The sequence below is a fragment of the Schistocerca nitens genome, chromosome 3 (genome assembly GCF_023898315.1).
Source record: "Schistocerca nitens isolate TAMUIC-IGC-003100 chromosome 3, iqSchNite1.1, whole genome shotgun sequence".
Taxonomy (NCBI): Eukaryota; Metazoa; Arthropoda; class Insecta; order Orthoptera; family Acrididae; genus Schistocerca; species Schistocerca nitens.
This window is the reverse complement of record NC_064616.1, coordinates 38624055-38912412: the sequence shown is the minus strand read 5'-3', so window position 1 is coordinate 38912412 and position 288358 is coordinate 38624055. Positions and strand designations below refer to the sequence as shown.

General features: G+C 42.2%; 1 protein-coding gene and 1 pseudogene across 1 annotated transcript; both read right to left on the bottom strand.

Moving 5' to 3' along the window:
• Positions 1-111769: 111769 nt before the first annotated feature.
• LOC126248372 (uncharacterized) lies at positions 111770-260434 on the bottom strand. The gene is made up of 4 exons (XM_049949301.1): positions 260215-260434; positions 195714-195816; positions 112074-112286; positions 111770-112013 (listed from the first exon to the last, which is right to left on the bottom strand). Exons 1-4 carry the CDS (start codon positions 260432-260434, stop codon positions 111770-111772), a joined length of 780 nt encoding a protein of 259 aa, XP_049805258.1.
• Positions 137773-137891, bottom strand: LOC126250278 (5S ribosomal RNA; annotated as a pseudogene).
• Positions 260435-288358: the final 27924 nt, after the last annotated feature.

Below are 288358 nucleotides of genomic sequence, written 5' to 3'. Positions count from 1 at the left end.
GTTTAATAAGACACAGCTGCAAAATACTAACGCGAATTCTTTACAGACGAATGGAAAAACTGGTAGAAGCGGACCTCGGGGAAGATCAGTTTGGATTCCGTAGAAATGTTGGAACACGTGAGGCAATACTAACCTTACGACTTATCTTAGAAGAAAGATTAAGAAAAGGCAAACCTACGTTTCTAGCATTTCTAGACTTAGAGAAAGCTTTTGACAACGTTAACTGGAATACTCTCTTTCAAATTCTGAAGGTGGCAGGGGTAAAATACAGGGAGCGAAAGGCTATTTACAATTTGTACAGAAACCAGATGGCAGTTATAAGAGTCGAGGGGCATGAAAGGGAAGCAGTGGTTGGGAAAGGAGTGAGACAGGGTTGTAGCCTCTCCCCGATGTTATTCAATCTGTATATTGAGCAAGCAGTAAAGGAAACAAAAGAAAAATTCGGAGTAGGTATTAAAATTCATGGAGAAGAAGTAAAAACTTTAAGGTTCGCCGATGACATTGTAATTCTGTCAGAGACAGCAAAGGACTTGGAAGAGCAGTTGAACGGAATGGACAGTGTCTTGAAAGGAGGATATAAGATGAACATCAACAAAAGCAAAACGAGGATAATGGAATGTAGTCAAATTAAATCGGGTGATGCTGAGGGGATTAGATTAGGAAATGAGACACTTAAAGTAGTAAAGGAGTTTTGCTATTTAGGGAGTAAAATAACTGATGATGGTCGAAGTAGAGAGGATATAAAATGTAGACTGGCAATGGCAAGGAAATCGTTTCTGAAGAAGAGAAATTTGTTAACATCGAGTATAGATTTAAGTGTCAGGAAGTCGTTTCTGAAAGTATTTGTATGGATTGTAGCCATGTATGGAGGTGAAACATGGACGATAAATAGTTTGGACAAGAAGAGAATAGAAGCTTTCGAAATGTGGTGCTACAGAAGAATGCTGAAGATTAGATGGGTAGATCACATAACTAATGAGGAAGTACTGAATAGGATTGGGGAGAAGAGAAGTTTGTGGCACAACTTGACCAGAAGACGGGATCGGTTGGTAGGACATGTTCTGAGGCATCAAGGGATCACCAATTTAGTATTGGAGGGCAGCGTGGAGGGTAAAAATCGTAGAGGGAGACGAAGAGATGAATACACTAAGCAGATTCAGAAGGATGTAGGTTGCAGTAGGTACTGGGAGATGAAGAAGCTTGCACAGGATAGAGTAGCATGGAGAGCTGCATCAAACCAGTCTCAGGACTGAAGACCACAACAACAACAACTATCTATACAGGTACTAAATTGATGTTATTTCAGATAAAACACTTAGGTTTAAAAATTATAGATGGTGGTAATTTTGTACAAGGTCCTCTTAGTAGTCTTACAATAATATTTTATTTAAAAGAGCTGAAGAAAGGATATTTCCAACATTTATTCAATATATGAGAAAATGAAAACTACATAGCACCAGTTCCACACATCAAATATGATTCTGCTGATACTATGAAACCAAAAGAAGTATTTCCCAAATAGCATAGTCAAAAAGTTAAAGAAAATTATGCATTCAATATGAAGAAAGAAATTAATGAGTACTCTAATTCTGATGTACCTACATTGAGAAGAGGCTGTTTAGAACCAAGGAAACAGTTCCTAGAAATAGCTAATATAGGCCTATTCTGTTATTTAACAATTGCCTGAGTTTGTATAGCTATATACAAATCTAAATATTTGCCTAAAAGAGGAATTGCTGCATTGGATAAAGACAAGAAAGAAAATTTATAGTAAAGAATACATAGCATGGTTAAACAATTTAAACAATAATAATATTCAGCATGCTGTTAATGATGGTGAAGTAAATATAGCTGTAGTTAGATGGCTTTGATAAAGAAACCAATACCATTTATCAATACCATGGTTATTTTTGGCATGTGTGTCAAATTTGTAGAAGAAAAAAATAAATAAATGAAATCACAACAATGAGGAAAGACGTATGATTAGTGTTTGGGTAACTGACGAAGTAGAAAAAGCTGTGGAAAAAAGAGATAAAATTTTAGATGTCTATGAAGTAAAGGAATTTAAAAATAAAAGAAACCTGTTGTTTAAAAATGATGTGAAAGATTTTATGAAAATAAAATTAGAAATGAGTCCCTACAATTTTGAAAAAATTAGATGTATATCAAAACGGGGAAAGAAAAATTGGCTATTGAATTAGGTCCTGATAGGATAAAAAAGGACCCAAGAAAATGTGCTGTTGCTAGATATGTCTTAGTTTATTACGGTGAAAATTTGCACTACGACAAAATATGAGTATAACTGAGTATGTGATAGATTTACAATAATTTTATGAGATACTATCGGATGACCTTTTAGATAATACATATAAAATTTTATTAATGAGAATATGGTCCACATTAAGCACAATTTCAAGGACAGTTATGTAGAAAATAATACAGCTACAAATATTTTTATAGTTACATTCACTACATCAAATGCATGGCTTAGGTTATAAGATAGAATAGATAAGCTAGGAAAAAATGATATGTATTTTGATATGGACAGTTTAGTATACATAGACGATGGTGAAATCAATGTAAAAAGAGTCTTATGTTGTGTGAATGGACAAATGAATTAGGAGAAAATAAATAGATTACAAATTGGGCTTCAACTGGATCCAAAAGTTATTATTTTGAGAAAAATGATAAAAGCACTGTGATGAAGGAAAAGTGTTTCACTTTAAGCTATAAAAATATTCAGAAGTTAAATAGCGACTCTATGATAAGGTTAATTGAGAGTGAAATGAAACGAAAGATACATTTAGAGTACAATCAGATAACCATAGGTATTGATACAAAAAATTCATTCAACAAGTACTTTAAGAAAGAATTCCCATTTCAGTATGACAACAGAGTAGTTCTATGAAAATATGATACAGTGCCTAGTGGATATTAAAATTAGTTTAATAAATTGAAATTAAAATAAATGTTCTATCCTGTCTAATGTAAAAATAAAATTTATATGAAATTCATTGTAACTATGGAATAAATTTATTACTTGTCTTTTATTGTATTCTCAGTTTTGTAGATTTTTAGATTTAGATTTTCGATTATTGAGTGAGAAACTTCCGAAAATAATATATATGATTTATTATAATTTTTAATGTTGTTGGTAAATTATTTATGGTAAATTATAACCACCAAGTTGGTAATTCACTGTATTTTTACAGTCATAAAAACGAGAGAATTTGAGTTTTCTCTTTCTTCCCATGTTTTTATATCAGTTTCCACATAACTATCAAATCTCCTTTTGTATTCTTCTTCTCTATGAATCCATTTTAATACATTAATAGCAAGAATATGATCAATACTTCTCAAACGTTCTGAAATTAAAAAATGTTTAAAATATTTTTTGGAAATATCACATTTAACTTGTCTCTTTCTTGGTTTATTAGTTCTCTCAATAAAAATGTAAAATTTCAATTTGTTCCACACATTAGTCATATTTAGAAGATTAATAATTTTTAAGCTTAATAAATTTTTTATCTATATAAATGGAGGCTCTACTGAAGAAGCTCGACAATATTATCAATTCAAGTTTGTTAAAAAAATAGTATGCTGAAGTAAATGAATTATATTACATTATATTTGAAAGCTAGATACAGTGAATAATTTTGTATGGAGCTTGATAATAAATTTAAAATTGTGTTGTGAAACAGGTATAATTAATTAGTAATTGGTATTTTCAGATTTTTTGAAGAAGGAAGTAATCAGCTGAGATCTAAAGGAATGAAGAACCTTAAAAATAATGTTAATGAATTTCATGTTCTAGAATTTTTAGTTTAATATATTTTATAATGTTATCGATATATTTTTTTCTTATTTATCACCACCAGCCCGCCATATCCACATGAATATTTTGGTAGCTGAAAGGCCGCATCAGTTGCAACTATCAGAAATGAATTAAGATCAAACTGCTACAACTTGAGAAAATAAGCAGAAGCTCTGTCCTTTGCACTGTCTTATTAACTTCTTGTTGTTATTTTGGATCTCAGAACGCATGCTGTTGCAGCATGATTACCTGTAAATACCACATTAATGCAATAAATGCTCAGAATGATGTCCGTCAACCTCAATGCCTTTGGCAATACGTGTAACGACATTCCTCTCAACAGCGAGTAGTTCGCCTTCCGTAATGATCGCACATGCATTGACAATACGCTGACGCATGTTGTCAGGCGTTGTCGGTGGATCACGATGGCAAATATCCTTCAACTTTCCCCACAGAAAGAAATCAGGGGACGTCAGATCCGGTGAACGTGTGGGCCACGGTATGGTGCTTCGACGACCAATCCACCTGTCATGGAATATGATATTCAATACCGGTTCAACCGCACGCGAGCTATGTGCCAGACATCTACCATGTTGGAAGTACATCGCCATTCTGTCGTGCAGTGAAACACCTTGTAGTAACATCGGTAGAACATTACGTGGGAAATCAGCATACATTGCACCATTTAGATTGTCATCGATAAAATGGGGGCCAATTATCCTTCCTCCCCTACATTAACCCGCCAAGGTCTCTGACGTTCCACTTGTCGCAGCCATCGTGGATTTTCCGTTGCCCAATAGTGCATATTATGCCGGTTTACGTTACCGCTGTTGGTGAATGACGCTTCGTCGCTAAATAGAACGCGTACAAAAAATCTGTCATCGTCCCGTATTTCTCTTGTGCCCAGTGGCAGAACTGTACACGACGTTCAAAGTCGTCACCATGCAATTCCTAGTTCATAGAAATATGGTACGAGTGCAATCGATGTCGATGTATCATTCTCAACACCGACGTTTTTGAGATTCCCGATTCTCGCGCAATTTGTCTTCTACTGATGTCCGGATTAGCCGCGACAGCAGCTAAAACACCTACTTGGGCATCATCATATGTTGCAGGTCGTGGATGACGTTTCATATGTGGCTGAACACTTACTATTTCCTTAAATAATGTAACTATCCGGCGAACGGCCCGGACACTTGGATGATGTCGTCCAGGATGTCGAGCAGCATACATAGCATACACCCGTTGGGCATTTTGATCAAAATAGCCACACATCAACACGATATCGACCTTTTCCGCAATCGGTTTACGGTCTATTTTAACACGGATAATGTATCGCGAAGCAAATACCGTCCGCACTGGCGGAATGTTACGTGATACCATGTACTTATACGTTTGTGACTATTACAGCGACATCTATCACAAAACGAAAAAAGTGGTCCAACTAAAATATTCATATTTTTTTACGTACTACACGAATATGTAAGAAAAAATGGGGTTCCTATTTAAAAAAACGCAGTTGATATCCGTTTGACCTATGGCAGCGCCATATGGCGGGCCAACCATAGCGCTATCTGGTTTCCCCCTTCAAGCTAGACGAGTTTCGTTCCTTGTAGTGTTTTCTTTTGATGCTTATTTCGTGACATATTTGGCCCGGTCACTATCAATGGACCACCCTGTATAGAAATGCCAGCAAGAAATTTTTGGCGACTGAGTGACAGTCCACGGACTTCCGTGGCTGGAGCTGAATTATCCTACTATGTTCGCTAGATATTTACATGTAAATTTGATGAGATATTCTCAACAATCCATGCGTGATAAGTGACAGTGAGTTCTAAAATTGCGTTTAAGACTGCACGAAGGTTATTTGACGAGTAAATTACATCATCTCTTGTCACTTTCGTTGTGGGAAACTACTTCTTTCTACATTTGCCTCTACTAAAGCAAAGAGAGAATGTTGTCATTCTTGACGCCTCACTAGCTGTGACTTGTTTAACTTTCAATGGCTTTTTGAGCCCACATTTTCTGCATTGGTTGTGGTTTCGCACATAGTTACCTTTATTGATTGGAATTTTGTTATTCGTAACTTATTAAGTCTCCCTGAGTATGTTCACTATTTGTAATCAATGGCCGGCCGGTTTGGCCGAGCGGTTCTAGCCGCTTCAGTCTGGAACCGCGCGACCGCTACGGTCGCAGGTTCGAATCCTACCTCGGGCATGGATGTGTGTGATGTCCTTAGGTTAGTTTGGTTTAAGTAGTTCTAGGGGCCTGATGACTTCAGACGTTAAGTCCCATAGTGCTCAGAGCCATTTGAACCATTTTTGGTAATCAATGTCTTGTTGTTGTCTCTCCATTCCTCTCTTTTGGAGAAAGTCCCAGTGTCGGCGCTCTCAGGAAAAATGTTTTCTATGTCTATATTTATAAAGAAAGATATGTTCCCTTCTCATAACGTTGACGGTATAAATTCTGGAGATGCTCCATAGATGTGAATGACGTCTGGTGATGAGCTTTCTGATTTTCAGTACTCTTAAGACAGAATAACACAAACAATTTTGACAGTTCTTGATGTGTGATGTTTGGTCTACAGTTGGTGCACAACTACGCTCTAGTCCCTAAGCCTAGTTACAGAAATGTGAACAAGACTCAGTGATATATTCTTTTAGCATTCCGACCCTCGGCAGCCGCGTTTTTGAGAGAGAATGTGCAGTCACTTCACTGTCGACTCCTTCGTCCTGCTAGTAGTATAACAAAATCTTGGTTACAATACTGGATATGTTTGGCAACTCTGTGACCGCTGAGTTACTCCCCGGATGCCATAGAATTATCCTCCTAAATTCACTTGATCTATTTGTATCACTTTCATTGAATAACGTGAGTGATTTGCACATGAGGTGTGAAATAAGGTTACCAATTTATGATTTTGAGTCGAGGAAATTGCAACTAATCTCGTCTTTTATGTTACGAGTCCACTATCGTAGCCACAAATGGAGCAATAAGGGAGGCAGTAATACTATACCCCTTCGCTAGTTCTGAGGTAATGTAGTCGCCTGTGAAGCGAAAATTGCTTTCGCATGAGTTTCCAGTCTCACTGAAGGACATGTTTTTGTCAGTTTTGTGACAGAGCTACAGCCAGATCTAAAATCAACAAGGAAATCTTATTTATTTATGAAGTGCTACATTTCTATACTGCTTTAGAATGACACAGGACAGCAAGGAAACATAGAGCATTAGAGGTCCAGTGTGACTAATATCTTGCTATTCCGCGCCAATATAGGTTCGTTCATGCATTAATGTGATATCACTCCTACTCCAGATTTCTGAACCTTGCCTATTGGATGCAAATGTTGCACGACTCTTAAATGGTCGCAGTTCACGACACTTGTGTGTTATCGAGACTACCGGTATGTGGAAAATCATTCATGCCTGAACGAACTTTCTTGAAACATGAAAACCCTTTCCCGACGTATCTCTCTCCACACACAAGTTCCGAGCTGCCACTGTTGCCTGCATCCCTTTATTAAATCCATAGTGAGTAATCTGTCTCAAATGTCAGACCTTTTTCCAGTGGCGACTCTGTTTTACAACTCTTGAAAACGTTATAAGCTTCAAGGATGCAAAATCCAATATGTAACTGCAAGATAAATAGTGGATCACTCATAGCGCCGCGCCAAGTTCGCCTGGTCAGACAGCACCTGGCGTTAGACGACGTATGGCCCGGTCCGGTGGCCGCTGTGGGGCGCGGAAACATTCGAGCGTGAACGGAGTTGTTACTGGAAGTTTTTGCAATTACTAGTATGTTAGATAGTGATGCGAATTATCTTTGAGGTTCCATTAGATAGGACTTTAGCAGACACTCGAAATACGACTTACAAAAAGGTATCGAACTTGCTGATTGATATGCACGTTGCGAAAATTTTACCATTAGACCGTGAGACGATTCAGCTTTGTAAGAGGTCTTGAAGATTGACGCTCTTCCTCCGTACAGTTTTGCATCGTGCAGTGTTGCCAGATCGTGCATATGGCTGGACTTAGACTTCTGAGGGGCGGCCGATTATATTGGCCGCCTTAAGTGAACGACTCTGATTTAATCTCTGCAGCGACCGGTACGGGGCCTGGTATTGTGTCTAAGACTGTACTCTGATATTTAGCCTTTTACATGAAATATAAAGGCAAGACGAAGTTTATCCTGTGTTTATCGTAAACAAATTTAAACCTGAGCGAGCAATATCCCTTCTTAAGAACTTTTCACTGTTTACCGAATAGTACTACGGCAAATGTGAAAATTTTGTATTATGGATTGGAACGCTCACTAACACAGTTACTTAACAAATAATATAGATGAAATTAACTATTCAAACGTGGGTAATAACTTAATTTTAAGGCATCTCGTCTGTAACTAAAGTTACATTCATTGTAAGCTCGTGAGGCGTCGTGGAAGTTGAACAAATGTAGCAGAGATGAATGAGGAAGCATTCCGTAACGTCGTCCCGAAGAGGTTCTCCAGGGTGTGGCCCTCTACCAGTTCGAACTCCTCATCTGGTGTACAACAGTTCCTCACAAGAATTAAAGATCTTTTTAAGGAACTAAATATTCTCAAATTACTGATAGTTGTCAAGTAGACTACCATGAATTTATGAGCAGCAACAGATAAACTCTCCTAAATCATGATTGTGGCTGAGGGTGTCATGTCGTTTTTCGGCTGTGGAGCTGATCAGCCTCCGATAGTTCCATATTTTAAACTGGAATACCGCTGACATTTACAACAAAAAGTTTGAGTTGAAGTATTTCGTCGACTGCAATCGACATTGACGTGGGGCACGTTTTTGAGATGGACCACACCGATGCTGGCTGACTAACCATTCGTAACTGAGGAGAGCGCTGGTACGACTCGTTGGCCTCCATGGTGGCAGCTTGGTCGTCCTACCTCGTACAGAAGACCCATAGTTGGGACTGAATGGGAGAAAAGCTCATTTGGCTGCACCACAGTCCACATAAAAGCTGCCTACAAACCTCTCCCGCTCCCACCTCCCCTTTTCGAACATCGTGGTCTTCAGGCCCTTCTAGGTGTGAGTGAGTGTGTGATAGGAGCCAGGGAGCTAAACGTGAAAAATGATGGATGGGACTGTGATACTGCAAGTACGAGTGTCAGGAAGTTGAGTCGGTTTCTCGAGCGACGCACTACCATTAATATCGTGGCACCGACGAATCACCCCATGTTCCCCACAATTCCCATTATAGATTCACAATGCAGATATTGCTAAGCTCTGATCAGAGTTCAGTTCTCCTGGACCTCGCCTATGTTGAAGGCAATGCTGAAAGGATAGCGAAACCAATTTAGGTCATGAAGTGGGAGAATTATTTTAATCTGATAGGACAACAGGTGGCGGATCTTCTACGCAAGCTTACCGAAAGATATCGACTGTTTTAAGCAAGTTCTCCTCACCAGTGCTCGAGACTGTAGTGTCAGGTTAGCCACCAACATTGGTTCTAGCGACTAGCCCACAGAGATGAATGACCTTACAGTTGCCAAATGCAGGACATATTGGCAGTGGCAGCGACCTCGCTATCCTGATGACCAGAGAATGCTGAGGTGACTTGAGGTCCGTGTCGAAAATGCAGTGCATGATCACAGCATCCGCTGCTGCGATAAAAAGCTTGGGATCGGCAGAAGCAGATGAATGTCCTCGGAAGTTTCGGGACATGATCAAGCAGCGAAAGAAGCCCGACGGTATAGTGGATAAAAATGGTCTAGCCTACTCCAAAGAAGACAAAGAGGAAATTATGGCCAAATCGCTGGTGTGACAGATCAGAACACACATGATCAATAACGCCCCAAGTGAGAGGCAAGAAACGTAGTTTTTGGATGCGTAATTCAAATGAAGGCAGATGCAGAACATTGATGCAGTGGACGTGGGCACCGTGTATGCTCTCTCAAGCGTCAAGACAACCACAAAGCACCTGGTCCCGATCTTATTCGGGCCCCTCTCTCCAAACGTCTTCTCCCAACCATCACTTTTATTACCCACATCTGCAGCTTATGTCTTTTCTTACTCTATTTCACCTGAGTGTGGAAGATGACAAAACTAATTACTCTTTCCAAATTTCAAAAAGACCGACACATACTTGAGAACCACACATCTATTTCCGTCTTTGATTTCCTTATAAAACTGTAAAACAGGGACTCCAGAAAATCCTTACTGATCAGATAATCGTTATCCTAGAATGGAGTTCAGATTGCGCATCTAGCAATTCTCGGTCCACCTGTGCTTAGTTGAGTATATTTCTATAGAGAAGAATCAAGGAGACAGTTCTGGATATGTAATCTTTGATATAGAAAATGTTTTTACGGCATCTGGCACGATGGCTTAGTACTTAAATTAAACTCCGTAGGTTTTCCATGGCTTGTGCTCGAAATGATTGATTTGTTCCTGACAGAGAGTAGATTCTTCATCAGGAAACGCATTCATTGCAGTTGCAGAAAACTGGCACTGACTAGGGTGCTGCAAGGTTCGGTTCTGGGACCTGTGCTGTACTCAAGGGCTTAACAATTCGCTGATTTTGGGCGGGAGCACTCGTCACTTCACAGGCTCCTGCTCGTGAGCAGCAGAGCAAGATGGGTAACGAAAAATGCGTGCACACACACTGTGGTCACTAAAAGACAAGAAAAGCACTAAAGTGAGGTGGAGGAGGGTCAGCGGTGCCACCTAATTTCAGCAAAGGCTAGTCGTCGTTGTGTACCACTGGAAATGTATTAGCATTTCAATCTGTAGTGGGAAGAATGTTCAGGTAAAACAGTTCCGTAAAGTTACGTCATCAGACATGATAATTATGTGTCAAATACACAGTATAGCAGACGACTTCCAGAATCAACTTGTAAAACTAACTTGTTACGGCACAGGTAGACAGAAATGTAAACAGTAGAGTTGAGTTTCAACTCTCAGGCTGTCACTGAATGTATAAAATAATATGAGTGAGAAAAATAAACTGGTAAAAAATACACTGATTCCTTAGAGAAGGACACGACTGATTTACACCATACAGCTTTTCCAAGACAATGCTATCGTCTATACATAGACTGTACCAAAAGTCAGATATGTAACATTTGCCTGCCAGCTTACAATGTATGGTGGAGAGGACTTCCATCATTCAAATCCTTTCCCTGCTGTTCGAGAGTGGAATAGCCGATATGGATGACTTTGATATTTTTTTCTGTTAGGGATTATGCCACTTATGTAGTCCAAATTCGCAAACTTGCTCGCCATTTACACATCCATCACTTAATCTCTGTTGTAACGTATTTTTCCTTTCTGGAAGATGAAAGTGAGAGAAATATTTAATTTTGTTACAAATATTTAAATGCATGAATAAGAATTTGCTTCGGGAAAGACACACTGTAGATGCAATAGCACAATATGGTTAAAAATCTGACACACATCGTGATACAATCAAATTTTCTACTGCACTGAATTACTATCATTCAAATACCTATGCCACCATGCATCATATTCTTTTGATGTATCGGGCCTTGGTGGCTATTGAATGTCTTCTTTGCTTCAAGACTCATTGATTGTAGAAATACTGTATTGTGTTCCACACAATAAGTGGAAAGTTTCTTCAACTGTAATTCACAGTTCATGAAACTACATCTGCAGGCCCGACTAGTGGAGGATACAATGCTTAAATGATTCAGCATGGTAAGCAATTGTTCGTTCTGCCTTCAAACAATGTGTACGCAGTTTCCTGATACATCTACCCGTAACATATGAAATCATTAAATAAAATTATTATGACAAACATTTTACAATAACCACAGACATCAGAAACTATGGATAAAATGTTTATTATTCAATCAATCAGACGACATAGAGCTAACAACACATAGCTCCTAATACATCGAGATCTGAAACATTAGTAAGTAGCCAGAAGAGGAAGTCTCAACGTCCTAATACATCTTTTTTCCCAATAATGAATGCAATACAGATGTTACTTATTCACGTTATGGATATTGCCTGTGGGTTACAATTAACATTGGTCCTTCTATCTTTGCAGCCACATATACGTTCTGTGATATATCTGTGATATAAGAGTTTCGTATATGTTGATGCTATCTTCGTAAAAGTAACAAAAAAATAAAACATCTTTTGATATGATACACTTCACTTCCTCCGTGAATTCTGGAATTTATTGTTTAAAACACTTTACTTCAAGGATTAGAAATGAGCTAAATCGAAATGGAGCGCAGTCACTTGACTTGTTCACAAATAGTTTCTTACATTCACACCTTTGTCAAAGTTAACATGGTATGATTTTCGGTGCAAAAGATTTTAGCATTTAATAGCTTGCTCAAGAAGTCAGGAATCATTTCACTTGCAGTCTGGATGCATATTGTGGTTCGTTCACACATTTGGGCAATGGATTGAGGGAAACGGACCTTAGAACCGAAATCAGAACTTTCAGCTCCCTCATTTTCCAAAAATTTTTATTACAAGGTTTTCAACAATTAGTAAATTTATGTAAAGTGAAAAATACTGTTGAATAAGTGCTCTGTTTGCAATAAGATAAAGAAAAATTTTGGTTTTTCCACTTACAAAACAACAAAAAATTTTACTTTTGCTTAGATTTCCTGGATGTTTTGAAATAGTTCGCCGGAATTTAATGTTTATCTAAGTCATGGTTATGAAATTTATTACGTTTTCACCATGTCTTTCTGTTTTCACTACTCGGTGCTACTAAAAGTTCATGTTTCGAATCAAATATATCTTATAAATTTAACTTCGTTTCCCACTTATACAAGTGTGATCTACAAAATAGGAATTTAACATTGCATTTCGATGTCGGAAAGTTGAATTTAATGTTGTACGGTGGGCAGCGTGTATGAATGGAACGCAGTGATGTCAGCGGGGTGTGACAGTGAAACAGCTGTAGCAGTTGCCAGTGCTGCTGAGAGGCAATCCAGCTTTGCTGTTTTGATCTCTTCCATCAAGGTGAATAGCTGCTCATCAGGGCTGGTTATATGCAGCAATTGTGCAGCGGTAACAGTTTTCCACAGTATATAGCCTATTTTACCGTACGCCGAAAAACAATGGTGTTAAGACATTAGTTATTTGTCATATGATGTGTTAGGATGTTTGCTTTAGCTGTCTGCTTCTATTTATTTCTGTTCTTATTATGTTAAACAGTTTTTATCACCATGTTTCATGTCTTTTGTTTCTAAGTGTCTGTACATTTCAGAAACACTATGACAAGCACTTTTGAATCGTCCTTCCATGGTAGATTTCTGCAACAGTTTTCGATTAGTCTAAAACTGCATTGATCATGCACATATATTTCAAAAGTGACAACTGAGTTTCACTGAGGGCTGCATTGTCGAGGGTGGCAGAAGAACTCACAGCTGCACTGTGTTTCTGCTCGTGTGCACGGTTTTCCCACCTTCAAAATGCCCTTCGCTGTGATGGTGGAAGTGCATCACGTTATTTGAAGGGTCCATCTGCTGCAGAATCTGCTATTGGATTTGCTCTACACTTCACAGTTTGAGGTCACAAAGATAAGTAACCAAAAATGGTTCAAATGGCTCTGAGCACTATGGGACTCAACTGCGGAGGTCATTAGTCCCCTAGAACTTAGAACTAGTTAAACCTAACTAACCTAAGGACATCACAAACATCCATGCCCGAGGCAGGATTCGAACCTGCGACCGTAGCGGTCTTGCGGTTCCAGACTGCAGCGCCTTTAACCGCACGGCCACTTCGGCCGGCTATAAGTGACCACTTCACTTATCTTCCATCACTGTTCTCTGTGCCGCTGCAAGTGCATTAACTTACGAATGTCACTCAGATGAGAGTCAATAACTGCCCCACATGTGAAAACATGAACACTTTTTATGTTGTCAATCCCTGTGTCTCTTTATCCCCCACCCATCAGAACTTCATTTTCATTAAGAATAATCTTCAAGTTTTCTGAAATACCTTATACATAACAATTTTAAAATTAATATTTACACGCAAATTTTAAAGTCTGTGTAGTCATTTCTTTGACCTTCGTGTATGACCAAGGGCCTGATATGTACAGAGTGCTTTTCGTATTTTCTTTTCTTTTTACTTTTAATCTTTGTTTTTAATTGCATATATACATAAATATACATGCCGTTATATTAAAATACTATTAGGAGAGCCTTGCTCGTTCCCACAAGTACCAAAATCTTTACTTCCACAATAACAACGAATGTAAATAAATGTAAAATAAACCACACATGGGAAGCTTCCACAGTGGTACGAACGTGCCTGCCCTATTTGGAAGACCATTATAGCCCATCTTGATTGTGGACATGTTAAATTACAAATACATTAAAATAAACTTAGAAAGTCGCTTACTACTTGTAAAATTTTCTTTCTCTTAGGTATGTACATGGATTATATATACGTTTATTTACAGTACTCTACAATTATTTATTAATTTACTGAAATTATCTCTTTTGTTATTTCAGCCTTGTGATTTTACTCTTTTGACAGTACTTAATTGCTTTGACTTATGCCAATGTCTTAGGATACAGTTGATTGACCTCTATGTTTTACTAGAGTCATTTCTTTGGAGTCGAATTTCTTAAGCACACGAGGTACAAAGTTACTGCAAGCTATGTTCTTTTTACTTTTGGGTACTCTTCTTTTTACACTGACAAGCGAACATTCCCAAGTGTCAGTAAACGATCTTGATGAAACTAGGTGGGTGTGTAGAAGGGGCAAAATAATGCAATTCCTTTTTTTTTATTTGGGCCAAATTTCGCTTTTAAGTGCTAGAACATGCCCTGAAAGGTAATTTACCACTTTAGGTTTAGAGGGAATGTCTTTGAAATGTTTTCCATATAAAAGTTGATAAATAATTAATGTTTTTGAGAACTGTATAACCAAATTTTGTAATAATTTGAGATTTTGCAAAACATCTGACTGCCATTAATTAATTTTGAAAAACGAAAACTTTTATCACAACATAAATTAACAAAGCTTTCAAGCCACATACATCACTGTGTAATAAAGCTGGTTTCTGAAATATCATTTTTGGAAAATAAAGTGTACATAGTATGCTGTCGGGACATTTTCAACATACTTAAATAAAATATCTAGACATTCATTAATAATCCAATTATTTACGTAAAATATATTTGTTTTATGATTTAAACAGTTACTTTACGTTTTACATTCGTGTTTTTTTAGCTTACTATTTCAGATAAGTGTATTTTTTTAATTGAATAGAATAAGTAACTCATTATTATGATACAAAATAATTACGATAATGATAATCTGTAAATAAACGCTTAAATAATGTTTTTAATATTTCTTGTTGAAAAGTGGAGGACGATTTTGATGTGGCGGTCTGTTTGCATTTGCAGGTCCGCTGTGTGACTGTGCGCCGTTCCCGTGCCATCTAGTGATACTGCTGTGATCGTTGTGGCCGCTGCTGGTCGACGCCTACTGACTAGCACCAGTGCCAGAGTTTCACTTTAATTCCTTGCGATTAAATCCAGCGAATCAAGAACAGACATAAATTTTTCTAGATTCGCCTCCCAGACATGGATTAATTTTTCCAGGTAACTTCAATTTTAATAATTTTATAACATCTTTGTTAGACGTGGGTTTATCCCAGTAGCTCGTTTTGTTTACATATCACTCGAAATACTTTCTTAGGCTGCCCCATTTCATGGATAGTACACTTCCTTCCGAAGTCGCTCCTGTGTGGATGCGGATCAGTACTTGTTTAAGGAAGCTCTTTAAATTTCTTCGTACTTCTGACATTACTCAGCTGTCTCTGTATCCCAATGGGCGGCATCCCCTTGTTTGTAAGCTGTGACAAATTTGATCTTTTGCTGATCGTTCCACGTTTGGTGCAACACACCCCTAAACTCTCTTATGAAGACAACCGAATGTTGTGATATTTTATCCAGAAAGAAACACCGGAAACCGCCCAAGTTTTAGAAGGCTCTTTTCTAATAGTATATAGTATAAGGGATAACGTCCTTGCTCTCCCCAGATGATTGAACGAACAGTCTGTACAGGGGCTGACGTCCCGTTTCCTCTTTATAATGACGGCCATGTAAATGTGCGTTTCCAAACGTGTCGCTGGCGCGTAATCTTACTGGTCACAGATCATGTGTGACAACCTTTATCGCTGCTTTCTCTTGCCTCAGGCTATTGACCTGAACGTTCAGTTCTTCACGCCATATTAACTCAGTCTTAATCAATGTTCATTCATTTTTTACTATATCGTCAGAGGCACTAATCTCGGCCACTACTTCCTGACTCACAATGTGTGCAATAGCACATAATTCTGTGTTGAGCGATTCATTAATGTGCGCTTCTTGCGCCCTTAATCAGGGCGAAAAGTTATTCGCAAATTCCTGGCCTTGCCCCCAAAACTTACTTTTTTCTCACTCTTTTCCTCTACAGCTTAATTCTGAAATTGAGTTGTGAGCTGTTGTACCGACGTTTCAATTGTGGAGCGCGCATTTTTGTTGTATCACGTGCAGTTCACCTTGATATACATCTTTTACTACTCTTATTTCGGAACATATTCTCTCAACATTAAAGTCAATCCGATCGAATTGTTCATTTTCGACCGTATCAAGCTTTATTTTGATTTGATCCGATTGTTTTATCGTTACCTGATCTAATGTTCTTCTAATTTATTCTAATTTTTCTTCAGCAACTTTATGCAAATTCTCTTCCTGTTATTTCTCTAAACTTTACGTAGCGCGATCAAAATTGTTTTGTAATTGTTTTGGCTGTCCCTTAGATACATGATCTAGTGTTATTTTAGTTTGTTCCGATTGTTCCTTTGCTATATAGCAGTGCTGGAGCAACAAGGACGGCACCCCACTCTCCATTGTTGCCAAATTTATTCAAGAAGGCGGATCCAAGATGGCGGCGATAGATATGGCTATGTGGTAAACAAAAACATACCATTGGACGGATTGGATGGAAAACACACCGTTGGTGAACTGTAATAATGAGCATCACAGTTGATAGTGCCAACAGTTTTAGCAAATTTTACGGTAATTTCAACACCGACCAATGATGTGACAGCATGTTTCCCAATCTCAGTATCATATTATTTACAGTGCATCGACGGTGTCTTTTCCATCCAATCCGTCCACTGGTACACTATTGGTTACCACATAATGATTGACTTACTTCGTTTGTTTGAGTTGGGGAAAGAGTTTTGGTGGAGAACCAACAACTTCTGGGAATGGATAGCACCAAAACAGTGATCACGTACATGACTGCAATATGAGGAATCAGTCGAAATGGAATCCAGAGCCATCAGCTATTCCATTACTGTGACAGATGGGTTGAAATGTAGAGGTCGTCAGTCACCTTTGGACAGCAGTTTGGAAACTCTCCACAACGCTGCCAAACTCTTCCAGTTTTCTTGTGTTGTAATTGTGTTTTATTTAAAATCATCCAGTGTGCATGGTGAGTTATTGTAAGAGCAGCAACAACATGACTTATACCGTGCGATGTCTAGTTTTCTGTAAGAAGCAATGATGGATCTGAATGTGTTAATGCCAGTTGAGAACCTGACACAGACCTCGAAGTCATGGCACAAAAAACAAAATGTATGGCAGTGTAAAATGTGTGTTACAGCAGAAAAAAACAATGTTTCAAACAATGACACCGGGTCACAGGGTGGGTCTCTTCGACTTATAGTATAGTTTGTGGGATATGGTCATCCTCCTAGAGTACAGGCGATGCACCTTTACTCTGGTCTGTGCAATGGATCAATTGCTGTATATTTCATAATATAGTCACATGTGCTCGATGCCAGCACACAGACGGTATTTATTTTCGATATATGGGAAGAGAGAGATGCAGTAAAAATCTTATTGAGCTCTCTATCAGATGAAGTTAGTGGAGCTTTTATAGTTCGTAATTTTTCTCTGTTGGATAGTACAGAATAACGAAGATTGCATGTTGAGGTGATAGACGTGAATGGGCCCTGAGGAACTCGGATTTGTGGTACATGTACGTAGTTTGGGGATGCACCAGAGTGCAGTAGCAAAATCCTTGTCCTTCTCCCAGTTCCCGTTTCCATCAAAAGGTCAAAACACAGTCCTGTCGCAGTAATTCAGCTTAGACTGTTTCTACATGGGTTGCAGAAGGTAGTAGATATATATCTTTCCCTGACTTCTACTCAGTTCTGACTTACATTGGAACGATCACATGCGCAAAGATGCAGGGATTGTGGCGCAGAGTCTGAGGGGCAGTTGCAAGATGCATGGGGACTACCTAAAACCACGTTGGAATTTTACTGTAGCAGATAAGTTCGAGAAAGGTGACTCGTTTCGAGATATGAGAGTGCCAGAAATATGATTCAGTAGCAGCTGTAATCATTAAAGGACTTCTCCATAGAATCCAACGCAGATATGTGGTTGAATGGAAAGACTTGATTCCAAATCCCAGACAGCATTTCTACCGAAAGCGTAGCACTAGAGATCTGAAAAGCTAGTGTACATTTCTTACGACCTCAATCAGCACACCATCTACTACTGTTTGTGATCCTTCTCAATCAACTATCGCCTACAACCCAGTCAATATATCACCAAACCTCTGACAAGGCATCGAGACAGAATGCATTAGAAACACTGGAGAAATATCTAGCAGCGGCGGCGCGAAGGTGTTGCAAATACCGCTTTCATACCACGATCCTTAGACGAATCACTTTCAAAATTCGGTAATTTTATTACTAGGTTGCACTGTTGGCGATGTGTAACCTCACTGTTGGTCTGATACTATACACTCCGGTGATCACTGTCTATGTTCAGTGTCACGGCATTTGTCCGGAAAAAAAACCACTTCATTCAGAGGTAATACCATATGTAGATTTATAACGCCAGTATAGTTTTTAACATGGATACTTGTATGCACCTGTAGAACCAAGACCGCATGTGATGGTAATGTGGCTGTGTTTTTTAACATCTGGTGGTTTGCAAGACGATTACGCCTCTCTTTCTAGGACACAGTGGTACCACTCGCAAGAAAACTTATGAGACATGTCCACCCATCGCTGATTTTCGGTCAGTATTATTTCGTATCGTCGGCAATCAGTTATTGGCGATGTATTATACTTAGTAGTAGGGGGTGCGTGATAGGTTGCCATGAGCATCAGGCTTATAAAGAATGTGTGTGTGTTCTGACATGTGCATAGGAAATGACTATGTCCAGTTGTAAGGAAGGTATGGATTTGACGTGGAATACTGTTATAGCAAAGGGAAGAGTATCTCATGTCATAAGAATGGTACAGCTATTTCTATTTCCAGAGCCACAGCCATCAGCAGGTTGTGTTTCCGATACTTTGCTCATTGTCGAATGTCGTCCAATTGAGACAGCGATCATAATATTTGATTGCAAGTACAGGGATAAAATATATATATGGCCGGTGTTTTTTTCCTAGAACGATTCTGTCTATGTGTGCTTGGCATGCAGTGCCGGTGACCTGTGGCGGGAATGATTCACGTTTCCAGCTAACGTTAGGGGCTGTCCAAATGGAGATGCCTGTTGGGGCATAGGAATGTACCTGACTTAACAGTGTCGTCCTCTAGACGATCGAATAGCGATCTAATACTTAGTATGTGTTGGATAGCTTTCGTGATCGCGTGGCAGTTTGAGAAGATTCAATATGGACATGTGTTTGTGCTGGACTGCTATTGCCTCCCATGTACATTGTTCGGTTGACTGCTTCTACACATTTCGCGCCTTTATTTAGTTGAGGGAACAGCGATTGTAGTGTGTGCATCTAGCAGGTGAAAGGCAGGTGGAAGACACATTTGTTGGTTCTCCAGGCATGAGAAACACCTTAGTTGACTTTGTAAATTATAGGGATCATTTGGAATCTGTTACATCACGGACATTGGTATTCGCCAGTGGAAATATCAGTTTACTCTATTTTTTCGCGTTCTCACATAAAGGTCTTCTCAGACGGGATAAGCTTCTAGTTACTCAGTGCTTTACAGCACGCTCCACCTCGCTAAAGTTTCGGGTTTCTAGAGAGACAATTTCCCATCTATATCCTCGGAATTATGTTGCACGAGCGATTGGTAGGATACTGCTATGTGCTTGATGTCGAGAAGTATCGCGTAAATGATATAATTTATGGCAAACTACGTGAAAATACATGTGTTCTTGTAATCCCAGAGTCTGGAGATGTGTGTAGAAAAGCGAGCAAGCAAGCAGGTCGGGTACAGAAACAGTAATGCACTTGTGCTTAAGGTGGCCGACCCCGAATTTGTAGAACAGTTCTGACAGTGATTTTGGTCCACTGAGGGCTCTCTAGTCACGCGTCGGGAGTGGATGACGTGCGATCATCTAGTGCTGCGAGGAGTATATACGGTGTTGTCTGTCTTCGCGGTATATGTACGAGTGTCTGGTGGTCGATAGCTATACGAATGATGTAAAAGGGGCGATTTTGTATGGTGCAGGATACGAATTGTATGTTTACTACATCGACACAGTACTCAGTGATATATATTGCCAGGTTGGAGATCGGTTTCACGTTCTAATATTCAAGCTTCTACCATCAGTGGCAAGGTGGTGTAATTGAGTAAGCGTCTTTCCGAATTTGACGATCTGTAGGCCACTTTGCAGGGTTTAATTGTCGGTGCAATATGGTAATCTGTACAAAATAGTTTTTGCCGCTGAAAGTCTTGTTTGCAGAAAGAAAAAAAAGGCCGACAATGCTTCCATACCGGCAGCATCAGTAATTTGGAGGGTAAATTCAATAAGGGCCAATCAGAATGGACTCCGGACCTCGTGGTGAACACAATGGATGGAGGCACCGCCTCAAATAGTTTAAATAAAGACTGCCTGCAAAATAAAGACATACATCCATCCTATCCAGCACTGGCTGAGTCCTTTTCCCGCCAGTTAATAGGGACAGGTGGCGGTCAGTGACTTAGGGTAGTGGGCCGGCCGCGGTGGTCTCGCGGTTCTAGGCGCGCAGTCCGGAACCGTGCGACTGCTACGGTCGCAGGTTCGAATCCTGCATCGGGCATGGATGTGTGTGATGTCCTTAGGTTAGTTAGGTTTAAGTAGTTCTAAGTTCTAGGGGACTGATAACCACAGCAGTTGAGTCCCATAGTGCTCAGAGCCATTTTTGAACTTAGGGTAGTGGAGGTAGCCCAAGTGATCTATTTTGCCGCCATTTTCTTAGGTTAGTGGAGGTAGCCATGGTGTGTTGCATTGTCCTGATGGAATTTCAAATTCCCGCCATTTCTGGGGAGGGCAGGGGATTTGGAGGGGAGGGGGTTAGGTTAGTTGAGGTAGCCCAAAGGACCTATCTTCCCAAGAAAATTTGAACTTCCCAAGCGCAGTTAGAAAAGGCAAGAAGACATAATCGTATGTGGAAGCCGCAGCCATCGGAAAAGGGCTGTACTTGAAACCGTACAGGAAAGGGCTTAGACTATTCATAAATTTAAAAAAGCCCATTAGCGGTCCTACCACATCGACCACTCACAAATACTGATCTTCTTAAGTCTGTTAGAAACAAACGCAACATCCCAAGATTCCGTGGTGTGTTTATGCGGGATATATTACCGAAGACTATGTGGAAAACTGGTGAATGTGGCGTTGTGAATTTAGATGTTGCTGGAGGCCCCGGCACCCACTGGGTATCATATGTTATGAAAAATGCGGATACCGTCTACTATTTCGACTCATTTGGTGACCTGCAACCGCCAGAAGAATTACAACCATACTACACTCACAGAAGACGTGTCTTCTACAATTATGGTCGCTATCAGGACTTTAATACATACCTCTGTGGACATCTATGCATCATGTTTCTCTTGAGATTGGCAAAGAAGAAAAAGCATTTTATATAAGGAGGAGCTTTAAACATTCCTTCATCAGTTGAGGTTCAGATGGAATGTCATACACTTTGATGTTAAAAGAACGATCATCTGTATTGCATAGAAATTACTTCCTGCTAACTGATTTGAACGTTGGTGAATGGAGTATTGCACTGACTGGACTGGTGAAGTCAAAACATCCCAAATATCACTGAGACTAACAACAAACTTAATCTGGATATTAATGGTGAAAAAGATATTGTGGAAATAGAACCGGTTGCATACAATATCCACGATTTAAACGAAGTCTTAAAACAGTCCGGAAAAGGTGTTGAACTACATGGAAACATCAATACGTTTAAATCTGAAATAAGGACTGCAAATGCAACAATTGACTTTAACCAGTAAGATTCAATAGGGCGCTCGCTGGTTTCACAATAGGGCAGGATTTGAAGAAGGATCCAAGTAAATTTTACAAATCAGATCAGACTGTGAGCATATTTCCCGTCAGCACAATCCGAAGCTAGTGTAACATTGCAACGAACTCCTATCTCAACGATAGTCTGATTCATACTATTTACGGATTCTTCCCCTCAGTAGCAACGGGGTGCAAGATTGTTGAGACCTCTGCCAATGCAATATACCTTCCATCGACAGCTCAGACATTGGATTATTTGGATCTGCGTATTCTGGACCAGAATAACCAACATGTTGACTTTCGTGGTGAGATCATTGTACGATTACATCTAAGGCGGGATGTGCGTACGGTATAAAACAAGTGCTCGCAGTCCACAGCATGCCACTTCGCTACCGAACAGCCAAGTGAAAACACATGTGCACTACGAGTTTCTTAAATCAGTAGGCTTGAAACCGCGCAATGATGTCCTCACTCTATTTACCCAGTCCGGTAGAGTACCGTATAATGAGAGAATTATACGTAAGGAACAATTCTCATAAACCTTACGCTTCAACCACATTTAACAAGAACGATGAAATTAGGATTGTCATCCAGCACCAAGATGCACTCACGTTTCCATGCAAGAGTTTCATATATCTAGAGGGGTCATTAAAGAAAACCGATGCCAGCGATACAGTGGGATCCAAGTTTTCATGTAACGCTTTAGCATTCCTGTCTTAAGAAGTACTTTATAATCTCAATGTGTCTGAGATCGATCATACATTCAATGTTGGCATAACACCAACCCTTCAAACTAAAGTCTCTGCATCACCCACAGATTTCCGCAGTGTAGAAAATGGGGCATGGTTCACAGACGATCCAGAGGATAGAACAGTTGCAAAGTACACGCGATTTACTGCATGCATACCTCTAAAAATGCTTATGGGGTACTTTGAGGACATGAGACACATAATTATGAACGCTAAACAGGAGCTCATTCTGGTTCGGAGTGCAACGGACAATAATTCATACATTCAAGGAGCTCAAGAGGAGAATATGATCACAATCAGCATGATAATATGGAAAATGCCTCACATCAGTGTATCGGAAGAGGAGCGTTTGAAGCTTTTAAAAGTCCTGATTTCCGGTACATTTCTGGTCCTGCATTTCACTCATGGGAGGTTTTCGAGTACCCAGTGTTACCGACTTTCAGCGGACAAACATGGGCTATTAAAACCTCTTCGCAGATAGAAACACCTAGATTCACCACACTTGCGTTTCAGACTGATAGAAGGGGTAATATAGCAAATGATTCCATCGTGTTTGATAACTGCAAGTTAACTAATGCCAAAGTCTACCTCAATTCAGAATACCCATATGACAATTTACATCTGCAGTCTAATCAGAATGTATACAGTCTAGCTTATGACATGTATGCAAGGTTTCGTGCTTCTTACTATGAAATTGCCGAAGGAGAGGGAGGAGGGTGTCTACTCAGTCCACGTAAGTTCATGGAGCTTTCACCGATCATCGTAATAGACTGCTCGAAACGGAACGAGATAATTAAGTCTGGACCTATAGATGTGGGAATTGAATTTGAATCTTCGACAAATTTTCCAGAACACACTGCCGCGTATGCTCTAGTTTTACATGGCCGTTTGACCAACTACTGCCTGCTCACCGGTGTTGTGCAATGAGCTGTATAAATGAGTAGGTGCTGCAACATACCTAGAGCATTTCACAATGGCGTCTGAAGGTGTGAATATCCTTGTAGACACTCAGGATCTCTGTGATGGTGAGTGTAGACAGTTCATATTTAAAGGCGTTGCGTTTGTAGCGTACACCAACTTGCTGGAATAATAGAAACATTCTCAGCAAACACTGCATCACCATCCCTTTCCAGTATGTGAAGAGTGCTAAGACACGGAAGAGTACAAAGTGGTTAACACATTTTTACCATGGAATTCACTGGGATGATCCTGGCATACCTTATAAAGATATGGCGACGGCGCTTATATTATTCGATCACACGGATACCATCGTCTATGTGCAGGGGAAGGAGAAGATCTCATGGATGCATCGAATTTTTAAGTTTGCTGCTATTCAAGACATGGAATTCTATGAGTGTTCTTTTCTCCATCGACTCAAGAACATGTATGAAAAACGTGTTGCTGTGTCTGCTTATGAAAATGTAAAATTAGTTTTAAGTTGGATTGGAAATAAATGAATTTTTACGTCACAATCTCTGTGTTCATTTTCCTCAACCCTGCTCCCACTGCGACAGTTTACAGTTTTTTAACCACATGCTCTGTCTGTGGTTTTCTTCAAGTACACGAGATATAATTTTAGACATTTAATAATTTTTTCATAATGCAGGGCCACAGTCATATTATATTTCTTTAAAGTCAGTACCGCCATTAGGCTTGTTTATTTGCAGTGTTACATTTACATTTACACGATCATGATTTCATCTTCGAGTGTCAATATCAAGTGTTTTAAGTGCCATAGAGAGCCTAAGATGGCATACTCTCGTATTTAAAATACACTATTAGACACATTGCCTAAGGGTCGATATTTCTGGTAAAGCCTACTGCTTTGTTTCATCACTGAGTACACCATCTTGACTGCCATCTTAGGCACTGTGTAACACTTAAAACACTTGATAATGGCACTTTGAAGCCGAAATCATGATCGTGTAAATGTAAATGTAACACTGCAAATAAACAACAGTATAATGGCGGTACTGCCTATAAAGAAATTTTAGACATGTTTGCTATATATCTTTGGAAGCGGACACAGTCATGTGTCTCCTGCTCCCATAAACCAATTCGTGCTGCGTGATAGGCGTAATTCCACGCAACCATTATATATATATTGTTATCTCCCATTTTAAACTTCTCCTCCTTAATAGCACTCACCTTCAGCAAAAGTCAATGTCATTTGAGACGGTGCTCCCACACTGGCAGCAGGAGCAGTTTAACGGGTAAATTCAGTGACGATCGCTAGGATGAATGGATCCTGTGCTAGTCTGGGAAGCATTGCAACATCTCTCGGCACTGGACCCACACGCCAGGTATGCGTTATCGCACCAGCAATAGTGTCTAGGTGCATATATTTCGTCAGGAATTTCTAGGGTGTCAAGTATGAAAGGGATGCCGGCGCCTCATGCTTGCGGGTCCCAAACAAACACCTGTGTGTCACTGGGCAGCTGATGGCCGCATCGCCACATCGTGGGGCCCGCCGATGCTCCTGGACTCCAGCGTTGGCGACGGGTATTGAGTGGCAGGATGTGTTTTTTAATTAGTGATCTTTTGTTTAAACTATATTCCATCGATTTCACCGACCAATTGGATGCTGCGAATTAAAAAAAACTAGCCCATACATGTGAAGAATATCGATTTAATTAATTTGGATAAATTTTTTATATCAACATGGTATTAGCGGTACAATAGTTAAGGGGAAGCTGTGCGTGAGTGGGTGACAAGGAGCAGAACAGCAGGTTAAGTGCAGAACACTATGTTAATTTGCATATTTTTTATGGAAAGCGCAGTACAATAGTTTAAGGGGGTGGGTGACAAAGAAGAATGCGCCAGAAATGGCGTTCAAAAGCATGTGAAATTCGAAAAGTGTATCAGAAAATGGTGAGAGGACATAACTAATTACTTAATTTGGTATCAAAGGCGGTACAATTGTAAGGAAATGGGGGTGACATGGTAAACCAGATAACAGGACAATAGGTTATCCAGCATGGTCTGAGTCCTTTTCCAGACCGTTCCTACGAAGGGGTGGCGGTCGGATGACTTAGGATAGTGGAGGGAGCTCAAGTGCCCTTTCTTTCCCGCCACTTCCTTAGGTTAGTAGAGATAGCCCAAGTGGCCTTTCTTTACCGCCAAAATTGAAGTTTCTGTCGAATCTCAAGGAGGAGGTGGCAGTCGGATGACTTACTTTCGTGGAGGTAGCAAAAGTGATCTATCTTCCTGCCATTCTCTTAGGTTAGTAGAGGTTGCATTGTCATGATGGAATTTGAATTTCCCACCAGGGGGCTATGGCACTTTCCCATTAGAGAGGTTAATTAATTGATCAGTTTAATTAAGTAGTCAATCTAATTGATAAGAGTAAGAGGGGGGCCTTTCCAATAACTCAGACCTGAAAGTGTACCTGTAGCAGTGAGGGGGGAGGTTTTTATGGGGGTGGTGGGTGGGGAGTGGGAGGGGTTGGGGGGCAACAGGATAAGTTCCTGTCAATCAAAAGGTAATGGGGTTGACATGGAAAACCGCTTAACAGAACAATAGTTTAAGTACCTGTCAATCAAAGGAGAACAATACATTTGCTCCTGAGTGCATACCTACCCCTGATGTAGGCAACCTGTACTAACAAAATGCAGTGGCGCCCCCCTTGTCCCCATACTCGAATCAGCATCTTAACTACACAGAATGCAATAGCGGTCATCTTGATGTCATGGCCTTTGAAAACCCAAGAATTAGTATAATTAAAATACTTAATATTGAAAACTGAAAAAATTTATGAGGGGATATGATACATCCCCTGCAGAACCTCAAGATTTATAAGATCTGATAGCAAGAGATCAAGCAAGAATGTCCTTACCTGGTACTTCTTTTGTTTCTTGTGATAACTATTTGTAATATCATACAATATTCTTATTTGCAAATAAAGCAGAACCCAGCTAATAACATTCAAAGGACCTTGAAAATTATATTGTTTTAAACGAGTGTCCTTGTAACCGAGGTTCTTATTTTAGTCTAATGTAGTGGTGAATGGAAAAGAACAACTTTATTTATCTCTGTTTTATTTTACATACAATATTCACTCTTAAGCTTACATGAATACTTTATATAAAGCTATATGTCGAGTACTCACCAAACTTCCTTACTCATGAGCGAAGTAATCAATCATTTTAGCCTTCTGTCTGTTTGCCCAATACACACGTTCGAAATTATGTTCTACACTCATGCCCATAAATTAAGGATAATTGCAGAACGTGTTGCCACACAACGTTGCACTACACAAAACTGGCGCTAATAGCATAGGCACATAGGGAACAGCCGGCCGAAGTGGCCGCGCGGTTCTGGCGCTGCAGTCTGGAACCGCGAGACCGCTACGGTCGCAGGTTCGAATCCTGCCACGGGCATGGATGTGTGTGATGTCCTTAGGTTAGTTAGGTTTAACTAGTTCTAAGTTCTAGGGGACTAATGACCTCAGCAGTTGAGTCCCATAGTGCTCAGAGCCATTTGAACCATTTGAACATAGGGAACACACGTGACACAGATCTGTAAGTCCACGGTATTGGTGATAAGTTGAGAAAACTGTCCCAAATCACATGTGCTACAAAACGCCACTTTTTCCTGCGCATGTATCCAGACCTAAAAAAGTGATATGATCACCATGCACAACGGGTTGGCATACTCTGAATCAGGTGGTCGAGCAGCTGCTGGGGTATAGCCTCCATTCTTGCACCAGTGCCTGTCGGAGCTCCTGAAGTGTCCTAGGGGTTTGAAGACGTGCAGTCTTGACACTCTTGGATGATGTAGCTTACCTTACCTAACCTCGTGATAGCACTGATGGTGAATTAGTATTAGTATTGAAATTATCAAGTTTAAGGAACTGGATAATTAATCGTCTTTTTGTACGTTTCATTGCGTCCGATTTCAGTGTTCGCTACTCTGTTTCAATAGATAGATTGACAAGAATTATTGACGATCTCTACCGCTGCTCATTAAGTAGTGGCCAAGTGTATAATCTCAACCACCACTCCGTATAACAGTACCAGAATGAATGCAGCATTTCCTATCGATTATTACTGATAATTTAAAAGTTTAATTGATATTCATAAAGTATAACACATTATTATTAGTTATCTAATGAAAAAATATTCTCGAAATGGGAATATTTTAGTAGTGTATATTTTGCTGTTTGTCTCGATATAATTAACCACTCCACCCCACTCCTTGCACCCTCCCCCTTCTCACATCGGAGATACTTTAGTGGGGGGAAATTCAATGAATAAAACATTGGTGAGGGGGGAAATCGTACCCATCCGCCCATATTCCCCCTCCCCCCATGTATTCTGCTGAAGCCTGAAGTTGTAAGTTAGTGGGGTGTACAAGTTACCTCTGACGTGCTATTCGCATATCACAAAGTCTTTGTTAATAGATTAGACGAAGCTGTGCAGTACAGGTCTAAATCTCTTAACAATTGTACTACGCAGGGAATAAGTTTATGGCTTTAACCATGTGGAAGACTGCCTACGTTCAAACTGTTCGTATTGTGCAGAATCTTGTCTGGCATTTCTACGTCTTTACACAAAAAATGATGATCCTTTAATGAGAACGGAGTTATTTCTGCCATATACAGTGTTCAAATAACATACTGGAATGCAGCCAGGCGACGTCGTCGACAGCCGCCGATATTTGGGTAGGTTGAGGTGAAACAAGCGCTGTATCACTGTAAGAGATACAGAGCGAGTGAGTGTGCCGAGGCTTACCCCCAGGGCCTGGTCATCATAACGTGCCTGTGCCAAAATACAGAGGGTTGCACCACAATTTAAGAGTGAAATTAAAAATTGAAATAACTTTTCCAAAATTCGTTAGTGTATGCTTAAGCATATTAATGTTAACATTGCAAAGTCTCAGAATGATTAAATGAATATGTTAGGCAAAATAACGATCTTAAGAAAATAATAACTCGCTCTAAATAAAAATACTAGAAAACTGAAAATTCGTCAGAATGTTTTTCGTGGACTAAGAATGCAGTTCACGTGTGATGTTTCTGCTGTTTACATGTATGTCACAAATAAAAGGTTTAAGTCTCAACTTGATCAGAGCAATACTTTGTTTAAAATCGGATTTTTTATGAAAAATTGAAGCCGCTAAATGTTACTCAGAAAGCTGAAAATTCGTATGCAGCCTCAGTTTCATTGTTGTAAAAATTAGTATCCAGGCCTGTTCGTGAAGATGGATTAAACTGTGACTGGGTGACAAGGCAATTTTCATTTAGTGTGAGAGTGTATCTCCTCTGTAACCAACAGCTGGGGAATGGGATTCATGAGGTACAATTAGGTGAGGGTTATATTCTGGAGCAGGTTGATGTAGGGGAACTATCGCCCCAAGAAAAGGAAGAATTTCGTAAGCTCCTGGAGAAATATGGAGATGTACTGACGCATAGATTGAGTGAGACTAACCGTATCGAATATCACTTAAGGTTAACTGACCACGAGCCAGCAAAGCAGATGCAGTACAGGTTGTCTCCTCCTAAAATACAGGAATTCAAGAAGGTTACCATAAATTATTACAACAAGGAGTTATTTGGCCTTCTAAATCGCTTTATGCATCACCTATACTTTTTATCCTAAACCGGGGGGTGGGGGTTTCGACCGATAGTAGACTATAGCCAGTAGCTCGGTGGGAAGTTCGTTTATCAGCGTTCAAATTTGAGGTGAGGAACACCAGGGGAAATCACAATGTCATAGGAGGCAATTTGAGTTGTACGTTCCAGAATGAGCCCGAGGTTCAGTCAGACAAGGGAAATGGGGAAAGATGTCAGGAAAGTAGAGAAGTTATTAAGATCAATAACATATGGGTAAGTCTTCCAGAGCCCTTAAAGAACATGGGCGTCTGTCAGGATCAGAACAGCGAATTAAAGATTATTAAAGAACAACTTCAAATGAGAGAGAGTGTAAAAGTGTATTTCCTCTGGAGTTCGGTCTTGTGCTTTCGAGCACGCAGTGACAAAAAGAAAATCGTCCTGCCCATGGAATTACTGTCACCTGTGTTTAAGTATTATCATGAGTCTTTGGTGGGTGATCACTTAGGGGCTTACAAAACTCAAAGAAAAATCAAGGAATATTTTGTGTGGAAGGGAATTGACAAAGATATACAGAAGTTGGTGGGACAATGCCAGGTTTGTAAACCTAGTAATGACAGACCTTGGGGCTAGCTAGAGTCTACATGGGAACAGGTTCCTATGGATAAATTGTTTATTGACTACTTGGTCCCATCTCACAGGTGAAAGGAAGGTAATAGATATTTTTTTGTGGTGGTGGATGCTTTTTCGAGTTTTGTGTGGCTGATTTCAACTGGACAAATGATGGTTGATGTTAGTATAAGAGCGTTAAGGAATATTTTTGCTAACTTTTGGCCGCCAAAGAGCCTAGTTGCCTTCAATGTACCTGCATTCGTTTCTAGTCAGTTCAGAAGATTTTGTTTCAACCAGGGCATTGATGACATAACCAGCACTCCTTATTATCCGCAGCCATCATTTGTGGAAAGAGTTAACAGGAACCTTTTCGTGGTCGAGTTATGCTTTCAATAATGCCAACTACGAGAGTCATAAGACGTCTCCGGTTAAGCTGACGCTGGCATACACTACTAATTTTCTGGTATCTAAACTGTGGCAAATTGACGATCTATTGCCAGAAAAATATGACCTTAGTGTTGTAACGGCGATCGGAACAGTCGCGGGGTTGAAGTGACGGAAAACGCGGCGGGACCCGCAGAGCGGCCCACGAACAACAACACAACGGGAGAGGATGGACACGACCAACGAAGGACCTTACGACAACAACAAAATGAAACAACAGAGTCAAGAAAACCTAACTAGACAACCACGTCAACTCGTAAACAAAACACGAAAGTAAATACACTGTCTAAGGCGAGGCGATATGTCCTGAGACATATGCAAGGTTAGACTGGCAGGCTGAGCTTTTTATTTTCTTTTTTCTTTATTGTATTTCAATTCCCCATCGGGGCGGGCTGGCAGCAGCATATGCGCTGCTCTTCAGCCGAAAGACATAGAACAAACAATAGAAGACATTTAAAAATAACAAAGGAGAGAATATGGTGAACATAGATATAAAAAAAGAGGGAACATCATGGAAGACAATAGACAAAAAAAAAAAAACGGGGTGACTGTAAAATGGAGATAAAGAACTGTTTAAAAGTAGCACACACAAAAGGCCACACACTGCGACAATTAAATGAACACAAGGCACAGTATGACTGGAGCATAAAAGGTATCGACGGATGGCGTAACACATAACAAACACTGACGGCGAACCTCAAGGCAGTACACAATTAAAATCACACCTCTTGACATACTGGAGAAACAGCACTAAACACAACACTGATGTGGCACACTGACGATGATCAAAACAGAGGATCAGCCAGGCGCAAGGAGATGAGGGAGACCGGAAGAAGGGAGGGAGGGGAAGAGATGGGGGAGAAGACTGGGGGGGCGCGCTGAAGAGGGCCAGGTAGGGAGGGATGTGGGAAGGAAAGAGGCAAGTATGGGGTGCAGGGTCTCAGGGGAGGGGGGGGGGAAGGAGGAAAATCCGCTGTGGGAGAAGGAGGGAAGAGAAAAAAGGGGGCCCTGGGGAGGGGGGGGGGAACATGGCCAGGTTATAGTTGGAAGGAAGGGTAGATGTCACGGCGACGTTCGTCATCTTGGAGGGGGAGGCGTTGGAAATTGCCCTGATGAAGGATATGGAGGGTGTGGAGGTAGCAGGCTGAGCGAGAAACAGGCCCTTAAGTACTCTATCGGGGATGCCGCTATTGGCCGCTGCAACCACGGTTCCACTGTGGCGCCCTCACTCTAAATGCAGGCCAGGAGGTGCACGCCGCCACAGCTTACGGCGCGATGGTGCAGAGACCTCTAGGGGTCTTCGACGTCCATGACATCTGGCGGGGATTCAAATTCCGCTGCACGTGGTACCAGACTTACCATGTTCAAAAGGAACTGGCCCAGGGCGAGGGCCAACATATTAGCTGCACACCATAGAGAGGAGGAAAGATATAATCAGGGGAGACATCTCATGACGGTTGAAGTGGGAGATAAGCTCTTCATTAAGAATTTTTGGGCCACAAGCAAAAGGGCTGATAAAGTAGCAAGGAAAGTATTGCCCGGGTTTGTGGGTCCCTGTGAGGTTATTAAAAAGCTAACGCCCATCTCTCTCCTGGTACAGTATGTGGCATCTGGAAATACTCACAGAGTGCGCATATGCCAGACTAAGGTGATATAAGGCAGTCTGGTGGGTAAGGGTAGTGGTAAGTAGGGGAGGTGGAGTCTTGTTCTGGTGGTCACGATAACACCCTGTTTGCATATGGAGTAATCGTGCTGATTTTCTCTTGTAATTGATGTGCCCAGTAGTGTAACTATTGATAGAATTACTGATATAACCATAGCTGCTCAAGCAACCACGCTTGGCAGACTTAAGTTTCGTGATAATATGCTCTTAAGTAGTTTGATCCCCTCCCCTCTCCCCTCTCAAAAAATGAAGGGGGTGACTTAAGGTTTAAGGGGGGGGGGGCAAATTGAACCATGTTATACAGTCAGAGATTTCCGCTGGTATCGATTGACTGGTTTGTCTTCATAGAAAGTCTTTGGTGGTATGGATGAAGTGTGCAAGGTCAGCCAGAGAGAGAGCGCTTGTGGTCAAGAATGGCAAGTGGCTCTGCGTGTACACTAAGAGTTTGCGAGTGTTAGCAGCTACCGAGGGATGTGTTTTGGTGAGGCTGTTGGGAGAATAGGAGTGTGCGTGTGGGGAGGAAGGCACATGCATAGACTTTCGCTAATTTGGAGGAAGAAGATGGCTTGCCATGGTAGCCATCTTGTGTATAATGATATTATGTCTTTCTTGGAACTTTTGAAACTTTTGGTCGCTCAGAACGAGAGGACTGGTTTCGTTCTCACCTGATGAGGTAATCTTAGTCTAGAACATCGAAGGACTGTGTTGTGAAGATGATCTTCTAAGAATGGGAGAAATATGGACAGCGCCGGTAGGGAATAAATTGATTTGATTTGGTGGTAATAGGGCACAAACCATAACCTGCTGTTTTGGTCCAGAGGGACCTGTTGCTCTGTAGTCAGGCATGAGGAGTGTGGAATGAGTGGTATAAAGGCATGAGCAGTCCAAGGGGTGAGTAGATTTTAAGTAAGATTAGTCCATACATGGTGCTTTGATAAAAAGGTTGTCTTTTCTGTTACTGTAACATCTCACTGTTTATGATTATATAGTACACTGGAATTTTTCGTGTTTGAGGACTTTGGTTAACTAATTGTAAATGATCGTGTGAGAACTTAAGTTGATCATTTTCTGTGTGAGATTTGGTTAAATTATTTGTTACCAAGTGCTCTCATAAATGATTTTGATAGAATGAGTTAACTTGAGGAAATTTAATGCCAAGTGTCCTATGGAATTGTTATTTTATAGCTTACTGTAAATGAACTGTCTTTTATTAATGTCTGAACTTTTTTTAAAATTTCAACTTAAGGGATTAAAACGCAACTTTCTTCAGTGGAGGTTGCTTTAGAAAATAGTTTTGATATTGTTTAATTTTTTTTGTACAAATTGTCCTTGCATAAGCTCTTGTAAATGAATGTGAGAGAAAAAAGATTTCAGTGTAAGATGAAACTGATTAACTAATGATTGTTACTTCTTAAATAAGGGAAGAGACTACCATTTACCTTTTGCAAATAAGTGGAATGATATGGCATGGTGTTGATTGTTCAGCCAACGTGTAAAAAAGGTTGGGCTACTGAAAACTAATAAACTTTTGTAATAATGAGTATTCGTTTTCAGTGTACTACCAGTCCACTCCACTTCCCCACTAAATCTGTCTCTCTGCCTTTCCATAACAAAAATATTAAACAACTTTGTTAGAATACATTACAGTAAGGGAGAATGTTGTACCTAGAGGATGTTGTACCTAGGAACACATGATGTCTTTAGTCAGTATTTCTCTCTAGTGTATGATTTTAGAATCACCTGAAGGAATGTGCACTAGAGACTATCAGAAGTAGTTTGCACCATTTCCTACAGTTCGTGTTGCTGTGAGAGATGATATTATGTTTTGTGCAGTATTTGTAAATATTTTGAGTTTTATGTAGTTAAGTGCTGTATAATATCTAATCATATTTGAAATAACTTATTAATTCTTCAGTTACAGAATATTACGGAAGTACAATTCTATATATTTTATAACTAGTTATATAATGTGTGGACATTAAGCCATACTTTGTAGATAACGTACCATCCCATACCGTGAAACAGAAGAAGGTCTTTGATCCAGGAATATGTGATATTTGCAAATTAACTGAGTTTCGTTAATGTATCAACAACTTTAACTTTCTTGAAAATGGAAATTGGTGCTAGTTTCCAAAGCTTCAGTTTCAAAATATATTTCACATGTAACTAGTTTTTGCTAAAACTTCTGTTTAATTTGAAATAACTTATTAATTCTTCAGTTACAGAATATTACGGAAGTACAATTCTATATATTTTATAACTAGTTATATAATGTGTGGACATTAAGCCATACTTTGTAGATCACGTACCATCCCATACCGTGAAACAGAAGAAGGTCTTTGATCCAGGAATATGTGATATTTGCAAATTAACTGAGTTTCGTTAATGTATCAACAACTTTAACTTTCTTGAAAATGGAAATTGGTGCTAGTTTCCAAAGCTTCAGTTTCAAAATATATTTCACATGTAACTAGTTTTTGCTAAAACTTCTGTTTAATTTGATTTCACTTACTGATATATTGCTGCATAGTAGAGTAATAATGCAACAGACGGACGACAAGACGCAGCACTGACAAACGTTTTTGAATACAACACTTTTAAAATTCTATAGAATATTTGGTGCCAAGTACATGAACATGTTGTAACTTGGAACAAATTTTTGCATTGGAAAAACCTTGATTTTCTGGAATAACTTTTGTAATTTCAGGAGAAGACTGCAGCACATAAAAAGTGAATGTCATCATTTAAAACTGGAACAAGAAAATGTATTACACTTCTATTAGTGGGTTACCTACAGGCGAAAGTTTAGATGTTTTCCATGGTATAAGACTCCCCCTACCAATAAATACAGAACTGTTTCTTTATAGGAGCTGTGGAAATTGTCCCTACAGATGAAACAGCTTGTGTACAACATGAACTGCTCAACAGTTCTCCATGAGCAAACCTATGTATATTGTATCAGTTTTCTGTACAACTAACATTGCCTTTAATTGATGAAGAAAAATAATGAAAAGAGGGCTAAGAAATTATGTGTGTCCAGGTGCCCAACATGGATGGCCTTAATCTTATATACCATATGTATACCCCTTAAGTATATAAATTCTAATGAGACCAGTCACTCTAGAATTAAACTTGTTCTTTGTGTATTACTAGACACTATAAATGAGCAGGAAATGTATTCTGGTCAGTCCAACACATTGTATACAATTTACAGTCACTGCAGTTAGCCCAGAAAATCAAATGCCAATGACATTCACTATTCCTAACTAAGAAATTAATGTTTATACTTCTTGTTGAAAGCCTCTTCATCTCTAAATAACTACTGCAGTCTGGATCCTTTTGAACCTGCTAACTGTATTCATTGCTTCGTCTCCCTCTTCGATTTTGACCCCCACACTTCTCTCCAATACTAAATTAGTGATTCCTTGATGTCTTAGAATGTGTCCTATTAATCGATCATGTCTTGTAGTCAAAATTCCTCAAATTTCTTCCTTTTCCAGTTCTATTCAGTACCTCCTCATTGGTTACATGATCTTCCATTTAATCTTCAGCATTGTTCTATAACACCACATTTCAAAAGCTTCTATTCTCTTCTTGTCTGAACTGTTCATCGTCCACATTTCGCTTCCTTACAAGGTTACACTCCAGTCAGATACCTCAGAAAAAACTTTGTAACCCTTAAATCTACATTCTAAGTAGTAAGTGGGTATGGTGAGCGCACTTGCAGATAATTTAATATATTTTATATTTTCTTATAAACGACTAGGCTGAGCACACTAGCCACCTACCTACTAATATTTTTTTATAAACTGATGAAAACCAACACACCCACAAAAATAAAAATTTTCAAAAATTTTCAACCAAAATTCTGCAGCCCTGAAAAGCTGCACAATGAACTCTAGATTGTGAAATTCAAAATCATTATTTTTAGTTCTTTTCATTCCTTTATATTTTATTTTAATATCACCATCTTTAAAAAATTGGAAGTCCCAATTAGTTATTATTTTATTGAACCTTTCTGGCAAAATAATTTTAAATTTGTTATCGAGCTCAAGAGAAATTTTCTCTCCATATGTAGTTTTTAAATGTTCACAATCAGTAATGTAATAACACTCATTTACGTCAAGTTCACTAATTTTCTGAATTAGATTAGAATTGGTTGCATTATTGAACTTCTTCAGTAGGGTGTACATTAATATAGAACAAAATTTTAATAATCTTTTAAATTTTTGTAAATATGACTAATGTGTGGGATGAATTTCAATTTGACATCTTTGTCGAAAGAATCCAAGAGGGAACCAAGTTGAGTGTAATACTTGCAAAAAATAGTTTGAAACATCATTAATCATAGAACACTTGTGAAGTGAGGATCATACTGAATGTGTTAGTGTATTAAAGAGAATTTATGGAGAACAATAACAAAAGTACTTTGATATCTATGAGGAAACTGTTATAGAAATATGGGAGGAAATAGAAAAAACTCCGATTCTCTAATTTGTATTACCGTAAAACATGCCTCGGGCATGGATGTGTGTGATGTCCTTAGGTTAGTTAGGTTTAATTAGTTCTACGTTCTAGGGGACTGATGACCTCAGAAGTTTAGTCCCATAGTGCTCAGAGCCATTTGAACCCTTTGAACCAGATTTTTAGTATCAACTTCTCTTGTTATCTGATTTTACTCTAATTGTATGTTTTCTTTCACTTCGTTCTCAGTTTTACCATTCAACTTTTGAATAGCCTTGTAAGTTAGAGTGAATCCTTTCACCTTCATTTCTGTTTTTCCGTTATGTTTCTCATAATAATAAATTTTGGAGCCTGTCAAAGTCCAATCTGTAATCCAATTATTTTCTAATTCATTAGTCCATTAACCTAACATACAACCTGTTTCCACAGTATTTTTACCATTATCAATGTATACGACAGAAACGGTATCAAAATATGCAGCAGATTCTCCTAGTTTATCTGACATGCCATAAAATCTAAGCTTTGCATTTGATGTAGTGAATGCTGCTATGATAATATTTGTATCTGCATTGTTCTCCATGTAATAATCCTTGAAATTGTACCTCATATGAACCATCTGCTTTGTAATAAAATTTATAACTAAGTTATCTAATCGATCATCCGGTAGTATGTCCTAAAAGCGTTGTAAATTGGTTACATATTCTGTTTGACTCATATTTTGCCTTTGCCCAAATTTGCCCCATAATGAATTCAGACAAATCTTAGCAACAGCTCGCTTTCCAGGATTTTCCTTTATTCTATCATGATCAATGTCCAATTTCTCTTTAACTGTTTGATGTATTCTTTGTCACTTTAAAAATTATGTGAACTGGTTTCTAATTTTATTTTCATAAAGTCTTGTACATAATTTTTGAACAACTTGTTGCTTTTGTTGCTGAAATCCCATACTTCATACACTTCTAAAACTTTATATCCTTTTTCTACAGCTTTCTTTACTTCATCTGTCACCCAAGTTCCAATAAAACTTCTTTCTTCATCACTGTGATTACATTTACTTATTTGTTCTTCTGCACATTTGACACACAAAGGAAACAATAGTTTTTCATTTTTATCGATTTGCATGCATACAGGCAAAACAGGGTGATACAATCCTCTAGGTGCCAGTACTTTACATTTTATTAAACCATACCAGATTTTAGAATTTTTATCTTGGTCTATATGTTTTTCTTTTATGCCACTCAGGATAGTAATCATAATATTTTACTGTAGGATTAAGACTACACACGTCTATATATTTTATTTTTGTGCTAATACCATCTGCTTCCGCTCTTAATTTTACAGCATTTGTTCGTCCAACATAAAAAGCATCTCTTAGATTCAACAGTTCAACAATTTCAGGCAATTGCTTTAATTTCTTAAGCCTTTTATACTCTGCTGAATGAAACCAATCACATTCCCACATTTCCACTAAATTGTATCTAGCATTTCGTATTTCTGCAATTCTTGTTAAACTCTTTTCAGAAAGATCATACATCGTCTCCATATTTTTATTGTTAATCGTTTCACTTTTGAAACTTTTTTTACAGCCACTCTTACTTCTCCACCATTAAGAGCATGTTGAATGTTGCTATTATTTAAACTATTCAACAAAGCTATCGATTGTTTACTGTAATTCTCCTTCTGTTCTTTATCCAATACAGCAATTGTATTTTCTGGTAAATATTTGGATCTGTGAATTAGCATACAAACGTCAGCAACTGTTGAATAACAGAATGGATCAATGTTTGCTATCTCTAGATACTGTTCTCTTAATTCCAAACAATCTCTTCTTAATATATCTACATCTGTACTCGTTAATTTCTTTTTTCATATTGAACACATAATTTTCCTTAACTCTAGAGCTATGCCGTTTGAGAAATGCTTGTCTATCTTTTGGCTTCATAGTGTCAACACAGTAATATTCAGTATCAGGAACCGCTCCTATGTAGTTTTCATTTTCTGGCATATTGAATAGATCTGGGAAGTAGCCTTTCATCAATTATTTCAAATCAAAAGTTTTTTTAAAACTACTAAGTAGACCTTGCACAAAATTACTGTTGTTGTTGTTGTTGTGGTCTTCAGTCCTGAGACTGGTTTGATGCAGCTCTCCATGCTACTCTATCCTGTGCAAGCTTCTTCATCTCCCAGTACCTACTGCAACCTACATCCTTCTGAATCTGTTTAGTGTATTGATCTCTTGGTCTCCCTCTACGATTTTTACCCTCCACGCTGCCCTCCAATGCTAAATTTGTGATCCCTTGATGCCTCAAAACATGTCCTACCAACCCATCCCTTCTTCTAGCCAAGTTGTGCCACAAACTTCTCTTTTCCCCAATCCTATTCAATACCTCCTCAATAGTTACGTGATCTACCCACCTTATCTTCAGCATTCTTCTGTAGCACCACATTTCGAAAGCTTCTATTCTCTTCTTGTCCAAACTGGTTATCGTCCATGTTTCACTTCCATACATGGCTACACTCCATACAAATACTTTCAGAAACGACTTCCTGACACTTATATCTATACTCGATGTTAACAAATTTCTCTTCTTCAGAAACGATTTCCTTGCCATTGCCAGTCTACATTTTATATCCTCCCTACTTCGACCATCATCAGTTATTTTACTCCCTAAATAGCAAAACTCCTTTACTACTTTAAGTGTCTCATTTCCTAATCTAATCCCCTCAGCATCACCCGATTTAATTTGACTTCATTCCATTATCCTCGTTTTGCTTTTGTTGATGTTCATCTTATATCCTCCTTTCAAGACACTGTCCATTCCGTTCAACTGCTCTTCCAAGTCCTTTGCTGTCTCTGACAGAATTACAATGGCATCGGCGAACAAAATTACTGCTATCTATAATTTTTTTGCCCAACTGCTGTATCTCCAACAACATCAGTTTAGTTTCTGTGTAAATGGTATATGGCCTTATTGTATTTGCAACATGATACTTCAAAATGAATTGAGAATCATAACCTTTTTCATAGTGAGCTATGAATGTGTGATAACTGTTCTTTTCAGATATCATCCACCTACAGAATTCATTATTTGTCTTAAATTTATAAACAGTATCACCTTTAAAATTGTGAAGAATTATAAGATTTGGAACATGTATGCCACTTTCTTGAGTGCTTCATAATCAAACCACATGAATCTTTCAGTATAGGTACAATTCACATTCTTTGGAAAGCCTTTTTTACAACATTTGAAGCACCAGTAAATATAAAAATCTTTGAATATCCGATTAACATAGCAACCTCCTTTATTACAATTTGGGCAACCTTGCACTATAAATTCCTCCCCAAATTTTCTTTCACACACACCACCTTTTTGCAATACAGGTTGCATATAACATTAATGATTTCCAATTTCTGCTTCTTGTTTAGAATTTTTGCAAAGTCCAAAGCCACATTTATGTTCTTTAGATCTTAAACATCCTTCACACTTGTAAGCTGTATCATAAACTTCTTGGTGATTGTTCAAGCATTCTTCATTATAACAGTGTCTATTCCATTTCTCACAACAAATCTTATTTTCTTCACTTTCATGTTCTGGACATTTGCATAATATGCATACTATTCGCTTTGTTTTACATGTGTGAACATCCTTGTTGTTATATGGCTTGTGGCATTTATCACAGAAGTATACTGATTACAAGAAACCAGTCATACTGTTAATTACATCGAAATGGTTGTGATCTTTGTAGAGACAAATCTTAATTCCTTTCTCAGCACTGCTATGGATAACCACATTGAAATTTTCAGCACATACGACATTTATTTGGATATCTAACAATTCTTCAACATTTTTAATGTCATCTAAAGTAAAGCCTTCTGCATTGTATTCACCCAACTGATTACATAATATATTGGTTAACTCTTTCTGTAATTCGTATTATCTCCTTCTCTGATTTTCTTTATATCATTTGTAGTTAGTTCTCTTCCCAAAATATTATTTGTTTGGCATGTCAAAGCCACAATTACAGCTCTAGGACAGCACAGATTATTATAATTTTTATTTCTAGTCATGCACCTCTTCGTCTTTTTGGTCTTCCTGCGATTTATTATTTTTTTACCTTTACCACCTCTAGCAATAGCTAACATCTGAATACTAAGTGATGTTTCTGACATAAACAGTCTCATCAGATGTTAAGATGTCCCTCATTTTATTGCACAAAACTTGAACAGATTCTCGAGTATTATTCGATGCATTATAACTTGTAGAAATTGGATAAGACATTTTTGGGTTATTGACTCTTATATTCAGCTTATCTCCTTTCCTGAAATTAGTCCTCTTTTTATCTACATCTACCATAGAATCAAGTGCTTTCGTTATGTAACCTGTTTTCTCACTAACAGTATTGAGTTTGACAATATTATCACCGTTAAAGACAATTTTATAGTCAACAGACCACACTTCAAATTTTTCCTTAAATTTCGATTTAATTTCTTTAATCTCAAATAAATGCTTTTTAGATGGCTCAGCTTCCATTTCTTGCTAAAAATTTTTTATTACTAAATGGGTAAATTTGATCTAGCATCCCTATTTTTTCTTCTCTTGGTGGACGTGACTTTTCAATAATATCATCATCAAATCTGTAAACATAATTTATGTTGGGTACACGCTTGTCTTGATCTAGTCTTTTGCAATACATCTGAGTGAAATTTAAACTCTTGTAATACAATGGCATTAATTAATTCTGATTTCTTTAATATATTGTGTCCTTTAATACCAAGATTTTTATCTTTAGCTTTGATTTCACTTACTTTCAAACTTTCGAGAGTTCTTGTAGGAAGTGGTAAATTTAAATCCACTATATCCTCACAAACTATTATTCTTGCCATAATCATGTAGTTCAGCAATTGTAAAATCTCTCAGCAATGCATCCATTTTATTATCTTTTATTATAGAAAAATTATCATTAGCTTTTGAAAAAAACAGGTTGTGGTAAATTATTCTAAACAGTTAAATTAATTAAATCACCTTTTCTAAATGTGTTGTGTACTCATAAATTATTACTTCTGCAATAATCACGAAGTTGAGTGACTGTGAATTCTCTCAGACAGGCTTGCATTTATTAAGTAATAAGAAACATTAGCTTTGAAAAAAATGATAATTTTCATTTTCCCTTATTTTGATGTGACTATTTGTTTATAAATGTTTTTTGAGATCGTTTTTAACTACTTCTTTTGCACACTTACACACTATTTTCCTTTTTTGCCCATTTTCTAGTTGACAATCTACTTGTGAGCTTGTCCCTAGATGAATAAATAACTTAAGTAAAGACAGCCAAGATCTTTAATTTCTTGAAAGCCATTACATTCTTTATAATGTTGTTCTCCATTTAACTCCTGTTGTAGTTTGTAAAAATGAAGAAAATCATTCATATCCTTAAACATTGCCATAGGACCCTTATAACTAGATATAAACTGTTGAAAACGTTCTTTTTTATTATCATATGCATTTCTATAAAGGATTCTAATACATTCTTTAGAAGCATATGAAAGTTTATCCTTTGCATATTTATTTGAATAAAAGTTATCAACTGACTTTCTACTTCACATTTTTTGCTCTTCTTATGCACTTCCATTTATTGAGATAAAAGTTTCATTAATAATTACAATTTTTCCTTAATAAATGAGTCCTCTTTCATATTTGGGCTTCATAGCTGTATAGATAAAGTATTTACACTCCTGATTTTCCTTGTATCATTACTGGGTATTTCTACTGTGGGTTTTTAGTACAACACACATTTTACAAAAAGGAAATTGTTATGTATAATGACACACTTTAAGGGACTTGCTGATGCCTGAAGAATTAACAGGCCATGACGGCTTCTGATAGTAAAATATTTCAAGATTTAAAGGCGTGTCTCGCACATGCCCCTAAAAAAGTTATGAAAATTTAAAGGGGGGCCACCATTCCTCCTTAATATGCAATGAAAAATTTGGCATATGACACAGACCATGACGCCTGCTGCTAAAAAGAAAAAAAATTAATTTACTAATGTATTTTCATTCTATATAAATGGCAGTTGTTGCTAGTTCAAAATTGAATATTTTCGAATTCTTTCAAGAAAGGAAGTATGAATTAAATTTAGGAACATGGTTCAATGACATTGGGGTTCCTTTGTTTAATAAAAACAATGTTTTGATCACAAATAACATTTTGTGCTTCATTCATCAGGGAATTACAGGGTCTGTCATCCCAGACCCTGCAATATTAAAGAAAATAAAGCATAATTTTATACAATCTTTGAGTAACTATGGTCTCTTGTACAGACCATGATGCTGACTGCTGAAAAGAAAAACTTTAATTTACTAATGTATTTTCATTCTATATAAATGGAGGCATTTAGTGCAATTGTCGGTAGTTCAATGCCAATGTTAAGTATTTTTGAATTCATGAATCAAAATAGTATAGCACTTTCTGATGATAAAGTACTTTTGGAATTGTTGTTGTCTTTGAAGGATTAAAAGGAGATTTTGATCACACCAAATTTACCTATAATTATGCGTTTTCTTGATGAAAATCGATGCTCAAAAAATCCGACTATCAATTTTTCAAACAGAAGAAAGCATTTTGTTGAATTTTTAAGAGAATTAAAAAGCAAATTTATATCCATATATACAAAAAGACATAAAGAATACACCTTCAAATATATCTAAAACAAGATGGTTACTTATGGCTATAGATAATTTTAAATGTACAGTTATGTTGTTGAACAACTCTAAAGCCAAGGAAGTTAAAAAAATATTATCTTAACTAGAAAAAATCTTTCTGTCCTATGCTGACTATGTAAAACAATACAAAGCTATTCAAGCTCAAACACAACCTATAGAATTAAAAGAAAAAACGAACAACTACAGCTGCAATTGGAAGAGAAAGAAAAAGAATGTCTAAAATTAAAAGATGTAATATCTGATGTAGTGGAGATGAAGAAAGAACAAGTTATATACATTGCCAGATCCAAGCAGTATGCCAAGAAAAATTATTTTAAAGTTGGTGGCATATCATCTGAAAATCATCTTTCAAGAAGATTATCAAGTTATAATAGTGGAAGACCTAAAGGTGATAAAATATTTTATGTCAGAAAATACAAATTTACTGATTACAAATTAATAGAGGAAATGCTTAATATTTATTGTGGTTTACACAGAGTAGATAAAAGAAAAGAAATATACAATATGCACTTCAATAGTCTGTCTTACTTCGTTGAGAAATTATTTGACTGACCCAATGATATTGTTGATGAAGTAAATGAGGAGAGGAAAAATATTTATGATGAAATTTTAACTGCCCCTGCTGTAGAATTTTAATTTACTAATGTATTTTAATTCTATATAAATGGAGGCTCTTGTTGATCTAAAAAGAAATAATCTCGCGTATACAACCAAAATATTTTACTAATTATTGATGAAAATAATGAACTACGGTTTAAAGATAAAGATGTTGCTAAAATATTAGAATATAACGACACTGATAAAGCTGTTAGAAATAATGTTGATAGTGAAGATAATGTAAAATATAAAGATACTTTCAACACAGCCTCCAAAGCGGTATTGAAAAGCAATGAAAAATGTTAAATATTTATTAATGAATCTGGATTATATTCTTTAATATTAAAATAAAAAAGAAGAAGCCAAACAAGTTAAAAGATGGGTTACTCATGAAGTTTTACCTTCAATTTGCGAGCTTAGTGAATATAAGATTAGAAAAGAGATGATTGATGCTTATAAATACCAAATAAAATATTTACAGGAAGTAAGAGATTGGATACACAACAAATCGAAAATTTGAGAGAAACTGTTAAGGGGCTCCGGAACGCCCTATACTTGCAATGTTAAAAAAACACTTATAAATTACATCTTTCCTCACAAAGTATTTGAGGTAGCAAGTTGAACTTTTTACAGATTATTTATTGGAATATGGGCTACAACTTAACACAGGTATTTGACAAAATTTTAGTTCAGTTATTAAAGATGATTTCTTTTCAATTGTAATGAAGATTCACAACATTTTTTTGCAATTTTTTATTTATATATTAAAAAATATACAGTTTTTTGGAAAAAGGCTGTGTTAAATTATGCAGAAGGTACTGTGTAACATTTACTGAAAGTTTGAAACAAATATGTTTGGAAGATCCTTAGAAAACATGTAATTAGTATGAGAAAATAAAAGTTTTGGGAATCGAGCGACAAAGATTGGATTAACTTTTTAGTGCATTCCAGGTCCATAGAATGGATTATCTTCATCCTCTGCAAACTCCTCCTCCAGCTTCCTCTTGTTCCTCCTCCTGTTTACTCTTGCTTGTATCCCTAGACTCTTTACAGCCCTGTCTGCAGCCCGAAGGCGTTCCTTGTCTAAAGCAAGCATCGCTCGTACCATGTTAGAACCTATCTTCATTCCCATATTTCTAAATACCTTGCACCTTACAATGTTGCCATAATTGAAAGTCGCAACAGCATCATACACACCAAAGTGAAGTGTTTCTATTCCAACATATACAGTCTTGGGGATTCTCGACCATATAACACTATTTACACTTTCATTGGGGTTTTGAGTTTTTCCGTGAATACACTTTTTCAACAGTTCAGGTGCTGCTAAGTCTCTGAAAATAGGTTTTATCACCTCCATTATTGCATGAGGCAGACTATGCTTATGAGTGTACACTTCACCAGTTAGCAATCCTTTATTATATTTACACCAACTGTCTTCTTCTTTGGGACACAAGCTATGTTGGGGATTTTCATCGTCTTTATTGTTTACAGTAATAACACATACCTTTGGCTTTCCAACATTTCTCCTTTTCTTAAAAGCCTTCAGAGGATTTCTAATAACTTTACTTTTACTCATTATTATACTTCAACAAAACAGAGACTCAAGAAACAGAATTAATTACGAATATTTTCGAGATAACGACAGAGTAAATAAACATGAAACAATCGACAATCACACCAGCGATATATATTGAACCATCACAGGTTAGCCACAACACATACTTTATCTCACATCACTAAAATGTACCTGATGAACACGGACGTTAATAATAACACCATTTGACAGCAGTTTAACAGCGCCACAGTGGGTCACGCCCATGTAGAACACATTTAAAAAAAATTTAAAAATAGTTGTAGTCTTCGGTATTAAATAAATTATATATCTATTAAAAGGTAATAGTCTGCAGATTCAGAAAACGCAAAAAAGTAAAAATTGAACTTTTCATGATTTTGAGCCTTTCCGGAGCCCTTTAATATGGCTTTTGATGTAATAAACAAAAGAAACAGAGAAATAGGTACACTATTACCACCTGTTGTTCCTCAAACAAACAATAAAAATACAAGACCAGCTTTCGTTGTTTTAAGATTATATAATTTTAATTATGAATACTATGTCATCTGAGCACAATATAAAAATGTGCAAAGGTAAATGGATACAATCAGAAATATGAACCAAAACAGCAAACAAATTTTAAGGATTGGTTATGTGCCAAATTCAATAAATTTATATCAAAAATGGAAAAAATCGTCTGCAGATTTCTTAATGAAAGTCGACGTTTTACATGCATCAGTCCAGCAGACAATTATTTGACCACTGTTTTTATAGTATTCATGAACAATACAAATTTAATCTCCATTGAGATCATATAAATAATTCACACATTCATCAGTTAAATGATTTATGAATGTAGAGATTATATCTTCTTCATCATCATCACAATTACATACAGATGGACAGAATGAAAATGTCAGTTTCCTCATTCACACTATTTGGTACATTTATATAGAAAAATTTTACTTAATAACTATAAAAATTTGAAGGGGGACTGGCAGTCCCCTCACAAAAAATCAACTTCTCTCAGAGAAATCTAATTATTCCTGCGAAATTTTCATAAAATTATTTTTTCTTTATTTACCCAACTGTTTTGCGAATTATCAAAGCCCAACCTTTTAACATAAACTTTATCTCTTTTCTTTCTCAGAACTTTTTCAATGAGATACACATCTGGATATTTCGTTTTCCAAAGCTCTTGTTCATAAAAATTACCTTCAATATCTTTCAGTTTATACGTTATTGGATTAGAATGAATCATCTTGAATTTCAAAAATTTATGTTGACCAATTGGCAGTATATCCTTTTTCAAAAAGTCCTTTAATTTTACTGATCCTAACTTTGTCTCCTTTTTTATACTTAGTGTCAGCTAAAGCAGACTTCAGTCTGCTACTAGCCTTATCGTTAGGCACAATAATGCATATCTTATAGTTATTTTCATTAACCTCTGTTGGCTTCATTTTTATAGTTCAATGAACTGTGTTATAGTATTCGCCAACTAGTTTCGAGACTAGATCAATCCATTTGTAATTTCCTTGAAGAGCAAATTTCTTCCACATCTTTTCTTTAAGTGTTCTGTTGAATCTTTCAACAACAGATGCTTTTAATTCTGAAAAAGTTGAATAATGATTAATGCTGTATTTCTTCATCAGTTCTTCAAATTCTTTGTTATAGAATTCTTTGCCATTATATGTTTGTAATTTTTTTGGCTTTCTAACTATGAAAATTTTTTAGAATGCATCAGCCACATTCTTACCTGTTTTATCTTCAACTGGAACAGCCCAAGCTAATTTCGAAACACATCAGTAACAGTCAACAAATGTTTGTATCCTCTATTTATCTTCGAAATTCCTTTTAACTTTTCTAAATCCATTTCGACTAAGTCAGCCTGCCATAAGTCATCTATACCAAGAAAAATTACATTTCATTGTGTAAAATTTTTTCTCATTGGCTAATGGAGCTCGTTAATGATTTCTTCATGAATAAAAAGGGGTGGTAAATTGCCACCTCTTAATTTTTTTTGACGAATTTACTTTTCTACTTTTTACAATCTTTGCAAAGACCTTCAATTCTTTGTCATCCATTTTTTGTTGTTACTCTATGTGGATTATGTGTCTCAGTAAATTTATTATACTTCAAGCAATAAATGTGATCGCTCTGAAGGACTAAATGTGAAGCATGGTTGTTCATTTATATAGATAAAAAATAAGTTCAAATTAATCTAATGACCTCAATACTTCTAGATCTTCACCTATGTTCTTGTCTAAGCTTTTATTAATTTGCATATCTAATGATTAAGTTTACTTTCTAGTGAACCAATTTTATCTAATGCATGAAGGAGATTTCTTTTCATTTTGTTTATTTCATTATTATGATGTTCCATGATACCATCAATAATACCATTTGTTTGCTGTAAATCTGAGAGAATATTGTTGCAATCTTCTTTATTGACATAATTACTGAACTGTGCTAGAATGCTTGTGTATTCAGGTTTTGTAACAACATTTGATAGTCGCTGACTAAAGTCAGCTTCAGCTAACACTAACTCATTATCGAAAAAATCTTTGTTCACTGCATCCTTTGCATCAGTTGGATCATTTACATTTGGAAGCCTTCTACCTTTAAAGCCAATATAACCTTTACTTACTTTAAAAATAGCATTAAATTCTTTCTTAAATTGTTTAATTACATTGGCTATCTTTGGATCAATTACAATTTTGACTTTTCTAGATCGAATGCAGGTTGCACTAAGCCCTTCAGTATGACCTATCTTACTTCCAAAAATGTCCATTTATTAAATCCAAAATATGATTAAACTTGTAATAGGATGAGCGGAGCAGGTGATGTGGTCGGGTTTATAGGGCGTGGCTGGGTAGATGTAGGTGGCTGTTTTTAGCAATCTTCCTCTTTATTGTTGGTTCTTCCAATACATTTTCTGGTGGCTCAGCCCCACCGCTCGTGTCGTGGTGGATACGTGCTGATGCACGCAGCCACGGGGAATGCGACGCCGCGCTCGGTTAGTGGCTGTGCAGGCAGTAGGAGGTTAGTGCCACGAGGCCCGGCCCAGCTCGCCTACCTCCTGCAGACGCTGCAGCTCGTGACGACGGCGGGAGTCGCCGGTACAGCAGCGGGCAACGCCCTCCGCCGGCCAGTCCTCGGGGACAGTATCACAGATGACGACGACGTAACAGTGACCGAGCGCCCAATTGGTCGAACCGAATGCCAATGGCCAACTCTGATGCTCTGTGTTCATTCATTTCTATCCTCAGTCTAATCTTTGTTCATAAACATTTCTCACTGTTCTGCTGCAGTGCCTCACAATTGTTCAGTGATTTTGTCTGGACCCTTTGGTTAAAGGTTGGAAGGGGCAGAATTTGGGCTACCTTCCTCTTGAGCCGATAGTACGCTAATCCTACGACAAAGATAAAAATACAGGTGGTGGTGGTTGATGATCCAATAACTAGTAAGCGTTGCTTATGTTCATTACGATACTCATGCACTCGTTGATAAAGATGTTCCACAATTATACGTCCATCCTGAGCTGCTAGCATCCGGTCCAAAGTGGCGAGCAAAGTCGGGTCTAATGTGTTATTCGAAAGAGTAAGATTTTCTTTCGTGACGAATTGCACCGGTTGGTGGGGTACATAGATCAATGTGCGTGTTTTGTTCATGATTGTAGCTCCAGTAATCACGGCTGGGAAACAGAAAGTTGGTCCTGATATGTGTGCCGTTAATTAACAGTCCCTGCCCCTGTAATTTTATTCTTTGTGTACTCCCTTGGTTGCCCTGCTCGTAACAAACGCAAATGACGACTGTGTTTTCCATTACTGAAAATGCCCAATGTGGACCCACTTGCTGAAAGAACTGCACTGTGCTTCCTATAATTTCCTTAGGGCACTCCGCAACTGGTTCTTGAGAGCTGAATGGAGAATACTCACAAGATTTAGGAAGAGTGTAACAATATCGCAGGGCAGATGGCAACTGGACCTGTTCGACAATGCAGCAAGTCTTGTGCAGTGAGGAACGCATGAGTTAGTCTGTCACGTGCCACTAACAGTATTTCCCGTACGGTTAATTGCACGAATTTCTGCAAAATTTCCCACTTCACTTGGTATGTATGCAAGGCGTAGCATTCGAATATCCAATCCTTACATGTTAATGGTATTATGATATGATTTATCAGGAGGGTACCCGTCTGTGTACTGGTAACAGTGGTCATTTTGTAGTACAGACATAAGTGCTCGTCTGTTAATGCCGTCAGTAGCTCCAGGGATGCAGGCAATTCCGATTGAACTTCGCGTATTCCTTCCCGTAGTTGGTCTGAAGGTAACAGTACCGGGGTTAGGTGCCCGCGCATTGCGTGCAACAAAGCCTCCTGTAGTTCCGTGGCTTCTACGCGTGCTTCCGAAATACTATCAGCAAGAAAACGGAGCAGCTTAGCGATTATCAGCTGTGAATCGATGTTTTCCAACCGATACTTGATTACTCCCAAGTCTGATTAGTTGTGTCAGCTGTGGCCTTAATGTGGGACATCAAGGTCGCGGCCAAAGCTCGCAATTGGCGCGTATTATTAACTACATCATTCTCCAAACTCTCTAATTGGTTGTGTGAAGATCTAGCATTCCCTGGTTGCTATTCACATTATCCTGTACCTGCCGTAGCGTTTCACTAACACTTTTAATATCTTCCGCGTCAGCGGTCCCAAAAACAGTTTTTGGGATACGGCCACCAGCGTCTAACCATCCTCTTTTCCTACGGACGTGTGGGATTAACCCTGCAGTTTGCCTCAACTGAGCTTGTAAGCGTGCAAAAGCTGATCGTAGTAGCTGATATTCCCCCTGTGTGTCATTAAACCTTGACTGATTAGCCACCATGGAATGAAGTTCATTAAATGTATCCTCTAATTTAGAGATTTTGTCTTCAACCGCCCAAATATTACAGTCCACCCTTAAGGTCCATTGCTGTCCGGACATAATTACATCCGCTTGTCGTGAGAACAAAACACCGCTTGATATAGGACGTATCTTCAAGGCTTCAGCTACGTTGTAACAACAAAACAGAATTATTATGCTGAGAGATAGTGCACACCTTCCCTCTTCCCCCTTCAGCGTAACCCATGATGCTGGAACTGCTGGTCTTATCAGAACGTCACGCCTTCTCAGAAACAAACAAACAAACAAACAAAAAACAACTCACATTAGCTCTTCCTTTTTACGCGTGCCCTAAGAGCATAATAGCATGTTTGATCGCTTCCATAATTAACTTAGTTCTCTTGTTTATCTACTCCTTTCTTATTCTTTTTCTTAGATTCATCTTTCTCTCCACTAGAAGTTACTGCTGACAATGAAGGAAGTTCCTTAAAATTCTCCTTGAAAGGCCTAATTCGGCTTATATGCACAATAGTAGGGCTAGTTGGAAGCTGTAATTTTATATTCACCGGCGATGTCATCTCGATCACCTGGAAAGAACCTTGATAACGGGATACAAATTTTTTAGTTTTGCCTTTTGGCACATACAGATTAGTCATCAACACCAATTGTCCTACATGATATTTGGGTAAAGCCGCCTTTCTATTGTGAACTTTGTCCTGCCTCTCTAACGCTTTAGTGTTCATTGTTTTCACCTGCCGCCAGATTGTTTCCAACTTTGTGGATAAATCCTTAACAGCCGAAATATTGGTTCCTGGTGGGGTCTTGAGCAATTCAAATGGAGATGGCATCTTCCGACCGAACAGTACTTCATACGGAGACAATCCTGTACTTTCATGCACTTTTGAGTTATACGCCGCAGTGACAAACGCCAATACGGTATCCCAATTGTTGTGTTGCGAATTTACATAATAACTTAACATTTTAGCTATTGTACGATGAACTCTCTCGGTCCGACCATGAGCCTGCGGGTGTAACGCGCTCGTTCTCAATTTCTTTACATGCAACAACTTGCATAACTGTTTCATCAAATCGGACATAAAGTTTGACCCTTGATCTGTAATTATAGTTTCAGGTGTTCCGAATTTCAATATCCATTGATGTACCATGGCGTCAGCCACAGTTTCGGCTCGCTGGTCCGGAATAGCTGTCATAGACACATAGCGCGAATAATGATCTATTATTGTTAAAACATAGCGATTACCCGCTGGTGTTTGCACAAACGGTCTCAAGACGTCTACACCCAGTAATTGGAGAGATCTATCCGCTTCTGGTAGTCGTTGCAACACATGTTTCTGATGACTCAATTCCGCCCGTTGAGCACACGGAATGCAATTCTTTACGTACTGATCGGCATCTTGCCTACGCGTTGACCACCAATAACTCTGTGCTACCCTCCTTTCCGTTGCTCTTCGACCCGAATGACCAGAAAATATTGAATCATGTGCTTGCCGTAAAATTTTGTTTCGCAATTTTTCTGGTACGACTATGCGTGGACCGTTCCTAGTTTTACGGTACAATATCCCCTCTTCTACGACGAACTGTCTCTGCGAGGTAAATCATTGACAATCTGTGTCGGCGGTTTGTGCCTCCACCCATTCGTTCTCATTTATTCCTGTGCATTCCATGGCCCATACTTTACGACTCAGACCATCCGCGTTTCCGTGCGATTTACCCGGTCGATGAATCACTTCAAAATCGTACTCACTAAGACGCAAAGCCCACTCAGTTAATCTTGGGTCTTTAAGCCCTAACAACCACTTAAGTGCTGCATGGTCAGTAATGACCTGGAAACGTCGTCCATACAAATAACACCGAAAATAGGTTATTCCGAAAATTAATGCCAGTAGCTCCTTCTCGGTTACTGAGTAATTTTTTTCTACATTGTTTAGCTGTCTGGAAGCATATGCTATCGGGTGTTCCTGCCCATCAATTTCCTGAGATAATGCAATACCCAAAGCAAAATTGTTAGAGTCACAAGAGAATATAAACTGTTTACTAAAATCTGGAAAAGCCAAAACCGGACTAGATGTTAACAAATTTTTCAACTCTTGAAAAGCCTCTTCGCATTCTGCTGACCAGTGAAATTTGGCTCCCTTCTTCAACAACTGCGCGAGGGGCCTTGCAATTTCCGCAGATTTTGGAATATACCTCCTGTAAAAATTGGCGAGACCTAAATAAGACCCCAACTCTTTTACTTTTGTAGGTGTCGGAAAATTCATTACCGCCTCTACAAGTTTTGGATCCGTGCGGACACCCTCCTGTCCCATAATATGACCTAAATAACGGACTTCTTGCAACAAAAAATGACATTTTTCCATATGAAGAGTTAACCGCGCTGCTTTCAGACGATCGAAAACTTCGCGCAAAAGGCGCACGTGCTCTTGCACGTCCTTTGAGAAAACAATTATGTCGTCCAAATATACCTTACACTGATTAGGTTTCAGTCCTCGTAACACGCTATCTAGTAACCGTTGGAAGGTTGCCGGAGCATTTTTGAGTCCGAAAGGCATTCGCCGATACTGAAAATGACCTGTAGGTGTTGAGAAAGCTGTCTTCGGTCGGTCTTGCGGGGCGACATCCAACTGATGGTACCCGCTTCGAAGATCCAAGGTCGTGAAGTACCGACACTGACCCAAATTATCCAGAGTTTCAGTGATATTAGGTATTGGGTATTTTGTGACGGGCTTCGTAGCGACAACACTTCGCTGTAGAAACGGCCTACGAAGTCACCGCCACACTTTTAATAGCGGGCCGACCGGTCCGCTGGAACAGTGAACAGAAAGATGAAAACCCAAACACTCGGATTAAATGAAAGTCGGTACTTATCTTTATTAACGACGATACAGAACACTGTGGTGAACATGGTCTACAGAAAACTGTCTAGTTCGAGTCGGAGCGGCTAGGTCAGCGTCGGCTGACGACAAACAACAACTCTGCTGCGATGAACACACAACTGACTAGCAAGTACACAATTCGGTGGCGAGTATACAACTGAGCGGCGAATCCAGAACTGTCCTAGCGCTCGCGACTCCAGCGCTTAAGAAGCCAGAAGCCAGCGGTGGCGCGCACAGACATGCGGCGATTTCCTGTATCGCTGGCGCTGCTTATGCGGACGGCGTCCGGACTTTGATGCTGCCAACCTTTTTGGCAGCGGGCTCGGTTGGCATTACTGGCTAGGATATAACACTCCTCCCCCCCAAATCGCCGCACCGTCGTTGAATAATGACGTGGCGAGCGTCGACGGCAGGGGAGGGGTCTGGCCGCAGGCGTAGCAGAAGAGGCCGGGGCGGAGACTGTTGTCGGTGACAGTCCCCGGTCCGCACCCCAGCATTGGCTGCGCAGGGCCTCGGGAAACACCGACTGAAAACCGAGGTCAGGGTGCACGCCTGTGACCACGGGCGCAGCTTCTGGTACTGGACGCGACGGGGCGTCGGGACCCACGAAGAGAGGCAGCGTCTCCTGACGCTGCGTCGACGGCTGCTGAGTGGGCGCCGGACAAGGCGCTGCGGTGTCAGACTCCTTGGGGGTGCCCAAGGAAAGCGGCTGCAGGACAGGCTGCACAGCCACCGCTTGGGAAGGCGGCCCGGCTGAGGGGTCGACGTCCATCAGCTCCGAAGGCGGTGGCGACTGAAGAGGGACCGCAGGCGCCGGAGCGACCACCCGGGGCGCTCCCGCATGAAGCTGCGCGGGAGGCATCAACGGGACGGGCTGTCGGCGTGGTAGCGGCGACAGCTGCTGCTGCTGCCCTGGGGGCGGCAGCGAAGTCGGAAGGCGCGGCTGGAACCCGCCGCGGACCAAATCTGTGGACAAAGAACGAGCGGCAGAATCCGGGCGGCCAGCGCGGCGCAACTGGTTCTGATGCCTCCTGTGCACCCCAGTAGCACCTTGAACAGTATAAAAACCGCGACCCTGGACACTTATCACGGTACCACGTTCCCAACGACGGCGACCGTGATAAACTCTGAAAAAAACGGCGTCGTTGCGCTGAAAACGCGTGCGATGCTCAGAAGCGGCGGGTCGATCCGGGGGGTGCAACAACCGTAGTAGGGTGCGATGACGACGGCCGTGGAGAAGCTCCGCAGGCGAAGGGCCGTCGCGTGGCGTGGTCCGGTACGACGACAGGAACGTGACGAGGGCCTGCTGACGAGAGTGCGTAGCACGAAGGCGGTCCATATGATCCTTGAACGTGCGTACAAAACGTTCCGCTGCACCATTCGATTGAGGGTGGAACGGCGGAGTAAGAACATGGCGAATGCCATTGGCTGAACAAAAACCTTCAAATTCAGCAGAGGTAAATTGTGGACCATTGTCAGACACTAAAACTTCTGGAAGACCCTCAATACAAAAAATTGAAGTCAACGCCTGTATAGTTTGTGCAGACGTTGTAGACTGCATGGTTACAACAAACGGAAAATTACTAAATGCATCTATCACGATGAGCCAACGAGAATGCCAATATGGACCAGCGAAATCAATATGCACTCGCTGCCAGGGACCGGCAGGGCGTGCCCACTCAAAATAGCGTTGAGGCGGAGCAGCTTGGTGTTCGGCACACGTCGAACAATCTGTAGACATCTGCGTAATCTGCTGATCAATGCCGATCCATGTACAATGACGGCGGGCAAGCTGCTTGGTGCGGACCACTCCCCAATGACCTTGATGCAACAAGTCGAGGACCTTGGATTGGAGCACTTGGGGAACCACTACACGAAGCTGGTCATTCTCGGTGCGTAACAGCAAAACTCCGTGCGAAACAGACAACAGATGACGTTGCGGATAATAGCGACGAACCACAGGATCCGATATGTCCTTTGCCTTGGACGGCCAACCACGTTGAACAAAACGTAATAGTAAACTCAGATGAGGATCCGTAGCTGTCTCACGTGCCACCTGACGATAATCAATCGGAAAATCCCGGAGGGATTGATGCTCATCGGCGTCAATCTGATGGCAAGAGTCGTCAGAGGAATCGAAGACATCATCCGCAGCAATCGGCAATCGAGAAAGCGCGTCAGCGTTTGCATGCTGAGCTGTAGGGCGATACAGTATCTCATACTGGTATTGTGATAACAAAAGAGCCCAACGTTGTAGTCTCTGAGCTGTCCGCTGAGGAACTGGTTTAGACGGATGAAACAGCGACGTCAGGGGCTTGTGATCTGTGACTAAATAGAATGGTCTACCATAGAGGTAGTGATGGAATTTTGTGACACCGAACACAATAGCCAACGCTTCCTTGTTCAATTGGCTATAATTACACTGAGCTTTGTTTAACAATTTAGATGCGAACGCAATAGCACGTTCGGTGTTACCGACTCGGAGAGACAACACAGCACCGAGGCCGAAAGAAGAGGCATCACAAGCCAACACCAGAGGCTTGTTAGGGTCGTAATGGACCAGACAACGATCATTCAATAAAGCCTCTTTAAGCTGCTGAAAGGCTGATTGGCAATCAGCTGACCACACAAACGGAACATTCTTACGGCGGAGACGATGCAACGGTGCAGCAATCTGTGATGCATTAGGTATAAACCTAATATAATATGTCAATTTGCCAAGAATTGCTTGCAATTCATGCAGATTGCGAGGGGCGGGCAAATCACGAACAGCTGCTAAATGTGACTGGGAGGGATGAATGCCTTGAGCATTAATAACATGTCCCAGATACTCCAACTCCGTAAGGAAAAATGAACATTTATCGATGTTGCAACGTAGGCCTGCCTGAGACAACACTGTAAACAAACACTCCAAATTACGGAAATGTTCAGCAAGCGTCCGACCGGACACAACAATATCGTCTAAATAGTTGCAACACGATGGCACATTAGCCAAAAGTTGGGACAAAAAACGCTGAAAAACAGCTGGAGCTGACTCACAACCAAAAGGCAAACGCAGAAAACGGAACAACCCCAACGACGTGTTTATGACAAAATACTGTTGTGATTGCTCGTCGAGGGGCAATTGCAAATATGCTTCACGGAGATCAATTTTGGAAAAGAAACGAGCTTTCCCCAACTTATCCATCAGCTCGTCCGGTCTAGGTAAAGGAAAAGAATCAATGACAGTCTGAGGATTAACTGTCGACTTAAAATCAGCACACAAACGTAACTTGCCAGACGGTTTCTGTGGTGTCACAGCCAGACACCACACGTCCTAGGTGGTAGCTTAAATCGGCCGCGGTCCTGTAGTACATGTCGGACCCGCGTGTCGCCACTGTGTGATCGCAAACCTAGCGCCACCACAAGGCAGGTCTCGAGAGACTGACTCGAACTCAGCCCAGTTGTACGGACGACAGAGCTAGCGACTAGACGTACGAAGCCTTTCTCTCTCATTAGCCGAGAGACAGAACAGCCTTCAGCTAAGTTAATGGCTACGAACTAGCAAGGCGCCATTAGCCGTACAGTGATTGTAATTAGAGTCTCACTTGTGTTCACCATAGAGATGTACAAGAAGAAATTAAAGATAAGTATATGAGAAACTCCGTTCTTTTCTTCATAGCATTAATTACGTATCCTGTTCCAGTACTTCACGCCCGTCTGCGTTAGTCTCGCGTGCCCTTTAAGCCACCTCTATCTACAAGGTGTTGGCCCAGCTGCCGACACATCAGTTTCTTTATAATAACTAGGGGAGAAGCCCACTGGCTCGCTGAAACGGGTTGAATAACACCGTCGTTGTGCCAACGACGAAGTTCATCTGCTACAGGTGCCCGGAGGGCGTGAGGCACTGGACGAGCACGAAAAAATCGAGGCTGAGCATTATCTTTTAACGTAATATGAGCGGCAAAGTTCGCAGCACAACCGAGTTCGTCTTTAAATATGTCACTGTATCGTTTACACAAATCGGTTATGCTGTCTTGAGGAACAACAACAGGATTAAGTTGCAACACATTGTCTTGGATAGACAGGCCAAACAAGTCAAAACAGTCTAATCCGAAAATGTTTACACTGTCTGTAGCGCGGAGCACTGTGAATGAAACTGTTTTTGTATTGCCACGGAATGTGTCTGGCACGCTACATACACCTAACACAGGAATTTGTTCTCCTCTATAAGTAGCCAAAGAATGTTTTGCCGCTGAAAGTGTAGGGCGGCCGATAGCCGCATACGTAGCACTATTTATGAGAGTCACAGACGCACCAGTGTCTAATTGAAAATTGAAGGTCTTATCCTGGATGCATAGCTTCACAAATAGTTTATTACACTGTCTCTGGATCGATGCAGCGGAGGCGGAAGACACAAAATCAGCGCGTTTAGCGCGTGTTCGCTGCTTACGACAACTCGTGGGTTGGGCGGGTGGAACAACAACTCCCGCTTCACTTGCAGTCTGTACATTACGTGTTACAGCGGTTGAATTACGCTTGGGTCGCATAGCAGAGGGCTGGGTGGGTGGCTGATTGCGAACAAGTTTATTACCCACACGAACCGTGGAAGAGTCTTTAAACGCGACCTTCTGGGCGGGCTGGCTTTGAAGAACATGAATATCCATGGGCTGGGCAGCACTAGAATTGTTCTTGCGTTTACGCAAACAAACAGTCTGGATGTGTCCTTTCCTTTGACAAAAGTGACAAACCGCGTTTCCTAACGGGCAACGTTCACGAGGATGAGCAAGAACACACTTAGGGCAAGATTTAACTCTATCATTTTGCACACGCGGCTGACGAATGTGTTTAACATGACGCGGCCGGCTAGTGTTTACAGTCTGACTCTGCCGGTGGGGCCGCGGGCGTGACATAACTTGCTTAGCACAGGCAATTTGAGAAATACATGGCTGATCTAACTCACACTCAGCATAGTCAAAAGTATCTTGGGCTTCAATAATGTTCATCACAGTCTCTAATGACGGGTCAGGCAACTTTAAGATAGCAGCACGAATACGAGAATCTGCAATGTTTTGAGTAATAGCGTCTCGTAACATGACATCACTGTAGGAAGCTCCACACACACAATTAAATCGGCACTGACGGGTGAGGCCCCGTAAATCTGTTAACCACTGTTTATTAGATTGATGTGGCAGTTTCTTTAATCTGAAGAACTTGAATCTGGCTGCTGCCACATGAACTCGCGACTCGAAATACTCAGCAAGCTTGTTAACAACAACGTCATAGTCTAAAGCTTCTGGCTTGGATTCCGGGAACAACTTACAAAGTAGTCTATAGACGTCCACGCCTGCAGTGGAAATTAAATAAAGCTGCCGCTCATTACCTGTGATTTTGTAGACTGACATGTGCGCCTGCAACTGCGCGAAATATTCTTGCCATTCTTCTCGTGATGCCTCAAAAGCACGAAAAGGCGGTGCTGCCTGTGCTTGTTCCTTGGGTGGTGGTGGATTAGCCGCTTGTTTGGCGATTGCTTCCACCAGACTTTGTATTTGCTGACTCTGTAACAAGATCAACTGTTGTAATTCGGCAGACATAGTGAACACAAATTAAACCAGCCCCCAAAATTCTATCTCAAGAAACAAGTTGAACCAGCCCTGCACACGAGTTCGGAAGTCCTCGTCGCCAGTTTTGTGACGGGCTTCGTAGCGACAACACTTCGCTGTAGAAACGGCCTACGAAGTCACCGCCACACTTTTAATAGCGGGCCGACCGGTCCGCTGGAACAGTGAACAGAAAGATGAAAACCCAAACACTCGGATTAAATGAAAGTCGGTACTTATCTTTATTAACGACGATACAGAACACTGTGGTGAACATGGTCTACAGAAAACTGTTTAGTTCGAGTCGGAGCGGCTTGGTCAGCGTCGGCTGACGACAAACAACAACTCTGCTGCGATGAACACACAACTGACTAGCAAGTACACAATTCGGTGGCGAGTATACAACTGAGCGGCGAATCCAGAACTGTCCTAGCGCTCGCGACTCCAGCGCTTAAGAAGCCAGAAGCCAGCGGTGGCGCGCGCAGACATGCGGCGATTTCCTGTATCGCTGGCGCTGCTTATGCGGACGGCGTCCGGACTTTGATGCTGCCAACCTTTTTGGCAGCGGGCTCGGTTGGCATTACTGGCTAGGATATAACAGGGTATGCATCCGATACAGTTTCTTTGATTCAGGATACGATAATCGCAACAAAAACGATATGCCTTGCCCCCATCAGGTGATTTTTTACCCACTATTACGACAGGAGCGGACCAGGGACTACTCGTGGTTTCTATTATCCCATCCCTAAGCTGCTGATTAATAAATTCTTCCACGACATGCTGTAAACGTTTTGGAAATGATATGGATGTTTATACACCGGTGCTTCATTCCCAGTGGGGATGCAATGCTGAACTAACGGTGTGGCGGGCAGTGGACCATGAGAATTAAATAACTCTTTATATTCCGTCAAAAGGTTCTTCATGACTTCTCTGTCTTGCCCTTCTAAATGTGCTACTTTACCCCTCAGTGCGGACCAGCTGACAGACTCTCCCGGCATTGTGCAATCTACTGCGAAATCCTTATCCAGTTCATCTTCCCTTATTATCTCCAGATTCACTCTTGCGGTACCCCGTGCTAACTGCACCTCTTCGAGGCCAAAATTATCAATACTGACAGGCACAACCTTTTCTCCCGCACGTAGGACACGCTACGGCGCGTAAAACACTTCATTTTATCCAGCGGCTCATTCTCAGACAAAATTTCAACGACACACACCGAATTTACCGGCACGCTAGCTCCAACATCTGCCAAGATTATTTTCCTTGTACCCTTCGGTATATTGTAACGGCTCCATGTAAGCCGCTACATGGCTCGACCCCACAACTAAAGACACCTGAGTGCCCTTCCGACACTCAGGGAAGAGCCTGATGATAATTAGTAAGATAGGGTTATTTAAATATAGACGATCATTTTAATATTAGATATGGTAATTGTCTGCAAAGTGTGAATGTGAACGTATGATGAGGTATGCGTGAGATGTCGGCTGTGGGTGTGCTATAGGCATAGTGGAAGTGCAGCCAACCTCGAATCTAGTAGAGCGCGACTGCACTGGACCAGAGAGGCATAAGCTCCACGCGCGTCATTAGCGCTCGTTAAGTTGGCAAATAACCGTGTGCGGTATCTTTGAGTCCTTGCGGCCACGAGGTGTGGACCCGGACGAGGGAGACCGTATCGTTGTTGTTGCTGGGAAGACCTGGGTGAGTAAGCACGCTCTGCTCTATCGCACCGATAGTTAGCGAAGATTTAGAATTCCATGTTCACTTTGAACTTGGAAGCAGCTTCCCTGCTGAGGAAAGCCACTATGGTATTTCCTAGAATCATCTCGGTTAGGAGAGATAGGGAGATGATTTCTTTTGCCAAGTAATTTCACGGGAATTTGTGTTCACTGCACTTGGGAGTGAACAGGCGCTCATTGCCGAGTAATACTCAGAATTGCTCAATTTGCATTTCAGTGTGAGTGTGAAGTATATATGTAAAGTGTATTTTATTTAAATGTGTTTATTAACTACTGATTGTGGAGAGATTGGTAACACGTGGTCCGCAGACCCCGTGCATTTCTGGGTGAGAAGCTTCAGCTCGACGTAACCACATTTCGTGATCGAGCTGGATCTTCTACGTAAATTCACGCGTGTGATTTAATTGTTCCTTCATAATATCCAGTAAAACTCGCGGAGTTAGTTAAACGTGAAGACAGGACTTGCCCGAATTAAAGTTACAGTTGGGACCATGTGCTCTCTCCCAATGTTGTCCCACTTGGTGTATGGGAACCTTCCTCTTTTATCTGTTAGATAAAATGAATAGAGTGAATGTTAGTGTGTGTGTGTGTGTGTCTAAATGATGATAGAAATGTGCAGGCGGTAGTCATTGTCGATTCACGGCACATGTTAGCCGGATGTTTAACTAAGTTTACTTAGATATGATACTATTTGTATCACGCCAGCATTCCGTGATAAGTGAGAGGGAATATTTGAGATGATAATGTTTATTGAATAAATGTGATTGTGTTATTATATAAATATGTTACAGTGACTTCTCCCAGCCAAACCATATTCCCTTATCATTTCACAGAATATTTGGTACGTGTATTTCAGTTAATCACCTGTCTATGTCCCACTCATGGGCATGTTTCATTTAATAAACTCTGTAAGGTGGTATTAAAACGTCATTATAATAATATTCTAATTCTAACTTGATCAAAACCACCGAATAAAACCTTAGTCTGAGTATTGATGCTTGTTGCTGCAAATGGCCGCCGGCGTCTTCTATAGGACAGGTCCCATTTATAAAATTGAGGATGCCTGCCGAGGGTGTGGAAAGCAAGGATCATGCATAATGGCGACCCTTTAGCCTAAGATCTCGATCAGTTTAGGAACCCTTTGTGATGCTGGGAGATTGCTAGGATGTGCTAACAAAATTAAATTTCCACAGGATTCACCATTCCTATTTGTGAATAGAACCAGCGTTGAGAATACAGCGATGAATATACTGCGTTGCTTGTGATTTTATTTGTGTGATTTTGGGGGCAATTTTCTTGTGTGTATTTATCCATGTATTTTGGGGGAATTTCAAACGTGTTAGGCTGCGTGTGACTAAATAAATGTGTTAGGTTGCGTGTGACCAAATAAATGTACTAGGTTGCGTGTGAAATTAACTTACGTTAAGCTACGAGAATTTGTCGCGATTCGTGCAGCGAAAGTAGGAAGTCTGTTTTCCGTGAGCGAAGACGTTATTTAGGCACTTAGCCCGAAACGTAAGCCTAGTGTCCAGAATGGAGACACGTGCTCGCTCGAGGAGCGGTGCTAGGGAAAACCAACCGGGTGAGGAGGAAGTTATCCTCAATCAGGTAGCCGCGGAGAGAGACGAGGCAGGCAACGGGAATTACCAAGATTTCAGCGGCGCTACGGCAATGTTGAACTTGGAAAATGAGCAAGCCAATTCCACACCAAATACCGGAACTTCGGACCCGAGCGCGAGCGCAGATGAATTAGAGAATGCAACGAGTAGCCAAAATGCGCCGACCAATGCAGACAAAAATAGTAACACGTGGATGACCGAATTGGTCAAAATGATGGAAAAGAACGCGAGAACGATCTTAAGCGGAGTAAATTCCAGATTAGAAGAAAATAATAAAAGGCAGGAAGAATATAATAAAAGGCAGGAAGCGAAATTCGAGGGCTTGATGTCCGAAATCGAAGGGGATCGAACGGACGTCAATGATAAATTCTAAGTGGTTGGCAGTAAACAAAACGCCCTCGAAAAGGAACAAAAAAAAGTTAGGATCGAAATGAAAACCCACGGAGAAAAATTAGAAAAGGGGCTCCAAACTTTAAGGGAACGATGCATTACTGAAAAGAAAAAGGTAATAGCGCGAGTAAAAGCAGTAGAAGCAACGCAAGAAAAGGTTCACGAAAACAGTAGGGCCATTGTGGATCTAAAGGAAAAGATAGATACGGTTAAGACATTAAATAGCGAGGAGACAAAGAAAGTAAAGGAGGAGTTAGTAAAACTCGCGGAGAAGGTTGCGGACTTAACAATATCAGAGGGAAGCAAGAGTGCTGCAATTCTGAACTCGAGGGATAACGAGGAGATACAGGCATTGCGGAAATTTCTAGAAGGCCAATGCGAAGTCAATAGGCGGCAACGGATAGTTACCAATGACATATGTGAACGCATGGCCCACGTGGAAAATCTCCTCACTCGCGGTGACGAGAGGGAGGAGCATGTGCGCAAGGGCGCGTGCGAAAGCGAGGGACGCGATTCCGGACACGAGGATGATTACGAGGAGGCTAGCGAACGCAGAAATGTAGGGAGGTGTCGGGAACGACACCTAAAACCGTGCGCAGATCCATACCGGAGGGAAGTGGAAGGCTTCGACTATAAGCACTTTTTCTCCGCACGGAAGTTCGAAGTCTTTAGAAATTCTGTGAACGGAATCCACCCACTGGCTTTCTTGGAACAGTACCAATTCTGTCTTCTGCCCAGTTGGCCGGATGAGCATAAAATAGAGTTAATGTGCGGGCATCTTGAGGCTGAACCCGCAGTACGGATGAGAGCCATAGCGAGAAATTGTAAAATGGTGAAGGAATTTCAGCGTGAATTTCTCTCGGCATATTGGTCCGAAGCTGCGCAAGATCGGGTGAAACATCAGATAATGATGCTGCCGAATCTTAGTCAATCCGGTTTCGCGAGTCCTGCAAGACTGTTTGAAAACATGTTACAGAATAACCAATTCTTGTACAACCCTTACAGCCCGGGCGAATTGATAAGGCTGCGTATAATGAAGCTTCCAGCGCAGCTTCACCATATCATATTAGCCGGGTGTTGTAAGGACGATTTAGAGTCGTTTAAATTACTCCTACAAGAATTGGAGTATGATATAGGACAATGTATACCGGAAAGGGTACAGACCGTGGGAGGAGAGGACGTAGGAAGAAATAGGAGAGTGAGTCGCGGCCGCAGTAAAACGCGGAAGCGTACAAGCTCACATGTAGCGGAGCATGCGAATACCAGTTTCCAGCCATACAAGGCGAATTGGAAAAATGGTAACAAGCATGGCTACTACAAAGCCCAGGGACACAATGGCCGGCACGACGGGCATGATAACCGGGATAAAGGTAGGAACAACCATGGGAATCGTGCGAATTCACAACAAAATAGGGGTGAAGGAAGCGAACAGGCCACAGGGTGAAAGAGAAGGGAAAATATCACCGACGACGTAGAAATCAGATCGGCAGATCCACGGAGGAATGCTCCAGAACCAGGAGGAAATCAAACATTATGACCTGTGCCAATCGAGGGAGACAACCTTAGTCGACCCCCGATAACGAATAACCGCAAGATAAGGTACATTGGTCAGGACGACATTAGGGAAACATTACTGGAGGAGCAGACGGATAACCGGATTTCGGCTGTCAGCCCAGTAATTGCGATCTCGGTGAAAGGAATTTCACTGGACTGCATAGTCGACACGGGAAGCCCGGTTTCGATCGTTAGTGAGGCCGCATTCCAGAAATGCGAGGAGACGGGAACTTTGCCGTTGCGAGGTACAATGGTGAAGGGAGCGATATACGGGAAACGTGTAGAAGTCAAGTGGCAGACTAGGATTACGTTCCAATGCCAGGGCGAAGAGTTCGAGGCAAACTTCTTCATTGTGCCCCTTATGAACACAGAAATGATTCTCGGGATGGATTTTATGAGCGCTCACCAGGCAATTGTAGACCTGGGTGGAGGCATCATGTCTCTGAACAGGGATGGAAACCCCGTAGAATTAAAGTTCAATAATTGGGTCCTACGGGACGGAGCGGAAACTAGCTGCCTACGAATTCTCACTTACCCGGAATTGCGCCCTGAGCTGGAGATCCTCATAAACTGTGTAGATGGCGTGAGTTTACCGTCCTCCACGCATGGAAAGGATGAGGTCTTCGAGCGAATAAGTGAGAAAAGCATGCGCAATGTAGGAGACATGCCAGATGATGCCCGTGTACGATTATTAGAAGTTCTGAGGAACCATGTGAAAATATTCTCAGACGCACCGGGTGCGTTAAGGAACTTCGAGTACAAATTCCAAATACGAGAACATGAAAGGTTCTTCGTCAGGCCATACCCGATTCCGCTAGCGCATAAAGAAAAGGTCAAGAAGGAGATTGCGAAGATGTTAGAACAAGACGTTATAGAACGCGCCGTGAGTACATACAACTCACCAACCTAGTAATACCGAAAAGGGACGAATCGGTGAGGTTGGTGCTGGATTCTCGGCAAATAAATACGGTAATAAAGGCAGAAACAGACAGACCGGAAAGCCTGGAGCAATTATTGCAACGGTTTCATGGAGTGAAGGTGTTATCCTCCATAGACCTGCGAGCTAGTTACTGGCAAATCGTGTTGTATCAAGAGTGTAGGCAGTATACCGCGTTTTTATGCTACGGTAACTGCTACCAATTCAAACGGCTTCCGTTCGGGTTGAATGTTTCGGCGGCGGCGTTCATACGAGGCTTCAACAGCATCCTTCCGGAAGACCTGCGTGAAAGAATTACGGTCTATGTCGACGACGTATTAATCTCGGAAAGTTCCTGGGAGGAACATAATGAAGTATTAAATCGATTATTAGACGCCTTCGAAAGAGCAGGAATAACCATAAACCTGGAAAAGTCGCAGTTCGGGCGTCAGAAGATAAAGTTCCTGGGACATATAGTTTTGGTGGACGGGATGCAAACGGACACGGACAAAATCAAGGCAATTGCGGAGTTCCCAAGACCCACGACTAAGCGACAACTAAGAGGATTCTTAGGAGTCGCGAATTTCTTTAAGAAATTTGTAAACCTAAGTGTGCTGTCCACGCCACGTCTTTGCGCGCTTACTGGCAAGAACACGATCTGGTACTGGGACGAGCAAGCACAGAATGAGTTCGTGAGGTTAAAGAAAGCATTGGTGAATGCACCGATTCTCGCGCATCCAGATTTGAGTAGGGAATTTTATCTGATGACGGATAGCTCGTTAAACGGCCTCGGCGCGGTTCTCTTCCAAGGGGAAGACGAGAAGGATATGTTGACATGGAAGCCCGTATCTTTCGTGAGTAGAGTGCTGTCGAGGGCAGAGAGAAATTACTCGGTGATGGAACTCGAGGGACACGCTGTCCTCTTTGCGTTTAGCAAATTTCGGTACTTCCTGTATGGGAGAAATACTAAAGTGTTCACCGACCATCGGGCATTACAATTTCTGATGTCGGCAAAGTTGGCCCACGGCAGGTTAGCTCGCTGGGCGCTGTATCTACAGGAGTTCGATTTCACAATTAAATACATTCCAGGAGAAAAAAAACCTGATAGCAGATGCGTTGTCTCGGGCTCCGATAGGCCTAAAACATGGCATAGACGGTGACCCGGGCGAGAATAATTTCAGTATTCTCTACCTGAAAAACGTCACGTTCGAAAACTTTGTGACGATGTCACTAAAGAATTTCGGGCGCGAACAAGAGAAGGACCCGATACTAAAGGAGGTGAAAGAGAAGTGGAAGGACAGGTCCCAAGCTCCTATTCGGCAGTACTACCGAATAGAGAACGGAATCCTCTTCCGGAAACGGAGCATAGAAGATCCGCGATGGCTGGTGGTAATACCTGAGGAGCTAATAAATAAGCTAGTGTGGTATATACACCTAAGTTACGGACACTTCGGAGCACGGAAGTGCTTCCAGAAGTTACGAGAGGCCTATTACTTCAATAACATGCTAAAGAGGATACAGCGGGTAATTAGAGTGTGTAAACCATGCCAAAGGACGAAACCGCCCACCACATCTTTTGCTGCACCGATGTACCCGATCATTCCAAGCAGGTTGCGAGAGGTCGCCGCGGTGGACTTGTTCGGGCCAATAACTCAAACGAAATCTGGCTACGCGTTCATTCTTGTAGCCGCCTAATTGACGTCAAAGTTCGTTTGCTTTACTCCGCTGAGGAAAGCAACGGGGAAAACGGTGGCGGCGGCATTCGCGATCGATTTCGTGCACGAGGTTGGGCCGGTGAAACGAGTGATATCGGATAACGGACCACAATTCCGATCTAAACATTGGCTGCGGAGGTTGAGGCGGAGGAAAATAAAGCCGAATTTTATATCCTTGTTCCACCCGTCGTCTAACCCCGCCAAGAGAATAATGAAGGAATTAGGGCGGCTGTGCAGGCTGTACTGTTATAGGAAGCATAACACGTGGGACATACACCTAAAGGCGTTTCAGGAGATCTTAAATGAATTGCCAAATGCCTCCACGATGTTGCCACCAGTGTTAGCGCTAAAGAATAAGGAGCCCCCTAAATGAATCCGGGAAGTCATACCTTGGCCAAAGAAAAGACAACCAAGACACAAGGAGGTCGTTGATCTCGCGCTGGAAAATATCAACAGTGCGGCAGACCGGAGGCAAAAGGCGTACCAAAAGAAAACGAGAAAATTAAAATTCTTCATTGGACAGAAGGTGTGGGTTCGGTCACACATACTGTCAAACAGAGGTAAGGGAATCTGCAAGAAGTACCTAAGCCTGTACAATGGTCCGTACCGTGTGTGCCGTATCCCTCATCCGAACGCAATAGAAGTACAGACACTGAGGACGAGAAAATCGAGAGGGCTTCATCACGTATCAAACGTGAAACCCCTCATTGAATAAAAACTGTGGAACAATAGAATATAGGTAAAGTAGATTTAGAGTATATTGTATATGTTGTGTGTAAAATGTATTAGGATAAATTGTATTCCAAGCAATAAGATGTACCATGTGATCAATGAGCAGACAAGTCGCACATGAAAGTAAGGAGAGTAAGGACGAAATTACTCCAGAAGGAGATAAATATGCAAGGAGAAAGATTAATCCGTATCCAGAAGTTGTGTTACAGGAAGGAGCGGTAACCAGAATGAAGAGGAACGATGCAAAAACCTCAAATGAGGTGTACAAAGGAAAAAGGGTGTAAGTTATCGTAGAAACCGATTGTAGTGGGAGTAGCGGTAATTGTGTGTGTAGGATTTTGTTACTATAAGGCATGTTTTGGTTGTTAATTATATGTGTCGTAGTTGTTACAATAGTGCATGTTTTGTAGTTAATTCTCTGTTATACCTGTTACAGTAGCGCATGTACTGTAAACTAGAGGGGAAGGTTGCCCTAAATGAGAAATTGTGGATGCGAAATGTGTGACGTCACAAGGAATGCTTGCTATGTAGCTAGTAAAGAGTGCCTATGTGTGTATGTTGCATTTATGTGAGAAGAGTGAGAAATGAATGACTGAAGGACGTGGAAGTGTGATAAGTTAGTCTTAAGAATACTATAGATCATAATCTAAAACAAATGGAATTCTAGTTCCATCCATTTCTTGTCCATCAGTAAAGAAAATATCGTAGATTAATGTTGATTAAAATATCCCTATTATAAAGCCACTGAGGGATCAAATAAGGAATAAAAAATTGTTGTAAATTGATAGGATAATGATTCATGTATGAAAAGGCGGCTAAATTAAAAGCCATGTTAAAATATCATTGGAAGGATAACGCCCATAAGGCACAGTAGGAGAAGGAGAGAGAGAAATAGAATCTGAGTAATGTAGGAAGACCTTATGGATTGCTGAGAACAGTCGGGGACTGTGATGGAAAATTTGTCTGAAATGTATCGGTATAGCCAAGCTTCCCTGAGTTTAGATTAGCAACCAGGGGAGAATGCAGCCGAGGAGACCGGGTCGCCGATGCAAGCAATTAGCGGCTAGACGTCGGGCGAGCGCACGGCACTTGGGATTCCCTAAGTGACGGCCGTTGTCCGCGACTGTGTCAACACGCGCCGGAGGCGATTACCGGGCCTCCCACATGCAGGAACAAAGCGGTGGCTACCCAGGTAGCCGGCCGCAATCACGGAACAGACGAACAGCGAGCGGCGGTGACCTACATATGCCGAGCGCCCGCGCCAGCAGGTGACACGCCCCCAACTCTGAGAGCGCCGCACAGCACGGGCAGTCCGTATGGACGACCCGTGAGGTGACGCGCTGCCACGCCTGGTAGACATCGTCACAAAAAAACCCGGGATGGAAACTGCAGCACCCGCAAGAGGCGAGCTTGGCGTATCCAGGTCAGGCGTCGCGGTGCAGCAGATCGAGGAAGGAGAACCGGTGCGTGCCAGGGGCGTGGCACCAGTGGCGGCGTGCCAACACCGTCACCACCACGCCTACAACGTCCGCAGTACCGATTCGAGAGGCATGTCAAACTCACCACTTGAGTCGGACATGCCGGGACTGCACACGGAAGAGAGAGGCGAGTGACGTTACCGAGGGGGTGACGTCAGGAGTGTGGCTGTCGGCAATAACTGCGGATATGCTCACATATCGACGAGAGGTAGCCAGACGGGTCCGGGCGCTCACGATGCGGCACGCGGCGACGACTGCTAGGGGGATGCTATTCTGCACCGGAGGTCGACGCCCACCTGACGCGGAAACGCGTGCCACCACGTCCTGAGGCAGCCATCAACGCGAGGCAACAACATGGGTCCTGGGGAGCTGACAAAGGTGAGGGAGCGGCCTGATGCAAGGAGGCGGCCGACATGATCGACGGAGAGCCTGCAGTCGCTGACACCTGCAGAATAACTTCCTCCCCTGTCCTCCAAGTAGCCCAAAACTGTGGTCCTCCAAGTACCCCGATCCCATAGTGAAGTGCAAGGTGTTTGAAAGTGCCACATACATTCAATATGTATCGCGTGTGTTTACTTTTCAGCAGAACTGATTTTGCATATATTATGGCTAGTTACTAAAGTAAATAGGGACAGAGATAAAGAAAAAACTTTAACACGTCAATCCAGAAGTGGACAAACGAAATTGCTTAAAGATGTAATGTGATTTACTGAAAATTTCTCTAACTAATAGATTTTGTATGTTTTCTATGATTCGCAAATGTTTCAAAGTGGGATACAAATGCGAAAAGACGCTAAGAATTTAAATGCCCACAAGCTTAATACCAACTTATCTATATGTGGTACGAAATTCAATTCATTATATAATTTGTTTAAATTGTGCAACTTCAAGAATTTATGTGTTTTGATAGATCTTGTGAAATACACTCCTGGAAATTGAAATAAGAACACCGTGAATTCATTGTCCCAGGAAGGGGAAACTTTATTGACACATTCCTGGGGTCAGATACATCACATGATCACACTGACAGACCCAAAGGCACATAGACACAGGCAACAGAGCATGCACAATGTCGGCTCTAGTACAGTGTATATCCACCTTTCGCAGCAATGCAGGCTGCTATTCTCCCATGGAGACGATCGTAGAGATGCTGGATGTAGTCCTGTGGAACGGCTTGCCATGCCATTTCCACCTGGCGCCTCAGTTGGACCAGCGTTCGTGCTGGACGTGCAGACCGCGTGAGACGACGCTTCATCCAGTCCCAAACATGCTCAATGGGGGACAGATCCGGAGATCTTGCTGGCCAGGGTAGTTGACTTACACCTTCTAGAGCACGTTGGGTGGCACGGGATACATGCGGACGTGCATTGTCCTGTTGGAACAGCAAGTTCCCTTGCCGGTCTAGGAATGGTAGAACGATGGGTTCGATGACGGTTTGGATGTACCGTGCACTATTCAGTGTCCCCTCGACGATCACCAGTGGTGTACGGCCAGTGTAGGAGATCGCTCCCCACACCATGATGCCGGGTGTTGGCCCTGTGTGCCTCGGTCGTATGCAGTCCTGATTGTGGCGCTCACCTGCACGGCGCCAAACACGCATACGACCATCATTGGCACCAAGGCAGAAGCGACTCTCATCGCTGAAGACGACACGTCTCCATTCGTCCCTCCATTCACGCCTGTCGCGACACCACTGGAGGCGGGCTGCACGATGTTGGGGCGTGAGCGGAAGACGGCCTAACGGTGTGCGGGACCGTAGCCCAGCTTCATGGAGACGGTTGCGAATGGTCCTCGCCGATACCCCGGCAGCAACAGTGTCCCTAATTTGCTGGGAAGTGGCGGTGCGGTCCCCTACGGCACTGCGTAGGATCCTACGGTCTTGGCGTGCATCCGTGCGTCGCTGCGGTCCGGTCCCAGGTCGACGGGCACGTGCACCTTCCGCCGACCACTGGCGACAACATCGATGTACTGTGGAGACCTCACGCCCCACGTGTTGAGCAATTCGGCGGTACGTCCACCCGGCCTCCCGCATGCCCACTATACGCCCTCGCTCAAAGTCCGTCAACTGCACATACGGTTCACGTCCACGCTGTCGCGGCATGCTACCAGTGTTAAAGACTGCGATGGAGCTCCGTATGCCACGGCAAACTGGCTGACACTGACGGCGGCGGTGCACAAATGCTGCGCAGCTAGCGCCATTCGACGGCCAACACCGCGGTTCCTGGTGTGTCCGCTGTGCCGTGCGTGTGATCATTGCTTGTACAGCCCTCTCGCAGTGTCCGGAGCAAGTATGGTGGGTCTGACACACCGGTGTCAGTGTGTTCTTTTTTCCATTTCCAGGAGTGTATTTCAAAGTGGGACACACTGGCAACAAGACTTTAATAATTTAAGTGCCCACAAAGATTTAAATTTCTAGTATATAAGAACTGATTATGTTTGTCGAAAAATTTAAAGTTTTCACTCACGTTACATTTGAAAAACTGATGCTTCGCCTAGATGATAGGTAAATTTTGTGTTAAATTGAAATATTAATGGTAAATTGTATATGTTTCAATGATGATGTTTAAGAGGGGCATAGGCCCATATGTTTGTGTTAGTAGCTGCATAATGCTCTCAGAAGGAGATAACCATGTGTGAGGGTTTGGAATGTTAAATTTTGTAGTCTGAGTTTTGAATTTGAATATTATGTTCTATGGAACGGATGAGGAGGATGTGTAATAAACTCAGTAAAGAATCAGATAGATAAATGACACACCTCCGACCACTAGGTTAAAAAAAAAATGCTTGAAAGTGCCCTTCCAAAAGCAAGGACACCTGCTGCCCATTTTTTCGTCAGAAGGGGAGGGTTATGTAACGGCTCCATGTAAGCCGCTACATGGCTCGACCCCACAACTAAAGACACCTGAGTGCCCTTCCGACACTCAGGGAAGAGCCTGATGATAATTAGTAAGATAGGGTTATTTAAATATAGACGATCATTTTAATATTAGATATGGTAATTGTCTGCAAAGTGTGAATGTGAACGTATGATGAGGTATGCGTGAGATGTCGGCTGTGGGTGTGCTATAGGCATAGTGGAAGTGCAGCCAACCTCGAATCTAGTAGAGCGCGACTGCACTGGACCAGAGAGGCATAAGCTCCACGCGCGTCATTAGCGCTCGTTAGGTTGGTAAATAACCGTGTGCGGTATCTCTGAGTCCTTGTGGCCACGAGGTGTGGACCCGGACGAGGGAGACCGTATCGTTGTTGTTGCTGGGAAGACCTGGGTGAGTAAGCACGCTCTGCTCTATCGCACCGATAGTTAGCGAAGATTTAGAATTCCATGTTCACTTTGAACTTGGAAGCAGCTTCCCTGCTGAGGAAAGCCACTATGGTATTTCCTAGAATCATCTCGGTTAGGAGAGATAGGGAGATGATTTCTTTTGCCAAGTAATTTCATGGGAATTTGTGTTCACTGCACTTGGGAGTGAACAGGCGCTCATTGTCGAGTAATACTCAGAATTGCTCAATTTGCATTTCAGTGTGAGTGTGAAGTATATATGTAAAGTGTATTTTATTTAAATGTGTTTATTAACTACTGATTGTGGAGAGATTGGTAACACGTGGTCCGCAGACCCCGTGCATTTCTGGTTGAGAAGCTTCAGCTCGACGTAACCACATTTCGTGATCGAGCTGGATCTTCTACGTAAATTCACGCGTGTGATTTAATTGTTCCTTCATAATATCCAGTAAAACTCGCGGAGTTAGTTAAACGTGAAGACGGGACTTCCCGAATTAAAGTTACAGTTGGAACCATGTGCTCTCTCCCAATGTTGTCCCACTTGGTGTATGGGAACCTTCCTCTTTTATCTGTTAGATAAAATGAATAGAGTGAATGTTAGTGTGTGTGTGTGTGTGTGTGTGTGTGTGTGTGTGTGTGTGTGTGTGTGTGTGTGTGTGTGTGTCTAAATGATGATAGAAATGTGCAGGCGGTAGTCATTGTCGATTCACGGCACATGTTAGCCGGATGTTTAACTAAGTTTACTTAGATATGATACTATTTGTATCACGCCAGCATTCCGTGATAAGTGAGAGGGAATATTTGAGATGATAATGTTTATTGAATAAATGTGATTGTGTTATTATATAAATACACTCCTGGAAATGGAAAAAAGAACACATTGACACCGGTGTGTCAGACGCGCCATACTTGCTCCGGACACTGCGAGAGGGCTGTACAAGCAATGATCACACGCACGGCACAGCGGACACACCAGGAACCGCGGTGTTGGCCGTCGAATGGCGCTAGCTGCGCAGCATTTGTGCACCGCCGCCGTCAGTGTCAGCCAGTTTGCCGTGGCATACGGAGCTCCATCGCAGTCTTTAACACTGGTAGCATGCCGCGACAGCGTGGACGTGAACCGTATGTGCAGTTGACGGACTTTGAGCGAGGGCGTATAGTGGGCATGCGGGAGGCCGGGTGGACGTACCGCCGACACTGTTGCTCCTGGGGTATCGGCGAGGACCATTCGCAACCGTCTCCATGATGCTGGGCTACGGTCCCGCACACCGTTAGGCCGTCTTCCGCTCACGCCCCAACATCGTGCAGCCCGCCTCCAGTGGTGTCGCGACAGGCGTGAATGGAGGGACGAATGGAGACGTGTCGTCTTCAGCGATGAGAGTCGCTTCTGCCTTGGTGCCAATGATGGTCGTATGCGTGTTTGGCGCCGTGCAGGTGAGCGCCACAATCAGGACTGCATACGACCGAGGCACACAGGGCCAACACCCGGCATCATGGTGTGGGGAGCGATCTCCTACACTGGCCGTACACCACTGGTGATCGTCGAGGGGACACTGAATAGTGCACGGTACATCCAAACCGTCATCGAACCCATCCTTCTACCATTCCTAGACCGGCAAGGGAACTTGCTGTTCCAACAGGACAATGCACGTCCGCATGTATCCCGTGCCACCCAACGTGCTCTAGAAGGTGTAAGTCAACTACCCTGGCCAGCAAGATCTCCGGATCTGTCCCCAATTGAGCATGTTTGGGACTGGATGAAGCGTCGTCTCACGCGGTCTGCACGTCCGGCACGAACGCTGGTCCAACTGAGGCGCCAGGTGGAAATGGCATGGCAAGCCGTTCCACAGGACTACATCCAGCATCTCTACGATCGTCTCCATGGGAGAATAGCAGCCTGCATTGCTGCGAAAGGTGGATATACACTGTACTAGTACCGACATTGTGCATGCTCTGTTGCCTGTGTCTATGTGCCTGTGGTTCTGTCAGTGTGATCATGTGATGTATCTGACCCCAGGAATGTGTCAATAAAGTTTCCCCTTCCTGGGACAATGAATTCACGGTGTTCTTATTTCAATTTCCAGGAGTGTATGTTACAGTGACTTCTCCCAGCCAAACCATATTCCCTTATCATTTCACAGAATATTTGGTACGTGTATTTCAGTTAATCACCTATCTATGTCCCACTCATGGGCATATTTCATTTAATAAACTCTGTAAGGTGGTATTAAAACGTCATTATAATAATATTCTAATTCTAACTTGATCAAAACCACCGAATAAAACCTTAGTTTGAGTATTGATGCTTGTTGCTGCAAATGGCCGCCGGCGTCTTCTATAGTACAGGTCCCATTTATAAAATTGAGGATGCCTGCCGAGGGTGCGGAAAGCAAGGATCATGCAATATTATCCCTCGAGTTAACCCTAAGGGACCTTGTACGCAGTTTAGCTGGCCCACCCGATGTCTGGGCGGTTCCTTGCGACAGTAATGGAGTAATGGTTTTTCGTCAGCAGAACCTAGGCGAAATTGTATTCCGTCCAGTTCTACTGTACGTCTTTCCAGGTCAACATTTGCGTGAAGCGCAACCAGGAAACCCAATACGAGAATGACATAGCTGCTGCCAACAACTGGAAGAACTTCTACCTTCACCTGGAAGTTCCACATTTCCACTCGGAAGTTTAACACCGCTGATCCGAGTGACTTCACCTGTTCCCCACCCACACCACTTAACGCCCAGCGTGGTGGTTTTAATTCTACCTTACCGAGTATACACTCCTGGAAATTGAAATAAGAACACCGTGAATTCATTGTCCCAAGAAGGGGAAACTTTATTGACACATTCCTGGGGTCAGATACATCACATGATCACACTGACAGAACCACAGGCACATAGACACAGGCAACAGAGCATGCACAATGTCGGCACTAGTACAGTGTACATCCACCTTTCGCAGCAATGCAGGCTGCTATTCTCCCATGGAGACGATCGTAGAGATGCTGGATGTAGTCCTGTGGAACGACTTGCCATGCCATTTGCACCTGGCGCCTCAGTTGGACCAGCGTTCGTGCTGGACGTGCAGACCGCGTGAGACGACGCTTCATCCAGTCCCAAACATGCTCAATGGGGGACAGATCCGGAGATCTTGCTGGCCAGGGTAGTTGACTTACACCTTCTAGAGCACGTTGGGTGACACGGGATACATGCGGACGTGCATTGTCCTGTTGGAACAGCAAGTTCCCTTGCCGGTCTAGGAATGGTAGAACGGTGGGTTCGATGACGGTTTGGATGTACCGTGCACTATTCAGTGTCCCCTCGACGATCACCAGTGGTGTACGGCCAGTGTAGGAGATCGCTCCCCACACCATGATGCCGGGTGTTGGCCCTGTGTGCCTCGGTCGTATGCAGCCCTGATTGTGGCGCTCACCTGCACGGCGCCAAACACGCATACGACCATTATTGGCACCAAGGCAGAAGCGACTCTCATCGCTGAAGACGACACGTCTCCATTCGTCCCTCCATTCACGCCTGTCGCGACACCACTGGAGGCGAGCTGCACGATGTTGGGGCGTGAGCGGAAGACGGCCTAACGGTGTGCGGGACCGTAGCCCAGCTTCATGGAGACGGTTGCGAATGGTCCTCGCCGATACCCCAGGAGCAACAGTGTCCCTAATTTGCTGGGAAGTGGCGGTGCGGTCCCCTACGGCACTGCGTAGGATCCTACGGTCTTGGCGTGCATCCGTGCGTCGCTGCGGTCCGGTCCCAGGTCGACGGGCACGTGCACCTTCCGCCGACCACTGGCGACAACATCGATGTACTGTGGAGACCTCACGCCCCACGTGTTGAGCAATTCTGCGGTACGTCCACCCGGCCTCCCGCATGCCCACTATACGCCCTCGCTCAAAGTCCGTCAACTGCACATACGGTTCACGTCCACGCTGTCGCGGCATGCTACCAGTGTTAAAGACTGCGATGGAGCTCCGTATGCCACGGCAAACTGGCTGACACTGACGGCGGCGGTGCACAAATGCTGCGCAGCTAGCGCCATTCGACGGCCAACACCGCGGTTCCTGGTGTGTCCGCTGTGCCGTGCGTGTGGTCATTGCTTGTACAGCCCTCTCGCAGTGTCCGGAGCAACTATGGTGGGTCTGACACACCGGTGTCAATGTGTTCTTTTTTCCATTTCCAGGAGTGTATTTCTACTCGCCACGGATACCTGAGACCCAGTATCCAATAAATATTTGCACGGTTTGCCCCTCACCAAGCCGGTCAGAAAAAAGTCTGTCACTGATTCTGCACTAGCATTAATCCTTACCAGGGGTGTTGCACAGTGGACACACCACCCCCTGTCCCGATTAACTGAGGGGGGTGAGGCCCCACCTTGCGGTTTCCTATCATGTTTCTGCCAGGACCCATTGCAATTACGCTCCATATTTCCCCAACGTCTGCATTTCCTGCACTGCACTTCCTTGCAATCGCGTCTAATTTGTCCCATCCGACCACATCTGAAACATTTTATTTCTGCATTAAACACTGCTTTCCTGTCCCGTATCTTTGTTACTGCTTCAACTTCCTCTAACGCCACAGCGTTTCCCAATGCCTCATTGATAGTCTTAGGGAATTCCATCCTAATCCTGCGGGAGGTTTCGGGTTGTACTCCCCGCAAAAATGCGTCTAGTGCCCTCTAAAAATGGTTCAAATGGCTCTGAGCACTATGGGACTTAACATCTATGGTCATCAGTCCCCTAGAACTTAGAACTACTTAAACCTAACTAACCTAAGGACATCACACAACACCCAGCCATCACGAGGCAGAGAAAATCCCTGACCCCGCCGGGAATCGAACCCGGGCTAGTGCCCTCTGCTCAGCTTCCTGCAGAATGGCTTCATTAACCCTATCGGAATCCGTTAGCTCATAGGTATTAACATTAATTTTTCTAATTCGATCTACAAAAGCTTCTATTGATACATTCTATTCATTTGTTCCCGATAATATCTAGACGTATTTTTCCTCCGATACCTTTCCAGCAACCCTTTTTTGAATACTTCAAATGTCCGAGCATCAATTAATTCTTCATGGCATGTAATGTACGCTCTGGCATCCCCAGTTACTTTCAACTTAGCCACATGAAAAGTGTTTCTGCACTCCAATTTCCCAATTTAGCGCCGTGCTAAGGTTCTAAAAAAAAAAAAAAACCGTAACATCCTCCCCAGCTTTCCCGAGAAAGGGGTGACCAAAGACGCAGCGTTAGTGTCAAGAATTACTGCATTAACAGGAAACCGTTCCTTGCTCGCTTCTTTAGACCGAGCAAGCTCTATCTCTAATTCCGACACTCGTTCAAGTAGCTGCTGAATAGCCACCTCGGCTGACACAGACTGCTCCATCACTACCAGCTATCGAATCAAGACTACAGTAAGCCCAGAAAGAAGAACAGGAAGGGAAGACGGACTATGCTACAGGTTCAGACAAACCACCAAACGAAAAATTGGCACTTACTTGTCATGTTGGAGGAGCTGCTGATCCATTGTTGCCCTTCTCAGGTGCCACATATCCTCGTCGATTACCAGCCACAATTTCCTCCAAATCCAGGGAGAAGACTACTGCTGTCACCAATTGTAACAGGAGTGTGTGATGCGCAAGTAGCCCAACTGACACCACTTGTAATAGGATGACCAGAGCAGGTGACGTGGTCAGGGTTGTAGGGTGTGGCTGGGAAGAAGAAGGTGGCTGTTTTTAGCAATCTTCCTCTTTATTGTTGGTTCTTCCAATACATTTTCCGGTGGCTCAGCCCCACTGCTCGTGTCGTGGTGGACACGTGCTGATGCACGCAGCCCCGGGGAATACGACGCCACGCTGTCAGCGGCTGCGAGGTTAGCGCCACGAGGCCCGGCCCAGCTCGCCTGCCTCCTGCAGACGCTGCAGCTCGTGACGACACCAGGGGTCGCCGGCCGGTCCTCGGGGACAGCGTCACAGATGACGACGACGTAACAGCGACCGAGCCCCCAATCGGTCGAACTGAAGCCGACGCCCACCTCTGATGCCCTTAAATAGTGTAGACCGCTGCTGAATCCGCCGGTTACGCGGCGGCGTGTTTGTTAGAAGGTTCTCGATGAGTTGGCTAACGCAACCGCGCCACACGCGGCCCGCGCCTGCGTAAGTCTGCTAATGCTGCATTCTGGCTGTTGATGGCTGCCTTGCACGTACACACATACCAACGCTCGTTGCAAAACTGTGTCATGTGCATAACGCGCCGGCCAGCCTTCATCTGCCATCTGCTGTGATGCTGGCGCATTGCACACTGAAATACGCTAAATCACAATTTTGCACCATATTTCCTATAAATAACCCCTTGTCCTCTACAACCTTATAATTCTCACATAACAGTTTCAAAACAAATAGGCACTAATGAACACATATTACTTCCTTAAAATTTTGTATTCTCTCGCTATTGTAGTACAGATCAGTTTTTCCTAAATAGTTAACTAGCTGTTTTGGTATATTACAGCCAAATGAATCAAAAACAATTTTTATGTTGTTATTCTCATAATAACAAATCCAGTGAGTACTAGGATGATCAGATGTATCTAAATTAACTATTCGACATTCATATGTTTTTGGATGATTCGGTAATTCATCAATCATGTATACACTGCGAAAGTGTTTAATTTTCAATTGTTTAGCAAGTTTTTCTATATCGGAATTACTTATGCATTAGGATATTTATCGATTACTTTTTGGAATTTTTTTTTAATTTTATTCAGTCCAGCACCAGCACCAGCTGAAGCAGGCTTAGGACTGCGTCCAGTGCGAGCTTTCTTCTCCATTGTTTGATTATGACGTTTCTGTTCTTCTAATTCTTTATCAGCTTTCTTCTTGTTTATGACTGCATTTGTGATTGCTGCAGATCCGCCAGCAGGTGAACCAATAGTTGCTAGATATTGTAATGCAGCTAAAAGTAATGGTAGAAATCTATCTTCCTGATGTGTTAGTCCTTTTCCTTCCTTGTTTTTTGTTAGATATTCAATAATTTTTTTTTACAAAAGGAATAGCTAATTTTTTTATTTATGAATTTGGCCAGCTATGGACCGCATACAACTTAAGGCTTATGGTGTTTCTTTTCCTTCTGTTCTTCCCAGTACTTCTTCATTTTCTCGCCAACTGCTCCTCTCTGTTCATCTGTCCACACTCTCTTGGGTCGAGGTTATGGCTCATCTTCTTCATAGTTTGCGTTTTCTATCAGTAGCCTGAAGTGATTCCTGTCACATATTATTTTTTCTGTAACACCTATTTTGTTGGCGGCTTTCTTTACTGCTTCCATCCATCCTACAGTTTTTTACAGCTTACTAAGATAATTTAAAAATTTTCTTTGCAATCCATGTTTCTTCCATTCTTTTTAAATGTCTATAAAATTTTAGCCGTCTCTTGCTCATTGTATCTGTGATCTTTTCTGTATTTTTTATATGTCTTCATTTCTCCTTTTTAATCCACGTATTTTCCTTGTTTTTCTCAGCGCCTAGAATTTTTCTTAGTAGTTTTCTCTCTCTTTTTTCTAGTTCTCTTAATTTGCCTTTTTTATTCGATGTTAGGCACTCTGATCCATACATTGCTTGTGTTCTAATAACTGAATTATAATGTTTAATCTTCGCTTGTATGGATATTGGTTTCTTATTGTAGTAGTTTTTTTCTATTTTGAACATCAGTTAAAATGGTTCAATTGCATTTAATTGTTTATTACTCAACTTTAATTTAATTGATTTTGGTATAGTTTTGCCTCTAGGCAGCAAAGCATAATCAATAGTAAAATTGTTCATTTATATAGATTAAAAATTTAATAAAGATTAACATTTTTATACTCTCCACCCATTGTCATCCACGCCTAATGCAGCGCCAACTGTGCCCATTCCTAATTTTCGTTTTCCATACATTACTCCTGTAATTGCTGTTGCTGCAACTTCTTCTCCTAATGAAGCATCACTTGCATGCATTCTTTCTTTTGCAGCTAACTGAAGTTCTTTGTTTGCTTCATGTCTTTTTTCTAAATCTTTATGATCACGATAAGCAATATCATGTTTTTTACAAGCCCCGTCTAGTGGATTAATTCCCAGATCACCATGTGCTGGTCTTTCTTCTAGCTTACTAAATGGCCCGCAGTAATTAAATCATGGTAGATATATTTCAGGCAATGGTACATTATTTAAAACCTAACTGACTAACCCTTAACCTTCCAAAAGTATGAGGAAGATTATTTAAAATTCTAATCAAATATGGAATGCCTTTTGGATTGTTGATGATGAAATCACTAAATTTATTTGTCAACATTTGCATTATTCCCACTTTTTCATTATGATAATTTTTATTTGCAACTAGTTCTTCACCATGAATAACTGCTAATCTGTCGATTAATTGCTGAACATCATTCATCCTAACATATTCAATTGGTTTTTCTGTATATTTTTTAACTAAGCCTTTACCTTTTTTTAGAACTGTGCTCAGGTGATCCAGAATCTATAGTTAGTCTTCTTAAGTTTGAAAAATAGTCATCAACAATTGGCTCTATACGATATTTATGTTTATGAGATCTACTTGATCTTATTTTATTCAGATTACTGTTACAATACAATGTTCCTGAATTATATAATATATCTGCATAATTTGATAAATCTACTCCATCAAACTTTTCTCCCATCACATCCATAGTAATTTGTTTTTCAGTGAAAAGACTCAGTTCCTTCATATGTTTATTCACCAATTTTTAATTTATCTCCTTCAAATTTTACTGGTAATCCTCTTATACACTCCTGGAAATGGAAAAAAGAACACATTGACACCGGTGTGTCAGACCCACCATACTTGCTCCGGACACTGCGAGAGGACTGTACAAGCAATGATCACACGCACGGCACAGCGGACACACCAGGAACCGCGGTGTTGGCCGTCGAATGGCGCTAGCTGCGCAGCATTTGTGCACCGCCGCCGTCAGTGTCAGCCAGTTTGCCGTGGCATACGGAGCTCCATCGCAGTCTTTAACACTGGTAGCATGCCGCGACAGCGTGGACGTGAACCGTATGTGCAGTTGACGGACTTTGAGCGAGGGCGTATAGTGGGCATGCGGGAGGCCGGGTGGACGTACCGCCGAATTGCTCAACACGTGGGGCGTGAGGTCTCCACAGTACATCGATGTTGTCGCCAGTGGTCGGCGGAAGGTGCACGTGCCCGTCGACCTGGGACCGGACCGCAGCGACGCACGGATGCACGCCAAGACCGTAGGATCCTACGCAGTGCCGTAGGGGACCGCACCGCCACTTCCCAGCAAATTAGGGACACTGTTGCTCCTGGGGTATCGGCGAGGACCATTCGCAACCGTCTCCATGAAGCTGGGCTACGGTCCCGCACACCGTTAGGCCGTCTTCCGCCCACGCCCCAACATCGTGCAGCCCGCCTCCAGTGGTGTCGCGACAGGCGTGAATGGAGGGACGAATGGAGACGTGTCGTCTTTAGCGATGAGAGTCGCTTCTGTCTTGGTGCCAATGATGGTCGTATGCGTGTTTGGCGCCGTGCAGGTGAGCGCCACAATCAGGACTGCATACGACCGAGGCACACAGGGCCAACACCCGGCATCATGGTGTGGGGAGCGATCTCCTACACTGGCCGTACACCACTGGTGATCGTCGAGGGGACACTGAATAGTGCACGGTACATCCAAACCGTCATCGAACCCATCCTTCTACCATTCCTAGACCGGCAAGGGAACTTGCTGTTCCAACAGGACAATGCACGTCCGCATGTATCCCGTGCCACCCAACGTGCTCTAGAAGGTGTAAGTCAACTACCCTGGCCAGCAAGATCTCCGGATCTGTCCCCCATTGAGCATGTTTGGGACTGGATGAAGCGTCGTCTCACGCGGTCTGCATGTCCAGCACGAACGCTGGTCCAACTGAGGCGCCAGGTGGAAATGGCATGGCAAGCCGTTCCACAGGACTACATCCAGCATCTCTACGATCGTCTCCATGGGAGAATAGCAGCCTGCATTGCTGCGAAAGGTGGATATACAATGTACTAGTGCCGAGATTGTGCATGCTCTGTTGCCTGTGTCTATGTGCCTTTGGTTCTGTCAGTGTGATTATGTGATGTATCTGACCCCAGGAATGTGTCAATAAAGTTTCCCCTTCCTGGGACAATGAATTCACGGTGTTCTTATTTCAATTTCCAGGAGTGTATATTTAAAGGTACCAACAGGCCTTAATGCAATAGTAGTATCTTCACTATGGTTTACATATTTTAGTATTCTTTCACTTATATTTATTTTCTTAACATTGCTATCCTTTATAGATTTTTTATGTTTTTTATATTTATTGAATGTATCTTGAATTTCTGATTCACTTAATGTAAAGTCACATTTACCAGGAACATCATCAGACCATTCATGTAATTGTCTAATTGGTGATAAATCTCCAAAATCTTCTTTTTGATGAAGATATGGAATCATCTGTTTTTCAACTTCTATATTTTCTTCCGTTACTTTCAGAACATTATCACCTAATCCATCAATACCTTGTTTGACTTGTTCAATGGCATTGGAAACTGTTTGATCTTCTTTTTTAAATTTTTCATAATCTGTTCTTGGTAGTGTTTTCCATTTTTTAAACTCTTCTTTTAACTGTTTTTTACTCTCCTGTTCTGTCTATCCTCTTTAACTATTTCTGGGTCATATGTTGCAAACATTTATTTAAAAATAAAAACATTAATTAAACTATTTTTAAGTTTATGTTGTTATGAAGGGTTGTATTTTATTTCTGAACTTTCCATCATTTGATTTTCTAGTCATGTGTATTGGGAGAAATCCAAACTGATCATTCCAATATTTGCTACACATTTCTTTAAATTCATCAAACTTTAAATCTCCTCCAACAAATTCATGGTAAATACGATTTAAATTTGTGTCATCTTGTGTAAAGCTATTTGAAAAAAATTTAAGTTCTCTCTTACTTTTTTTTGGTATCTTCGAGTAAGTTTGGGCTAAGTAAAAACAATCTATTGCTTTATGTCTTCCTCTAATGAAATATTTTCTATCATATCTTGATTTTCGAGAATGAAGTCATCAAATACAACAACTGAATTTTCTTTACATTCATCTAATGGAATGATTTCTTCGTTATTTTCAATAAAACTATCAATTTTTTCATTAATTTTATCTCCAATTTTTCACATTGTTTTTTAATTTCTTGATATTTTGGTTGATCTAAACTTTTCGAATAAACATAAAAATGATTAATTTTATTCCAGTTCAGCCATCCTGGAGCTAAAATATAATTATTAATCACTAATGTTGTTTTTCCACATGCACTTGGTCCAATTATTGCACATCTAATAGACTTTGGAAAAAGTTTACCATGTTTGTTTTTCGAATTCTTTTCTGGAAGTCTTATTTTTGGTTCCCAATCAGTTTTGCTCATCTATTAATAACATTTTTAATAGTAAATGAGTAGTGATTCTTCAGTTTCTCCTGCCGTATTTGTTGCTCGAACAGTCCACGGGTATACTGCCGGTTCATAGTGTCCAACGGGCACAATATTTCGGCTATCAGACATGTCGCCATCATCAGGTGCACTGGACACTATAAACCGGCAGTATATCCGTGGACTGTTCGAGCAACAAATATGCAAGGAGAAACTGAAAAATCACATCATATACCTTTACGGGGAGGAGATGTATCACAGTATGAAGAAACTCGACCAGCTGCGCCACCGAAGATGCCGTTTGCTGAGTGCTCTTGGATTCCTGAAGAGATGTCGGACCGAGCAGATGGTGTCGAACTTTGCTAAGGTCACTCATCACATCGATTCTGCAGCAGCCAAAAGAATTAAGAGCCGAGCCAGCCTTGCATTGGTACATGAGAGGGTGCACTTTAATCGCTGCAGCCTTGAATACAACTCCCAGGAACTATTTAAACTTCATCTTAAACTGGCCAATCAGTTTAATTCGTGGACCTGGGACTGGGTGGATGGTGTTACCTGGACGACATGCGATTCCGCACATAAAAAGGCCACTGGACGTCAGATTTCAAAATTCTCATGTCTCTCGGATAAACTTTGCTCCCACCCCAAGGTTCACGCCGGTCGCGGACATCGTCAGTGCAGTGGAGCAGCAGCGCGATTACCATCTGAAGCAGAAGAAGAAGTGCGTTGGGAAACCTGCCAGGCTCTGACCAGAACTAAAACTACGAAGACTAACATTACCAGTAGAGAGAGGGCGGCCATTCGGGGCCTAAGTGAGTGCTCTGAGATTGTTATCTTACCTGCTGACAAAGGCAATGCTACTGTTGTTCTTTCCTATAAGGACTACATTGAGAAGATGCAGCGCCTGCTAGATGACGACTCCTACAGGAAGATCAACGTTGACCCCACGAAAAAGGTGGAGAACAAGACCAGGACTCTACTCAAGGACGCGGATCTACCAGAGGGGGATGCCAAAAATTGTCACCTCAAGGACCTGTACCACCAAGACTCTATGGACTCTCTAAGGTCCACAAAGAGTGGGTACCTATGCTCCCGATTCTCAGCAACATTAGGGCACCTTCTTACTTGCTGGCAAGATATCTGGCTGAATTACTTAGCCCCTATGTAGGTAAATGCCCTCACCATATCCGTAATTCCGTGGATTTCGTGAAACGTCTCGACAACTTCAGACTGAAAGACACTGATATCCTAGCGAGCTTCGACGTGGTTTCACTATTCACCAGGGTGCCTCTACGAGAGTCAGTCGAGCTTATTGGGCAGAAATTTGACGAGAAGACCATCGAACTCTTTAGGCATGTCTTGACCTCAACATATTTTCAGTTTAATGGGGAATACTATGAGCAAACGGATGGAGTCGCAATGGGCAGCCCACTCTCGCCGGTGGTCGCGAATTTGTACATGGAGTACTTCGAGGAGGAAGCCTTGGCGTCTTCCAATTGGAAACCTACTTGTTTCTTTCGTGACGTCGATGACACGTTCGTTACCTGGCCTCATGGTAGGGACAAGCTCCTGGATTTCCTTACACACCTAAACTCCATACATCCAAACATCAAATTCACTATGGGGACCGAAGCAGAAGGAAGATTACCATTCCTGGACGTCATGGTCAAGAGAAGAGCTGATGGTACCCTGAGCCACAGGACGAAAACGCACACTGACCTGTACCTGCATGCAGACAGCTGCCACCACCCTTCTCAGAGGAATGGAGTACTAAAACACTAGTACACAGTGCGCGCAGCATCTCTGACGCAGAGAATCTGCCCCAGGAATTGGAACACCTCAAAACTGTGATCCGAAAAAACGGGTACTCGGAATGGCAGATTAGACGCGCTCTCCGTCCCACCACCACAGCACAACATGTGGAGACGGATGAAGTCACGTAAGAAGGGGTAGCCACTGCCTTTATTCCGTACAATAGCGCACTATCGGGGAAAATCGGACGTATATTAAAGAAACACGGAGTTAAAACCGTCTTTTGCCCGCCCAATAAAACACGGGCATTACTGGGAAGTGTGAAAGATGACCTCGGTTTGAGGAAGGCCGGCATATACCAAATTCCCTGTGAGTGTGGGAAGACTTATATCGGACATACAGTACGCACCATCGAAAATCGTTGCCGAGAACATCAAAGGCACACTCGACTGAAATATCCAAATAAGTCGGCGGTAGCAGTGCACTGTTTGTCCGAGAAACACGAGATGGATTATGAGCGTACCAAGATCCTGGTTAAGACCTCTAAATATTGGGACAGCGTTATAAGGGAGGCTATCGAAATTCCCACCAGGGAAGATCTTATCATTAGAGATTGCGGCTACAATTTCAGCAAGGCTTGGGACCCGGCATTGAATGTAATTTAGAACACTCTCAGCAAGAAGTACGAACTGGCGACCAGGTCGGACGTAGCAAGCACATCGACGCTACGACAGATTCCGACGCCCACGTCTTCGCGTCCGCCGGCGCGCGGGCGCGGACGGCGAAGAGAGTGGCCCGCGGGGGGAGGGGATTTAACTCGGCCGCCCGCCCTCAGGAACTCAGTTCGTCAGCACACCTGAGGATGGCGACATGTCTGATCGCCGAAATATTGTGCCCGTTGGACACTATGAACCGGCAGTATACCCGTGGACTGTTCGAGCAGTAAATGAGTAGATTATTTCAATTAAGTGATAAGTCATCTGTTCTCAAAAAAAGATTAACTGTATCTATACAGGACAGCTTTAGTGGCGTTTCATTAGTTGGATTTTATTCAACTTTCCTAACTCCAAATATTACATTGAGAAATAATAAACTTTACTGTGATGGAGAAACGATAGAAATTCCTGTAGGTTAGTATAGTTTGAAAAATTTAGAAAAATTTATTCAATCGAAGAAGGCAAATATTCACATTAAAGCAGATGAAATTATAAACAGAATTGTTATTGAAAGTGATGTAAAATTGAGTTAGCTCATTGAGCTAACAGACGGTGACCAGAGTACTGGTGATTTTCACTCAGACGTGTCTGGATTTTGAGTTCAACAGGTTGAGTAGCTGTTCAGGGTTGTGTTAGTATTTGGTTCACCCCAAGTATTTGATTTCCTCGGTACCACCCATATGTGGGAGGCTTTCGCCTATCCGCCACACAGGATTATTATTATTATTATTATTATTATTATTATTATTATGTCATCAGCAAATCCGATATGGTGCATCTTCCCACCACTGAAACAGATGTGTATTGTTCGATTCAATATTTCCATCACATAAATATGGATTACAATTACGTTACATTGCTGCTAGAAGACATATTCCTCACTTTTTCTTAGACAGTTGCTACCTGTTACTCCACGAAAGGAATTTATGTTGTTGCAATACAGATGTTCAAATTATCCGATTTCTGTAATTTCATTTCGATACCTGATCGTTCTAATCGCATTCAGCCAGTCAGTCTTAATGTGGATATCCGACTACGGTTCTCATCATATGATAGACTGGGTAAACCACATTCTTAATCGGACTGTTGAATCTAGATCACTTATCTATGACAGGGCCTCAATTCATAAACACTGTGGAAAATACTAATACCATGTGCTTATTACAAATACGTTACTTAAATATAAATATATGAAGTAACGAGATAACAGTTTAGTTATAGGAGCAGAGTCCCATCCATCAGAGCACAGCAGTGTAAGATTGGTTTCATGGCCAATAGAGGATAAAGCTGTTGCCGTTTGTTCCACGATCACCGAACATCAACCAGATATAGAATATGTGGGCAGAGGTAACAAGGTCGTTGCCACGTGGACCTGCAAATGCAAGCGACCTTTGGACGAAAATAGAAAACGTATGGTGGGAAGTAAACCATCACGCTACACTATCGACGACTTAGTGAAATCAATGCTCCTACGCCGTCGAGAAATCTTACGTAATGATGGTGGATGGGTTGGTTACTAAAAGTATACTCGTGGACAATTATCTGATAATCGGTCAAGCTTTGCTTTTGTCGCAGCTCTTTAGCATTCAAGTCCATTTAATTTCAGTCTCCTCTTCACAATTCTTGCAATGCAAGGTAATTGAAAAATCTCATCTTCTCGACGTTAACTGAGGAATTGATTGGTGCATGTGTTGTTCAACATACAGCAGTCGTCACCAACACTGGAATCAATGACTGTTTGTGTGTGTGTGTGTGTGTTTGTGTGTGTGTGTGTGTGTGTGTGTGTGTGTGTGTGTTTGTTTGTGTGTGTTTTCGTGTTCACGCATAATGTGAATCAATACTATTAACATTAGAGAAACAATCATCAATAAATATTGCATCAAATATGACTAAAGTATTTTAATGCGACGGGAAGTTACAAACTGAATTCTTACCCAACCCATGTCCTGCATATTACGTTAAGTAAGTAAGATGTATTAACTCCTTAATATCGTTAGCAGAGACAGTGCGCTCTTGTCGCGGCTCGCGACAAGTGCAGCGATTATCAGTGCCCAATGCCACCGCGATTTTTTTATGTTGGCTGAGCGTGGTCAGTGCAGCGGACGCTTCGGGCTGGCTCTGAGCACTATGGGACTTAACAGCTATGGTCATCAGTCCCCTAGAACTTAGAACTACTTAAAGCTAACTAACCTAAGGACATCACACAACACCCAGCCATCACGAGGCAGAGAAAATCCCTGACCCCGCCGGGAATCGAACCCGGGAACCCGGGCGTGGGAAGCGAGAACGCTACCGCACGACCACGAGATGCGGGCCGGACGCTTCGCCATAAACAGAAAGAAATCACCTTGGCTCTGACTGCAGTGAGCGGACATCACTGCCTGCATGTTCTTATAGTAACCAACGTGAGACTCTACTCACAGGTGCCATGGAGGAATTGGAACGGATATCATGTCATTAGTCATCAGAATATTAACCAGTGATGAACTGTCCACTCTGTTTGAATCCCAAGAAAATAGGAACCTTCTCACAAAGGAATGTGAGGTGATATCAAAATTTACCCAAGGTACAAAAATTAACTGCAGAGTTTTCATTCACGCATTAGTAGCACACAAGGAAATATTATGTCTTGGAGACGTATATTTCATTTCCTCTTCTCGTATCAACGGCCTTGTTTTAGTATGAAGTGAGAAAATAAACACGAAAAGCTAAAGTTCCTGAGAAGCATATGTCATTTCCTTTTCTCATATCATAGCTTTTGTTTTAGTATGAAATAAAAAAAATAAACCGTTTAGGTTTCTGAAACATAATATGACACCAGATTCTTATCGTAGGCGCTATCGGAAACGCAAAAAGCAGGGAGCTGTCCATTCTTTTGTCCAACAGTCTGTTTCCTTTCATGCATTACTACCGCTCGAAGATTCTTATTTAAGGACTTGCAGGAATCAAGTTCTTCATCAGAATAAGCATTATGTTATTGTGCTAATTACGGTATGGAAAAAATGCAACAATGACGAGTTCCCCTAAAGCAGTGAGGATATTTGCACATGTCTGTATTCAGCAATGACTGCCAGCTGCCACAACACTTCACAGAATCCATACGGCAGGCAACACAACTGTGAGCGCACTTCAGACTTCATTCGGTAAGACGTCAGGAGATGACGGAAACGTCAAATTAACGTCGCTTTCCGAGTCGTATTCAATCCAGAATGAGGTGTTATTAAGGTAGTTGAGCGTTCTAGCAATTATACTTTGATAATGCCCGTATGAGTATTCCGATAGCCAAAAGAACCCGTTAGCTTGAAACCATAGGGAACTGCATTAATATCAAACTGCGAGAACTTGAGACAATACGTGGACTCTACTTTACCATGGGTAACCTATTACTGTTATTTAGGATTCTCTCCATCCTAGGCGTAATGCAAATGGAACTTCACATTCATGAGGCGCTTTCTGCTATTCTTGACAAACATCAGCAACTTGTAATCACTGCGAGATACAACTGTGTGATGATAATGGTACAGTTTGTCAGTGGATGTGGTGGTGTTATGTATGCTGTCAAACTGCCTACAGTAACGTTGATGGTGGCGCACATACAGTAATTTAGCGCTGACTACATACTTAAGTAAAGATAGTATGGTGACGTCGTCGCTTCTCTTTATTTGGCATCAGTTTGAGTAATCCGATTTAACGAACATAGTTCTCCATTCGCGATCGGCTAATGATACAGTATGACTACAGAGATCATCGTGCTGGTCTTACATTAATTCTGCAGTCAATTGCTTAACAAATATTACCCTCAGCTATGCAGATGGAGTGACTAATTACACAGGTACTCTACGTTGCACTTGGTCAAGTGATCAGTTCGCTGCAATCCTGCTTCTACTGTTCGTAAATACTTGTATACTCACCAGTCGTTATTTGACTAAATATGCGCTACAATCTGATTCGCATGTATATGACATGGATTAGTGCCGTCACAAAGCCACAACTAACGGTAGGATACCGTTGAAGTCCTGTTACATTGTTGGCAAGACAAATGTCCGCAAATCACCTCTATTGCCTAAAAACCAATTGCATCTTAAATATCGAAGGACCGACGTCCACACTGTCACAGCGCGTTGAAATACAGCAACGACGGCAGGTGAAAATTTGTGACAGATCGGGATTCGAACCTGGACCTCCTGCTTACTAGGCAGACTGCACATTTTTTTTTTTTTTTTTTAAGTTTGAGAAGACTTTCAGCACAAGGTAGGCGGAGGCGAAGAGGGCAGGGGTCGAAGATCCGAGGCCTGGCCACAATGCCTCCCCCATACCTGTCACTGAATAGCTGCATTATTCCCATGTATTCCATGTTTGTTCCTATATATGCCTTAAATTGTAGAACAGAATGGAAGTAGTAATTAAGGTAAAATAAATTACAGATTGCCGCTTCCAATGGCGTGCGTTCCTTGTAGATCATAACTCATAACAGGCAAAAGGGTGACCGAAAAATACACAACAAACATTCATTCAGAAATATATTCACAATTTAAGTTATTATGCACTGGATGGATATGAGGTCTGTAATTAAGCAATATGTTTTTCAACAAGTGAAAGAAATTTCGGAGCCGGAGGGGATTTGCCAAATTAGAACAGTTCTGATTTTCGAACCAACATAAAAGAAGATTCCCGGTATAAAAAAAGTGAAAGAATAGTATTCTGCTCCTAATCAATAAAACTGTCCACCTCCTTGTAGCCCACATAAAGCAATAGATAACAAATTTTGAAACCATTCCTTATATTTGTTATTCTTCTTCAACTTAAAATGTTCTTCTGCAATATTAAACATGTACTCCTCTAAGTCCGAAGTTTTGTTTGTTAACTCGTAAAACACAAACGGTCCCAAAAGCCACGAATAACTGTTATTCTTTGCGGACGGGTAACATTTCCAGTCGGGTTGTAAAGCTTCAGTTATCGGTATATGACTTTCTGCGGTTCTGTTGATAAGTGCTAATTTCTTCCTAGTCCAATTCCAAATTCTGATTCTATTTTCACATAATAACATGTGCGCTACAGTTTCTACAAGCCGACATTTGTCGCAGTATGGAGATGGTCTCAATTTGACCTCTAAGAGAGGTCACAGTTCGTAGTGATAGACGGTAAATCATCGAGTAGAACAGAAGAGATATCTGGCGTTCCGCACGGTAGTGTCATAGGCCCTCTGCTGTTCCTGATTTATATAAATGATCTAGGTGATAATCTGAGCAGCCTCCTTAGATTGTTTGCGGATGACGCTGTAATTTGCCGTCTAGTAAAATCATCAGACGATCAATTCCAATTAGAAAATGATCTAGAGAGAATTTCTGTGTGATGCGAAAAGTGGCAATTAGCACTAAACAAAGAAAAGTGCGAGATCGTCCACCTGGGTACTAAAAGAAATCCGATAAATTTTGGGTATACGATAAATCGCACAAATCTAAGGGCTGTCAATTCGACTAAATACCTAGGAACTACAATTACAAGCAACGAGGCGAAACAAAGAATGCGCTGTGTTGACAGAAAAAAACCCTCTGCCAGGCACTTAAGTATGAATTACAGAGTAACCATGTAGATGTAGAATCGTTCTGCTGTGAGTATGGTTTCGTTTACAACGTCGTCCCATACGGCACTGACTGAAGTTGGTAGAATTTTATTGTTGATATTTTCCAGACGTTCATCCAGTTTTTAGTAGGTTAAAGCACTCGCTCCACACACAGTTCAAATCTTTCTAGCTGCTTCCTCTGCATTCACCCCTCTGTTATAATAAAAGTAAAAATTGTGTTGCAGATGTTACACCTTTTTCCACTAGGGACTCAACTTCACAACGTTTAACCGTAGTTGATGATTTTCAAGTATGCAAAATCCAATGTTTAACTGCAAGATAATAAGTAGAACTTCAAATTCGAAAATGACAATTGATACATACACTGATAGCGACGCGCCGCGTTCACCGGGGCGGCGCCGGATTTCAGGCGGCGGGTGGCATCTAGCCGGTGCCTGGTAGCCGCTGCAGCGCGAGGAAACGCTCGAGTGTAAGCTGTTCTGATCTCGACGCAGCTACGAGCTGTCCTGCGGATTTTTTTCTGGAAGTACTTGATATTGCTGGTTGGTAGAATGTGAAGCGAATTATCTTCGATGTTCAATCAGATTCGTAACTTTAGAGAAGGGCCGAAATGGTGTAAAAAAAAAAAAAAGATACAGTTGGACGCCAACATGCGACTATGAGCTTAGAATTCGCGACGATTACCACTAGACCACAGGCTCACCCGAGACAACCATGTAACAGAAGTAGACAACACTTCCTCCTGACACTTCCGCATCTAGCAGTGTTGCCGGATCGTGCAGTTGGCCCAACTTAGCATTGTCAGGGGCCGTCGGTTTTATTGGCCACCTTAAGCTAACGACTCGGACTTAGTCTCTGTGGCGGCTGGCCGGCGGTCAGTTTTTATGTCTAAGACTGTTTAAAAAAATTGAGACCAGTATCTTGTTAGTAACATTTCAGAACTATGGTTCAAAGTAAACAGAGTGATTTTGTGTTGCTTCTATTTCAAGAGGATAAAAAGAAAGATGTGTAAATAGAGATCTGACTTACAATAAAAATTTACTGATCCTCAACTGAGAGGTGATAACACATACTGTCATGGCATTTGGTATGCTTATTACAACAAAAGTGAAAAATTTTATGAGTTAATGAGTAAGAAGGTCATATTAATCTCTTCTCAGTCTGTTCAGATCAGACATAAGTGTCTACATGTAAGTAATATTATGCGAGGCTATTTTGAAGTTCCTCAAAATATAGCAAGTTTACAGCTCAGAAGCAATTTTCAGTTGACTTTAAATTTCATCACCTATGAACAAATAGTTTCACTAAGTATGAAAAGTATTGAAATGGTAAGACATCAGAGACATCTTCAAGCGCTTGACTGTAGAAATGTTCACAATCAATTCAAGTTACTGCAATTTCAGCGCATCATTACCGTCATGTTTAATGTACAATATCAGTTCAGATACCTTATCTCTAATAAACTGATAATTCTATGCCTTTTCGCTAAGAAACAGATGATTTTTATTGAGAAGAAGTACAGGAAGAATTTTATTTGGATACTTGTTGCACAGTAACTTCTCTTACAACAAATTTGTTCTGGTTCTCGAGTTTACAAGTAACAACTATTTAATTAATCGAATTTATATTTATATTACTTTTCCACCTAGTTCTGGACTATAGCACTTCTATACCACAAGCTGTAGAGCCGATTCTTCATTTACAGAAGCTGACAGGGAATAGTTTGGAGATACTAGCTAGTTCATTCACTGACTCGAAACATGTGAATCCTGTACATAATGCTTTAATTATGAACAGCACAAAATTGTACATAAAATGTGCACAAAAATATAATAGGAGTTATGACATAAGTATTATTCAGTGAAACATGATTTCACTTCACTAAATAACAAGACACATGGTGACAAATTATTGTATAAGCTTGCACAAATGGATTTAACAATATGCTTGAAAGCACTTTCCACTCCCAGTCTCAAAAATATTGCATGTTGTAGAAATTACAAAATAATTTTGAGCAGTACTCACAAAGTTCTTACAAATGAAAAAACGACATTAATAAACATGAGTAAACATTAAAGTGAATACATAATAATATAACAAGTGTTTTAATATAATGATTTACAATAAACAAATCTGCAAACTTCTGAAAGAGAAGACTCACTTACTATATAATTCTCTTTCTTACCACTAAAATAAAGAAAATGTAATTGTTTTTATTAGTAATCATAGCTATTATAAGTTTACTATGAAAATTTGATATCTTTCAATACTAAATGTACTCTAAAATTATAGGAACATGCTGTAAGAATTGTCATATACCTTACAAGGCATTCTAAGTATAAATAAATGTGTATATTCCAGGTATTTACACATCAAGAATATTATCTCAAATACCAGCAAAGTATATTTAATGAGAAGGAAAGAAAAAAATTATAACTACATATGAGCAGACTATAGCATGTCATATGGAATGTTACAGTATAATTTAAAAATATGCTTACTACACACTTGCAGTACCTCATTTGAAGGAAAAATAAAACTGAAAGTTTCAAGATTTGAAGAGTAAGCTCTGTATTCAAGGCATTTAGTTGTGGCAAGATATATTGATGAGAATGACTCTCCATTAAAATTTTATTGTAATCTATTGTTCACAAAAATCTGCTACAAATAACATGGCTATGCTAGATGACATTTTTATTACAGTTCATGCTGAAAGCTACAGGTATCCAAGAATTTCTTCCCAGTATTTAATAAGTCTGTTTTACAATTGTGAATTACTTGATGTCTCTTACAAGACTATTAAGATTCATCAGATAGTCAGAGACTGATAAATAGTTTTATAATATCATAGAAATTAATGAAATTGATAGCATGATGCACTATTTGGCAGTCAATAGAAAAGTGGATCCAGTAATTGTTTACGATTCTTTAAGAGAGAAAACAAGAATGAAAATGGAAAGAATGAGCTGGAATGAAATGTTATTGAGAGAATGGAATCTCAAAGTACAGTGTACTATACACACTTATGTGTAACAAGTAAATGCATGATCTAAACAAACGTCATAGTACAGATATGGAAACGAAATAATATGCATCACTGACTGAGGAGAATGTATATGATATGCTGCAAGTTTAAGAAAGCTGAAATAACATGGTGAAAGTATGGTTCATAGTTACATATAAAACTAAAGGTCTCATAAAACCCCTGCAAAAAGTAGGTGCTTATATGTGTGAATTACTCATTGTTGAATGTAATGGTCTTGTAGTAAGTTGAAGTATGTGAAACCATATGATCTGTTTCATTATTTTTGGTCATTATAGTTAAAGTGAGGCAGTCTGCGATGAGAATATAGCAGAAGCTTCTTTTCACACACATTAGTCCCTCATATGATTTATCTGAGGCCAACAAATTTTTGATATCAGTTCATTTCTGTGAGAGCAAAAAAAAATCTACTCATTCAGATACCAAATCTATAGCAGTACTACACAGAATGACAAATACTGAAATATTAAAAAAAATTGCAGATCTGATTAGACTGTAGCAAACTGGCCAGAAGTGATGGACTCATCTATACAAATTGTTTTCGCCTACTTCTAAAGCTATTTGTATTATCTTCCCTCTTCACCAACAGTAAAGTGCAATAGTTTGAAATATTTTCTACTAATTGAATAGTTTTAAAAGCATAAAGAAATATTTTGTAGCTATATTGGCTGTTATTCGACTATGGCTCGTTGTTAAAATGTATAAACAGGAGGATTTATAGAGAGTATTATGATTTATGATGATTTGATAACTTCCTTAAATTATTTTACTACTGCAACATGTTATGTCATCCTATCATCAGACAAAAATTGCTGTAAAAACTTAGGTAAATACTGTACATCTAAATATAATAATTTTTAGTCTTGGCATGAACAGAGCAGTCTGCATCACATGCTTGGACTAGGGGCTTGTATATTAAGATGTATGTGCATTTTGTTAAAAGTTTTCATATTGCCATTTTACCTGGTGATGAGTTCCTTCTTCAAAGAATTTTGTAACATTAAAATAATTGAAGCAAGATAACGAAGAATTGCGACTAGTAACAGCCTCTATGAGGCTTTTTTGTAAAGTATTAAAAATTCAATTACGATCATGTCATCAGTAATGTAAAATATTCAATAAATAAAAATGCAGATTAGGGATGAAATGGAGTATTGTACACTGTATACAAATGTGAAAAAATTCTCAGATCAGTGACAATCGGTATTTCTTGGCAATACCTCACCAAACTGCATGGCATCACTATCACCACAGATCACAAGACAGTGTGGCAGAAACAAAGGCTGTATTCCTAAAGAAACTGTGATTAAATATCCATCAGACAACATGTGTGTCAATCTTCTCTCTTTCTGGGCACATAGAGGGCCACTAACAACCATACTGATGCTGGAATCGCTATCTGTGAAAATCAAGTTGATACTCTGGGCAGTGCCTGATGGGAGCGACCATAAAGGTATTTCACATATACAGTCGGTCCCACGACCCACTTTCAAGAGTATCAACTTCTTCTGTAGAGGCAGTAGACATAAACACACCAGCTATAACTGAAAAAAGTAAATTTTACAGTATAATAATAATAATATTAATAAAGTACTGTTCATGGTATATTCGAATTCTTTAGATACTATAATACTCAGAGATTTTATTAAACACATCGCTCTATTTTTGGATAGTTGTCTTTTCCTTTCCTAACACACTGAAAATCAGTCTTATGAAATACACTAAGTCTGAAAATCATGGGTGGCCAATATTTCAAGCGATATTCAGGATGTAATCTTAGATAGGAGTTATAGAGTGTAAAACATGCTTGCTAATACTTATGTTTATTATTATAGTCGATTTATTTGATATAAGCATAACTGTCAGTATATGAGTGCAGTGTAACAACATTGCTTGTACTTTGTTGTTTGAATAATAACTTCAACTCGACCTTAGGAAACTGATATTAAAATTTTAGCATATCCATTTAAAAAACTCATTTTGTGATCGTTTAAAGTAGAATCTGTCACCTGAAAGTGTGATTAAATACATCCACAATTCTGCATCCACATAGATGTTTGTTAAATAAACCTTGACTGATGTGCACTTTAAACTGAGGATTTCGGTGGAAGTAGTGGCATACGTATTATCTACAATAAAGTGGTAAGGCTTTTTAATTAAAGAAATGAATCTCTTTGGTTAATTAAATTTAACTTAAAATTCACTATTAAATTTTCTATTTCAGTTTTTGTACCCATTTATAAGCACCAAACACTTAACCATCAGAAAACAACAGCCATCATACATGCAGCAAGAAATCAGACTTTATGCTAAATCTCCTTAAGACTGTAGTTTATTAGGTTTAGGGCTATGTCTAATGAATAATACTAACATTACAGTATCATTATATATATAAAATTACATAAAGGAGTTATAGCAAGTACTGAAAAATGAGAAAAGTAGACTTTTTAATCAGTAATACAGCAATTAAGAAAGGACGCCATCTTTTTAAAACAATGCACTATGATTTCTGCTTGCAGTCTCTACCATTATTCACAACTTCTTTGCCAATATTACTAGTCAGTCGTCTAATATCCAAAACCCTAAGTTGCAAAAATGAATGATTAGTGAAACAAGTGGGAAGTGAGTGTTTCTTCCCATACATAATATACTTGAGGGACTGTTGCCTCTGTATACTATAACACTTCAGTTTATTTGATGCAACGTTATTATGGCATGAGTGATCTGCAGGAAACAAAACTGACAAATTTGTTGTATAAAAGCGTAAACTGCAGCTTACATTTGGGCACAGATCGTGGGTACTAAAGCAAACATAAGTTTGCAGAATAAATTTATGGTTACATCTTACAAAAATAGAGTTAAGATAAGTATGATCTACCTTATAAGAAGAATATTAAAACAGTGCTACTTAGTGAGCAGATAATATATGTAGTGCTTGGTGTAAATATTAGGTAAGAGTCTACAAAGGGAGATGGTGGATAGTATTTTAAGTTTAAGAGGAACATTGCCCTGTTAAGAAAAGTGGAAATTATTAAAATCGTTTAATCAAAAAATGTACAGTGACTGTGACTTTTAGGAGCACTTTTAATATCTTAATTTAGATAATTATTGATCATAGCAAAGAGAAACAAGAACTGTAGCATTAGAAAATCCGGACCAATATTCTGTTGTGGTAAAAACGAAATGGTATATCAGTAGAAAGTTATGCTTCTCCTTTATATCTTTCTTGGTTTTACTATGTACTATATATTTATTATTTAAGGATCAACTTTCCACTATGTTTCTGAGAAGGGCCTGTTTAAATTTCTAGCACATTAAAATTGTCATTTGAAACGAAAATACTTTTTAATTTCCTTAGTCGTTAATTCATTTCACTAACAGTAGTTTTAGTTGTCTGTGGTACATCTAAAAAAGGTAATCTTAATATCATTGTTCCTTTAATGTTGTATCTTCAATTTAGACCTTGTCACTTTTATAGTCTGACATCTTGTGTTTAAAGCAAGGAACTGAACTTCTTTCTTTTGCTTTCCTGGATATATATTTGAAAAAGAAAATTTTACGAATTTCCCTAATTTTATTTCAGTAATACTGTTTTTCAAATATTTTGACTTGACCTTCCCCTTAGAGTCTAGTGACATTCTAATTACCTTCTCTTATTCAGATTAAATTTCTAATTTGGCTGATAAATCAGAAATAAATTAGATCCTTCCATGTATTGTAGCGTTAGAAGAAAGACCTACAGTCTGTAAAGCACTCATTAAAATACATCAAGTCCCAGAAACCACTGAGAAATTTGTGAGTGCTTGTCATTGTACTGCCTGTAAGAGCTCTTCCCAATATCTTTACCTATCTAATTGTTTTTTTTTTCTGGCACATTGTCTGTATAAGTGTGTAGTTTTATCCAAATATTCCTACTGCCCTTCTGGCGGTGAAATGGAGGATCTACAGGAGTATCATCTAGTGTGATAAGAAGTCTTAAAACATTAAACAAAAGTCAGTCCAAGTTCGCCAGAGAAACTCACATCTGATAATACTGTGCTATAGGTTCTGTAAAAATAATGAAAGCTCTGATTACTTCTTCAACACCTACATTTTACAGTTAGGATTTACACTTAAATGTGTCGTGGAAAGTTTCAGCATTATTTTACATGATTTTACTCATTACAGCATATTATTTATATTAATGAATCACATGCTTAGACTATGTAATCAGTTGCCCAATTTTCATTTCTGACAGTTCATCTTTAGATCAAATTTATGATCCAGATTTATTCAGAATACATTTGCAAGTATGATCACCTTTATACAAATTAGAAATTATGTTCACTGAAATATCTGAAGTCTGTATATTTATGACATCTTGGAGTTTTCCTCACCATTCATCTAGTGGTATTACCATTATAATATATCATTGTAGCCTTCTGTTCCTACATGCATTATCTTTGTTTCCTTTCTGCAGTTCAATGTACAATTAATAAATGCTTGTTCTTGACCACACTAAAACTGCTGACAGTGACAACACATTTCATAAATCTATTATCATTAGTTGTTAATTTTTTTTAATAGTTTCATTTAATATTTATGACCCATCTGTGCCTTTACATTTTAATTTACAGCAGCCATATTTCTGTTTCCTTTTAGAAATATAATTAAGAATAGCTTTATGGATCAGCTGCTTAGCTTTAGTAGATTAAGTCCAACTCTAGGCAAATCTTAACAATAACACCAGTGCTAAGTCATTGACTGGTTCAGAACACTCACCTATAACACTACTTAAGGTTTCAATTAGTATGTTCTAAAACATAAAGATTAGAATAACTGGTTGTTATCTTTATACAAATTACAGAATAATGTATAAAATTGGTTTTCCTTTAATATGTTTTCAGTTTTAGGCAGTCATGGGGAACAGTTCAGTTTAATGCAGTCTAATACTAGAGAATTATCAATATTTCCATTTCCAAATGACATACAAATATTTGTATATATGATGTCTCTTCAATAAGTCCTTGAACAATATTATTGCTAAATAAATATCGAGAAAACAGACAGAAAATTTTTGAACACACAAGGTGGGCATAAATTTCCATAGTCCACTTATTTCACAAAATACCAAAATATTTTTAAGAGCAATAAATTTTATAACTCTGTTGTATGTTTAATGAAATAACAAATTTAATTATGTACATCTGAACTGAATAGAAATTTGATTTTAAAAATTTAATCCAGTTTCCTTTCTCTTTCTTCATCTATACTGTGTTTATACCTGTACATTATGGAACTATATGATTTACAATATAATAACTCATTGTATCACAAACAAATTTATCTTTATAAAATGTGAACCATAGTGACTAGAAAATGCTATGACATTCCATGAATTCATTTTCAAGCAGACTCATTTCCCAAAAGATGGAAGGAGAACTAATCTACTTCCTAAAACACCATCATTTTCCATGATGCAAAACCGCAATGGAATGTGGCTGTATATTTTGCAAATGGTGACTAAAAATAAATTAACTATGTGTAGAGTATTTCTTCGGAAAGCTTATTTTCCCCAAAAAATTGCTTGAGAAAGAGCATGTTAATGTTTCTAATTAGACACTATATATGAAAACTTTTGGTACTCAAGTCCACGTTCATGACTTTATGAGGGATACTACCAGTTAAAAACATCAACACAACATGGAAAAAGTTAAAAAGTCCTCAAAAAGTAATCTGCAGGTAAAGGTGTATAGGATACTTAATTTATCAGACTGTATTTAATTATTGGACATTTCACCAATAAATTTATAAAAATGATGGCAGTGTAATGCTGCTGCAAAGTACATGAGTGTTTTTGGAATAACAGTCTTATCCCACATCAGAATATTTGAACTGCTTTATCATTCTGTCTCGTTGTAGAACAACTACAACTGCAGTCTTTCTACACCTTATCCAAATACATTAAACTAAGATAGATAATAAAAAGTAGAATGATATTCCATCAAGCCAGAATCAAGCTCCCAAGGAAGGTGAAATTAATAACAAAGTAATTACATTCAGCTGTTTTTAAGAGGTAATGGAAATAATATATAGATAAAAAATCATTGAATTATGTTAGTTATATAACAGTACCGAAAGTAACTGGATCACATAAATCTTTCAGATAGTGCCATTTTCATTCCTAATTAGCAAAGTTTCATAATGGTTATGAGATGGATCAGTTATGGGAGAATTTGTGTCCAGATCCCATCCAATGAACCAGTATGGATCTATTGTTTCAATGAATAAACTGAGGTGAATAGCTATATGGCACCTTCAATAACACATCAAAAATCATTCATCTGAGTCAGAGCCTCATAAATAATGAGCAATATGATGAACATATGTGAACGATAAAGAGTAGATCCTTTTTCTACTTACAGACTAGAAATGTAATCAATATTGTCTTTATATAAGATCAAGAACCTTTTCATAACATAGTTAAGTTATTATAAATCACAACTATATATACAAATAGGAGATATATCACATAGAGCCAGTACTAATTACTATTTCCAGTGTTGTTATAATGAACGGTCACATCTCACATAAAGCTTTTGAAACTATTTGTAAGGAAGTACGTAACGACTGTTTGTTTTGATTAAAAGAAGAATCCGATCAGCTGCCTGTCAAAACTTAATGAATATCAGACAAGTTACTTAAAATCTGACAAAGAATGAAACAAAAATACAGAATGCCAACTGTAAGACTTTTCCCAAGAATCGAACTTAAATCTTAAATAACAGGTAGACGAAAATGCATTTCTCATCTTAGATAAATGTTCACATCATAACAGCACAATAAGGCCAAAATTTGACCCTTATATGCATACAGTCTGCGCTGTCTATTGTTCTAGATGCAAAATCATGTTTCCAGAGACTGAATGAAGGTAGCCTGCAGTGTGAATTAAAGTATAACTGCAAACTTATTTCCAAAAAGAACAACATAGATCTATTAGAGTCTTGTTGCTGTACTGTCCTACAGCCCCTTTACATTTCAGTTCACACAATGAACTATTCTTCTTCTTTAAATGTGATGCTGACTACATTTGTTTATGACTAAGTGAAAAAGTGAAAAGTGTGGACTGTAGTGGTCATAAGTTCAATCATTATGAAAGAAATTTTTATGCAGGAAGTTTGTTTTGGTGTTGTTTCAGTGATTTATATGTCAATGTCGCAGATTACTTATTCAAACAGCTTCTGATTTCGTTCGTGAAACTGAATGTATCCGATTTCATACAATAACATTTCAGAAAAATCCGATGTGTTATTGGACTTCTAACACAACTTCCTTGTCCATTGTCAGTGATGGTAAACACTAAACAGCAGGGGTGGTCAGTCGAAATGCTAAATAGCTACCATATCCGTTACAAGTTGCCATTACGTAGGGGAAGTCGACTGCTGCCAAATGGATGATATTTTTTTTTGAACAAAAATTCACCAAAAGGAAAGGATTTTGCTATGGGTGACTGACAGTGTGGACTGCGAAGAATTGCTGTGAACAATTGCACGTGTGTCATATTGTCACTAGTGAATTGTTTACCCAGAAACCGCAGTTATAGTCATTTACTCGTGGAAATGTATAAGAATAACGAATATGACTAGCCTCGCTTGTAGGAATTCACTAGAAATCTTGATGTGGCCTGGGATCAGGAACTCTATACCTATGAAGAAAGCCAAAGTCTCCAGCAAGAGATAGACGATCCATAGAAAATTCAGCAACAAACAACAATATTGTAATTTTGATAAAAGCTATATTTGCCGTTCTAACCTTTACCTTGCTTACGATGTTGTTACCCAGGACAAACAAATCCTTTCAGATCCTTACCACTTTCAGCTATAGATCTAAGGACTCACTGGTTGATTAACATCCTACCAATATTCAATCAACATGGTAATTTCTTAGGACTCCATATTGTCCTGTAACATTGTTTTTCTGTTGACTCTTATTAATCTTTCAACCAAGTGTTAGAGTAGTGCCCTTCTTGGTTTAGAAGTAACATTCTGACAGAGAGACAATAAAGTAATATCCTTACTCAGGGAAGGATTTCTTGATGTAGCATCGAAGAGCACTATGACACATCTTCTCTACACTTTACCTAGTGCAGTTTTTCATGTTTTCATAATATTCAGACGATACTGTCAGCCCCTTCCGAGATAGTTTGGGATCTCACCATTTCTCCCAGTTCATGTTTCTATAAACATACTAGATGAATAATTCGATCTACACACTACCTCTCCAGTACTTGACCCATCCAAAGGCACATTACTATCTCAAGAGCATCCACTGTTCGGCTCTTCATGTGGACATAACCAGACAAAAACTAAATGTTTTGGCGACCATAGACAATGCGAGGAGTCAGTGTTGCTTTCCTATCGTGATGCACCTATTACGAGGACATTAATATTTGCTGCATGGCCACAGTTACAATGACGTTGTCTTTTCACCACACTGTAGCCACCCCTACCACATAAGTTTCAAAGACACACTTGTGCGAATATAGCCAGTCCGAATCTTGGTAGCGAACAAATTTTCATCGCCAGTGTTTGTCCGACAAATGGGAGAAAGGTGTTGCATGCTGTTTCTCGTAACCAGACTACACCAGAGTCCTAGGTTCAATTCCATTCTCATGGAGGGAGGATATATAACGGATCCCTCAATACCATTCGAGAAAAGCAGGCTATGTGTTGACACACAGTTTCACTTTCATCAACTACATCACTAACACAACATTACAGATACTGATTACATCATCTACACAACATAGTTACACCTAACACACGTAATATAGATCCCACCCAAATGGCGCCAATTACAAGCAGGCTGCCCCAGATTGTTTGCCACCTTAATTCATCATCATCATCACATCATCATCACTATACCATTTCTATCTTTATCGCTCGGCTCTTCTCACAGCCCCACTTCCTTCATGAACGCATTTTGTTTATGTATTATGATGCTTTTGGTGATGAAGCGAATGGGAAAGGAGAAGACAGGAGGAGATTTATGCGGCTTCTGACCCAGCTTTCAGTTACATAAGACATGAACTGCAATCACGAAGAGTCTTTCTGAACTCTTCCACAGACACCTTCTGCAGCTGATGCTGAGTTTTTGGCAGAAGCTATTGACAAACGTGTACAGATTCTTTCAGTCAAATATTTTTCCCTCTCTATTCCTCCTACTTAATGGGGATACTTCCTGTTTAGGACACTGGAATTGAATTGAGGAAGAAATGTATTCAAATCCGGGATTGTTCATCCTCATTTAGGTTTCCGATTGTTTTCGTAAACCAGATCAGGTGAATGTCAGAGTGGTTCCCCATATAGACTACGGTCGATTTTCTATGTCCATTCTTGCCCCTAGCAAATCCGTTCTCCATCTCTAAAGACCTTATTATAACTTCAGATAAAACTTTAATCTTCATTCCTGCATTGTATCTCTAACAAAGGAGATTGTGACTGTGTTCTATTAATGTCCCATTTCTAAGGCAAGTTAAAATTAACCGTAATAGATACTTGAAACTCAATGGCTGCGATGAATAAATCGCCGATGTCATCAGCATCATCTGTTGCACCTGCTCACTGATAATTTTTGGAATATTGCCGATTTCTTGCTTATACGATCATTTGCTTTGTAAAAATTGCTTGTATGAATTTTTTCGGCTCACATGTTGCTATCCTAAGAAGTGGAATTTAATATTCAACACTATTTTTCTTATGAGCCAACGTTGTTCCACTTTACAGAGGTATCGACGTTTAACACATTAATACCGACATGTGTAACCAAATTTCAGTCTATTCGTCTTAAAATGTTTCGTTCTCTAACACGGATTAACAGCGAACGTATATGATACCGTCGCTTATCGCTAAGTGAAACAGTCCTAACAGTTAGTTACTGACATGGTAGTCCTGCAAAACGTGCACTTAAACTATCGGTGTACTTTGTGATGGGAGCTCACACTACGGAAGACAAATTGAGCTTGGGGGCATTTGCGGTGTCACAACTAACAACTACAAATTAAGAAAGTATGATTTGTTAATGACTGATCACGGCATTCAGTTGCAATCAGTTTAAAATGCTGCTTTGCTCTTGTTTATGTATAGAGAGAAATAGTGAATGAACATGTACTTGGTTCCAAAAGAATTACTACTGACTTTCAAAATGTATGCGCTATAAACTGTGACCTACAATAGACAGAAAATAATCTAAAAACGTCACGTAACTGACAGGAAAGAGCTGAGAGGGCCAGAAGACGGAGCTTTAGCTTTTATAACCACGAATTACTTTCGGGGTCACAATAATACACGATACGTCGAGTGCCCAAATCTGATGAGGGAATAAAATTAAGCAGTGTCACGTCATGAGATATTGCAGAGAAATTTGTAATGTCACCCAAGATACTGCTGCAGAATCCGAAGAGTAAGGCTATGTTACGAACAGGTAACAGAATTAAGCTGAAGGAAGAGTAAATCCTCGAAACCATGCAACTCGTCACCTTTCCCCCCCCCCCCCCCCCCTCTTGACCACGCGTTCCTACAGCAAGCTACACAATAAATTCCCATGACGTATAGTGAATTAGTATGCGAAACATGTGGCTAAAAAATCGCAAGAATATCCACACCAGTGAAGTAGCCATCCGTTGTTTCTTAGTTACTGCAGGAATAATGATCGCTCACTGCAATAGGAACTCAGTCAGAAATAAAACAGCTATGTCATACTCGCTTTTAAGTCAATGTGAATACCGAAGTCACCGCAGGTTAGCATTTTTTTTAAAAAGTTTCTGCCTCACAGTATAAACAAATTTTAAGAACTTGATCAGTTTTGTTACGATGTGTTAACATTTTTGTGCTAAAGCAATCAACAATTTCTCTTATAGGTCATATTTTCCCTGCTCCGGCTTCATAAAAACTGGTGTACAATAAACCATTTTTTAAAGTTGTAAAACGATTTTTCGTTTATGGTTAGCTTATAGAACGCCACATAGAGAAGATTTATTTGTTTGACAATGTGATTCTCCTAGAAGATAACCAAGTTTGTGTCCACATAATTGCAAAATTGCAGACAAAAAACGGAGTGCGAGTTACAGACGGATCATCACTGAGAACATACTGTTTAAAACAACATGTAGAGGATGGAATAGGTAGAACAGTGAGTGAAATTTGATAAATGTAAATGTCGTGTGACTAGGGCCTCCCGTGAGGTAGACCGTTCGCCAAGTGCAAGTCTTTCGGTTTGACGCCACTTCGGCGACTTGAGCGTCGATGGGGATGAAATGATGATGAGTAGGACAACATAAAACCCAGTCACTGAGCGGAGAAAATCTCCGACCCCAGCCGGGAATGGAATCCAGGCCGTTAGCATTGACATTCTGTCGCACTGACCACTCAGCTACCGGGGGCGGACAGGGAAATATGATGACAACTTTCTATACCTTCGATTCACTAATATCTTTGGCTTAAGGAGTGAAGGACCATAACTGTTGGTCACCGTGTACACTTTGGTGGTGACAGGCTAGTTAAATTGGTGACAGGCATAGAAGGGCAAAGTACCTCCATTAGAACCTAAAGCTAAACTGAACTCCGTCCGAACATGCCTCGGAGGACCCAACGATACCGACCGACCGCAGTGTCAACATCAGCCGATAGGCGTCGCTGGATGCAGAGATGGAGAGGAGTGTGGTTAGCACGTAGCTCTCACGGCCGTTGCCAGCTTCCGTGACCAGAGCAGAAACTTCAATTGGCCTCACAAGGGCTGAGTGCACTTCACTTGCCAACAGTGCTCGGCGGAGCTGGACGGTCACAAGCCCGACAGTGCGTAACTTCACTGATCTAATGGGAACTGTTGTTAGCACTGTGGCAAGGCCGTTGGCCCATTAGAAGCTACCCAGTGTAAATCCCATGCCTCATATCACTTAACAAGTAAATATGACATGCGGCGCTGTATGAGCTGAGAATAGTGTAGATGTGAAAGAAGCGAAACAGCACCATATTTATTGACAACACACTATCGAAACTAAATTTCACTCATTGCTGTGACATTTGGAATATGAAAATACTGGCACAAGTAAAGAAAAAAATTAATATACCCAAGGAACTGGAGGAGAAGTAATCGTAAAAGAGGATGCCATCTTTTCATGAAGCTGGGAACATTAAAGAAAAAACATCACAGCAGAAAATGGCGGGCATACGTAGGGAAGTACAGTCTTTGTTAACTCATGTCGTCGAAACTATGATGGAAATTTGTCTGCGCTAAGCCTTTCGTGGTTGATTTGATACATATGTCCCACAACAGTAATATGCAGTTTTGAGGGTTTGGATGCCTACATCTCCCATTTGTCTATGGTAAGCACATAGCAAGATATTTTCTAAATTTGGAGAAAAATACTTCGGACCATTGGGTGCATATATAGAAGGCTGTAACCGATCAAATGGGGCGGTGTGTGTTTATAGTGTGTCCCTTTCACGAAAACCATATCAAATCATCGTCTTCTCCATTCCAAAAATGTCTGAAATAGCGAACTGTGTTTTCGTATACATCATATATATTGTTTTGAAACATCACTACACATCTCAGTAATTCTGCTGGTTTGTATATAATTTGAATGTAGTGGGACATATATGACCCAGAAAACTTCATAGACTGTATAAAACTTTGGTGTGTGGTATATTAAAGCCATCTCCAAATGTTATGTTGAAAACTTGTGTGTGAAATTTCATGTTTTTCATTGTCAGGAGAATATACATGTTTTGGTACTGATTTGTTCTACTTTTTTCCATAACTGCCATCTTGATAAAACCATTCTAAAAATTAAATATTTAACTCTGAAAACCTTAGGTTCACGTGAAAATATGGATCCAGTCAGGTTCATTGGACACATGTGACCCACTTCACCGATTTTAAAAATTGGTCAACTTAAAATTTTTTGGTAGTGAAAGTGAATTAGCTATCTCAAAGAATGACAGGGGTTGACGTTGTGTTTTTCAATTATATGCTGAAAGAATTTTGGCCTTGAATAGCTCGTCAGAATATACTCAACCAAATCTACACAGTAAAGCGTTACATTAAATATTTTCGAGAAGATTTTAGTTTAAAATGTTTCCTGCGCAACCTTGTAAACTTAGAAAATAAAGATACAACGTAATATATCTGGCGCCAGGATTTGTGAGTTAGCCACGAATTTTGGCAGGGACCTTTGAGAGTCAAATAGAGGTTGGTGCCAGGATGTTGGTTTTTCTGGGTCACCGAACTCCCCTCACCGATGTGATTTTGATTGACCTTGCGTGTAGGGCACGACTAGGATTTCAACAAATGTAAGCAGGAAGTCGCAGCTCTCAACTCGAGTTTGAAAATTTTAGACGTGCTCATATACTTTGTGTGGTCGGTAGTATTTATAAGCAGTCAGTCGCCGAGCGAGTAAGCTCCTAGTTTCATATGAGCGAGGATTGTGGATCGAAGTTCGCTGCCGGTACTTTTACATTCTGCCTTAATTTTAACAAGAGATTTAGTAATTCCTCCAAAATGTAGTCCGCTGGTGCAGCCTTGCGACGTTCAGGTTCAGAGGTAGCTGAAGAACCTACGACTACAAAATAGCGTGTACAACATCGAAGAGAATAGGGTGTTTCTAGAGAACATTGTATAAAAATTCAGTCAGTTGTACACCATGACCGAGAGCCATTTAGGAATGTAAACCACGTTTATTTTGCAATACACACCTTGAAAAAGGCTAGCACACGTAAAAATTCTGCGTTCATTATATAAGTTGTACGTCACAATAATGACTGTTTTCCATGTTTCTACTATCAGTATCATCCTAATTCGTGCAAAGCTCCATAGGCTGCACATAATTGGTGCAAGTGTGAACACAATAATATAAATAAAATGACTATGGTTTTCTGACTGACAGTTTTCGTGTATCCTTATTTTTTTTATTTCCAATCTTCTTAGGGAATTTTTCTTCTTTTTTTAAGATAAATATTACGAAAATATAAATGAATCATTAAATACTGATATGCTGTGCAGTAATAATAAGTCTGTTGCTAGAATTACCGGGGAATGAAAAAACAAAGTACCAGCAACGATATTCGGTCCAGAGACCACGACCTTGTGAAACTACGCACTTATTCGCTCGCTACAGACTCATTGAATACAAGTGACCATACGAAGTACATACAACTCGGGAAGGCCCAAGAGGTGTCTAGCGGCCGCCGTGTCATCCTCTGCCTTGCGACTGCGGTATGAACGAGCATGTATTCTGCACACCCCTTTTACGGCCACTTCGAAGACTTTCCAGACTGTGGAGCCGCTACTAGTCGGTTAAGCTGTTTCTCAATTGGTATCACGACGTGAGTGCACCACCTACCAGTTCTCCCACCTAGGAAAGGTCCTTGTAAGTACCGTGAATCGAACCCAGGTCTAATCCTGGCGGAGGTTCGAGTCCTCCCTCGGGCATGGGTGTGTGTGTTTGTCCTTAGGATAATTTAGGTTAAGTAGTGTGTAAACTTAGGCACTGATGACCTTAGCAGTTAAGTCCCATAAGATTTCACACACATTTGAACATTTGAACCCAGATCCCGAGTATGGTAGGCGTCTTCACTGATTCGTCAGCATCGGAGGAGGACCTACAAATTACTCGTATATAAGCTCGCCTAAAATTTTCAAACACGATTTTGTCGAAAAAGAGTTGAGATTTGTATCTTGTTTAAAGGTGTTGAAGTCCTAGTCGCGACCTACACACCCTGTCACCACGAATCGAAACGGCCCCTTGTTAGTATACGAAGTACGGTACTGTAGCGACAACTGACGTGTCAGTTTCGTAAGTTCCGACATGGTCGCGGATTAAAACAGTGATCCAGGAAGCGTAGAATGAATTTCTTTTGTTTCCACCAATGATCACAAAACTTTTGGTCCTTAGATTACCGGTTTCAGTCAGAAATGACCATTTTCAGATCTGTTGGGAAATGGAATACAACTAGTAAACCGATTACTTCCATATGCCATAACGAAAAATTATTACTTTCATGGATATGAAAACATGAACTTAAAGTATGACGAGGCATACCTGTTTTATCACTTGCCCTAGAATAATAGAATTTTTCGTTTCGGCATATTTTACTGTTCTAGGAGGTAATCTGTTCACTAGCTGTATTCCGTTTCCCATGAATTTCTGCAGATCTGAAGATGGTCATTGCTGACTGAAACCGGTGATCTAAGGACCGAATGTTTCGTGATCATTGGCGGAAATAAAAGAAATTCATTCTAGACGTGCCACTAGGGAGTCTATAGCCAGCCCTCGTTCCAGCTTATCACTATTCCGACGACTGTGACGATATATGGGCTATTGTATCTGAAATGGAAGAACTATTTGCTGTAGATTACTAGGTCAAACTAAGCTACATTCTACATCCCTACACAAAATACCCGTAATTTCATTCGCTGTCGATTGTTTCATTTCAGCTCGTCAGCTTTTCACATCATTCTATATACAGAAAAAAATACTTTCTAACTGAAACTTCTACATATTAAGAATATGAGACACTACCTAGCACTACAACGACAGATGCAATGCAAGAATTATCAGTTCCTTCCATTGCTCGAGAGCTGTCACAAACCCAGGACGCAAACACTTTCCAAGAAAGATCCATTCTCTAAATTACTTTAATATTGTTCTCGTTTCACATATTTTTGCCGAATGCACAGCTCCTTACTTTCCAAATCCAGAATACAAGTAGATGAGCCATTGCAGTAATCTCTTTTATCGTACTAAGTGTAGCACTTTATCACAGGTCGCTCGGAGTTTCCTGGAGATTTCAGGGAAATTCTTGCAGTAGGAATTCAGTTCAAAGACGCCTTATTGATTTTAAGAAAGCTTTCACTTCATCTTGCCCTTTTATTTTTACGTTCAAGGAGTCCTCGAGTGGAAACAGAATTAGGAACACGTTCACTTGTTATTGACGTTCTGCAGGTTTACTGTAGGATCTTCTCGAAGAAAATAGTGACTCTGAGACCTCGCTGGTGACGAAGCGTGGGGTCGGAAGCCGCGCGGACTGGCTGCGCGGTTAGAGGCGCCATGTCACGGATTGCGCTGCCCTTCCCGCCGGAGGTTCGATTACTCCCTCGGGCACGGGTGTGTGTGTTGTTCTTAGCATAAATTAGTCAAGTAGTGTGTAAGTCTAGGGACCGATGACCTCAGCAGTTTGGTCCCTTAGGTATCCACACACATCTTGGGTTTGAAACACTTTCTTCATACCTCAGAATGCGATTTAATCGTTCTTCAAGACCGAAGTAAGATTCAGAACGGAGATTAATCAGTTTTGTATAACGTGTAAACAACTATTTTGTGGAAACATAGGGACACTTTCAAAATGGCAGTGATCTCTCACTTGCAGCAGACGAATACAAAGAACGTGCGAGGTATATCCGTCCCTTTGACAGTGCGTGAATAAGCACAACCGACGCAAAGTAAATAGGATCCTGTGCACTAAAAGCACGTTGCCTCATTTTATGGTCTGTTAAGTTTCTGAGACGTGCAACCAGCAATTACTGCACGTGTCAATGGAGGAAATATACAACTGTGATTAACTCTTTTGCACGACATGCAGTCAGCTGCTTTATGCAACATTAAAGACACTATCAAAATGACAAATATCTCTCAGCTAGAAGAGAGTCGTAATAGTCGAAGACGACGAACATCCGTGGTAGGCAGATATCCACGTCTCTGAAGCACAGGAGATCGATAGTGAGAAAGTAGGATTCAGAGCACTGATAAGTGCACTGCGTCGTTTAACTGTCTGTTAAGTTTCTCAGACGTGAGTACACGTCCGTTTCGACGCAGGAATCGTAAGCGCGATAGGTTCAAAGAGTGTCGTCAGTCTTCGCGAACCGTAAGCTTTTACAGCGAAACGTTCGGAGGCACTTGTAGCGAGCCATTCAGGAAGATTGTCATTCGTTGTCGCAGGTTTTCGTGACGATAGATTTTTGGTGTTTAACGTAGAGAGCACTGTGGCGGCGTCGGAGTTAGAGGACGATCGGCGAGGCGGGCGACGCCGCGTCGGAGCCCTGGCGGGACAGCGGCGCGCGCCGCGGCCGGCCGTGCGGGTGCGGGTGCAGGTTGAGCGGCGGCAGGTTGGGGTGCTCGATGCACGTGGGCGGCGACACGCGCGGGCTGCCCTCCGACAGCTCGCCCAGCGGGAACGCGTCGGCCGACGTGCCGTCCGCATCCGAGTCGACGAACGCCGAGTTGTCGAAGTTGGTGGGCGTGCTGCCGGAGGCGGGTGGCGGTGGCGGCGGCGCCTTGCAGGCGGGGGTCGGCGAAGCGGGCCTCCGGGCACAGCCGCCGCCCCCGCCGCCCGCGCCGCCCGCGCCGCCCCCGCCGTCGGCGAGGTGGTGCGCCGTGCCGCGCGGGGTCAGCATGGCCCAGAGCGCCATGCGGCTGTCGGCGCTGTGCGGGTACAGAACGGCCTCGCAGCCCTTGGAGAGCCTGCCGTCCAGCGGCGGGCCATCCAGGCTCAGGGTGCCCTTTCCGCTGCGCGGCCTGAAAAACAAAAAAATGGTACAAATGGCTCTGAGCACTATGGGACTTAACATCTGAGGTCATCAGTCCAGAACTTAGAACTACTTAAACCTAACCAACCTAAGGACATCACACTCATCCGTGCCCGAGGCAGGATTCGAACCTGCGACTGTAGCGGTCGCGCGGTTCCAGACTGAAGCGCCTAGAACCGCTCGGCCATACCGGCCGGCCCTGAAAAACAGTACCAGTCCGTGGATAGAGGATACTGGAGAAGTCATACATTACATAATTCGTGTATAGGGCAGAGGTGCCTAAATTTTTCACTTCAAATTACTTTTGACCCGTTAAAGACATTTGTACTCTGTTTTCAAATGGCTCTAAGCACTATGGGACTTAACATCTGAGGTCGCCGGCCGTGGGTGGCCGAGAGGTTATAGGCGCCACAGTCTGGAACCGCGGGACCGCTACGGTCGCAGGTTCGAATCCTGCCTCGGGCATGGGTGTGTGTGATGTCCTTAGGTTAGTTAGGTTTAAGTAGTTCTAAGTTCTAGGGACTGATGACCTCAGAAATTTAGCCCCATAGTGCTCAGAGCCATTTGAAACATCTGAGGTCATCAATCCCCTAGACTTAGAACTACTTAAACCTAACTAACCTAAGGACATCACACACATTCATGCCCGAAGCAGGATTCGAACCTGCCACCATAGCAGCAGCGCGGTTCCGGACTTAAGCGCCTAGAATCGCCCCGCCACAGCGGCCGGCTACTCTGTTTTCACTTAGACGGGCAGTGACCAGGCGCTCACGAAACAAACAGAAATTGGTTCTCGCAACTTCATTAATAAACTAGATACGGTGACCACCTCACTTTTTAAACTGAACTGTGCCATTTTTGCCTCCCAGGCATCGAGTCATAGTCATCTACCCTTTGTCAGATTCGCTTATACGAGTGCATTTCCGCATCTGTGGTTCGTACCGTCGCTAGGTTTAGCACTGGAAACTCTTAACTTCTAGTTCGAGATGAAGTTTTAACATTTTGTGTTTTACCTTCGTCTTCTCGCGTGGGTTATGTCTGTTCCTTCTGAATGGCTGACATTAGTTATAGCATATCTGGTGAAACCAATCACAGCTACCTAAGTAACGTTATTATTAATTCTTTTTCTGCTCGGATGCGTCGATAAGGACCGCGTGCCAATTTCAATTCTTTATTCGCTGATCTATTATGTTCTTCTAGTTTTCTTTCATCTGTTCACTACGTTTTTTCTTGCTGTCCCCTTCGTACCAGTTTTTTTCACTGTTCACTACGTTTTTTCTTCCTGTCCTCTTCGTACCAGTTTTTTTTTCACTGTTCTACCATGGAGTACTTCTACAGTCAATACTTTTTCCCCTATACACTTCTCTGTCAGTTGTTTCTTCTACTTTCATATTATTTTTTTCGAAGTCATTTTTTACTTCATGAAAGCAAATTGTTGACTTCTTATGCCACAAATATTTGAAGATTTTTTTGATTAATCTACTGTCTCGCATTCAGTATAAATGTATAAAACGTACCAGCTTTCTTTTTCTCATTACTTCTGATATATTTTCTGTGTTTAGATAAACTGCATTTTATGAGTTCCGAAGGTGGTGTGCCCATCGTAGAGCGAGCTAGTACTCTCCTTTGTTGCCCATGTTTCTTATGTGTATATCTGCCGAGCCAGTAGTTTGCTGGTGGAACTTCCTCGAAGGTTCTCGATATAGTTCTTTCAGTTGCGGTACATCGTCCAGTACGTGCAGTTCTCTCAGTGGAAGTTCCGAGAGAGGTGTAGAGCCAGTAGCAGACGTCGGATGTGAGTGTCGGCCGCATTGCCCCAAGTAGCTTTCGCATATTCGAGCAAAGGTCGTATGAGGCACTTGCAGACAGCAAGATAGACGTGGGTGGGCAGCATAGAATATGGGCTGATAACTGGATATAGGTCCCTCAGTCGTCCAAGTGCCCTGCCATGTGCTTCTTCCTGTATCTTGGCGCCACGTTAGATGTCTTTCCAGCGTGACGCCAAGGTATCGGGCAGATGATGCCCAGTTTATGACTATTCCCTTGACGATGACAGGCTGCAGGGATGCTGGTACCACCCTATCCATAATGATGATTGCCTGCGTCTCGTTTGGTTTGAATGCTAGCCGTCATTTTTTGCCTGGTCGCCGAGTTAAACTGTCGCCATCTGAAGTCTTCGCTGCAGCGTTTGTGCATTAAGCCTCTTGATGTCCAAGACCATGTTGTCAGCATATATTGCCAGCGTCACCCAATTGTGTTGTGGGGATGTCTGCTATGTACAATGTATATGGGATCTGGGCGAGGTCCCGACCCTTGCAGTACACTGATGGTGATGGTGTAATGACCCTTCTTGCCAGCATGTCCATAGAAAGTATGTCGATCCAAGTAGTTGCACTGTAGTCTCACATGTGCAGTTGGGACTCCATGTATTAGCAATTTATACAATAGTCCTTCGTGCCACGTAGTCGAAAGGTTTGATAACGTGGAGCACTAAGGCTCCAGTGAAGTCATGGTGGTCGAAGACCTCCTTTGCAACCTCCACAAAGTGCTGTACTTGCTGGATTGTGAATACTCTTTCCGGAATACGAACTGGACATCTGATAAACTATTTTCGGCTTCCCCATGGTCTAGTAGGCGTCGCAGGAAGAGACGATCGAACACCTTGGATACTCCAGAGAGTATGCTTATCGGTCGATAAATTGTGGGGAGTGGACGCCTTTCCCAGGCTTGGGAATGACTATAGCAGTTAGTTTTTACTTTAGTTATGTCATGTTCTGTAGATCATTTTTACGATTATTTTATCGATATGATGTGGAACAAGTCAGATTACAATATATATATATATATATATATATATATATATATATATATATATATATATATATATATATATATATATATACCTGGGGGAGTTGCTAGTCTCCTACCAGGCGCCTCCCCAGGTGGCGGATAGGGGAATGCTCACCAGATATGGTGGGTACCGGGGAAATAAAATACCCGGGGTGGACCAAAACTAGCAAACTAGGGCACGACGGTTCCACATGTCAGTGGCGGTTTCCCGACAGCGTCTGTTCCACATGTTAGTGGCGGCTGATTTGTGTTTCAAGGCTCCACAACCTTGATCCTACCAACTGGCACATGTCAGACCAAAATACAATTACAAGTAAAATCATGGTTCGTGTATGTAATAACAAAAGTACCCCAGGTGGTGAAATCCACCCACCTAGCAGAAAGGTGGCAACCGGTCTATCGGATTCTGGGGAGACCGGACCTACACGACTTGTGAGTGGATCGGAGCACTCTGGAAAACTTCCCAAAAATGAAGATTACATTGGAACAGTAAACATACGGACACTAATACAAACCGGAAAATTATACACATTAACAGAAGAATTAAAGAAGCTGAAAATCCAAATCCTAGCAGTACAAGAGACCAGATTTCCTGATAATCAAATCACTGACTACAATGGCTTCAGAATATTCAAAAGTGGAACGGACAGAAAAATTGGTAAAGGGGCAAACATGCTTGGTATGGCCTTTATGGTCGAAAAATCCTCAGTTAAATTTGTAAAATCTGTAAAAACTATTAGCAATAGACTAATGTTTCTTAGGTTGAAACACAAGAATAAATATTACACCCTAATTAATGTTCACGCACCCTGCAACGTTGACAATAGAAAGGACCTAGACAATGTGGATAAATTTTGGGAACGATTAGAACTTGAAATGTCAAAGATACCGAGGAATGATGTCAAAATACTTCTTGGAGATTTCAATGCACAGATTGGCAGAGAAAAGAAATACAGGAAGACGGTTGGGCTATACCCAGCATACAAATTGACCAACAAAAATGGCATGCGACTAATCCAACTTTGTCAACAATTCAACATGAAAATCAGCTCAACGTCGTTCAATAAGAAACCAAGAAAACAGAAGACCTGGAGATCCCCTATAAGCCAATTGGGAGAATTTCAAATTGACCATGTGGCCATCTCATATAACTTCCAAAAAGAGATCAGAGATATCCAGGTTAGGAGAGGTGCAAATATTGACTCAGATCATTATCTCACAAGAGTTCGGGTCCAATTCACCCCAAGAAGGAAAACACCAAGAATTCCACCAGCAATCCCAAAATTTGACCTACAAAAACTAACAGAATCAGAAACAATTAAAAAATGGGAAAATTCTCCCGCAAACAACTGGGAAACATTCAAGGAAAAAATCACAAAAATAGCGAAGGAGTAAATACCACTGAAGAAGAAGCACAAACATCCATGGTGGAATATGGAATGCGAAAAGGCAATTCAAGTTCGTACAGAAGCCTTTGCGAAGTACAGTTCAAATAAAAATGAGAAAACTCTTCAAAACTTTTTAGAAACACGGAAACTTTCAAATAAACTTATTAGACAAGAGAAGAGAAAGTATGTAACTCAGCAACTGGAATCAATAGAAGCAGATTTTAAAAATTATAATACGCATGGATTCTACAAAACTTTTGCAAACCAAATTAAAGGGTATATCCCTCAAAATGTCTGTTTTCGGAAATCAGATGGGAATCTGGCACTAAGCGACGAAGAAAACTGTGAAGAATTAGCCAAATATTTTGAAACGCTACTAAACTGTCCAGAACCAACAGAAGCTCTTCCAATATCCAGCACTAAAGCCCTGCAACAGCAAGACTCTGTACCGCCAACTGAAGAAGAAATTATCAAACACATAAACTCAAAAATAACAAAGCATCAGGAGAAGATGGAATTGTAGCCGAATTTCTCAAAAGTCTAGGGTCTAACTCAAGAAATGAGCTAGTTAAAATTATTCAAAACATATGGGTTACTGAAGAAATACCAGAAGATTGGAAATGTGCCCTAATACATCCGTTACATAAAAAAGGGGATAAATCGGATGTGAACAACTATAGAGGAATCTCCTTACTTGCCGTCACATACAAGATATTATCAGCTTGTCTTCTTGAAAGAACACAAAAACTGCTAGAACCCAAAATCTCAGATTTCCAAGCTGGTTTCAGACCAAACAGATCATGTCCAGAACAAATTTTAAACTTGAAATTGATTACAAGGATGAGACAAATGCGAAGGAAGCCTACAGTATATGTCTTTGTCGACTTTAAAAAGGCATATGATTCAATTCACAGACCCACACTATTTAAAATTCTTGAAGAACAAGGACTGGATAAGAAGACACGGAACATCATAGAGCAGACATTAACAAATACAAAATGCAAAGTGAAATTCATGGGAAAACTTTCAAAATCATTTGAGATAAAAACTGGGGTTAGATAAGGTGATGGATTATCACCTCTGTTATTTAACTTAGTTCTGGATAGAGTCATGGCAGAATGGGAAAAAGAACTCAAAAAAGAAAAGTACTGGAAACTAATATCACTGGGAACCAAAAAAGATGACATACAAATCCCATACTTAGCCTACGCAGACGATCTTGCAATAATGGCAGATTCTAGTGAAATGGCAGTCAAACAGATAGAAACCTTAAAAGAGTGTGCAGGAAAAGTTGGCCTACAAATATCTTTTGAGAAAACGGTGTTTACAACAACAAATCTAGAAATTTCTAAGTTACAAACCAAATATGGAGAAATTAAGAGGGTACCATACTTTAAATATTTAGGAGAGATAATTTCTGAAAAATACTCACAACAAGAAAGAATATTAAAAGCTCGTAGGGGTCTAGGGCTGGTCCAAAACATTTACAATAAAAATGTCTATCTATAAATACAAAAATTAAACATTATAAGTCGGTAATTAAACCAATAATGCTATATGCCAGCGAAACCTTGACACTTAAAAGGAAAACAGATATGGAAAACCTGAAGAAAGAGGAAAGGAAAATCATTAGGAAAATTCTGGGACCAAGATGGACCAAAGAGGGGTATAGATTACAGAAAAATTCTAAAATTGAAGAATATTCTAACATAGAGATAGACATGAGGAAGAGGCGTCTAAAATTCTATGGCCACATAATGAGACTTCCCGATCACAGACTTACAAAAAAAAATAGTAAGATACGTAGCATCCCTTGTTAATGGAGGAGAATGGATCAAAAATGTAAAGAAAGATCTGGAATTAGCCAACATTACTACTGAAGACATGAACAAAAGAAACAATTTCAAACTTAAAGTTGACAAATGGGAGGTCAAACCAGAGACAAAAGCGCCGAGAACTGGAACAAAATGGAGCGAAGAAAGAAAAGCTGAATTCTCGCAAAGAATGAAGACCTGGTGGGCAAACAAGAAGAATAAGAAGCCCCAGAAGTGAACCATCTTTACTTAGCGTCTTCCATGTTGGGAGCTTTACGACTAATAATAATAATAATATATATATATATATATATATATATATATATATATATATATATATATAGTGCTAATATTAATATTACTGAAATTTTTAGTCCTACACATGAAACTACATTTAGAGGTACAATTTTTTTTTTAATTTAATCTTTTTACCTGTTCTGAAACAGAAACTCGTCCATGGAATAAAAGGAGTTGTCCAAAAGAAACGATTTTAAGCTAGATTCAAAACTTGATCTACTACCTGCCAGACACTTTATGTTGTTGGGCAAATGGTCAATTGCTGAATAATGTACTCCTTTTAGAGCAACTGACAGCTTCTTCGCGAATGATCTCCCATGGTTCCATATTGTAGGGAAGTTGTCTGTCTATGTTACTGCGTTGAGAAGGAACGCTAAATGGTCAAAAGCTGGCGGCGGAAATTCTAGAAGCATGTCGTTGTAGATAAGGGTCGTCCCTCCAGCCTTCCTTGTTGCTAGGCAGTGAAGCTCGCACGGACCCTCTTCAGCAGTAAATGGTTCCAAGTCTTCTTCATCCCTGTGTGGTTCGAGGAATCATGGCAGCCTTTTATGAAGCAGATCGACGTGATATTGGTCCATCGGATCGTCTATTGGCCGGAAATAGCTCGCAAAATCATCCTCCTAGGCATCGGGTTTTGTACTCGGATTGCTGACTACCATATTTCACACTCTAAGTGCAGGAATCCGTGTTGTTTTGTGGAGGAAGTGTTGTGTCTCCTTCTAGGTAGAGCCATCGTTGAGTTTAGGCTGGAAAATCTGTTGACTCCTTGTGTACTTTTCGGCGCTTTCGGTTAAGCAGACGCTTCATTGCAGGACTTGTAGTGAGCTGCCATTCCCGACAAATTTTGTTGTTTTCTTGTACTTGCACCACGTAGCTGGAGTGGCAGCCGTCGAGCATCTACTTGCTGTTGTGCCTTTTCAGACGGTAAGACCTCGCTGAACTCATCCAACACACAGGTTGAAAAACGTTGCAGCGCTCCATCACTTTCTTCCTCGGTTGATTAGCTTTAAAGAAACGTTGTAACGGCCGTAAGCGTTAGTTATCCTTCAGACGTGACATGGTGAGTCGATGTTAGTCAGGAACGCTTAGTCAAGAATGCTTTTAAGGCGACAAAGACGCCATTATCAACGCCGCACTGAGTTAAAAAGGAGGTCGTGTAGTAGGGTTACGAAAAGCTGATACTGCAGAGAAACATGGAATGAATGTAGCCACTATACGTGATTGCTGCCAGCGGTGGTCACTAGTACGGTCGCAAGAAGACTGGGCTCCGGAGAGGGAAGAGCATTCGGGGTATGGCTCTGGTGCGTCTTACTGCATCTGCAGCAGCAGTATTTAGTACCACAGTAACACAATGAACTGCCACACATCGGTTAATTCAAGGACAGCTCCGAGCCAGACGTCCTGAAGCGTTCATTCCAATGACACCAAATCACCGCCATTTGCGATTGCAGTGGTGTCAAGCGAGAGCTCATTGCAGGGCAGGGTGGGGGTATGTTGTGTTTTGTGATGAAAGATGGTTTTGCCCCGGTCCCAGCGATGCCAGTGTGTTGGTTAGAAGGAGTCTAGTTTACGGTCTGCAAGCAACCTGCCTGAGTGCTACACACACACGACCTGCACCTGAAACGGTCAGAATGTTGAATGCAAGCATACATATGTGCATGCATTGTGTTTTACAGGTGCCAGATGTCAGCTTGTGAGATGGAGTTCCGTGCCCGTTGGACTTGGCCGGTCAGTGGAGGGACAGTTAATGCTGATTGTGGATGGCGCTGAAGTTGTCTGATTAAGTCCCATATGTGCTCGATTTGAAACAGATTTGGTGATCGAGAAGGCCAGGAGAACATATCGACATTCTGTAGAGCATGTTGGGTTGCAATTAGCAAACCACATATCAGCAGTTAAGATTAAGAGTTTGCAGGTGCTTCGGTACCTAACATCCAGTGAACATAATGCAATTGTCATTGAAGGGGAAAGTGGTAGTAAAAGAGAGACACAAGCAGGGGGAAACTTGATTGGGCTAAACATCAGGGAAACAGATTGGGATGGCGTAGTTGCCTATATTGTAGCATTTAAAATGTAATTATTCCAGTATATGTGGACCTGGGAGCGCAGCTAATAACCGAACTCTTGCAAAGAGCACATGACATTTTCATGCCTAATAAAATGATAAAAAGTCAAGCTATGATCCGTTGGAGCCCAGAACTTTGCACTCTGAGGCGAAGTGTTAGATCAGAAGAGCTTATCAACGTGCTTTAGGGCAATCAGAGCGCACTCTGATGCTCCATGAATACAGGGCAGTTAAGATGCTTTAAGAACATTGCTTCAGGAAGCTAAAAGAATACACTGGAAGACGTTTCTATGAATGCAACTGCAATTTGACATATGGAGAGAATCGTGTAACCTACTGACTGAAAAGATTATGGAACCTACTGTCATGTCCACAATTCGTAAAGAGGATGGTTGAATGACAGCTGGATAGAGGGAATCAGCAGGACAACTACTAACCGCTCTAATTCCTGGATATAACACTACATCTGCATCTACGTGATTACTCTGATATTCACAATAAAGTGCCTGGCAGAGGGTTCAATGAACCACTTTCATGCCGTCTCTCTACCGTTCCACTCTCGAACGGCACGCGGGAAAAACGAGCACTTAAATTTTTCCGTGCGAGTCCTGATTTCTCTTATTTTATCGTGATGGTCATTTATCCCTATGTAGGTGGGTGCCAACAGAATGTTTTCGCAATCGGAGGAGAAAACTGGTGACTGAAATTTCATGAGAAGATCCCGTCGCAACGAAAAACGCCTTTGTTTTAATGATTGCCACTCCAATTCACGTATCATGTCTGTGACACTATCTCCCCTATTTCGCGATAATACGATACGAGCTGCCCTTCTTTGTACTTTTTCGATGTCATCCGTCAGTCCTACCTGATGCGGATCCCTCACCGCAGAGCAGTACACCAGAACAGGGCGGACAAGCTTAGTGTAAGCAGTCTCCTCTTTGGTAGACCTGTTGCACCTTCTAAGTGTTCTGCCAATGAATCGCAGTCTTTGGTTTGCTCTACCCACAATATTATCTACGTGATCGTTCCAATTTAGATTATTTGTAATTGTAATCCCTAAGTATTTAGTTGAATTTACTGCCCTCAGATTTGTGTGACTTATCGCGTAATCGAAATTTAGCTGATTTCTTTTAGTACTCATCTCAATAAGTTCGCACTTTTCTTTATTCAGGGTCAGTTGCCACTTTTCGCACCATATAGATATCTCATCTAAATCATTTTGCAAGTCGTTTTGATCATCTGATGACTTTACAAGACGGTAAATGACACCATCATCTGCAAAAAATCTAAGACGGCTACTCAGATTGTCTCCTATGTCGTTAATATAGATCAGGAACAATAGAGGGCCTATAACACTTCCTTGGGGGACGCCGGATATTACTTCTGTTTTACTCGATGACTTTCCGTCTATTACTACGAACTGTGACCTTTCTGACAGGAAATCACGAATCCAGTCGCACAACTGAGGCGATACTCCGTAGGCACGCAGTTTGATTAGAAGACGCTTGTGAGGAACGGTGTCGAAAGCCTTCTGGAAATCTAAAAATATGGTATCAATTTGACATCCCCTGTCGATTGCACTTATTACTTCATAAGTATAAAGAGCTAGTCGTGTTTCACAAGAACGATATTTTCTGAATCCGTGCTGACTATATGTCAATAAATCGTTTTCTTCGAGGTACTTCATAATGTTCGAAAACAGTGTATGTTCTACAACCCTACTGCATATCGACGTTAGTGATATAGGCCTGTAATTCAGCGGATTACTCCTACTTCCCTTTTTGGGTATTGGTGTGACTTGAGCAATTTTCCAGTCTTTAGGTGCGTATTTTTCTGTGAGTGAGTGGTTGTATATAATTGCTAAATATGGAGCTATTTTATCTGCATACTCTGAGAGGAACCTGACTGGTATACCATCTGGACCGGAGGCCTTGCCTTTATTAAGTGATTTAAGCTGCTTTGTTACACCAAGGATATCTAATTCTATGTTTCTCATCTTTGCAGTTGTTCTTGATTGGAATTCAGGAATATTTAATTCGTCTTCTTTGGTGAAGGAGTTTCGGAAAACCGTGTTTAATAACTCTGCTTTAGTGGTACTGTCATCAGTGACTTCACCGTTGTTATCGCGCAGTGAAGGTATTGATTGAGTCATGCCACTAGTGTGCTTTATGTATGACCAGAATCTCTTTGGGTTTTCTGCCAGATTTCGAGACAGAATTTCGTTGTGGAAATTATTAAAAGCATCTCGCATTGAAGTACGCGCCATATTTCGAACTTCTGTAAAACTTTTCCAATCTTGGGGATTTTGCGTTCTTTTAAATTTGGCATTCTTTTTTCGTTGCTTCTGCAACAACGATCTGACCCGTTTTGTGTACCATGGGGTATCAGTACCATCACGTATTAATTTATGTGGTATATATCTCTCAATTGCTGTTGATACTATCTCTCTGAAAACACTCCACAACTTTTCTGCACTTACATGATCAGTTCGGAAGGAATGAAGATTGTCTCTTAAAAAGGCGTTAAGAGCATTTTATCAGCTTTTTTTTTAAATAGATATACTTCGCGTTTCTTTTTGATGGTTGTAGGTGTTACGGTATTCAACCTAGCTGCAACTGCCTTGTGGTCGCTAATCCCTGTATTTGTCACAACACTCACTATTTGTCCAGGATTATTTGTTGTTAAAAGGTCAAGTATGTTTTCGCAACCATTTACGCTTCGAAAGGGCTCATGAACTAATTGTTCAAAATAATTTTCTGAGAAAGCATTCAATACAATTTCGGATGATGTTTTATGCCTGCGGCCGGCTTTAAATGTATAATTTTTCCAGCATATCGAGGGTAGATTGAAGTCACCACCGACTATAATTGTATGAGCGGGGTACTTATTTGAAATGAGATTCAAGTTTTTTTTAACTATTCAGCAACTATGTCTTCTGAGTCGGGGGGTCGGTAAAACGATCCAATTAATAGTTTAGTCCTATTGTCAGGTATAACCTCTACCTGTACTATTTCACATGAACTATCTACTTCAATTTCGCTACAAGGCAAACTATCTCTGACAGTAATAAATACTCCACCACCAACTGTATTTAATCTATCCTTTCTGAACACTGTTAGATCGTTTGAAAAAATTTCGGCTGAACTTATTTCCGGCTTTAGCCAGTTCTCTGTACCTACAACTATTTGAACTTCAGTGCTTTCTATTAGGGCTTGGATCTCTGGTTCTTTCCCAACACAGCTACGACAATTTACAGCTACAATACCGATCGTTTCTACAACTACCTTACTGTGTTTTACCTGCCCACTTTCTGACGGAGCCCCTTCTGTGGTTCCCTGAGACCCTCTAACCCAAAAAACCGCCCAGTCACTTCCACACAGCCTCCGCTACCCGTGTAGCCGTCTCCTGTGTGTTGTGGACTCCTAACCTATTAAGCGGAAACCGGAAACCCACCACCCGATGGCGCAAGTCAAGGAATCTGGAGCCTACACGGTCACAGAACCGCCTGAGCCTCTGATTCAGACCGTCCACTCGGCTCTGCACCAAAGGACCACAGTCGGTTCAATCGACGATGCTGCAGATGGTGAGCTCCGCCTTAATCTCGGAAGCAAGACTGGCAGTCTTCACCATTTCCGCTAGCCGCCCGAAACCAGACAGAATCTGCTCCGATCCAAGGCGACACACGTCATTGGTACCGACATGAGCCACCACCTGCAGTTGGGTGCACCCTGTACTCTTCATGGCATCCGGAAGCACCCTTTCCACATCCAGAACGACTCCCCCCGGAATGCACACAGAGTGCGCACTGGCTTCCTTCCCCTCCTTGGGAGCCACGTTCCTAAGGGGCCCTATTTCGTGCCTAACATTGGAGCTCCCAACTACCAGCAAACCCACCATTTGTGAATGCCCAGACCTTGTGGGCCGAGAAGCTTCCTCTGGAACGGGGTGGACGACTGCATCCGGCTCAGAGACATCGTCAGCCACAGATAGCGCCCGAAACCTGTTCGTCAAACGAACCGGGGAGGCCCTACGGTCGGCCCTACGGAAAGTTTTTCGCTGCCTGCCAGACTTTGGAATGATCTCCCACTTGACCACGGGTGAGGGGTCAACCTCAGTGCAGGCAGTACCCGGGGTGGTCACAGCAGTGGACCGATCGGAGGACACGTGGGACGTGCTCGACGTCCCTCGCATCCCCGCGTCCGATCCCCCACAGCGACGCCCCCTGGCAGCAGCCTCAATCTGTGCGACGGAAGCCAACGCAGCCTGAAGCTGTGAGCGAAGGGTCGCCAGCTCAGCTCGCATCTGTACACAACAATCGCAGTTTCTATCCATTACTGCACTCCTACTGTTTGAAGCTCGTAAAAATATGCAACAAGCGAACGGTGTACTCGCCTTAGTAGTAGCAGGAACTAGCGATGCGCTCTCGCTGACGGTCTAACTGACACTAACACATATATTGAAATACACGCATAGTTTAGAAGTGAACTAGATAACGAATACTACAATCTGATAATGGTGATACCTCTCGCTCAAGAGAAAGTTTGCTATAGCAATTTCCAAGCTCTAACTGGAAATGCACCTGGTCTGGATGACGTTTACCCTGAGGTCGTGTGTATAGAAGGTCCATTGCTAGTGCCATATATATGACAGCATAACTAAATAAGGCGTTGTGAATAGGTAGAATACGGGCGATATGGAAAACAGCTAGTGCAGTAGTGATTACAAAGGGAATGGATAAAGATCTGGTATCACCGAAAAGCTAAAGACCTATACCTTATTAAATGTCTTGGCCAAATTTCAGAAGCTTCTGCTCTGCGACCTGTTGCAGACGCACAGATAGCTCTTCGGTCTTAATCAGTGTCAATATTGATTCAGAAGAGGGAGGTGTACTGATGATACGGTTAACAAAGCTCTTCAGATCATAGAAGATTCGTTAGCAAAGTATGAAATCGCGATGATAATTGACACTGCAGGAGCATTCGATAATGTTTGTTAGCCTACGATGTTTGCACCCCTCCGAGATCCCGCTGCCCCAAATGTCTGTATAAGAGCTTTGTAGATTATTGCAGTGGACGTAGTGCCCAGTGACTTGTCAGGTAGGGCAAGGTAATCAAAAAAGTTACCAAGGGCTGTCCTCAAGCCCCTATAAGTGGTCGACTGTTTTGGGATCTTAGTATTGAACACCTATTGCATCTGTTAGACGGGTCAAATGCTACTGAAGGTGTTGTTGCGTACGCAGATGACATCCTAATAGTTGCGTTAGCAGACTCTTAGGCGTGAGTTGCGGAAAAGACGAATGATGTGCTTGCTCAGATGCAGCATTGGTGCAAGGGCAACAAACTGACTATAGCTGGTCGTAAAATCACATACACATTTCTGAAGGGAAGATCTTGTGTTGCCAGAAATCCATCGCTGAGACTTGATGAAATCCTTCTAAAACGAAGCTATCTTAAACGCCACTGTGTACTTCGCTGCCAGCCTCTAGGCGCATTACCTTTGACTAGGCAGCTACAAAGCAATACTGCGACGAACGTATTCCGAGGCTCGCGGATGCCTTTAGCTCTACATCTGTCGAAGGACTACTGGTGATGCTTGGGATATGTCCAACGGGTATCGTGGTACCTTAGAGGGCAGCGCTGTATTGGTTGGGACGTGGACAATATATCGTGTGTACGAGATCACAGGAACTCGTATTACTGATAAAAGACATTCATAAGCCTGGGCGTCAGACGAATGACAGTCTGACTGGGACGCTATAGGCACTGCAAGGCGGGTTTGCAGTATATTCCCAAACATCAGAAATAGGTTCAAAGTGCGCGACATTGCCCCTACTGGAGGTATGGTGTATCTATTAACAGACCAGGGTTCATACCCCAAACATTTGCATTGAATGGGATGAGTGCGATTTGCAAACAATTGTAAGCGATCGAAACTTGTGGACTACTTAATATGATTGCACACAGAATATCTAAAAGGCAACTGCTTGGTTCTCAGTCTATAGCACCAGGTGGACTCTCTGAATTTCAAAGTAAAAAGGAAAGAAGCAAAGAATGCTACGGCCACCCACACGATATGGATGGACTTGAGGATTGCCAAGGCACACAAATGCCAGTGAGGGAAATGTAGAATAGCGCAGCAACAATAGGTTTAGAAGTAGGTATAGTTGTAGTTATTCAGCAAACCTCGAGCTATTCCAAGGCTCCCAGTGAGATTCTTATTTTATAAATGTTCTGTTTTATTTCTACATGAATATAATCAGTGGTTGCTTATAACACAATTTATTACTACATACATTATACAAATCATTGTATGTCACCAAGATTATTGAATATGTCTAAAATTCGTGGCAATAAATTGAATTGAACTGAAATGAAATACAGTTTGTAGGGGATTTTGCACACCTAGTAAGAAACGGAGTTAAATTCGAGTGGTCAGCAAAGTGTCAAGCCACATTTGAGAAAGAGATATATGCTGTGGTATTGAAGTCTTGTGTTGGTAGCTCCTAACTTCAAGAATTCACCCTGTCCTGTGATGCAAGCAGTATGACAATTTGTTGTGTTTTGAGACAGATCGTGGATAATTAGAAACACCCAGTAGCTTTTGCATCGAGAAAATTGAACAAGGTGGAATGCAACTTTTCAATGACACAAAAAGAAAAGGCAGTTGCTGTTTACAGTATTACCTACTTTTTCTGTTATTTATATGGAAAAACATTTAAAGTAGTTGCTAACCATGATTCCCTTAAGTACCTAATTAAGTACCTAAGCGAGTTTTTAATTATGAAATGGTGCATAAACCAGGGAAGACGAACATTAACATGAACATGCTAACCAGGGAAGTTGGAGCTCTGCAAGCACTTGGAAAATACTTGTCAGAGTTGTGTAAGGCAAAAGCAGATGACACAGACTGTTGGGCTTTATGGTCACTGTCACAGTTTGTGACATATTGCGGATTGTTGTGCAGAAGTGTGATGAGTGGACCACATGTGGTGGTTGTCACATCGCTCAGAAATGAAGTATTGCAACAGGCAATGATCATCTGTTAGCAGGTCATGGAAGATGTACAATGACAGATACATACATAGCCAAAAAATTTTGGTGGAGACCCAAACACAAGCTGTTGACCAGTATGTAAAACACTGAGTGTCACATGGGCAAAGAGCTGATCTTAGTTACTAATGTATGCTATTAAAAAGTTTGTCAGTAGCAACAAAACCTTTCAACTGTTTGGTTTGGATATTTTTGGACCATTTAACGGGACTATAGCTGAAAATAAGTATATTCTTATGATAACACATCACTTTCCCCAATTCTTATCAATAATAACGATTCCAGGTCAGCAAATGAGCCCAGTCACATATGCGATGGTTAATAACTGCATACTAACATTTGGCGTTCCTGATACTACAATTGCTGACCAGGGTACAAATTTTATGTCAGACTTCTTGAAGCAGATGTCCCTCCTGCTTCGTACCCAAAAACTTCACCCAATTCCTTTCCATCCACAAGCAACTAGTCATACTAAAAGGGTTCATTGCATAATTTCTAAAATTTTAAGTCATTATTTGAATAGTTGCATGATAATTAGGACATGTATCTTCAATACATAGCCTCAGCATATAATTCTAAAGTACACAATAGTACAGGTCTTTCACCATACGAGGTGGAATATGGTAGAAATATGCCATATCCTGTACAGGTCTTTCACCATACGAGGTGGAATATGGTAGAAATATGCCATATCCTTCTAAAACCTAAATTAGTTGCTCATGAGGAATCAGTAAAAAAAAAAAAAATGGGAAGTGACTGAGAGACGTTTGACAGAAGGTCAAATAAATGAACACAAAGGCACTTGAATGTGAAGAAAAGATGGGGCAATATAAGGGGAAATTACTACAATGTAGAGTGGGTCAGTGGGTTTTGGTCAAAACACAATAGACCAAAAGGAAGAACAAAAATTTTTTAACTAGGTACCAGCGTCCATATCAAGTGACAGAAATGACATCACCACTAAATGTGAAGATGCAGCTTCCAAAGAAACCATGGATCATTCATATAAGCCAAGTCAGACTCTTAAGTGGAACAGCAGACACTTTGCCACATATTCCAACACCGTGGGCAATACAATATAAAAACTCTAAGACGGTGAAGAAGAGAATAATTAAAAATGTTCAGGAGAGATCTAACATACTGTATACATTAAGACCATGTACTCAGTTTCCTTTTATTTTTTATGTATATTTTGATTCAGCACTTCTGACTACTACAGCAATGTATGTTCAGAGAAGATTGTGCTGACATCGCTGACAGAGCTTTCTTATCTCCAAAGCCATTAAAAGAACCCTAACATGCTCATGCAATTGCGATATCATCATTAGCACTCCCTTATCTCCAAAGCCATTCCAGCAATCCTACCATGTTCATGCAGTTGTGCTTGATATCTTTTGTTACAGCAGCACTGCCTTCTGTCTGAGGCCGTACTGGGAATCATGACTACAGCATCAGCACTACTTTAGTTCTATGGCCATACCAGTAACTGTCACATCAGCATATTTGGCAATATCCCAAGACCATTGTGGAGAGGAGAGGAGAGGGACTTCCATGTACCCTAGGCACCTCTGACCCCATGCAACTACTCACCAGTCAAATATAAGAAAGTATCTTAATTGCCTAAAATACCAAAACAGTTTGTCAACTAAATTTGCATTACTGACTTCCAAAAATTCGTTTGAAGACTCACTCACCAGTCACAATGGTAATTTTCTTTTTTTTTTGTGATTTCATTCCCTGCCCCATATGGGCAGAGGACGGATGGCAGCGGCACAATCCGCTGCTCTTCAGCCGAGTGACATTACAGTTAATATAAGGTGGAAACTATACACATAGAAGATGATAGGAAGGGGACATAAGAACATAAGTGGAGACAATGGGGGTTAAAATACAAACTGATACAGAGATGTTCATTGTGGGACAGTTAAAAAAAGTCGACATAAAGTAAAGAAAACACAGTTGGCGATTCGTGGAGCACATAAAATACTCTGAAGTCACATGGACAAGTTAAAAGTTGGCCACACTATTAAAATACTCCAGAACGAAGTCACTTTAAAACCACTGTAAGAAACAGAGCACGCACAACAAAGAATAAAATTTGCTGGGAGGGACCTGCTGAGGAAGAGGAGGCCTGAGAGGAGGGGAAAATGAGGGGAGAGGAAGGTGCTGTGGGGGAAGAGGAGCTGGAGCAGGTAGGATGAAAAGGAAAGGTGGGTCAGGGGGAGCACCAAGGGGCAGGAGATGGGTGGGGTGAGAGATGGAGAGGGAAGGCTAGTCAGGAGGGAGCACAGAGACACAGAAGGGGTGCACTGGAAAGGGAGGGGGTGGAGGAGGGAGGAAAACCGCTCAGGGGAAGGGGAGAGGAGAGGGAGCCCTGAGGAGTGGAAGGGGGAAAAGTAGGGTTAGAGTTGGTAGGCGGCGTAGATATCAGGGCGAAGCTCATCATCCAGGAGTGGTGGATGCTGGAAGTTCTGTTGGGAAAAGAGGTTGAGGGTGTGCTGGGGGTGTGGGGATGGAGAGAGGGTGGGACACCACAGTAAAGGTGTGGCAATGGGCTGGGGGTAGAGAAGATAGAAGACACCAGGGGGTGGGGGGATCAAGTCTATGGATGATGTACAGGGTGTGGATGTATTTGAGGAAAAGGAGATGTGGGAAGAGGATGAGGTCATAGAGGATCCATGTGTGGGACGGGAGGTGGATACAGAAGGCGAGGTGGAGGTCATGGCGTTCAAGGATTTGGAAGGTTTTATAGAATCTGGGAGGGGTGGAATTTGAGGTGATGCTGGCAGAACAAAATGTGGGCGGATCAAGGATTTGTAGGCATGTAGGATGGTGGAAGGATGCAGTCCCCATGTCCAGCCAGACAAGAGTTTCAGGAGGTGGAATCTACTGTGAGCTTGGTGCTGGATCGTAAGGAGATGGGGAGTCCAGGTGAGGTGACAGTCGAGGATAAGGCCAAAGTATTTCAGGATAGGAGTGATGTAGATAGGATGACCATAAATAGTGAGGAGAAAATTGTGAAGCCGGAAGGAGGGGGTTGTACAACCTATGACGATTGCCTGGGTCTTCGAAGGGTTGATGTGAAGGAGCCACAGGTTGCACCAGGTGGTGAACTGGTCAAGGTGGGTTAGAAGTTTATGTTGGCACCGTTGAAGGGTAGGATAAAGGGCCAGGAAGTCGGTGCCGTCGGCAAATTGTAGGAGATGAACTGGTGGGGAGGTTTGAGCATATCTGCAGTATACAGGAGATAGAGGAGAGGGGAAAGGATGGAGCTTTGGGGCACACTAGTGGTGAATAGAAAGTATGAGAGTTGGTATTGTGAATAGTTACATAGGAGGGACGACAGGAGAAGAAGGAAGCAAAGAGATGGACGAAACTGATGGGAAGAGCATAGGTCTGGAGTTTAAAGAGGAGCCCACGATGCCAGACACGGTCGTAGGCATTCTGGAGGTCGTGGGAAAGAAAGATAGTGGAGTGTCAGGAGTTAAGTTGGAGGGAAAGAAGATTGGTAAGGTAAAGGAGCTGGTCGTCGGCTAAGAAGGAGGGCCAGAAGCCATACAGGGTAAGAGGAAGGACTTGGTTCTGGTTAAGATAGTGATGAATATGGTGGAAGAGAATGGACTCTAAGACCCTACTGAACACGGAGATGGGGCAGATGGGACGATAGGAAGGTGTCAGAGGGGGGTTTGTTGGGTTTAGGCAACAGCAGGACATGGAAAGTCTTCCACAAGTCAGGGTAAAAGCCAGTGGAGAGGAGGATGCTATACAGGGTGACAAGGGCAGCCAGGAAGAAGGTGGGGGGAGAAACCTTGAGGTGGCAGTAGATGACACGATCGTGACCAGGGGTGGTGTTGCGTTTGGAGCAGAGGACGAGTTTGATGTCATGTGCGGTAGTGGGAGTGTATTTGTTTGAGGGGGGTAAACTGATCCAACTACTAGAAACTGGGGGCGAGTGGCGTGACACAGGTACCAGTGTGTTCAAGGATGGTGGGGAAGAGTGTGTAATAAAAATGGGGATCATTGGGAATGGAGAAGACCTCAGAGAGGTGGGAAGCAAAGGTAATGCGGGGTGGGATGGCTACCAGTAAGGTCATGGAAGGCAGACCAGTACTTGAAGAAAGTTGACAGGAAGGATGGAGTTGAGGCATGTATATGTTTTGTGCTAGTCCTGGCGTTTTTTGCTGCGAGGTGGTTTCAGATGTGTCGTAATTGCCGGTGGCAGAGGAGTGTATCACGGTCACAGGTGTGGAGGAAGGAGCAGTAGGGCCTGTGGGATTCATGGAGAAGAAGGATGGCCTGTGGAAGAAGAGTAGGGTGGTAAGAGTGGATGAGTTTGGTAGGAATGTGGACTTCCACGGCGTCAGTAGTGGCTTTCTGGGGGAAGAAAGAGGTATGGGTGACATCAGCAGGATGGAGAAAGGTAAGGGGATGGCTTTCGATCTGCAAGGTAATGGATTCCCAGTAGGCGTCCCAGTCGGTGCAGTGGTAATCATGGACAGACTTTGGAGGGGCAGCAGGGTGGGGGACAGGAGGCGGCCAATGGGCAGAGGAGATGGTGAGAAGGACTGGAGGGTGGTCGCTACCAATGGGGTCGAGGACGTCCATGGCGATACGACCAAGAAGGTTGGGGGGAAGCAAGGACGACATCTGGGATGGAGTTACTTTTGGGACAGGTGTGCTGCGGGAGGGTAACAAGGTCACAGTGGAGGGTGGCAAGAAACAGATGCCACTGCCAAAGGGTAGCAGGGTCATGGCTGTGGATGTTGAGGTTGGCAGCAATCACATAGGTGGAGAAAGTGTGGTCAACACGGGATATGAACTCATAGGTGAGAGGAGCTGCAGGACAGATATAGGCAGTGGCACAGGTGATGGAGAGGGAGGGAAAAAAGATGCTGAGGAGGTGTTCAGTCAGGTCATTGAACATCGGTTTGGCCAGACAGGGATACGCTTGCAGTAGCCAACAGCCACCCTGCCTCCTGCAAGGGGGAGGGGGCTGTTGGTGCAGTGAAGGAGAGAGGGATGGGTGCGGACAACATCCTAAGTTTGGAAGAAGGTTTTGTTAACGATGAAGGAGTCGACCTGGTGCTGGGATGGGGATTGCTTGAAGAGGTATTTGTTGGCAGGGAGGTTTAAACGGAGGTGTCTAGATGGGTGAAGGTGAAGTGGGCCTGGTTGTGGAAGTATCTGGCGTAGGTATTCAAATGGAAAGGGAGCAGGTGGCAAGAGAGATCTGCTGGACGGTGTGGTGACGTTGGAAGGGGTGGGTATTCTGGAGGGTGATGGTCAGGAACTGGATGATGTCTTTGGATGTAGGGAGGAGGGGGCCGGTGGGAATTGTTGGGGCGCTTGGTTGGTTGATGGGGTGAACAGGGACAGTGAGCTTGTGGTTGGTGGGAGAATGACTTTGCATTTGGAGGAGTAGGTGGGGTGGGGTTCATTGCAGGTGTTGCAGGAAGGAGGAGAGGTGAGGTTAGGACACTGTTTGAGGAAGTGCTGTTCCAACAGGATAATGCACGTCCGCATGTATCCCGTGCCACCCAACGTGCTCTAGAAGGTGTAAGTCAACTACCCTGGCCAGCAAGATCTCCGGATCTGTCCCCCATTGAGCATGTTTGGGACTGGATGAAGCGTCGTCTCACGCGGTCTGCACGTCCAGCACGAACGCTGGTCCAACTGAGGCGCCAGGTGGAAATGGCATGGCAAGCCGTGCCACAGGACTACATCCAGCATCTCTACGATCGTCTCCATGGGAGAATAGCAGCCTGCATTGCTGCGAAAGGTGGATATACACTGTACTAGTGCCGACATTGTGCATGCTCTGTTGCCTGTGTCTATGTGCCTGTGGTTCTGTCAGTGTGATCATGTGATGTATCAGACCCCAGGAATGTGTCAATAAAGTTTCCCCTTCCTGGGACAATGACTTCACGGTGTTCTTATTTCAATTTCCAGGAGTGTATATTAGTGAATTAGGAACTTGTAGTAGTTTACAATAAGTTTTACTTTAGATACTATCCCATAAACCCTGTATCACATTCCAATTGCTTGTGTCACCAGAAGATGGCTGCGCTGTAGAAAACGAGTACTCCTATCACAAGTAAATAGTTGAACTATAGAAAAAAATAGTTCGTTCTTAGTACCGCAATTTTTCTTGAGGTTTTTACTGCCACCAATAGATAGCTGCAATTCAGAAACGTGGATAGTTCATTCTGTGTATCATGAGTAGTTCTGTCTGTCACCAGCAGATGTAAAAAAGAAAAAAAACCACAACAGACTTACTCTAAAAGGTCTGAAAATACGCAGGCAGTGCAAAAAGTGCCATGTTTATACCGATTATATAGGACCAGGTTGATGTTAAGCACATGGAAAAACGTTGTAAGCTTGAAATCTGCGTCTATAGTGTCACAGTTTTCTTATTAGGGAAGTAAGCAGTAAGGTGTTTTATTATGATACACCAAACTGCAGCACAAAAGGAACTGTATCAAAACACACACACACACACACACACACACATACACACACACACACACATACAGAGAGAGAGAGAGAGAGAGAGAGAGAGAGAGAGAGAGAGAGAGAGAGGAGAGACAGAAAGAGACAGCGACACAGAGAGACAGAGACATGGAGAGGGGGGAAGACGGGAGAAACGAGGAGAGACGGAGAGATGGAGAAACACACAGACACACACAGTGAAAAATGTGATATTTCCAAAGACAATATCAAAGTCAATATCTCAAAAATAAATAAAACTACTTACCATTTACTGTGAGACGTCGCACACATTGCAAGCACAATGAAGCCCCAAAGATTAAATATTGCCACATTTAAACTGTTTGTATCACTCATTAAAATGTATGTTTATCGTAATATAAGCACAGCCTCTATGATAATTCGATCAAACATAAAATTGCATTATAAGTAGGATTTTGCACACTTTGGAAGCACAATGAGGCATCAAAGACGTCCAACATAAGTCGATGTATGACCACCATCAATTGCTATAAATACTAAACAAATGCCACAATAGGTATTGAAGTGATATTCTCTAGAACACACACGTTTTTAGATGTGGATGTGGAAGTAGTTGCGTTCTTAACTATAATAGGTCACAACTGGAAATGACATTAGTGAGTGTATCAACCCTTGATGCTGACACAGCAGAAATATGTACTTAATATCAAGTCCTCAACCACATCATTCATGTTCAGACCTGTACTAAGCAAAGGTCAAACAACACGGCTGTAAAAATTATGAGATATGGTACATCAACATTGCAGAGCAACAGCATGGCATTGCCATTTTGGAGAGATGAAGATATCAACGTCGTAATACACAGAAAGCAGAGGCGAAATAATGTTATTACAGCAGTGATAGCACTGGGGAATTACCAAAAATTGCCAAAGAAATGTAATTATAATCCATAACAGAGTATTTGAAAAGAAAGTTACAAGTCATTGTGTAATCCTTAAACAGTGCTGCACAGGGATCACACACGATCCATTCTTCAGTGGTCTCCAGCCTGGCATGTCCTTTAGCGAAGGAAGACATAATAGTTCCCCATAGTCACATGTCTGGATACATTATAAAATCGTTAAGGTGGTTGCCAATAATTTTGTTCCCTTCTGGGATTGCGATTTGACATACATATTTATATTATGTAAGTTTTACTCTACAATTGGACGTAATCCATGTTAAAAATTCAACACCAACTATCTTATCATATAGTATACCCCTAGGTTTCGCTGTATATACGTGATATCACCTCCAAACGAACATTACGCTCCACCTATTAAACTTTACAGGACTACCAAAGCAGGCTGGGTTCGTTACTGTAGATTTATAGTGTAGTTTCGTGAGGAAGAGTAGTATCTAAATACAATGTGCGCTATGCACTTCTGTGTCGTATCTGCTGGAGTCAGAATAGCTTATTGTAGCCACATTAAGATAGAATATAGTTAATGGCGAACCTTTATGGCAAGTGAGAAAAGGCAGAAAGGTTGTTAAACACCATGTAGCGACTGCTCTGCTTGTTATTCGATGGTTGACACCATATGGCAGTAATTGGCACAAAATAATGGTACTCCTACTCAGCACTCGTCTTGTCAAGTCACAACAGAGTATTGCCTCAACCATCGCAGGCCTAGGGGCTTCCAGTCCAATGTGAGCAGAACTGACAGCAAAGCATACATGTGTAGGAGACGCATTACCTGTCTGGGTGCTTGAATACATTGAGTGGATTGGAAACTGTGCAATTTACATGCTGCAAAGGGAAAAAATTACTTGCTGATACTGTCTTAATTACATCAAAAAAGAAAGCTCTAGCTGTAGCTCCATGCACACAAGGAAATGGAGAGCGAACATTTAAATTTACCCACAGTTGTCACATGAGCATTATCAGTAACAGATGATCTTCAGTTGCAGGTTTTACATTTCTATGCATGGTTGATTGTGGGGGTGAAAATCTTTTTGTCTAAGAGTTCCACAATAATGACCTCCCCGCAAGGCATAATAACCTTTCCTTCCTTTATAATAGGGACATGTGTACCGGTAATGCCGCAAATTAGGCAGGGGGTTTCAGAATGCCATCCACGCCGTTAATGGATTCATGTAGACATGCCACTGTGACTATACACGTGTACAATAATCACTCTGTTGGGTGTCCTACTATTTATAGAATGAAGTATGGTAACATCACTGAATTTGTCGGCAGGAATAGTTTTTTTTCTACCCAAAACATACTGTGACACATACCTCTGTGGAAATCGCTGATCCCGGTGTGACCAAGAGCCGTCACATCAAAAACAATGTTGTCACACAGACACATATGACGTATTACTGTGAAAATCACACATTTGGTGTGATCATTAGCCTCCAACCATCCCACTACCCCTATTCTAGAATCCATTGTTCTCCTGCTGTTGTGAACTGGAATCTCAATGCACATTGCTGCACCATGTCGGCGTCAGTTGCATTGGAGGAACAATGACTCAGCACAGCAATACCATGCCTGCTGCGACCTGCTGGTACAACCTGAGAGCGAGACCAGGTCTCAAAAGCTCGAACCTGAGAACTGACAATTCAGGACTGTGCCTGTCGAGACCACCTGGTGCAACCAGAGAACAGACGTGTCTGCTGAATAGCAACTGCAGCTGTGCCATGTCTGCTGGAGACGCGAACGCCACAGGGCACGTGGCACTTCTGTTCAAATCTCCTATTGTTTGAATAAATTAATACAAAGTTTTATTTAAAAAATAATTTGTTTTTAGGTGGACTATGTGATGGTATTTTGTAGAAGCAACCAGCGTAAAGCAAAGGCTGACACAACAGCCAGCCATATACATTTTCAAGTCTTCAGCGTTACACTCAATCCTCAGCACTCACATTAAGCACAATACATATAACGGATAACAACTAATGTCTAATTCTTAATGCCTAACGTCTAATGCATAAATCCAAATGTATAATGTTAGCATCGAACGTATAACACATAATGCATAAGCATAATGCCTATTGCCTAATGCCTAACTCGAGACATCACTGTAAGCTTATCATTGCATGAGCACCTTCCATTACTATAAACGCCAAACAAATGCTGCAACATGTATTAAAGTGGTACATAATCATGATTATTTTGCATTAACTATTACTGTGTTAATCACATGATCATTAACTTTAAATTCTCTAGGTGGTTCTGCCTACCTCTGAGTGGCATTGGATGCCTTGCTTCTCTGCCTGCTTTACGCGTATGTCGCCGCTCCACTGATCATCACATGGAATCTCAATGTGTGGTTCCAGCATGTTAGGATCAGGTGTTGCCTTATTATGTAAAAACACTGTCCAAACAGGCCTTGAAGGTCCGATGGTATGGACTGGCTGCCATGTCATCCTCAGCTCTTAGGCGTTACCAGATGCATATATGGAGGGGCATGTGGTTAGCACACTGCTATCCAGGCCTTTGTCAGTTTTCGCTACCAGTGCCGCTACTTCTCAATCAAGTAGCCGAGTGTATCCCGCTTGCCAACAGCACTCAGCACATCCAGATGGTGACCTACCCAAGTGCTAGCCAAGCCTGACGATGCTTAACTTCGGTGATCTGACGGGAACCGGTGTTACCACTGTGGCAGGGCCATTGGCTGTCTTACTATGTATTGTTAACAAAACGCCACCGTTCCACTTCGAGCCATCTAGGTTTGGAATACTATTTTGAACAGGCAAATAATCTGCTGTGTACACTCCGCAGCAAGGTGATCTTCGCTGATTTCAACATAACACTTTATCAAGAAGAAACTAAATAATGCAGCAGCTTTGTGTAGATGACTATCACCTCAGATGAAGCATATATACTACATAAGTGTCATATTATTTTATACATGTATTATTTAACAGCCAGTGAGCGTCTATGTGCGTGTTATAGTTTTAATGTTTAACTAAATTATCATGTTCTGCTACTTGATTTTGGTTTGTGACGTGAATTTATTTGCATTAAAATAACGCACAGTGCTACCAGTTAGTCATTTAAAATTGTGTATTCACTTAAACATCTCAGAAAGAAGAAGTGAAGGTACACTACGTACTACGTGATCGAAAGTATCCGGACACCTGGCTGAAAATGACTTACAAGTTCGTGGTGCCCTCCATCGGTAATCCTGGAATTCAATATGGTGTTTGCCCAACATTAGCCTTGATGACAGCTTCCACTCTCTCAGGCATACGTTCAATCAGGTGCTGGAAGGTTTCTTGGGGAATTGGCAGCTCATTCTTCACGGAGTGCTGCACTGAGGAGAGGTATAGATGTCGGTCGGTGAGCCCTGGCACGAAGTCGGCGTTCGAAAACATCCCAAAGATGTTCTATAGGATTCAGATCAGGATGCTGTGCAGGCCAGTCCATTACAGGGATGTTATTGTCGTGTAACCACTCCGCCACAAGCCGTGCATTATGAACAGGTGTTCGATAGTGTTGAAAGATGCAATCGCCATCCCCAAATTGCTCTTCAACGGTGAGAAGCATCAATTTAGGCCTTTGCTGTGATAGTGCCACACAAAAAAACAAGAGGTGCAAGCCCTCTCCATGAAAAACACGACCAAGCCATACCACCACCACATCCGAATTTTACTGTTGGCACTACATACACTAGCAGATGACGTTCACCGGGCATTCGCCTTACGCATACCCTGCCATCGGATTGTGTACCGTGATTCTTCACTCCACACAACGTTTTTCCATTGTTCAATCGTCCAACGTTTACGCTCGTTACACCAAGCAAGGCGTCTTTTGGCATTTACCGGCGTGATGTGTGGCTTATGAGCAGCGGCTCTACCACGAAATCCAAGTTTTCTCATCTCCCGCCTAACTGTCATACTACTTGCAGTGGATCCTGATGAAGTTTGGAATTCCAGTGTGATAGTCTGGCTAGAAGTCTGCCTATTAAACATTATGACCCTCTTCAACTGTCTGAGGTGTCTTTCAGTCAAAAGACGAGGTCAGCCTGTACGCTTTTGTGCTGTACGTGTCCCTTCACGTTTCCACTTCACTATCACATCGGAAACAATGGACCTAGGGATGTTTTGAGTGTGGAAATCTCGCGTACAGACGTATGACACAAGTGACACCCAATCACCTGACTACGTTCGAAGCCCCATTCTGATCTCTCACGATGTCTAATGACTACTGAGGTCGCTGATATGGAGTACCTGGCAGTAGGTGGCAGCACAATGTAAGTAGTATGAAAAACGTATGTTTTTGGGGGTATCCGGATGATTTTGATCACACGGTGTATTTGGAGGGAAAAATCGGTAAAGTATGTAGCAAATAATGGGGGAAGGTGGGTGCACTTACAGCGAAAATCATGTTGTCCTTATGTTTTATATCACTTTATATACGTTGCGACATTTGTTTAGCATTTATAGCAATGGAAGGTGCTCATACAATGGTGAGCTTACAGAGAATGTCTTGAGTCACGCGTTTGGCATTATGTGTTAGACATTACACATTATACATTATGCGTTAGGTATTAGGTGTTAGGCGTTAGCCATTGGGAGCTAGTCATTAGACGATAGCCATTAGCTGTTAGCCATTACATGTATTGCACTTCGGATGAGCACTGAGGGCTGACTGGGGCCACGATCTTGTGAAAATGCTTGTAATTGAATGTGGTGTGAGTGTATTCACTAAGCTGGTTGCCTCTACAAAATACAATAAATAAATTGTATTTTTAAACAAAATTTTGTAATTATTTATTGAAAGTATAGGAGACTTCAATAGAAGCCCCAGGTGCACTCTGACTTTCATGTCTCCTGAAGACAAGATGTAGCTGCAGCTACCAATCAGGAAATCTCTGTGTTCTCTGGTTGCACTAGCAGTTCCTGACAGCCATAGTGCTGAGTCAATGGTTCTCAGGTTTGAGCCTTGTGGACCAGGCCTGTCTCTCAAGTTGCACCACAGGTTGCAACAGGTATGGTAATGACGTGTTCAGTCGTCTATTCTCCGATCCCATTGCAGCTGCATATGGGGCAGTGGTGTGAAATGTGATTCCAGTTCACAATAGTTGCAGAACAATGGATACCAGAGTCACAGCCGTGGGAGTGAGTGACTGTTCCTGGTCACATTATGTGTGCAGTTTCCTCAGAAATAAGTAACAACACACGTGTCCGTGTGACAACATTGTTTTCGTGGTGGCAGCTCTCGTTCACACCAGGATCGGCGATTTCCACAGAAATATATGCGTCAGTATAAATTCTGTAGAAAAAGAAACAATACTTGCCGAACACCTCAGTGATGTTACCACGCTGTATCCTGTAAATAGTAGGGCATCCAACAGCATGATTATTGTACTCGTGTATAGTGACAGGAGCATGTCGACATGAATCCATCGGTAGTGCGGCTGGTTTCTTGTAACCCCCTGCAAAGCATGCGATGTAACTGGTCGACATGCAGCTCTCTGTTATAAAGGCGAGAAAGGTTATTGCAACATATGGGGACGCCATTATGGTGGAAATGTTAGACAAAAAAGTTTTCCTCCACACCAGCAGCTGTGTATGGAAATTTAAGAGCTATAACCAAACAGACCCGTCATCTGTTATCGATCCCGGGGACTGGGTTTTTGTGTTGTCCTGATCATTTCATCGTCATCTTTCGTGACAGTGGCTAGATTGGACTGTGTAAAAAAATTGGACTGTGTAAAAATTGTGACTTTGTCCGGGCACTGAGCGCCCCACAAACCAAACATCATCATCATCATCATCTGTTGTCGATAAAGGTGTTGTGACTATTGATGGCACACACACACACGCGCGCGCATACATACACACACACATTTAGGTGACGTAAGTCATGGCATACCTCTTACTATCGTGTCGATCCTTCTTTCCCCCAGCGTTGTGCAGCAACTCGACATGGCATGGACTCAACAAGTCATTCGAAGTCCCCTGCAGAAGTATTGAGCAAACCCATAATTGCGAGTGTTCCCAGGGCAGGATTTCGTGCACAAACTGACCTCTCGATTGTGTCCCATAAATGCTCGATGGGAATCATGTCGAGTGATGTGGGTGGCTAAATCATAAATGTTCGATGGGAATCATGTCAAGTGATGTGGGTGGCTAAATCATTCTTCAAACCAGTAGCGAACAGTTATGGCCCAGTGACATGACAGAATTGTTTGAGAACATGAAGTCCATGAATGCCTACAAATGGCCTCCAGGTAGTCAAACATAACCATTTACAGTCAGCGATTGGTTCAGTTGGACCAGAGGGCTCAGTCCATTCAATGCAAACACAGCCCACACCACTATGGAACCACCAAGAGCTTCCACATTGCCATGTAGACAACTTTTGTGCATGGCTTCGTGAGGTCTATGCCACACTCGAACCCTACCATCAGCTCTCACCAACTTAAATCGGCATCCATCTGACGAGGCCACGGTTTTACAGTCGTCTACGGTCCAACCGATATGGTCACGAGCAGGAGAGGCGCTGCAGGCTATGTCGTGCTGTTAACAAACGCACTCTTGTCGGTCGTCTGCTGTCAAGATCCATTAACGCCGAATTTTGCCATACTGTCCTATCGGATACGTTCGTCATAGCCCCACATTCATTTCTGCAGTTATTTCATTCAGTGTTGCTTGTCTGTTAGCACTGACAACTTTACACAAACACCGCTGCTCTCGGTCGTCAAGTGAAGGCCGTCGACCACTGCGTTGTCAGCGGTGAGATGTAAAGCCTGAATTATGTTATTCTCGGTACACTGTTGACACAGTGGATCTCGGAGTACTGAATTCTTTAACGACTTCCGAAACGGAATGTCCCAGGCAGTTAGCTCCAACTACCATTCTGCGTTCAAAGTCTGTTAATACCCGTTACGCGGCCATAATCACGTCGGACACCTTTTCTTATGAATTACCTGAGGAGAAATGACAGCTCCACTAATGCACTACCCTTTCATACCTTGTATATACGATAATACCGCCATCTGAATATGTACATATCGCTATTTCATGACTTGTCACATCAATGTACAGGTGTAGGACGTAGAGTTAAGCAGTATAGGAATACATCCAAATTCGGTTACAGAACCCATGCCTCAGTACAGTACAGGTGAAATCGTACAGGGGCCTCAGTAGCCTATACACAGCACGCAGCAGGCTAGATTAGCACCATCCAACAAGTGGCCACTTGCTGCTAAGTAGCGGCCAGGTAAAGTAAGTGAAGTAGCGTACATTTATACTGATAATTGTGATGAAACGGTGTACTTTTACTGTGTTGGCGGTTTGCAGCATTGGCAGGAAAAGGATGATCTGTGGACAACGCACACCCAGTAGATCTCCAGATATATGCTTTTGATACGACCAAATGGCATTGACTTTGTGGATACTATCTGTGGGACAAAAAAGTTATAATTACAGCAAAAATGATCTGTCAAATATTAAACTTGTGGCAAGTAATCTGGACAAAGAAGTGTCACTGAACAGCATGTGGTTGAGGGGGCTCGTCTGTGTAAAATTTCCTTCCAGGACGAGGTGCGCGCAATATTCCATCCATGTGGATACATTAATGCATTTGTTAAGTATGCGCTCTCCATTACCTCGTGTGTTGTACATTGGGAGCTATAGCATCTACAGTTAGAGCTTTCTTTTTCAATGTGATTAAGACAGTATCAGCGAGTAATTTTGTTCCCTTTGCAGCATCTAAATTCCACAGTTTCCAAGCCACTCAATGTATTCAAGCACCCAGACAGGTAATGCGTCTTCTACACATGTATGCTTTGCTGTCAGTTCTGCTCACATTGGACTGGAAGCACTTGGGCTGCGGTAGTTCAGGCAATACTATATTGTGATTTGACAAGGCAAGTGCTGAGTAGGAGCAGTTGCTTCCATATGGTGTCAACTACCGAATAACAAACAGAGCAGTCGCTACATGGTGTTTAACAACCTTTCTGCCGTTTCTCACTTGCCATAAAGGTTCGCCATTAACTATATTCTATCTCAATGTGGCTACAATAAGCTATTCTGACCCCAGCAGATACGACACAGAAGTGCACAGCGCACGTGGTAGTTAGATACTACTCTGCCTCACGAAACAACACTATAAATCTACAGTAACGAAATCAGCCTGCTTTGGTAGTCCTGTAATGTTTAATAGGTTGAGCGTAATGTTCGCTTGGAGGTGATATCACGCATATACAGCGAAACCTAGGGGTATACTATATGATAAGACAGTCGGGGTTGAATATTTAACATGGATTACGTCCAACTGCAGAGTAAAATTTATATAAAATGTATATATTTTTTAAATCACAATCGCAGGAGGAAACAAAATTATTGACAACCACTGTATCGATTTTATAATGTATCCAGACATGTGACTATGGGGAACTATTATGTCTTCCTTGGCTATTTTAGGACATGCTATTACCAGGCTGGAGACCACTAAAGACTGGATCGAGTGTGATCCCTGTGCAACATTGTTTAAGGATGTACACAATGACTTGTACCTTTCTTTTTAAATACTCTCTTATGGTATATAATTACGTTACTTTGCCAATTTTTGGCAATTCCCGACTGCTATCGCTTCTATAATAACATTATTTTGTCTCTGTTTAATGCGTATTACGACGTCGGTTTCGTCGTCTCTGCAAAATGGCAATGCCATGCTGTTGCTCAGCGATGTTGAAGTACTATATCTCATAACATTTACAGCCATTTTGCTTACTCTTTGCTTATTAGAGGTCTGAACATGAGCGATGTGGTTGGGGACTTGATATTAAGTGACATCTTTGATGCCTCATTGTGCTTCCAAAGTGTGCGACATCCTACTGATAATACAATTTCATTTTTGATCGAATTTTCGTAGAGGTCGTGCTTATATTACGATAAGCATACATTTTAATGAGTGATACAAATAGTTTAAATGTGGCAATATTTAATTTTTGGAGCTTCATTGTGCTTGGAATATGTGAGACGACTCGTAATAAATGGTAAGTAGTTTTATTTATTTCTGAGATTGACTTTGAGACTGTCTTTGGAAATTCCACATTTGTCACTGTTACTATTTATGTCATGTGTTGATATGTTAATTAACTTTTTTTATTGCAGACGTATTTTTGAAAAGAATTTAGGATATTGTGGCATCACATTATTGTCGTATACCTAACCTCAGCTACCATGAGCACATAATCGGTGTAAACATCGCGCTTTTTGCACTGCCTGCATGCTTTTCAGACCTTTTAGAATACAGCTACATCTTAGATGTTGAAAATATTTGAATTAAAATTCTGTTGTTTTTTTTAAACAGTGGTGCCATCTGTTGGTGACAGAACTACTCTTTGTACAACGTATGACCTTTTCACATTTCTGGAGTGCAGCTATCTACTCGTATTAGTGTCAGTAATAACCTGAAAGAAAATCGTGGCACAAAGAACGAACATATGCTGGTGACAGGAGCAATTGGGATATGAAACAGAACTTGACGATATTTCGTGTTTCCAGGGTTTGTGGGATAGTATCTGAGTTAAAGCTCATTGTAAACTAAGTTTAATTCCTGGTTCACTATTTATATATTTTAAACAAATTTTGGTGTTTATTATACACAGAGTAATTTGGTATCTTCACATTCCAATATTCTATGCCGAATGAGCTGTAGCTTCTAATGGAATTTACCAATGTGACTGCTGAGCCAGTCCTTAAAAGAATTTTTAGAAGCCAGTAGTGCGAATGCAGTTGACAAAATTTTTCGCTACTTTTAGCAGTTCAGATATTTTATCGTGTTTGGCTGGCAAGTGGTTGTGCTGGGTCACAGGCATGTAGGGTGCATAAGGGGCCCTCCTCCCCCTCCTATTCCCTCCCCTCCATGGGCTTGGCACATGGATGGAGTTGCTGATGCTGGCGTCATGATCTCCGGTATGGCTCTAATGATAAGGAAGTGCTGATGCTAATGTCATTGAGTCCTGGTATGGCCTTTGTAACAATGTAGTGCCTATCCTGCTGTCGGTGAAATACACTCAAAGGGAAGCATGGAGACAAGCAGTAGAAATCCCGACCGTGTTTAGACAGGCATTATTTTCCTGAATGTATACCTAGAATAGCTTGCCATGAAGGGCAACAGAAATGGGGTGTAAAATATCGTCAAATACTGCTGTGCTATAGAACTTGGTGATGCAGATGATAACTGATGAATTTGTGGTGCCACCCCAGACCATCACTCCTGGTAGTTGGGCAATAGGGCGGGCGACAGTCAGGTTCCTATCCCACCACAGTCCAGGGTGTCTCTACTCACTTCTTCACTGGTCATTAGGGCTCATTTCTAAGTGGGACTGATCACTGAAGACAATTCCACTCTAGTCAATGATATTCCAGGCTGAAGACGTGACTTTAGATACCCAGGACAGTGGAGAGATACCAACCTAACTGTCGCCTGCCATATGGCCCAACAATCAGGAGTGATGGCCAGGGGTGCCATTTCCTTTCCTAGCAGGTTCCTTTTGGTTGTCATCTGTAGCCCCCTTACAGCACAGCAGTACGTCGACGATATTGTATGCCCCATTTTGTTGCCCTACATGGGAAGCCATCCTAGGCATACATTTCAGCAAGATAATACCTGCCTCCACACGGTGAGAGTTTCTACTGCTTATTTTCATGCTTTCCAAATCTTGCCTAGGCCAGCAAGATCGACAGATCTCTCCCGAATTGAGAATGGTTGGAACATTATGGGTAGGACCCTCCAACCAGTTTGGGATTTTGGTGATCTAACGGGCCAATTGGACAGAATTTGGCACAATATCCCACAGGAAGACATCCAACAACTCAATCAATCAATACCAATCTGAATATCTGCTTGAATAAGCGCCAGAGGTGGATATACATGTCTTTGAGCTGTTCTATTTGTGAGGGTCTTTCTCTTGAATAAATCAACTAATTTTTAAAATTGTAATCATTTGTTTGTCTTTACATGTACATCACATCTACTGATATCCGTCGCATTCAAATAATTGCTTTATGGTACTTTTTTGTCTTAGGGTATATAAAAAGCACAACTGCTTGAGCATGGTAGGATCCCTGGAATGGCCTTGGAGATAAAGAAGTGTTAATAATGACTTCAGCAGAATATAAAAGGCGCAATTGCATGAGTGTGGTAGGATTCCTAGAATGGCCTGGAGATAAGCAAGCGCCGGTGCTGATGTCAGCACATTCCTTGCCGGAACATGCACTGGCCTAGTATTTTTCTGAACCATTGAGGTTGGTACTGTCTTGTTTTGGGGTTTCTTTTTGTTATAGACGGTAGCTAAATGGAATCATATTGTTATATTCGGTAGTATTTTATTATGCGCCTGCGCTTTGGGAAGGAGGGAGGGCAAATGACGAGGAGTTCTTTTCTCTCAGGTGGCGTGCCAGCATGTACAGCCAGGACGAATAAGGTCTTATTTCTGTCCCTGCACATCATCCAGAGGGGAGTAGGGGCTGAATTACGGAGCCATCGTCTTGAATCTGGAGCGGTTTTCTCAAGACAATCCGACGTCCTGTTAACAAGTCATTGGTGGACGCTGGGATTTACTTTGAATGTGTGGAAGATGAGAAACGTGGTGCGCAGGCTGGAAGACACCTTTGGGTAATTGCAGAAGGAAGCATAAAAGACGGAATTTTGGCAGAAGTCCAGGAGGAACTCTGTGGATAGCAACTCTCTTACGAGAAGCCGAGGGAGCAGTTTAAACAGGTAATCGACCTGGTGCCAACAGCACTGATTCGGTGAAAGAGCAAATGGATAAATGCAGGCAAAAAACTTTTGAAGAGAGTGTTTGGGATAGCTGATGACGAAGATATTCACAATTTAAACATCATACTAGGCGATGTACAAGTAGTAGTGGACGCTACGAAGGCTAAGTTACAATGGTGTATCACCAACCAGTGGATATGAAGCAGGCTCTGCTGGATAATAAAAGGCTGGTATGGGAATTGCCAACGGAATTAGTGCAGTATATGCATAATACCAAGCTGACCGTAAATTCGGTACTGCAGTACCAATGTTACTAAGAAGTACGATGCAATATTCCTTTGCAGCGCCAACGGTTGTCATGAAATACATGAAATGTATTCACAATTGCGAATCCGGACACCATCAGTTGTGTAATGGAATGATCACAATGAAAATTTGTGTCAGACCGGGACTCCAGACCGGATTACATGCTTATCGCGAGTGGTTGCCTTACCACTAGGTTGTCCTAGCACGCCTCACAGCCAGACCCAAACTTCCAAGTGTCGTCTAATATGAGTCTACAGTCTGTATTTCTATATCAATTATGTGTATTTCTGTACAGGGAAAATGTTTGTCCATATTCGCAGCTGCGAATATACACTCCTGGAAATGGAAAAAAGAACACATTGACACCGGTGTGTCAGACCCACCATACTTGCTCCGGACACTGCGAGAGGGCTGTACAAGCAATGATCACACGCACGGCACAGCGAACGCACCAGGAACCGCGGTGTTGGCCGTCGAATGGCGCTAGCTGCGCAGCATTTGTGCACCGCCGCCGTCAGTGTCAGCCAGTTTGCCGTGGCATACGGAGCCCCATCGCAGTCTTTAACACTGGTAGCATGCCGCGACAGCGTGGACGTGAACCGTATGTGCAGTTGACGGACTTTGAGCGAGGGCGTATAGTGGGCATGCGGGAGGCCGGGTGGACGTACCGCCGAATTGCTCAACACGTGGGGCGTGAGGTCTCCACAGTACATCGATGTTGTCGCCAGTGGTCGGCGGAAGGTGCACGTGCCCGTCGACCTGGGACCGGACCGCAGCGACGCACGGATGCACGCCAAGACCGTAGGATCCTACGCAGTGCCGTAGGGGACCGCACCGCCACTTCCCAGCAAATTAGGGACACTGTTGCTCCTGGGGTATCGGCGAGGACCATTCGCAACCGTCTCCATGAAGCTGGGCTACGGTCCCACACACCGTTAGGCCGTCTTCCGCTCACGCCCCAACATCGTGCAGCCCGCCTCCAGTGGTGTCGTGACAGGCGTGAATGGAGGGACGAATGGAGACGTGTCGTCTTCAGCGATGAGAGTCGCTTCTGCCTTGGTGCCAATGATGGTCGTATGCGTGTTTGGCGCCGTGCAGGTGAGCACCACAATCAGGACTGCATACGACCGAGGCACACAGGGCCAACACCCGGCATCATGGTGTGGGGAGCGATCTCCTACACTGGCCGTACACCACTGGTGATCGTCGAGGGGACACTGAATAGTGCACGGTACATCCAAACCGTCATCGAACCCATCGTTCTACCATTCCTAGACCGGCAAGGGAACTTGCTGTTCCAACAGGATAATGCACGTCCGCATGTATCCCGTGCCACCCAACGTGCTCTAGAAGGTGTAAGTCAACTACCCTGGCCAGCAAGATCTCCGGATCTGTCCCCCATTGAGCATGTTTGGGACTGGATGAAGCGTCGTCTCACGCGGTCTGCACGTCCAGCACGAACGCTGGTCCAACTGAGGCGCCAGGTGGAAATGGCATGGCAAGCCGTTCCACAGGACTACATCCAGCATCTCTACGATCGTCTCCATGGGAGAATAGCAGCCTGCATTGCTGCGAAAGGTGGATATACACTGTACTAGTGCCGACATTGTGCATGCTCTGTTGCCTGTGTCTATGTGCCTGTGGTTCTGTCAGTGTGATCATGTGATGTATCGGACCCCAGGAATGTGTCAATAAAGTTTCCCATTCCTGGGACAATGAATTCACGGTGTTCTTATTTCAATTTCCAGGAGTGTATTTCCTGTATTACATGACGGCCGCAATGCCTGCTCGTGCATGCATGTCTGAAGGAACATTGCATCGTGATTCTTAACAACACAGGCACTGCAATATCGTATTTATCCGCCGATACTAGACAGCGACTTAACAGTTAACATGTCCTGCCCCAATGTCGGCATTCCATGATGTGTGTACGAGTACAGGTTCTGACGCATGAACGATGACACATGGAAGTTTGGGTCTAGCCGTGAGTCGTGCATGGATAGCCTAGGCAGTTAAGGCGACCGTTCGCGTATAGTGGCAAATCCGGGTTCGAATCCCGGTCTGGGACAAATTTTCACTATCGACATTCCATGTTCGATCTTTGTCCGTACTCGCAGCTGCAATACGCTTCATGACAACAAATTATGAGCTATAATGTGTACAGAATCAACTGGACGCAGTAGGTCGGCTAGACTGTTATGAATTTTGACATACAGTATCAAGTATCAATGACTTAAGACTGTTGCGCCATAGCAGTTCTTACAAGGGAATGGTCCAATAAGACATATCGAAACATACTCCGAAATTTTTTTATACAGGAAGAAGACAACGAAAGAAATGCACTGCCAAAATTTTAGCTGCTACGAGGCATTGCAGTATTTTGTAAAAAATATTGAAGTTACACATTTATGCCGTGCGACGAACAGCTTATAACAGCGATTTGAATAACCCCACCCTCCTAGCGCGCGACTCGGCGAATCAATCACGCAGCGCCGCGTAGTGGAATTATCTGGAGTTCACAGACACCAATTTTAAGCACCTGAAGTCTGGTTTACGATGGAGCGAATGGAAGTGAACATGTGTGAATGGGCAGTTACAGAAAATTCACTACTATTCGCTTGTGTATGGATAGAATCGTTTCTACTAGAGGAAACGGAAGAAAACGCGACTTAGCTGACATTGCCTATGAACGCCGTGTTATTAGTTTTTAGTGATAATATTCGGCATACAGGATACAACTCTACCTTGTTAGAGCCACAATGCGAAACTTTGCTATTCAGGGAGAATTATTTTGCATGGCGAGCGCACTGTTCTTGACGGAGTATGCAAAATGGCGCAGGGAAGGAATAATTTGTTGTCTCAATTTGTACGGAAGCATGACATGCGTGGAGATCGTGCACTTTACACGGAATTGCATCTCCATCTCTCCTTAGCACTGGTCCGAAATTTTCCTTGTATGTCGGCTGCCATTTTTCCTTGGCTTCTCATTACCATTCGGGGGAAATTTGTAAACAGAACACTAATTACCGACTTCGAGCATCATCTCAAGAGGTGATACAGCTAGCGTTTCCACTATGCGTGTAAGGTCTAATGGTTATATTCTTTTTTTTATCTAAAACAAAAATTGCCTAGTGGGAAAGCCTGCGCTTCGTGATCCACAGAGCACGGTATCTAATCCCGTTTAGACCACAACTTTTTCACTATGATTTTTAACCGTGCATTCACTCAAAATGGTTCAAATGGCTCTGAGCACTATGGGACTTAACATCTATGGTCATCAGTCCCCTAGAACTTAGAACTACTTAAACCTAACTAACCTAAGGACATCACACAACACCCAGTCATCACGAGGCAGAGAAAATCCCTGACCCCGCCGGGAATCGAACGTGCATTCACTCATCATAGGTGTTGGAGTGGCCACGAAAGACATGTGGTTCGGATTCCACGTTAAACTGCAGGTCTCAGTTTTCCGATTAGGCAACTGGGGAAGGTTGGGGACACGTAATTAGCTGCAGTGGCGTCCAGTTGAAAGACTTGCAAGAGACGTACCGGGTACACCACACACAATTCTCTTTTGTTCGTGCTTGTTAGCTTGTTTGCTCCGGTGAAAACCTGGATTACTCTACAAACTTTTTTTTGAGTAACTTCATATCGGCAGTTTAATTCTTCCACATGTAATTCTGATAGAAGTGACTAGCAGAGAAAATAAAATCATAGCCGTGTTTGATGTCACAGACGCCATCCATCAATGAGGAATAGTAATTTATTGACATGAAATGTGTCTTGCACTACTACGTTTTATAACAATTCTTAAAAGCCATTCCTAATAATAATGTTTGAAAGTTATACATTTGACTATCAGTAAAACAGTTCTTTGTTTATTCCCTGTAGTCGTCACAAAAATGCGACGTGTCTATTGAATTACAAAAACAAACATTTTTCTTGCACCATGCACACCGGACAAAGGAAAAATTGATGCAGTCAAGCACTTCGCAGTAACCACTAGTTTTATTTAGACAGAACTGGGATGGAGTCAGAAATGGTCCCGACCGTTGTTCTACATGTTGCACTGCATATCAGGCATACTTGATCAGATTCGTAAAGCGTGGCGAAGAAAACTGGTAATGCACAAATGACAGGAGCTTAAGAATACTGTTCCACTGACAAACCTGAAATGAGAGAAAGTATCGGAAATTATGTTGTCTGATAATATCCTGAAAAATGCTTTCCACTGTCGAAAAAATTCGTTATCGAGAGGTTGAATCGCACTAGTAGTTCCAGGCTGAATCCATACTACATCTACAGATTTTTCGTCGTCTTCCACAAAAACGGAGGCGTCGTTATGTTCAGACCAAGAATCCAACAAAAGCAATGAATTAATTTCTGCAGCTGGTAGGAATACGTTTCGAACGAAGTGTTGAAAATTATTCTTTCCCATTTTTCCAGATTTTGATATGTCGATTACAATATTTTTGCAACTAAGCAGTCCATTTTTTTATTTTTGGTCCTAATTTACACTGCGGTTCTTGAAGACAGATACACAACTGCGGAGACAGTAAAGCACTCATAATTATCACTGGCATTATCGTATATGAATGTGTCATTGCATTCATTGATTCGGCAACCGACTCCGTCTTTTTTTCATCCCGAAATAATAAAGTGCGGTGTGCACGCAGTTCTTTCACGAAACCTGACTGATCAGCGTTATAAACTGCAGTTGCGGGGATAACAGCAGGTTTCGTCTTTACGTCAGCTATGAATTTCTCTATAGCATTGTCTGTCACTGGCAGCTGCTCTACAGTTTTACGTGACGTAAACTTGGTAATTTTGCGACATCCTATTCTCTACGATTTCTTGAACCTGCGCAGCCAGGTCGACGAAGCCTGCAAGTTAACAATAATCATGCAAGATGCAATTCGGAGGGCCCAGTCTCGTAAATCTCCATCGGTAACCGTGCATAGCCTCTACGGAGCAGTTCTAAATCTTTCGAACAGTTTTTCATTCAGATGGTTTCCGGTTTCCGTTTGGCGCATATTTCTTACTTCATGTAATTCATTCTTCCATTTGCACAGTTGACATTCCTATTTTACGAAACGAAAACGCCTTTGCATACTGCGTAACTTCAAGCGTTTTTTCCCTCCTTCGTTTAACCAATATTTCACTGCCTTTTCTTTGTCGCTGAAAGCTGTTGCAGTAAGTAATTTTTTTAGGCTTGGAAGGTATTCTTCTTCAGAACTTTTACGGGCACAACTGACGTCGTCCGAATCACAATTCATGGAATCGTCACAGTTATTTCCCGTTTCTTCTGGCGTATCCACAATTTCAAACGAAATGTCGATGTCATTTGAATGAATGTCAGGGAAATCAACTAATGACACATATGTACGTCCTCAGGAGAAGTAGGTGATTTCGGCTACAAACCATGTTCTTCATATTTCATCATTGGTAAATTGAGAACGTTAATTGGATTTCACATTACTGTGAAACTGGAAAAAAAGGTACTATTAGCAGCCATGGGTTACGAAAGCACAATAAATATTAATTCCGCTTCATCTGTATTGTCAATACGAAAAGCAAATGATAATTTGTAATAGATGTTACTTGAGTTGCTAATTCGAGAGAGTAGTGACTGTGTATTGTAGTGTCAGAGAAACTGTCAACGACGGCAACCTCAAACGTCCTTTACAAATTACGATCGGATTGTGTCGTGTTTCCTGTTTGCAAATGTACGGCCGACGTCGGGTCTGTGTGTGTGTGCGCGTGCGCGCCTAGTTGCTCATGCGCAGTTGCTACACCGCCAGTAGGGGTGTACATTTCTACCGCCGTCCGCAGCCCGTGTTCTAGTGCCCCTGGATCAGGGGGTCCCGGGTTCGATTCCCAGCCGGCTTGGGGATTTTCTCTGCCTGGCGACTGGGTGTTTGTGTTGTCCTCATCGTTTCATCATCATCATTCGTGACAGTGGCTGGATTGGACTGTGTAAAAACTGGGACTTTGGGAGCTGATGACCGTGCAGTTGAGCGCCCCACAAACCGAACATCGTCTACAAACCAAAACATTTCTGTCGCGATACGAATTTGGCAATTATCAGCTATTTTTTTAATACTTGCAGTGCCTCTTAGCAGCTAAAATTTTGACAGTGCATTTCTTTCGTTGTCTTCTTTCTGTGTAAAAAATTTCAGGGTGGGTTTCGACATGTCTTATTGGACAATTACCTTGTTAGCAGGACTACGAGAGCCGGCCGAAGTGGCCGTGCGGTTAAAGGCGCTGCAGTCTGGAACCGCGAGACCGCTACGGTCGCAGGTTCGAATCCTGCCTCGGGCATGGATGTTTGTGATGTCCTTAGGTTAGTTAGGTTTAACTAGTTCTAAGTTCTAGGGGACTAATGACCTCAGCAGTTGAGTCCCATAGTGCTCAGAGCCATTTGAACCAGGACTACGAGAAGCTCAGAAGCATTTTATAACTGAGTTACGGCACATAGTGAGCCCAGCTAAGAGCTATTTAGCGTTGGTTTACCACATGGCGGTAGTCGAAACGAGGACATACAGAGCGAGACTACGTTTTTGATAGTAGGCTTGAACGCTCGGTATCAATGTTTTATTGTACCCCATTATCCAGTGAGATAGGGCTCGGTAGGGAAATGGGTACAAGTAGGCACCAGCAGAGTACCAATAATTTCAGAAAACAGGCGAACCTATGTGCTGATGTTCAGGTAAGAGTTACAGGGTTGCCAACAGGAGAGTATCACAGTCTGCCCACGCCGAGTAGACGGACTGGCATACGGGATTCTGAAGTACAGTTGTTCCTGTGGGAATCTAAAGCAACAGAGCATTGGAGGAAGTATTAATGCCTATTAGCATTTTTAAAGAACAAAACATTGGTACACACACCAGAGATTATAACACTGAATTGTTACAAATAGACAAAAACACAGGGTATGACTAAGACGGAGCTAAAAGACAGCGGAATTCTAATAAACTGAACTGATTGTGATATTTCCAGGACAAAATTTCGCCTACCAGCCATATCATCTACGACAAGGATGCAGTTATCACATCACTTGCTGTTTTGGTCAGAGAAGCCACTGGAGATACTGCCAGTCGAAAACCAAACATTTCTAAACGATACCTTAAACCTGGATATCCTTTACTCATTACACCAACCAATAGCGTCACAAAAGTGGCGGATTTCCGCAGAAAAGATGATGGAACACATTCAACAGCACCGCGAGAAACAGTGAAACTAGGTCATGAACATAAGCATTTCAGCTACTAGTACTATATCTAAATCTACATGGACACTCTGCAAATCACAGCTACTGAAAATCACATTTAAGTGCCTGGCAGAAGGTTCATCGAACTACCATAATTCTCTATAATTTCAGTCTCGAACAGCGCGCGGAGAAAACAAACACCTATATCTTTCCGTGCGAACTCTGATTTCCCTTATTTTACTATGGTGATCACTTCTCCCTATTCAGGTCGGCGTCAACAAATAATTTTCGCATTCGGAGGAGAAAGTTGGTGATTGAAGTGTCGTGAGAAGATTCCGCCGAAACGAAAAACGCCTTTGTTTTAATGATGTCCACCCCAAGTTCTGCATCATTTCAGTGACACTCTCTCCCCTATTTCGCGATAATACAAAACGTGCTGCCCTTCTTTGAACTTTGTCGATGTACTCCGTCAATGCTATCTGGTTTATTTATTTATTCGCATTTCTAGGGCCCTCCGCGGGCAGACCGTTCGCCGAGTGCCGGTCTTTCAATTTGACGCTACTTCGGAGGCCTGCAGTCGAGCTACGGTCACAGGTTCGAATCCTGCCTCGGGCATGGATGTGTCTGACGTCCTTAGGTTAGTTAGGTTTAAGTAGTTCTAAGTTCTAGGGGACTGATGACTTCAGAAGTTAAGTCCCATAGTGCTCTGAGCAATTTGAACCATTTTTGAATCTGCAGTCGGTGAGGATGGTAGGAGGACGATGAGAACAGCACAAAACCCAGTCCCTGGGCGGAGAAAGTTCCCCGACCCAGCTGGGAATCGAACCCGGGCCAAGAGGGTGGACAATCCGTCACGCTGACCATCCAGCTACCGGGGGCGGGCAATACTATCTGATAACGATCCCACACTGCACAGCACTACTCCAAAAGCGGACGGACAAGCGTAGTGTAGGCAGTCTCTTTAGTAGATATCTTACATTTTCTAAGTGTCCTGCCAATAAAACGAAATCTTTGGTTAGCCTTTCCCCACAACATTTTCAATGTGTTCCTTCCAATTTAAGTTGTTCGTAATTGTAATTCCTAGGTAGTTAGTTGAATTTATGGCTATTAGATTTGACAGATTTACCGTGTAACCAAAGTTTAACGGATTCCTTTTAAGCACTCATGTGGATGACCTCACACTTTGCATTATTTAGGGCCAATCGCCAATTTTTGCACCATACAGACATCTTTTCTAAATAATTTTGTAATTTATTTTGATCTACTGATAACTTTGCTAGATCATCAACGTCAGCATCATCTGCAAACAACCTAAGACGACTGCACAGATTGTCTCCTAAATCGTTTGTATAGATAAGGAACAGCAGAGAGCCTATAACACTATCTCTGGGAACGCCAGAAATCGCCAGAAATCACTTCTGTTTTGCTCAATGGCTTTCCGTCAATTACAACGAACTGTGACCTCTCTGACAGGAAATCACGAATCCAGTCACATAACTGAGACGATATTCCATAAGCACGCAATTTCACTACGATCCGCTTCTGGGAATCTAGAAATACAGAATAATTCTGAACTCCCTTGTCAATTGCACTCAACACTTCGTGTGTGTAAAGAGCCAGTTGTGTTTCAGAAGAACGATGTTTTCTAAATCCTTGTTGACTTTGTGTCAATTGACCGTTCTCTTCGAGGTTATTCATATGTTCGAACACAATATATGTTCCAAAATCGTGCTGCATATCGACATTAATGATATGAGTCTATAATTTAGTGGATTACTCCTACTACCTTTCTTGAATATTGATGTCACCTGTGCAACTTTCCCGTCTTTGGGTACGGATCTTCCGGCGAGCGAACGGTTGTGTATGGTTCTTAAGTATGGAGCTATTGTATCAGCATAATCTGAAAGGAACCTAATTGGTATAAAGTCTAGATCGGAAGACTTACTTTTCTTAAGTGATTTAAGTTGCTTCACTACTTCTACGTTACTCATGTTTGCAACTGTTCTCGATTCGAATTCTGAAATATTTGCTACGTCTTCTTTGGTGAAGGAATTTCGGAAGGCTGTGTTTAGTAACTCTGCTTTGGCAGCACTGTCGTCGATAGTATTTCCACTGCTATCGCGCAGAGAAGGCACTGATTGTGTCTCGCCGTTAGCATACTTCACAGACGATCAGAATCTCTTCGGATGTTCTGCCAATTTCGAGACAAAGTTTCGTTATAGAAACTATTACAAGCATCTCACATTGAAGTCTGCGCTAAATTTCGAACTTCGGTAAAAGATCGCCAATCTTGGAGATTTTGCGTCCGTTTAAATTTGGCATGCGGTTTTCGTTTTTCTGTAACAGTGTTCTGACCCGTTTTGTGGACCAAGGAGGATCAGCTCCGTCGTTTGTTAATTTATTTGGTATAAATCTCTCAATTGCTTTCGATACTATTTCTTTGAATTCAAGCCACATCTTGTCTACATTAGCGTTGTTAATTTGGAAGGAGTGGCGAATGTCTCTCAAGAAGGCGTCAAGTGAGTTTTTATCTGATTTTTCGAATAGCTGTATTTTTCGTTTCATTTTGAAGGATTTGAGCGTTACAATATTCAGTCTCGCTGCGACAAAACCTGTGTTCACTAATTCCTGTATCCGTTTCGATGGTTGTTATTAACTCACGATTATTTGTTGCTAAGAGATCAAGCCTGTTTTCACAACCGTTAAGTATTCAAGTGGGCTCATGAACTAACTGTTCGCCGGCCGCGGTGGTCTAGCGGTTCTAGGCGCACAGTCCGGAACCGCGCGACTGCTCCGGTCGCAGGTTCGAATCCTGCCTCGGGCATGGATGTGTGTGATGTCCTTAGGTTAGCTAGGTTTAACTAGTTCTAAGTTCTAGGGGACTGATGACCACAGATGTTAAGTCCCATAGTGCTCAGAGCCATTTGAACCATTTGAACTAACTGTTCAAAATAATTTTCAGATAATGCATTTAGCGCAATTTCCGATGATGTTTGATGTTTGCCTCCGGATTTAAACATGTATTTTTGCCAACATGTCGAGGATAAGTTACAGTTATCACCAACTATAATTGTATGAGTCGGGTGTGTGTTTGAAATTAAATTGAAGTTTTTCTGGAACCTTTCATCAAGTGTATCATCTGAGTTGGGAGGTCGGTAAAAGAATCATATTATTATTTTATTACGGTTGACAAGAGTGACCGCTGCCCATACTAACTCACAGGAACAATCTACTTCAATTTCGCGACAAGATAAACTACTTCTAACAGCAGCAAACACGCCAGCGCCAACTTTGTTTAGCCTATCCTTTCGGAACACCATTAGGTTCTGCGCAAAAATTTCGGCTGAACTTATATCCGCCTTTAGCCAAACTTCAGTGCCTGTAACGATTTGAGTGTCAGTGCTTTCTATTAGCGTTTGGAGCTCTGGTACTATCCCAACACAGGTGCGACAATTTACAACTGTTTATATCCAGTATCTACTTCCTTCCTGTGTTCGACCTGCATTCTTTGAGACTGAAGCCCTCTTTGTGCTTTTCCGAGGCCCTCTAACATAAAAAACCGCCCAGCCAGTTCACACAGCCCCTGCTACTCGCGTAGCCCCCTCCTGCATGTAATAGACTTCTGACCTATCAGCAGAACCCGAAACCCAACCACCCTATGGCGCAAGTCGAGGAATCTGCAGCCTACACGGTCGCAGAACCGTCTGAGCCTCTGATTCAGACCCTCCACTCGGCTCTGTACCAGAGGTCCGAAATCAGTCATGTCGACTATGCTGCAAATGGTGAGCTCTGCTTTCTACATCTACATCTACATGGATACTCTGCAAATCACATTTAAGTGCCTATCAGAGGGTTCATCGAACCACCTTCACAGTTCTCTATTATTCCAATCTCGTATAGCGCGCGGAAAGAATGTACACCTATCTCTTTCCGTACGAGCTCTGATTACTCTTATTTTATCTTGGTGATCGTTCCTCCCTATGTAAGTCGGTGTCAACAAAATATTTTCGCATTCGGAGGAGAATGTTGGTGATTGGAATTTCGTGAGAAGATTCCGTCGCAACGAAAAACGCCTTTCTTTTAATGATTTCAAGCCCAAATCCTGTATCATTTCTGTGACACTCTCTCCCATATTACGCGATAATACAAAACGTGCTGCCTTTCTTTGAACCTTTTCGATGTATTCCGTCAGTCCTATCTGGTAAGGAACCCACACCGCGCAGCAGTATTCTAAAAGAGGACGGACAAGCGTAATGTAGGCAGTCTCCTTAGTAGGTCTGTTACATTTTCTAAGTGTCCTGCGAATAAAACGCAGTCTTTGGTTAGCCTTCCCCACAACATTTTCTATGTGTTCCTTCCAATTTAAGTTGTTCGTAATTGTAATACCTAGGTATTTAGTTTAATTTACGGCTTTTAGATTAGACTGATTTATCGTGTAACCGAAGTTTAACGAGTTTCTTTTAGCACTCATGTGGATGACCTCACACTTTTCGTTATTTAAGGTCAACTGCCACTTTTTCTCAACTGCCACTTTTCGCACCATTCGGATATCTTTTAGAAATCGTTTTGCAGTTTGTTTTGATCTTCTGATGACTTTATTAGCCGATAAGCGACAGCGTCATCTGCAAACAACGTAAGACGACTGCTCAGATTGTCTCCCAAATCGTTTATATAGATAAGTAACAGCAAAGGGCCTATAACACTACCTTGGGAAACGCCAGAAACCATTTCTGTTATACTCGATGACTTTCCGTCAGTTACTACGAACTATGACCTCTCTGACAGGAAATCACAAATCCAGTCACATAACTGAGACGATATTCCACAAGCACGCAATTTCACTACGAGCCGCTTGTGTGGTACAGTGTCAAATGCCTTCCGGAAATCCAGAAATACGGAATCGATCTGAAATCCCTTGTCAATAGCACTCAGCACTTCATGTGAATAAAGAGTTAGTTGTGTGTCACAAGAACGATGTTTTCAAAACCCGTGCTGATTGTGTGTCAATAGACCGTTTTCTTCGAGGTAATTCATTATGTTCGAACACAATATATGTTCAAAAATCCTGCTGCATATCTACGTTAACGATATGGGCCTGTAATTTAGTGGATTACTCCTACTACCTTTCTTGAATATTGGTGTGAACTGTGCAGCTTTCTAGTCTTTGGGTACGGATCTTTCGTCGAGCGAACGGTTGTATATGATTGTTAAGTATGGAGGTAATGCATCAGTATACTCCGAAAGGAGCCAAATTGGTATATAGTCTGGACCAGAAGACTTGCTTTTATTAAGTGATTTTAGTTGCTTCACTACAAACCAACATCCACCATGGGGTTATGGTTCGAATCCTCGTCAGGTTTCCTTCTTGGTTTTTAAAGTTTTGTTCCCTAGTTCTCGTCATTTAAAAGTAGGAAATCATTTTGTCACATGGCAATAGCCTATCACATGACATTAGGGTCCATTAAACTGCATGCATGTCTCTACTAACTACGAAGTGCACAACCAGAACTGGCCTGTCAGGTTCATGTAGGGTGGCTTCCCGTTGGAGTACACAAACAATGAATTCGTCGATATGCTTTTGGTGCTGGGTGCATCCGATAGCCATGCTGCTGCTGCTGTTCGTACGTATGCTGCACGGTAGCCTCAAAGGCGCCATCCAGATAAGAATGGTTTTTATCGCCTGAATAATTCAAAGGAAACTTGAGTCTCATTTCAAATAAGTACCCCGCTCATACAATTATAGTCGGTGGTGACTTCAATCTACCCTCGATATGCTGGAAAAATTATACGTTTAAAGCAGGCGGCAGGCATAAAACATCATCCGAAATTGTACTGAATGCTTTCTCAGAAAATTATTTTGAAAAGTTAGTTCATGAGCCCACTCGAAGCGTAAATGGTTGCGAAAGCATACTTGGCCTGTTAGCAACAAATAATCCTGGAAAAATAGTGAGTTTTGTGACAAATACAGGGATTAGCGACCACAAGGCAGTTGCTGCTATGCTGACTACCGTAACACCTACAACCATCAAAAAGAAACGCAAAGTACATCTATTTAAAAAAGCTGATAAAAATGCTCTTAACGCCTTTTTAAGAGACTCTTCACTCCTTCCGATCTGATCATATAAGTGTAGCAAAGTTGTGGAATGTTTTCAAAGAGATAGTATCAACAGCAATTGAGAGACATATACCACATAAAATAATAAGTGATGGTACTGATCCCCTATGGTACACAAAACGGGTCAGATTGTTGTTGCAGAAGCAACGAAAAAAGCATGCCAAATTTAAAAGAACGCAAAATCCCTAAGATTGGCAAAGTTTACAAAAGTTCGAAATATGGCGCGTACTTCAATGCGAGATGCTTTTAATAATTTCCACAACGAAATTCTGTCTCGAAATCTGGCAGAAAACCCAAAGAGATTCTGGTCATACATAAAGCACACCAGTGGCATGACACAATCAATACCTTCACTGCGCGATAACAACGGTGAAGTCACTGATGACAGTACCACTAAAGCAGAGTTATTAAACACGGTTTTCCGAAACTCCTTCACCAAAGAAGACGAAGTAAATATTCCTGAATTCCGATCAAGAACAACTGCAAAGATGAGAAACATAGAAGTAGATATCCTCGGTGTAACAAAGCAGCTTAAATCACTTAATAAAGGCAAGGCCTCCGGTCCAGATGGTATACCAGTCAGGTTCCTTTCAGAGTATGCTGATAAAATAGCTCCATGTTTAGCAATTATATACAGCCACTGGCTCACAGAAGGATACGTACCTAAAGACTGGAAGATTGCTCAAGTCACACCAATACCCAAAAAGGGAAGTAGGAGTAATCCGCTGAATTACAGGCCCATATCACTAGTGTCGATTTGCAGTAGGGTTTTAGAACATCTACTGTATTCGAACATTATGAAGTACCTCGAAGAAAACGATTTATTGACATATAGTCACCACGGATTCAGAAAATATCGTTCTTGTGAAACACAACTAGCTCTTTTTACCCATGAAGTAATAAGTGCTATCGACAGGGGGAGTCAAATTGATTCCATATTTTCAGATTTCCAGAAGGCTTCGACACCGTTCCTCACAAGCGTCTTCTAATCAAACTGCGTGCCTACTGAGTATCGCCTCAGTTGTGCGACTGGATTCGTGATTTCCTGTCAGAAAGGTCACAGTTCGTAGTAATAGACGGAAAGTCATCGAGTAAAACAGAAGTAATATCCGGCGTTCCCCAAGGGAGTGTTATAGGCCCTCTCTTGTTCCTGATCCATATTAACGACGTAGGAGACAATCTGAGTAGCTGTCTTAGATTGTTTGCAGATGATGCCGTCATTTACCGTCGTGTAAAGTCATCAGATGATCAAAACGACTTGCAAAATGATTTAGATAAGATATCTATATGATGCGAAAAGTGGCAATTGACCCCGAATAAAGAAAAGTGCGAGTTATTCACATGAGTACTAAAAGAAATCAGCTAAATTTCGATTACGCGATAAGTCACACAAATCAGAAGGCTGTAAATTCAACTAAATACTTACGGATTACAATAACAAATAACCAAAATTGGAACGATCACATAGATAGTATTGTGGGTAGAGCAAACCAAAGACGGCGATTCATTGGCAGAACACTTAGAATGTGCAACAGGTCTACCAAAGCGACTGCTTACACTACGCTTGTCCGCCCTATTCTGGAGTACTGCTGTGCGGTGTGGGATCCTCATCAGGTGGGACTGACGGATGACATCGAAAAAGTACAAAGAAGGGCAGCTCGTTTTGTATTATCGCGAAATAGGGGAGATAGTGTCACAGACATGATACGTGAATTTGTGTGGCAATCATTAAAACAAAGGCGATTTTCGTTGCGACGGGGTCTTCTCATGAAATTTCAATCACCAGTTTTCTTCTCCGATTGCGAAAACATTCTGTTGGCACCCATCTACATAGGGAGAAATGATCATCGCGATAAAATAAGAGAAATCAGGGCTCGCACGGAATAATTTAAGTGCTCGTTTTTTCCGCGTTCTGTTCGAGAGTGGAACGGTAGAGAGACAGCATGAAGGTGGTTCATTGAACCCTCTGCCAGGTACTTTATTGTGATTAGCAGAGTAATCACGTAGATGTAGATGTGGATGAAGTGCAGCACTTTTTATTTATTATATATATATATATATATATATATATATATATACCACCAAAACTGACCCCAGAAGACTGCAGAGGGCAGCAGTTCCAGCTGTGTCGTCCTCGATGGGCGCTCACGAACTAACCAAATTGTAGGTAGTGTTACCACCCCCTTCCATCCCTCACCTCTACCTCCCTCCCACTCTTCACCGTAGGCTTGCCGCTGGTGGTCCAAAAAGAGATCCTTCTGGTGAGATGTATGTACTGTCTCCAGTCTGCAGAAATCAGTCCCAGATAGACAAAATACAAGAACAAGACACTTCATTTAATATGTTAAACGTAATCCTCGAAAAGACTGAACTCCTCTGGAACAACGAAATTCCGGAGAACTCTGCAGATCGATTTTTCAAATGTCCTCTGATTGGAAAACTGGGAGCCCTCTGCCTAAAGCGACTGCAGCTCCTGTCATGTTTGAGAGCAGAGTCTCCCTCAGCAGCGACCCGAGGGCGTGGCACGCGCTCGCGGTCTCCTTGAGGCGATGACCCTTCACCAACACAAAAGGGAAATTTAGTGGCACCGCCCCAGCCCCGCAGCTGTATCAGGAGACCACACACTGCACCATACCCACATAGCCACTGCAAGTAACACCCGTTCTGCGATGGAGAACAATTGAATTTAAGATTAACGCATGTCTTACAGTCGAGCATCTATTAAAAAGGAGAACACAATCGCGACGGTAATAAATGTACTCTTTCCACGAAAATAGAAGCAGTCCGTTTGCATTTAGTTTATGAGCAAAATCGGTAAAATTTTTCCATTCGACTGCAGGATACAATTCGCATCTCAGTATTATGCGACATCCAAGAAGTGCACCACCACCGATTACAAATGATCAGTTTACACACCACCTGTACTCACCCACCCCGCGTAAAGTTGGGAAAAAAACTTCCATTATTTTGCTGCAAAAATTATCGATCACCGCATAATGTCCTCGTTATTATCATCATTGGAGTAAAGAAAAAGCGAGAATTTAAACTCTGGAGAAAAACATTTTTATTTCAGCCTGATGGACAAATTACATGACCTGAGAGCATCTCTCACGTTCAAGTAAGTGTCTGTAAAGAAATTGTCATGCGCGTGTGTATTACAAACATTTCAGGCCCGTGAAATAACATTAGAGAACACAATCTTTTACGCCATTGGCTCACGTGCCGGAAAGACAATCATTTTTACATGCATCAACAAGGAGCTATAATTCAAGAGGATGTTACTGCCTTGTACACTATGGCAAGTACGATTTTACTGATGCAAAGCTATATCACACCAGCGTTTATGAAACAAATCATGAGAACCTGTCTTGTAATAGAACCTCTTATAAGATTTTGCCACGTCTCTCTCTCCTCCGATACATCGAAACCAATTACTGGCTGCATACCTACCTTTGACAGTTTTACTCCGTAACTCCCCTCTACCAACATGTCTGTAAAATTTCTGATGATGCAGCAGATTCTCACGTTCTAGTTTTGTAAGCAATTTAATCATCACAGCCTTTTTCACGCAATCGACTCACAAGTCGGGAAAAAACACTGTCATTTCTAGGTTTCACAACGAGCTATAATTCGAGTGGTGTCTACTTTATAATTAGAGGTTATCAAGTATGAAATAACACTGTAATTGCTGTAACACCTGTTTTTTAAACATGCAGTTGTGATAATAATAAAAAGTCATGATTCCACGAGAATAGATACATCCAATTTCTATTAGTTTTATGAGCAAAATCGGTGTATTTTTGAGAGAACTATCTGCATCCAAACTTTAACCAGTTATACCTCTCCTTGTAATAGAACCTTCTATAAGATTTCAGTGCATCTTTCTCTTTCAATGTATCGAAAGAACAAATACCGTCTGCGTGTTGACATCGAGCATGTGTAAGTAGGCTGTTTAGGTTTTTTTATTAGTAACGCCACCTCTGTATGAAAATCACCGGCTGTGCCGTGTGCAGTCTGTGGCTGCTTTGCATTGTTGTAATACTCAACCATTGTAGTGTTAGGCAGCTGGCTGTGAACAGCGCGTAGCGTTGGGCAGTTGGAGGTGTGCCGCCAGCAGTGGTGGATATGGGGAGAGAGATGGCGCAGTTTTGTAATTTGTCATGATATCAAGGTAAATACATTGTTTGTTCTCTATTAATATCTTTCATTTGCTAACTATCCCTATCAGTAGTTAGTGCCTTCCATAGTTTGAATCTTTTATTTAGCTGGCAGTAGTGGCGCTCGCTGTATTGCAGTAGCTTGAGCAGCGAAGATTTTTGTGAGGTAAGTGATTTGTGAAAGAGATAGTTTAATGTTAGTCAGGGCCATTCTCTTCTAGAGATTTTGAAAGTCAGATTGCGTTGCGCTAAAAAAAAAAAAAAATATTGTGTGTCAGGTTAAGCACAGTTGTAATAAATTTGTTAAAAGGGGACGTTTCATATGTCGACCCTTAGCCGAGGATACCTCACTGGAATCTTCTGATTTTTTCTTATAGTTTGTGTAATTAGTGTAGCTTTTGTTTATTGCTAGCGCGTAATTGTAGAGAGAATTTCCATTGTAGTTGTAGTTTTTCATTGTTGTACAGTAAAACAGTTGTGGTATGCATGTAGATTTGCACCAAGTATTTCGCAGCTGCAATTAACTAGATATTATTTTCAGTGTTATGTTAATGTGTTCTCTTATTTTTGCTCTTCAAATTGAGTTTTTCTGTGTTGTCGTGTGAAATACTGTGACAATAATGGCGTGTGAAAAACGTAACACTAGGCTCCAAAGTAAATTGAGAAATGACAGTGAAGACGAAAGCAATATGTTAGCGCCGCAGAATAATGAATTAACTAATGTTAATAGTAGTAATTTGGTAATTGCGCATAGGGAAATGGAGCGGGTTTCAAACAATGGCGTGGACAGTGAAACAATTAGTGAAGAGGGAAGCATTATCGATCGATCGGTCGGCAATAGCTCGGCTCAGGAATCCGAAATGACGCGACACGATCTCGCAAATACTGTAGATTCAGGTTTTGGATCCTCACCGTTTTCTCAAATAAGTCAAGACACATTTTCTGCTTGTCAAAATGTGAATGTTTCCGGTGCAAATTCACTGCCGAAAAGCACTGAGGAACATGTTCCAGACACCAGTGCATTGTTATTACAATTAATACAACAAATGGGACAAACACAACAAAAGCTTCAAAAGTTAGACACAATGGAACAAAATCTTCGAAAGTTAGACACAGTGGAACAAAATCTCAAAAAGTTAGACACCACACTTGAACAAACACGTGAGGATTTAACTAATGAGTTACATCACATTGAATCGAAATGTCAAAAAGTCTGTAATGACGTAAAAACACAAATTTGTGAGCATTTCCAACCTATTTTTTCGCGTCATGAAAATGCACTACAGAATCACGAAGCAGCCATAAAAGAACTGCAAACTACTGTTCATGAAAATCATGAGACCTTGCAAGCTAAATTTGACTCAGTTGCATCTACCGATTCGGTTATGCAACTTGCAAAAACTCAGGAAAACTTGAAGGACACAGTAGATTCGATTTCAACACAAATGGACACTCTGAAACTTGGTTCAGAAAAACACACTGAGGAAATGTGTTCACTATCGGAGAAAGTAGCCGAACTTTCGGATCAGGTCACTAACTTATCTACAAAGGTAGATGATGATCTGAATGGCACAAGACCTGTAGCCTTCACTGACACAGAAGAGTATGAACAAATTAGAAAATTCAAACAAAATCAAAATCAAATCAATACACAGTACAAAAGAGAAATCCGCGAAGTACAAGATCAGCTGACACAGGTAATACAAGAATTACGTATTTCAGAGGACACTCGCGCCCCAACACGGGAAGAGGGACTTAGAAATACGGAACAGCCACAAAATAATAACACAGGGCATTTCGGAAGTTATGAAAGAAACCGGCAATGCGCACCGAATTTTGAGATGGAACGGCCGACACGACCTAACAATGAGCGATATGCGACTCGCCGACATGATGACTTTGACTATAAGCTGTTCATTACTACACGTAAATTCAAAACGTTTAAGAATTCTGCCAACGACATTCATCCACAAGCGTGGCTCGATCAATTCTCTCATTGTTTTCCCCCCAACTGGTCATTAGAACACAGATTAGAATTTATGTGTGGCTATTTAGAGAATGAACCAGCTGTAAGAATGCGTTCGGTCATTCACGATTGTCATAGTGAAGGAGAATTTTACCATGCCTTCCTCTCAGCATATTGGTCTCAAACCACACAAGACCGAGTAAAACATGGCATCATAATGATGAAACATTTCGAACAATCTGAATTCTCCAGTCTTGTGAAATATTTTGAAGACATGTTGCACAAGAATCAGTACCTGTCAAACCCATACAGCCCCTCAGAACTCATCCGCATTTGCTTAATCAAACTGCCTGAACATTTGCGACACATTATTTTGGCAGGACGTTGCAAAGACGACATTGAAGCATTTCAGGGACTCTTACAAGAATTAGAAATTGACACTGACAGTCGCCGGATGCGAAAACAGGAAAACAATCACTACAGGTCACATACGTCACAATTCCGTGACGACAGAAACAAGAACTGGACGCGACAAGGCTATTCTCACAACACAAATCGTGACCAAAACAGACACCACCCGTATGACAACCGTTGGCAGAGTAGTAATAGTTACAGAGAAAGATCGCATTTCCGAAGTAATGACTATCACAGAGACAATCAGAGAAACAGACAATATGGGAACCAAAACAATTATTATCAAGGGAGGCAGAATAACTTCAGACGCAACAGTTTGGCGCACAGTTACGATTCAGGGAGAAATTCTCCACCACGTGACGGACAAGGAAGAAACTACGGAACCTACCGACATGACGACAGACGATATATTCGTAACGACAGACCTGAATTGCATCAGAACTGGCGGGATTTAAACACGGCAGGGCCCTCTCGGCAAGGCGAATTTGTAGAGGTTCGGTCTCCGAATCCCATTAACGACGCGCGCCAACAAAGAGGCAGGTACTGACCCGCACAGCAGGCAGCCGCGTGCGCCAGCTGGCTCAGGGAAAAATAACATAGCGCTAACCTTGAAAAAAAAATTCCAGTATTCTTTACCGACTTATACCGCATTCTACACCACATTTCACACGTAAAACCGTTTATTGAAAGATAATCTGCTTTTTTTTTTAATGCAACATTTTGGTTTACTTGAAAATACATTCTGGGTTTAAAGTACTTTCTGTGAGATACCAGATGACACAGTGGTTAGTTTATGTGACAGCTACACGATTTTATCACGACGCTACTAATGTGTGACACAATTCATCTTGTTGCTTTTGCGGTGTATCTGTTTTATATCTGCACAGTTTTCTGAATTCTTCAGGAAAGAAAAACATGTTTTAGTAGTAACTTTTGTGGTATGGCAACAATGAGACAGCCTTTTTCGTGGCACAACAATACGTTACAGTACAGTACTTTCTTCATCACAACAATAAGCGTAATAACTAAGATATCTATACGCAAAGCATTTCACTTTTGTTTAGCATGAGGTAAGTACATTGACTTCTGCAGAACTTAGCTTTCGGAGGACGATAACTACGACACTTCCACAGAGATTATGTTGCGACAAGACGCACAGTTTAGCGCTACAGTACACGCATTTGAGTGATTAATCTTATACTTAAAACACTTACTTTTAAAGATTTTTTAATTACAAAGAAGGTTTTCCGTGATACATTTCATTCCATTGCTGTAATCTGTAACACCTGAGGGTATAATTACATTAATCCTCAGGGGGGTACACGCTTACTTTGTGTATCATGTGTTTAGCACGCACAAGGAGCCCTAGCTAATATGGTATTTGCTTATACAACTTTACACATCGGTACCATATTTCTCTAACACAGAATTACACAGCTATCTGATTATTTACCTGAGAGAGACAAACATTTTTTTTTACTACATCAGTGACAGATGTTTACGTAATTACACAGTTGGATAACTTCACTCTTACGAAATTGTATTTTGTATGTACCTTGTGAACTCTTCATATTTTTTTCAGAACCATTGTGATACTATGAGAGCTTTGAATGATGTATTTGGTAAGGGAGCATGATTTCTAAAGTACGTTTGAGGTAAATGACACTACTGACATGAGCAGAGAATTTTTTTAGGTTTTGAAACTATTGGAGGAAGCTACGACGATTTTGAGAATTGACTGAGATGTTATAATATTTTTACGACGACGATGTGTATTATGCTGTTGAGATATGTTTATGATCAATAAGATGATGCTACCGTATATGAGGAATTTGATTATGTGTCGACGATATATATATGTGTAATAAGGTAATGAATAATGAATAGATGTTAGGGACTCTGGTTAATGAAAAAGGATGTTGGAAACCAAGAATAGTACTTTAAGAGTTATGAAATGTGTGTATATGCGTGAATGTATCACAATGCCAACGAAAATTTTTTTGGACACTGTTATATCAATAAGATTTTGTTTCTACAGATTTGCAACGCTAATTCTTGACCTGTGAAACATTTTTATATAAGACTGCCATTGTAGCAAACTGCTGTCGTAAATATTTCCGTACGAAAGTTAAGTGACCACCTGTACGTAATACGTACGTCGTGGGCACACAGCTGTGTCAGACACCTGGGCGACGGCCGCCCGGAAAAAAAAAAAAAAAAAAAAAGCCATTAGCCTTCCAGCGGCACAGAACGACACCGACGAACTTGAAAACGATGAGAAACATTTCAGGGCTATTGTCGTGCTAATTGAGAGAAATGCCATATGGCTAGTGAATGACGTTTCACGCCTTGCTTTGCCCATTTTGTTTAATATCTAGTTTCTAGCTGCACTGCTGCATTGGTTCAAATATAATTTTATAGATGTACTAATATAAATATTTTCTGTCTACAGATCGAGTTAATAATAATTTTTGTCAAAAAAAAAAAAAAGGGAGTGAATGGTAATATTTTTTTTACAATAAGTTGTTGTGGTGCACCACTTTAATTACTTAGACATTAAGATGTGATTATACATTTCCCTTATCTGCATTGTTATCTTTAGTGTACTATTTTTTCTGCTTGAGCTATGTCATATTTAGGTATAAGTTGCTGCTGTTTGCCAGGCATAGTGTTATTGAATTTGATTTTGTATTATTCTGTTAAGCCAGTTTTACTAATGATTTATTTTTATATTTTTATTGTTTGCTGCACATTGCCTTAGATTAGTTGTAATATTACAATTGCTTTGCTAATTTCTTAATACTGCTTGCTTCGCAAATCTGCGTTTTTTTTGTCATTGCTGTTTGTGTTAATTTGTTATGTGCTGCTGCATTGCCTCGTCCCTTAGTTTAGCATCTGAGCTCAGTAGATTTAAGTTAGCTTAAGAGGGGGTAGACTATATAAGAAACTAACTATGATGAATTGGAAGAAATGCATTGAGAAGCCACAAGAAACAGATAGGGCCAAAATGAGTATTGTACAATGAGAAATAATTATTTTGAAAGAAAGATGGTTAGCATACAGAAAAGAGGCACAGATAGGACCATTTGGGAATAATGATGAACGAAGGGAGATCTCCAAGAACAAAAAAGGTTTTGTTCACAAAATACTGCAGTACCAAAAGTTACACTGAAAACGAACCCTGTCCTTTCCATTGTGTTATCCCACTATGTGTTTGTGTACCCTTGTGTATTTGTTTTCTTCCTGTCTTTGTGTAGTTTCATAGAATTTTTTCTTCTTCTAATACTAAGCTACATTCACTATGATGAGGAATACTGTGATCCTCAAATATAATTTGCATTGATAATATGTTATTTACTTTGTAAAGATGATTAGACATTTATCTGTTCTGTGTTAATGCTTAGGTGTGAAGTTGATGTTTCAAAAGTTATTCTGATCTTTTATGTATGAAATTATGTCATAATTCCTGTAACACTGATGTATATGTTTATTTCTATTCTTTTGTAAAGCCCCTATTACCGCAACTGTTATTTGTATTGTTATGTTCTTGAATGATGTGTTTTGTACCTTCGTTATTGTGTTCTTATGTTATAAAATTGTAATTGACGCCAGGTCATCAAATTAAGTAACTTGTAAGTTACATTTCACTGCACACGTTTCTATTGGTCATAGTATATGGACAATATGTGAGAAGTAGGGACTGTTAGTGTTTGCACGTGTGTTAATAATTCAGCAAGGGACTGGATAACAGCATTGCTGGTTCTGAGGACAATTCCAAAAACTTTGTGAGTGCACAAGTGGTGGTTATGGACTTGCTACATTATCCGCAAGACTCTTCGATGGTGATTGTGCACCTGCACAGTCGCAACAGATGGCTGCTGGCCGTCTCTACAAGGACTGCAGTGGGTCTGCACCTTTGATGACTCACCAATACCATTATTTCTACAAGGACTGCAGTGGGTCTGCACCTCTGGTGGCCCACCAATACCGTAATCTCTACCAGGACTACAGTGGGTCTGCTCTGTGATGACCTACCCACCAATACTCTTCAAAACTTCGACTGACTCCGCTGTGGGTTTGCTCTCTTGTGGCCCATTACCTGTCAGCATGTCGAGAGTCAGCACTGTCTTTCCGTTGGAAGGACAACGATACTTCTTCAAGACTGCATGGAAATCCACTACTTCCGTGTGCATTTTCTTTTACTGCTCAGACTTTGAGAAAAACACTGCAATGTGATGAATGATCAGGACTGTCTTTATGGACTGTGAGAAAATTTTAGCTTTTGACCAACATTGTATCAATAAGTGTGTGCATTTGATTTCTTTGTTATTGTAATTGTGAAAAAAAAATTTAACAAATATGTATTGGCCAGTGCCCAACAAAATTTGTAAAATTTTTTGTGGGGAGCATGGGGGCTATGTAAGTAGGCTGTTTAGGTTTTTTTATTAGTAACGCCACCTCTGTATGAAAATCACCGGCTGTGCCGTGTGCAGTCTGTGGCTGCTTTGCATTGTTGTAATACTCAACCATTGTAGTGTTAGGCAGCTGGCTGTGAACAGCGCGTAGCGTTGGGCAGTTGGAGGTGTGCCGCCAGCAGTGGTGGATGTGGGGAGAGAGATGGCGCAGTTTTGTAATTTGTCATGATATCAAGGTAAATACATTGTTTGTTCTCTATTAATATCTTTCATTTGCTAACTATCCCTATCAGTAGTTAGTGCCTTCCATAGTTTGAATCTTTTATTTAGCTGGCAGTAGTGGCGCTCGCTGTATTGCAGTAGCTTGAGCAGCGAAGATTTTTGTGAGGTAAGTGATTTGTGAAAGAGATAGTTTAATGTTAGTCAGGGCCATTCTCTTCTAGAGATTTTGAAAGTCAGATTGCGTTGCGCTAAAAAAAAAAAAAAAAATATTGTGTGTCAGGTTAAGCACAGTTGTAATAAATTTGTTAAAAGGGGACGTTTCACATGTTACATATACACGTATCGCCCCATTGTAGCACGTGGCCCATGTTCGAAATCGCTTGCACAGGTCTGCATAAAGTTTTGTCAATTGTACTGGAGGAAGACTATATCCAGCAGACTATAACCACAAGAGAGGGTTCCTGTATTGGTCCTTCATAAGCAGTTTCATACAGTGTTTTTTTGCCTGTAACACATAAAGGCAGTGTACGACTACAGTTTTGTACACTGCCATACATTTTATTTTTCTACCGTGACTTCAAGGTCTGTGTCAGCTGCTAAACCGATATTAACACGTTTCGGTCGTTTGGCTCTCACAGAAAGCTGAACATCACACGGTGTAAACTATGTAGCTCCCACAACACACAAGTCACTAGAAATAAAACACAGAGGCGATGTTTCTCATTGACAAAAATGTGGAAGACATTGCAACATATGGAAACTAAAAGAGTTTGCCGCATTGTAGAGCGTTTCCAACAGTTATCCGAACGTGATGACCTATACAGTGAATCTTATCTTCCACAGCGACGGGGTAGCAGATGTCTTGGTGTTCTAGTTTGAAGAGCATTGTTTCCTCATTTTGCAGTCATGTACATGATTACTTTTCCGGTGCTGACCATCGCCGAAAGGTGCCGCTCACAAAACGCGTGAGGTAGTAGAAGTAAAAAGAGGTGCTGTTATCTTACTGGTGAAAAAAATAAAAATATGTGGAGGGCATCGCAGCATACACAAATAGGATGCAGCATTGAGGAAATCTTCGAACCAACTTTCTGAAGGTGATGACCTCTACATTTGATCGCACTCTCCATAGTGACAAGTAGCAGATATCCAGTGTTCCGCCAAGGCTCCCACCATCTCGACCAAGTGATGTCAGTCAATCATTATGTGGTAATTAGCAGCAGTGTACCAGTGGACGGACGTTATGGGAAATACACTATTGATATGGGATGATGTACTGTAACACGCACTGCAGTTGATAGTATGATCAATTTTAGCAGTTTTACCAGCTGTTTTGTAATTTCAATGCCAGTCGATGGCACAGCCCAGTGCTTCACAACTTCTGCATAATCGCTAAAATCACCCCTCCATTACTTTGCACGTACCATATACCAGATTGCAAATGCAGATAGATGACTGTGCAGAGCATCCATTCGGTCATCTGTAGTCTATCGAAGTATACCAGTTGTTCTGTAATTTCAATACCACCCAGTGACACAGCAGAATGCTTCCCAATTTCTGCATGATCGCTAAATCACCCCACGACTGCTTTGCAAGTACCATATACTAGATTGCGAATGCAGGTAAATGACTTTGCAGTTTGTCCATTCGACCATATACACCAAAGTATACCAGACAGCATCCTATACCGATGTAATTAGGTTGTCTACGTATTTCCAGCACATCGATCATAGTGCATAATTAACTATTATGACTGGCCATCTTTCCCTGTGTGGATGGGCGTCACAGAGTATTCTCGTATTCATAGGATAAAGTCGGAGATTGACAAATGCCTTCCACATTGTCCTTGACCAATCCTCCCTGCAACACCAATCTTGACCTACGGCACCCATTCAAAAACACAAGATCTCTCTAGATGCAAGCGTGTCGAGTAGGGTAGCGCCTCTTTTTGGTGTGTAGTAGACATAAGAGTATAGTGGTGATATAACGGATGATAAAGAAGAAACGTGTATTTTATACATGATGGAGATCCAGAGGGATGGAGTTTGAAACATTTCACGTAAACTAACCGTGCTATCAATTGTGAAGCGTTATTCCACTGTCTGGAGCCAGTACCAGGAAGGTACCAACGTGAGAGAAATGATCGTACAGCATAGACACACACTCCTATGGTTACATGGTTCTGTACCTAAAAATACCAATTGTTAATACCATACGGTTTCTGAAGTATTAATCATCGCGAATGCAGCGCTCTTAATACTCTAATACAGGATATATTTGTCCAGCATATGACATACAACCATCCTGCACCATCCCTATCACTACGGCGACAAACTGTAAAATGATAAAACTACTTCCTTCTGCACCATTCTGGTCTCCTAGGATGGCATCGTCAGTGTATATCCACCGCTCGAGTTGCTTATAAATCAATTAGAACGAAGTCCGGAGGCTGCTGCACAGTCTCTTAGGAAATTAAAGGGTATTATATGTCTTTTTAAGTTGGAAACGTATGTACTCTCAATCACACTTCCCGCATCAGTTGTGCTTATAAGTAGTGGTAGTATCGGTTTTGACAGATGTGGCTATGTCTCACTAGGAGTAGAGCGAGGAATAACCAACATGAATATTTTTGATATCTGATACATTGAGGTACAACCCACACCTTTCTGTACACAAATACACACGAAGGAGGAGCAACTTCTTACGAGGGAGTAAGCATCACTATCAGTAGCCACAGGAGATGTAACAGTCTTATTGCCGCTTACGGTAGCATCATCTTGGTCTGATGTTAGGTAGTTTTGTTCATGGATAGAATAATACAATAATTTCGTCCCAACACCAGATCTCTCGAGTAGGCCTACACCTTCCCTCACACTGTTAAAGATGATACATATGACCTCAGTCCACTCTCCTATAGAACACTCTAGAGAATGGATTAAGTCTGATAAATGCATTGATTCTTTTTCTTAATACTTACGGAATAACATTGTTTGTCAGAACCAGCCGTAATTTGGTAATATCTATATTCGACTGCATGTGTGAGAACACAATTATGGATTGGGCTACATATGTTTTGCCTGCTTTAATATACCACCTCAGTGTAATACTTACGTCGCCTTTGTTGAAGTATGTGTTGCAAAAACCCATGTAGTTTAAATGGAAGGAGGAAGGTTAAAACTGAATGCAGCCAGAGCATAATTTTTAAGCTTTTCTCGGTCTTGAGTGTCTGTGTACCCCCAAACCACCTCAATTCCCCGCATTTCGTGGTAAGTTTTCTCTAATTTTATGTATTCTCAGTCGGTTTACATAATTTTGCAAGTTTTTTGCGGTTTTGCATATTTCGTCGTATTTTCCTCAATTTTACGTATTTATCGTCAATCTGTCGTAATTACACCAGGTTTTCCTCGATTTTTACCGATTTTATGTCATTTTTTCATATTTTTATATTTTTTCGTATCTGTATGCTCACATTGCCGGGGTACTCATGCGTTGTTTGATTTTATGTGAGGATTTTTCGTGTGCTATACACCAGCCTACTAAAAATCCTAAGGATTCCTCTCCTTCCGATGACCTACATGAATGCATTTTGGATAGGGAGATCATGAAAAGTGCAGTAAAACTCGTCTCGTAGCTAGATGAGACTCCAAGTGTGGTGCAGATTGGGAATTCGTAGTCTGGAAACAAATCCGTGTACTTCTACGGCACATCAGAGAGTTTGTCTGCAGACTCATCTAGAGATGCACTTGGTGCAAATTCAAAGTCTGACACAGTTCTACACGTTCCTCTGGCTTCCGTTATACCGTGTAGAGGTCTGAGCACTATGGGACTTAACATCTGAGTTCATCAGTCCCCTAGAACTCAGAACTACTTAAACCTAACTAACCTAAGGATATCACACACATCCATGCCCGAGGCAGGATTCGAACCTGCGACCGTAGGGTCGCGGGGTTCCAGACTGAAGCGCCTAGAACCGCTCGGACACAGCGGCCTGCCGGTCTGCAACAGCAACAGGGAGCTGACATGTGAACAGAGCTGATTTCTGCTGCTGCTCTGATATTTTTTTCCCATAAATATATGCTCTTATTGCTTACCAGATGAGCTTCGCTACTTTTGTTTACACCTTCCAACTCCGATACGTCCCCACAACCATGCCAGGACATCTGCAATCTGTAGATTTCGGGTATTTTTTTATCCTAATTATAAGTTATTCATTAGTTGACAGTGTGTCGACTGCACTTAGCATCCTGGACCGTGAGCGTTACGGCGTAAAGTCAGCGCCGGCACGCCAGTCGGAAACGACAGGGAAGAGAAGGCGATGAGAAGAGGTTGGCCAATCGCACGCTGACCGACCGCCCTCCAGGACGACAACGCGACAGCGGCGGCCCCTGTGTGAAGCGGACATAAGCTCCGTGAGCGACTTGTTGCACCCCACTTGGATAACAGCTTCAACGTTAACCACTTCGTTAGCTATCGTTATGCAGCACAGACTAGTGTGTGTCTATCGAAGTTAAGTATTGTAATTATCTCATCTTAATAAAACTCATTAATACGAGTTGTTTGATTATTTCCCCACTAGAGAACCGAGTATGCTGGATACCTAGACACAACAGTGAGAGCTTCCCTCCCCCGCACCTACAGAGTGCGCATCCCCTGCAATGTAATTTATAGATGGACAGTTAGCAAGTTATGCGTTAGAACTGCAACCGTCCACCGCTGACAGCTCTACACATACGCCTATGGAGGCTATGCATGCATATTAGCAAGCACGAAGTCTCGATTTCAACTGCTTTTACGTTATTTTCGACGGTGCTGCAGCCCTGCAAAGAGTGAAAACTCTTCGCAAAACGATTCTGTAGGGGATGTAAGCACAATTAAATGTATCCTGCAAAGGAGCATAACATCTTCGATGAACGTTATATTACCGATATTTGGTAACAGTATTGTCTAGATTCTCCAGTAATAACAACAAACCAAGGCATCCTGCTGCGCCTGTTACACCTGCTTTTGTACTCTTAAAGATCCACGATGACAGCACATAATCATCCCAATTACGCTATTTTGTGTGTTAGATGTCCATAGGAAGGATATAGACAGTCCTTCGTGAGTATGATTCTTATGAACGGTACAGAACAACACATTAGTCGGGCTTGGTGCAGGTGTTTGAGGACCAAATCGCGGCTGTGGGGGAGAAAAAAAATGCGGAGACAAATAGTCTTTGTTTTCTGGCTGCTTCTGGTAAACGTAAACGTAGCAAAGACGGTCGGTAGGACGCCAACTTTTAAAAGTAACTTATATCTCCATAAATTCTATATATTTTGGACCATTGCTAAATTTATTGCAGTTACTGTTTACAAAATGTTATCTGAAACAGTTGACGTCTTTGCATCACACATTAAGCCTACAGAGAAAATAATAGCAAATCCATTGTGCTAATAATCATATGAGTGTCGCTTTTCACGACTGTTAGTCACCTGTGACAAACAAATGCTTGATGTTTTATGCGAGTTTTGTAGTGCTTGTTAGTAACGGGCAGTGCATGAAGTGAACTGATATTGAGTGGGAGAGTGCCCGAGTTGACAGACAGCGTATCCGAGTAGCGAGCATTGCGCAAAGGTGGCGCCGGCATTGTTCTCTGCGGTAACTGGCTGATAGTCATCGCTTATGCCTCTGACTAAAGTAGTGAGTGAGCTCAGAGCAGACGTTGAACTGCATTACATCAGGCCTCGCAGCTCAGTGTCCCTGAATATGATGACCTCTCCGTCTGCTCTGTCACACAATGATTTGCTAAATTTGCTCTGTGCATTTCGATAGATATGATTCGCTGATGAGATCCTCTGAAGCACTAATCAAATTATTTGTAGCAACTTCGATTTGGTTTCGTGATTTACTCCTTCTGAACGCTAAGATAAACATGCATTCGCCAAAGATGTTCTTTGCTAAAAGCATTCCGTTCTTGATAAATGCTTAGTTCAGTGGTACCTGAAAACTCTATTCGCAATTAATTCTCAAATCTTGTCAGGTCCGTGTGACTGTCTCCTTCATTTTACTCTTATCGTCATGACCAACAAGCGAAATTTGCCGTGGTTGCCCGCCCAGCCACTACGATAGCGGTCCCTGAAGCTCCCTTGGAGCTCATTGTTTAGCTACCCACTCGCGCAAATGCATAACGGTATCTGTATCTGTTATGGACCACTGACTGAAGTATGTGAAAATTATTTAGCAACAAGCTGAGTACATTACGTTGCATGGGTGTATATTTATTTTGATCGTCTGTTTGTTCTTCCGCCTGTCCAACTCCTCCTCCACTCTCTCGCTGTTTATATCCTCCAGTCTCCCCCTCTCTCTGTCCATCTCCTCCTCTTTCCTTTATCTGTCCATCTCCTCCTCTTCCTCCTCTTTGTCCATTAATTCCTCTTCCCTTTCTGTGTCGACTTCCTCGTCCTCTTCTCTCCACCCATTTCCGCCTCCGTGTCACGCGGAGTGCCCCCGCGGTTTGAGGCGCCATGTCACGGATTGCGCGGCCCGTCACGCCGCAGGTTCGAGTCCTCCCTCGGGCATGCGTGTGTGTGTTGTTCTTAGCATAAGTTACACTACTGGCCATTAAAATTGCAACACCAAGAAGAAATGCAGATGATAAACGGGTATTCATTAGACAAATATATTAGACTAGAACTGACAAGTGATTGCATTTTCACGCAATCTGGGTGCATAGATCCTGAGAAATCAGTACCCAGAACAACCACCTCTGGCCGTAATAACGGTCTTGATAGGCGTGGGCATTGAATCAAACAGAGCTTGGATGGTGTGTACAGGTACAACTGCCCACGCAGCTTCAACACTATACCACAGTTCATCAAGAGTAGTAACTGGCATATTGTGACGAGCCAGTTGCTCGGCCACCATTGACCAGACGTTTTCAATTGGTGAGAGATCTGGAGAATGTGCTGCTCAGGGCAGCAGTCGAACATTTTCTGTATCCAGAAAGGCCCGTACAGGACCTGCAACATGCGGCCGTGTATTATCCTGCTGAAATGTATGGTTTCGCAGAGATTGAATGAAGGGTAGAGCCACGGGACGTAACATATCTGAAATGTAACGTCCACTGTTCAAAGTGCCGTCAATGCGAACAAGAGGTGACCGAGATGTGTAACCAATGGCACCCCATACCATCACGCCGAGTGATACGCCAGTATGGCGATGCCGACTACACGCTTCCAATGTGCGTTAACCGCGATGTCGCCAAATACGGATGCAACCATCATGATGCAGTAAACAGAACCTGGATTCATCCGAAAAAATGACGTTTTGCAATTCGTGCACCCAGGTTCGTCGTTGAGCACAGAATCGCAGGATCTCCCGTCTGTGATGCAGCGTCAAAGGTAACCGCAGCCACGGTCTCCGAGCTGGTAGTCCATGCTGCTGCAAACATCGTCGAACTGTTCGTGCAGGCGGTTGTTGTCTTGCAAACGCCCCCATCTGTTGACTCAGGGGTCGAGACGTGGCTGCACGATCCGTTACAGCCATGCGGATAAGATGCCTGTCATCTCGCCTGCTAGTGATACGAGGCCGTGGGGATCCAGCACAGCGTTCCGTATTACCCTCCTGAATACACCGATTCCATATTCTGCTAACAGTCATTGGATCTCGACCAACGCGAGCAGTAGTGTCGCGATACGATAAACCGCTTTCGCGATAGGCTATAATCCGACCTTTATCAAAGTCGGAAACGTGATGGTACGCATTTCTCCTCCTTACACGAGGCATCACAACAACGATTCACCAGGCAACGCCGGTCAACTGCTGTTTGTGTATGAGAAATCGGTTGGAAACATTCCTCCTGTCAGCACGTTGTAGGTGTCGCCACCGGTGCCAACCTTGTGTGAATGCTCTGAAGAGCTTATCATTTGCAAATCACAGCATCTTCTTCCTGTCAGTTAAATTTCGCGTCTGTAGCTCGTCATCTTCGTGGTGTAGCAATTTTAATGGGCAGTAGTGTAGTTTAAGAAATGAGTAATTCTAGGGACCGATGACCTCTGCAGTTGGGTCCCTTAGGAATTCACACATATTTGAACACGTCTCCTGTTCGCTTTCTGTAGGTTTCCTCCTCCTCTTCGCCGGCCGAAGTGGCCGTGCGGTTAAAGGCGCTGCAGTCTGGAACCGCAAGACCGCTACGGTCGCAGGTTCGAATCCTGCCTCGGGCATGGATGTTTGTGATGTCCTTAGGTTAGTTAGGTTTAAGTAGTTCTAAGTTCTAGGGGACTAATGACCTCAGAAGTTGAGTCCCATAGTGCTCAGAGCCATTTGAACCATTTGAACCTCCTCCTCTTCCTCCGTCTGCCCACCTCCTCATCCTCTCTATCAGAATCTATCTTCTCTTTCCCCCCTCTGACTGCTCATCTCCCCTTTCTCCTTCTCTCTCCATGTTATCACCCCCACCCGAACTGGAAGTTGCTGGTACTTACCCCCACATAATTTATTTCTGGACAATAAGTAATTAGTTGAAATCAGTCTAGGGTTTAGGAGGAGGCTTTGCCCATGTCACATATGTTTCACATAGCCTCTATTTGACATATTTGACACATATTGTGCACATATTTCACTTCTGTCCCTAGCAAATTTCGCACTGCAGTTTTCAAGCAGCTTGGTGTTTATGACGTTATATTTCCTGAACTACGTGTCGTACAGTGATATAATTTTGTAGTTACATGCAGCGTCATATGTGGATACTGACTGTGAAACGTGTTGCGAATGATCTAAGTAGCAAAGAGCTAATAAATTTAAACGTTATATATGATACGACAGTTTTTTACGCATCTCAGTCTTTATGACGTATATATCCTGAACTATGTGTCGTACAGTGATACAATTTTGCTGCTACAATTTGTGGTATATGTGAACACTGTATGCAAAACGCATTGTAAATAGAGTTGGTAGTAAGGAAGTAATAATTTTGAGGATGATGCATAAAGGGCCATTTTACTGCGTGAGCAGTGAAAATATACTAAGCGATAAACTTTTTTCCTTTCCATCATTTTGTGGAGGATGTTAGCGAGAGAAACTCTTTGAAATTACGTGTAAATTTTGTTACAAATTACTAAGTGCTGTCATTCTCGAATAATGGATGAATATAGTCTGGCTATTTCGAGTCATTAACTACGCTTCTTTCTCACACCCACCACCATTCTTTTGAGAGGTAGGTGGTTCTTATCCCCGCAATGACTCTATCCAGACAGTAGTTAATATGTATACCAAGTTTTTTTGAAATCGATCCAGAGGTTTGGAGGAGGTGTAGAACATACATTGAGGTGAAAAAAATCACAACAACAAGAAAGAGTTGTGCAACATAAACGAAAGTTGGTAGGTGTTTTTCTACCTCTGAAAGATGGTGTCTATTCAGATTTCACACTAGTCGTATAGGAATGGGGCTAGTTCCACCACCATGAGGATGCAAATCAGGTTTGCTTTAAATCTACGCTGTAACAGTCTTGAACGTTAGTTGCCTTCGAGACTGGACCTGGTGAGTTGATGTTAGTCCAGAATGCCTTTAAGACGTCAAAGACGCCATTATCAACACCTCATTGAGTTCGAACGAGATCGTGTAATAGGGCTGCAAGAAGTTAGATGTTCTTTCTGCGCTGTTGCAGTAAGATTTGGCAGGAATGTAGCTACTATTCATATTGCTGGCAGCGATGGTTACGAGAATGTACGATCGCAAGGAGTCTGCGGTGGTTATCCCACGCACCCTGACTGCAAATTTGTACGTCACTCTGATGATTCGATCTGTTGTGCCGCCATTAATGAAGAGCATTCTAAGGGGTGTTTTCCAACAGGATAACGCTATCCCACATACCGCTGTTGCAACCCATCGTGCTCTACAGAGTGTCGGCATGTTGCCTTGGTCTGTTCGATCACCAGATCTGTCTCCAATCGAGCGTTTATTGCACATCATGAGACGACAAGTCGTGCGTCATCCACGACAGCATTAACCGTCCCTGTATTGACCAACCAAGTGCAACAGGCGTGGAACTCCATTCCAGAAACTCACATCTGGCACCTGTAAAACATAATGCATGCACATTTGCATGCTTGCATTCTACATTCTGGTGGTTACATCGGTTATTAATGTACCACCATTTCACATTTGCAATGGCTTATCTCTCGCTTACAAATAACCTGTGATCATGAAATGTTAATCGCGTAAATAAGTTATCTAAACAAATGTATTCCCTAAATTTCGTTATCCTCGAGTAATTAATTTTTGGTGTTGCGATTTTTCCCTGTCAGTACACATATGTGCATACATACATACATTTTTGTAATATTTACGGATAAGAGACAGAAAGAGAGAAAGAGAGAGAGCGAGAAGGCGAGAGAGAGATATCGGCGACAACAGTGTAATTTTTTATCTGTTTTGTCACCCTAAGTTTCCTTAAACAAACAATACATTTTGGAAAGATTATGCAATATTTATAGTTTTGAGACCCTTTAGGCCCATACGCCGGTTACTCAGCCACCACTCTGATTATGTGGCAGTGAAAACTATGTTCAAGTCAGTAAGTTAAAAGCTCTTTGAGATCCATAACACGCCTTAACCTAGATAATAAAGTATAGTAGCCCACATGATATGTATTCGCAGTTGCAAATATGTACAACGATCAGCTGTATAATGGAATGACGACAATGCAAATTTGTGTCGCACCGAGACTCGAACCGGGATTTCCCTCTTATTGCGAGCAGTCGCCTTACCATTAGGCTACCCGAGAACGTTTCACGGCCAGATTCAAACTTCCACATGTCTTCAACTATGTATCTACAACCTGAACTCGTACATCCGTTATTTATATTCCCATACAGGGTTTACATTGTAACTGAAAGTGGCTTGCCTGGTGTCGGCGAATAGATACGATATTACAGTGCCTGCGTTACTGAGAAGTACAATGCATTGTTCCTTCGAACATGCATGCATGGATGTACGAGTGCAGGTTATAGACACGGAGCTGATGACATACGGAAGTTTGGGTCTGGCTTTGAAGTGTGCTCAGATAGCCTAAAGGTAAGGAGACCAGCCGCGATAAGTGTGAAATCCAAGTTCGAGTCTCGGTCGTACTTCGCAAGTGCGGATGCAGTTCATGCATTTGATAATGACTATAGACGCTGCAGTGCCTGTTCCTTCAGACCCGAGTGACTTGCAGTTAGACCACCAACTACGGAAAGCGCCCTCAAGAAATCAGCAATGTTGATGATAGTGTTAGATCTAATATCCTTCGGTCTAAGGTGCTCCGTTGCTCTTCAATCTGATTTAATTCTATTCTTGCTATAGTCACGTCTGAACGCCCCAGAAATCTGGACATTGGAAGTTTCTATCAGCCGGCCAAATAAAATGCACAATGAAACCCCTTAGAAACTCTGTCATTTGCTGATAACGCGGTTTTAAAGGAGTACGCGGCATCTCCATAGCCTTCACGTTGATCAGCATATGACGCAGTCTACAAATGGTTCAAATGGCTCTGAGCACTATGGGACTTAACATCTATGGTCATCAGTCCCCTAGAACTTAGAACTACTTAAACCTAACTAACCTAAGGACATCACACAACACCCAGTCATCACGAGGCAGAGAAAATCCCTGACCCCGCCGGGGATCGAACCCGGGAACCCGGGCGCGGGAAGCGAGAACACTACCGCACGCGCGGTCTACACCTCTGATATACTCCACCGTGGCAGGTAACAACACTAAACACAAACAACTCTAATGTTGTCCGTTAGCCGTTCTATTTGACACAAGGAGTTGTAACTCTAAACATTTACATATCCGTCGATATCATGTACGTGTACCAAAATTACATTGACATCCGACCTTGTCTTCCAGGTATTTCACTTTTTTATGGCAGTGTACATACTCCGGAAGCCATCATAACGTGCACTGTAGAGTATCTTGTACCGCTACTACTCATTTCCTTTCCTGTTCCACTCACATACTCAGCGAGGAGAAATGTCTATATGCGTCCGTACGAGCCCTAATTTACCTTGTCTTCGCAGACCGTACACGAAATTTACGTTGGTGGCAGTAGAATCTGTTGTGTCGATTCCCTAAGGTCTCGACACAATGAGTGGCTAGGTGCACGCGAAACTAACGCAGACGGGCGTAAATTCTGAAACAGGAGACTGGATGAAAAACTATAAAGAAAAGAAGAGAGATTGTCATCTACTTAACTTTTAATGATGTTCTTCTTGTTGAAATACATCTCTTGCATAGTAGTAAGCAATTAGCAATGATACACATGGCGCCTTGCTAGGTAGTAGCGATGGACTAGCTGAAGGCTATTTAATCTGTCTCTCGGCAAATGAGAGGAAGACGTGATACGTCTTGTCGCAAGCTATGTCGTCCGTACAACTGGGGCGAGGTCAAGTCCGTGTCTTGTGACCTGCCATGTGGTGGCGCTAGGATTGCGATTACACAGTGGCGACACGCGGGTCCGACATGTACTACAGGACCGCGGCCGATTTAAGTTACCACCTAGCAAGTGTGGTGTCTAGCAGTGACACCACAGAATCGTCCTGCAGTCAGCCGCAAATGCCCTTTCTCTAAATTTTCTCAATTGTTCAAAAAATATGTGTGAAATCTTGTGGGACTTAACTGCTAAGGTTATCGGTCCCTAAGCTTACACACTACTTAACCTAAATTATACAAAGGACAAACACACACACCCATGCCCGAGGGAGGACTCTAACCTCCGCCGGGACCAGCCGCACAGTCCATGACTGTTCTCAGTTCTGTTTCGATAAAAGAACGCTGTCATCCCTCCAGGGATTCCCATTTAAATACACGAAGCATCTCCGAAATATTCGTCTCCTGATCGAACCTACCTATAACAAATCTAGCAGCCCGCCTCTGAATTGCTTCGATATTTTCGTCCAATCCGATGTGATGGGGATCCAATACACCCCTGCAGTATTCAAGAATAGGTCGCACTATTGTCCTATACATGGCTTCCTTAATAGATGGGGCCGGCCGGAGTGGCCATGCGGTTCCAAGCGCTACAGTCTGGAGCCGAGCGACCGCTACGGTCGCAGGTTCGAATCCTGCCTCGGGCATGGATGTGTGTGTGTCCTTAGGTTAGTTAGGTTTGATTAGTTCTAAGTTCTACGCGACTGATGACCTCAGAAGTTTCATAGTGCTCAGAGCCATTTGAACCATTTAATAGATGGGCCACACTTCCCTGACATTCTGCCAATAGACTGAATTCCACCATCCGCCTTTCTTACTCTTGTCCTCACATGCTCGTTCCATTTCACATTGCTTTGCAACGTTACGCTTAGATATTTAATCGACGTTAATGTGTCAGCATCACTCCATTAAGGATACAGGATATGAGTGGTGGAAAATTCGAAATTATTTAATGGCTGTATTAAATTATATACTCTTTCATGATTACATTGATATATACACTACTGGCCATTAGAATTGCTACACGACGAAGATGACGTGCTACAGACGCGAAATTTAACTGACAGGAAGAAGATGCTGTGATTTGCAAATGATAAGCTTTTCAGAGCATTCACACAAGGTTGGCGCCGGTGGCGACACCTACAACGTCCTGACAGGAGGAAAGTTTCCAACCGATTTCTCATACACAAACAGCAGTTGACCGGCGTTGCCTGGTGAAACGTTGTGATGCCTCGTGTAAGGAGGAAAAATGCGTACCATCACGTTTCCGACTTTGATAAAGGTCGGATTGTAGCCTATCGCGAAAGCGGTTTATCGTATCGCGACATTGCTGCTCGCGTTGGTCGAGATCCAATGACTGTTAGAATACGAAATCGGTGGTTTCAGGAGGGTAAACGGAACGCCGTGCTGGATCCCAACGGTCTTGTATTACTAGCAGTCGAGATGACAGGCATCTAATCCGCATGGCTGTAACGGATCGTACAGCCACGTCTCGATCTCTGAGTCAACAGATGGGGACGTTTGCAAGACAACAACCATCTGCACGAACAGTTCAACGACGTTTGCAGCAGCATGGACTATCAGATCGGAGACCATGGCTGCGATTACCCTTGACGCTGCATCACAGACAGGAGCTCCTGCGATGGTGTACTCAACGAGGAACCTGGGTGCACGAATGGCAAAACGTCATTTTTTTTCGGATGAATCCAGGTTCTGTTTACTGCATCATGATGGTTGCATCCGTGTTTGGCGACATCGCGGCTAACGCACATTGGAAGCGTGTATTCGTCATCGCCATACTGGTGTATCACCCGGCGTGATGGTATGGGGTGCCATTGGTTACACGTCTCGGTCACCTCTTGTTCGCATTGACGGCACTTTGAACAGTGGACGTTACATTTCAGATGTGTTACGACCCGTGGCTCTACCCTTCATTCGATCTCTGCGAAACCATACATTTCAGCAGGATAATACACGACCGCATGTTGTAGGTCCTGTGCGGGCCTTTCTGGATACAGAAAATGTTCGACTGCTGCCCTGGCCAGCACATTCTCCAAATCTCTCACCAATTGAAAAAGTCTGGTCAATGGTGGCCGAGTAACTGGCTCGTCACAATACGCCAGTCACTACTCCTGATGCACTGTGGTATCGTCTTGAAGCTGCATGGGCAGCTGTACCTGTACACGCCATCCAAGCTCTGTTTGACCCAGTGCCCAGGCGTATCAAGGCCGTTATTACGGCCGGAGGTGGTTGTTCTGGGTACTGATTTCTCAGGATCTATGCACCCAAATTGCGTAATGACATGTCAGTTCTAGTATAATATATTTGTCTAATGAATACCTGTTTATCATCTGCATTTCTTCTTGGTGTAGGAATTTTAATGGTTCAAATGGTTCAAATGGCTCTGAGCACTATGGGACTCAACTGCTGAGGTCATTAGTCCCCTAGAACTTAGAACTAGTTAAACCTAACTAACCTAAGGACATCACAAACATCCATGCCCGAGGCAGGATTCGAACCTGCGACCGTAGCGGTTTTGCGGTTCCAGACTGCAGCGCCTTTAACCGCACGGCCACTTCGGCCGGCTAGGAATTTTAATGGCCAGTAGTGTACATTATAGGGTTTCAAATGAAAAATGACCTATATATATCAAATGTTAAAGTTACGGTCATGTATGACGCCACGCCCCCTTTAATTCTGTCACAGAAACCAATATTATTTCGAAAAGAACTGTGGACTTCCTGTTTCCAGCGATTGTATGTATGATACATTTTATGTGTTGGTAACAGTGCAGGTTTCTACTGTCCGTAAATGATTATCTTTGCTAGTATATGCCTTTGTTTCGCTGAAGCAGTTTGTTCACATATTACTGAATGTTTGTTGCCCAAGTGCTAAATATATTTGTGGAAGTACATATCCTTTAGTGTGCAATAAATACGATCTATGCCATGCATCAAGAAATTCAATAAAAGGAAATTCCGTGGTAACCAGTTCACAAACAAAGCAAGCCACACTGTTGAAAGTAACCTATGCATCAGTTCTTCTGGGAAGAAACTCCCACATGGCACGCCTCCTAGTGATGCAAATTTTTGTGTTAACAATGACGCTGTTTTTAGTGCGTTTGTTGTTGTTGATGTGGGTTCAAATGGTTCAAATGGCTCTGAGCACTATGGGACTCAACTGCTGAGGTCATTAGTCCCCTAGAACTTAGAACTAGTTAAACCTAACTAACCTAAGGACATCACAAACATCCATGCCCGAGGCAGGATTCGAACCTGCGACCGTAGCGGTCTTGCGGTTCCAGACTGCAGCGCCTTTAACCGCACGGCCACTTTGGCCGGCTGTTGATGTGGGCATCTTATCTTTTTTTTATAAAAGAAGTGGCGAAATGTAAACAATGTTATGGTGTAGGCTGTCTTGAAATAACTGAACAACAAAGTAGCAGGAAGCGTTTAGTGTCAAAATTAGTTGTTCTGTGTAGATCCTGCAATAAATATATCTCGAAAATGACTTGGAACATTGTGCATGATTCATATGATGTGAATTTGAAGTTAGTGTATGCAATGCGTGCAATAGGAAAAGGGAGAAAGGTTGCTCAAACGTTTTGTGGTTTGATGGACCTTCCTCTCCTCCCAGTAGGTTCAGCAAGTACATAAAAATACTTTTAGGTGCGTTGATGGCTGTGTCTAAAGCATCTATGAAACGGGCAGTAGAAGAAATTGCAAATATTAGTGGAACCAGGGACATTGCTGTTGCATTGATGGGACATGGCAATGTCGAGGACATCGTTCCTTGAGTGGTGTTGTAACTGCTACTTCTCTGGAGAATGGAAAAGTTGTTGATGTTGAGTGCTTATCTAAGTAGTGCCACACCTGCCATGGTAACACTGAAGGACAAGTTGAACACCAGTGTTCTAAGAATTACGATGGTTACAGTGGAGGTATGGAGTGTGATGGAGCTCTACAAATATTTCAGAGGTCGGTGCCCGTTTATGACGTTAGATATACGAAATAGAGATTTCAATAAAATGAATGTGTTCAATGTTTATGGTGATACCTTGGTAACAAAACTGGAGTGTTGTGGACATGTGGAAAAGAGGATGGGTGCTAGATCGAGGAAGTTACGAAGATAAATGAAAGGAAAGTTGCTATCTGATGGGGAATCTCTGTCTGACTGAGGCAGATTGACAGAAACTGAAACAGACCTTTTTCAGAGTTATTATGGACTGGCCATTAGACGAACTGCACCTCTGAATGATGTTATAGCAATGAGAAAAGCTGTATGGGCCACCTACTTTCATATGTTGTTCACAGATGAGCACACTGTTCACGCACTTTGCCCTAAAGGAGCAGATTCTTGGTGTGGTTTCCAAAAAGCAAAAGATAGTGGTCAGATATACCATCATAAGCATTCTCTTCATGAGTCTGTTATGAATGAAATAAAACCAATTTTTAGAGACCTTAGCGACCCTGTTTCGCTCAGTAAATGTCTTCCTGGGGGCACTCAGAATACAAATGAAAGTTTCAACCATTGCATATGGGAAAAATTACCTCAGAATGTTTTTGTAGGACTAAATACATTAAAAGTTGGTGTACTAGATGCAGTGATATATTTAAATGATGGGGTGATAGGAAGGTTGGAAGTCCTGAGAAATTTAGGTATAAAATGTGGCTCTAATGTGGAAGACCAATGGCTTGAGTGTGACAGACAACAGGTGCATGAAGCTGAAAGATTCGCTCTTCGAGTTATCAAAGAAGCAAAAAGTGCTAAAAGGAATTCCAAGACGAAGCATGAAGATGAAGAAATGCTGCGGGATGAAGACTATGCTTCAGGGATGTTTTGAGGCACAGTTAAATTGGACTCATATCTTCATTCACAATTTCCCACAAGTTGTATTTTTCAGAATTCAGGTACAGATATTTCCTAAAGCTTATAAAGCATGGCTATAATTTTTTTTCTGTAGCTTGAAATAATCCATACTTACGTAGTGGACCTAAGCTTTATTGCAGAATCAACTAAATTATAGAAAAAATAACATTTTTATTAGGAAAAAAATTATAAAAATTAAAATGTAAGATGTGAAATTTTTGTCCTTGTAATATTCATAATAGGTGGAATTAAATGGGTCTAGTACCTCAGCCATCATGTCATGCATATTTGGTAAAAATTTGGTCTCCTTCAAATGTGTAACATTGGATTAAATGGTACCTCAATTTGAGGAAGCATTTTCGAAAAAAATTGCATAAATTTCTTTGTAATTTTCTTAATAACCCTAAGCATGTTCAAAAACATTCAAAATACTTCTAATTAGTTTAGAAAGTGTGCTGCATTACCTGATATCAACAAAAAATCTGTAAAACATATACATTATAAACAGTGCCTGAAAGAAATAGATGATGATTTTTACATAATATTGAGCCGGAAAGGTACCCTGTATCCTTAATTCTGTATTCGAAAATAACAGGATTGGTTTTACTACTCATCTGCATTAATTTACTTTATTCTACACTTAGACCACGATTTCACTGATCGCACCAAATATAAATTCTGTTTAAGTCATCCTGGATTCTCGTACAGTAACCCAACGACGATACATTCTCGTACACTACAACATCATCAGCAAACATTCGCAGATTGCTGCTCATCCTATCGTCACATGGTTTATGTACATAAAGAATAAGAGCGATCCTATCACGTTTCTCTTTTACAACCCTGACGATATCCTCGACTTTGATGATCACTCGCCCTCCAGGGCAACGTACTGGATCTTTTTACTTAAAAACTCTTCCAGTCACTCACATATCTGCGAACCTATTCGCTATGCTCGGACCTTCGTTAACAGTCTGCAGTGGATATTGAGTCAAACGCTTTCCTGAAATCTGGGAATATGGAGTCCGTTTGTTGCACTCTCTCCGTGTTTCGAAGAGCACCGTGCGAGAAAAGGGCAAGCTGATTCTCGGATGGACGGAGATTTACGAATTTGTATTGATTTGTGGACAAAAGCTTTAAAAAAAATGGTTCAAATGGCTGTGAGCACTATGCGACTTAACTTCTGAGGTCGTCAATGGCCTAGAACTTAGAACTAATTAAACCTAACTAACCTAAGGACATCACACACATCCATGCCCGAGGTAGGATTCGAACCTGCGATCTTAGCGGTCGCTCGGCTCCAGACTGTAGCGCCTAGAACCGCAAGGCCACTCCGGCCGGCCAAAAGCTTTTCTGTTTAAGGAAATTTATTATATTCGAATTTAGAATATGTTCACTGGTCTTTAATTTTGTGGGCCCTTCTTTTACCCTTCATAAACACAGGAGTCACTTGCTATTTGATCTAGTCGCTTGGGACTTTGTTACGGGCGAGAGATTCGCGTTAATTGGAAGCTAAATATGGGACCAATGTTGAAGAGCACTCGTTGTAAAACCGAATTTGGATTCCATACGGACGTCGGGAATTATTTGTTTTCAACTCTTTCAGTTGCTCCTCAGTGCCAGGGATATCGCCCATACGAGGGTGTGTGCGCCAGTCAAACTATGGTAAGTCTTTACGTTCCTCCTGTCACTCTGGGGTGGTGTATTTTAATTAATATAGGTCTGTCTTAAGTTGTGGATCTCACCTTATAAAGTAAAGCTTTTTGTCATGAGTTTTTGGGAATATAATCCGTCCATAATTACTTTTTCTTCCAATATTTTGGCTTAAAATCTGCCATGCGATCCGAAATGAATGCTACGCTGTGACCTCTGAATTTGACTTTTACCTAGATGGAAGCTTAGTGAAGTAAATATTAGCGGAATCAGTTTTGAGCTTCCCTCGAGTTGTACGTCAAAGCTGATCGTAGCTGGTTGAATACAGTGCCTGAGGTTTCCTTGTTACTGCGCCTTTTTGGGTCTTTTGTAGATGTTCACACAGAGAACACACCTTATGCAGCCAAAAGCTGCAGGATAAATCGGTGCTTTAGTGCGGTTGCGTCATATCTAAATCATGTATGAGCAACAGATAATGTACACTGTCTCCTGCAAAGACTTCAGTCTCTCCTCGTTAATGAAAAAAAAAGAGGAAATGTAAAATTTTCTGTTTTATTCCAAGCAAGAATTAGTTCAGAACCGAACGAGTGTGAAGGGAAAGAATGCTGTATTAGTCCACAAAGCGAGCCGGAGACTCTACAGTAGCAGAAATAACTCGATCGCGTAACTAGGTACAACCGTTTTCTAGTTCAAAGTACTGCGCCTTGTTACCTCACAGTTCCAGCATGGGAATAGACCGCGGAAAATGTTCTCGTGGGCAGTCGCGACAGCTTGCTGCTAACGTCATGAGGTTTATTGGTGCTGAGAAGGAGAAAGAAGTGACAGTCAAGATGGAAAATGGGGTGAAACGTGCAAGCAAAATGTTTCAAATGAGTAAGAACATGGTGTGTAATTTACGGCAGGTTGGATACTATGCTAAGCGGGGCGGGATTCTAGTACCTAATCCGAAGAAGAAGAAATAAAGCGCGCACAATAAATGTACCACTGATGATCTGGGTAATATTGTTACTGACAAGAAATTTCTACGATGTTCTGAATAATAGCAACAAATATCGCACAGAACTGGACTACGATGCTAGCAAGGAAACTAAGAAACACATTTCTATGGGTAAGATCTGGTTTTAAAAGGAGCCAAAATAAACGAGTCGCTATATATACAAACGAGACGACACAGTTTCAAAAAGGCATAAACCATTGTGTTCATACACACAAATAAGTAATCAGAATTAAAGCAGCCATCAGTTATAGTTACACTGTGTCCTCCAGAAGATACGGGACACAGTCATACACAGACCAACGCTAAGCTGCCTGATACTAATATTCGATGCATCCGCCTGACGTCACACATGTAGTTCCTAAATAGACTCCATCAGCGAAACGCGGATATAAGCCGACACACGGCTCCAGTCAGTCAATATCAGCGACAGTATCGACAGAGGATCCAGCAGTAGCTCAGCACAGCATCGAGACTCTTATCTAGCCGCCGCCAAGCGCACCCATAGTGGATAGTCGACAAGTGATTCAGAACTAGACCAGAATTAAAGACAGATCAGTCGAAGTGGAAACTGATCTACTGCCACGCACCATCTTCATACTACAGTTAAGTATTTGTAAACTGTCTATAAATAAACTATTGTAAATTGTTGCTAATCTGCATTCCCATCTTTTGCCTCTTTGGACATGTGACGAGGCTGTATAGTTGACGCGTCCAAGCAAGCCATCTCATAACAACAACTACCTTCAGTGGCAGGAGGGTATCATTCTGCCGCCTATTTATGTTTTACACGAAGTGTATTTTGTAAATAAAACATGAAAAGCTGGCGACGAGGAAAAAATAGTAATACAAAAATCTGGCGCCGAAGAGGTTGCGGCGTGGAGGACGCAAAACGCGACAGTGCTCCGGTTGCAAGAATAATCGAATGTACGATGTCATAACCTCCCCTCTGTGTTTGTCAGCAGTTCACTTTACCAGGGTTAAAGCATTTACACTGCTGGCCATTAACACTGCAGCACCACGAAGGCATCATGCAACAAACCTCAAACTGGCATTTAGTGTACTACGTGCTTGGATAAACCAATGATTAGCATTTCAGCGCAATCGCACGACGTAGGTAGGAATAACGCCATCTACACTGATAAGCCAAAACATTACGACCATTGCGCACCGCGAAGTTGGATGCCACCTGGTGGCGTTGCAGGCACGTGACGCGCTATGGAAAGTATTTAAGCGCAGCAGAGAAATATGAGGGATCATCCTGTGGTGTCACCGCCAGACACCACACTTGCTAGGTAGTAGCTTTAAATCGGCCGCGGTCCATTAGTACATGTCGGACCCGCGTGTCGCCACTGGCAGTGATCGCAGACCGAGCGCCACCACACGGCAGGTCTCGAGAGACGGACTAGCACTCGCCCCAGTTGTACGACGACTTTGCTAGCGACTACACTGACGAAGCCTTTCTCTCATTTGCCGAGAGACAGTTAGAATAGCCTTCAGCTAAGTCCATGGCTACGACCTAGCAAGGCGCCATTAGCCTTAGATAGCTTGTATCTAAAGAGTCTCACTTGTCTCATCAAGAATGCTGTATACTATGATGGATTAAAAGTTAAGTATTCAAGAAGCTACGTACTTTTCTTTATAGCATTCATTACGTATCCTGTTTCAGACCTCACTCCATCCTTCGTGAGTTAGCGCGTGCATCTTGGCCGCCTCTTTCAATTAGTGTGCGTAGTGTTGGCAAGTCTGCCGACACTACACATCCTAGCGAAGAAATGGGCTGCAAATGGGTAAATCCACTGAGATAATCGACTTTGTCAAGGGCGAATCACATTTTTTGTGCACTAGGTCGCTGGTCTTCTCCACAAACGCCGACATCGAGGTGAACGGTGGCTCGAAACGTGTAGCGCGCCACGGGCAGTATTATGCTACGGGAGAAATTTTTCTGCGCTTGCACGGAACCTGTGGTAGTAACCGAAGATACGCTGACAGCTGCGAACTACCTGCACCCCTCCATGTTTGATGTCTTCCCCGACGGCGCTGTCACCTTTCAGCAGTATATTTGTCCGTGTCCCGGAGCCAGAACCGTGCTACAGTGGTTTGAGAAGCATTATAGTGAACTCATGTTGATGCCTCGACGACCAAATTCGCCTGATGTAAATCCTAAGGAACCCATCTGGGTCGTTATCGGGCGCCATCACCGCGTACGCAAATCGGCCGCCCGTTATTTACGCGAATTACATGACCTGTGCGTAGACGTTTAATGTCACATACCTCCACAATCCTACTAATAAACTGATACACGGAATAAGTGGTGTATTTCATTCCAAGGTCGGACAAACAAGCTATTAAGCAGGTGGTCATAATGTTTTGGCTCATCAGTGTACATTTTGTATATAATTAAAAATTATGCAACGGGCTTTTCATTCAGAAATCGCATTTGAACGTTGTTTGTTTGAGAGAAGATTGTGTTATACGCCATAGGAAAGACGTCTAGGAGCAAGTGTTGGCACGCGACATCGGAAAGATTGTGAACTATGGAGATTGCAGTATGTCGTTCCGTGGTATTTCTGTTCTCGTCGGCCAGGGTCGCTTCATTGTCATTCGAATTTGGTATCGATGTGTTCTGGAGAGCCATACTCAACGCCATGCTCTTATCTTAACGGCTCCACGGGACTAGCGCTCGAAAGGAGAGACATATTTTTCGCTTGGCCGTGCGAGATTGTACAGGCACGTGACGTATCTTGAGTTAGGAAATGCGCTAGTTTATAGGAAGATAAGTATCTGCAGGAACAGTGTGACGGCGTCTAAAACACAGCGACCATCCTTGCAGCTTCCCTCAATGCAGCGGTAGAGAGACGCACTGACAATGGTGCGCCCAACGACAACGCTGTACAGAGCAGTAGCACGACGTCGTCTTTTCGGACCAATGTCGATTCTGTGTACAGCAGCGTGATGGAAGTATCCGTGTGTGGAGCCTCTGAGGAGAACGAACGTGGCATTCGTCTTCATCATCTGAGCCCAGCACATGGCCGGCCGAAGTGGCCGAGTGGTTCTAGGCGCTCCAGTCTGGAATCGCGCGACCGCGGTTGTAGGTTCGAATCCTGCCTCGGACATGGATGTTCTTAGGTTAGTTAGGTTTAAGTAGTTCTAAGTTCTAGGGGACAGATACCCTCAGATGTTAAGTCCCATAGTGCTCTGAGCCATTGGAACCATTAAAACCCAGCACATCACATGGCTTAATGCTATGGGGTACCGTTGGGCACACAACACAGTCACCTCTGATTCGCGTAGCCAGTAATTTGGACAGCAGGCATTACATTTTTGACGTGTTTAGGCTGGTGGCAGTGCCCGATACTTAAGGTACGTTGCCAGTGCTGTCCTGGCTTACCTCGATACAGAGGACAGTCAACTATTTTCCCGGCCAGTGCGTTCTCCAGGCCTCTCACCCATTGAATGCATCTGGTCGTGGGCTGCTATGGGCCACCTCTCGCCAGCCTCTATGATTGATCAACACTGGCACAGAGATGAAGAAGCGTGGAGTGACGTCCCAATATCTGCCGTCCAAACTCAGTTCCACTCGATGCCCAGCCGGATTGTTAGAAAAAAAAAATGTGTGTGAAATCTTACGGGACTTAAGTGCTAAGGTCATCAGTCCCTAAGCTTACACACTACTTAACCTAAAATTATCCTAAGGACCAACACACACACCCATGCCCGAGGGAGGACTCGAACCTCCGCCGGGACCAGCCGGATTAGGGCCGCGTTTTCTATCATAGTTTGTAGCTCTGTGTAGTAAATTTTACACACTGTACATCTCAATATCTATCACATATTTAATTTTGCGCTCTTCTACTACACGCAACAAGGCGCAAAATTTCGTTATTTGCTATCCTATCTAGCGCTGCAATTTTAATGGGCAGTATTGTATGTGAAATAATAATGAGAAAGACAGCAAGCTGGTTACAGAAAAGTGGTGTTGTACGTACAGTTTGCACTTGAGGAGCAGCAAGGCGAGCAGGGCGCCGAGCAGCAGCACGCCCGCGCACGAGGACACCAGCACCAGCAGCCACGTGTCGTCCAGCGCCGGGCCTGCAACACACATATCTGTGTGGCAGAACGTTCCTGTGCTACCAGGATAATTTCACCCCCCGCCTTCCCCACTCCTGTTCCAATCACAAAAGGTGGATGGGAAGAAAGGTTGTCGGTAAGCCTCCATTATCATCATCGGATTGCCATTACAGCTGCCTGGGTGTGGTTTAAGAGCGCTCTCCACTTGTGCCTATCCATGTACTGTTCTTCTCTCGGGACTGTATCCCTGCAACTCCCTCCTTCACTTAGTTCAGACGTCTCTTCCTTGGTGTTCCTATCGATCTTCTAGCATTCACATCTGCGTGTAACCATTTTTTACGGTCCTTTCTTCTTCCATTCGTTTGAGATGGCCGACCCTTTTCACTTTCTCTTTCAAGGATATGCACACTCCAGCTACTTTCCTTATTCTTTCATTTCTTACACTATCCTTCCTAGTTTTTTGGATCAGAGCTCGTAAGAACTTCATTTCTGCTGCTTGCAATTTGTTGCCGATCTATTTGGTTGTTGTGGAGTTCTATAGGCTATGTTATTATAAGGATATAATATGACTGAAGGAGAGTCTGTTTGATCCTAAGCGGACTTGCTCGTTTCGGAGTAGATCCCGAACTTCACGATGGAATTGAACTGATTTTTATCGCTTGAAATGTTCACGCAAGATATTTGTACTGATTGTCCTGTGGCATTTATGCTCCATGTCGACCCATGTTTTATTACATTTCATCATTCAGTGTAGAAAGGCTTAAGCTGCTGTACGTCAGCAAGTAGTTTAGATAGGTAGCACTCCCCACCCCATAAAGTGACAGATGGTCACGGAGCGTGAGAACGGAGGCCCAAGCAGGAGCCGTGTCATACTGGAGCATACTGAAAATACGATGATTTACACTGCGTGGCTTGGTGACAAACGCATAACTTTGTTTACATATACTAACTCTTTAAATGTTTATACGCGACTCCAACTAAAGTGTCGACATTATCCACACTGACAGCTTCCTAACCATGATATCAGTAACTACAAAATCAATCCCCATTTTAATTAGAACTTTATAAAATATTCTTAGTCATTGGTTGATTAAATCGACCAGGCGCAAAACACTGAAGCTAGATCACTACGCAGTTCCCAGTCAGCTTTCATGTGGACAAAATGTGTGTTTTACAAGTTCTGGTACTACGCCTTTGAAAAGTGATTTAGTCATTAAAAGTGCCTCGGAGAACGTTTATATACTGAATGAAAAAAAAGTAATGAATTATTCAGGCTACGTTTGTCTACGTAACATGATTAACATGGTAAGATCACAGATATAAGCGTGAGATAAGTACCGAGCGAGGTGGCGCAGTGGTTAGCACGCTGGACTCGCATTCGGGAGGACGACGGTTCAATCCCGTCTCCAGCCATCCTGATTTAGGTTTTCCGTGATTTCCCTAAATCGTTTCAGGCAAATGCCGGGATGGTTCCTTTGAAAGGGCACGGCCGATTTCCTTCCCAATCCTTCCCTAACCCGAGCTTGCGCTCTGTCTCTAATGACCTCGTTGTCGACGGGACGTTAAACACTAACAACCACCACCACCGTGAGATAAGCCATAGCAAATGTGAAATGCTGGTGTATTAATCACCGCTGTAAACGCCAGTCTGTTGAATGCATGTATGCAAACGTGCGTACATTGCGTTGTACAGGCGCTGGATGGCAGTTTATGGGATGAAGTTCCATGGCTCTTTCATTTGGTCGGTCTACACAGGGACGGTTTATGCTGTTTGTGGATGAGGCTGGAGTTGTTGTCTGATGATCTCCCATATGTTCTCGATTGGAGACAAATCTGGCGATCGAGCAGGCCAAGCCAACATGTCGACACTCTATAGAGCGTGTTGGGTTACAACAGAGGTATATGAGCGAGCGTTATCCTGTGGGAAAACGCACCCTGCAGTCATGCTGCGTAGGATAACGACGACACTGTTCCTGTTTTCATAGGAAATCACACTCCATATCATAATTTCGCCTGCTGGTTCAATGTGTCTAGTACCGAGAAAGATTGACTGCACCCCTCAACTGGCCTCCTTCTAACCGACACACGGCCATCACTGGCACCGAGGCAGAACCATCTTTCTTCAGAAAATACAACAGACCTCCACCCTACCCTCCAATAAGCTCTCGTTTGACACAACTGCAGTCGCAAATGGTGGTGGTTTGGGATCAGTGGAATGCACGCTACATCACGTCTGGCTCCGATTTGTTCTTGAAGTACCGATTTATAACAGTTGTTGTGTCACTGTGGTGCCAACTGCTGCTGTAGATGGAGTACGATGCGCCAGGTCTCTACGTCGAACACAATGGTCTTCCTTCTCAGTAGCGCCACGTAGCCGTGCGGAGCCCACTCTTCTTCCGAAACTGCATTATCCTGAATATCGCTGCCAGCAATCGTGTACAATGGCTACATACCTTCCTTCGCAAGAAGGCTAACTAATTATAATCAAAATACACTGAGACGCCAATTTGTCTGTCGTCATGGTGTTAATTCGACAGAAATAGTTGGGTATTATTGCCTGCATCACCGGCATCCCATTTGTCGTCTCCTCTTACTGAGATTTTCATGTTACCCTGAACACAAGGCGCCGACATAAATGTGTATATTCTCCGTGACGAAATATCCCACATTCCATTCATCCTGATCCATTTGTTACGTGCATCGGCAGCAATGAGTGATGGGAAAGCTGTTGTGAGGTGACGCATAACAATAACAATGGTAGTAATAACAAATTAGTAATTAAGGATGTGTACTGCATTACAGACAATTGTTAACGATTAACAAAATAAGCAAGAAAGGCTGAGTGCTTAATTGGCGCACTGCATAGGTGTTCTTACCACTTTGTTACTGAATTCTGTTCTGGTTGTTTGCAGAGAGAAAAGAAAGAACCCTGTAGCCATACATATCGCTAGTACAACGAGATATTACCTATCAACTATCCTTGCTTTACATCACGAAACGAACATGGCATCACTGAGCTGATATTTGTGATATTTGAAATAAATTTCTGTCCTCTGTCCTCTCTCTCTCTCTCTCTCTCTCTCTATTTTTATTTTTTGAGGAAAGCATCGAGAAGCGCGAGTAATAAGCAAGTAGGCATATAATCAAAAAATGGTTCAAATGGCTCTGAGCACTATGGGACTCAACTGCTGAGGTCATTAGTCCCCTAGAACTTAGAACTAGTTAAACCTAACTAACCTAAGGACATCACAAACATCCATGCCCGAGGCAGGATTCGAACCTGCGACCGTAGCGGTCTTGCGGTTCCAGACTGCAGCGCCTTTAACCGCACGGCCACTTCGGCCGGCGGCATATAATCTGTTTACAGTTATTTTCATTGGGATATATAATGCAAAAATACACCTTTTAAGTGTATTATTGCGTAATTCCAATTATTGACAGTCTATTCGTGACCTTACTCGCATTCAGTGGGGTGAAACCCATCACAGAAGCAAGCAACACACAAACGAAATCTCGCTGCACTGATACGTTGACCGATATGTTGCTCGGAAAACATATCTGATTCATGTTGCTAAATACAGCTCTATCAGATATCAATTTGGATGCGTACCAAGTGTATAAAAGTATGTCTTGAAATACACAGAAAGGCGCATAGAGGTATTCGACAGAAACATAGCCATGACCAAGATTGTAACTGGGGTCGACAGCATCGCCGTCTACCACCTTGACAACTCGGACGGTGACAGTGCTCGGCCGGTTACTTACGTTTACTGGTCTCAAAGCTACAGAATGAAAACACAAAAATGTTAATAACCCAAAAATCATTAACTTTGGAACCCATAGTAAAGTAAAGCAGTCATCAGTTGGAAGATTGGTTTGAACACCACAGCGCTTTAATAGGCACGGTCTTGTTGGAGGTGGTATGCCGTTGCTTTCCTCCAACCTTTGAGTTGACTTACCTAGCCAGTTAATAGGGGAACCTACAGTTTAACGTGGCTTTCGGACCGCAGCACAACTCGGCATTTTTCACATCAACAAACACTGCCCGAGGGGAAATAAGTGTAAAATGGCACATAAAAATCTGGGGACTGATCAGGGATCGAACCCGAGACCTTTGTATTTTTTTTTAATATGGAGAGGAAAAAAAGAAATTCTTGCACCCACCTGTGCGCGAAACCGTGTCCTTTCATCTCGCATTCCCGCGCGCTATCCACTTTTTTTTTTTTTTTAACCATAGAGATGGCCGAAGTGTGGTTGAAAAAAGCAAGAGATGCAGTCGGACGCGAACACGCGACTATAAGTTTAGAATGCACGGCCATTACCACTTTTTTTTATTTTACAAATATTAAACTAATAATAATGCGTCAGAACCTATAACGCGAATGTTAGGAAAAAAAATTAGATGTGGCGAGACGCGAACCATTGGCATTTCGATCTTTTTTCTTACACTGCTCGCTCACCCCACAGTACAATACTGCGACCAATTTTTTTTCCGACACAGGAAACACACTGAAATATCCACTCAAATGGCAGTGTATTTCTTCAAAAAACGAAAATATTCACCCTTTTTTTCCAAAGTACTTATTGAAGGTAATCAATTAAAATAAAAAAAAAGAAGTCACTTCGACAAGAACAAAAGGGTGAAATCAGAAAAACGTATAGGAAGGAATAGGGTGTCAATTTTAACGTGCCCACACATTCTTTCTTCCTTCACTTCCAACGCCTTGTCGATGAAAAACAAGATACAACATATTAGAAAAAAATTCACAATAACGGGGCATCCTGAGCCACGTCCAATATGCGGTGGCCATATATTGGGAAAAGGCACACGGATCTGCGTCATATCCACTCACCATCACGTAGTGGACATAATGACCAACAAGCCATATGATGGTATTGTTCTTCGATCGAGGAAAGAAAGTTGAATCGGGACGCACGAGAATCTCCCCCGAGATAGCCGCCTCCGACGTCCTGAGGAGAAAAGCCAGTTGTCGGCGAAGCCATCTCCAATGGTCATGACCGCAGGAAATCTACCGATGAGATAATGTATCAGTTTCATGGCAACAATTGCAGCGATCCGTTACACTGAAGCCAATACGAAAAGTCGCACGTTGGTAGGTACAATATCATGAACAACTTGGTACCACGAGGACGCCACTTCCATCGGGAAAATTGGGAGGCTGATGTTAGACCAAACAATCTTCCAGTTCGTTTCTGGCGACAGGGCCTCCACAGAGGGAACACTATGAGGAACTGGCCAGCGGCTTAACAGCATTTTTAGGGTGAGATTCGCTTGGGAAAGGATATTTACTCCTAAACAACCGACCTCAAGAAAAAATTCCTTAACGTGCCGTAATTTATAACTAATCCTACCAATATCTACTGGAGGTGTTAACCTCGTCGGTCGGATACAGTCATAAAGGCGAGCTGTAAGTGACTGGGAGGCGCGTTGACACGTTAAAAGGGTGCGACGGATGAATAAGGCAGAAGCCTTAACCCGAATGTCAGGGAGGCCCAAACCTCCCGGCAAACGGGGCCGCGCCATGACCCCATAATGCACGCGAGATACAGAGTGGCGCCAGAAAAACCTGCCAGTTAAACTTTGCAACTTGCGGGACATCATCGCAGGAAGTGGAAAGATTTGTGCAATAAAATAAACCTTACTTAACACAAACGTTTCCATGGCCTGAATCTTATGAAGAAGTGACAGGGAGCGACGCACGTGTTCAATGATTGCACTCTGAATCTTATCCGTGACAGACTTCCAGTTTATCGTAGCTATCTTTAGCGGACAACTGTCAATTATAACACCCAACGATCGTATCGGGTAACCTTCAGAGCCCAAGGAGTTTCAACAGCGTCAAATCCTCGCAAACTGAGTAAACGACATTTCTGGTCATTGATCCGCGCTCCAGTAAGACGACAAAAGGCATCCAAAACTTCCTTCAGCAGTAGTATATCATCATGGGTACGGAGAAGAACCATAACGTCATCAGCATATGCACGAACGGTAAACCTGTCTCCCAGCAGCGACCAGCCACTCAAACGAGCAGCTATAGTTTGCAATAATGGCTCCAGAAACAGCACGTAGAGCGACATAGATAATGGACTCCCTTGAAGGACGCCCTGACACACCGCGATGAGGGAAGCAAGACGGCCATTTACGTCAATGGACGCCCGAATACCACTGATTAGAGAGCTAAACAGCCGTCGTGCAGCATCGTTAAAACCAACAGTCGTCAATACTCGCATAAGGAACCCATGATTGACGCGGTCGAACGCTTGGTGAAAATCAATGAAAAGCAAAGCGCTTGGCACGGGAATGGTGGAAGGAATGGAAATTAAATCACGACATTCAGCAACGGGAGTCAGGAGAGTACGACCCGGAAGACAACTTTGATGACTCGCGATGATGGTAGTCAATAATACCGATAGTCGGCTATTGACCGCTCGCGCCACTATTTTATAATCATAGTTGAAGAGGGTTGTCGGACGGACCTGATCCACACGCAAAAGTCCCGGCTTTTTGGGGACCAGTACAATTTTAGCAGCCTTAAATCTGGGGGGGGGGGGGGGGGGAAGGTCTCCGTGGAACGCTTCATTCACCATGTAAGTTATCGTATCTCCTATTAGGGGCCAAAATCGAATATAAAATTCTTTGGGAAGGCCATCGGGGCCAGGTGATTTGTGGGAGGGACAACGAGCCACAATGTCAAGTATATCATCGCGATGGAATACAGAGAAAAACTCTTCCTGGAGAGCTGGCGTAACAACACGATCAAGGAGGGAGGTGAAATCAACAGACGGTGGATCGCCTGAATCCACTTTAGCATAAAGCTCGGAATAGTACTGGTAAAGTTCACGCATGATATGAGATTGGGAGGACCACTCACGCCCATATAGAGAACGAATGGTAGAAAGACACGTCCTTTGAGATCGCTTGTGAAGCCGGAGAAGATGCTAGAGAGAGGTCAACTCATCCTGTACGATTGAACGAGGCTGGGAATGCAGTCGGACCCCATCCATTTGCCTACGTTTGAGTTGGAGAAGTTTTGCCTTCACACGGTGGACGTCGACGACCCTCAAGTGGGCATCACGAGCATTATCGTAAGGTCGCGAAGGACTGCACAATAAAATTCCCCAGTGCGCCTTATTTCAGCAGCTTTTTCAGCGCTAAAATGCTTGAGAGTATTTCGAATCCGGGGTTTAGCAAAGGTAACCCACCATTCTAGAAGTGAGGAATAACACGTCTGTGACTGGATTGTCCGCCGCCATACGTCTGCGATGATGCCTTCCAGAGAGGGGTACGTGAGGTGCAGAGGGTCTAGCTTCCATGAAGGGCGTCAAAGATGGACCCGCTGCGGGACATGGTTAAAAGCCATTGAAACAGCACAGTGATCAGTGAAACTGGCAGAAATTACATCAATCGATAGAAGCTGACTACATATGGGGGCAGATAAATAAAAGCGGTCCAATCGGCTACTTGAAGTAGCAGTAAAAAACTTAAAACCGCACCAATGTAGGATATCTGCAAGCCGGCCGGTGTGGCCGAGCGGTTCTAGGCGCTACAGTCTGGAACCGCGCGACTGCTACGGTCGCATGTTCGAGTCCTGCCTCGGGCATGGATGTGTGTGATGTCCTTAGGTTAGTTAGGTTTAAGTAGTTCTAAGTTCTAGGGGACTGGACCTCAGGAGAGTCCCATAGTGCTCAGAGCCATTTGAACCATTTGATATCTGCAAACCCAAGCATCCTGGAGATGCAAGGACGTCACCATATCATTAAGTTCACGACAAAATGTATAACTGGGGGTCTGATCTACAAGGCGTAAGACGCAGTTAAAATCGCCCACTAACAAAACCTCGGGTTCCATCGGAGTAAATAAACAACTTCTTCCTTATAAAACCGCGCGCGCGGAAAGACCGGATCCAGATGGAGCGTAAAGAAAAATTAAGGTGAGATCATAAAAATTACAGCCTATACCGTGACCATCATCTAGCGTTTCGAAGTCAGTCGGCCGGATTCCTTCTCGGTAAAGCAAAGCCATACCGGTAGAATTTTCAGGCGCGACATTGAGAAAACATAGAATATCCAGGAATACAAAAATATCAAATAATACGTCTTGTAAACACACGATATCAGCTTGGGAATCGTAAATAAACTGGCGTAGCGCAGCAAGCCGTAATTGGGAACGTATCCTATTAACATTGAGGGTTAGAAATGTATACGCCTACATCCGTTAACACAGGTAAGGTCAATAAAACAACATTAAGGAAAATTCACTATCACGTCCGTCTCTCCTCAACGTCCGTAGGCTGGGAAAAGAAGGCATAATGCTAGTCCTCCCCATCTGACGCCGAGGGATCCTCGCTTTTCTTTTCACGAAGCGCCGCGGCACGGGCAGGTTGAAAACGCTGTTTCACACCACTCCTTGAAAACACACACTCTTGATGTGGAGGGGTTGGGGGCACATCAAGCTCCGATTTCCGGAAATCGGGAAGCACAACTCAGAACGACCAACAGCAACATCAGGTACAGAAGAGACAGGGAATGCAGTGCCGGTGTCGGGTGGCATCTCCTGAACATCAGGAAGAGAACCCGTAGAATCCTGTTGCTCGACCGTCTCAGCGTGGAGGAGGGGTGGTATTGCAATAGAACACCGAAAAGATTGGCCAGCAGGCGACGTCTCTGCGGGAACAACTGAACCCACGGGGAACGTCACGTCCACGGGTGATGTGGGGGATGCAGATTGAACGCACATTTCAACATCAACAGAAGCAGCTACATCCTCTCTGGTAATACTGCAATCACAACATCAGTAGACAACTCATTACCACCAGAAAGTGCATCTTCTGTCAACGCTGTGTCAGAAGAACGAGACTGGAGTGGGGCGTCCTCGAAATCTGTACCGTCCTCAGTCAACACCGACTCAAAGGAAGGCCCGGGCGCTACGTCATCAATCGTTAGTGACGTCACAACGGCTAGGCAAGCCACATGGCGTACGATCGTGAGTGTTAGCTGTGCAGTGCCGTTCCTTTTGTGTAACTTATTGTGTGTTTTCCACTACAGCAGTTATAGTGAGAGTTTTCACCATGGTGTACAAGTGCTGTGTTCCTCGCTGTAACGGGAATTATCCAAATGGACCTAAGGTCCATGTGTTTTCGTTTCCTAACGACGAAAACCTTCGTCGTAAGTGGATTGCCGCCATTCACAGGGATGCATTTTCACCAACCAAGTATTCCAAAGTAAGTAAATCCGATAGCGTTCCATGTTTTCAGTTTTTATAGTTCTATATTCTTTATCTATACCTTTTGAAGACCTGTACGATATTGTACCCAGGCACCACTACTGGTTTTCTGTCTTCAGTCTTACGTAGTAAACGAATTTTGACCGGTCAGTTCAGCAACTAGTATGCACACTTGAATAGACGAAATCGCGTTTTCTACATTATTTTTTATTTACTCGAAGGCACGATTTATTTGACCTGCATGGAGGCAAATACTGCTTTTCAGAGTAAAGATCATACAGTTAGCTGTGTTGTGACAATTCAGGTTGTAGAAAGATTTGCCGGCCGCTGGTGGCCGAGCGGTTCTGGCGCTACAGTCTGGAACCGCGCGACCGCCACGGTCGCAGGTTCGAATCGTGCCTCGGGCATGGATGTGTGTGTTGTCCTTAGGTTAGTTAGGTTTAAGTAGTTCTAAGTTCTAGGGGACTTATGACCGCAGCAGTTGAGTCCCATAGTGCTCAGAGCCATTTGAACCATTTTGTAGAAAGATTTCCATTGAAAATAATTGTACGATGTGTATAAGCTCTAACACAATCGAATTAGTCTTCAACTTCAGTCATTATTTTCGAAATTATTTTCAGGTATGTGAACTACACTTTCCAAAAGAGGATGTTCTGAAACATACAGAGTGCTTTGACGAGACAACTGGACGGAAAATAGTGGCTCCACTCTACACACCGCGACTTAGAGCTCAATCTGTGCCATCAATTTTTCCCAACTGTCCTCAATACCTGACAGTGGTACAGAATAAACGAGAAGACCTAGAGGCAAGAAGAATAAGATTGGACAACAGCGCTGTGTCTGCTGCAATATCTGAATCCTTGTGTACATATAAAATGTTTGAGGAAAGGAGAAGATTCACAACATTTAGCGAACTTATGGACTGTTTGGAACGGGAAACATGTAGTGAATGTTGGACTGTGGTTAAGAAAAAGGAATGTGTGTTATTTGCTTTTATTGACACTTCAAATTTTGTGCCATTTTTATCAGTGTCCGCTTGTATAACTTATGATTTAGAGATAAATGTTTTTAAAGAACAAACAGCCTTAAAAACTGTAGGGAGTCACATTTTTCCGAAAAAGATTCAGGATATTGGTCAAGTGAATAATATTTTGGAACTACCACTGTCCATAGGTGCCAATGTTCAAAGTACACAGGACAACATTAATATAATCTGTGATGTGTTGCAAAACGTTAGTAAAGTTACAGAAGGAAAAGAGAGAAGTATAGAATTTCTAATGGAACAAGTTAGGCTGTTGCCTGTAGCCCAAGGACGCTTGAGGTATTCTCCTGAATTTATTGTTTTTTGTGCCATATTATTTTCAATTTCCCCACATGCATATAAGTTTATGAGAAAGTCTCATTACATGTCTGTGCCACATCCTCGTACACTTCAGAAGATATGTTTAAAGTTTGGTGCAAGCCCTCAGAAGGAACAGGTGGAAGATAACTTTCTTGCTTATGTTAAACAGAAGTTTAGTTATTTAAGGACAGAGGACCATGTTGTCTCATTAATGATAGATGAAATGCACATCAAACCATACCTGGACTATAAGGGAGGCAATATTTTAGGAACTGCATTCAATGGTACCACTGCAGCTAGCTCTGTATATGTTTTCATGATCCAGAGCCTTTTGTCTTCATTTAAAGAAGTTGTACATATTCTTCCTGTAAACACTCTTCAGGCATGTGATCTTTTTACATATGTCAAAAATGTTATAACAGGCTTGCACTGTATTGGTTTTAAAGTGATTTGTGTTGTGATTGATAACAATTCCATAAACAGAAAATGTATGGCATATTTCTCAACACCACTAAAAAAGAGTGTGGTTTATCCCCATCCTTCAGACCCTCGTTCACCATTATTTTTTATCATTGATAGTGTGCATGTGTTGAAATGCATTCGGAACAATTAGATCAACCAGAAAGATGCCCAGCAGGTCCTCACATATCCCAATTTTGAAAACATGGACAAAACTTTGGCATTAAAAGTTGCTTCATTTTCTACTCTGAAGAAACTCCATGCCTTGGAAAGTAAAACAATCATTAAGTACTCCTATGGCTTGTGTATGAAATCTCTCTGTCCATCAAATTTTGAAAGGCAGAATGTAAAATATGCATTAAATGTTTTCAATCCATATGTTGTACAGGGGCTTCTCACTTTAGGTGAGGAACACAACCTCTATGAATATCAGAGTACTACAGATTTTATTACTTTAATTGAAAACTGGTGGTCAGTGGTGAATGTACAAACAAAATACAAAGGTGAACGTTTGAAAAATTTCACTTAAGCATCCACTGACTGTGACAGGAGATGAGGATAATTTCTTGTTTCTGAATAAGTTTTTGAACTGGCTAGATGTTTGGGACCAGATGGGGTTAAAGTACAACTGCCTTACACGAGACACCCACTGGGCACTATCAAACACCACTCATGGTCTAATTGAAATGGCCAAGTACTGTATTAATGAACTTGGCTTCAAGTACTTTTTGCCAGGTAAATTACAGACAGATGCTCTTGAGGCAAGGTTTGGCAATTACAGAACATATGCAGGTTCACAATACTTAGTATCACTGAGACAAGTCTTTGAAACTGAATGTAAGATAAGACTTCAACACCTCCTTCCATTGCAATCCAGTTTCTTTGGGAATATAACTGTTTCTCTTACAGATACTGATGAACATAATCTCCCTACATTTCCAGTTGATCTGGAAACCACTACTGGATCATCGATATCTACTGTTAGTGACACAATTCACATTGAATATTCACCTACAGATGTGAAGGAGGTGGAGAAACTGCTTCCTCTTCTTACATATTTATATGGATATTGTACTCGGATTGCTCTAAAGAGACTTAAGTGTGAATTTTGTGCTTCAGTCATGGTTTTGGACAGGGGAGCATTGCCTGAAAACAGTGCATGTAATAATACTTTAATAGCAGCTATGGACAGGGGAGGCCTGCTGTACCCACACTTGGATATGATGAATGCTGTCATGTACAACTACATAAAAGTACAGAAGCTAATTGAAAGTAGCAGGGAGACAGCATTCCTGAGACACGGCAATCAGAGAGAGCTTGTAATTAATTTGACAACTAGCAGGGTAAACACATTAGGTTTCTTCCTACCACACTTCACTTGTAAAAAAGGACACTGTAAAGATAGAGTACTAAGTGAGCTGTTACTTGTTTCTACAAATATTCTCCTCAATGATTATGTGAAAAAATTTAATGAATGCAGTAATGCTAAAAAGAAGAGGAAAGTACAGACATTAAGTTAAGAAATATATGGGCTGTTCCATAATTACGGGTGTTTCATGTACACACCTTAAAATCAGGAAAAATAATGTAATGAAAATATTTATTGAATTTAATATTGAAAACTTTTAAGGCTTACATTATATTTCATGTTAGAAATGTTGATACTGGAATTGTTTTATTGTTCTCCTGGTTATCAATCAAAAAATTAGTGTTACAGGTGTTACCAAAAGTAGACCTGGCCCCTGTTATGAGTTAGGGAATTCTCTAATTTCTGCATACTTGATGAAACTTTTATTCTTGTAAAACAACTGTTAAGAGGTATTGCCCCAAATTTTATTTTGAAATATAAATTTTTATTTTTTTGGACATCATAACTCAGTATATATATATATATATATATATATATATATATATATATATATATATATATATATATATATATATATATTGCTGTTACGGGTGTTACGTTAAATGTTACGGGTGTTACATAGATGCATCAGATTTGATTCTTGAAGGAATAAATCTACCTATTACAATTGCATAACAAGGAAATTGGTATTGTAGTCTATTTGGAATAAAAGTATGTACTTAAGAAAACATACACTCCTGGAAATGGAAAAAAGAACACATTGACACCGGTGTGTCAGACCCACCATACTTGCTCCGGACACTGCGAGAGGGCTGTACAAGCAATGATCACACGCACGGCACAGCGGACACACCAGGAACCGCGGTGTTGGCCGTCGAATGGCGCTAGCTGCGCAGCATTTGTGCACCGCCGCCGTCAGTGTCAGCCAGTTTGCCGTGGCATACGGAGCTCCATCGCAGTCTTTAACACTGGTAGCATGCCGCGACAGCGTGGACGTGAACCGTATGTGCAGTTGACGGACTTTGAGCGAGGGTGTATAGTGGGCATGCGGGAGGCCGGGTGGACGTACCGCCGAATTGCTCAACACGTGGGGCGTGAGGTCTCCACAGTACATCGATGTTGTCGCCAGTGGTCGGTGGAAGGTGCACGTGCCCGTCGACCTGGGACCGGACCGCAGCGACGCACGGATGCACGCCAAGACCGTAGGATCCTACGCAGTGCCGTAGGGGACCGCACCGCCACTTCCCAGCAAATTAGGGACACTGTTGCTCCTGGGGTATCGGCGAGGACCATTCGCAACCGTCTCCATGAAGCTGGGCTACGGTCCCGCACACCGTTAGGCCGTCTTCCGCTCACGCCCCAACATCGTGCAGCCCGCCTCCAGTGGTGTCGCGACAGGCGTGAATGGAGGGACGAATGGAGACGTGTCGTCTTCAGCGATGAGAGTCGCTTCTGCCTTGGTGCCAATGATGGTCGTATGCGTGTTTGGCGCCGTGCAGGTGAGCGCCACAATCAGGACTGCATACGACCGAGGCACACAGGGCCAACACCCGGCATCATGGTGTGGGGAGCGATCTCCTACACTGGCAGTACACCACTGGTGATCGTCGAGGGGACACTGAATAGTGCACGGTACATCCAAACCGTCATCGAACCCATCGTTCTACCATTCCTAGACTGGCAAGGGAACTTGCTGTTCCAACAGGACAATGCACGTCCGCATGTATCGCGTGCCACCCAACGTGCTCTAGAAGGTGTAAATCAACTACCCTGGCCTGCAAGATCTCCGGATCTATCCCCCATTGAGCATGTTTGGGACTGGATGAAGCGTCGTCTCACGCGGTCTGCACGTCCGGCACGAACGCTGGTCCAACTGAGGCGCCAGGTGGAAATGGCATGGCAAGCCGTTCCACAGGACTACATCCAGCATCTCTACGATCGTCTCCATGGGAGAATAGCAGCCTGCATTGCTGCGAAAGGTGGATATACACTGTACTAGTGCCGACATTGTGCATGCTCTGTTGCCTGTGTCTATGTGCCTGTGGTTCTGTCAGTGTGATCATGTGATGTATCTGACCCCAGGAATGTGTCAATAAAGTTTCCCCTTCCTGGGACAATGAATTCACGGTGTTCTTATTTCAATTTCCAGGAGTGTATTTATTACACAAAAAATTTTGTTACAGTTTTATAGTACAACTAGGCCAAGATATCCTTACTTACCTAACATTTACCTCATTTTGTAGGCCTAATAATTTTATGACAAAAATGCTTTCTTATTATTGATAGGTTTAAAAACTTCATTTAATCATCTTTTTCAGCAACATCCAACTCAAAATTGAACTCATAGTACAAATGGTAACCTTGTTGTTTGATTTCTGGTGTTGTTACCTTAGATGGTACTTGACTGAATTTCACAAAACAAACATCAGTTTCATCTAGTTTAAAAAGTGTTTTACTTTTTCCTACTGACTTCAGAAACAGTATTTTCACAACCTCCTCTTCATCAACCTCACTCTGGCAGATTCCCAAGTAACGGTATTGAATTTTGGATAGGGTTGGCTTCTTTTTGTCACTTGGAATGTCAGCCAAGGCAAATAACCCAAATTTTAAATCAGACTTTTCAATTTTATTAGTTAGTCTTAACTCACAAGCACTTCCAATATTGTCTTGTGATTCAGATAGTGAAACAGTCTCCTGATCAGAATCATCAGAACTGCACACTTCATAGTAGTTTATGCATCTTTTTGCGTGTAATGTTTTAATTTTGGCCTCCTCAGTAATAAATACTGACACCCTTGTCATTAATGACTCTCCTGTTTTTGAAACCAGCAGATCAGTTGTGTTATAAGGCTGAAAGTGATGGCAGCCCTGGATTTTGAGGAATTGTTTGTAAATTTTTCCACCTTTCATCCAAAATAGGAATGTTATGCCCCACTGTTATCTTACCAACCCACAGTGCCTTACTTTCAGAAAAATTCTTCAGAGTGTAGTCATAAAAGTCAATTGAGTTGTTAATAATAACTTTCCTAGATCTAACACCTGTCCACACACTTCTCTTCAGTGCACCTCCAATGCCATCCATGGCACCTTTACCATGTGAACTGGCAAAAAAAATTCCACTCAACTGTCAATCCAAAGTCTCTCTCAAAATAACTTAGATTGGACAAAGTATATTTATTTTTGAACTCTTTTAACTTTAGGAAATGCTTTTTTAATCTCTGTTATAACAGTTTTAAGAAAAGTCCACACAGAATATATTCTGTGTGAAAGGTCGTTACTGATGATTGCATAGGATCTGACTTCATGGTTTGCAAACCAAATCCAGAAAGTGCAAATAGTTACTTGTGAATCCGCCCAGTGTGCACTCTGTACCTCATCTTGTGAAATTAAAGCATAATTCTCTGCAAAGTCCATTTGAAGAGAGAGATTAGAAATCCTGATAATGTAGGCCTATTAATGTATAAACATAACACTGTGCAGAGAGATAAAAGTAAAAGACATTGTTAAACATAGGCTCTTATGAATGACTAGAATTTGCCTCAATAAGCAGTTTACTGGGCCTATATAAAATTTAAAACTTGGGTTAGCAATATTGTTGTTCTTGGAAAAGTTAGAATGGAAAACATAAACTATATGTAATCTAAAGAATTTTGGGCTTAATTAACTTTTTAGGAGAATGTCAGTTGAGTCATGTTAATGCCCTAATTAACTTTTATAATTTAGGTGTAGTGCTTAAACAAATGTATGCAGAGGAATAAAAATTTTAGTTTTCATGCTTAAAACTGTTTTCATATGTAATAAACATAGTAAAAAAACTTTTTTCCTAGGCCTACTAAAGATGAAGGTGGCATTAAACCTTCCAATTCAAGTTACGGGTGTTACGCATGTGTTACGTAACACCCGAAACAAAAATTAGTAACACCGGTAACAGCTATAAGAGTGTTAAATAAGATTTCAAAATGCCACGTAATGATATGATATTGAAAAAAACATGTGCATAACCTCACTTTCACAGAAAGGTATTGTACAGAATAAATTTACTAGATTAGAAATTAAACTTTTGTATCTTTTTTGTTATGGGTGTTACAAGCTGCATATATATTATAAAACCAACAAAATAAAGAAATCCAATTAGCTTACCTCAACAAAAAGAATTATTATGAGCTATAACAACGTTGACTTCAATATTTTTTTGCAACAATAGAACAATCAGCTATAGATAACACAACTAATACTCATCTCGAAATAGCATAAAAGATACCTCTCTGTGGTGCCATAGAGTAGTGCACTTTAAACACTTAGTGAAGGTAGAAATTTCATTTTTTCATATTCATGATTATTTCGCAATGAACAAATGTACTTTTAACTTGGCATTTTTAAGGTTATATTTGTAATATTGTCATTTTAATTTTTTTTGTCACAAAGTCTCTTTAACATGGAATGACCCATATGAATGTAATTGTGATTGTGTTATTATTATTAAAACAAAAGGAAATTGCATTAACTTTTTTTTCTAAACTCTTACCACTCAGGACACTGAAAATATCATACATGGATAGAAGATTATGTTAAATATTGCTAAAAGAGTGGTAGGTCAAAAGATGAAATTTATTTGAAGTACTAGGACAAACAAATTTCTGCTTCTGTTTTACAGTAATGATTATGGTCCTCCCTGATAAGAAAATGAAATTTATGCTGTACTACACCATAAGTTTTCAACCCATAGTGTTCAAGTGACTTACACAAGCAGTACAGTATGTAATTCATTAAATCCCTTGTCAAAGTATATATTGCCATGCTTAAATTTCATTAGTCCAACACCAACAGAGCTGTTGCTGTTGATACATTATTAATACATTTTATAAGAAAGTTAGTGTACACTGTGTTGCTTCTGCAACACACTATGGTCACAATTGGGCTCTTCTGAAGGTTTTTTGGTTGATCTATGGTATTTGGAGCTTTGGAAGTTAATGAAATGAAATTTCTTGTCTCTGTACACATTGCGGCAGAAGGAAGGAAGAAAGACACAAAGATATGTATTTTATTTCTTAAAATTGTGTTGGCTTATAAAGTTTCTTCATTACACTGCAAGATGTGAAAATTTAATTTTTATTGTGTACATTCTGAAGTGTTATCACATAAGATTGTTTTCTTTTCCATTACATTCATAATGGTAGTGTTTTTTTCCTCTTAACAAGAAAACATGACACTTGAGTTGGTAAGTGAGCAACACATTTTGTATCGAGTGACTTGTGCAACCGGTGAAATCCATAATTCATCACACTTCTTAGCAAAGCATATACTGCTGTATTTGAATGTCGGTTAATTTTTAATTTGTTGCACAGTCAGTGTATATTCTACAGTCCTTTTATCACTGAGGGATCTGAAAATGTGTTATGTTACATGCATAGCGGGTTTCATAGCTAGTCTTTCTTATTAGTGAAAGAGTTGTATGTAAAAAATTTAAATGTGTACAAAGTGTTAGCACCTGGGACTATCTATATTATACTCATAATGGTGGTGTCTCCCTGACACAGGAAAATGTGAAACTATTGGCAGCAGTTGACCGACACACATTGTTCTGAGAGATTTCTGCAATCAATTAATTGTGCATTACACTTCTTAACAAATAGTGTACTCCTGAACTTTAATTTCCATCTGTTTTAAGGATTGACATACAAAAACAACTTCATGGTCCAGCACCAACAGAATTCATGCTCCTTTACCTTATTTGTAAATCTGAGGAAGTAACGTTTGTACTGGGTTGCTTTTACAAGAAACTGTGAACATATTGGTGCTCTTCTTTAGGTATCTTGGTTGACTATGGGGTGAGGAGCACTGAATGTTAATGAAATATCTTGCGATTGTACACGCTGTGGGAGGGGGTGGGGGACAGAAGAAGAGGCAAGAGAGAGATACTTGTTTTATCAAATAAAATTGTTTTACCCTATAAACTTTCTCCTTTCAGTTGCAAGAGAGGAATATTTATCTTTTCTAATGTGCGTGTTTAAAAAAAGTTTAAGTTCAGCCGTAAATATACACTCCTGGAAATGGAAAAAAGAACACATTGACACCGGTGTGTCAGACCCACCATACCTGCTCCGGACACTGCGAGAGGGCTGTACAAGCAATGATCACACGCACGGCACAGCGGACACACCAGGAACCGCGGTGTTGGCCGTCGAATGGCGCTAGCTGCGCAGCATTTGTGCACCGCCGCCGTCAGTGTCAGCCAGTTTGCCGTGGCATACGGAGCTCCATCGCAGTCTTTAACACTGGTAGCATGCCGCGACAGCGTGGACGTGAACCGTATGTGCAGTTGACGGACTTTGAGCGAGGGCGTATAGTATGCATGCGGGAGGCCGGGTGGACGTACCGCCGAATTGCTCAACACGTGGGGCGTGAGGTCTCCACAGTACATCGATGTTGTCGCCAGTGGTCGGCGGAAGGTGCACGTGCCCGTCGACCTGGGACCGGACCGCAGCGACGCACGGATGCACGCCAAGACCGTAGGATCCTACGCAGTGCCGTAGGGGACCGCACCGCCACTTCCCAGCAAATTAGGGACACTGTTGCTCCTGGGGTATCGGCGAGGACCATTCGCAACCGTCTCCATGAAGCTGGGCTACGGTCCCGCACACCGTTAGGCCGTCTTCCGCCCCAACATCGTGCAGCCCGCCTCCAGTGGTGTCGCGACAGGCGTGAATGGAGGGACGAATGGAGACGTGTCGTCTTCAGCGATGAGAGTCGCTTCTGCCTTGGTGCCAATGATGGTCGTATGCGTGTTTGGCGCCGTGCAGGTGAGCGCCACAATCAGGACTGCATACGACCGAGGCACACAGGGCCAACACCCGGCATCATGGTGTGGGGAGCGATCTCCTACACTGGCAGTACACCACTGGTGATCGTCGAGGGGACACTGAATAGTGCACGGTACATCCAAACCGTCATCGAACCCATCGTTCTACCATTCCTAGACCGGCAAGGGAACTTGCTGTTCCAACAGGACAATGCACGTCCGCATGTATCCCGTGCCACCCAACGTGCTCTAGAAGGTGTAAATCAACTACCCTGGCCTGCAAGATCTCCGGATCTGTCCCCCATTGAGCATGTTTGGGACTGGATGAAGCGTCGTCTCACGCGGTCTGCACGTCCGGCACGAACGCTGGTCCAACTGAGGCGCCAGGTGGAAATGGCATGGCAAGCCGTTCCACAGGACTACATCCAGCATCTCTACGATCGTCTCCATGGGAGAATAGCAGCCTGCATTGCTGCGAAAGGTGGATATACACTGTACTAGTGCCGACATTGTGCATGCTCTGTTGCCTGTGTCTATGTGCCTGTGGTTCTGTCAGTGTGATCATGTGATGTATCTGACCCCAGGAATGTGTCAATAAAGTTTCCCCTTCCTGGGACAATGAATTCACGGTGTTCTTATTTCAATTTCCAGGAGTGTAGTTACTTGAATGTAAAACTTCCGAAGCTTGCAATGGGGCAAAGCATCTTCTCATATTGATCTACGTTTGTTTCGACAGGATTCAGTAATACAGAACTATAATCTTCATTTGCAGCTTTGCGATAGTAAGAAAATCTTTCATCTAAATAAATCTGCAGAATCCAAAACAATACCAAACATTTTGTCCAAAAATAAGAGATTTATAGTGATAAGCGCGCCCAGGCGTTTCTGCCTGCAACAGACCTGGCGTTCGCCGTGCCTACCTGGCGTGACGTCACGAACAAGCGCCGAGGCCTTCCTCTGAGCCGGTGTTGCCTCAGTCCGCCGGCGTTTGACGTGCGCTGCAGGAGCCGTCGTCCCCTCGTGGACAGAGGCCGCACCGCTACGCGTCGGTAACGGTGGAAATTCGCGAGTAGGGGGTAATGTTGCCCCTACATCGCTTAAAGCTGGAGACTGACTGACAGCTGACTGCGAAGTTACTATGCCTGGTAACGTTAAAGGAAGGCGTTTTTGATAAGACGACGTCAGAACAGTAGTACGGCGCGGGCAATCAGATCTGAGATGACCACTTTCGTTACAGAGAAAACAAGTTCCTTCTTGCCCTGTATACGTAACAGGGATTCGGCAACCACAAACAGTTAAGTGGGAAGGAATATCCCTTTTAACGCACATGTCCACAGTCCGGATACCATTAAAATACTGGAAGCGATATTGTGCTGACCAGCATTCCCATCGCATATGCCGTATGACTCCAAACGGAAGCAACGCTGTTCTAAGAAATGAATCGTCCACTTCAGGAGGAAGGTTATAAACTCTAACCGGAGTATACTCGAGTGCCGCGTGTTCAAGGAGGACTTGACTAACGGAACCATCGCGATGTGAAAACAACACTTTAGAACCAACCCGTGAGAGAAGTCTTTCTACTTGAACGGGATCATAAAACTTCACAAAGAATGCATACAAATCAGAATCAAAGTAAGCAGTATCTACCTGATCAGGTGTAACACGGATAACATCAGCCAGCCAATCGTGAATTTCCAAGGAGCCAGGTTGAACACGACGCGTACACTTGTCAGCACTGAAACGAATAGTAGCTCGACGAGTAGCAAACTTAGGAGACTCGACAGACACCATGATGCCGGCAGAAAACACTGCCGCCAAGAGGAAAACGACAACAAACTCCGCTACTCAACTACGATGTGACTTCGGCCGGTACACCAACAAGACTGTGTAGCCTCGACACAAGCGGCGCTGCGGCATATGCGGAAGTTAGCTACGACCTGCCCGCTCCACGCGCAAGGCGACACTGTATTCGTAGTCTTGCTCTTTACCACTCTGCCACCATGTAGCCACGACTGCGGCTTCTGCTTGGCATTAAAATCAAGGATCTCTCGTTTGTGCCTGTTTTTACACTTGGGTGCCCCTGCACCAAAGTAAAGAAAACTCTGTGACATCTCTTCCCACACCAGCGTGAACTGCTTCCGAAAACGGTGCCGTGGATGTTGGTGCAGGTCTTTTGCTCCCAATAATTTTTTCCATCTCTGCCCACTCGTGCTCTATGGGATTAAGGTCAGCAGCTTTTGGAGGCCAGTCCGACAGCTCAATGTCTTCTTTCATCTTAAACCACTGTCTTACACGACTGGTTGTATGGATTGGGAAACGGTCATGTTGGAAGATGATTCTACCTCCAGGAAATCGCTGACGAACAGAAGGAAGCATGATTTCTTCCAGTATTTCGCAGTAACATGCATTACAAAGCTGACGCTCAAGTTCCCACAACACGCCGCAACCGTTTGCTGATATCCAGCCCCAAACTGCGACAGACGACCGGCCACACCTTTGCTTGTGCTGGACATATTTACGGTCGTATCTCGTTCAACTTGGCCGATACATATGGACAGAGCTATTTAGAACAGTTGAAAATACCTTCTCGTCGGTAAATATAACTCGGTCCCAGTACGAAAGCGGGTCTTCCTCCTGTAGGCCAGTGCGAAATTTAACCTGGCAGCCGTATGTTGCTCTTTCAGCATTTCCTTAACAGCCGATTTCCATCCATACCTTCCTTCCTCGTTGAGCCTACGACGTATGGTCGACCTGCTCACTGTTAGCTACAGGATGTTTTTAATTTCTCTGCTGTCCTGAAAGGGTCCTCAACACTGCAGCAGAGTATACTCTTGTATGAAGATAGTAACTGTTCTCGAAAGAACAGATACCATCGATGACCGTGCAGCTTCTCTAGAATAAATGACAATTAATTGAAACCTTTAGCTGCCGACAGGTGTTATTGATATACCTTAATGGGGACAGCTGGAAATGTATGACACGACTGGGACTCGAACCCAGTATCTCCTGCTTACATGGCAGAAGCTCTATCCATCTGAGCCACCGAGGACATAGAAAATAGCGCGACTGCAGGTACTTATCCCTTGCATGGTTCCCGTGAGACCCACATTCCCAACTGTCCACAATCTACATACATCTCTTGTAACAGTGTGACTTCCGCGCATGGTACTGAATTGACTCGCTAAATTCAGTTGATATTCCCTTTCCATTTGAATGACTCATGCTATATAATCCTCATGTAAACTAAGACACAGAGAGAAAATTCAATTTTTTGGCTAAAGAAATGCTATTCTTCACATGAGTGACAACTTTTATTATCTTTCACGATGCGTTATGAGGCTGAGCGACCAATACCATGACGAGAGTGGCGTACAGGCAGCAGTGTGTCCGTAGCCCTGTGGTACCGACCGTGTCTCGTGTACCAATGGCTAAATGAGTCGTCAGTTCTAACCGTGGTAGGGGCCAGGGTGTGCGAGGTCTTTTTTCTAATTTATTTTATGGAGCTGCGAATTTCCAGAAAAAAATTCTGTAACGAAAACGGAAGAAGCACTTTACACATCAAGTCCTCTTGGTAGCTCGACTTAGTAAGTTGTGTTAATGGTCATAGATCTCAGCTTTCTGACTGTCAAGCTGCTTCACAATACAAGTGTCTCTGAAGAATTCGAATCGAGCGTCAATGATACGAATTTCAATATTTTTCTTCACTTAGAACTCACATGCCAGGGTGATAAGTATGAAGGAAATGAACCTCTTGATTACTATAGGGCCTCTATGCTACATTTCCACAGTAGCAATTAGGAACTCTCTGCAGACATTTGGCAACAGCGGTTCTAGCAACTTACTTTTTCTCTGGGTAGCTCCAAATATGGGCAATTTTGTCGCCTTAAATCCAGTCGAATATTTTAAATATCACTGTTGAACAGCGTTCACTTCTCCATTAATTAATTTATCGACCTCAAAACAAGCAATTTGCCTGAGTAGCTATAGAGCAGGTTCTGAAAGGTATTGACACAATGTTTCGCATCCATTTACCATAGGGAATCAAAGAAAGAAAACAAACACATTACATTGCATTTACTCTCTGTGCCTTGACTAACAAATATGAATCCATGACAAAAAAAAAATAATTTGAAGAATCTCCTGTGAAAGGAAACAGAACAGGATGTGGCGTTTTAATTATAGCGCACTGGATCAGAAACAACGAAATTAATTCTGTGCCACGTTGATGTATTGCATACTAGTGTAATAAATTACTCATCAAATAAAAACGGTTTTGTGCCTCTGTTGCTATCGAGCGTGAAACACAAATCGTAGACAGATTTTATGGGTCATCACTCAACAACATTAAAGCATTTTACACCGTCGAGGGTGAGGAGTGGAGCAGACGTTGTCAGCAGAAGGCGAGGCAGCGTAGTGCCTTAGCCCCCGCCGGTAGGCAGCAAACGGATCCCAGAGAACTCAGACGAATGTGGTGTTCAGAGGCATATGGTCGGCCAAGAAGTGTCTCGCTAAAATATTGTTGAACCAATCTGTTTTTACCAATGTGACAGAAAGCAAAATATATTGTAGATTCGCTTGAATTACACTCATAGCTTCAGCACCGAGAGGAGAGGGGCGACAAAAATTTTGTCGACATATGCTTTCGGTTCCCAGACGTCGTATTAGCTAGTCTCGCGTTTTACCTCAAGACTATGGTCGTAGTCAAGAGTGATGTACTAAGACTTCAGTCAAGAGTTCCTCTGGGAAGTGCTGCAGTCTACAATGTTGCCAGATCGAGCATATTGCCGGACATAGAATTCTGAGGGGAGCACGACTGTATAGTCCACCTTATGTGAACGACTCGGCGGTCAATTTTTTTGTCTAAGACTGTATCTACAACACATATTGCACGCTGAAGACCCAGAACAATTAAAAAAACAAAATTAGTTTACAAGAGCAACGTTAACTATAGTGTTCGAAGTATTCATAGTATTGTATACGTGTGTGTAAACGCCTTCCAATGCCCACTCAAGGAAGACAAGGATACAAAGTCTAGTTTCAATATTATAAATACGCCTCAGTTTGTGGATGAACTCAGACTTAGGTTGATAATAATTTTGAATATTTAGCAGTACTGTACCCATTGGTGTTAAACTCGTTTTCATCCAATGATTCCCACAGCTACAGGAACACTACTTGTGATACCTTTTAGACAAAATGTGGTATCGATAGCAACGATGCCACGGCGTATTAAAGTTATTAGGTTGGCACTACGACAGACACCGACGACAGCGCCCTCTAGTCGGTGCTGTGCAGATCTACGAGCTCCGCTCCAGATTCACCCCCATTAGATCAAGAGCAGACAGCCGGGACACTTCGCTTCAGCTTCGCACCTCAGGGCAAAGTTATGTATTTCTATTGTTGCTAAAGTAAAGGTGATTTTAATTCACACTGCAGTACCGAGAGATTTTCACCTTTTCCTGCTCCTACCCACGCGCCGCCTTCCAGGGGGGATACAAAACAAAATACTTACGCAGTGCTATCAGACGAAAAGATCAACCTGACACAAACTGTGGTAAGTTTGTTTTACAACCTTCGTACCTGGATAAAGAGCTTTTCCTATTTGATATATCTGTGAACGTTGATTTAAGGCCGGCCGAAGTGGCCGTGCGGTTAATGGCGCTGCAGCCTGGAACCGCGAGACCGCTACGGTCGCAGGTTCGAATCCTGCCTCGGGCATGGATGTTTGTGATGTCATTAGGTTAGTTAGGTTTAACTAGTTCTAAGTTATAGGGGACTAATGACCTCAGCAGTTGAGTCCCATAGTGCTCAGAACCATTTGAACCATTTGATTTAAGAAGAAACTAAATTCCTTCACCTACGACAATGTTACAATGTTTAAAGAAATCGTCTCAACCGCACTAAATCGTGGTTTGTAAATCGTTTACCAGCCCGCATCTCGTGGTCGTGCGGTAGCGTTCTCGCTTCCCACGCCCGGGCTCCCGGGTTCGATTCCCGGCGGGGTCAGGGATTTTCTCTGCCTCGTGATGGCTGGGTGTTGTGTGCTGTCCTTAGGTTAGTTAGGTTTAAGTAGTTCTAAGTTCTAGGGGACTTATGACCACAGCAGTTGAGTCCCATAGTGCTCAGAGCCATTTGAACCATTTTTTTAAATCGTTTACCGGCCGTACTCTGCCGCATTTCGCTGGTTGGAAGGCAAAAAGCTTACTGAGAAACTTTTCAGAAGGAAAAGGGGACAAAAAGTCTCCCACTGGAAGGTCATGTTTTGTTTAAATGATTACAAAATCAGGTAAAACGAACAGTGAGGTTGTCAGTATAAGCGCATTGCTGTTGTCAGTATGACGTTGCACTGCCCAGCCGGCCGGGGTGGCCGAGCGGTTCTAGGCGCAGGTTCGAATCCTGCCTTGGGCATGGATGTGTGTGATGTCCTTAGGTTAGTTAGGTTTAAGTAGTTCTAAGTTCTAGGGAACTGATGACCTCAGAAGTTAAGTCCCATAGTGCTCAGAGCCATCTGAACCATTTTGCACTGCCCAGGGCCTGTAATGATAAAGGGCCGTTTAGGTCAGGCATATTGTATACATAAGTGGAAGAGAGCACCACTAAATTCTACAATCCGTATACATTGCATACTCAGAAATTACGGTTACAGTGTACTTATGAGGCCTAATGAGTTTGAGAGGTGGCATGAGCCCCCTCTCATATTTCTATCTTACGATTCTCCTCTCTAGTTGCATGCGGTGGAGGGTTGCTTTTCCTTAACACGCGTACTTCCCACGCAGCGTCTCTCGTCACCCGGGTGGGCCGGTGACAGGCGGGCTCTGTGGAACTGGAGAGAGTTAAGCCGACGTGTGTGAGGCAGTCGAGTGAATGCTTTTCAGACGCCGACATTGTCAAGAGACACGCCCGCTGGGGTGTGAAGTAGCGGCTGGGCTAGAGATTCCGTTACTTCAGAGAAACTTTGCGAAAACACTTTCTGGCGGGCTACCAGCGAGGCGTGGGAATGACTTGTGTACCCACGCAGTTGTGGCGGGAAAATTCCCGCACTTTCTGCAAAATCAGCACAGGAATTGGCGCCAAGAATCTCCATTGGTGGAATGGTAGTGCTCCGGCAATGGAGTGGAATTTCCGCCGGTTTTCGTGTTGCTGATTGGAACGTAACCACGGCCACTGTCGTGGGGGCGGGAATGTTCGGTGTTCGGCCTGTACGGGTGCTCTGGGTAGTCGGCAGTCGCCTTTCGGTCGAGGACGTCGGAGCAACCAGCCCTCGCCTGCGGTACGCCAGATCGTGTTCTGGGAGATAAGAAGACTGTTGGTAATGTACGTCCGCAGCACCGGCAGATAGGGATTTTCCTAGGTGATAATCAGAGCTCAGCAGAGCGCGCCTGTTCATCCTTTTCTAACTTTGTTCAGTTTCGAGTAGCAGCAATTACTATTGGGTTAGCTGTGTGTCTCTCTTGAGATTTGAGTGGAAAGGAATTGGCTCCACATACCACTTCGTCTTAAACCTCACGATCTAAGTTAGGGACAACTTCACCTTTACTGTGTTTGTATGAATCTCCAATTTTAGCCAATTTGATGTTTTATATTTCCTGTGTCTCTTTTACTATTCTGCGTTTAATCTTAATAAATCATATTGTTATTTTGGACAGAACTTTCTTTCTGTTAATCAATAGAGCAACCCTATCATTCCTCACTATGCTAATGAAACCTTTGTTTATTTAACTTATTTATCAAATTAAATTATTGCAGGTGCCAAACTCTCTTCTACTCCACTAGCAGGGTTGATTAGAGTCAGTTCGCGTATTTGTTCTATCCTTGTGCAACAGCAAAAGTCGGAGTTAGAATAGGGGGGGCTTAGAGCATGATTTACACATGTGGATTCTAGTAGAATTTAGTGATAAATACACTACTAGCCCCGGCACCTCGTATAATATGGCGACCCTTAGCCTCGGATCTTTCCTGAGAATCACTGATTAACAAACAGTATTCTTAGTACGAACATTCAAATCTTTTTTTTTCTAATTTTTTTTATTGATTAATACCCAAGTTTTTTTTCGGGTAGTTCCGCGTTAGTTTTAAGTAGCGGCGCATGATTACAGTTTTTGTTTTCAGTGTATATATTTTTTTTTGTTCATTGTTTTTTTGTGTTTCGTTGATGTGGTGTCCGTACCACATCGCACTTTGTCGGATTTGTGTGCGGTTTCTGTACCACATCAAATTGTGTTTGTGATTACAGCGTTGGAACAGCGTTGTTGAAATTTTATGTCTATGTGTAAAAATATATGGAGTAGATTAATTTAATTGTGCATTCTAGATAAATTTGTTTTTCTTGAATGATCACGAGAAGTAAGGCACGACTATTAGCGAGCGAAACTAAAACAAAAGAGAATAGCATAATGGATAAGAGGCAGGTTACTGACGAGGATAGGTTCAGAGATGAGATGGGCACATTTTCAGCGGGACAGGACGACAGGGTCATTGATGAGGAAGGTGATTGGGACGCGATATTAGAGCAACGTCGCAGCCGTGATTATGATAGTGAGGTAGAGGATGAAACGGAGACAGGCACACAGGTCGAGACGGTAGCAGAAGTTTATAGTCAAACGAACGAGAGCAGACAGAGGCCAGCTCGGTCACGTCAGAGCTATAGCGCCCAGGTGTCCAGAGTTACATCGCCCATGTGTGCCGAGGATCAAAAAGATGACATTAACCCCATAATGAGTTTCCTACGGTCAATGAAAGAAGAAGCTGACGAACAGCGCAAGAAGGACACTCAAGCAATAATTTCGCATATGGGGGAAATTCGTGGGGAATTACAAACAATAAAGAAAGAATGTGGAGAAGCAAAACAAATGTCAATAGTAGCACAAAAAGTAGCAGGCCTAGCCAAAACGGCAGCAACAGGGGCAATGAAAATCGCAAAAGCAACTTCTCAACTCGCAGGGCGCTTGCGACGTGCGACACAAGCCCACTCAAAATCCCTAGCAGTCTTAAAAACGCAAGGTAAAGTTGCGGTTATTAACATCACGAAACGAATGAAAGAAGTAGAGTGTCGGATAGCAAAACTAGAGCGAAACGGGCACACGAGCACCGCGCGTTCGGATACCAATGATGGAGCACACAGGATTGTGTCTCCGAGGAAAAGCCCGCCGTGCTCTAGCCCAGTGACAGCGTGCGGAACAAACAATGCACACGCAGAAACAGCGAGTAATAGCTCCAATAATTGCAGCCCACTTAGAAGAGTGAATGCTGAATGCCACTTCCACTGTGATACAGACGTAGCACATCACAGTTATCAGCAAGATAGATCAGGACACTCCGCAGACGTGCAAGTATCGGAAACGTCTGACAACACCAGTGCGAGGATCGGACAGAATTTTGATCACAATCACTTCCTGTCGATACTCAAATTCCAGAAGTTCAAAGATAATGGAGGGTCGATGCATCCGAAGAGCTGGGTGATGCAATTTACTAATTCATTACCGTCGTCATGGCCAACCCAGGCCAAATTAGAATTCATGTGTGGACACATCGAAGGCCAAGCCGCGGAAAAGATGCGGGGCGTGGCAGCGACGTGTCGGACTTATCAGGAATTTGTTGGTGCATTCCTGCGGACCTACTGGTCAAAGGAAACGCAAGACAGGATTAAAGAGGAAATAATATTTTGTCCTGAACTGGAAGTGTCCGGGCATAAGAGCGCAACCAAATTTTTTGATGACTTACTCAAGAAGAATCAGTTTTTAGATAGTCCATACAGCAACGGAGAAATTATTAAATTTTGCTTTTCGAAATTGCCAGTTAGGTATCAACAGACACTTGTCGGGAAGTGTGGATCTGACATAGATGCATTCAAGAGTCTACTGCGCGAACTCGAAGTAGTCTTCGATAAACAAGACGCAAAGGACAGGAAGAAGGCGCAAAATAACAAATACCACGGGCCAGCAAGGAAAGACGACAACAGATCGCATAATCGCACTGGTCAGTTAGGAAACCAGGGTTACCGAGATCAAGGTTACGCTATTCAAGGTTATGGAAACCAGAGACACGGAAACCAGAACGTCAGGGAACAGGGTCAATCCAGACAAGCAATCTGGGACAGGAGGAATGACGAACGGCAAAGCGACCGTAATTGGAGGGAGCGAAATCAAGGACAACAGGAGAACCAGGAGATTGAAATTAGACCTCCGAATCCTAATGCACGTCAGAGGAGGGGGAGTCTAAGAAGGGATTGACGCTAGTCCATAGGACTCCACCACTTCTCTCACATAAAGGAGTTCGTAGAATAGTAGTAGTGTAAGAAATGTACATAGTAGAATAGGCAAAGATATGAACCTTTTTTCGGGGAACAATAATCGTTACATTAATAGATTAAGATTGCTAAAGTATTAACACGCTGCGTTGTCTTGCATAAGAATTTACTGCTGCTATCCTCTTTTTGTTTATGTTCGCGATCTCCAATGTCGATGGAGTAGGAGACACTACCTTTTCATGAGCAATGTTTTTGTCCTTTCCTATCTGGTGTCCATGTTGAGGGATAAGGATGAGTGACGAGACGTCGCACAAACGGGCGCATACAAGAACGTGCTCTTAGAAGCGTTCTGAGAGGTCGTGATACGCTCCATAGCGGCCACAACCAGTTCGTGAGACGTTCATACCAATGCTTGCAGGCACGCGTCAGTGCACTGCACGATTGTGGTATATTGCGCGATTTCGAGGGTGAATATGGGCAGTATAGTTTTTGCAGAGTTGCGCCGGTATCGTTGTCTTGCAAGTCGGGGTGAACCTGTGAGCATTTGACTCTAATGGTGCCCTAGACGAGAGAAATGAGGGCATAAAAGCCTACCATGCTAATGTGCTGGTTGGGGATTTAGCGTGCTGCTCGTTTTTGTCACAGATGAATCACCAAGGAATTGTACTTGGATATTCGTGACATACTGTGTAGCTGGCGTGTGTTGGGTGTCTGAATCCTCAACAGGAACCAGTCCTGGCTTGGTCATATTACATTGCTTCTGGAAAGGTGTACTTCGATCGCGAAAACCGCTTCACATAGAGAAGGAAGTTGCAACTATAAATTTATTGTCGTGTATAGCCATGGCTAACCCAGTCTCTGGAGTTTCAGTGAGGCGTAATGAAAACTCGGAGGTCATGTCGTACGGCGCGCACATCACTGTCGTCAATAGCGGCGAGCAGCAAGACATCTCAGCGTAACAGGAACTATGTAAGGGTATTGTATAAGGTAAATAAAAAAATAAATAAAAAAATAAATAAATAAATAAATAAATAAAATAAATAAATAAATAAATAAAAGGGAAAGTACGATACTAGGATAAGTTAAACTGTAGGATTTAACAATAACTAGATTAATATTGTGGGGGTTTTCTACCACAAGTGTGGCGCGCGCCTGTTGAGTTGCTATTTTTCAGGTCACCAAACCACAGACCCGAGATGGAGGGACGACGGACGAGCGAAAGTAGCGTAGTTGCATGTTCTTTATAGCACAGTAAAACTTAGACCTGCATAACAACATAATTTAATTAAAAGACGTAGAATGTAGATCGTTGGGATATGGTAGTTAATTCTTGAAGCATGTCTACTGTCGATCTATATAATTAATAGTAATATTAGTGCGGGCCCGCACATTTAGTTGTTCATCCATTACAAAGCATCAGTTATCACACACCATGTACTTACTGAGATCGGTCTCTACACGTATATCAAAATAAATTATTTCCATGTCTAGATTAGATGTTATAATGATTGCCATAGATTAATAACTATAAAAGTAAAATAAGAGTGTCTGAAATGACAGACCATCAATGTTTCATTAGGTAAATTTATTATAACATAGAAGGTCATGGGAAAAAGTTAGGCATAAGACTTTTGTAAGAATTGTACAGATGACGAGGAACGTGGCAATGCAGAGGCCAGCCAGCGCAAAAACAAGAGGTCTTCGGCTACCTGCTAGAGGGCGAGCGTCCCGTCCTACACGCTGACAGTCACCCGGCTGCCTACCTGAGGGATTACACGGGACCCTTGCCCCGCCACAAGCGAAAGTGGGGCTGGCCGTTGACCCTGACACGCGACAGCCTGCTAGCTCTCCGGACGCGGCAGCCGCTTGGAGGGATTCCCTGCGGCAGACCACGTTGTCGTGAGTACACGAAGAAGATCACATATCGTGTCAGAACCTGCGCCTCATGTGCCTCAGGACAGAAAGGGACGCTCTATACTCACCTGTTTGGGTTTTTACAACTCACTAGCATTGGCCGATCTGCATACACAAAGCAGTATCGTGCCACACTAACAAATGTATGGTCTCATGTCTTACTTCTCCTCTCTATTAGAGAGCAGTTTTTAACAATAGTCGCTCCTAGTTCGATCCTGTATGGATGACCTCACACACTTGTGGAGTCACTCCACGTGCCATCATCCCTCGTCGAACTGCAATATTGGGAAACGTAAAGTTCTGTCCAGCGAGAGAAGAGACCTAGACTAGTGATGTATCCCAACAAGGAGATCTCAGAGACAATTAATCGACGTGAGGAGAACCTATCACTGTGTCTTCCTACCGTACTGCCGTGATCATATGCGTGGGTCTGACTACAATCTCAACAGCGTACTGCAGACACTCCAGAACTCCCTATTGCTGTTGCCACAACGTAGCAACTACAACCGACGTTTAGCCTTATGTGATGTCAGTACAGTGGAATCAGTGAAGTGCCACGGATATTTCTAACAATGTGATTTAGTGCCTCATTCTCAGCACAGTCGTGAACTTTGTGCAATGTGCACGCACAATTTGATGCCCCATGAACCTTGTTTTTTTTGTTTTTCTTAAATTTCTTTCTCTTATGTTGTTTCTGTAATGTATGTTATACCTTGTATGCGTTTGTGTTTTACACTGTAATTCTTATTACAGATTACTGTATTGTTCTCCACACCATGTTTTTTTTGTATTTTGTGTTTATTGTTGTGTGTATGCAAACAGTGTGCCTGAAGTCCCCATAAACTGAAGCAGATACCACCACTGTCATTGTGAATGGACCATCAGTTCAGGGAACATTTTGTAAAGGTTATTCTTGCTGCAGGGAGACAGAATGAATCGGAGGTTGTAATTAGATTCTGAAAGCTCACAAAGAGATTGTTAACTTATATAGTATCATGTGTGAGTGAGTTCAGGTTAGTTTAATGATTAAAATTGTTGTAACATCTTGGGCATTTAATTGCGGAGCACTCCAACTCTGATTGTAAAGAATAAACTGCTCCATATTTGGCTCAGATGCCCGGGCCATATTTAGAGAGTGAATGTCTGCGTGAATCGGTGTTTGGGAAGGGGCTCCCTGGGTATGGATGTGTGATGTGAGTGTTAGTGTTCCATATTAAGAAGGTGAAGTTGGCTACATCATAAATAATCCTCCCTCTATGAGTTGCATTTTTCAGTTGCAATGATCTTTTTTATAGAGTGCGGTATGTGGAGTCACTTTGTAAGATTGTTCTTGGGCGATTGACTCACTACCTTGCTCCTAAGTGAGCCAACCGCTCACCAATTACAATCTAAAATGGCGTAGGGGCAATGAGAGGTGGCATGAGCCCCCTCTCATATTTCTATCTTACGATTCTCCTCTCTAGTTGCATGCGGTGGAGGGTTGCTTTTCCTTAACACGCGTACTTCCCACGCAGCGTCTCTCGTCACCCGGGTGGGCCGGTGACAGGCGGGCTCTGTGGAACTGGAGAGAGTTAAGCCGACGTGTGTGAGGCAGTCGAGTGAATGCTTTTCAGACGCCGACATTGTCAAGAGACACGCCCGCTGGGGTGTGAAGTAGCGGCTGGGCTAGAGGTTCCGTTACTTCAGAGAAACTTTGCGAAAACACTTTCTGGCGGGCTACCAGCGAGGCGTGGGAATGACTTGTGTACCCACGCAGTTGTGGCGGGAAAATTCCCGCACTTTCTGCAAAATCAGCACAGGAATTGGCGCCAAGAATCTCCATTGGTGGAATGGTAGTGCTCCGGCAATGGAGTGGAATTTCCGCCGGTTTTCGTGTTGCTGATTGGAACGTAACCACGGCCACTGTCGTGGGGGCGGGAATGTTCGGTGTTCGGCCTGTACGGGTGCTCTGGGTAGTCGGCAGTCGCCTTTCGGTCGAGGACGTCGGAGCAACCAGCCCTCGCCTGCGGTACGCCAGATCGTGTTCTGGGAGATAAGAAGACTGTTGGTAATGTACGTCCGCAGCACCGGCAGATAGGGATTTTCCTAGGTGATAATCAGAGCTCAGCAGAGCGCGCCTGTTCATCCTTTTCTAACTTTGTTCAGTTTCGAGTAGCAGCAATTACTATTGGGTTAGCTGTGTGTCTCTCTTGAGATTTGAGTGGAAAGGAATTGGCTCCACATACCACTTCGTCTTAAACCTCACGATCTAAGTTAGGGACAACTTCACCTTTACTGTGTTTGTATGAATCTCCAATTTTAGCCAATTTGATGTTTTATATTTCCTGTGTCTCTTTTACTATTCTGCGTTTAATCTTAATAAATCATATTGTTATTTTGGACAGAACTTTCTTTCTGTTAATCAATAGAGCAACCCTATCATTCCTCACTATGCTAATGAAACCTTTGTTTATTTAACTTATTTATCAAATTAAATTATTGCAGGTGCCAAACTCTCTTCTACTCCACTAGCAGGGTTGATTAGAGTCAGTTCGCGTATTTGTTCTATCCTTGTGCAACAGCAAAAGTCGGAGTTAGAATAGGGGGGGCTTAGAGCATGATTTACACATGTGGATTCTAGTAGAATTTAGTGATAAATACACTACTAGCCCCGGCACCTCGTAAGTTAACTGCGTATTTTCCGGTGAGAAAGAGCACTGGCAAACAGTTTTCGTTACATTAAGTTACTTACACTGGTGTCACTCTGAGCTAGAATTTATGGTCAGCGACTAAGTGCAAGGTCAATGAGTCTGATGTGGGTTCTGCAACTGTGAAATACTTTCCTACTTTATAGAAGCGAATATTAAATTTGAAATAATATTGTGAAAATTTTGAACTTGGATAGCTTAGAATGAAAATATTTCTGTGTATTGCAGAGGAAAACAATTGATTTTCTAAAGCATTCTCTGTCATACACAATTTGAAACAGGTCACGTCGACAAAATCATATGGAAGAACTGACAGCGACGTACATCGGAAGGCAGTACGATACCTTGGCTTTTGGTTTGGCAGTATTCGACAGCCATTTCTAATCGCAAGTAAATGCAGAAAGGCAGAGCGTTTTTGTTATCAAGTAACGTCTTCATCAAATACTTTAGTTTTAATGTAATCTACGAGTAATTGCTGTTGTTTGATATTAACATGAAAAGGATTCCGTAGACAGGGAAGGAACCTGTTCTTGGGCAACTACTTCTATAATGACCAAAAGGCATTAAATGATCTTCAAGCACATGTGTTCCAACAGCGGTATGAAGTAAATGATAGTAATAATGACTGTGATTATCGAATTATCCGGTAACTTCACACTTCACAGTGGATTTTCTCGAAGTAAGAAATTTGTTGAATTAGTGAAAATTTCAAAATGGCTTCACATCGAGGCTATGATACCTAGAAGAGTCTTTACATCCTGCTGATACGAGAATAGCATAATCTCCGCGTCAGAAGCTTGCTTCTACTTAACCTTTAATAGGCTCGCATTTTTTCCACCGTGACTAATTTTGTAAGCTAAGCACATCATCCTTTACAGCACACTCCAGGGGTTGGGAAGTGTGGCCACAGTGGTGTGGTGGAACGAACTATCACAGGTGCAATACGTGGGTTCAGGCATTTACTTTTAAGAGGCACAAACAGATTTACTTTACCTCTGGTAACCTCAAGAGAAAGACGTTATAATCCAGAATCCGCATTACACATGACGTTCCTTTATTACCAACTGGGCACAGCCGGTTTACGTTGGGAAATGACATAGGTGGAAATCATGGTAAACAGAAATATTGTCGCCAGTAAACTTACTTACATTAGAAAATTTTATTTTATTTGATGAACCATTAGCCATTTAAAGGAACAGGGCTCTTATTTTACTTGTACTTGATTGAACACGAGACGCTGAAAAATTTGGTGCTGGACTGTGATTCGAATTCGTATCTCCTCTTTCGAGGATCTGAATCTCTCGGAACAGTACAGTTCAATCATTTCGTTCCTTTTCCCAAGACTGCAGTCTTCTCTAGGTCTCCTCGAAAGGTAAGTATGTGGGTCCGAATCCTGGCCCAGTACAAAAATATTCATCATTTCATTTCAAGCCCTATCACGTACACACCGGCCTGCTAGTGAAAATTAACGTGCATTTTTAATGTCTGTTCATAGGTGTCGTTATTTCTGGTCAAACACGCACACATGTTACTGTTGATGAGTATGCGATTGACACTTAAGCTATATTCGTGACGGTAGGTGAGCGGTTCGATTGTCGCTCAGGCACAAAAATTTGTATCCTTATTTTAGATTCAAACACTTAGCAGCTGGTAAGAAAGACCGATACTTAACATTTGATTCTACTTAGTTAACAATCCGATTACATGTTGGGTTCGCATCTCTGTCACAGAACTTCACATCATGCGCTTCATCTTTAAACGCATGCACACTTTGTTACTACTGAATGGAGGTCTATCAGACATCTTTTGTGGTTAGTTAACAGGGACGAAGGGGTCTTAATAGGAGTCCCAGTTTATTACAAAAACTGTCGTCTTTTATTTTCAAGTTTAGATTTGGTTAATTGACTCTTCATGGCTAGTCAGCAATATGATTAGATTAGATTTGATTAGATTAATACTTGTTCCATAGATCATGAATACGACATTTCGTAATGATGTGGAATATGTCTCTCTCATTCTTATTTATTTCTCTCTCTCTCTCTCTCTCTCCCTCCCTCCTTCCCTCCCTCACACACCCACCCACACACACACACACACACGCACACACACACACACACACACACATCCTTTTTTATTATTATTTGTTTGTTATGCTCGCGAGGCATGAAAACGTCCGTGAATAAGTTTCATAGTTTTGAGTACACTTACGAAAGAAATATAAAAGCGACTATGAGAGTTACTCATTTGTGATGCTTAGTTTGCAGTCAGTTCTGAGTATTATTAGTAACTACGCTCCAGTCCCTAAAACTAGTTACAGAAATGCGAATCAGACGCATTACGTATTCCAGGCCGTGGCAGCCGCGTCTTTGAGACGCTAGCTATGGTCACTTCCCGACCCGCTGTAGGAACACATCGGTTCGTCTTCTTCCTGCTGGTACTGTAACTGAGATTTGGCAACAAGGCAAGGAATGTTTGGCAACTCTGTAATCGGCAAGTTACTTCCTGGTGTGCACGGAATTAAGCCTCCAAGTTAACTTGATGTTTTCTGTCATTTCCGTTGAATAATCTGAGTTATTATCGCTTGAGGTGTAACAAAAGATTGTAAATTTACGGTTTTTAGCCCAGGAAAGACGTTTCACGTGGAAATCGCAGCTAATCTCGTCCTTTAAACAGCGGTTTACGAGTTGGAGCCACTATTGGCCTCGTAAGAGGAAGCCAAGGCACGTACCTCTTCGCTAGCTCTGTGGTAATGTGCTGACCTGTGAAAGAGCGTCTGATATGGTTCGCGGTTCCAGTCAAACATCGATAAGGAAAACTCAAGAAAATACTTTCGGCTCATAGTACAATGGTGAAAAGCTTACAATGTTGCACAACAGGTAACGCCTCTTTCCGCTGCTGACAAGTAAATTTTGGGTTTCTAGGAACACATAACTATATTTATGAAATGCCACATTTGACACATCATACGAATTAAACACAGACCCAATCGAAACCTAAGTGATTAGTATTTTACTAATTCGTGCCGACAGAGGCACGCTTGTGTACAGATTCTCAGTTTTATTAAAACAGACTTTCGTCGTAAGGTTATCGTGGGCAGTCTTATTTCATTTCTTATAGTACAGTGCACAGTTTTCGTAAGGTTTCTTTTAGTGTTGTTAAAACAATAGTAAACATGTGAGAGAAATTAATCATCAACAATGTATGCGAATTCTGTGATGTTATCTATAACAGTCTGAGAATGCACATGCAGTTTGTTGATTACACGCAAGTTGAAAACTTGTTCGGAGTTAAATGTGTCAAACAAGCTTTGAAAAAGAATAAAATGCCACTACCACACGATAGCTAATGTAGAAAATACTTTTCTGACATATTTTGGCACGATGCGCTCTCCCCATACATAATACAAAAGTTTCGAAATGCATCTGCTGCCTGGCTGTGTATTAAACCTGAAAAGAACAAAATGTCACAGAAGTTAGCCCTTTTTCCACATGCAACTATTTTGGGCTGAGAAGTGAAGGGAATTATGTTCAAAGTTCCATTAGATTGATAACTTCAGCAGACAGCAGAATTGCGTATTTAAAAGTGTAGCACTGAATGTACTCGAACCCGCGTCGTCTTATCTACAGTGCGCGACGCTTACCGTACCGCTACTAGCTGTGACGTAGCTACAGCACCTCTGGAAGTGAACAACAGTTCCTCCAGAACTTCGGCATTCCACAGTGTTGTGAGGTAATGCATATGGCCAGATGTAGACTTCTGAGAGACAGACAGTTACAGCTTTTCTTTAGCACTGTACGACGTTTACAACAAACAGATAGCACAATAGAGTAGCTCAAGTGGAGAGGAACACTTCCTATTTAAATTTCTGCATCATACACTGTTGGCAGTTCTGTGTAGGTTTCAGTTACGTGACTTTATTTCGGTGATTACAAAATAGAGTCGAATGTATGCACTGGGTAGCTAGTTCATGGCGATTCGGTCAACCAAGTAAATGAATGTACTGAACATGCTGCAAACCACTACAGGGAGCCTGTGTGTCAGAATTCTCACCCAGTGTGGCGCAACGGCGTTACGATAGAAAAATGAATCACAGAGAATATGATTTGGTGGTCTGTTGGATTGATGATAGGTTCATATACTTTATTCCAACTTCTTCCGATGATTTTTGATAGGGAGAGACAGATTCTATTATCTTCTGGCTACGCCAAGTGAAGAAGGTATAATGGCATTGTGGTCTGAGATTCACATTAAACATGATATTCCTTCTCTACCAAGTAGACGTTAGGTTGAACCACAATAAAGTTAGGAGTGGGGACATGTAGAAACTATCACCAGTAACTTTCCTTATACTAGTTATTTATTTCTAGTTACGAAAAAAACGCTATGTAGGCTCACAGGATACTTATTCCATCTTTTATTTGAGCTTCTGTATGTTGATAAAATTGGTTCTGAACTGGGAATGCAACTCAGACCGCCCTTAACGCGGAATTTGATCCCTTCATGACAATACAGCTCGACTACAATTTGTTGTTTATTCAAAACTGCAGATTCCTCAACATCTCCACATATTGCGCGTGAATGGGTTCGAATCCTGCCTAGGCACTAAAGTTTTCATTATGTATTATCTAGCTCTAGCATGAGAACACCTATCTGCTGGTAGATAATAATTTTGATTTTTAATGTATTTTCATTAGTTGTCAACACTAACGATATCTGACGTTTTTGTCTCCCAGTCAGACACAGAACTATTTGCGAGATCACTGTAAATTCAAGGATGTTATTCCGAGCTGCTGGTGGAGAAAAATTCGGTAGCTGATGTCTCTTTGTGTGTGGTCAACAACGATATGTGTGGGGTTCGATTCCCAGTCAGCACTGAACTCTTCGTCATGTTATTTCTAGTTCAAACAAGCTCACATGTCGCTGCCAGTGTACCAAACCCATATTTAACGTTCGTTTTCTCTAGAATATAACAGCGATAGGTGCCGGATTGGAGTCCTGGGAAGGAAGAAATTAATGTTTCGTCTCGTAATTTCAGTTAAAACATCTAGCTACTGCTGAGAAAATCTGATATGTCACAGCTGATTGTGCTTCGATAACAATCCGATCAGGTTCTGGGTTCGAATCCCTGTCCAACACAAAGCTTTACCTCACAGCATTTGAAGTAAGTTACTTGTGAAGAAGTAATATTTAACATCTCTCGTAGTTCGTTAACAGGGACAGTAGATGCTGGGTAGGAATTCGCGTCCGTTAAAAATATTTGCGTTATGTAATTTAAAGTTGGTATTTGCTAACCGATACTGTCCAAAATCGAAGTATATCACTCTCTGTATGCCTAATCAGGAATGACTGTTAGTTTCCGTCAGTCACGAAATCTTTGCTTAGTCTGCATGACATGGTTTTGAATCCATATGCAGAATGAGACGGTTCGTCGCGTCATTTGAAGTTCACACATATTCTCAACTAGCTGCTCGTGAATAACTTAAATTTTTAATGTCATTTTGTGTTAAATAATAAGTACGATATGTTACTTTGAAGAGGAAATCATGAATACGACGAACTTACTACGTGCATTACCTATCTGAGGTAATAATGAGAGTGGTAACATTTCAGGTACTGTGTGTCATTTATTGTAATAAATGTGAGCTTACAAGCCTTAAGGACAGTCTTATCTGTGATAAGGTGTTCCCTGATATTTGTGGTGTCGTGGTATTAGTTTACATCTTGAGTTATTGCGATACAGACCAGTGTTAGTGGTGACTTGTTGGAACCATTTTCAATAGTCAAACGACTGTACCGAGGAACTATTAGAGGACCTGCTAGATAGCTGCGTTATGCAGGTTGCATGAGAATCAGGCGAAATGCAATTTGTCCACGACTGTACCTGCTGCGCAGGCCCTCACGTTGCAACGTTCACTGAATGGTCGTTGAGGAGACACTGTTGGTAGCACCTTGGTTCATCTGTGCGGTCAGCTGCTCAACAGTTGCACCTCTATTCGTCCGCACAAATGTCCGCAGCCAGCGTTCACCCTTATCACTTATATATAGCCTGTGCTGCACCACAGTTGCCTCGGCGCCGGTTTTGGATAGCGCCATTTTCCCATGCACGGTATAAGTTTACAAACTCTGCCTTTTCGAAAATGCTTCCACCCTTGCCTGAAGGCCAATTATCATGCCATTTTGGATGTCAAATAAATCGCTCCATTTCCGCATTACGACAACGACCGCACTGTTTTCCGCGTCACCAAATGTTCAAATGTGTGTGACATCTTATGGGACTTAACTGCTAAGGTCATCAGTCTCTAAGCTTACACACTACTTAACCTAAATTATCCTAAGGACAAACACACACACACCCATGCCCGAGGGAGGACTCGAACCTCCGCCGGGACTAGCCGGACAGTCCATGACTGCAGCGCCTCAGACCGCTCGGCTAATTGCGCGGCTTTCCGCGTCACCCGGACGTGCTTTATATACCCTCCGCTGCTGGTGTTAGCACCTGCCGTCTGTGAATGGTTGTTGCACGTTGACACCGAATATAGGCGGTGGTCGTATTAATGTGACTGGACCGTGTAGATATTCTCGTTATAGCGAAGCAGCTTAAATCACCTAATAAATGCGTCTTCGGGTCTAGATTTATCACTTAGGTTCCTATCTGAGTATGGTATTATAACAACTTTAAACGTAGCAGTCATATACAACCTCTCGCTCGAGGAAAGATCCGTACCTTAAGAGTGGTTAGTCGATCAGATCACACTAATACTCAGGAAAGGAAATAGTGTAATGAGATGAATTATAGACCCATATCACTGTTTTAGATTTATGGTAGGATGTTAGAGCATATATTGGCTCTGAGCACTATGGGACTCAACTGCTGAGGTCATTAGTCCCCTAGAACTTAGAACTAGTTAAACCTAACTAACCTAAGGACATCACAAACATCCATGCCCGAGGCAGGATTCGAACCTGCGACCGTAGCGGTCTTGCGGTTCCAGACTGCAGCGCCTTTAACCGCACGGCCACTTCGGCCGGCTGCATATATTGTGTTCGAACATTACGGATTACCTCGATGAAAATGATGTATTGACACATAGTTAGCATGTATTCAGTCTTGTGAAAAATAACTAAAATTTTATTCTCACGACGTAATGAGTGCTATCGACAGGGGGTATCAAACTGAACCCATATTTCTAGATTTTTCAGAATGCTTTTGGTACCGTTTCTCACAAGCGGCTTCATATCAAATTGCGTGCCTGCGGAGTACCGTCTCAGTTGTGCAGCTGGATTCGTGATTTCCCGTCACAAAGCTCACAGTTGATAGTAGTTGGCGGAAAGTCATCGAGTAACACAGAAGTGATATCAGGCGTTCCCCGAGGAAGTGTTACAGTTCCTTCGCTGTTCCTAATCTATACAGAGTGCATATTGATAAAACCGACAGATTTTTGATTGAAAATGCATCACTGCCACGGTAGATGGCGCTGACGAATGACAGTTCCTCTGAACACGTGCCGTGTGTTCCTGGTGTGTTGCAGGCTGAGTGACTCACGCAGCGTACTAAAAAATGAAATGAAATGATCGGATGGCGTTGTTGGCCGGGAGGCCCCATTCGGGGGTGTTCGACCGCCGTATTGCAAGTCCTTTTTACTGTAAACGGTATTCACGTCGGGGACAAATCGATATGGTGTGTGTGTACGGCCAAGTAGATGGAAACGGGCGATAGACAGCACGGCTATAACAAACCAAATACCCTTACAGACACCACCCACGTCACAAAACGTTTCAATCCCTTTTTGAGTGTTTGTGTGCTCGTGGGTCCCTTCAGACAGACGAATGCGCAGGGTTCAAAATGGTTCAAATGGCTCTGAGCACTATGAGACTTAACATCTGAGGTCATCAGTCCCCTAGAACGTAGAACTACTTAAACCTAACTAACCTAAGGACATCACACACATCCATGCTCGAGGCAGGATTCGAACCTGCGACCGTAGCGGTCGCGCGGTTCCAGACTGAAGCGTCTAGAACCGCTCGGCCACACCGGCCGGCAATGCGCAGGGAGTTGGTGGACTGTGTGTATATCACATTTGGAGGACCAGGCTCTACAGGATATTTAGACGAATCCTAGTACAAGCTCCAGTCAAGTGGCCCGCTAACATGGTATAAATCAAGGCACGGTTATGTGTATCTTCCATGACAACCGCTATACTATCCCTATCACCTGGAATTCCGTGGAGGCCACTTTGAACATCTACTGTGACGTGGATGCGATACAGCTCCGTACTGTGTTCCGTGACGACTTGTCGTAGCACGCACATCGGCCATTACTGAATACGTGTTCGTGGAACCTTTTTCCTCCATTTCCAGTGAGGAATCTGTTCCAGTAGTTTGTCGGTTTTATTGATGTTCACCCTGTATAAACGATTTAGGACAATCTGACTAGTCCTGTAAGACGGTTTGCAGATGAAACTGTCATTTAACGTCTAGTAAAATAATCAGAAGAACGAAAACGACTGCAAAACGATTGGAAGATATAAATAAGCTGCGAAAAGTGGCAATTGGCCCTAAATAATGAGAAGTGTGAGGTCATCCACATGACTACTAAAAGGAATCCAGTAAGTTACGACTACGCGATAAATCATAAGAATTTAAAGGCTGTCAATTCAACTAAACTCCAAAGGGTTACAGTTGCGAACAACTTAAATTGGAACGATCACAGATATAATGCTGTAGGGAAGGCGAACGAAAGATGGCGTTTGATTGTTACAACACTTACAAGATGCAACAGATCTACTAAAGCGACAGTCTATACATATCGAAAAAGTTCAGAGAAGGGCAGCACGTTCTATATTATCATGAAATAGGGGAGAGAATATTACAACTGTGATATCAAGGTTAAGGTGGCAATCCTTAAAACAAAGGCGTGTTTCGTCACGGCGAATTCTTTTCACGAAATTTCAATCACCATCTTCCTTCTTCGAATGAAGAAATGTTTAATTGAAGCCCACCTACATAAGGAGAAATGATCATCGTAGTAGAAGAAGAGAAATCAGAGCTTACTGTTCGAAGAAGAAATAGGCTGAAGGTGTTTCGATGAACCCTCTGCCAGGCACTTAAGTGTGTAAGTGTAGATGTAGATGAACAGAAATGAGTATCTCCGGAGATAAGAGGCGTTTTTTTCGTGAAACACTACTGAGAAAATTTAGAAAATAGGCATCTCCTGCAGACGGCAGAATGATTCTGCAACCACCAACGTATATCTCGCGTAAAGACTGCTGATATAAGATAAGAGAAATTAGGGCTCTTACGGAAGCATATAGATAGTCGTTTCTCCCTCGCTCCATTTGTGAGTGGATCAAGAAACGGAATTTCTAGCAGCGCAGCGGTACAAAGTGACCTCCTCTATGCACGGTAAGGCGGCTTGCGGAGTATGTATGCAGACGTAGATATAGATGTAGGAGAATACTACACAGAGGTCTTGGACTATCTCTACAACTAACTGAAGGAAATACAGCTACGTTTGGCGAGGGAGAAAGTGCCGTTTCATCACAGCGCATTCATCTGCCGTTATCACCGTAAGACCAAATGAATTGCTTGCTGCAATTACCCAAGTTTTCGCTCGACCTGCTTCCTTGTGATTTGTTCATGCTCCTATACGTGACAAAACTGATCAGTACTAAAAATATTTCACAAATGAGGATGTCATCACAGGGACAGAAGCATATAGAGAGCTTGGCAATTCCTATTTGTGGAAGAGCTGAAAAATTGCCGGGGCGTTGGGAAACGTTTATATCATTAAAAGAGGACTATGTTGAAAAAATATATGTTTTCGAGACAATGGCTTCTTCATTCCTAACATGGTATTTATTGAACCAACCTCGTATTTTAAACATTGTTGCATGCCAAATACGGGGTTTCTCAAAAAGAGTCAGTCGATTTCACAAGACTATAACTCCTAAATGAATGATGACAGAATGTTGGGGTGAATTTTTACTTAAGCAGAGGACTACACAGTTTTCATTTTCAAAAGACTCTTCCCATTTTACAAAGACAGAGCTTCTGCATGCATGCACATACAATCTTCGGGTGATATTCATAATTACGTTTAAGATTAAAGTTTTCATTTACTTTTCACAAATGTCTAACCTGTATAAGTTTCATGTTTGTTCCACTGGCAAGTTCTTAATCATAATATTAATCGTGAATATGATATGTGGAACAAGTAACTAACCAACAAACTAATAGCTGTAATTACACGTGAGCGTCCAACAATGTGTCTCCAATTCGTCGTTTCACCATCCTCCAACTACTTTCTGTAGATGCTCACGCGAACAGCTGTTCCGCTTCGCCGTTTATGAGAATCCAGGCGTCGCAGCATAATATTCTGCAATTTTCCAAAGTCGCTCATGTCAGTGAGTTCCCCATTCGCTCGTCGTATCGTCGCTAGAATGATTCCCCATTCATCTCTGCCCCACATATAGTTACAAGAAAACATCTCTAGATGTAAATAAACCATCTTGATAAAACTTGGTGGGTATGTAGATGAGTGAAAATAATGCAATGAGTATTTTTTGGATTTTGTCCAATTTCACTTTTATGGGGTAAAACACCCTCTGAAAAGTAATTTGGTATGTCAAGTTTCGAGGGAATATCTTCGAAACCATGATATATGTAAAGTAGGTTTCATATAAATTGTTATTTTACGTTTTACACTCATGTTTTTTAGTTTACCTTTTCAAATACATATATTTCATTAATTGAAAATAATATGTAACTCATTATTACAAAACGAAATTATTACAACAATGATAATCTGTAAGAAAATGCTTGAAACATAACTTTTTTTTTACTCCGTGCACATTAAATGAAAGAATTTTTTCACATTATACACATGACGGACAACAAATATAAAACAAAAATCAGTAGGATTTCAAATTGTCACGTGTAATCCTCTAATACCCTGATTTGTACCGGGAATATTTCAGTACATTGGAAAACCATGGCAGAAAAAACTGACTAAGTACTAGTGACTGCGGCTTCGTTATGTTGTTTCTCACGAGGAGAGTGGCATCATAATCATTCAGGAGAACTAGATTTGAGAAACTTCACACAAAGTTTTTCCAACAACGAAAGTCATATACGTCCAATGATTGTACCCGTACTGTCGAGTCTCTTGCGATCGCCGTATGAACAAGTTCCTTATTCTCAAGTACTATATTCAAAACAGTTTTCACACTCTCAGCCCCTCTTTTCATAGTTTTGAAAGAAACTAATGAAGACTGTGGACCAAGAATTCGGCAATATTTTTTTGAACCTCCAAATGTTCTCGTGACCGTACCGATATATGATAAACTAACGTCTGACCAGGTCAAAAGATATTCGAAAGAAGTCTTCTTTCCCTGTGCGGGAGAAAATCTGTATTATTGCTAGATTCTTGGGGTGGTCATTGTAAAAGAACCGTTTTGAACATCGTGCCTGAGCACAAGGAACTTTTTCATCACTAGTTAATCTGGTGATTCCAAAAGGCTTGACGAGACAGGTACATTGTCGCATATGGCATTCGTGTGGAAGGATTTTGTGAGACGGTTTTCCGATTAAGGTCTGTTGAATGATTATGATGTCAATCTCCACTTGAGAAATAAAGTAATCCAACTGCAGTCATTAGTACTTAATCAGTTCTCTTCGCCAAGGGTTTCCAATGTGCTGAAATATGCCTGATACAAATCAGTATGTTTAGAAGATCGCTCACCACAATTTGAAATTCTACAGAATTTTGTTTTATATTATGTTGTCCATTGTCTGCATTATGTGGAGAAATTTCATTCAGTTTATGTGCGTGATGAATGCAAAACGTTATATTTTAAGCAGTTGTTTTCTTCAGAGATTATCATTGTTGTACTCGATTTGTATCGTAATAATGAGTTACTTATTATTTTCAATTAACAAAATGTATGTATTTGAAATGGTAAACTAAAAAAACGAATGTAAAACTTAAAATAACAGTTCAAAACAAAACAAAAATAAGTAAAATAATTGATTAGATTAATAATGGAAGTTTAATTATTTTAACTAGGTATGCTGAAAACATTCCGACAGCACACTGAATACAGCTTATTTTTCAAACATGGTGTTTAAGGAACTACGTTTATTTTACATAGGTGTATGTAGCATGGAAGCTTCTTTAATACGTATTGTAACGAAGTTTCTTTTTTCAAAATTAATTAATTGTGGTGGGGTGTTTTCCGAAATTTCAGATTATTCCAGAAGATGATTATATCGTTTCAAGAACGTTAACTACGTTTTAAGTTTTATATGATCTACATTTCATATTTATTATAGCTTCGAAGATACCCTCCATGCCTATCATGCCGAATTACCATCTGGGGTGTGTTTAACCACTTAAAACTGAAATTTGGCAAAACGAAAAAGTATGTATGGCATTATTTTGAGTCTTCGACATAAACTCGGAACAAATTGCAGGGTGCCTATCTACGACCTCAGAGGTGACAAAAATTTGATTTTAAATATGTCACGAAATTATTGACCGAATTTAAAAATTTCAAATGCTGCCATAATCTGGTCGTTAAGAGGTATAATACTTTGTTAAATGTTTAACGCACTGAGACAAGTATAGTATTAGAAACTGTGTATTTGTCTTGAGGTACCGTAGTAACTGACGGTGCCCAAATACCCTGACAAAGCATTTCAGAAAGAGGGCACTTAGCAACTTCCAACGAACTTCGCGCATGGTTTCAAATCTTTAAGAAATTGTTTCTCAATGTCACCTTCTACAAGATGTTGAGAGGAAGAAGTTTATTCCAATCCATTGTGGCTCTATGGTGCAACAACCTTCTATTGTGATTAATATTAAAGACAGTCCCAAGCTGCAGAAAGCTCTTTATTGCCTAAAAGACGATGTCGGATAGGGAATAATCAGGTTATCTGGAAATACAATGAAAAATGGACACAAAAATAACCGTGCGTGGTCCTATCCTTAGCTTATATACTCAACAACGAAAACCAAAACCTGAATATGCAAGACGTAAGGGACAGGAATGCATATAAAAATGTTATAATTACAGCTGAAAAGCATTCGTGAAATAGCCGATAGCGAGCGTGAAAAACACCGTAAGAGAGGGCATAAAAACCATCAAGAATAAACCTATAGAAGAATACTTAAAAAGTGCGATGTGATTCATTAGTCATTGCAACGCAGAATAAAGCCTCCATCAAAATCTGTAAACACTGCCCGGGAGTGAACTGCTGGTGGCCGATCCGCGCTCCACTATGTATACAGGTATTGACAGAATCGGGGTCGGGTGGTGTCGCTAGTAAAGTAAACGTTACTAGGAGGCGCCAAATACAAGTACGGAAGCAACAATGAAAAATCATTGTAGTAAAGAGAATGACATTCTCATAGGCGAACTATAGATACTTTGGATAGGAAATAACCTGTATTCATATTGTTACAGAATCCTGTCTAGTACCTGAGGCATGGAGTTCAAGTATGCGAAAGTATTACAGTATGATGGAGAAGGTTTAGAAACACGAAGTAGAAGTGCGGAAGAGATGTGTAATACAATAAACAGAGTGGGGAAGGTGACAAACAATAAGAAGAGAAAGTAAAAAGAATTATACAACAAAACATAAAAACCTGAGGTTCTATCTTACCCAAAAGTATCCGAAAGACCTGACATTCGTTTCGCCTGATTTGCATGGTTGGCTCTGGGCACTATGAGACTTAACTTCTGAGGTCATCAGTCCCCTAGAACTTAGAACTACTTAAACCTAACTAACCTAAGGACATCACACACACCCATGCCCGAGGCAGAATTCGAACCTGCGACCGTAGCGGTGGCGCGGTTCCAGACTGAAGCGCCTAGAACCGCTCGGCCACTCTGGCCGGCTGATTTGCTTGCAGCCCACAAAATGTAACTGACTTGTATGTCCTCTAATTTCTTTGCAGTACAGTCGTTTGACTATACAAAATAGATGCCACAAGAGACACTAGAGAACACTGTTTTTTAAGGAAATCAGGCCAGATGTAAATGAAAACAACGATGTCGCAAATACTTGGAAACGTGTCATTAGAGATGAGACAGTCCTTAACGCTTGTAAACTCAGTTTTATAACAGGGATTTCAACATCACTATCACACTCATTACAATTTGATTTTACTAACTCCGCCTCATAAGTCTATCCAGCAATCTTTAGGCAAAATTAATATTTTTATGAATAAGATATTTTTAGACAATATCTGGACTACTAAAGTTCTCTGAGAATTCGGACTAAGGTTTTACCACATCTGATACGAGTGGTTTTTCATAAATTGGATGTTTTACTAAACATTTTAGAGCAACCCGGTTAACAGTGGCAACGCTCTATGGGAATCTCAACATTAACATCGTATCACCAGTAATTTCTATGTACTCATGACTGAGCAATTGTTTGCCACATATTTGAACTTTAAACGACATAATGAACTTTCCTGTTCTGGAACTTAATTGAAGCCAAGCACCCACTGCTATTGTAACTAAGCAAAGTTTTCGTGCCTGACCGAGACTCGATCGTAGTAACGTTCGTCACTGGTGACTGGGAATAAAGAGTTTTGAAATATCGAAGTTTTAATCAGTATCAGTCAGGAAATCTCAACTTGAAAATTTTTCTGCACTTCCTGGAATCATATCAAGACTCTTATCTCCCTGTTAAGTAACCACGGAAAACGTTTAATATGATTTCAAGTAACAAAGTTTGCACGTGTTTAAAACAAAGTGCCATTATGTAAAGTTTTGTGACGGGGACTCGAATCTAGCACGTAGTCATATTGTTAAGTAAGTAAAATTAGACGTCAGATATCGAACTTTTTCACGAACAGCGAGATGTTTGAATTTGAAATGTGGATACAAATTCTTTTGCCCGAGCGGGAATCAAACCCGACATCTACCGTTGTTGTTTCCTATTCACGAATTGTTTCCTCACCAGTAGTGAGATGTGTGTGTGTTTGAAATAACGGCAGCTATCGTTACTATTGACAACACACGAAAACACATTAAAAATGAAAATTATTTATAAAAAAATTGTTCAAATGGCTTTGAGCACTATGGGACTTAACATCTGTGGTCATCAGTCCCCTAGAAAAATGGTTCAAATGGCTCTGAGCACTATGCGACTTAACTTCTGAGGTCATCAGTCGCCTAGAACTTAGAACTAATTAAACCTAACTAACCTAAGGACATCACACACACCCATGCCCGAGGCAGGATTCGAACCTGCGACCGTAGCAGTCGCGCGGTTCCGGACTGAGCGCCTAGAACCGCGAGACCACCGCGGCCGGCTAAAATTATTTATCACTAGTACTGTGGTGTACTCGTGTATGCTAGAGCTTCAAATGAAACCAAGACTATTTTTGAGCTGGACCAGCTTTCGAACCCACATATATGCTTTTACTGGAGACCAGCTGGAGTCGGTAGCGAAGGAATATGATGTTTATAACGCTGATTCTGAACTGTGATAACACCTGATGTTCTTCACTTGATGTTACTATGCGAGAAGGAGATATGTTTGTGGTTCTTTAAAATACATGGCGGAAGAGGAAATCAAACACAAACCTCGCAACTAATAAACTAGGATCAGTCCACAAAACCACTGAAGCCCACATTTGCAACATTCATGATTGTGTCGTAAAGTGTAATGCGCTTAGCTCACAATTTAGACAAAGTGAAAAAAAATTCAGCTCTATATCAACTGGTTAATTAAAAGGAGGAACCTGACACGGAAATTATGCTAGCCTTATGTTATCGGGCTCTAAAGACGCTTTTAGCCATCATAGCCTCGATTTGAAGTCATTCTGAAATATTTACTATTTCAAGCAATTAGCTAGATCGAGTAATAGCATTGCAGAGAATGAAGTTGCCGAATACTTCGATTATTATTGCCATTATCTCTATTAACTTCCTCATTCTGCTGCTGCTGCACTCATGCTTGAAGGAAGCATTTGATATTTCCTGATCATTTTCAGAATCAGTTGCCCAGAATCAGGTCAATATTTAGTTCGCCGCAAATGGTTGCGGCGTTCTGTACCAAATGGACCGTCACAAGTTGTTCAAATGTATGTGAAGTCTTAGGAGACTTAACTGCTAAGGTCATCAGTCCCTAAGCTTACACATTACTTAACCTAAAGTATCCTAAGGACAAACACAAGCACCCATGCCCGAGGGAGGACTCGAACCTCCGCCAGGACCAGCCGCACAGTCCATGACTGTAGCGCATCAGACCGCTCGGCTAATCCCGCGCGGCTCACAAGTAGTTATTTAGCTTTTTACGCGTATAGGGAATACCTTTTAAGTTAATATCGGACATCTACAGTTATTCGTAGATGACATTAAAATTAAACTATCTGATGAAAACGTTACTTCCTAACAAAAATAGCGTTGCACTGCTTCTCTTACTTGCGCTTAGCAACGAAACTTGTAAAATACTAAACTGGCAGTAAACACACTTTCAAACCAATAGGATGTTAATGTCTTCTATTAAATGTCAGCATCATTCTCTCTAGATGACTTGCTCGAAATCACGTATTTCAAGTACTACAGGGAAGAAATAATTGCAAAAGGTCAATTTGTTTTCCGTTCCAATAAACTCATTTTACGTGGCCCACGTTCACTTTTTCGCGGAATTGCTCCACTATAGTATCCACATCAAAAATGTAGAAAAATATTTCAACGTCGCAAAACTTACACGTATCTCAGTGGCCTTACACTTCGTCATGAACCAGAAATTCTAGCTCTGTGGAACACCAGTTTCAGCAAAGTGTTGCAGCGAAGACTGTGTACCTCTGCTCTCTCCCACCGAAATATACGCAAGTGAGTTATTGGACTCTATAACTATACTGCGACAATAATCTCGTGTGCAGGCAATGCACACGAACTGCAGAATTTACTAGTGCCGTGGCTTCCAGTTCCTGACCTAAACCGGTTCTGCGTCGTTTCAGGCCCTCATGTTCGGCAGCGTCAAACTGACACGAACAGTGTGCTCAGACTGCCTACTTAATTGTTCGTTTAACTCGATTTTGTAATCACTGAAATGAAGGTCACGTGACCTTGCAACTTGTTTTATTTCGTTTCTTATTTTCTTGTAGGAGATTATTTTCCTGGTAAGCTCTTTCCTTTCTAACCAGCGAAATGCGGCAAAATGCGGCCAGTAATCGCTTCACAAACCGCTATTTACCCCTGTTAAGAAGATTTTTTTTTCTAACGTAGTCGTAGGTGAAGGTATTTAGTTTAATCTTAAAACATGTTAAGCTGCAACGTTCACAACTCTGGGGAATAAGAAAAGCACATTGCCCATATAGGGAAAGGTTTAAGAATAAAGACTGCAAGTCTAGGCCAGATCGACCCTTTCGTCTCATGGCGGTGCATTGTAGTTTGTTAGTATCGCAAGTTGTGTTCCTGTAACTGTGGAAATCACTAGCTGAAACCGAGTTTAACATGTACGGGTATGGTACTGCTAAAAATACACAACGATTAGCAACTGAAGGCTGAATTCATTTTCAAACTAACAGTTCTTTGTTTGTAACGAATTAAAATTCGTAGAAGTGGCAGAATACGAACCCAATGACAGAAGATTACCAAATCACTGCTTTATCTACACTACTATCCTCCCACTTGTATAAAGTGTTATTACAGACGCTTATTGTGTAACATGTGAGGTAGCACGGTTGACTAAAATACAATAGCCGGAGCGACGTCACGTGCATCACAACGTAAATCTAAACTTTAACTGTAATCTCAGAAAACAATACCATTTTTTAATTACTACGTATGATGCTTCGACACAAAACACATTCACATGAAACTGTAAACAGTTCTCACAAGGAATTAATTTATTAAATCTTTTTTCAAAGCATGTAACTGGGAGTGAATTTGACTTCTGAGTCGGAGGAAGTGCTCTCCACCTTGTATCGCACTTCGTTTCCTTCTGTCTTGCAGTTCAAGGAATGTCGCAATCTTGCACCTTATGAAGACGAATACTGAGCCCGCACTATTTCCCGTGCCGTAGGGTACAGAAAGTCTACGGTACATCTCTAAGTGAAGAGGATGGCGGAGAAAGGCCACGTCAACCGGTATCGTCACCCTGAATGCCCACAGGCTATCACGGAGGATCAGGAGAACAGTGGACTCCTGCAGTGATGAAGACCATTTCAGAACTAGCACAGAAATTAGAAACATCGTCCAGATAAATTTTAGCATATAGACCATTCGCCGTCGTCTCAACGAGAAGGAAGGTATGGACGAAAAGCAGAGGTTAAGGAAATGTTGAAGGAGCAACATAAGGCTGCCAGATTAAACCACATTCGTACTGGGAGAATGTTATATTTACGGTCGAGAAGTTATTTTCTAATGCACCAAATACTTCAGTTCATATATCTCGACCAAGTGGAGTGACATTCGATAGTAAATATGTCCATCAGCGTCAGTGGTGCGACCGAACTGCAGTCACAGTATATCAGTAAGTGGCTGCTGCGTTTTGTGGCAACTGGACCGTCCATTTTCTCGTAATTAGTACTGGGAAATACTATGTAGTCCCATAGAGCACGTATCAAGAGATATGGGGAAAATTATTAGGTGTAGAGGACCAGCACCGACAACCAAGCGTCGTCCAAAGCAGTTCATGACGCATGGGAAGAGCTGTCACAGAATAAGAGTTTCATCCGCAAACTTGCTGCCTCGTTACCCCCGGCGGCTTACCGCAGTTGTAGAGGAGGACGGAAACTGTACACGTTATTGAATTATTATGTTGTTAGGGAGAAAATTTTGCTTATGACAAATGAATGTTTTGTTTTCCCTCGACGAAGCGGAAAATTGTTTGTCTTATCTCTTTAATCTTTCTTTTAAAGAGAAGCAGATTATACATCGAAACTAGGCTTTCAATTTTACTCTTTTCAGTCATTAAATACACTCGTATCACATGGTGCATGACGTCATTTCCAGTAAGGCATTAAAGAGAAGTATTTTTTTTTTTAAGTCGGGAAGAAGCATCATATTAATTTGTGGTCTCATTATTTACATGCAGATAGGACGCCAATACCGACGAAAGGACAAAGGAGATATCATTTTCTTTTAATGTCAAACAGAAATCACAATACATAAAGGGAAAAAGTGATGCAAAACTGTAGATGTAGACGTAGTCCAGCGTTTGGTTCCGCTTCATACTCAGTTAGATACTTATGACTTCTTTAAAATTATGAACATTTAATAATTCTCGTTGTACTCCTAAACTAATAACTCAAACCATGAATTAATATTCGTAAAAGTGATAGGATGCGAAGCTCCCACCTGTGGAGTAGCAACTGATCGCCTTAACCATTATGCCACTCTTCCAACCGCGAGTGAGTTATGATCTGTAACGTCACACCTTTTGCGTGAAAAAGAAGTGATACACCGAGCGGAAGCGACGCATTACCTCTTCAACGGAAATGCAGAGTGTCTATCTAATTTTAAATTCCATGAACGGAGTTACGAAGAACTAATCTAACTGAAAGTGACACAGTTGGTATTCTGCTACGTTTTATCAGATCTGTTTGTTTTGGAGATGCTGTGTGGGGAAAGTGTGAGGAATTCATAGCTGCTAACGCAAGTGTCATAAAATTTCGACACAGTGATGGCAAACTTACTCATGTGGTAACTGCTCGTGCAGAAGCATATATTCTATTACCATGGTTGAAATGTACCAGAAAATGCCGTTCAATTGTGCACAACTCATTTCTGTCTTACGATAGAAGTTTGATGTAATGAAAGAAAACTGCGTTCCAGTTGCAATTGTGAAATGGGTCAAATATGTTACACAGGAATGAAAATTTATATTTTAAAGGAAAGTGTATCTCTTCTGATGCAGATACAAAAAGAAAGATATGAAAAAGCGTGCAATTCTACTATTCAATACAATTTTCACCTCCAGATTTGCCTCAGTATGTTAATTGCTTCCTTACCGTTTGCCTCTGGTGACGATTCCCTAAATGATAAGCAACACACAAATTACTGCCATTAATGGTCCCTTTGAGCTTTTTCTGAGTCCATCTTGTGAAGTAACTCAGAATTTCCAAAAAAGACATTTCTACTCACTCCTATAATGTACTGAATAGAGTTTATGAGATGACTTATGAAGCAGAGCTTGTCGTATGATTTAGTCACTGTATTTCGTTCTGGCAGTTTGTAGTTAGAGTGAGGGAAACGAGAGAGAGACTTCCAAACCGCAGCTTTTCTCCGCCGAGATCCGAACCGACTCGCATTACCAACTAACGCAATGGAAATCGAACATGTTACCCCTAAGCCAACATGGCACTGCTGTGATATAGATTTTTTTTATTACGAGTACGTTTACTAATGAAGATTACTCGGAATGTGACATTAGAGAGCAATCGTAGCGTAGGTGCCAAACGTAAAATCTTGGCTCAAACAACGAATTTTACTTACTTAGTGTCACATCTTAAAAGGAAGCCATTCAGAATATTTCATCGAGATTGCAAGAAAGAACAGTATTAGAAATAAAAAGTACAGTACTAGAAATAAATCTTAGCGGACGGCCGGCCACCACAGGGACCAAGTCCGAGTCGTTCACTAAAGGTGGCCACTGTTCCGACCACCCCTGAGCCCGGCCATAAGCACGATCTGGCGATATTTTGGGATGTGGAAATGTACGTAGGAAGGTCCGTCAGTCTTCTCAAGTTGTTACGAAAACGTATCTGCTCGTGGTCAAGTGGTAAGCTTTGTACACTGTAAAGAGAAAGTCGCTCGTTCGAGCCCACTCCATTGCTTATTTCTTAAATTAGATGTCACATATCTGCATAACTTGTCGGTCTTATGGGACCTCAAACATAATTCGTTTCATTTTATAATCCACTGGCCCCTACGTCCACTGTGGGACTGAGGTCAGCACCTTTGGGAGGCCAGTCTAACAGATGAAGGTCACCGTTTGTTTGAAACCAGTGTTTTACACAGTTACATGCGTGGACACGAGAACGGTCATGTTGGAAGATTATTTTGCCTCCAGAAAATTTCAGACGAATAGACGAAAGCGTTACGTTATCCAATATTTACCAGTACTAATGACGAGAAAATGGATGGTCCAGTTGCCACAAAACGCAGCAAACACTTACTGATAATTATCCCCATGCTGTGACTGCAGTTCGGTCACACCATTGACTCTGATGGACATATTTGCTATCGAATGTCGCTCCACTTGGTCGAGATATATGGATTGAAGTATTTGGTGCAGTAGAAAATAACTTCTCGACCGTAAATATAACATTCTCCCAGTACGAAAGTGGTTTAATCAGGCAGCCTTATCTTGCTTCTTCGACATTTCCTTAACCGCTGCTTTTCGTCCATACCTTCCTTTCTCGTTGAGACGACGGCGAATCGTCTATATGCTAACATTTATCTGGAGGATGTTTCTAATTTCTGTGTTAGTTCTGAAAGGGTCTTCGTCACTGCAGTGGAGTAGACTGTTGTCTTGATCCTCCGAGATAGACCGTGCAGATTCAGGGCGACGGCACCGGTAGACGTCGCCTTCCTCCGCCATCCTCAGAGACGTATCGTAGACTTTCTGTACCCTACGGCACGGGAAATAGTGCGGGTTCAGTATTCGTCTTCATAAGATGCAAGAATGCGACATTCCTTGAGCTGTGACATTTCTCAAGTAAGGGCCTACTGCAAGACAGAAGGAAACGAAGTGCTATACAAGCTGCAGAGCACTTCCTCCGACTCAGAAATCAAATTCACTCCCAGTTAGATGCTTTGAAAAAGGTTTAATAAATTAATTACTTGTGAGTACTGTATAGAGTTTCGTATAAATGTGTTTTGTCTCTAAGCATCATACGTAGTAATTAAAAATGATATCGTTTTCAGAGATTACAGGTAAAATTTAGATTTACGTTTTCATGAACGTCACGTTGCTCCAGCTATTGCACTTTAGTCAACTGTGCTACCTCACATGTTACGCCACAAACGTCCGTAATAGCGCATCAAACAAGTGGGAGGATAGTAGTGTAGATAAAGCAGTGAGTTGGTAATCTTCTGATATTGGGTTCGTATTCTGCCGCTTCTACGAATTTTAATTTGTTATAAACAAAGAATTGTTATTATAGGAAGACAATGTCAATTGTAACGTTCAAAGTTCACGCAGTACTGTAGACATTTGTGTATATGGCTTCCAGTGCTCATTGGAGGAAGGCGAGGACAAACGGTCTCCCATGGTTTCCCTGTTATAAGTACACCACAGTTGGAGAATGAACTCAGCCTTCGGTTGCTAACCGTTGTGTATTTTTAGCAGTGCCATACCGGTACATGTTAATCTCGGCTTCAACTAGTGATTTCCACAGCTACAGGAACACAACGTGCGATACCTCTTAGACAAACTACAGTACAGTTCCATGAGACGAAAAGGTCGGTCTGGCCTAGACTGCGCAGCTTTTATTCTTAAACCTTTCCCTATATGGGCAATGTGCTTTTCTTAATCGCTTAAGTTGTGAACATTGCTGCTTAACATGTTTCAAGATTAAACGGTTTGTGAAGCGATTACTGGCCGCATTTTGCCGCATTTCGCTGGTTAGAAAGGAAAGAGCTTACCAGGAAAATAATCTCCCACAAGAAAATAAGAAACGAAATAAAACAAGTTGCAAGGTCACGTGACCTTCATTTCAGTGATTACAAAATCGAATTAAACGAACAATTAAGTTGGCAGTCTGAGCACACTGTTCGTGTCAGTTTGACGTTGCCGAATCTGGGGGCCTGAAACGACGCAGAACCAGTTTAGGTCAGGCATATACAGAACTGGAAGCCACGGCAGTAGTAAATTCTGCAATTCGTATGCATTGCCTGCACACGAGATTATTGTCGCAGTATAGTTATAGAGTCCAATAAGTCACCTGCGTACATTCCGGTGGGAGAGAGCAGAGGTACACAGTCTTCGCTGCAACACTTTGCTGAAACTGGTGTTCCACAGAGCTAGAATTTCTGGTTCATGACGAAGTGTAAGGCCACTGAGATACATGTAAGTTTTGCGACGTTGAAATATTTTTCTACATTTTTGATGCGGATACTACAGTTGGAGTAATTCCACGAAAAGTCATCTAGAGAGAATGATGCTGACATTTAATAGAAGACATTAGCATCCTATTGCTTTGAACGTGGGGTTTAGTATTTTACAGGTGTCTTTGCTAAGTGCAAGTAAATGAAGTAAAGTATCGCAATTTCTGGTTTGAACTAACGTCTTCATCAGTTAATTTAGTTTTAATGTACTCTACGAGTAATTGGAGATGTACGATATTAACTTCGAAAGGATTCCATAGACGTTTAAAGAACTGAATAACTACTTCTGGCGGTCCACTTGCCACAGAACGCCGCAACCATTTGCTGCGAACTGAAGATTTACATGGTTTTGAGCAACTGCTTCTTAAAATGACCAAGCAACATTAAATGTTTCCTTCAGGCACGCGTGTAGAAGCAGCTGAATGAGGAAGTTAATAGCAACAATGGCAATAATAATCGAAGTATTAGGCAACTATATGCTTTGCTATGGTATTCTCGATTAGGAAATTTCTTGAAATAGTAAAAACTTTAAAATGGCTTCGAATCGAGGCTATGACGGCTATAAGCCTCCTTACAGGCTGCTGACGTGAGGCTAGCATTATTTCCGTGTCAGAAGCCTGCGCATAATTAACCAGTTAATGGAGAACTGAATTTTTTTCGCTTTGTCTAATTTGTAAGCTAAGTGCATCGTATGTTACGACCCAATCACGAATATAGCAAACTTGGCCTTCCGTAATATATTTTGAACAAATAGGAACAGATCCCTTTCTCGTCCAGTAATACCAAGTGATGAACGTCCGGTTGCACCGCAGTTCAGAATCCGCGTTACAGATGTCATATCTCTTGGCTATCAAGTGCTGCAGAGTCGGCATAGGTTGGGCCATAGCAGAGACGGAAGTCGCGGCAAAAAGAAACTCTGTCGCCAATGAGGTCCCTTTCATTATAAACTTTATTTTAGTTAATGAGCCAATGTTCACTTCATGTAACAGGGCTCTTATTTTATGCAATCTAGAGACGTTTAAAAATTTGGTGCTGGTCGAGGATTCGAATTTGGATCTCCTCTTTCTTGGTTTCTGACCCACGCCGAACAATATAGTTTGATCACTTCGTTGTTTTCTCCAAGACTGCAAACTCTTCAAGGTCTCTACGAAAGGCACGAATGTGTGTTCTAATCCTAGTCCAGCACAAAAATAGTCTTCTTGTTAGTAAAAATATTTAATTTTGTATAAAGATTGCTGGATTGACCTATGTGACGGAGTTAGTGAACCCAGATTTTATTGAGTGTCATAGTGATCTTGAAATGACCCTTACAGTAATAAAAATGAGTTTACAAGGTCTGTGTCGTCTATAATGACACGTTTTCCCCGTATTTGCAACATCATGGTCTTGATTTAAATCTGGACTGATTACCTTAAAAACACTATTCTCTAGTGGTGTCTTGAGGTATCCGCTTTCTATAGTGAGACGACTGTACAGCAAAGGGATTAGAAGACGTGCAAGACAGCTACGTTCTGTGGGCTGCATGCAAATCAGGCGAAACGCAGTTCAAGTCATTCGGATACTTTTGCGCATGATAGTACATAAACGGGAGCGTTTGTCAGGAAAAAAATTAATTTTTTTATGCAGAGTGATCAGAGCTAAATGAGCGCCAGCAATTGTCAAGATCAAGTGGCCCAAAACATAATTAATTTATAACACTAAAACGGATAGCTTCCAAAGTTGTGCTGTCGTGATCCGAAATCTTCAGTATAAAAGAAGGCAAAACTGTAAACGTCAAATATTTTATAAAAGGAACCTACAACAAGTCTTACCTTCATGATAAAATATTATGCACAGTAGGATGGTCTGGGAGGCACCTGAGGGAGAGGGCATTATCAGTAAAATTAATTAAAATGACTAAAGACAAAACGGAACCTGTGCTTGCGAAATGTATAGTCAGTAAGGCTTGTTTTCTATTTATACCTCTTCATGTTTTTACCTTAAGAAACCTGGTTTTTTAATAACATAACCCTCTTTAGTGTGCTTGGGATTTGTAGCTTGTGTTGTTTTATCTTGAAGGTTTCTGCTTTTCACAGCAGTGTCTTATGCTAATTTTAACTTATAAACTAATCATGTAGGCCTATATATTCTTCATAAGCACAGGTTACATTTTTGATTTAGTAATTTTACTTAATTTTACTGATAATGCACTCTTCTTGAAATGCCTCCCAGCTCGTCCCCCTGCGCACAATATTTTACTATGGAGGCACTTTAATTTATGGGGTTTGTTGTAGGTTTCAGTTATGATTTTTCCTGACAACCTTAGATTTGGATGCTTTATTGTATAATTCTTTGTACGTTACATTCTTATTGCTTGTCAGATTTCCCACTCTATTTACTGTATTGCACATCTCTGGCGCATTTCTCCTTCCTGTTTCTAAATCTTCTCTATTCCACTATAATACACTACTGGTCATTAAAATTGCTACACCAAGAAGAAATGCAGATGATAAACGGGTATTCATTGGACAAATATATGAAACTAGAACTGGCATGCGATTACATTTCACGCAATTTGGATGCATAGATCCTGAGAAATCAGTGCCCAGAACAACCACCTCTGGCCGTAATAACGGCCTTGAAACGCTTGGGCATCGAGTCAAACAGAGCTTGGATGGCGTGTACCGGTACAGCTGCCCATGCAGCTTCAACACGATACCACAGTTCATCAAGAGTAGTTACTGGCGTCTTGTGACGAGCCAGTTGCTCGGCCACCATTGACCAGACGTTTTCATTTGGTGAGAGATCTGGAGAATGTGCTGGCCAGGGCAGCAGTCGAACATTTTCTGTATCCAGAAAGGCACGTACAGGACGTGCAACATGCGGTCGTGCATTATCCTGCTGAAATGTAGGGTTTCGCAGGGATCGAATGAAGGGTAGAGCCACGGGTCGTAACACATCTGAAATGTAACGTCCTCTGTTTAAAGTGCCGTCAATGAGAACAAGAGGTGACCGAGACGTGTAACCAATGGCACCCCATACCATCACGCTGGGTGATACGCCAGTATGGTGGTGACGAATACACGCTTCCAATGTACGTTTGTGCATTGTCGCCAAACACGGATGCGACCATCATGATGCTGTAAACAGAACCTGGATTCATCCGAAAAAATGACGTTTTGCCATTCGTGCACCCAGGTTCGTCGTTGAGTACACCATCGCAGGCGCTCTTGTCTGTGATGCAGCGTCAAGGGTAACCGCAGCCATGTCTCCGAGCTGATAATCCATGCTGCTGCAAACGTTGTCGAACTGTTTGTGCAGATGGTTGTTGTCTTGCAAACGTCCCCATCTGTTGACTCACGGATCGAGACGTGGCTGCACGATTCGTTACATGTCATCTTGACTGCTAGTGATACGAGGCCGTTGGGATCCAGCACGGCGTTCCGTATTACCCTCCTGAACCCACCGAGTCCACATTCTGCTAACAGTCATTGGATCTCGACCAACGCGAGCAGCAATGTCGCGATACGATAAACCGCAATCGCGATAGGTTACAATCCGACCTCGGTCAGGAGAGCTCAGTGAACTGTCACGGCCGGCCGAAGTGGCCGCGCGGTTCTGGCGCTGCAGTCTGGAACCGCGAGACCGCTACGGTCGCAGGTTCGAATCCTGCCTCGGGCATGGATGTGTGTGATGTCCTTAGGTTAGTTAGGTTTAACTAGTTCTAAGTTCTAGGGGACTAATGACCTCAGCAGTTGAGTCCCATAGTGCTCAGAGCCATTTGAACCATTTGAACTGTCACGTGAGTAACAAATCCATGAAGGAGATTCCAACCTTTCTAAAGCTGCCGTATTCGACTGTTGGTGATTTGATTGTAAAGACGATATACGGAGGAATAACCGCAGCTAAACCGAGACCAGGTACTCGTCATGTACTGAGGGACAGATACCGCCGAACAATGCGGAAGGGGATTATAAGAAACCGCACGAAATCCGCGGAAGAAAGATCCAAAGAGCTGCTAGCAGTCCATCCAGCACGTTGACTGTTTGTAACAAGTTAAAATGAATGGCGTACAATGGTGGAGTAGCTCTCACAAGCCACACATTTCCGTAGTCAACGCTAAGCGACGCTTGAGGTGGTGTAAACACCGGCGCCACTGGACAGTGGATGACAGAATCACGCTATACTCCCGGATTATCAGATTGAGGGGTTTGGATTTGGCGGATGCACGGACAACGGTACCTGCCATCATGTGTAGTGCCTACAGTGAAATACGCAGGAAGTGGTACTACGGTATGGGGGTGTTTCTCGTGGTTCGGTTGTTGTCCCATTATTGCGCTTAAGAAAACGTTAAAGGCTGAAGGATATGAACATATTTTACAGTACTGTAGACACTGTATAGCAGAAGAACAGTTCGGGGACGACGACTGTTATTATCAATTTGAGAAGGCACCCTGTCGTTATGCAACATCTGTAAGGCAATGGTTTGTGGACAATAACATTCCTGAAATGGACCGGCATGCTCAGAGCCCCGATCTTAACTTAATACGCTTGGAATGAGTTAGAATGTAGACTTCACTCCAGACGCTAGTGTCCAACATGGCAACCTTCTCTGGTTTCGGCTCTTGAGGAGGAATGGGCCAGTATTTCTTCACAGACATTCAGCCACCTCACTGAAAGTGCTCCCAGTAGAGCCCAATCCGTCATAAGGGCGATGGGTAGACACACGCCATATTATTGGTCGGATACTTTTGATCCGATAATGTACGTGAGGTGCCCGCAGCGCTGCAACGCGGCATTCACTGTCGCGCTGGGCAGCAGTCATCGGTGCGCATGTGCAAAAAAGTGGATTTTTTCGCTGCTTATACCTCGTTTTCTGTTGGTGATAGAAAATTAGGGTCAAGTGTTTCGGGTAGCCCTTGGGCTAGGCACAGAAGAATCGTCATACTGTAACTATCATACCTTGTACAGGTAAAAGTTTGAATATCGCACATTTCCTCCAGCTTAGACAAATGCAGCAGATTGGGTGGTTCTTTTGCATTAGATGTGGCATACGGCGTGCTTTAAGAGACTTATGGAGGCACCATTTAGCTCATGGGCTGTTTCCGAGAAAGCACAAAAAACGTTGTTTTTTGCTACCAAAAGCGAACCGCAGATTCGAAGACGGCTATACACTGCAAACATCTGAAATTTCTTCGATATGTTCCTGAGATTACGACCACGAATAGCTTTGAAAATTTGGCTGATATCTTTAACCGTTTCCGAGAAACAGTGGTTCAAGTTTACTTATACAAGTAAAAATCACACATGATATTTGTTGTGAGGCAAAATATAAATAATAAACAGCCGAAGAAAATAGCTCAAATTTTTAGGGTATATTATCTAGGCATTTATCTAAATGTGTCACCTTCCCGTTTTCAAAAATGCTTATCCGCTATCGATAAACACCCCAAAAACGTGGTTTATGCGAAACAAAACCGAGCCGCGGATTCAAAGACGCCTATGGACAGAAAATGGCTGTAATTTTTACGGTATATTCCTAAGATCCCGATCTGAAACATCCTTAATAATTGTCTTGATATCTTTATCTGTTTCCAAGATACAGAGGTTCAAATGTACTGCACCTTTACACATAAAATATGCATGTAAAATCTGGTGTGTTGCGAAATCTAAATAATAAATAACAGCAGAAAATAGCCCAAATTTTAACTGTATAGCCTCTAGGCATTTATCTGGGAGTAAAATGTTCCCGATTTCAAAAATCTTTATCCATTACTGGGAAACACTCCAAAAACATGGATTTTGGGTACCAAAGCCGAGCTGCGGATTCGAAGATGGTTATGGACATCAAATGGCTGTAATTTTTACGATATGTTCCTAAGAGTCCTACCTCGAACTACCTTGAAAGTTTCCTGATATATTTATCCGTTTCCGAGATACAGATGTTCTAAGTTACCCTATTGGTACACGTAAAATATGCACCTAAAATCCGGTATAAGGCAGAAACGTAGTTTATAAAGTGACGTAGCACGGAGAAATACTCGTACGCTGTAAAGTATCTCCTCACCATCTGAAGGGTTTTGGACACCACATGTTGTAGTACCGAAGCACTTGCAGAATTTTTGGGCACGTAAAATCAGGCGTGAGATGTAAAATTCGCTATGAGTCGTTTCAGTTTCACATAAGTAAACTATCTGAAATTTTCTGACCAATACATTTCCTTTCCCATGAGTTTCGTGCCTTGATGCAGCAGGGAAAAGAAGGGAACAGTGGAAAAATGCAACTATTGCGACACAAAAAATGCGAATATGTTCCTGTTTATTTAAAAGACTCTGTCTGAAAAATGAGGTACCAGCTGCATCGTTCTACTTTCCTCAGCACGTTTAAAATTTTTCTCAAACGTTTTGTGATGCGAACATATTCTCGATTATTCACGCTGAGAGAGAAAAAGACACTGGCAGCGGCAAAGAGACGGAAAAGTGACAATTACTGGTAGATAGTAGACAGTGGTTGAGGATTAGAAAGTGCGAAGGAGACAATGGCGGTGTGAGAGAAAGAGAGGGACACAGTGGCAGTGGAACATAGTTGACAGTGACAGAACAGTTCTAGGAAAAGAGTGAAGGAGACAGTGCAAGTGAGAGAGGAATAAAGAGAAAGAGAAAGTGAAAGCCAGTGATAATGAGAGACAGGGTCTGTGACAGTGACAACGAGGAAGAGAGGGGTAGTGACAGTGAGAAGATACGTCAGCAGTGGGAAGGGATGAATGAGAAAGTAGCAGTGAGAGAGAGAGCAAGGGGGAGGGTGACAGTGAGAGTAGACAGTATTAGTAGAACAGAACAAAGGGAATTGTGACTGTGGCACAGGGGACAGTGACATTACAGAGACACAAAGAAAAAATGACAACGAGTTGGGCTGAAAGAGTGAGTGAGAACAGACAAGTGTGAGTGGGTGGATATGAGCAACCTATAGCGATGGGCTAGTGGGATGAGCGAGTTACTGTTAGGGGAGCTTGTGCGAATGAGAGGTGAGCCGCACGTTGAAAAGAGCGCGAATATGTTCGTATGCTAAAATTTTTTAAAGGTGCTGAGGACGGTAGAATGAGGCAGCTGGCACCCCACTTTTCAGTCAGAGACTTTCAATACACAGCAGGATATTCATCCTTTTGTGCTACGATAGGAGAATTTTTTCGGTGGTATGGCTCAGCATGTGAAATCGGACGAATCTGTACGAAACGGGACGTATATTGTGTGTTCCAGATCTACCGTTGTGGAAGGATGCGGTCGGACAGCGAGGAGGCGTTACCTTGGCGGGGCAGCTCGACGTACTCGACGGCGGGCGTGTCCGTGAAGGCACAGGGCGCCGCGCAGGCGGGCTGCCCCTCGGCGGCTGCGGCGGCGGCGGCGGCGGCGGCCGCGTCTGCGTCGTGCGCCAGCGCGCGCTGCAGGAACGTGGGCAGCGGCGGCGGCGGGATGTGCAGGATCGCGTCCGGCGGCGGGCCGCACTCCACGCACGACACGTTCATCTGCGCAGCCACACCGTCACCGTTCACACCGCGCGCCAGAGGCTCGTCGTCCAACAGAGCGGCACGCCACCGTCAAATTATCATGTTAAAATACACTACTGACCATTAAAATTGCTACACCAAGAAGAAATGCAGATGATAAATAGGTATTCATTGGACGAATATATGTTACTAGAACTGACATGTGATTACATTTTCACGCAATTTGGGTGCATAAATCCTAAGAAATTATTACCCAGAACCACTACCTCTGGCCGTAATAACGGCCTTGATACGCTTGCACATTGAGTCAAACACAGCTTGGATGACGTGTACAGGTACAGCTGCCCATGCAGCTTCAACACGATACCACAGTTCATCAAGAGTAGTGACTGGCGTCTTGTGACGAGCCAGTTGCTCGGCCACCATTAACCAGACGTTTTCATTTGGTGAGAGATCTGGAGAATGTGCTGGCCAGGGCAGCAGTCGAACATTTTCTGTATCCAGAAAGACCAGTACAGGACCTGCAACATGCGGTCGTGCATTATCCTGCTGAAATGTAGGGTTTCGCAGGGATCGAATGAAGGGTAAAGCCACGGGTCGTAACACATCTGAAATGTAACGTCCACTGTTCACTGTGCCGTCAGTGCGAACAAGAGGTGACCGAGACGTGTAACCAATGGCACCCCATACCATCACGCCGGGTGATACGCCAGTATGGCGATGACGAATATACGCTTCCAATATGCGTTCACCGCGATGTCGCCAAACACGGATGCGACCATCATGATGCTGTAAACATAACCTAACAGTCATTGGATCTCGACCAACGGGAGCAGCAATGTCGCGATACGATAAACCGCAATCGCGATAGCCTACAATCCGACCTTTATCAAAAGTCGGAAACGTGATGGTATGTATTTCTCCTCCTTACACGAGGCATCACAACAACGTTTCACCAACCAACGCCGGTCAACTGCTGTTTGTGTATGAGAAATCGGTTGGAAACTCTCCTCATATCAGCACGTTGTAGGTGTCGCCACCGGCGCCACCCTTGTGTGAATGCTATGAAAAGCAGATCATTTGCATATCACAGCATCTTCTTCCTGTCGGCTAAATTTCGCGTCTGTAGCACGTCATCGTCGTGGTGTAACAATTTTAATGGCCAGTAGTCTATTTTTGAATACACTGACGAAAAAAAGTACCGTGTAGTTGTACGACATAAACCAAAGTCGGTAGACGTGGTTCTACATCTGAAAGGCGGTGTCTGTTCAAAATTTCGCCATGTCCCATATGAGTGGCGCTAATAGCACCACCATGAGGATGCAAATCAAGTTCGTTTTAAATACACGCGTTAGTTCCCTTTGAGATTGGATGTGGTGAGCTCATGTCGATCGAGAACGCCTATAAGGCGACAAAGACGCCATTATCAACACTCACTGAGTTCGAAAGAGGTTGTGTAATAGAGCTACGAGAAGCTGCGATACTGGAGAAAGGCTTGCCAAATCACGGTCATTTGTGACTTCAGTGATGTCAAGCGAGAGTTCACTGAAGGGTTGGGTGGAAGTCTGTCTTGTTTTCTGATGAAAGCTGATTCTGCATTGGTGCCAGTGATGGCCGTGTGGTGGTTAGAAGCAGGCCGGCTGAGGGCCTGCATCCAACCTGTCTGCGTGCTACGCACAATGGACCTCCACCTGGAGTTATGGTCTGGGGTGCGATTTCGTATGATAGCAGGAGCACACATATGGTTGTCTCACGCTCCCGCCAGCAAATTTGTACGTCAATTTGGTGATTCGACCAGTTGTGCTGCCATTTATGAACAGCATTCCAGGGGTATTTTCCAACAGGCTCGTCCACATACCACTGTTGTTACTCAACATGCTCTACAGAGTGTCGACATTTTGCCTTGACCTTCTCGACCACCAGATCTGTCACCAATCGGGCACATATGGGACATCATTTGACGACAATTCCAGCGTCACCTACAACCAGCTTCAACCGCCCCTGTATTACCGACTAAGTGCAAGAGGCATGGAACTACATCCCACTAACTGACGTCCAGCACCTGCACAACACAATGCATCCACATTCGCTTGCTTGCATTCAACATTCTGGCGGTCACACCGGTTATTAACGTACCGGCATTCCATTTTTGAAGTGGCTATCTCTCGTTTACACTAAGCTTCGATCTTGAAATGTTAATCACTTAAGTATGTTACCTAGACAAATCTACCCCGGAGATTTCATTACTCTACATTAATTATTTTTTGGTGTTACTATTATTTTTCATCAGTGTAATTCGATCGCAATAAAATATAACGACATATTCATTGGCTACTGGTTGACCATCAATCGATCCTAAAATCATATTTATTTTAGAAATAGTTCCGAAGTTACAATATTGGCCACAAAACAATCGTTACTATATGTAATAAGACCTCTGCTAGGTTTGTACGTTAACAGTCATGTTTCACCATCCTTTTAATACTGACGAGTTACACTGTCACCAACTTTATACATAGGTACCGATTCTTTAGCAAGCATGAAATGAGTTACACTAGTAACAATGGTGTTGTGACCAACATCGTCCTTACGTACGTTGCTTTAGTAAGCACGATCCGGGGATAGTGGCTAGTCACCCGAAACTAGTAATCAACAAGTTGTACACTGAAGAGCCAAAGAAACTGGTACCCCTGCCTAATGTAGTGTAGGGCCCACGCAAGCACGCAGAAGTGCCGCATCACGACGTGGCATGGACTCTACTAATGTCTGAAGTAGTGATGGAGAGAACTGACACTATGAATACTGAAGGGCTGTCCATAAATCCGTAAAAGTAAAAGGGAGTGGAGCTCTCTTCCGAACAGCACCTTGGAAGGTATCCCAGATATGTGAAGGTAGTATCTAGACATATCAGGGGCCCCATATCACTCCAGCTTCACCCACCTCACACCATGACAGAGCCTCCACCAGTTTGACATGCAGGATCCATGGATTCATGAGGTTGTCTCCATAACCGCTCGATACAATTTGAAACGAGACTCGTCCGACCAGGCAACATGTTTCCAGTCATCAACAGTCCAACGTTGGTGTTGACGAGCCCAGGCGAGGCGTAAAGCTTTGCGTTGCGCAGTCATCAAGGGTACACGTGTGGGTCGTCAGATCCGAAAGCCCATATCGATGGTGTTTCGTTGGATGGTTCACACGATGACACTTGTTGATGGCTGAGCATTGAAATCTGCGGCAGTTTGCGGAAGAGTTGCGCTTCTGTCACGTTGAATGATTCTCTTCAGTCGTCGGTAGTCCCGTTCTTGCATGATCTTTTTCCAGCCGCAGCGATGTCGGAGATTTGATGTTTTACCGGATTCCTAATATTCACGGTACACTTGTGAAATGGTCGTACGGGAAAATGCCTACTTCCTCGCCACCACGTTCGTACTCACTTAAATCTTGATAACCTGCCATTGTAGCAGCAGTAACCGATCTAACAACTGCGCGAGACTTTTGTAGTCTTATATAGGTGTTGCCGACCGCAGCGCCGTATTTTGCATTTTTACATGTCTCTATATTTGAAAATGGATGCCATTACCAGTTTCTTTGGCACGTTAGTGTAATTGTATTTTATAAGAGGCAATCAAAAAGTTCGAAAGTCTTGTCTACGTGTCTCTGTAAACCAGCATCGGTGTCGAGCTTCGTTCCATAACCGCTGCGGCAGCTCCCACAAACGAAAACTTTTAAATCCTTCCTTGTACTAGGTGTTACCTGCGGCTGAGCTCACACAGCAGTAGTTTGGTTACGATGAGTGATTTTGAGTAAGAGTGCTATTCTACGTGTAATAACGTCAGCTGCGCTCGTGTGGCTGCCTATTCGGGTATGACACGCGAGTTGGGAGCCAGTCACTAAAACATAGGCGTTTTTCGTTGTGGCAGGGTTTTTGACGAAATTTCAGTCACCAACATTCTCCTCCGAATGGAAAATATGTTGTTAGCGCCTACCAACACTGTGATGAAATAAAAGAAAACAGAGCTTGCACAAAAAGGTTTTAGTTCGATAAGGATAGAACCTGAAGAAATGAATTAAAATTTATACCAATGTCGGGACTTGAACCAAGCTCTCCTGCTTACGAGGGATGTGTTATCCGTTACACTTCCTTGGCATTCTGGCTAACACAGCTGCACAGACTACCCTCGTCCAATCTCCTCACTAACACAAACTTCTCTTCACGACTCAGTCCATGCTGATTTTCCCCTTCTTAAATCGCCAGTATTGGCGAGGCTCTTCGATAATAAAACCTCAGCTTTGTAGATAATGGGGAAATGCTGCCTGTACCTCAGGCGAAAGATTTCCCCATTCCGTACAAAGCTTGGGTGCAGTTCCAGTATCGAAGAGCCTCGCCAATATTGACGATTTAAGATGGTGAAAATCAAGAAGAGCTGAGTCGTGAACTGAATTTTGTGTTAGGGAGGAAACTGGACGAGGGTAATCTGTGCAGCTGTGTTAGCCAGAATGGCAAGATGATGTAGTAGATACCACATCTGCCTCGGCAGAAATTTTAATTCATTTCTTCAGCTTCTATTCTAATCGAAAATAAAGTTGAGACTTAATATGTCTCCTGGACAATGGAATTCCACTGAAGATTTAAGTGCTCGTTTTTCCCGCGTGCTGTTAGAGACTGGAATGGTAGGGAAATAGATTGAAGGTGATCGATCAACCCTGTGCCAAGCACTTAATTGTAAATTGCAGAGTGGTCATGTAGATGTGATGTATGCGTAGCTCCTGACGCGCATCCCATCTTGCACAGCGCCTCCCCCACCCTCAATACTCAATGCAAGACACGGCGGTACGCGCAGTGTCCTTGACGAGCGGTGCGTGTGAAAGTGCGTCAGCCATCTGCCATCGAAGTAGCTCTACATTATACAACATGTACCGTACGCGTCAAATATAATAATTTCTTAACCTGGTTTATGTTACCTGATAAAAAAAATGTTCCGTTCCTTACGTCACCCTCCTGGAGATCGGTTATATTCTACTGATGTAAAAAAAAAAAAAGAGTTCCGTTCCTTTCTTCACCCTCTTGGGTACTTTATTCCTTCAATTTCTCAGGTAGCTTAAGTTCTTCTCATGGGTTCAACCTCCCTTCATGCCAAATTTAATGGAAATCGATTGAGCAGGTTCATCGTGAAAGCTTCAGAGAATTACTTTCGCGTTTAATAATATTAGAATGAAAGTGTGGATTCAAATGGTTCAAATGGCTCTGAGCACTATGGGTTCCAGACTGTAGCGCCTAGAACCGCTCGGCCACCCCCGCCGGCGAAAGTGTGGATTAAACATGTTATATGCTTGTATAAACACTGTATTCATTACGTTCAATCGTATGCTGTACAACAATTCAACCAATAAAAGCATTTCCACAAATATGATAACGTTCAAAAGTCAAAGAGTACGTAGCTTTCTTAAAGAGTAAGTATGTTTCCCTAATTAACGTTGTATTCTTCAGATCCACAAATGTATTGTACTATACACTTTCTAAAGTAGCCTATTTTATTCCCAGCGTTTACGCGACACATATATCAGTTTCTTAGTTTCTGAGCTAAATTACGGAGAATGAAGTAGCATGAAAATTAAGGATCTCGAAAATGGTAAGGGATTCTAGAAATTATAGGCTACATATAACGAAGACGTGTAGGGAAAGATCCAGCACAAAACTGAACAAATAAAAGCAACAGCGCTCCCCTGATCTGCACGCTCTTTTAAAAATAAAACACTGCTCATATAGTTGTACTTTGCAGAGCAGTCTTCACAGTCGGAATGCTTGGTAAATACTTATTATTCTGAAAGCATACTTCGATTTAATATCGCGTAAATTATATGTTATGAAAGTTCGAGAGTATTACGCCATTATAGTTCTTTAATTAACTGTGTGATACATATACGTATCAAATTTTTGGGAGGTATGCTTTTCAAAGCCTATTTTTTCTGAACTGCAATTTCTTGGACGTTATAGTACTGTACTGTTTACAAATATAAGCAAATTATTATTATTTCATTAAATTATATTATATATTTGATGCTAGTTAAACTATTTATTAGCATTATTATATAAATTTTATATATTTTATTGTTATTATTACTAAAATCGTACATGGGGCTGATGGCAAGTTATATTTGGGGGGGGGGGGTCAGGGACAGAGGCCGTAAGAAACTGTGGGCCTATCCCCTCCCCCATCACTACCTCCGCCAGAACCGAACACTGGATACGCAGCTTTTCAGACTACACGGAATGTCCTCATTTTCGTTGCTCAGTTGCCTGTGTTGAAAATTCAGAGGCGGGAAAACAAGGCGAGAATAAGGTCTGAGCAAGATAGGAGACGTGAAATTGAGCAAAATTTTCCAGATAACCATAGGTCGCAAATGCACCGTTGTGGAGCTGCCGCCATCAAAAGACAGCCAATCAGCGTCGAGTGCATGGAAGTGTGTGCATGTAAACTAACTTACCCCACCAAGTACCTGTTATCCTAAAGAGCGCAGTTATTAAATTAGCTAAAGGTAATAACTTCAGACCAACAGTCAACGCTAGTGAAACCTTAAACTCTCATCCAGTTTGGTTACTTTACACGCGAATTTTATGTGATGTTTCCTGGGCGAAGCCCGGCTATTGAATCAGCTACTCTAAAAGTACCGTAATGTAATCACTGTAATGCCATTAATTTTAAAAATCTTCGATGATGAAGTTGAAACTCAGTATGCACCCAGAAAAATATAATCACATCGGATCAGTTTTAAAGATGTTTTCGATTCGATGTCCCTCACCCTGGTCTGATGGTATTGGTTTTCGCCATCCAGTAACATCGACATTCAGGAACTGTTTAGTGGTAGTAGTGTTATTGGAGAACAAAGCAAAATTCGTAATGAATATTCTTGGTAAAGGCCGTATGGTTAACTTTCTACACTGCTGGGAACTGAAACAAAAGGAAAAGCGTCGTACAAACATTTCCAGATATCAAAAGATATTTGCTGGAGGAAATATATTCATAGAAGCAAATCAAAGAGTTTTGGAAAGGAACACGGCGCCTTACTACTATATATTTTGCGTCTCATTTTCTATGTAACTGCGAAGTAACATAAAAACTGTATTTTCCTCCTTCACCAGTGGCGTTTTTTCTCACTGTTGAAATGATTTTCACTAAAAAGCCCTTTTTTATGTTCAAATTTGTATATACACTGTAGGAGTTTTTTTCGAAAGTGGTGTGTTAGGCCTGATAAGTGGACATGCCTTGATCATTTGAAAGTAGTTTGTGTCAATTGTTTGGACAGTGCGGACTGAAATAATACAGGTGTCAAAAATTAATCATGGAAATATTGGTTTAACCGTTGTATTACCGAGGTTCATATGAAAGTATTGCCATGTACGCTTCACAATCTATACTTATTATTCATTTTTACTGCAATATAAGTTCATTTTCCTTTGTTTTCATTAAAATAAGTTATGTGTGAACATTATAACCCATACAGGGTGTTACAAAAAGGTACGGCCAAACTTTCAGGAAACATTCCTCACACACGAATAAAGAAAAGATGTTATGTGGTCATGTGTCCGGAAACGCTTAATTTCCATGTTAGAGCTCATTTTAGTTTCGTCAGTATGTACTGTAATTCCTTGATTCACCGCCATGATTTCATACGGGATACTCTACCTGTGCTGCTAGAACATGTGCCTTTACAAGTACGACACAACATGTGGTTCATGCACGATGGACCGGGACCGATGACCTCTGCAGTTTGGTCCCTTTCATCCCTAAACCAACCAACCAACCACGATGGAGCTCCTGCACATTTCAGTCGAAGTGTTCGTACGCTTGTCAACAACAGATTCGGTGACTGATGGATTGGTAAAGGCGGACCAATTCCATGGCCTCCACGCTCTCCTGACCTCAACCCTCTTGACTTTCATTTATGGGGGCATTTGAAACCTCTTATCTACGCAACCCCGGTACCAAATGTAGAGACTCTTCGTGCTCGTATTGTGGACGGCTGTGATACAATACACCATTCTCCAGTGCTGCATCAGCGCATCAGCGATTCCATGCGACGGAGGGTGGATGCATGTATCCTCGCTAACGGAGGACATTTTGTACATTTCCTGTAACAAAGTGTTTGAAGTCACGCTGGTACGTTCTGTTGCTGTGTGTTTCCATTCCATGATTAATGTGATTTGAAGAGAAGTAATAAAATGAGCTCTAACATGAAAAGTAAGCGTTTCCGGACACATGTCCACATAACATATTTTCTTTTTTTGTGTGTGAGGAATGTTTCCTGAAAGTTTGGTCGCACCTTTTTGTAACACCCTGTATAGTGCGTTCACGTGTGAAGTTGAGTAATTAACTGAATTTGACATCATTATGGATGTATGTATACTATTTTGTTTCATAGTTGTTAAAATAACATTGAAAAGAATGGTGGGCGACAGCTCTCACCCACACGACCAATAATGTGGCAGAAATTCACGCGACTGCTATAATTTTACTTATATTTAAGTGCGCTATGCAATATGAGATATGATAACAAAAGATTACTAAAAGTCTTGAATGTCTTTTTCTTCTACTCATTGCGTTGTATTACAATAACCTTTATTTAATCTGATATCCCTTGCTGCAGGTAAGAACCACGTTTGAAGATGACCGTCTCTGTACTGCGCGTTCACGAATCCACGTTACTTACCTGTCAGAATTTATACCATAGCAGCTGATCGGTAAGAACCACGAACGCTCGTGAGTTGGCAGTACTGGAAGACAAACAGTTAACAGTTCCCCCTCACATCCTCTAACCTCGCAGTGACTGCGTTACTTCACCATTACTGCCACTGTAGGTATTTTTTTTGGTAACTGGGTGGGAAAACTACTCTCTTCAGAAGCTCTTAACAACAGTTGACGTCTCTGGATTCGGCTGTTACTTGCTTGATGTATATTGTTATAAGATACGGCTGAGAACGGCGGGCGGCACGCACTTTGAAGACCACTGGTCTAGAAGTTAATGATCTGGTGCGGCTTTTGCGTGCTGTACCACCAAAAATCGACATGTAAAGGGCGCTTTTAGATGGTTCAAATGGTTCAAATGGCTCTGAGCACTATGGGACTTAACAGCTATGGTCATCAGTCCCCTAGAACTTAGAACTACTTAAACCTAACTAACCTAAGGACATCACACAACACCCAGCCATCACGAGGCAGAGAAAATCCCTGACCCCGCCGGGAATCGAACCCGGGAACCCGGGCGTGGGAAGCGAGAACGCTACCGCACGACCACTAGATGCGGGCCGCTTTTAGATCACACAGGCTTTCATGTCACATCTCTAAAAAAATTTGTTCGTCTAACCTTGCAAGATACGGAGATAATTTTACTGGACTTCACTCAGTAAAAGGACCTCTTCCAGTGGAAAGTTATTAACTCACTGCCAAATGCCAAATAGGACGACAATGTTCAATTTTAGTAATCAGAATTTGTATGCTTACTAGAGGCAGCTGCGAGCACTAGTTGTTGTGAGTAGGGTGTTCACCACACCGTTCACACCTGTGGACGAAATCTGGCGCTGGCGCACAGGATTGCCGGAATTCCAATGCTAAGAGATCGATTCCGGCAATCTAGGAGAAAATTTAGCTCGTCAGCACGTAATTCGGAAAACAGTCTCGTCAGTGCCCTGAGGAACCAGGTGCATTGGTGAACGATCAAGAGACGGCCGGGCATGTTGCGTGAGTAGCTACGAGCGACCCATGCAACAAGAGAAAGGAAAACGAGAAAGAAGTTCAACGAGAAGACATACTGCCAAAAGCAGAAGCTATATACCTCCGAATGAAGTCGGGAAAGCACTGAATGTGCTATAAGCTAAAGCACACCGAGGTCAAAATCCCCGAGAATTCACAACGACGGCGACGATGACGAGCGAGCTGCCAGCTGATTTGAAGCCAATGCTAATCGTGGGCGACCCTATCACTCGGCCATGCACTGGAGAATACCTCGGTGTCACAATGGACAGGCGCCTAATGTGGAAGGAGCACACACGGAAGGTGAGGGGCAAAGTGCTGGGACTGAAGGGGTTACTATACCCCAGGAAGACGATGCTCTCACACTGCGATATCAAGCTGTACCTAGCACTCTTCGTGCCAGGGCTCCATTGTGCTGCCACGGCACCGGGAAACGCCACAGAAACCTCACTGAATACTTAGCAAACGGTGCAGAATAAATCGCCCAGGCTTGCAGATGCACATGCCCCGGGACATCCCGACCAGGGAACGACACCAGATTTAAGGAATTCCAACGCTTAAATATAGATTCTGGCAATCCGCAAAAAGATTTCACGCGACAGCTCAGGAATTGGGCAAGCAACTCGCAATCTGCTACACTAGCGACCTACTTCCTACGATATTGCCGGACCTGCTGCGTGATTAGTCACGCCACGCTGCAAGAGATGAAGACGTCGCCAAGTGACACCGAGAGGAGAAAAATCACACCGAGAGGCCACGCAACTTCAACACCAGAAATAAGCAGGAACAGCAGCAACTACTTAACCTGCGACTAAACGGGGCAGGGAGCCACATGCAAGTCACAAGTGAGTGTATGCAAGTGAAGGAGTCGTATCCATTAGTCGTCTCTCCGCAGTCTGCTTCGGGTGTAGTAAAACTTTGCTAAATATTCCTTGTGGTTAGTACGGGACTTTCATTCCTGAACGATGTTGTACACGCCGAGTATAGCAATCTGAACTTAGTATTGACTGTTTTCCATAATGCCATATGTGTTAAATACCACATGGCAAGTGGAGCATTCTCCTTGTGCAGTACTGATTTATAGTATTATGGCAGTTTGGTGAACTTCACTTCAGGGTAAGCATCTTAACGCTTGAACATTACCGATGGTAAGCTACGGTTCAACTGTTTGTCATTACGTAAACTGTCGCCTTAGCGAACTAAGAGAGACCATTGTTAGAAAGGAACTTCTGTATTATTTCATCTTCAAAACAGTGAAAGTAAGTGTACAGAACAAGGTCGTCGTGAATATGAATGAATTGTTATCAGAGTAGAAACAGTTTTTTTCCGAAGATTTGTATTAGACCATTTGGTAGATAATAGTTTTTCTTTTCTTGTATGTACATTAATTACGGATCTGATGCGACGGACATGAGGAAGCCGCAAAGAGGACACTGCTTCTCCACTATTTTTCAGGTGTCTTTTTCATTTCTACCGTTAGTGAGCTGCCAAATCATAGACAGAAAGACAACTGTGAACATCACTAGCCCGGAAAATTATTCTTAAAAGATTCCGTCAGTTAACAATTTATTCGAAATTTTTATATACCATCCCACCAATGCATCCCTACACATGTTTTCCAATGAAATGTTTGCTTTACCGAGCATGGGATAATTAAGTCGCGTAACCAAATCAAGTACTTCGTGAATCGCTTGGATTATAATTTTGGACGAATATTACAGACTGTGATATTATATATACAGGAACAGACAACATAAAGTTACAAAATGAGTAATGCAACAACACTAAACCAAAACACGTAGTGATAACGGCACTGGTCTTTAATTTGGGAGGAGAGGAGTTTAGATTTCCGTCTGGGCATCGAAATTTAGCTCTTCCTTGGTTTCCCTAAGTAATAACTTCAGCCGACTGCCAGGCTGCTTTCTTAAATAGAGACACTACCGATTTTACTCCTCCCTCCCCCCCCCCCCCCCCCCCGTCATCGGCACAAGCCTTCTGTACATTAGTAGGAATAAATGATTTCATGAAAAAAAACCACGAGAAACATAGCTGATATCCGTGGGCTACTGGAAATCTCATTAACCTTCTACGACCCCGAGGGTCAGACGGTCGATGCCATTAGTAATTTAAACGGTGTACAAAACAGGCGACGCTGCTACACGGTTAACTGAATGAGTGGAATCCTACCACTGAGTGCCAGACAAACTAGTTGAAACAGCGAGCAGTTAAAAATTAACTCATATAACTGAGAACGTATGTAATGTTATGTAACGAGGAATAATTACTTATGACCAACGAGAGGTAAAACGAAGATTAGGGTTTAACTCTCTGTCAACAACGTGGTTTTTAAGGACAGATCACAAGTTCGAATTGAGGAAGAAAAAGCCTGCGCCTTCTCGAAATGGCCATTCCAATATTTGCCTTATACGATTTAGAGGAATCTTGGCAAACCTACATATGGTTGGAGCGACTGGGGTTTCAACTGCCTCCCTCGTGAATCTGGGCCCAGTGTCTGAACACTGCATCAACACGGTCGCTGACAAGACGCTGACTTACGTATGTGATCAGGGAATTTATATGAGAAGCAACAGTGAAGTTATATTAAGAGTGAACAATGTGGGGAGAAATTTCGTCGTATACTGTCTGGTTCTTCTTACTTTAAGTTCTAAAATAGGAGGACACGCGCTTTTCGCTCTCGTATACTTGCTCTCGCTCGAGCGTAGCTGAATTTAATGAACTGACTTGTGTGACAACTTGGGTGTAACTGGTAGCAATCTCAGAGTTTTGTTCTAATAGAACTGACAAATATTACACTACCTAACAAGGGGAGTGAAGCACCAGAAGACATGATCGGATGTAAGTGTAACTTCATATACATACACATTGACGATTACGTGAATGATTAGAGTGCATCAGTGTTACTCGTGTTTTATGTTGATGCCAGGCCTGGTAGGTTATGTAAGGGCGTGAACAGCTTCAGGTGATGAGTGATTACTGCGAAAGACACGGAGATGCCGTGTTCTCGTGTGAGGTTGAAAGAGCTCCATTGTGGGTCTCCAGCTGGAAGTGATGGAGGGAACTCTGGCGCCATTTTTCAACAGGACAATGCTCGTCCATGCATGACATGTGCCCTATAAACTGTCTGCCTGATACTGAGGTATTCTGTTGGTTGGCAACATCCCGAAATCTTTCGCCGTCAGAACAGGTGTGGGATCTGCTCGGACGTATTCCGTTCTAGTACTATTATAAAGGATATCGAGGACCAGTTACAACAGTTCTGGGCCATCTAGCCTCAGCAAAAAACCCAACGATTTTACGACATCCTTTTCAACCCAATCAGTGCATACGTCCTGGCCAGAGGGAATGCTACGTCATACTGACAAGTGGGCTCATACTGCTAAAATCTTTGTAAAATTGACACTATTTTGTAATCACCGAAATAACATCACATGCTCTCTCAGCCCACGAAGTTACATTCTGTTTCCTCCAGTCTTTCTGGGTGCTTCACTTTTTTTATCAGGTAGTGTGTTTCTCTCGAAGACAAGGTTGTGTAACTAATTTGTAACTTACTTGTGTATTCATTCGGGTTTCACTACTAGGGATTTTTATTTGTATTAGCAGCGTGTTAAACATTGCAAAAGTACCCGCATTTCACTTGAAGAAGCAGCATGACAGCATTAAGTAAATATCTGCTGAACAAGCAGAAGAAACTAAAACTGTATTTACTAAGGAAGAAGAGGAGGAGGAGTATTATGGTACATTACCTGCTTTGCGCCTCTCCGTACGGTGGATAATATAGTAAAATTGTATATACATTGACCAGCCAGAGCATTATGGCCACCAACCTAATAATCGATATATCCACCTTTGGCACGGATAACAGTGGCGACGCTCCTTGACATGGAAGCAGTGAGTTCTCGGCAGGTCGCTGGTGGACGTTGGCACCACATCTGCACAAACAAGTCAGCTAATTCTCCTAAATTCCGGGAACGGGGGTGACGAGCATTGACGTAACGTTCAATCACATCCCGGATGTGTTCGCTCGGGTTCAGATCTGGCGTGTTAAGGAACCAGAACATCAACTGGAACTCGGTACTGTGTTCCTCGAGCCACTCCATCGCACTCCTGGCCTTGTCACAGATGCATTATCTTGCTGAAAAATGCAACTGCCGTCGGCAAACATGATCATCATGACGTGATGTACGCGGTCTGCAACCAGCGCACGATACTCCTTGGACGTCACGGTGTCTTGCACGAACTCCACTGGACCCACAGATGCCAACTTGAGTGTCCCCCAGAACATAATGGAGCCGCCGCCAGCTTGTCTCCGACCCTCCGGACATGTGTCAGTGAACTGCTCCCCAGGAAGACGACGGATTCGCGCCCTCACATCGGGATGATGAAGTGGGTATCGGCATCCATGAGACCACGCAACGCTCCGCCAGTGCCTCAACGTCCAGTGCCGGTGGCCACGTGCCCATTTTAGTCGAGTTCCCGCTGTCGTTGTGTTGACATTGGAGCATACATGGGTCGTCGGCACACGGACCGTGCTGTCGAACGTTAACGTTGAGCGTGCCAAGTTCAACGTGCTGCTGAACGCTCAGGAACGATGCGACTTGTGCTTACGGTACGTGGGCCCCAACGAGGTACACGCGATCGCAACGCACTCCAGCGGCAGTTGACGGATGTTTATAGTTCGTAAATCACATTGTTTACTCAACGGGCGCGCGTAAAATTCCCACGATAGCTCTGTTAAAACGCACATTCCCTCCATCGTCCACGAAAAGTAAAGTACCATGTCCAGTCAATAAGGAAACAGGCTTATAAAAGTTCCATTACAAACAGTGCGCTACAAATTTGGAATACTTCACCGCAGCCGGCCGGAGTGGCCGTGTGGTTCTAGACGCTACAGTCTGGAGCCGAACGACCGCTACGGTCGCAGGTTCGAATCCTGCCTCGGGCATGGATGTGTGTGATGTCCTTAGGTTAGTTAGGTTCAATTAGTTCTAAGTTCTAGGCGACTGATGACCTCAGAAGTTAAGTCGCATAGTGCTCAGAACCATTTGAACTTCTCCGCATAAGATAAACATTATTTCATCATTCCCACATTTTACTAAAACCCCAAGGTCAGTCTTACTTGATGACTATTCCTACCCAGTAGCAGAATCTTTGCAACATGTGAATTACGAAGCGTAAAAGAAAAAGGAGCAAAATATCTTTATACAAGTAGCTGTCCTGTAGATTAAGCCAATCGAACAAAGTCACCCCTCAAAAAAAGGTGAACTTATATTTACATAACATCAACTGTTATACTATATACTTATATTAAACTAATAATAAAGTACCAGATCCTAATAATAACGGGAATGTTAGTAAAAAAATTTGGAAGTGGCAAGACGCGAACATACACACACACACACACACACACACACACACACACACAAAAAAAAAAATAAAATAAAACCGGACAGTGACGCTTTTTTTATTACCTCATTTTGTTCGTTTTCGTTCGTTGTATCTGCTCTGGGCAGACCTCCAAAGCCACCCGTTTCAGTTCGTTGTCGATCGAGTAACTCATTTTTTTATTACAGAGTTCAGCTAGCCCTCTGACCGCACACGCTGAGCTCCCGTGCCGGCATGACGCTTGTCAGTATGCTACACCATCAATGTGCCACTTGCAGCTGATCTTAGTATGTTACCTCTTGATCAAAACCTTAATCGTAGATATGTTACTAATTAAACAAATTGTACCAAGAACAGTGCGTTTTGGGTGGATCTTCAGTGTGTCGCTGCCTTCAAATAGCCTACTCCCATAATACCTAAATTACAATAATTCTTTTGCCACGAATATGATGTTTCTCATTATTTTATTGGAACGAATCACACAGATAACAACGGGTTTTCCAGTGATTCTCAATTTTCTGGTGCTCAGAAACGGCATATATACACATAGGCTTGAATTGAATGCCAGTATGGCGCCTCACAACTCTGTACTGAAAGGAGACGGCGTGCGTGTGACGTAGGTGGCGTTGTGCCATCTCGTTGGTCAACGCTCAGACGCACGCTCAGAATATCTGACATGCCAGCTATTGCTCTGCACGTTCGGAAAGCCTCCCGAACGTGCTATTCCACGCTATGACGTGAGAAACGCGGCACGCCCAACGCTCAACGTTCGGATGCACGGTCCGTGTGCCGACGGCTTTACGAGTGTTCGGTACGCTGTGTGTTGAGACTCACTTGTACTCTGCACAGCATTAAAGTTTGATGTTATTTTCGCCACAGTTCCTGTTTTACCAATCTGTCCAGCCAATGACGTCCGACATCTGTAACGAAGGTTGGTCGCCAACTCCACGACGTCTGGACGTGGTTTCACCTTGTTTTCGCCACGTGTTGAAGACACTTATCACAGCGCTGCTCGAACATCCGACAAGTGGTGCTGTTTCTGAAATGATTGTGCTGATTCTCCGGGCCATTACTATTTCACGTTGTGTAACTTAGACAAATCGCGCACCTTCCTCATTCTAAACACCGAGAGCACGCTCACTGGTACTGCATGCACCGCGCGTGTGTCTGACTAGCAGTCATTCCACGCCGCGTGAAGCTGCCTGGACGAGTTTATGTCGATAGTAGGTCGGTGGTCATAATGTTCTAGCTGATCAGCGTGTGTGTCTAATAGGTAGGAAGGGAGATTAGGGTTTAACGATATCGTTAGTGGCGGGACAAAATCTGAGACTGGTGAAGGACGTGCAAGGAAATCGACCGTTTCCTTTTGGCTTAAGATTTCTTTGATTATTTACACTTTTGTTCACACCTCCAAAAAATGAAACACACCTAAATTGCATCACAGGGCGGAAAACTTAAGTATATATATTGTATTCTTCAACTTCAAAACTGGGAGAGGTCTGAAACAAGTAGGGCTTTCAAAGTTAACATATCCTTTACGGATGAATGAATTTAAATGTGTGCTACGGAACAAGAACCAAAATGCAAAGGAACAGAAGTTGCTGCAGTGCCATCGAATGCCGTCTGATACAATATTTGGTAAAATTGATTGTATACATCGCTCTTATCTTCCAAAATCATAGCCACTCCTGTGACTGGTCTAGGAAGATACCTTGAAAGACGTGGAGAACGAGTTTTACGAAAACATTTGAAGTCCCTGGTGAGATGAGCTGCTCTACGTTCCCTCCCAATTATGATTAACAGCTATTTCGCTGTTACAGTTCTTGACTTTCTCTGCCATCGAACCAGATTTCAGTGCATACATTTTTTGTATTTTGTTACACAGGTTTTTACCGCCCACTATATATGATTTCTCCAGTACAGAGAAATTAAAAAGGGATGTGAGTTACTCACTGAATGGCGTTCCTTTAATACTGCTGTACAGCCCAAACGTTTGGCACTACAAACATAGATTTTTACTTCGTCCATAATCTCACCCTAATACATAACTTATTCCAAAACGAAAGCCTCGATTCACTGATACATAAGCTGTTAACAGATATGAAGTTTAACGGAAACTGTTTAAGGACATAGATTTTGTTCTGTTTATAAACCTTGTCACTTCGCTTTAACACCGCTCATATGTATTACAACTATCGAAATCTCCGCAGCTCACATAACTGTGTTATTAAAGAAAGTATTTTACTCATTGCACAAGTATTAATAGTGCTTGGTAGACTTTTAGTTCCCCGGCTGATACGTGAATATTATTCCATTATTAGGAAAAGAAAAGAAAACAGAACGTAACATTCATAGCGAAACAAGAGAAGTTGTAGCAATGCCAAAGGACGCCGTGTGATAAAATATTTTGTAAAACTGATTGTATACATCGTTCGTCTTATGAAACCATAGCCACTTCTGTGACTGCACTAGGAAGATTCCTTGAAAGACGTGGAGAACCAGTTTTACGAAAACATTCGAAGTGCCTGGTGAGATGTGGTGCTCTACATTCCCTCCCAATGTGATTAACAGCTTCTTCGCTGTTGCAGTTCGTGACTTTCTCTGACATCGAAACAGTTGTCAGTGTATATATTTTTTGCAGTTTGTTAGTAGTCTCTGCGATCACAGAAGACAGAAAACTTCTTTACCCCAGATTTAATTTCCGAAAATTTATTTTGCTTTTTGCGAAATGTTCGAATCTGGGCGGAAGTTTTGAAATAATTTCTAATTGTTTTGCTGCCACACTGAAGAATGAAAATATCAATAAAGCAAAATTCAGCGAAGATGCGTAACTCGACTACATAGCCCACGTTCGGCTACTTTGTTTTAACCAAAGATGAATATCATTTAACGATATATACACCCTAAGCCAAATAAAAAAAAGTCTCAAATCACGAAAGAATCATCCGAAGAGAACGAAGATCATAGATGTGATGTACCACCACGCTCGAACTCCTACAGTAATCAGCAAAACGCCGCGAGTAATTAGGATAATGGGCAGGGGCACTACGTCAGTAGTGTGTGATTGAGAATTTGGTTATGACGCGAGGAGTGCTAGGGTAGTTCGTACAGTTGCGCTGACCACTGTGTCTGGATTGCTTAGCGGTCAGAGTATCTGCCTCGTAAGCAAGAGACACGTGCTCGACCCCAGGTCCGGCAGAATTTTTCAACTTTTCCCATTGATGTCAATCAATGCCAACTACGGAGCAAAATTTAGTTCATTCCTTTGTGTCCAAAAGACAAAAATTTCTGAAAAATTCTACGATTTATTCAGCAGAAAGAATTTCACTAATTGAGCAAATCAATAACGCGTTAGCCCACATCTGGCCTTAACGCAAGCAGTTATTCGGCTTGACATTGATTGATGAAGTTGTTGGATGTCCTCCTAAGAGGTATAGTGCCAAATTCTGTCCGACTGGCGTCAAAATCCCGAGCTGGTTAGAGGTCCCTGCCCGTAATGTTCCAAACGTCCTCCCTCGTGGAGAGATCTGGCGACCGTGGTGGGCAAGTTATGGTTTGGCAAGCACGAAGACAAGCAGTAGAATCTCTCGCCATGTACGAGGGGACATTATCTTGCTGAGATGTAAGCCCAGGATGTCTTCCACTGAAGCGCAGTACAACTGGATGTACACAATGGTCGACGAACCGCTGTGCTGCAAGGGTGCCTTGGATGACAAGCAAAGGGGCCTGGCTATGAAAAGAAATGCCACCCCAGATCATCACTCCTGGCTATCAGGGTGTGTGAAAGGCAACAGTCAGGTTGGGATCTCACCGCTCCAGATACGTCTTCGGCGTGGAATCTCACTGACTGGAGTAGAATTGTCTTCAGTGGTGAGCTACGCTTGGAACTGAGTCCACATGCTCATTGCAGACGTGTCTGGAGACGCCCCAGACAGCGGTGGGATACCAATCTGGCTGTTGCCCGCCATACCACCTGACTGCCTGGACTGATGGTCTGGGGTGACAGTTCATTTCATAGCAGGACCCCTTGGGTTGTCATCCGCGGTATCCTTACAGCACAACGGTACGTCGACGATTGTCTAAGCCCCTTTTCGTTACCCTTCATCGCAGGCCACCCTAGGCTTACATTTCAGGAAGATAGTGCTCGCCTGTGCACGGCGATAGTTTCTGCTGCTTGTCTTGGTTCAAATGGCTCTGAGCAGTATGGGACTTAACATCTGAGGTCATCAGTCCCCTAGAACTACTTAAACCTAACCTAAGGACATGACACACATCCATGCCCGAGGCAGGATTCGAACCTGCGACCGTAGCGGTCGCGCAGTTCCAGACTGAAGCACCTAGAACCGGTCGGCCACCAGCGGCCGGCGCTGCTTGTCTTCTTGCTCGCCAAACCCTAGCTTGGCCAACAACGTCGCTGGATCTCTCCCCAACTGAGAACGTTTGCAGAATTATGGGCAGGCTTCTCCAACCAGAGACTTTGACGATCAAACGTTCGAACTGGACAGAATGTAGCACGATATCCCTCAAGAGGGTATCCAATAACTCCATCAATCAATTCCAAGCCGAATAACTGCTTGCACGAGGGACAGATGTGAAGCAGTACGTTATTGACATGCTGAATATGAATCATCAAATTTTTCCGAAACTGTAATCATTTGTTTGTTTGTATGTGTACATCCCATTTACCGATTTCCATTCGGATAGTTCCTTCGTGATGCTTTTTTTTTTTGTCTTAGAGTGTATACACATTGCGCAACAGAATTAAAGAATCAACTTTTCAAAAACCTGTAATTATTTCCCATTGCGACGTGTAAGTTTGGAGTTTGGTTCAAAGGTGTCTAAGTCCTTCTTCTGTAATGGAGCAAAAGCGTGGCGCCCTGCGACGTCACATTCGGTCTCGGCGACGTCTCGAACAGCAAACTGTCGACTCATTCAGAAAGAAGGCCCCAGGTCGGGAGTTCATGTGACCTGTAAGGTGGGTTAATGACATCGCAAAGCACCAAATCTCACCACAATTCTGTCAAACGCTACCGTGGACGTGTTACACGATGGGAAGGTCACCCGACCCCTCTTACCAACATTTTACCCCCACTTTTCACGCCTCCGCAATGCAGGTTAGAACAGCGGCGCCCAGCATTGAGATCACGCAGCGTTCTTATGTGTGACCGAAGAAAAATTACAGACACACCGCCACTGAGAGTCGACACGAGAAGTCCTGCAGGAATGATGTAAAGGGCGTCAATGAAACCAACCCTTCCCTCGAGACGTAGATTCCCACGTATTTTGAGGTCTCAAACGAGAGTCTTTGATTCTGCTGACACCCCACAAACTCTTCAGCCGTTTTCTGAAGACATCGTGGGCCATCAATCCCATTGAACGTGATCGCAACCATTTGAATGCAACCGCAAATTTTGCTATGATGTACTGTGTGGAACCACAAGGGACGGTTGAAACCCAGCCGACGAAATTTGATGGCGATCCGAAGCAGCAAAGAATCCTTATGCTTTTTCCGTCCTCATGTTTTGCACCCTCCTGTGGTGTGATCACGGAGGGGCGTGACATTGACACACGTGTGAATAAAACGGCAAAGGGTCGCTCTAAGACCCCTCCTGTCAGACAGCACCGTCAGTGCCACCTGCCCACACTCGATGAGCTCTTTGAAAATGTACCTGTAAAGAGAAAATTCTTGATGATAGCCCTAGGGGCCTGCAGGTAGGTAACCACTTGACACCCCTCCGTTCTGACACGCGTACTACCAGGCTGCTAGGACTCTCTCCTGGGTATTTTTTGTGCAGGTATATTTTTAAAGCGCTCAACAAACTTGGGTGGGCGGCAATGACAGTAATACCGAACTGGATGGGGAGGGGGGGGGGTTAGAGGAGTCCTTTGCGTTTTATTCATCACGTGTCAATGTCGCACAGCTCCGTGATGACGCCACAGGAGGGCACAAAATAGCAGTGCTGAAAAACATAATAACCCTTTGCTGATTCTGATAACGTTCAAATTTCGTCGAGTGGTTTTGAGCGGACCCCTGTGGTTCCACACTGTACGGCAGAGCAAAAATTGCGGTCGCACTGCACTCCAAAGTGGTGCAATCACGTTCAATGCGGCTGACGGCCTGCGATGACTTTAGAAAACTGGAAATTTGTCGTAAGGTCTCATGGGACCAAACTGCTGAGGTCATCGGTCCCTAAGCCTACACACTACTTAATCTAACTTAAACTAACTTACCCTATGAACAACACAAACACACCCGTGCCCGAGGGAGGACTCGAACCTCCACGGGAGGAGCCGCACGGACTGTGACAAGGCGCCCAAGACCGCGCGGCTACCCCGCGAGGCTATGATTTTAGAAAACGGTTGAAGCGTCCGTGAGATGTCAGCAGAGTCAAAGATTCTCAGCAACGTCGTCCTGTTGCTCGTCGCACTGTGAACTGTCGTTCTCGACCTCAAAATACGCCTCATGGGAAGGAATGGTTTCATTGACGCCCTTATGCTACCCCCTGAGGCCGTGTCGACTCTGAGAGACGATGTGTCTGAAATGTTTTCCTGAGCCGCGCATAAGAAATCCGCGTTATTTCGACGTTGGATGTCACGGTTCTAGCGTCCCTCAGCCAGGCGTCGAAAGAAGCGATAAAATGTGGGTGGGACGACCTTCCCGTTGTGTGACACGTCCACAGTGGCGTTGGCCAGAGTTGTGGTGAAATTTGGTGCTTATGCGACATCATTACACGTCACGTTAACTTCCGAGCTGTGGCCTTTTTTTCTGCATGGTTCAAAATGGTTCAAATGGCTCTGAGCACTATGCGAGTTAACTTCTGAGGTCATCAGTCCCCTAGAACTTAGAACTAACTAAACCTAACTAACCTAAGGACATCACACACATCCATGCCCGAGGCAGGATTCGAACCTGCGACCGTAGCTGTCGCTCGGCTCCAGACTGTAGCGCCTAGAACCGCACAGCCACTCCGGCCGGCTTTCTGCATGTGTCGACATCTTCCTGTCTGTAGCATCGCCGAGCCTGAGGGTGACGTCACATGGTGCCATGCTTTTGCGTCATTACAGAGAAAGGTCGGAGGCACCTTTGAGCCAAATTCAAACTTACACGTCGTAATTGGAAATAATTATGGGGTTTCGAAAAAGTGAATCTTTAATTGTGTTGCGCAGTGCAAGTATTAGACAACTGCTCGGACGGAAAAATAAAAAATAAATTATAATTTGTACTGGAAATTCTACGCATTCACATTGGTAGTGGAGAAACCATGGAAATGCCCGGTACCTACTGGATAACCCTTAACGTGTGGTGAATCGTCTAGTGCTACCACAAGTTGCGCAATTCTGTAGCGTGGTGCGTCGTCGTGCGCAGGGGTTGTCGTTTCCTTTGACACGAAAGGGGAGCGCTCGCTTTCTTTCTGGAGGTTGAATCCACTTAAGGGTGGGGGCGGCCTTTCATGTTGCAGGCGTCAGACCGTGGAGAACGAGTGCACATGTCCCAAGGCGCTGCTTTGAACTGTGCACAGGGCTGGATGAATACCGACCGATTAATAATAACACACTTGGCTCGAGGTTACAAAGTGTATAACATTCCCCATTCACAGACAGCTAAGAATTATTATTTTATACAAGAAATAAAAATCTAGTTCAAATTCAGTTACAAAAATGAGCGTTCAAAGAGTAAGGTAAAAGTATCTGCCTAGTATTTCGACATTTGTACCGAGTTTTATAGTAGTTTTTTGAGTTTGGTGGGGTTTTCTACGCTTTGCTACAGTTACATCCAGCAGATCATAGAATTTGTTTTTTTATTTTCTAGCCTTGATCTGCCGCTAATAATTCTCACGTTTACTGTTCCTCCCAGCAAAAGGCTGTCACAATAGATCTTCTATTAACGTAGTCGTAACCGACACAGAACGTCACATGTGCTTAAATTATTTGTTTTGTTCTGCTACTAATGTCTTAATTTAACACATTGATACTTGCTTAGAACATGTTTTGTTAATCACCGGACGATTATATTCTATGGAAAAGAAAAGAAAATTTACTGAAATAATCTAAAATTAACTAGTTGTAATTTACAATCTATGTGTCGTATAATTTTGTCACAGTCGCCTCTTGTGAGACACTGTGTTTGGGAGGGGGGGGGGGGGGGCGGGGTTACAAGGGCGAGAAAGTGACGTTCAGTATTGTTTCTGTTGTTATCATGAGCTGCATCTTGTTGTTTGTGGAAATGTGGTTTAAACATTCCAACTTCCATTTTCATGTATTTACTGGCAGAACCACTATATTATATTGCAGAAGTATCACAAGATAATGAGCACTCAGCTTTAAACAGTTATTATTTTCCGCAATTCACTGAAGACCTTGGTTTGTTACTGTACATAAACATGCTTCAACGTGAAAATGATGTACGGAACTCATAAATCACACTTCCACTATCAAGAGGATGCAGCTCAACACAAAACAATAACAACAACAACAACAACATCACTTTATCTCACTCAGGGTGTCTTACAACGGACGTGCTTAGTAGTTGATAAGCAAATGAACATTTCAAAACAAGGTTTATAGAAAGCGATAGTACGCAAAGCGGTCGATAACTTTTGTAAAATGTATAGTTGTAGCTTTATTCCCTACAGCGATATCGAAGAAAGTATGGTTTTTCTATTGAGATGGAATAATCTACGTTTTTGACGACATTTGAGAGGAGAGGTCAATGATATAGCACATTCTCATATTTGCAGTGGAGCTATGGACCAAGACAGAGGAATTGTGCAAGAAGCCAGACTATGAGAGAGCGCAGATCCACCTCCGTTGCCACGTAAACATATAACGGGACAGAGCTCACTCTCGGTCTCCACATGCAGGTGTTGTATCTCGGCGTTTCTCCTTAGATAATCTCTCTACTACTGTGGAAAGTAAAGCGATAAATCTAAAACGAGCGAACATTCGTTTCGGTGTCTTGCTAAGTTATAAAGTTGCAAGTCTTAAATGCACAGAAAATTACTCGTCCCTTTTGCTTACTATTACTTCATTTCCATGTTTTGGACGTTGCACTGATTGTCAGGGGTGTCATAATGTAAACAAGGTCGATTTGAGTGAATGAATAGTTGCATCATTCAGATATTGAAGGAATATAAACGGGTATTACGGAGATCAACTTAACGAAAGCTTACCTCTGTAAGTTGTATAGGAACTTTGCTTTTAAGAAACTGGATGTGATGGAAAAGAAAAAATGGAAAACAGGGTACTCTTTCGAAAGATATATAGATGCCGAATTTAAATCATATCCACTGAGTGAGACATCTAAATAAACGCCTGTTTCAGTTTTTATTTCAGAAAAGTCCACACGGCCTGAAAGTATTGTTTCTTCTGTGCATTGTAGTCGTAGCGACACTGCACAAAATAAAATGATTTAAATGGCCTCTAGCATCCATAACCTACAGAACAGTAGCACGTCTTTCAACACTGAACAACTCTTTTGGTTTGCAAGCAGCTGTGCCATTCGCAGATACGATATAAAAAGGCGCAGTAATAAACACTATTTTCCATTGATTATCTCTTTGAATCAGAAAGGTGGAAATCTATTGCTATAAAATCAATAGGAAAATAAACTATACTACTGAAAGTAGAAACATTTTTAAAATCATATCTCAGTTGCTCCTTGTTCACAAATGTTTACATTATTTCTAGAAAACAAGTAGATAAGTAGTATTACGCATATATATATATATATATATATATATATATATATATATATATATATGGGTGGGTGGGTGGAGAGAGAGAGAGAGAGAGAGAGAGAGGGAGAGAGAGAGAGAGACGAACACGAAGAAGGAAGTTTCAGATATCAGTAAATTGGCGTCATGCAGACTTCCGCTGTACAACCTTCTGGTATAGATCTTGCTCTCCTTGATAAGGGTGGGGTAGTAAATCAGCCGTGGGCATTTAGGGGAGCTATGCTGGCAGTCAGCTTAAGGAGAACCCCTGATACCCTAAATCTGGGTGGCCTGGCGGGGATTTGAACGTCACTCGTTGCATTGTCAATACGAGTTACAGAGCATGTAATTAGGTGATTAGGCTATTCTAGTGTGGAGTGAAGGTCGAACAAATTATACTGGTTTTCGTTAACCTTCTACTGCTATAGTATGTGTTCGGTGAATATTGCTGTGTCTGTGAGATAAGAGGGTTGTAATTTAGAAAGACGGATTACATTCACTCCACAGACGAACAGGAAATAGAGAGCACGTACGAAGCTGCTGCAGTATGCACGTAGACAGACGCTACTTCGTCCGGTAGTAATACCGTGACGCGGAAAGGAGTAAGGCTGGTAGGGTACGGAACATTCGAATATGTACAAGAGGCGCGCTTTCGGATTTGGAGTAGGTTGCCTATCCGGGCTGGGTCGGGACGATGGTGTTTACGGTGGTTAAATTCGACACTATTACACAGCAAAGCAATGACTAATACATAAAAGGTTTCAAAAGAAAGAAGCGTATTATCGAACAGAGACAGCAATTTTCAGACGGTTTTAATTCGCGTAGCAGAGCTCTAAGCGAAGCCATAGAATAGATAAACAATGCACATAGGTTCGGCCCGCTGCTGTCAAGCTCTGATTTGTGGAGGAACCGTCAGATGGGCAGCTCGTTATTTTTGGACCGTTACGAAGGAGCGACGATTTTTGAGGAAGAGGCGACTTACCTGGGCAGTTGCGGGTCACGTGCGGCGGCAGGCCGTGTCACATGTGGGCCCGGCCCTGTTGCTACAGGAGACGCGGCCGCGCGCGGCGCATGCGCACCCCGGCGCCGGCCGGCGCGGCGCCCGCCCACGCCGCCATATTGATCGGCGCCGCTATCGAGCGCCGCCGCCGCCCCGCCCCGCCCACGCACCGAATTTTGTGCGCTTTCTCGGCCGCTGCATCGAGCGGCCCTGCCCGCGCCGCACCCGCCCCGGATCTTTCCCGTCCTCCCGTGCCGAGACCGCCCTGTCGATTGCATTACTGCGCCCCACGTGTTCCGACGCCGGCAACGGCCCGACTTAAAATTTTACTCCGTCGTGACAGCTTCCAGACCGACTAAGCCGCTTTCGACTTCGACGAAATGTTGCGTACCACGTAAGAACTGCGCAAAGTGCGGAACGGGTCTCGGCTTTTACCGCCACGTTATTTTCGATTAACGGGACAAACTTCGGGGGGATTCACCGTGAAAAATTAAGAAACAAACGAGAGTCGAAGGACGAGACAGGAAAGCGGTATTTGAGAAGGGTGTGGGACAGGGTTTTAGCCATTGTAATATCTCTTTATATTCTACTAATTATCCCTGCACAATTCTATGAATGAATTACGTTTCCTATTTGACCATCTATATACTCGCAGAATCGATGCGCAAAGTAGTACAGTACTATTACTATTCCATGAGCGCATAATTACTCTTTGTAATACTCTCTCTGGTGTGTGTGGAGAGGACTTCTAGGATTTTCTCCGTGCCGAATAGCCGCATTAAATAATTGTAATTTTGCTATCGAGATTACTGGAAGAAAGAGATTGGAAATATATTGTATGCTAATGAAGAGAATATATACTGAGCATTTACATCAAAGGTCTGTAACGAATTTCATTATATATGTATTCTCTAATTGAAAATTTGCACGGAGCTGTCGCTTCGTTGGTAATCAGAAGGGAACTTCCGATGAATTGGAAACGAACCTGCAATTATTAGATCCAAGAGCTCCATTATTTCATCGGATAATTAAACTCTATCAAAGCAAACTTTCCGCTTGATCTGAGGTTTCCCGCCTGACTACGCAACGCCAGAAAACCAAGACATTTTATTTACACAGGATTGCAGATCGCTTCGAATCATCGAGACTGCGGACAAGGAGAGTCATCGTCCGATTCTGATTAAACAAGTAAAGCTTAATTATAACTTTCTTGAGCGACTGTGATGACTGTGATATGGCTGCTTATGAGTGAGATCATTAATAAAATAGTAATAACTAAATTTCCTCCTCACCAGCAACCAGTATAAACACAATATTAATTAAAATTATAGCCGGCCGCGGTGGTCTAGCGGTTCTAGGCGCGCAGTCCGGAACCGCGCGACTGCTACGGTCGCAGGTTCGAATCCTGCCTCGGGCATGGATGTGCGTCATATCCTTAGGTTAGTTAGGTTTAAGTAGTTCTAAGTTCTAGGGGACTGATAACCACAGATGTTAAGTCTCATAGTGCTCAGAGTCATTTAAAATTATACCATCTCCGACGTTATTCAGTCCGTATAATGAGCAAGCAAAGAAGAAAACCTACGACAAATTTGGTAAAGGAACTAAAGGTTTCCCGATGATGTTATGTCCCAGACGGCCGAGGAATTTAAAGATTAGCCGAATGGAATACTTGGTGTCTCGAAAAGAGGTTATAAGATGAATATCGACACATTTGAAAGAAGGGTAATGAAAAATAGTCGAATTAAATAGAGCGATGCTGAGGGAATTAGATTAGGAAATGAGACTCTAAAACTAGTACTTGAGTATTGGTGTTTGAACGGCAAAATAAGTGACGATGGTGGAAGTAGAAACGGTATAACTCGCGGTGGAGATAGAAACAAAAGAACTTCTAAAAAAGAGACATTTTTTAAGACCGAGTATAAATTTAAGTGTTAGAAAACCTTTACTGAAGGTATTCGTCTGGAGTGTTGCCTTGTGCGGAAGTCAAGCGAAGGTGATATTGAAATGTGGCGCTACAGGATAGTGCTGAAGGTTAAAGGGATAGAATGAGGAGATACTGTATCGCATTGGCGAG

What these genes read in the sequence shown, in the direction of transcription:
- LOC126248372 (XM_049949301.1), bottom strand. Translation starts at nt 260,434, where the DNA reads ATGAACGTGTCGTGCGTGGAGTGCGGCCCGCCGCCGGACGCGATCCTG. An exon ending in CGTCGAGCTGCCCCGCCAAG is followed by an intron (nt 195,817 to 260,214) that starts GTAACGCCTCCT and finishes TGTGTGTTGCAG; the next exon opens with GCCCGGCGCTGGACGACACG. An exon ending in GGCGGCGGCTGTGCCCGGAG is followed by an intron (nt 112,014 to 112,073) that starts GCCCGCTTCGCC and finishes CGCCTCCGGCAG; the next exon opens with CACGCCCACCAACTTCGACA.